Source organism: Tympanuchus pallidicinctus, unplaced genomic scaffold (genome assembly GCF_026119805.1).
Source record: "Tympanuchus pallidicinctus isolate F22 unplaced genomic scaffold, pur_lepc_1.0 scaffold1, whole genome shotgun sequence".
NCBI classification, from domain to species: domain Eukaryota; kingdom Metazoa; phylum Chordata; class Aves; order Galliformes; family Phasianidae; genus Tympanuchus; species Tympanuchus pallidicinctus.
This window is the reverse complement of record NW_026294618.1, coordinates 71,290,468-71,578,825: the sequence shown is the minus strand read 5'-3', so window position 1 is coordinate 71,578,825 and position 288,358 is coordinate 71,290,468. Positions and strand designations below refer to the sequence as shown.

Sequence of the window (288,358 nt, the reverse complement as noted above, 5' to 3'; positions counted from 1 at the left end):
CCCCTGCCGTTATAAGAAGCAAGTGCATTGGAGAGTGTGCGCCAGCACATTTTGGTGCTTTTTTGGTTTTCTTTTTGAATCCTTATTTTGCTGACCTCAGGCAGGGAAATGAGGAGATTGCAACAGGTTTGTAACATGGAGGGGAGAAGAGATGGTCTGTGGGTCTGACCCACTCAGGAAGTGTGCTGTGGAGGTGGAAGTGTGGTCAGTACTATGTGAAAAGGGGAAGTTAATGCCCAATATTGCCGTGTTGCACGTCTCTTTCACCTCGCAGACCAGGTCAGGGAGTGTTAAACTCCAGCCAGGCTTAGACATCCTCCAGACTTTGTTCAGAATGGCAGAGTGGTTTTAGTTGGGATGGAGAGTTTAAATTCCCCACATGCTATATTTTATTTTGTACTTTGGAATGAACGATGGTGATGCCATCCTCTGTGCTGGTTTCCCTCTGTCCTTTCTCATGGAGCTGTTAAGCCCTGACTGTGCTGAGTCAGGCGGTTCTTGGCTGCCCCAATAAATCCTCATGTTGACAGTGGTAACCTATTGCACTAAGCACAACAGGAATAACTAGGCCTGAAGTCAAGTTAGAGCAGGGACAGGCTTTAGAGACATAAACAGACTCCTCTATTTGTTTTTGCCCAGTAACATCCAATGGATACGTGCATTTTGGAGAGTTTTCTCCAAGTGGGAATTTCCATCTGGCCCCAGCATTTTCAAGAGGGCAATCAAGCCAGGTCCCTGCTGCTACTGGATGGGAAATGTGATGGCTCATCAGTTCCTCCTCTTGGACGGGTGCCATTATGGCTGCTGGATGGAGGGCAGCATCCTGCCAAGGTGATCCCTGCACGGGGAAGGGCACAAGGAAAGGAGGCAGTGTCAGCTCAGATGTGAAGTGTGATGGAAGGGGGACAGCAGTGTTGTAACCAGATGAGCCTTGAAGGGTATGTGATCTCTGTGACACAGTTGCTCTTGTTCCAGAGAGCGGTGAAGGGGTGGGATGTTTCCTGCAGTCAAGACATCAAATAACTGAAGGGGGAAAAAAAAAAAAATGGTGCATGAAAGCAAGAAACTCTGAGATTCGCTTTTATGAGTCTTTGTAATATTACACTTCCAAGGCTGCCAGACATCAGTGGCAGATCCCTCATTTGCTTTCAAATATGCTGACTGTCAGAGCTTGATGCCAGGCTCTGTGCTGGCTCAAGTAAGAGATGATGATTTTAGAGGTCTTACACAGTTTAACTCTGTAGTGAGTCCATTTAATTGTGTGCAGGCCTCTGCTGGTGTATTTTGTCAATTATTATAGGAAGCCAGGATGTTGGAATGGGACATTTATAAGCAAATGGAAATAAAATACTTGCATTTCACAATGGGATCTGCTGCCCAGCAGCTGAGTACTGTACTGGAGACCTGCAATGTGAAGGGCTTGAGGGGTTAACAGGACTCTGAGCACAAGGCCAGGAGTGTGGTTACACAAAGGATCAGAGCAGTGGCTCTTGCCTCAGCATCAAATCCCCAGGAAGCCAATAGCTGGAATACTGGAAAAACTGGGCCTCTCCCCTCTCTTTCCCAATCAATCTTCTGTAGCAATCCCAGTGAAGGATTGGCATGTGGCTCTGAACTGCTGGCCTAAGCTGCTGCACCAGTGCCCTGCAGAGGGGCTTCAGTGGTGTCGCAAGACCTGTACCTCTCCCCTGAATAGCCTGCACCTCTGCTGATCCACATCACTAATGGGGCATGGAGGAAAGAGTCAAAAATGTGGTACTCGTCTTCCATTTTGTGTGAGCCACTAGTGCTACAAGACATTATTCCTTCTACCCCACTCAGACAGTACTTGAGGAAAGTGGCTCAAAAACATTTCAGAGTTAAATGCTCCTGACCTCTGCAAAGACCTGCTATTGCTTTGCTGGGAATGTTCACTTTTAAATCTTCCCCTCTGACTAGGTGGGCCTGATGCAGATGACAACAGTGTCACAGAGACTGGAGTTGTGCAATTAGTAAAGTGCATGTGATTAACATAGTGTGGCAAAGGGAACCCTCAAAGGTTTCCATTAGTCCAGATCAGGGAGTTCCTCATCGCCCCCTCACTCAGAACAAAGTGAGAAACCAGAAATGGAAAAATCCTCCCACATGTAAAACCAAAGTATAAAAAGCAAATCAGATTTGCAAAGTTCAGTCCAGTCCTGGAAATAAATACATACATAAATAAATAAATAAATAAGAAGAATTTTTAAAAGTGCAGGAAAAAATTAACCATATTTATAGTGGTAGGCGTATTTTAATATGGTTGTTTTGGTTCTCACAAAAAGGACAAAAAAAATAAATAAAATAGAAAGAAGAGAGTACAATTGAGGAAATCTGGGGTGTAGTCTAATGCCAGGGGATTTCAACACAGTAAGCACATGCTTTGTTAACCTTTCCCTCTTTCTCCAGCATTTTCTTGGGACTTTTTCTCATAACAAAACCACGGCATTTCCTGCTGCATTCCCTGAGATAAGAGCATATGGATCTGAGAGAAATGAAGGGGAAGTAAATGAACTGCAGGTAAATGAAATCACTACCAAAGCCTTGGGAAAAGTATGTCTGGGGGAGAGTATTTCATTACAGAAAATCCGTGCTGGTGGAATGTGGCTTTTTTCCCCAGAAATGATTACTTCATGTGATCAAGGCTTGTGCAAATGGGGGCTGACTATTTACTTAGCTAAACGAACACTGAGATTACATTTTGGAACATCTTGCTATTCCCTTGAGTAATGTTGACTTGTTCACATTCCCTTCCCTTTGGCTGTTTTGTGTCTCTTGTTTAATCTAATTGGCTAATGGGTCGGTTTTTAGTGTTACCTGACTCAATAACACGGTTAAAAACTTGCAGAGAATGTCAACACAAGCAGAGCAGGAATGGGTGGCCAGCAGGACTGAACAGGAGGGACTGGTTACGGAGACAGTCAAGTTCATCAGATAGCAAACTGCCCACTTGCCTTCTAACTCTCCTGTAAGGGGTGTTTTATTTGTTTGTTGGGATTAATTTTTAAGCCGCGCCCATAAAATCCCTTTGCTTTGGTCAGAAGGCACTCAGTTAAAACTGCTGCTGGACCAGGTGCATGTTATTCATATGACTCTGGGTGCATGACTAAGTATTTTCAGATGCACTGCCTGATTGGAAGTGCCTCCATTTTTGAACGTTGTACTTGAGCCACTTGGAAGGCGTTTCAGACAAACTGTCCCCAAAACTGATTTCTACAGTATTTAGTATGAGCACACACTTTGCTCTTTGAGTTTGCATTGTAAGCTTGCAAAACTGTGTCTCGCCTTGTTTCTGATTTCTTTCAGCTGATGTGTTTGTCCTCTGTTGGTGGAAGTCAAGAAATTTTATTCAGTAATACTTCAAGTACTTGGGAGTGCAAGCAAAAAAGTGAACTGCTGTCTCCAAATACCACTACTTTTTTTTTTTTTTTTTGGCAGCTAGCAGACTTAGAAAAGCCCCTGTGATTTTCAGCTAGAAGTTGCATATGCGTTATATTAAATGATTAATTGTGTCGTTCATTTTACAGCCTTTCTCTGAATGGCCCGATGGAAACAAATGGAGTTTAATCTAAAGGAGGAAAAAAAGAAGGAATTAAATGCTTGAAAGTTTGTTCTTTTTCGGCACTTACAGTCTAGAACATAAGTTGCATGTTTAAAACAAACAAAATGTCCGTCCTGGAATTATAACCTGGCCAATTTGTAGTTTGGTATTCCCTGCCAGGGTGTGGTGGCTTTCTATGTGACTGATGGATGGTTCAAAGGGGGATTTGCTGCTTTGAAGAAGCAAAGGAAGGCAGTGGGTCTACAGGAGAAGAGGAAAGTGTGAGGAAAAGTGTTCTCACTAGTTTGGCCATTGGCATGTATTCACTCATTCATTAAAGCTTATTCATAAAACTCATTATTCATTAAGGAACTTTTGGGGAGTGGAAGGAGCCAAACAGCAACAGTCATTATTTACTCTAGCAGTTCCATCATGGAGTTGCACTGAGAGGCTGGATTCTTCTCTGCACTCAGCAATTCAGTTTCAGTGACATCATGGAATGGATACTGATTTAGACTGATCTGTGGCAGAACAGAATCCAGCCCATACTGCTTTTCTCAGAGGGTGCCTTGGGTACTTTCTTTGCTGCTTTATTGCTGGCTAAGTTTCAGGATGCTTTAAAATGAATAAAAAATTAAAGAAGTATGACAAATGGATCTTTTCCCAGTGAGATGTTCAACTGTATCATTCCATTGAGATAGTTAGTAGGGAACGGATGTGAAAAGCATTCACATTAATAATTAGTAGCTGATTTTAGGAGGGATTTTTTATATATTATTTTTCCTACAATCCTGAAAATTTTTAAGCCAACAATTTAAATGTTCAGTCCTCACATAAAAGGTTAGGTTGACAGCAGGGGACAGGGAGGGATCACACCAAAGCTCTTATTTTGTTCATGTGATGTACAGTGTATGATATCACAGTAGTCAGTAATGGGAAAGAACTAGTAAATCACTGAATTCATGCCTTTGCAAAGAGAATTGTGTTAGATAATGATCATTCTTCATAGCAGCACTGAAATTCTTCTTCCAAACTGTGATTTTCGGTTGAATCTCACTGGTGGAGGAGCACATGGGCAGCTGGATGAGTGACTTAACACCTATTAGCTGCTGCACAGAATTGCCTGGGGGCTCTCTGCCTAGGGGCAAGTGGAAAGCTTTGGGGATTTGGGGCAGAATTTCTGTAACTCATTTCCAGTGTCATTACTTGTCCTAGAAAAACTACATGTTATTTTATGACTGAGGTCCTCACTGCAGAGCTCAGAGACAGAATATTCCTTTCTATATTGATGATCAGGAGTCAGCTTTCAAGGCATTCTTTACCTGTCTTCTGTTTCAGTAAGTGCTGCACAGAGGGAGAGAGGCTCTGGCTAGAAACAAAGACATGGCACAGCTGCTCTGTGGGTCCTTAACTTTCCCCATTTCTGATGTGAGTTGAAGGAGTTGACCCTAAGATGTGGCACCAATCACAGTGTCTTTGAGCTTGTGTGAAGGTACTGTTCCAAAAATCTACTAAACCAGGTGGCATGACCTGAATTTGAGCTTCTGTTGGGACTCTTCATTTGCTTCCTTAAAAATCCTCCCACACTGGGACCTTGGGCTCTTCTTGTTGTGCAGGTTGATGATGCAAGTCCCACAGAAATGGCCATGTGGAAAAACTGCAGCTCACAGTCATGGGACTATGTTCTCTGATGACAGAGCGTGTGGAGATATTCTAGCTGGCAATCTGACCTATTGAATTTCCAGTTCCTTTTGTGGGAATAACTCAGTTCATGATTTGATCTGAATTACTAGGGCAGGGCAAGCCAGCAAGATTTCAGGCTTTTAATTGGCATTAGAACGTCTTCAGAAATTCAGCCTCTGCCATTTTATCTTCTGATCATCTTTCAGGCTTCACAACTCCCTCTTGCTGTGACTCCTGCACAAAAACCACAGTCTCCATTGCCACAGTCCTTCCCTGATTAATTGTTTAGAGCCTGCCCTCGCCCCCTGACACCCCCCCAGAGAAAAGCTGGCAGCTTCATTCTGGGGGGTGGGCTGTGTGAGCTCTAGAAGGGGAACTAGCTGTGCTTCAATGCAGAGCAAGCTCCTTACCACTATCGTGCTCCCAGAGGAAGAGGGAAGGAGAGAAGCTCAGCTCCCTGGTTGTCTGTGTTATGTTCACACTCAGTGTGTATATTGAGTATGGTGACAAAATATTAACTGGGCATATGTCATAGGAAGCTGTGAAGACTGGCAAAATAAGACTACCTCACAGTCCCCGAGAACGCAGGCATACAGAGAAGACATTATGAGTTCCTACCAGGTTTTTGTCCAGGCTGCAGAAAATGAAAGGGGAAGCATCAGCAAGAGCTCTGTTAGCCATTCTTTAGAGTCATATGGGAAGTCTAGCACACTGCCTTGGGTCTGGGTAAACAGGAAGCCCAAAGCAGCCCATTCACGCTGCTAGCGGTACTTGGCGCTGGCTCCTGGATGTATCTGGATATACACCAATGGCAGACTGGAAGAACCCTATGCTGAATCCTAGAAGTGTCTCAGAAGCATTTCCAGTCCTCGGAATAATGACACATGCAGAAAGTATCTGCCCCACTGTTGTGTAATCAAGGGAAGCTGGAGAAACAATAGATTGGTATGCTGCCAAACTGCACAGAAAATGGCTGACTCATGTCAGTATGAAATCTTAAGACCTGAAGTAATTAGTGGTAGACTCGTGAGTGGGAAAAAAGTGCTATGAGACTGCTGAAAGAAAAGCTGTCCTCACTGCTGGTAAATTACAGGTGTGTCTAAAGCTGCTGCAAAGGCGCAGCCAAAAACAGAGCAGAAGTGGAGTGGGCATAGTCAGGTAGAACAGAGAAGCATAAAATACCATCAAAAGCAAATGCATAAATATGAAGCAGAGAACATCGGGGAGAGTTTTGGTGCTGCTAGAAAAATGTGCATGGCATAAGAAAATTTGCGTGGTGATGACATTAATACTGTGCAAAAGGGCAAAAATAAAACTCCGAGCTGCGTGCCAAGCGGCAGCAGCAGCACGCAGTCAGGAGAATGAATGCTAGAGAGACGGTAGGACATGACTAAATGTGTTAGGCTGCAAAGCCTTCCTTAGAACTATGGCAGAGATGGAAAGGAATCATAAACATGCAAAGCTGAACTAAAGCAATGCGATGTCTTCATGCCATGAGGCAGAGTAAATTGCAAGTCAAATCAGTGTTGCTGGCAACACCAACTCTTTTGCTTTAAGCTGCATACAGCAGATTCCTCATCACATAGGTGCTCTAAGTGTGAAACAAACAATTGGTGCAGTCAAGGTAAGCAGAACAAATTAAAAATAAAAATATGCCAAGGTAGCAATATTCACTAGCATCTCTGTAATGAAACTATTAAAACACATATCAAGAGGTGTTTGAAGGGGAGGATGTCTTCCAGGCATACAATTGCCTTCATCTATTTCCATCTTTGTAACTTGTGCCTCCAGGAGTAACTACAGCATTAAAGGAAAAAAAAAATAATTGAAGCAGTAGAGGGGATGGAAAAGTAAGGCATCTTTCCTAATGTCAGGGGCTTCCAGGAATCACATATCAGTATGGCTGCTGCTGAGAGGCCAGGCAACCTGCCTCATTTCCAAAGACAGAAGGGACTTCAACAAGCACTGGAAGTGTTTGGCTGAGTGGCTACAAGTGAGGAAGGACTTGGCTTGACAGGAATTAATATATCTATGGATACTGACAAGAGTTGCTGGATAAAGAAAGAAACTACCTCTCCACATCCAAGAAAAGAGAAGGGGCAGATGGCTGAGAGCACTGCTGGGATCAGATGTGAGCTGGGAGAGCACCAGCGCTGTCAGCAAGACGTATTAAAAGGACTCTGAGGGATCTGTGTAATGGCTGTTGATGTTCTAGGCATGGAGGCAGAGGTTGTGTGGCAGAAGCTGTGATACATCATGATCCCATCTTACTCTGTCAGTTAGAAAGAGTCAGGGAATAGATCTAAAGCTGAATAAAGCCATAATGGCGTTGGGATTGTTTGCAATACCTTGTAGGAGACATCTGGTGATCTCCCCAGGGCTGGGACAGACCTCAGCAGCCTGGAGCAACATGACCAATTCCTACTCTCAGATGCACAGAATCCATCCAGAGTCTGTTGGGATTGGTATCTTATCTGACATTTCTCTCACAGTTTTCATGTATAGCTCCTAATAAAAGATACAGCACAGACAACTGGAATTGCCACAGGATACAGCTATCATGGCTGTGAAAGAGCACATAAAGAATTATCTTACCTTTAATAAAGAAGCAGAAATGTAACTTGTTGCTAATGAGATTTGCTACCCCTTAGAAAAAGACAGGTTCCCCTTTCTAACCTGTATCTGGGTGTTAATGTCTCCAGCAGAACAGGGGGAGATATCCAAACAGAAATGCTGCATCTTTCAATAATATCTGCAAGTGGAAAATGTCATCAATATGACAAAAATGGGAAATCACTTAAGAGAGTGTGATCGCAAACTATTGGTAAACATTTTAGAGTGCTTCTGGCAGCACCATATCACCTTCAGTGCAGCCTCTGGTGCGTTCATGCTGTGTTTTATGTATCCAAAACCAAGGAAAAGACTAGGATTGATAAAGCTGCCACTGCACACAGTCCAAAAATACAGCAGCTGAATGTCAGCTGGACTGAAACAATACAGAGACACGGTAAGGCTTGGTAAAGCCAAGTTCATCACTTGAAGGATCTGGAAGAAATCCAGGATTAAATTGTGCGGTCACTTCTATTGGAAGGCCAGAAAGCAGGGGAAAATGTATTTTCAAGAGCACTGGATCTACTGAGATAGGCTGAATGTGCAGGAAAACATAATACCCAGATTGCAGGGAATGGGTATTTCTTTGTGAATGGCCCGGCTGTTCTCTGGAGCTGGTCTGTGTGCAGAAAGCCAGTGATACTCTGTCTTGGCCACATGTGACAGAAGCTATCCAACGTCTAATGGTCTGTTGCATGGGACAACTAGCAAAAAGAGCGGTGGAAAAACACTGTTCTCCCCTCCACCCGTGGGGAGTATAGGAATGCTCCTCACTCTGGATCTAGTTGTTGTGGGCTGCCACTCAAACTGCTGGTGAATGGAGGAGTTCAGAGCAATGAGGTATTATATCAGACGGAATATCACACGCCATGGGAATAAAGAGCTGTTTGCTTGCAGTCCATCCTCAGATTTCTACCACAGCATCGCCACCAAACGGCAAAGCCAAATCAGCACTTAACATTCCTGAAATGTTATCAATGCCTTAGAACACGAAGAAAATACGTATCTGTGAATGGAGAAATAACCTCACAGAAAGCCCTGCTCAGTCTGCTTACATTTTCTGATGACTTGAGCACTGGCATCATTAATGTGACCAGCAGCAATGAAGGGAGTTGCAGGCAAAAGGAAGAAGCAAATGAAAGACAAAGCCTCCTCTGATTGATGAAATAAAGACCTCCCAAAAACACCTCCAGTTTGCATTGCACTATTTCTCTGGACATACCTTGCTCTGCAATGCAAACTCTTTTCCTGAATAGATAAATTCTAACTCATGTAATGCATGATTTGCAAACACATATTTCCACGATATTTGAAATACCTTAACCTGCTGTGAGCAGAAGACACGCAGACAGCAGTGAATTATGCACTCTGCTGCGTTGATGGACAGGGCAAAAATCAAAGCAAAAGAAAAAGAGCAGTAACCGTGGGAGTAGATGCAATACCTGGGAACACACATTGCTGGAAAACTAAAGCAAAAGACAGTTGTCAGTGCTATCACAGATGTGAATAGACACGCTGGGTCCAGAACCAAAACCCTTCCAAATGTAGGTGGGACAGTGCATCCTCGAGCATGGAAGGACAACTCCTTCAGATAGAGGTAAATATCTTTGCTCCCCAAAAAATTGAAAGGAGAAAAAGGCAGTATATTATCTACATCATGAGACAGATTCCAAGCATGTCTCATTGAACACAGTAGGTTGGCATGTCAGCCTTCCTTGCTTGCTGCAAAGGGCAGGATGAGCGACATACCTGAGTGTCATGGGAGACCTCAGAGGTATGCCTTGCTCTTGTGGAGAGTGGCACAGAGGGGCTCCTCGGTGCCTACAGCTCTGTACTGGCATTTCTGAAGCTCATTCTCGTTACTGAAAGTACCACCAAAATTGTAGCTGTACTCTGCATTAATTCTGTTTCTGCAAGTGTTGATCATTTACACAGAAAATTTAGGATGCTCCTGGCCTGAATCATCTCTCAGATGTGTAATATCTTGATATGCTACAAGTAAGATACAGAAGTTAAGAGAGATTTAGAGAATGAACCAGATAAAGCAAGATGTCAGGTCCTCAGCTTGTTTCTCTGGGGATTACAGCAGACGTTTCTGGATCCTCGATGTCACTGCACTCATGGCAGGAACCTGCTTCCTACAGGAGCTCTGCAGGGGCTCACACTAAGGGAGGAAACATGACTGGAAAGTGCAATGTCTTTTCCCCCAGGACAGCTTTTGATAATGCAGGAATGGTCTTCAGCTACCAGCTGCACAGGGAATCAAAAAGCTTGCTCATAGGTAAATAAAGAAAGAAAAATAAAAGCAGACAAAATCCACTCCCTCCTCCCCAACTATTAGATGCAGAACAAAAGCAGCCACCAGCAGGTTTGTTAGTTCAGTAATTCTGTACTGACAGTGATGTCCATTGGCTTTCAAGCAAAGCCTGAGCTCTGCTCTTACAAATCATATCTTTGTACTTCCTAAGTCAGAGTCTTACATGATCTCACCTAGACACAAAATGTGAGGTCTAAACCATTCTGGTCCTATTTCTGCTGTGAACAGCTACGGCGCATCATGAATAGTAAGCAACTTCCACAAGGGCTCACGGCATCAAAATGTCGAGTGCTGCTTTCACATTGTGGTCTCCTTCCACCATCTGCTGGATTGTCAGTGTTTTTGCAGCAGTTAGCATTCAAAGAATTTATGTATTCGTTTTTTTAAGGGCATGATTACTCCTTTTAATCTTCTCCCTTTCCCACCTCTCCCTCATTTCTCAGGTCTATGTTGCTACTTCTGAGGTCCTGAATGAATAGCTGTGAATAAATGTTGCTGAGTCTTCATGCGAAGTCATGTCTTACCCAAAGTATTGCCAGATACAGGGGGCTTTGTTTGCTTTTTGTTGGTGGTGTTTTTTGGTTTTTGGTTTTGTTTTTTGTAGGGTTTTTTTTTTTTTTAATTTATTTTTGAGAAAAGAAGTGTTTAATCTACTGTTGCAAACATAAAAAGAAGTCATGCACTGATATTTTTCTTTCTAATGTAAAAGACCGTTTTGCAGACAAAAGTAAGTTGTGTGCTATCTCTAAATGAATCTTTCCTATTTCTATTACTCCATGGTGGCATGAACAGGATTTTGGCTTTACGTAGAATTATCAGGAGATGGGAAATGCTAAATTCCCCTTCTATACACATCTGCATGTGCACACATCCCACCTCTATTTTTAGGTTTGTTTTTCAGATCAGCAGCATATTTTAGCCTGCCTTACAGTCCAGAATATGGAAGTGGTTGGTGTTCATGCACTCAGTGTCAAAAGCTATGCAGCAACATTGGTGGTCAGGACAGCTTTGGTACAGGAGGAGATTTATCAGAAAGGAATGGAAAGAACATGGATTTCAGCCTGATAGTCATGGTGTTTTTAAAGTAGACTCTTACTATTATAGCTTGCCTGAGGACTTATATGCAGAGCTAACCAAAAGTCGGGCATTTTCTCTGTGGCTTTTGTTTTTATCCGAGGACAGGTCTGCACAGGGATCTGTAAAAAACATTTTTTTAAAGCACAGCTGGTAGAGAACTGTCAGAGATCTCTAGGGTGGGTTTAAATATGTAACTCCAATGTGACTGTCTATTATAAAATGGGCTTCCCACAAAAAAGAAAAAAAGAAAAAAAAAGAAAGATTCTGAGATCTCCAAAGAAACAGCTTCACTCAGCATTTATTTATGCAGTAATTTCAATGGAAACCAGAAGAGAACTGGGCTAAGGTTAAACACTTCTGGAAAACGCCATCTCCGCTTTCTTTTTTTTTCCTCTTTTTTTTTTTTTTTTTTTTTTTTTTTTTTTTTTTTTTGAGAAAGCAGAGTTTATTTTTTTACAATATAGTGCTATAACTCTACAGTGGGAATTTCCAAGAACTATTTGACACTGAATTAAAAAAAAAAAAAAGAACGGAGTAGATGTCTTGGCAGGAGGTGTACAAGCAATAAAACATCTGAAGATCAAAATCTCCAATAAGGATGGTTATTTTGGATGCCTCCGTTTTTGGGCAGCTGATGGAAGATAGTCATACTTTCACAAGATGATTCAGCTTCTGAATGCTGGGTCCCATTACAGTGTTTCTACAGTCCACATGCTGACCAGCAGTTATTTTGATTTTCAAATGGTGTAGCTATTCTGTTACATTTTCCTGTGTGTAAAAAAATGGTAACAAGTGCCCCAGCAGTGTGCTTGGAGGCTTCCCATGTTGCTGTCTATAAAATGCTTTGAATGAACTCTAATGGAGGACCTCACAGATACACAGAAGGCCGCTAGCACCACTTTTACCCGACTGAGATGTAAGGAGTGAAGCAATACTGTGGCAATATGACAAATGACTCTTTTTTATTATTCCTGTACACAGGGCAGGAAACGGACCAAAAGTAGACCTGCAAAGCCAAGTTCAAAACTACAGCAAACCCCCCTGTCTTTATAATGAGATTGTAAAAGAGATACGTTTCTAAAAATGAGCTGATCTTGGGGTTTGTCCTTTGATCCCACTGTCTTTAAAGTACGTTGCAAAAACTGAAGAGATTGTAACCTCTCAGGAAAGCTTTTACAGCATCTAACAAGAGCCCTTCTCTGACTTTGAAGATACCCTGCAATCAATTAAGAGGGCCCTAAATAATGTTGGAGTGAGTCAGGAATTTTGCAGAATAACTGGCAAGCTTCCACTTGGAGAGAATCACTGGGAATACGAGAAAGCAGGGAGGATTAACCGCCCCCATTAAAGACAACAGCATTAGGAGCTGTTTTACAAACACCAGTGCTTCTTGCTTAATGCTTTCAGAGCTGCTGTTCTCAGCTAAATTGATGAATCTTTATTTTTACTATAGGAAATTCAGAATAAACTTGGAAGAACTTCTCAGAAGTCCAACGTACAGCTCAAAATGTTAAAAGTACATCTTGATACGGCTGGCTTTTGCTTTTTCCTTGTGAAGTTAATTAAGCTAGTGTAATCTGAAGTGCAATGGAAGATGAGGAAGAATATTTTAAAACGGTTTTCCTTTGCTTTACAGTGATGTAAAAGACTGCCAGAGGTGGAAGGCAGCAGTAGTTTGGGTCTTTCAAGACCAAACTTCCCACTGAGGAAATAATTTTGCTTTCAACCAGTGCCTGACCAATTTCTTCACTGATCTGAAAATCAGAGATAACTTTGGTGTACACAGAAAGCTATCTCCATGCTTCCAGAAGGGATAACAGCTCACTAGTGAAAAGCTATTCACCTAAGCTGCAATTTCTTAAGCTAAGGCATCAGAAAGCACTTCATACTCATCATTTGGAAAGCACACTAAGTTCCAAACCTTCATATTTGCAAATAAGGATACCTATGAGTTGTAAGAAAAGTGAAAGCTCCCTTCCTGTGCCCTATCTTTTTCCTTTCTTTCTGTCCTCTCCAGAATAAAATGGCATTTTGCTTTGTTCTCACTGAAATAAGCAAGAACTGGATTGGACCCTGAGGTTTGGTTATATCTGGGATTTTTTTAATCTGCCTTCCTGTGGTAAGGCTCTACTCCCAGTAATGTCTCCAGGCATTTAAAAAGACTAAAGGCTTCTGGGGTTGCAGTTAGTAGATATTCATGTAGGAGTCACAAAGTATTTTCCCCACTATTGCACTACTGCAGTTTATCCAGTTCATTATCATTCACTATCAGTTCACTATAGACTAAAATCCAGCAAAACACTCAGAATTGTACATAGAATAATGTAATGTTTACATGAGCTGCTGGATGAAGATCTGTAGGTAAAGGCCATTATGGAGAAACAATGTGATGCCATAGAAATGTTTTCTCAATTGTCACATTTCTTCCAGATCTATACACACTTTTCAGGCTGAAGGCTGAAGAAGGATGGGCTGTGCACATTTTAACAGCCCTCTTACTTCTATATGAGCCAACAGTAAAATCCATTTTAACTTTGCCATCTGGCTCTGAGTCCTGGCAAAGGGGAGAGGTTAAAAACAAAATGCTGTAGCCTACAGCTGAAAGGGAAGTCCTACTTTTTTTTTTTTCTTTCTTTTTTCTTTTTTTTCTTCTTCTTCTTTTTTTTTTTTTAAAGGGAAAACAAGCAGGGTCAACAAAAGGGAAAGCAGGCTGTGACTGGGAAGCTTTCTAATTCCAGTCTGTACAGTGAATGATCTTCAGTTACATGGAGCAGATAAAAAATGACTGCAGATTTCAGCAGTGCTCTGTTGAGCAGCATAGCAAAATAAAGACAGATGGCAAAGGATTATATCTGATTCTTTCTCACAATTCATCTTTTCCAGACCATTCCACTGCGCTCTCTATAACTAGAGATTTACCAGCTTGACTTCCCCTCTATGGCTCATAGGGACAATCCACACACTACAGATTTGTGAAAATCAGAGCTCAGGGTGCCTTGAAGGCAATGGGGAAGGTGTGATCCAGAATACAGTCTGTTGCTTCTCTGCTTCTCTTGATTTCTTTTACATCTTCATGTGTTCTAATACCTTTGAAACCTGCAGATCTGCTCTCTCTTTTGATTTTCTTTGCCTTCATCAGTCTTCTCTTTAAGTCTCTTATTTCGTCCAATTAAAAATACAGGAAATGGCAGTTACCGTTGTTTTTATACCTTTCTTTTTCCATTCCTTTCTTTTTATCTTTTTATCTGCAGTAGCATGCTTTCCACAAAAAAAAAAAAAAAAAAAAAAAAAAAAAAAAAGTGGAAGGCACAATTCAGTGACAACAGCACCATCTTCTGTCTACAGAGATAATGCAGCCTTCACTCACGCTTCCGAGTCCTCCAAGAGATGGGGCTGGTTGAGACTCCTGGATCTACAGATGGACGTTGAGCTCTTCATGAGCTTGAGGGTCTGAACAAGCCTGACTTTATGTGGGGAAGTGTGGGTGTATGAAAGGCTACAAAAGTTTCATCTTTCATACCACTTATCCCTGGAGCAATCTTTTCATCTGCCTTTTATTATCCTCCTCACAAAAACTCAGTTGCAAAACTTATGCTGCATTTTTCTTCCCTGTGGCTTGATATATTGCCAGTTTATAATTTTTATTATTTTTATTATTTTTGCTTCTTGCAATTAGTGCTATCCTTCTTCTCTACACATATTATTGCACTGACTGTCCTCAGGGGTGCAGGAGGCAATCATTTGCAACCTTAAGAAATTTGCAGTTGAAATGGATGAGAAGATAAGCACAATCAGGGGACCATCTTATTAGTTCACATAGATAGCTTAGGGTTTGTGTCAGTGTTAAAACAAAGCCATGTTTGTGGAATGAGAGAGGAAAACAAGGTGGTGTTAGCATGAATAAAAGCATGAAGCATGAAGGTACTTGCTTGAAAGTCCGATGTACGGACAATTAGGACTGGTAGCATTGGGTAGGTCAGCATGAAAGCCAATGTTTTGGCATTAGATAAAAGGATGGGAAAGTATAAAGTCAAAGATTATTTTGGATATTTGTGAAGTTACAGAGCAAGGGATAACTAGAAGAGGATGCTGCAACTGACTGAGCATAGATTTCCTTTGGTTGGAAACTTCAGTGAGAGTAAATCTTGCTGACTGCAGGGAACTTGGTCAGTGAGGGTCTGAAATGGAACTGGATCAGATAAACTCCCTACTCACTCTAAGTAGAAAGTAAGTTCAGAAATGGAGGTGGCAGAGAAGGTAGTAGCTGAAGAGACAGGCTGAATCTCATTTTACAAGTAGAATTTTTGCTGATTTAGGCAGATAAGATAATTTAAGTTCTTTACAGAGAGTGGTGAGGTGCTGGAACAGGCTGCCCATAGAGATCGTGGATGCCCCGTCCCTGGAGGTGTTCAAGGCCAGACTGGATGGGGCCCTGGGCAGCCTGGTCTAGTATTAAATGTGGAGGTTGGAGGCCCTGCATGTGGCAGGGGATTGGAGATCCATGATCCTTGAGGTCCTGTCCAACCCAGACCATTCTGTGATTCTGTAATTAAAAGAGGAAAGATTAAAATATACTTGCATCACAACCCAAAAGAGCTAGAAGAAAGATTTAGAAGCAGTGTAGGGGAGGAAATTAAACAGGATTGAGAGGATAAGAAAATAAAAGTACAGCCAACTTATAGAAATTATCTGATCACCTACTTGGCTGGACATTATTCCTCTTCTGGTTTGAACATTTCAGCCTCTATCCCTCTTAGCCAAGCATTCAAGGACTAAAGAACAAACTGATCTATACGAGATGGCTTTCTTCTTTGCCTCTCTCATCCCTTTTAACTCTTTCTCCTATTCCCTGGCAGACAGCAGAAGTTTCTAATGTACTACTGCTTTCAGTACTAGTCAGAAAGGGATAATCCCTACTGTTCCCTTCTTTTTCTTAGCTTCTTACCTACCTTTCTGATTATTTTTTTTTGCCTTTTAGATTTCTGCATCACACTCAGATACTCTCTAGTCTAACCACTTGTGAGCTGAATTCCTCATCCACTTGTCTGATCTGACAATCTGCATTAATGCAGTTCAAATGTAAATGTTGTGTTTTAGCTGATAAGATTTTGCACCCACTGTGATAAAAATAAAGGCAAGGTGGAATTCAGACAATAATTGAGAACAACAAAGCACCTGATATGTTATTGTTTTGATTAGTACCCATCGTACACACCTTTAAAGCTTCATTTAGCTAGGTCCTGCATGTGCCTGGAACTTGTGGGGACTTATTCAAGCCTGTTAAAAGAAGTGCCAACAATATATCTTGACTGCATGCCTTAGGTAACAAATGGAAGAATTACTAAAGACATCAGAGTGACTGGATAAGCAAACAAAACATGCTATAGCATGGAATAGTTTTCAGCTGCTAGCATTCTGCTCAGCTTTTTCAAACATTCTGTCTTTCCTCTTCTGCAAAGTGTTTTTGTGTGAGTGAAACAAGGTACAATGTTTTACTTAACATTTAATCGTATCTCTGAATTGTTTTCTTGATCTTTTTCTGGAGTAGGTATTTTATTAACTAAATACATGCAAAGTGTTAAAGTGTACAGAAACCTTATCAACAAGCAGGATTAAAATTTGTTCCTTTTCCCACATTGGTGGACTTGTGTTCTGCCATGGTCACGTGGACAGGTCTCAGCAACTAGAGAATGCCTGTTTTATAAATGATCATTTGAAGCTGGCAGCCCATGACTTCAACAGGTGTGCTCTCTGCTGGATAAAAAACTGGCTGGAGGACCAAGTCCAGAGAGCAGAGGCAGATGGAGTTAAATCCAGCAGGCGATCGGTCACGAATGGTGCTCCCCAGGGGTCAGTCTTGGGACCTCTCATGTTTAATAGCTGTATGGATTATCTGAACAAGGGGATTAAGTGTACCCTCAGTAAATTTGCAGGTTACACTGAGTTGGGGAGAAGCAATGATGTGCCTGAGGGTAGGAAGGCCTGACAGGCTGGATTGCTGGACTGAGGTCAGTGAGATGTTCAGCATGACCAAGTTCTGGGTCCTGCACTTTGGCCACAACAACCTCCATGCATCACTACAGACTTGGGGCAGAGTGGCTGGAAGGCTGCACGGAGGAAAAGGATCCTGGGTCATTAGTTGACAGCTGGCTAATCATGAGCCAGGAGTGCACCCAGGTGGCCAAGAAGGCCCATGGCATCCTGGCTTGTATCAGAAATGGTGCAGCCAGCAGGAGCCAGGAGGTGACCGTCCCCCTGCACTCAGCTCTGGTGAGGCCACACCTCAGATACTATGTACAGTTTTGGGCCCCTCACTACAAGAAAGACATTGAGGGCCTGGAGTGTGTCCAGAGAAGGGCAACAAAATTGGTGAGGGCCTGGAACAGAAGTCAATGGGGAGCAGCTGAGAGAACTGGGGTTGTTCAGTCTGGAGAAGAGCAGGCTCAGGGGAGAACTTACTGCCCTCCACAGCTCCCCGGAAGGAGGCTGTGGTGAGGTGGAGTTTGGCCTCTTCTGCCAGGTAACTGCAATAGGACGAGAAGCAATGGGCTCAGTGGGCACCAGGGGAGGTTTAGGTTGAATATTAGGAATTTTTTCTTCTCGGTAGTGAAGCATTTGCATAGGCTGCCGAGGGAGGTGGCGGAGTCAGTGTCAGCGATGTTCAAGAAAGGTGGAGATGTGGCGATGACGGACAGGGGTGGCGAGCACGGTGGGGATAGGTTGACGGCCGCACTTGGTATCGGCTTGACCGGCAAGCCGCCCCGACCCACGGGGATACCGCCCCTCCCCTCAGTCCTCAACTGGGCGCGGCCACTGGGAGCGGCGCACAGCGCCTGCTGGGTCCCGCCCGCGCCTGCGCATAGTTGCAGAGAGGCTCCCCCGCCCGCGATGGAGGTGGTGCTGGCCGACGCGCTGCTCGCCCGCGGCGGGGATCCCGGCGAGCTGCTGCGGGCCGTGTGCGCGCCGCTCTCCGCCGATCGCGCGGAGGCGCTGCGCCTCCTGCTCCAGCGCCTGGCCGCCGGCGGGCCGCGGGGGGAGGCGGAAGGCGAGGCGCTGCGGCGGGCCGCCTGGGAGGTGGCGCTGGAGCGGTGCCGGCCGCTGCTGCGCCTCGGGGAGGGGGCGGCGGGCGGCGCGGAGCGGCTGCGGCTGGGTCGGGCGGCGCGGGGCGCGCTGCGGTACTGCGTGCAGCTCTGCGGAGCGCCGCTGGCCGCCCGTCTGGCCCGCGACGCGCTGGCCGAGCTGGCGGGCGGCGGGCCGGGCGCGGAGGCGGCGGTGGAAGCGCTGGCAGCGGCGGCGCTGCGGCTGGAGGAGCCGGCGCTGGTGGCGCGCTGCGCGGCGGTCGCGCTGGCGCTGGTGCGCGAGGAGGGCGAAGGCGAGGCGGCGGCCGCGCTGGTGGCCGGGCGGCTGCTGCCGGCGCTGGGCGGCAACGGGCCGGCGTTCAGACGCGTGTGGGACGGGCTGCTGGGTGGCGGCCCGGCGCCGCGGGCCGGGCGGGCGCTGCTGGCGCTGAGCGCGCTGGCCGACGCGCTGCTGCCGCCGCGGGGCCCGGGGGCGGCGGCGGATGCGCGGCTGTGTCCTCGCTTCTGGCGGCTGGTGCAGGAGGGGCTGACTGAGCGGGACGGGCTGTGTCGGAAGAGGGCCCGCTACCTGCTGAAGCGCGCCGTGGACCTCAGCGGCGCTCAGTCCGCCTGCCTGCGCTGCCCTTCGGACGGCCCGGACGGTACGGCCCCGTGTTCAGAGTCTGTGCGAGCCGGCAATATGGGGCCTTCGTCCCTCTCCTTCGGCCCTGCCTCTCTTCGGGAAACTGAGGTGGTGAGGGGCGGCTGGGCCCTAAGATTATGTCTGTGTGGAAGAGCAGGACGTCCTCCCGAGCCCCTGTTGCAGAACTAGCACAACTTCAGAAGGGTCAGAGTGTTTAATGAGGTGCTTGAGACTCGCACCGACCGACTTTAATCGTTGTCATAGAGTGGTTGGGCTGGATCGGGTGAGTCCCAGACCCTGGTTTGTGTTGGACTGATGGGATTGTGGACTTGTAAAGTCGTTTGAGTTGGAAAGGACCTTCTAAGACCTCCTCGTCCGACTGCCATGCAGTGAACAAGAGCCCCTACTGCTAGGTCAGGGTGCTCAGGGCCTCCTGCAGCCTGACCTTGGATGTATCCAGGGCTGGGACATCCACCACTTCTGTGGGCAACCTGTGCCAGTGACTCACTACCCTCACTGTAAAAAGCTCTGTATCCAACCCAGATCTCCGCTCTTTTCTTTTGAAACCATTTTCCCTTGTTCTGTCAGAACAGACCTTGCTAAAAAGGCTGTCCCCTTCTCATAGCCCCCTTGGATCGCTCTCAGTCCTCCTTGGAGCCTTCTCTTCTCCAGGCTGAACAGCCCCAGCTCTCTCATCCCCTCCTTGCAGAGGTGTTCCAATCCTTGGATCACTTTTTTAACCCTCCTCTAATACACCTCAGGGTGCTGAGGCATGCTGTGTCCTGCTTGTTCTCAGCCTGCAAGACCACTTGGATATGTTCTACCAGTCACATGGGAATTATCACCAAAGGCTTATGGGCTTGTTGTGGTGGCCTCAATCATTTAAAACTGAATTCTATATAATCTGGGGTGGAGAAAGGCTCTCTTTCCATCTTAGGATGTTGAATTTAATCTTTTGCAGCATGGATTCCAGAGGAACTCTGCCTGAATATATGTTTTTGTTGCTTTTAGAATCAAGTCTGTTTTGGTGGTCTGCTGAGGAGGATGAGAAACTCCTGCAGTTCTGGGAAACTTACATTTTGATAATGGAAACTTTGGAAGGAAACCAGGTGAGGATGCCTCAGAACCTGTGCTTAACCATAGTTTGTATGTGATAGGTTTCTTTTGGCACATATACTATAGGTTTTCTTTGGTTCTGTTTTTGATTTTTTTTTTTTTTTTTAAATATTTGTTGGAAGGTATCTAAACGTTAACGGGCCTCTTGTTTTGAGTATCTGTATGGGAACTGCTGAGTCAGGGCCTGAACCTCTGATTGATCACCTGAGGCGAGCCATGGGTCAGCCAGAGGAGCACAGGTGAAGGCAATTCACCTGTGCTGCAGGAAGGGGTGCAGCCAGGCTTCACCCCTCCTAGACCTATTTAAGAGCTGGCTACCAGAGGGGAAGGATCTCTTCTGGAGATCTGCTCTGCTGGAGTTTTGTGAGTGAGCCCAGGATAGGGGTAAGCTTTCTGTTTATTCTCTTTTGTTATCATAGTCTGCTTTGCCTAACTCTCTTGTTTATTTTGTGATTATAACATCCTAAAATTCTTTGATTATACAGTATCTGAAATATAGCAAGTGTGATTTATTTAGAGGAAAATTCTAGAATTTATTCCAACTGTGAAAGAATTCTGATTAGAGCTCTGGACTGAACTAAGAAAGGGAAACCTGGGCTGTAAGTTGTTTCAGTGCCATGGCTAACCTGTTCCATTGTGCAAATCAGGCTGCTGCGCTTGATAACTTCTTCTCAGTAGAGGGCGATACGATTCTGTAGTAAAGTACTTTGTGAACTTGAGCAGAAGTAATTCTGTTCTTGACTCAGAGTACTGGATAGAAGGAGGCCTCTGCAGTTGTGTGATGTTATGGCAATAGTCAGTTGTGACCATCTCTTTGTAGCTTACTTACTTTTCACTATTTATTATTTTCCTGTGGCTGAGTGAAATAGTGTTTATCAAAATGGTTGTCTTTAGAGTTTTGTGCTCTTCTATCTGAAACCCTCGCGTTATAACTTGATGAATGGGATAGTTGTTTGTTGGGAAGTCTTGTTTTGAAGATACAGTAGTGGGGAGCAGCATCAGTTCATCTTGAGTGGCAGACTGTAATTCAGTGCTATGTACCAGCCCTGGGATCAGTTGCACAGGCGTTGTTTCTATTGTCAATTGCTGTGTTAGTGTATTGATAGTAAATTCCACCCCATGACTAAGTGCTGATTCTTAGGTTTGAGTAATAAACAGACTACTTATGTTGCATCTGGTTTACGTTTCAGATCCATGTCATAAAGCCAGTATTACCCAAACTAAACAGTTTATATGAGCTTGCTATATCAGGAGAAAAAGGTAAGACATTATTTTCTGAAACATCTCGTGAACGTGAGGCAATTAAGTCTCATTTTTTTTCTTTGATGTTGTTATAACAGCTCTTTGCTAAGTTTTACAGACGGTGCTTTTCTGCTCTGTGGTGCAACAACAAGAAATCCTACCGTATGACAAAATTGCGTGTTAATTCCTCGTGCCACTAAACCTAATTAAAAGGTCCTTTCTTGCTGTATTTTGTTTTACTTGAGCTATTGTGAAAACAAAACAAAGTCAGGAATTCTTAAGGTAGATCTTACAAGTCACCTGTGCAACTCTGTAGAAAGAGGAGGCTGAAAAGAAAGCCTCAGTGGAAGAGGAAAGAGAATGAATAAAAGGAGCCAGCAATATGGTGGGATTTGCTACAGGGCAAAATGGGGCTAGTCTAATTAGTGCAAAGTGGTGGAAGTTCAAGTTCCAAGATTTTTAAAGTAGAATAATGGCAAATGAGAAAGTGTTGCAGGCAAGTACAATATTTGGACAAGAAGACTTGTAATAAAAAGGATGAAACATGGTTTCTTCTGTTTTGTAGTCATTCTCATTTGTGACTGATGAAGCTTGGAATAAATTTTGGGAATCATGCTAATATATCTTTTGCCTGGGGGATTTAGTAAGGCATTTTTATAAAGCTAATAGCTGTAATAGTCTTTTTGAAATCCATTGTGTGTTATCCAGAGTGTTAATATGCTGTGTATTTAATACACTTCCTTAAAACATGGAGTTGGTTAAGGAGCATGCTGGTGTGTCACTGTCGATTCTATGTTAATTTAGAAGAATTTGCTGTTGTAACAGGTTGTTGGTTGTTTCACCCATCGTGGCACATGTGCATCTATAAAAGAATGTTTGAGAGTGAGAATAAATCACTGACGAAGGAAGGAGTTCTTCATTTTTTGGAGCTTTATGAGACAAAGCATCTTCCAAATTCGCTTGGTTTTTCAGAGGTAAGAGGCTTGGCATTACTTGCCAGATTAAGCAGATGTTCTAACCTGTAATGTGTTGTAACACCAGTTGCCTCAGTAGATTTTTCAATTAAATGCATTCTGTATAAATACCCTCTTATCACAGAATCACAGAATAACAGATGTAGCCGTGTTAATGACAGCTGTATTTTTAATTGGTGTCAAATATAATATCACTTGTTAAATGGCTTGGCTAGAGAGGAGTGCATTTTTATGTGCAGTCATTCACTCACGTTTCAGACTAATGTTCTCTAAAGTTACCATTGTATTGAAACTTCTATCAGAAGTTAAATTAGCAGAAGGGTTGGTGCTTCAGATTTCCACAGACCTTGGCCCTTCCCAAAATTATTAATCATTATTAATTGGCTGAACGGAATAAAAAGTGAACTTAGTCATGTCTGCATGCAGCATCTCCTACTTAAGGATTCTGGCTTTCTGTCTCTACTTTTAAAATGAAATGAAGTAATCCTAGTTTGTCTCAATCTATGAGTGCTTTGCAAGTATACAGTTAGCCAGTGTTGTTCTTCTTTTCTCAGTTTATTATTGGACCATTAATGGATGCCCTCTCAGAAAGTTCCCTTTATAGTAGGTAAGCCACTGATTATTAAATGCAGTGTTTATTGGAATTGTCCTAATAATACTCATTTCAGCATGTTAGCAAAATCTTGGGTAAAGAAAAAAAACATTAATAAGTAAATGGTGTTTACTAAACTCATGGGTAAAGAATTTCTCAGGAAAGATGGGTGGCTGTAAGATGAAGCAGGTTCAATTTCAGCAACATAGGGTTGCCATAAGGTCCCAGTTAACACCTGGAAATCAAGTGAGGCATGGTAAATGGCTGGAATGCCTATGGCTATCTTTCAGTTTTCTTAAATCATGTTTGGAAGGTGTTGCAAATTCATAACTGATAGAATTTTTTTTTCCAAAGTACAGCAGATTATTTGAGGTCAGGAGATGACAGTGACCTCCTTTGGTATAAATATATTAAAAAAAAAAAAAAAAAAAAAAAAAACGAAAAAAAACCCCCACCCAAACAGATGAAAATTGGAAGGGTTCTGAATTGTGATACCTTCAGGCTACTGATGACCTTGAATTCTTTGTGTTAGTTACAGGGGGAGTCCCAAGAATGGGAAATAACATGCTGAAAGCACTTTTTGCCAGTTGAAATTACTTGGGTGAAGAACAGTCAGCTGGTGATCTAAAATGGTGCTAGGTTAATCCATGAGTCTTCTGTCTTAGCTTCTGTACTTCTGGTAAAACATATGTTGGGATATTTCTGAAAGTAGAGGAGAAGTACGTGTTTGATTTTTACCAGGAATATACAAAGCTGTTTGGGTTGATGCCAAGCTGTAGGAGAGAAAACTAGAATTTTGTGATTGCCTTGTGCTAATCCTTGGTCGGCAGGTTTTTGAGGCTTTATATATGCTTTATCTCTGTTTCTCTCATGGAAAACTTCTTGCATCTTTTCTCAAAACTTTTTGTGCTGGTCAGTAGTTTTGTTTATGCTCCATTCAGGAGGGAAATCCCTTCTGTCTTTTGCTGTTGTGGAGGTCATTTGTCTTTGCTGTTCTCCAGATCAGACCATTCTCATCCTCGCTGCGAGTTGTTCAGAGAATTTTCTGATTTTGTTCCACAGGCCTTGCCGACCTGTTTTACCCAAAGACCTGTAGCATATCCACAGTGCCTTTTCTTAATGTGAGCTTAACACAGGATGATCCCAGCCTTGAGAAACTAGAGGCTGTGCTTGAATGCTTGAGTATGCTGATACATACTGTGTGCTTGGAGGTGTCCAGGCAGATTGGCATTTCAGTAACTTTCTTCGTCCTCTCTGTATTTGCCAGATGCTGTTGAAACATTGGGCAAAGTGGAGGGAGCAGGATGATGCCCTCCATCTCAGTGCCCTGTTGGAACAGTCTCTGTAGTGAATTTGCCTCTGAGCTGCATTTTATTTTTGTTTAGGGTCAGTCCTACTTGTAGCTGCTAACACGACAGTTGTGTATTTCCTATTTAAAACCCAACAGGACGCCAAGTCAGCTAATGGGAGCCTGTCCTCCTTTGGGAATGAGGCTGCAGAAATTTTTGGCTACTTATCTGATGCTTCTTCCAGAAGAAGAAAAAGGTAAGTTTCCTTTTCACCTATTTTTTTTTTTTTTTTAAACGTTAAGAAGTCAAATTAAAACTACAGACCCATTTTCCATATCCTATGTGTGCATTTGTCACAGTTTTTCCACATTACTTGAGGGGAATCATAGAATCATAGAATCAGGTTGGAAAAGACCTAAAAGATCATCCAGTCCAACCGTTCACCTATTCCCAATAGCTCCTACTAAACCATGTCCCTCAATACAACATCCAGCCTTTCCTTGAACACCCCCAGGGTCGGTGACTCCACCACCTCCCTGGGCAGTCCGTTCCAGTGCCTGACTACCCTTTCCGAAAAGTAATACTTCCTCGTGTCCAGCCTGAATCTCCCCTGCCGTAGCTTGAAGCCATTCCCCCTGGTCCTATGGTCCTGGAAGGAAGTAGTAGGTCTCATTTTGACAGTGGAATTTCCACTTTTGAAGAGAGAATTCCTCAAAGATTTTGAGGGACTGCTGTAACAAGCTACAAAATCATTTTAAGGAAAACTGAAGCATGCTTACTTTATTTTATTAGAAGAAAAAAAAGATAAACCTCAGTTCTGAAGGTTAAGAGCTTTTTGCAGCTAAGTAGTGCTAATGCAGCACTAATCAAAGTAATCTTCAGGACTGTGACATTCTGTGGTGTGGATTCTTTGGCTTGTTAGGTTGAGTTACCAAAACAAACAATGTGCCAGACCTTTCTGGTCACAGTCTGTGCAGTGGGGTGTTCAAAAGAACCAGTCAGAGCGCTAAAGAAGTTGAATAAGGGTTCTTTCGTTATGAGGTTGATGCAGAAAGATCTCTGGGATGCTAATATTCTTCCTCTGAGTCCTTCTCATTTAAACCCATTTGAGAGCAGGAAATCACACTTGATTTATTTTGTTTACTTTTATTTTAAGGCGGTTTCCTGTTAAAGTTTATTCAGAAGATGACAAATCGGCATTGGTGCGCTGTTCCCATTTTGTTTCTTTCTATGGCTCTAGCATACATCCCTGCATGTAAAGTACTGGGCACTGATGGACTTCATGCTTTAAGGTAAAACACACTTTGTTCTTACGGACTTCTTGTAAGGAAATGTACTGAACACCTAGAGCCAAAATTTAATTCATCTCTTATTTCTGGGATGATCTGGTTGTCCGTGATAATGAAAGATTCCATCTCTTTTATGTCTAATTCACAGAAGAATGCAATTGATGAACTAAATATTCATATCATAGGGTGACTTAAAGAAAATAAAAATCAAAAGCAAACAGTGTTTTCAGACAATTGCCATCACTTCTTTTTTGGCATTGTTTTTCCTTAGTCTTCTCTACTTTCTAACTGATCTTTTAATTAGATTAAAGCCTTGTGTAATGGTAGTTGAGACTATAAAGCCAGCCCACAAAACTGGAGTCTGAAAGACCTGTAAACAAAAGACCAGCTTAAGTTCTTAGCACACGCTTTGTTCTTATATCTACTGATATTTGGTAAGTGCTTTTGTTCATTTTCAAGGCATGTTAAAAGTCAGTGATTACTCCAGTCTAAGTGAATTTAAACTTTGCAATAAAACTTCACTTTTAATCAGTATTCCTTAGGCTACGAAGAACAAAGTCAAGACCTATCTGCTGATGAGAGCAGAGGATTTCCTTCAGTTTCTTTCACTGCAGTTTAGGAATTTGATGGCATATTTATTTTCTTTCTCCGACAGAAAAATAAGTGCAAACATTTATCAGTTTGAACTGATGTGACCATAGAGATTCTTTGTTTCAGGTTGCCTGAATCAGAGAGCATACCGTGATTGTGTTATATCTGGTAGAATGTGTTGCTAAATACAATCTAATGTATTGAAAATAGTAATTAGCAAGTATAAGATGCTTTTGAACATCCTCAATGTTTTGTTCTACATATTTTTACATGTTTTTCCTATTTGCAGAGATGTCCTCCAGTGTACCATGATTACACATCAGATTTTGTTGCGTGGAGCTGCTCAGTGCTATCTTCTTCAAACAGCCATGCATTTGACAGACGTGGTGAGGTTTTGTTTTTGTTTTGTTTGCACAGTTCTTTTAGCCAGTTGTTAGTTTTCAGGTAGATTTCAGGAAGAGAGGTGTTGAGACTATTTAATCTGTATGGTGCCTCCCAACTCAAACCATTGTATAATTTTAATGCTGGAGGAACTCAATTATATTCCTTAATAAGGGTAAGGTTGGTTCCTAAGAGCCAAAAATAAGTGTGTTCAGTGGAAAGGAAAGATCACTTCTTCTTTGGCAACATTTGTCAGATGAGAGCAACTTCCTAAATCATCAATAGGTGTTACACATTGAATAGCTGTCAACATAATGTACAATTTTCATTCACTTTTTCAGGAGAAAGTGTCTCTTCCAGAGGTTGCCAGCTTTCTTTTGTCCCTTAGACCAGAGGAGTCCCTAAGGAGAGATACCACGTTATGGGTGGAGGTGAGAACCAAAGCTACTTTTATGTTCACTGAAGCTTTTTAATACCAATAGAAATGCATGATTAATTACTGCTTATGTCATATTTAACTAATTAGCAACATTTGTGTTGGCATATTCTGAGCTTTCTGGATGTGGAGTCCTAAGGGTTTGGCTTGAAAGCTGATTTTCCTTTAATGCCATAGAAGTGTTAATGTTAACCAAAAAAAATATTCAGCAGATTCAAAACTAAAGAATTCTAAGCTGTATCATCATAGCTATTAAAGGTAATAGGAGGGGAGAAGATGACCTTTTGCTTCTGCAGAATTGAGAACTTCTGCGGGAAGAAAAAGGTCTTTCTTGAGGCAAAGTGTTTTTCAATTTCTTCAGAGCTTCTGTGTACCAACTGGGTCTTGTTCTTAATCTCTAGAATATCTAGTATTGCAGTTTTTGCATGTAAGCATACCAAAATGCATATCAGAATCAGTTCTTACTCAGCCTTTTGGTTCCCAAATACTGTCCTTTGAGAGCTCTCTGTGTCATTGCAGCCCCAGTCTTCTGCTTTGTTTGCCATTACAGTAGCAACTAAATTCACAGTTGGTAAGCCTGTGCCAGTATCTGTAACCTCTCCCACCAGGGATCCATGCTCTCTCTTCTAAATCATTGGTATCATAAAGTAGAATATGCGATGCAGGGCATCCATGGAATTCACAGAGCCATGACTTGGGCTTTTATTTCTGCTTTTATTAAGGATATCACGTGGGTGTAACATCCATAGCTGAAGCTGTTCTTGGTTAGCAGGCTCTCCAGGCAGTTATTTCTATATAATACTTACATATAATTTATCATCTTTGTGACTGCTTTCTTTTCCTCCTCCTTAACTTTGCTTCTGTGAAATTTCATCTAATGGAACAAACTAAAGAGTGATAGTTTCCTAGTATGGTGCACGTTCACCCTTTCCCTTAATTCTGAGAGTATTGTTGGAGATAATGTGAGTCTCTGTATGGCCAGTATGTGGGCCAAAAAATGTACGAGCTGCCTCTGATTTGCACTTTGTATGCAAACACAGCTCAGGCAGGAATAACAGGGTAAGCTCAGAGGGAAGAATATGCCTAGCATGTAGAGTGGGATTGTGAATTTTGAATTTCTAGGTATATGTCTGTAGGATAAGTATGTACATAAGATGCAAATTTCTATGAAAAATTACTCCAAGAAGAAATCATTTTGTATATAGGTACATCCTATAGAGGCAACTGAGTAAGTAGCCACAGCTTTGGCTGGTTGTGCAGCCATAGAAGGTTTTTGCAGCATTGTTTTGTTATGTGTGCTGTACAATTCATCTTATCCCATTGATTTTTTTTTTTTAATATGTAGAACAACAATGCGATTTTCATTAGATAACATTTGATGATCAGAAGCCTCTTCTGGGACAAGGGGATTTTACCAGCATTATTTAAATTTCAGAGTTGTTTTTTTTTCTCCCTTATGTTGGTACCAATGATGTCCTCTTTGTGGATGCTCTGAATGACTCTATTTCTGTGTGTGGATTGTAGCATGCTAAGCCTCTTGGTAGCTGCAGTGTAGACCTGTTACGGTGTGGATTTGCTGATGTAACGCTTTATATTTCAGTGCTTTAACATACTGCTGTCATCTTGGTGATGTCAGCAGAGTAAAATAGCAACATACTGGTTTTAATTTAGCTTTGCAGTTGGCTGCAAGTGAATGACGGATGCTTTGGGAAGTCAGTGTGCTCTGATTTTGAGCATCAGGAGATCTCATCACTGTGTCTGTATGTGAGCAGTCTTGTGAGAGAGTACCTTAAGACACCTGTGTCTGAAGGTAAGTTAAATATTTATTAATATAAAATAGTTTTGATGATAATTAAAAAAAATATTTTAAGATTTTGGTTTTTAGGAGAGTTATTAGCTTGTTTATATTGTACCTATCCAAATTCTACTCAAGTTGTGATATTTATCATTCTTAAATACAAACTTTATTTTTTTAATCTCGTTTTCTTTCATCATAAAAAATAGTCCTCCAGTATTAATTGAAAACTAAGCCTTAGTACTCAGTTTTATTGCTGTGGTGATGCTTGTCCATTAGACTTGTTTTGTTACTTTTCTGGGGATGCATGAAAATGTTGCCGTATGGCAGCAGAGGAAAACACAAATCTGGATGGATACTCGCCTGGTAATCTTGAAAGAGAATGTATGGCATTTGTCAGCAAAATGTAAAATGACCTCATATATTTATGGAGAGAGAATTTAGAATCGTGGTTATGCAGTTCACTGCACACCTTCCAGAAGCAGATGAGCTGTGATTTTTACCAGGGAATGTTCTTTGTACTCTGTATAGACATGCAGGTAAATTTTGAAGAGACTTCTTTCCTCACTACCACAGTTTGATTTATTACATAACTTCTCTTCAGAGTTTTCTTTCAGATACATTGAAATGAGTGTCAGATTGATTGGTTTGAATGCTGCCTAACTTTATGTGACACTCATTTTGATACTGGCCTGCAGAAGACACAAATGCTAGGTCAGAATTGGCTTATGATAAACAGCTTCAGAAGCTTTATACAGCCTAGAAGCTTAGTGTCTAATCATAATACAGTGAAGTTGCAAAGAAATTTTGTTGATTAGTTCTCCTGGGTAAACCCTTTATTAAAAGATTTTAGCAGATCTTTTCTGCTTCCTGAAATGTTCTAGTACTTTATCTGTACTATCTGCAGTTCCGTGGCATACGTCTGCTTCACTTTTTAAAGGGGGTGTTTGTTTTGTTTTGATTTGATATGAATTTCAGTTTATAAGCAGCTCTATGAAGGGGGAAGGGCCATATCCAGCTGCTTGAACTGAACCTCCAAAGTTTGTTTTGCTTTCTGAACTTCTGGAGCCAAAAACCCTGAAGCTACCCTAAGTACAATTACATGTTCAATAAGGCAAGTTCAGTTCAGCTTTTTAAAATTTCCTTCTGATATGATAGCTTTAGTTCTTGATACATCTTCTAGCTGGTTATAATAACAGCTGATGTTTCTGAGGAAGCATTATGAGATTGCATTCTTGTTTAACTTCATTGAGTATGCAGTGTTCTTTTAAAAGCAGTAGATAAGTGTGCTGTGAGTCTGTTACTACAACACGTTTTCTAAAATTGATTTTGGCATAGAGGCAAACAGGATCAACTTCTGTGAGGTGTAGAAAAGAAAACGCTTGTTTGAGGTTTGTATATAGAAAAAAGAATGCAGAAAATGATCTTGTTAACACTGGTTGTTGTTCTTTTGATAGTTTGTTAAATTAATATGATGCTATTTTCTAAATGCTTTGGAAACCTTGAAATATCTTTGATCAGGAGAAAATTGCTCTATGCCTGACTGGTTTGAAGCTAAGCTTGTTGCAACAATGATTCTGTTGGCTGCTGATGTGGAGTGGATGAGGAATAAATCCAGGTAAGTATGAACTACCTTGTCTTACATTTATCTCTCTTTTTTTTTTTTTTTTTTTTTTTTTTTTGTTATCCCTTGACACTCAAAAGGTCTGATAGAAGTCTGATCATATCAGCAAGTTGTCCTTTTTTCCCTTTTCCCTGTGGACTTTGGGTCAACTTAACAGTTTGTAGACAACTGCAAACGTGCTGGCTGGGTAACATTTCCATAGTTTTTTAAGTGACATGGAAACCTATGGGCTATTTATTTCCATAAGTGACTTCAGCACTTAAGGCAGATACTCAGAAGAAGACTTTCTTTTTAATTTTTGTTTTTGTGTAGTGGAAAAAGCAACATAAAATGGATTGAACTAGAGGCTTTCTTGAACCCTCTTCTGGATGTCTTGATGAAACTTGGCAGTAATGCTTACATACCAACACTGAAAACAGATAAAAGCCTACAGCTTCTCTTGAAGTTATTGCAGACCCGTTCGTTAAAATGTTCCAATACACAAGATGGTTAGTGATATCTTCAGTATACTGTGTCTTATATTAATTACAGTCTAACTAAAACTAAGATACTTCCATGTTTTAAGACTATTGTCAACTTAATACAAGCCTAGAAGTGGTAAATGTGAAAATCTGACATATCCTTTTTGAAATTAGGTTCAGTCCTACGGAGGTTCTTCTGAAGGTGCCCCAGGGACTGGGAATTGAGAATGTGGAACCTTTCTCAAAAAGCACTTGTTATCCATTACGTTGGATTTGTGGGTATCTAAAACGTGGAGAATGAGCCCACGTTGCGAGTATCTGTAGGCCTGTTCTTTGCCAGGCTGTGGATTTCACAAATTGTTTAGACAGTTCAAAAATAAATAAGTTTACAAATCCAGCCTAGCCTGTTTAGTTACGCTGGGTTCAGGTGGAGCCTTCCCTGAGTGCATCAAGTGATCCTGGTAGACACTATTTCCATGGTTGAAAGGCAGATACTTTTCCTTCAATTAACGCTACGCAGTTCTGCAAAAATTAGGATGTCCCTGATTATTTCACAGTCATTGGTATCATTTCACTTGGCATGCTCAACTGACTTGATTTAGCTTGGTTCTGGTTAAAAGCAGGAAGATGAAGAGGTGCTCACTAAGCACAAGTGTGGTCATCTGACTGTCCAGGAGGTTTGACCTGTGCCACTGGCTGAACATCTTAACTTGTAGCCATGGACTTTAGCAACTGTGGAGCCTTACAGCTCCTTCTGATAAAGCTTTGTCAGTTTGTAACCAGACTGTATCTTCCTGAGAGTGAGGAATTGCAATATAATTTTCATGGTTAGGATGCTAAACTTGAACAGGATGAAACTTGGTGGATTTTTTCATCCTCTCCATATTATTTTTCAGTGTCTTATTTATAAAATGCAATATGAGAGTATCTTTAGAGCAGTGTCTGAGTATCTACACTCTAATATGGGGAGAAAAATGATTGGTATTCTGCATCCAGATTTTGTAAAGATGTTTTAATGCAGACCTGAAGTAAATGCAAAACCTTATTTTAAGTGCTTTATACAGTCAGCTCCCTTCCCCCTCTCCTCCAAAAAAACTTGCAGCTATTTGAAATGTAGAGTGCTAATTATGTGAGTTTTGCAGTTCATGTTTTTAGTATTTTGTTCTGTAAATCATTTCTTTATCTGCCTCTGTGTTTTCTAGGGTAGGTGCAGTCAGTTGCTTCTTCTTTGGAAATTTAGATGCCCAACTTAGTATTTCATGTTCTGCTGCTGGAGTTCTTAAGCTGTTGCAAGGCTGAGCATCACGGTGTTTGCCTCCTTTTGAATGCCCCGATAGATCAGGACCCTTCTGAGTTGGACTTGTAATTTTGTGTTAAGATAAACAAGGATTGTTTTTCCTACATCATTTCCTATAATTTTAATGTTTTTCCATCTTGCACAGGAGAGACAAGTATTAAATCTTGTTTCTTGAGTTGTGAACTGGATGTATTGGGGGGTGGGATATAATACTGTAGAATACAGAAGTTTTGCTGCTAAGTTGATTAAAAATGAGGTGAGCAATTATGGGAACAAGAGAAAATGGGAGGGAAGGAAAAAGGGATTTTATAAACTTGTAAAACAAAAATAATAACAATTTGAATATTTTTTACTTAGGAATGCTATAACGGGGCTAGACATGTCCTGAAAGCAGCAGTGTTTTTCCAGAGGTCTTATCATCTATGCAGACTTCACTGCTTCTGCTGTTTGCTATTTATTGTTTGTAATACTGTTAGAGAGCCACTGACAGTGAAATGGATTTTGTTTTATTAAGCGTTTATCTGAGGAATTTCTGTTTTTAATTGCATAATGCTTTATAATGATGTGAAGCTTAAATCACTTTTAGAAAAAGTGATGAGATGTTAATAATGTGATGTTTAACCTGCTGGTTCTATACAAATAAAGCATCAGAAATGCAGCCCAATAAGCTATTCTAACATGGAGCATTGAAGGTAAGCTCAGTATTGATTTGGAACTTCTGGAAATGCATCGTTACACTTTCACCTTCTGGAAGGTCTGCAAAAATGTTGCTACATTAAATGTAATTGAAGGTCAGCACCAAAAAAAAAAACCAAAACAACAGATGTAACCTCTGAGTAATTCTTCTGAATACAGAAACTAATGACTTCTGTCTTTAGAACAGGACAATTGTGCAGAGGTTTGTAGCTGCATGTGCATATTGATACTTCATTTATTTGGCTTTCATTTGCAGCTAGCCCAAACCCTCCGGAACTCAGATCTAAGTGTGTTTGTGGATAAGTATGCTTTACCAGGGGCACCTGCTTTCTTTGTGTAATGAACCTGTCTTTTTGTTTGTGAAATGCTATATTTTGCAGTATATTTGTGGAGTCCAGCCTTTTCTAAGAGAAAGTACTCTGTTTTGTGTAATAACCTTCTGTGATGTTAAGCCAAGAGATCAAAATCTTTTAGGATTGGTCTCTATGCAAATTTCAATTACCTCCAAACACTTTGAAAGCAGACAAAAGCCATGCCATTTTAACTTCTGTGGGCATTAGAAGGGAATAGCTGCATTTTTGTTACAGTGAGTTGCTGGATGTAGAGACTTTGTTTCTTTATTAAGGAGTAAGTTCACCAGTAAGGTGTTTGTGCACAGGGATGGAACCAGAATGAGTGTGCATTAAGAACTGGAAAATAGCACTCTGGTCTTTGGGTTCCATGTGGATGTGTGTTTTCAGTTTTGTTATCTAATTCTTGTTAAATCCAAGGAAAGTGTATCACCTGGCTTGATTCTTGGGACTCTGGTTTGTGCCACTAAAAGCACAGAGCTATGTTAAAGCGTTCGCAGGTATTTGAATACTTAGTACTATAAAATATCAGCACTGTAACTTAAGTCTGAATGGTGCCATTTGTTTAAGAAAGCATACTACCTTGTGCTAATATATTTATTCTGCTTTTCACACAGATGAGGTACTGTTTTTTATCTGGAAATCTTTAGTGACACCTGTGGAGAGTATTCTTGAATTCATACTCCGGCGGCTTACTGCAAATGAGTTAAGGACAGTAAGTAATTATTAGGAGGCTTCCTTTGGTGTGGTGTTGCTTGGTAATTTGATTTACCATTGTCTGAGTTATCATATCAAATTTGTTAATGCCTAAAAAGTCCATTTGCTTAGAAACACTTTTGTATTTTTTTTTTGATAGGCACTGTTATGTATTATTTGACGAAAAGTGAGTTTAGGAAAGAAAGCTGATGTAGAATTTGTAAAGGAATTTATATGGAAAAAATGTTCAGATGTGATAATAGAAGTCAGAGTTGCTGCTTGTGTTTGGTGAAATGGAAAAAAAAAAAAAGTGAAGTCTGTGAGAGAACAGTGCAGTATCAATAACACAGGTGCCTGTTTCTGCAAAAGTGAAGGACAGAAGCCTGGGGCTCCAGACTGCTTTCAATTTATACTTTTCATAGTCTTTCTGAGAAAGGGAAGTGTGAAAGAAGGAAGAAAGGTTGATAGGCAATCCCCAAAATGCAAGTGTGACAGAAGAAGGATAAGAAAAGTTGTACTGCATCAAAGCAAGTGCTAGAGTTGAATCAGAATTTCCAAGTCTGAAAGATGGTGAAATTGCAAAGGTGCTGCTACTAAAATGAAAGGATTTTTTTGTTTGTCATACAGTTCCTTGAGTTTAAAAAATAATAATAAAGTTGTTCAGCTGCAGTGACTGCTGCTGTTTTCCGTGCACTATTGCTGTTGACATTATTTTTCTGTTTTCAGTTTGGTTCTTCCTCTTACTACTTCAGTTTACCTTTGTATCCTCTTTTGTAGGTCAGTGACCTGGATCGTTGTGACCTATACTTAGCTTTAGTTCCAGAGATTGTGAACTTGTGCTTGCAACTCAGCTCAAAGAAGTTAACAACTGTCAAGAATTTCATCTCATCCCTGACTAATGCCTCTATTCATAATTTTCAGGGAACAAATTCTGCAGAGGTACTTCAGTATTACTTAGAGCAGTAAATACCGATACAAAGTAAATGAGACAGTGGTTATTGATTAATACAGATACATGAAATTATAATCATAACTATAAGACAGTGTAATATGTGTGTATGTATATACTTCCCAACATGTCTGATTAGTTGGCAGCATTGTGTCAACATAAAATATTTGTACCTAGGATTTTTAATAGGTTTTGTTTTCTTACATTACTTTTTAAAAGTAGTTGGTGAAACTTAATTGAAAACTGTAGTTGACTGTAATGGGCTAAATGTATTCAAAAGCTTTTTCCTCAAATATGAACTGGATTTTCCTGGGAAGTTATATCTAAATGAAATCGCCTTTGGCGTGTCACAGCATTAGCTTGAACATGCAGTGGAAAAGACATTCTAGAACCCTGTCTTGCTTTGACTTTTGTTGTGTTGTTCCTTGTCCTATAGCTGTATTAGGCTACTATATCTGAAATATATTTTCAGAAAGTAAAGAATCATTATTATCATTTAAAAGGAGGAGATTATACTGCCCAGCAAGTACTAGTTCTAGTCTTTGCTATTTCTTGTGTTGAATTATTCATCAAGAACAGTTAATAGCACAGTAAAAAGATCGTAAAGATTGGATTTGCCAGGGTTACTTTTCTAAGAAAGAACAGAACTTTCTTACCTTACTATATGAATTATAATACTTACTCCATTAGTTTTAAAATAAACATTCTCTAATTCAGCCAGTGTTCAGTGGGGCCTCTACAAACTTTCTTTGAATTCAGTGACAATTATGTTTTCATAATATATAGTACATTTTAGGTTCAGGTTTATTTAAGTAGAAAAAAAAATCCAGTATTGAGCAATTCAGATGGGGAAATGTTTTCTGTGCTCTGGACAGCTAAAAGTATTATGCAGATCCTTAAACAAGAATGAGTTTTTAATAATATTAGGAAACCATATGCTCGTTGACAATATTTTTCTAAAGATACTTTTGTTTCCTCATGTATCAGTTGGTTATTTGAGTTAGAGAAGAAATGGGTGCATGTTTGATTTTTTTTTTTTTTTTTTAATTTGGTCTTATTAGGAGTTGAAGCTTAAGGAACAAATAAAAAAAGTAACTAGCATAGCCTCACTCACAGTAGTTTGTGAGCTAGTGGATCAGAAACCTGAAGCACATCTTGAAGATCTGCCTTGTGTGGGTGCTCTGAAGAGATTTGCTGCCTCTTCCCAGTTTAATGAAGTATTAAAGAAACCATCTTACATTGAAGAAAAAAGTGGGTACGTTTGTGATGCTGATTAAGTAATAGTCCAGAGCAAATTTGATTAGAGAGTAGAACAGTGATTAAGATGCTGTTTGTTTTTTTCTTTGATAATTTGTACCAAGATAAAAATGAAGAATTGTGAGCAAAAATTATTCCTTCAGTTGCTTTTCTCTCTTTGTTCTTGTTCTAGAGCATTGAAGTGGCCATAATATTTCAGACCAAAGTGCTCTAACAGTTCAATGCTGTTGAAGTACTTAACTTTTCTAGTACTGTGTAACCAGAGCCAGCTTTGAATGTTGCTGATACTTAGGCCACCTTACCTATCTGTACACTGGGCAAAGCCATAGCATGTGCACAAGTCTGTTTAAAAAGAAATTATTTACAGTTGGGAAAGGGAGGGAAATCTAGAGCAAGCTGCAGGGTCAAAAAGCAAGTACTTGAGAAATGTAAAAGTGCAGAAAGCATGTGGTCATGTTTGTCCTGAATTCTCTTCCAGAAATCTGTAACTAATGGGACAACCTGAGCTCAGGACTGATTTTTCTGTGTTCAGGAAACTTTATTTTTGGATTTCTTTTCCGGATTTTGCCCAATCTCCCCTTTAACCTGTGAAAATTTGAGTGTCTTCTGCTTATGACAGATAGGAATGTGTGCAATGATTAAATACAACGCGTGCTTAAGAAGTTTGGTTTTTTTGTTTTTGCAGCTTATGTGAGGAAACATCTCAGGGATGGGGAAGAATTGTTGCACGCTATGTACGTGACCAGTGGATTTGCCTGCGTTTTGTTTTAAATAAACTTCCAGTGTTGGCTCAAGAGTATGAAGAAGGAACTTCAGAACTGTTGTTGTTCACTGCTCAAAGATCAAAAGAAATTCTAGGGTCTGCACTGGAAGCCCTAACTATTCTTCCTTCAGACCACGTTTTACCTGTGTTTGACTGCATGAAAGTCCTTGTTCCCAAGGTAAAAGATGAAACAACTGCAAGATACTATTTAGGTGTGTTTGTTTTGTCAAATTTAACGCATTTCTTCTTTTTCTTCTCAGCTTCTGAGCTTACAGGAGTCTCTCTGCATAGAAGCATTCGATTTGGCTTGGAAAATCATATCCTCTTTGAGCAATACACAGCTAATATTTTGGTCTAATCTGAAAGCTTTTGTTCGGTTCATCTTTGATAATGAGGTTCTAACTGCTGCTGTAAGCGCGAAGGGCCCAGCATATGCCAAGATAAAAGAGGTCAGTTCAAGAACCCTGTTGTGAGAAATAAACGTATGTTTTCAGATCGAGATAAATTTCAGTTTACTTTTCATTTCCTCTTCAGCATTTGTGGTGATTTTTTTTCATTTTCTAAAAGAAACTAGTTTGATAAGAGATCAAGATCTGAGAATTAAGTTGAGGATAAACAAATGGAACTTGAAGCATAGAGCAGTGTTAGCTCTATTCTGTGAGAAAGTAAAAAGACCTGTGAAACCTTCATGTTCAGCCAGCTTTTTCTCTTCCACTATTGAAGAAAACAATTAAAGGGAATCTGCAGTGCAATACAATCAAAAGATCAAAGTGCATGTTTTTAAAATATTGCTAGCTTTTCACTGCTTGAGCAGTTTCAGAGTAAAGGCTTATAAATAAAAGACTCTACATATCTATTGTTTGTTCTTGTAACACAGAAGAAGAAAAGCTTTTCACTTTTTTAGACTTCTACATTCAGTAAAATGTGGAGTTTTTTGCTCTTTGAATTATACTTGCATTATGCACTTTCTCTGTATTTTTGTATTTCACCTGCACTGGCAGAAGCTGTTGTTATTTTGGGAAATTTTTCTAAGAGCCTATAAGAAAATATTTTCTTAGATGGAACATCACAGCCCTTTAAAACTTAAGTAGATGCTATTAAATAAGGGATCGTTTAACTGCTTTTTTTTACAGTGCTGCTTTTTTTCCCCGCTAAGTGTCCAGGTGTAAGAAGCAATAAAAAGTATTGTCACCTTAGAATTGAGTTTAAAACTGGGTGATAGAACTGCTTCCATATTTTGGAAGACAAAGAATTCCAGTATTTTTTTTTTTTAATAAATGCACATAGTTTTATGTACCTCGGAAGTCCTTTCCTTTGTCATGGTGTTTTTTCTTTCATTTTGAGTCCCTGTATTCATTTATTGGGATGTTGATTAATCTTGGGAAGGCATAGGATACTTATTTCTTAAATAACACTTCATGTGGGTTTTTTGTTGTTGTTTTTTTGATTGCTTTTCCTCAGGCCAGTAAATAAATGTTTGTGCAGAGCAGCTCACAGTGACTGTAAAGACATTTACCAGAGCATTAGTACTTCATAAATTAGTTACCCATACATATGTTTGCTTAGTATTGTTGTATTTTGTTGCTTTTCACTTAGCACAGAAGTTACACTAGATCAGATTGCAGTTTTGTCTTGAGTTGTGTCCTGATGTCAAACTCATATTTGTGACCAATAAATAATGTATAAGCTTTATTTTTGGCTCACTTTCTTGAAATGAACATTGCTGTCATCTGTTCTAAGCAGTAAATAATGTTATGCATTTGTAGTCTTAATGTGAACCCAAACCAAAATAATGTGTGTATGGAGATAGGTAAATATCTCCAAGTTCTAGAAATTTGTGAGGTTTGTCTTTTAATGATTATTTGGCCATTGTATGTGGCAGCTGAGCTGTAGCTAGCTTACTTTTCTTTGTTGTTCTCGTTTTTTTCCTTAATGTTAAGAATTACCATCTTAACTTCAGCATTAGTATTTCAGACATTATGATTAAGTCAGGTTTATTTTGCCAGTGTTGAGTCTTGAGTCTCCATGACAGCTATCCCATTGTCTGCAGTGGGGCATACCATGGCAACAGGCATCAGGTGGTAATGAAGATCCTGTATTCAGCAAAGGGCATCTGGTTGAGCCACCTTCTTGCCCCTTCAAAAGAAAATGAAGATAAAGTTCCCAAGCAAGTGTCTACTTACATATATTCTTATCCCACTCCTCAGCAGCCTTTTTTTGCCTTGTGCAACGGCTGTTTTAGTTTTAGATAAAGAGACAGGAAAAAAATGAAACTGTCTGATACTGATTGGCTACAGAACTGTAATTTTGTCTTTCACAGTGCACTGTCTTTTCTTAATAAATGGAGGGGGTGATAACAAGGGAAACTTTTGAACCAAAAAGGAAGTACTGCTATATACCGGTCTTCTGCAGAGGTGCCCAAAGTACTGTGATTCTAAGCTTTGTTTCTTCTGCTGCTTTTTTTCCTTTTACCTTGTAATTATGTGAATGTTAATTGTGCTAAAAATCAAATTTCCTAAATTTCTCACATACAAACATGAACTTCAACATGGATATAATCCTCATTAAAGAGAACTAGTGATGTAGATACACGAGGGGAAAAAGACTGCATAATTTTTTTTCTAAATAGGTATGAATTAATTTGAAAGCACAAGTTTTTTTGTACTCATTAAAGTAAGCCCAGGTGCGTTTGTTGCAGTTCCCAGGAGATTTGTGAAAAGTCTGCTTAGATTTGTATCACCATTTGTTTGATCTTCTTTTTAACATAAGCATATTGGGTCAGTTGTTACCCGTTCACCTGCGAGTATAAGCAGAGAACTGTAAATCAGTTCAAAACAACATTAACCTAAGGGAATCTCAGGTGCAGGAGGGGATCATGCCTGCAGTTGTAGAATGGCAGAATGGCTTAGGTTGGACCTTGAAGTCCACCCAGTTCCAGCCCCCTGCCATGGGCAGGGCTGCCACCCACCAACTCAGGCTGCCCAGGGCCCTCATCCAACCTGGCTTTGAGCCCCTTCAGGAATGGGGCACCCATAGCTTCTCTGGGCAACTGTGCCATTTCCCTCTAAGTAAAGAATTTTTTCCTAACATCTAACCTGAATCTCCTCTCTTTTAGTTAAAAAAAATACTTTGCAGTAGTTTACTGTAATACTAGCTTTTGTGGAAATGAAGACTTTTAATCTTCAGTTTCTTTTCAGATAATACTCAAGCTCATAGATATGTCCACTACAAAAACTGGAGTCTTCAATGTAGTCCTTAGTCATTGTTGTCAATCATGGATACTTCCCACTTGTGGTAACAGAAGCTCTGTGAGAAATCCTTTCTTAAATGCTGGGAATTACTGTGAACTTATCATCGAGGGCTGTGTCTTCGGAACTGTTTTTAGGAGAGATCAAAGGTATAAAAACAATTCATCAGGTCCACGTGCATGATTATTTGTTCTAATTTTGTGCTCTTCACAAAAATTAAAAGAAAGCAGTTTATTTTCTATGCTCTTCTGCAAACTTGATTGCTTTTTTCTTCTTTCTTCTGAGAAGACTTATTCAGGATGTGCATGCCTTCATAGAAAATCTTGGAGAAAATTGTGCAGCAAATGTTGTTACTGAGAGGTATGTGTCTTACAATGTTGAGTGTGAATTATCTTAATTACTGCTGATGCTGATTACAGCGTAAGGAAAGATACTAGTATAACTGTAACTTGAAACGTAAGTAAAAGGCATTGATGTCACATCACATTCAAATACCAAATATAGAAAGTATTTTCAAGAAAATCTGTTAAAACTGAAGGGGACTGAAGTAACTATTTCCTCATTTTTTCACCTCATAAAAGTAGCACATTAGGATGCAGATAGCTTATCATGCTCATTTTTGCAGGAGTGACAATTAATAAACATAGGGTTTAATTAATGGGGCCACATTTGGAGTTTGACTTCTCAGCACTGAGGCACAGTACTTACCAAACCTTTTAATGAGTCTGCTGTTTCTGTAGGACATATTAAAGACCTGTACATAGAAGCAGTGGCAAGTTAACAGGAGGTCAGTTTTCTTCATCAGCAGTGATGGACAGGCCCAGAATTCTGGTTTGAGTTATTTCCGTGTTCTGTCATCTCGCTATAGGCAACACCACAGCCCTAAGACTACAGGGTTCTTCAGAAGAAATGGGTTGCTTACTTTGTTTTGCCTTCTAAGTTTCACTTCCTAGATTTCCCAGCCTATTTACAGTGTTAACAGTTCCTTTCAGAAATTGGCAGTCTGTTTGGCATTACTTGAATGACAAAATGCATCCATCGTCGAAGATGAGCTTTAATTTCTTGCATGGCCCAGTGTTTCTCACAATTGAGAACATCATATGCATGCTCAGATACTGTTTCTGTTTTTTAATTTAGAATCTGTCTGAACCAAACATATGACTTTTAAATTAATATCTTACAGTACAAACCGAGACGATCACTATGTACGGATTTGTGCTATTAAATTTCTGTGCTTGTTGGATGGATCAAATATCTTGCATAAGAGCTTTATGGAAGACATTGTCATCAAACTACTTGAGAAAGTAAGCTTTGTTTCTCTTGGTATATAAATGTGATGTTAATGCAACCATTAAAATGCTAAGTAATTGCAGCTGAAAGGGCATATTTACAGTTGTTTGTATAGTCTCTGTGAAGAGAGAGAACCTTTTTTTGTTCTTATAGGACAAGAGCTGCTTAATTCAGCCAAACATGTGTGGTAAAAATAGTCTCTTTCAGATCTATTTCTGAATTTGTAGGGGGGTCTTCTAGCTTCACTGAGTATTATCCAAATTGTAGCTGTTGATCCATGAAGAACCTTCCTTTAGCCTGCATTTTAGAGTGCTGCATTTCACTTCAACAACTGCAAACAACTTTTGGAATAGCAAGATCTTTTTGTCTCCTTAGAAGGCCTTTGTAAAACATATTAATGGAGAAGGTCAGGGTCTGATTTTCATCTGTTATAACTGCTTATGTACTGACACTAGCGTAAAATCATTGGTAACTGACTACATAACACATGCATTCTGGTAGTGTTGTATTGTACTTTGTTCTGAAGAACAAGAAACGGATGATTCTTTATTCATTCCCTCCAGTAGAGAGTAGCTGACAGTATTTGCATTATATGATCAAGTGGAAAACATGACTTGAGCTTTAAAATAGATTTCATTTCTTAAATATGAATGTTAAGCATGTGAATTAAAAAAAAAAAAAAAAAAAAAAAGCACTTTAATCTGAGATTTGTAAAAACCAAATTGAATATCAGTTTCTGTCCCAAAACTAGAGCTGCAGTTACAGGCTCTTCTCTTACAATTACAGGCTATCATGATTAACCCTCTTTTGAAATTTAGAGTTCAGCAGAAATGCTTTAGTTTGTGTATTGATTTCTGAGCCTAGGATATTCGGTTCTGGTTTCTTGTAACTAAGTGACAACTTGACTCTTCATTCTCCAGATTATCCAGTATTAGTTTAGTTGTTCATATACAATAGGTGCAGCCCTACGTAAATTCATCATCCTTCTGCTCTGTGAAGATTCTCAGTACCTAACATGTTAATGCTCCTAAGTAAAAATACAGAGTGGATTATCTATTTCCTCAGCCTCTCATGAAAAAGACTCGAAATTTCTTTCTGTTACTGAGGCTAACCTGTTTGTCCTCATCACGTATAAAGCCTATACTAGCCGTGCAATAGATGCTGCTCTTTACGTACAGTGGAATATGTTTCCATGTCTTTAATTTCAAATGAAGGATATGTGATAATACTTCTGATTTACTCGCAGGATGAGCTGGTGTCCAGATCTAGAACACGCTATTATGCAAACTCATTACAGCATAGAATTAAAAACCGGGTATGGCAAACACTCCTCGTTCTTCTTCCAAAGCTGGAACAGGTATTACATTTCACTTGAAATTCTTTAAAATGTGTTTTTTGAGTCTACTTCTGGGAAATAGTGCATTAATTTGCAACAGAGCATGAAGGACATCTAATCTCTGTGGCTGACATATAAATTTCAGGTAATTTCATTCTTTTAGTTTGAAATCCTGGATTGATGCATTTTAGAGGTCGCTGAAACCTGGATCTTGCATTTGTGAAGGATGAAGGCTGGGTTGTTGAGCCTAGGGAGGGCTTTTTTGCTCATCATCTGATTTCAAGCTTTTCATTTAGGAAAAATGCTTCTATGTGAATATCCAGAGAACTCAGAAGTTCTAGTTTCACATAGTGCATCCTCATAATAAAATGTTTGAAAAGTAAATTGTCATAAAGTCATGAGAAATTGAGAGTCCCTGTGGGTGTTAGATACAGCTTCTAGTTTTCATTGGCAGCATGAATAGTGTTAGCAGGTACCGAGGAGATACTGGGGCAGTGGTGACTCGTGTTCTTCCTTAGTGGTGCTGTCATCTTACATTACTATTGTGTCCACGAGTTTGGTCATTCTTGTAGTCTCCGTGCATCAATTAAAAATACAAACATTAAGTATGCTTTGTGAGGAGTGTATGCTTAAACAAGAAAATCAACCAAACCTCCTTTTCTTCAGTTCTTCCATACGAGGATTAGAGAATGATGTGGTACGTGTTTCTAATGTGTGCTCTGTTTAGCTTACCTGTGCTGTAGCAGAGCTTCTATAGCAATTTACTGTCTGATCCCAGCCATGATTATAGCATTTTGCCTGTGAGTATTACCTGCATTAGTTAACTTGTATAATAAAGAAATTAGAAGGTCCTACATTTTTTTGTTTGTTTGTTTGATTATCAAAAGTATTTCTAATATTATAAAGCTGAAAAAAATATTTTTTCTGCATGGGAATTATTCTAACCTTATAGTAAGTGATTGTGGTGGTGTTTTTTTCCTTAGAATTTCTTGTGTGGAATCCTTGACAAAGTCTTTCAGGCTGGATTTAGTAACAATCAAGCATCTGTGAAGTACTTCATAGAATGGATTGTTATCTTGAGTCTACATAAATACCCCCAATTTCTCAATAAATTTTGGGATTGCTTTTGCTATGTAAGTAAGAACTTCAGCATTCACCTAGAGTGATTTAAACAAAAAAAAAACATGAAGTCTTGTTTTGGGCAGATTTTGCACATAATACCCAAAAGTCAGGAAAGGATTAACTGCAGAATGGGCTCACTAGTGCTTCATTTTTGTCTTTGGATACATTTTAAGTAATCAGCCTTAAGATTTGACCTGTAGGAATAATAAATAGCCTGTTCTGATGGTCTTGAATGTATATTAGCATTGTGTATTTGAGGTGAGTACATAAACATGTGCTTGCACCAACTCCACTGTACAGGAAGGCATTGCTTAGGGAGCCCTGTGGAAGCTTGCTACTCAGAACAGTTGTTGAGCCGTGTTGTCTTCCTTATCAAATACAGATAGCATCAGTGGTACTGTAATTGTATTTTTAAAAGCCAAACCATTGGACAAGATACTTTAAAAAATTCTAAAGATTTGGAAAACTGTATGTGTGTGTGTATATACAGTTTAAATATTAAATAATGCATATTCTCTTTTTGCCCAAAACGGTGCAGGAATTCAATGCTACCCTGCGTGACAACTTTGCTCACAAATAATGTGTGCTGTTTTCTTCTCCACAAAGGGGACGAATCTCTATTTCAGTGTATATTTGGTGTTCTTTGATACATGGAAGGTCAAATCAATCTAAAAATTCTCTGTAGTTGAAATCTCACAACAGTACAGTCTAACACAAATACCTCAGGGACATCCAACACGTCTGTTTTTAGTGAGATCACTTCAGATTGAAAGGTTCTTGAAGTTTCTGCATGGTTTGGGTGCAGCAGCACAGAATTCACTGTACTGTCAGTCATAAAAAGTGTTTAGCATCCTTATGAGAAAATGCTTGAAGCTGCCATTATGAAAACAGATCTTTAAACCAGGTGGGAAGTTGGTTGTTGTGTCTTGTTGGGTGGCTGTTAGGTTTTTTTTTTTTTTTTTTTTTTTTGAGGGGAAGTACAGTGATTGGATTTAATTTTAGTTCATTTGTACTGCTGCATGCTTTTTTTAATGTGTTTTTGAAAAGAAGGCTGTCAGAAAAAATGTGATTTTAATATGATGACAGTGTTTTAGTGAGCTTTGCTATGGAAACAGTATTTTAAGTGTTGATATAAAACTACAGATACTGAGGCTACAGAACCTGCTGTGAAAGCATGTAGGTACATTTAATGTAGGTGTATTTCTTACCTGTTGAGTTCTTCTTTCCTTTAGGATGAAGAAAAGCTTAAAACAAGCATCTGTACGTTTTTATCAGTGTTACCACATTTTGACACCATTCTTCAAAATACCTCGGAGAAGGTAAGATTCATTAAATTGTTTATTCAGTCACATTTAACTTGAATTTCTCAAGTAAAATCCTCTTTTGCTGTTTGTCTTCAAAAATGTTTCAATACTTACTCCCTCCTCAGATAACTTTTGATATGGAAAATAACTCTTCAGGCTATGGCTGTAACACTCTGTTACTGAATGTTAGGTAAATGGCAGCTGTTTTTGGATACACAGGGCCTTGATTACCTGTGAGTTTTTCTAGAACAGTTACTCCAGTTCAATTAAGCATGTGGTGGATGCACCTGGGTTTGTTTTTTGCCTTGTTCTTACTTAATTTGCATGAAATGAGATTCAGCTAGCCTGGAAGCATAACAACAGTCATTGTGGAGTTCTTTAGAAATAGCTAGTCCACATTAATTTTAGATTCTGTTTTATTTGGAAGCTTTTTGTTTTGTTTTGGAGGTCTTTTCCAACCTTGGTGATTCTATGATTCTATACATTTGCAAGATAAGCTTCCTAAGCCCTAGAAGTTCAGCAAGTTATGTGAAAGTTTCCATACGTGCAGAATAATAATCTTTAAAGCAAGTCGGTGTATTTTCAAAACACACATGGGCTTGGAGGTTTGTGCCCTAGTGAACAGAAATAACAAAATTATGTATCTGCACATACAGATGCTGTTAAAGCTTTTGGACTGAAAGTCTGTTTCCAGAGGAAAGAACCCAATTTCTTGGGCCACTTACTGCTCTTCTTCTAAATGATACATCAAGACTTAATGGAAATGAAAATCTTTTGTTTTGTAGAAGCCAATTGTGAAGAAGGCCCTCCTGGTAGTTCTGCAGTGGTGTTTCAACCATAATTTCAGCGTCAGACTTTATGCACTAGTTGCACTTAAAAAAATCTGGGGTATGTGCAGAATGTTGGATGTGGAAGAATTTGAAGCCCTGTCACCAGTTATTGAATCGAGCCTTCAACAAGTGGAAAACATGCATGGCACAGGGTTAGTAACAGCTTCTTGACCTACAGTTTTTTTTTAATAATGGTCTATGATAACCAAAAGCCACTCAGCTATAGGCTGTCGGCTAGCGTTGAGTGTCCTTGTGAGACCTAAATGAGATACCCTCTATTGCCAGACTGACTTCTGTTAGAATTTGGAGACTTTAGGGACCTTATTTCCTGAATGCTGTGGCTTTAAAATTGGCCCTTAACAGTTAAAGCATTTATTTTCCAACTACTAAAAAAAATCCAATATGTTGCATTTATTTATTTGTGCATCATGCGTTACTTTCTGCAATTGCAGGAATGCTAGAAGAAACTGGCAGAGAATCCAGGACCATTTCTTCTTTGCAACATTTCATCCACTTGAGGACTACAGTCTAGAGGCAAGTCTAAAAAACACCATTGTTTGTCATCATATTTGCATAGTTTGCAAGTATATTTTTAACTTTCTTGTCTGCTCCAATGTAGAGAAAGCAGTGATCAATTATTACTCATTTAAAACTCTGAAAAAAATAATTTCACCTTAATTGTCATGGATTTTACATCGAGAATACAGTCGAATTCTCTAATTTTGTGCTAAAAACCTAGGTCAGTCAGGAAAAGATAAGCATGATGAACATGCCCATCTGTGCAGGAGTTGATCATGTTTTCTATTTGTGTCTGGAAAAGTTACTGCTACTAACTATAGACCTGAATCACGCAGTTGTCAGAATTTTTGATGCTTCTGTTCTTAGGAAAAATACAACAAAACAACAGACTGCTGAACTAAATTGTTTAAGTGTGAGTGGGATAAAGATCTGTAACGTATCAAGCATCTTTTTCAGCTGTAATTTAAACTATAGGTTAAATAACTGAAAGCTGAATTAATGCTGGACAGGAGGCAAAAATAATAAGTGCAAATAAAAATAAGGGATGGGAATACAATTTAAAATAGAAGAGAAACATGAGTGTGAAAAGGGGGACAGTTTTTGGCAGAAGCAGTGCTGTGGTTCAGAGAAGGAGCTGACTGGTTACTTTTGTTTCTGGAAACTGATATTCTGTGAGGTATTTCTTTGAAAATTAAGTGCTTGATGTGACTTAGCATAATTGGGCAGCAAAGGTCTCTAACAATAACCAGAAAAACAAGGCTGACACAAGTAGTGAGATTATAAAATGACAGATAAAAGGTGTGCACTATAAAGTTGCCTGGAGGTTAACGATCTGTTTTGCTTTCTTTGAGTGTTGCCATGCTAATAATGCTGTTACGTTGCAGACGATATTTTGTACTCTTCCACGCCTTTCAGAAGTTGCTGAGGATGAATGGATCTCTCTCTGTAAATTTGAGAGGTTCACTGACATTCCTTTGCCACCAGCATTTCAGTGGTATCGTTCTCGAGCTGAACTTCTTGATCTAAAACTAAGTGACTGGTCTCAGCAAGACACAGGTAAAATACAGCTAATGTATATTAAATGTAATATTGGTTTGTGCTGAAATAGCTGTAAATTTCTGTACTACTCTGAACTCAGCATGCACAGGATCCTTATGCTATCCAGCTGTAGTAGTCTTGAATCTGTATGAGCAAAATATATACCATAAAATAATAGTAGATTACTTGAATGTTATCTACGGTAGTACCATTTATAAAATACTGAAGTAGTAGGTTCACTACTACTTGGATATCCATATGACTGATGTTTGTTTTTGGAGGTTCAAGTTCAGTTGACACAGATGGCCAAACAGAGTGGACTGATGTTCAGAAAAAGATCATACCCTGGAAACATAGCACTCCTACTTCAGACCTGGAAATGGTATTGCAGGACCGTGCTGCTAAGCTGGGTAAATCAAACAGCAGACTGATTGTGGTGGCTTCACTTATTGATAAACCTACCAATTTAGGAGGTAAGCTTGAATGGATGCTTTTGAACTTCTAGTTTAGACCTTGGAGAACAGTTGGCTAGAAAGGATGAATGTGGAAAACATAACGTTCAGTATGGTGGTACTAGAAATTTATTTTAGTACTACCCAGAGAAAGAGATGATTATCCTTCAAAAACATAACAAAGGGAAATGTTACCTTTTTCAGAAGTATTCTGTAGTTTATATTAGGAAATATAATAATATTGACATGTGGCATGCCTTAATTAAGTAGAACTTCACTGTAAATCATGTGATTTACAGCAGTTTATTAGGTTGTGCTTGCTGTTGTCAGAAAAATAGGCCCACAAGCTGATGCTGTCTGTGCTGCAGTGCGGCGTTGTGTCATTCTCCCAAGTCTTTCATTTAATTGGTACTGGATTTAGAGCTTAAATGTGCTGTGCCCATGTCTGTCTGTTCCCAACAAGGCTTTTGTAGTGACCCACTACTCTGTGATTAGCAGTGTAGAAGCTGCCAGATGTAGAGCTCTTACAATTTTCATCTTTCTGCTTACTTACTAAACATTTCTTTCTGGTAAGATAGATGGAACAAAAGGTATAACCTTTTGAAACGGACCTAAAAAGTACCTGAAACTGATTGAAAACAGAGGGCTAAAATAGCAGGGGTGTTTTGTTTTTTGGGTTTTTTTTTTTTAATGTTCTTTGTCCCTTCTTACTTGCTAAAATATCTTGGCTCAGCATTTATAGAGTTTTCTATACGAAAATCACTTCAATTCTTCTATTGTAGGTTTATGCCGTACAAGTGAGATATTTGGGGCATCTGCACTAGTTGTTGGCAGCCTTCATTACGTGCAGGACAAGCAGTTCCAGCATCTGAGCGTTTCTGCAGAGCAGTGGCTCCCCCTTGTCGAGGTGAATGGAAACTGTTTAGCAGCTCAGAAGTTTGCTGCAGCCTTCAGTGTATCCAGATGCATAGTTTGCTACCTTATTGTTTCCTACTGCAAAAATGAGCCTATTTAACAAGCTCCTGCTGTCATTTCTGACACTTAAAATATTTTGGAGCGACCTTTGGGTCACCCTCATAACAATTTTATAACTTTACATCGTTGTGATTAAGTGCAGCACTGGAATGTAATGTTTACTTATAAAAGTCAAACAGCACTTAATTGATCTTAGTCCATTGCTCAGCCATTGAATTTGCCTGAAGCTAAATTGTGCTAAGCTTTTAGAGCTGATTATCTAGCTTATAAAAATGATTTCAAGAAGTATCTTTAATATTTGTGCAAAAATATGGTTGTGATACTTCATTAATTTGTTTTTCTGTATCAGCCATGGTTAAGTCATGTAAAAACATCAGCTCAATTTTTTCTTTATTCATGATGTTTATTTCCAGCATCTTTTTCCAGAGCAGTACAGCTGTAATGTGTGTCCATCAGCATTCTGTTTTAGGCAGTGCATTTTTTATTCCTAATCTCTGAACTGGGGCACACTGGTAGAACTTCTGTTGCATGAAGAAATTGGAATCTAAAACAAATATGTAGTTTAGACAGTTGGATGAAGAAAAGTAAGAAATTCTTTACTTGAAGCTATCAGAAGTTGTAATACAGGCATGTCAGACAGCTAAGTGAGCTGCAGTACATGCTGTGAGATTGTTTGGGGATGAGCTTTCCATGGTTAAATAACAAACATGCAACATTTCATGCAAAAGTGATTCTTCTACATTCAGATAAACTTGGTCAAGGCTTGTAGCTGTCAGAAGCACAGAAATTGCACAGCATTTATGGAGTAAATTTTCCTGACATTATGTACCTTTTATGCTACCACTGAAGAACTTTGGCAATAAAACTCATTTAAGTATAAAAACTGTCCAAGTAAATTGCTTTTCTTTATTTAAATAACTCAGAAGCTTACAAGTGGTACTACTTAAGTATTTTTGTATTTGCCTACTTTTGGACAGGTGAAGCCCTCTCAGCTTGTTGATTATTTACAGCAGAAGAAGACAGAAGGCTACACTGCTATTGGAGTGGAGCAGACAGCCAAAAGTTATGATCTTACAGAATATTGCTTTCCAGAGAAGTCACTGTTATTGCTGGGGTAAAAACATGTGCCTTTTATAAGTCACCCTTACTATCCATCCAAATGCCTTTCTGTTACCATGTTACTCACAGTCTGATCATGTGAAAATCAGGTGTTATTGGTGAAACTGTAACTGGAAGTGAGTGGGGAAACAGCGAAGAGTTTGGCTTGCTAAGGAATGGGAAGTATTGATCGTATCCATGGATATGTAGTATGTCTTCAGAATGTAGTTCTCATAGTCACCTTGTTCTCTTCTAATCAGAAGCATAGTTTTAATTACTGAAAACATCTGGTATCCTCTGATGTGCTTGTTCTGAAGAGGTGAAACATTGCAGGATACTGGTGAGCCTGACAATCCCTCATACCACGACCTCTGCACAAGTAGGCAGCTGAGTTATGGCTGGTTTTGCAGTGTATGGATGGTTCAAAACAAAGGCAGAGAGGGAGTGCTAGTGCTGGGCATTCAGCTATTGCTGGCACAATGAAATACACATTAAGTGCTCTACCAGATTTCCTACCTACCAGCTTGTTCATGTTGTCCATTCAGTTTTATTTTTGTTTCAGCAATACATTATTGCTTTACAAAAAGTAACAACTTGTGCTCATATTTAAGGGCTGACAATTTTTCAAACAGTATTTCATTGCTATTGTGACTCTCACATCTTCTGCTTTCTGGAACACCTGTCTTCTCCCAGACGTAATCACTGTTTCTTCTTCACTAGGAATGAACATGAAGGAATCCCAGCAAACCTGATTCACCACCTGGATGTCTGTGTGGAAATTCCTCAGCAGGGTATTATTCGGTCACTCAATGTTCATGTAAGTGGAGCTCTGCTGATCTGGGAATACACAAGGCAACAAGTGATCAAGCACAAACAACAGAAATAACTGCCAAGAGTTTTGTGCCTTATAGTATATCTAGGTGGCTTCCTATGGTGCTACAGCATGGGGTTCTAAAGAGAAAGATACAACTCAGGGCAAATGAGGATTCTTACATTTTGCATGTTTTATTTTCTGCATTTCAGAGTGGTTTTTAAATGCCTTAATACTTTACCTCCATAAATAAAACTTGCATTGTGATAAACACTGTTTAGGCTGTGTGTGGTGTGTGACAGTACTGCTTGGTGAACATCAGCATTTTTACTGGATTTCTACTGCAGTTAGATTGTGACAGCCATGCTTGAAACTCAAGCTGTGCCTTCTGATAACCACAATCAAAGCTTCAAAGCTTCCTGTACACGAAGTGAACTGTTGAATGTCTCCAGCACCCAGAGGGGATATACATTTTGGCACCTGCGGGGTCAGTGCAGGTAATTTTTCATAGTATAAGTAAATTTAAGTGCCTTTTGTGGTCAAACTTATTGTTTAGTGGAGTTGCTTCAGTGTAAGGTAATTATAAACACTAAATAACACAAAAGGCCATAATGTGAGATAAATAACTGTCCTATTTAGAAGTGGGCTGAAAGATGACTGTTACAGCTTATATGGATGGGATGCATTAAGTCTTTTAGATAGGTGCTGTTTTGTAAACTGACATCTGCCTTAAGATATATTTTCAAGTACTTAAAAATACCGGGCTAGTGACAAATATAAATTAGATACTTATACCATCACTACTCCCTTTTGACAAGGAAGCAAAGCTGGAAAAGCTTTATTGGGGAAAGTGGATCCACTTAAGAAAAAAGCAGTTGTCCATGTGATATAAAGAAAAGTAAATGCTATCACATAATCATTTATTCTTGCAGAACATTGACTGGAGTTTGTGAACAGCCCTGCACTGTATTTCTTTGCCTCATATTTATGAAAAAGTTGTCCATGGCCATCTCTTTTCAGCAGACGTGAGGCCTTGCAGCAAGAGCAGCATTCTGCATTTTAGGAGGATGGATGGGTTACCAGTTCTTGAACTCCAAAGGATGTGTTGCTTTTGGCTGCTTCTTCCTGCCACAGATCTTGTGCTATGTAGATGCACTTCAATAAGCGCAGTACCTAAGACTTTCCAGCAGTTTCTGGAGGTTGAAACCCTTCAGATTCCAGCTTTTCTCTGTATTTTAAAAAATCCCTTCTTTTGTCAAAGTATTTAACCTGTTGAAAAAGGAAAAACAAACTTATTTTCAGTTTAAGAAACTAGCAGAATAAGGGTCAGAATAGCATGATAGCAGGACGGGGGAAGCCCAGCTTCCTCAGCCTGTCTTCATAGGGAGGTGCTCCAGTCCCCTGATCACCTCTGTGGCTCTCCTCTGGCCCCACTCCAGCAGCTCTCTGTCTTTCTTGTACTGGGGGCTCCACACCTGGACACAGTACTCCAGATGGGGCCTCACGAGAGCAGAGTATAGAGTGAAAATCAGATGGGCTTTAAGGTCCCTTTCAACTAACACTTCTGTCATTCTTGGGTGTTTGTCAAACACCCAACTGAAGTAGGATTTTGTCTTTCTCCTCATGCTTGTAAAAGCAGACCCTTGCCTTCTACCTCTCACTGCTGTAAGGGGAAGCTGTGGCTATCAGGTCGGCCCAGCACCTTTTCCATGTTTTCCCAGACCCAGTGCCCCCTGCAAAGCATTGCAGCCACTGGGCACTGGTTTTTAACCTGAGCTCAGGCCAGCAGCAGAACTAGGAAAGGCATGCAGCTACTGCAGCTTTACGGAAGAGGCCACGAAGCTGCTCAGCGGGCTGGAGCACCTCTGCTATGAAGGCTGAGGGAGGTTGGCTCGTTCAGCCTAGAGAAGAGGCATTTTTGGCAGACCTCAGTACGGCCTTCCACTCTTCGAAGGGACCTCAGAGGCAGAACAGGGACCGACCTCTGACGCGGACGCAGAGTGAGAGAGGCGGGGTTGTGGCCTTAAGCCCCCGACCCGCGCTCACTGCCCGCCCCGCCCGGGGCCGGCCGCTCTGCTCACCCACTGCTGCGGACACAAGGACTCGAAGGACCGCCTCAGCTTCTCGCACCGCGGCGCGTCCTCCGTGTGCCCGTCCAGGCACCGCCAGAACTCGTCGCGTGCCGCCCAGCACGCTTTCCTCTCCTCCATGGTTGGGGCCGACATGATCCCTGCCACGATGCGCCGGCCCCGCGCTCGGCCGCCCGGCCCGCCCCACACCGCCGGCGAAGGTCAGGAGCGCGGAAGCGGCGCAGCGCGCATGCGCTGGGAGAGACGAGGAGGCGGGAACAGCCAGCCTGTGGGAATGGCGCGTTGAACGCGAGGGGGGCGTTAAGTGTTTGCCGCAATTGGAGGCTTTGAATTACGTTTCCAGCTAGCAGTGACAGATAGCAAGAGCTCAGTCAGTTTGTTTTCTTTGCATGGAAGGGCTCGTGGCCTTCCTTAGGTCATGTTCTTTACCCGTTACAAAATTTCAGTGAATTTAATTTGGAATAGTGTTCTTGATGCAATATAGCCCTATACCCAACTAATTATTTTGCTAGAAACAATAACATAATCTTACCTGAGTTAGCCACCATAGACCAGGCTGCCCAGGGCCCCATCCAGTCTGGCCTTGAACACCTCCAGGGACGGGGCATCCACAGCCTCTCTGGGCAGCCTGTTCCAGCACCTCACCACTCTCTCTGTAAAGAACTTCCCTGACATCCAACCTCAATCTTCCCTCCCTCAACTTAAAACCATTTCCCCTTGTCCTGCAGTTGTCAACCCTTTCAAAGAGTTGATCCCCCTCCTGGTTGTAGGCTCCCTTTAGGTACTGAAAGGCTGCACTGAGGTCACCCCACAGCCTTCTTTTCTCCAGGCTGAACAAGCCCAGCTCCCTCAGCCTGTCTTCATAGGGGAGGTGCTCCAGTCCCCTGATCATCTCTGTGGCTCTCCTCTGGACCCACTCCAGCAGCTCTCTGTCTTTCTTGTACTGGGGGCTCCACACCTGGACACAGTGCTCCAGATGGGGCCTCACGAGAGCAGAGTATAGAGTGAAAATCAGATGGGCTTTAAGGTCCCTTTCAACTAACACTTCTGTCATTCTTCAATTTTCTTGCCTCTCAGATACCCATTAAGGATGTAACTCACGCTCTTTTAGTCTCACAGCTTTCCTTGTTATGCCTGGAAAAAAGATGATTGAAGAAAACATAATTATGTGTTTTCATTATCAAAAGATGAGTAATTTGAGCTAAGAAATACTATGAACTGCATACAGCATTCACCTCTTTCTGTTTCTCTTTGAAATGTTTTAACAGAGATTACTGAAGGCAGCTGTCTCTCTCAGAAGCTCTCACTTAAATGAAGACAAAAGCATTTCATTTTAAACATCAGATGTTACTGTGCTGTGTTGAAGGCAAGCATTGGATGGGAGAAGGTTTCCCTGCAAGAGTATCAGTACTATTTCATGGAAGGCAGAAGTTCCAATTTTTTTTCCTAGAGAGATTTTGAAGGCCTCCTTTATAAACTTTTAAGTTTCTGTTAATACTGATATTTTTCAGAAGTGAGAAGATGAATAACAGCCAGAATCAGGTTAAACAGAAGGCCTGCTTCCAGTTCTCTTGTAGGCTTAAGAAGATCCCAAGTTGGAAGGAACCCCCAACGATCGCTGAGCTGAAATCCAAGCCCTGTGTCTGAAGGCGGTGTCCAAATGCTCTTTGAACTCCAGGCAGTCTGTTCCAGGGTCCGACCTTAGCTGCAGGTTGTGATGAAGGGAGTGTCCAGGAAGCATAGGGGGGAATTTGATGATCGACACAACTGTGATTTTCACCTTCTTCCAACCTCCATTCAGTGATCTGAAGCCTACTGAGGAGAGGCTTGCTTTTCTTTGTAACCTTTCATGGACATTTGTTGAGTACTGTGTAGAATGCAGTCTGAAAATCTCTAAGCTACCTCGATGTTATGACAGAGGAAAAAATCCTAGCTATTTCGGATTCTTTTAAGGTGATGAAGGCATTTATGTTAATTATAGTGCTTGGTTTTAATGCTAATGTTCATTTTTTGGTCAGTTTTTCAGGAGGAATAAAACAAAATGAGTATTTTTGCAAGAGCAGGTGATGGAAAGGAAGGAGCACAGACTAATTCTTATTCCTGTTAGTTCCCACTTACCAATTCTCCAGACCCTTGAGGGATGAGACAAGCTTGCTTTGCAGCAGTGTTGATGTTTCATTTCTTGCAGAAAAGCTCAGATGGGGAGCTGGGAATCTCCCTATTCTACAAATAGACTTCGATTTCCAAAGCTATTTCAATGGAAGAAGAAAAGCAGTGAGTTTCATTTGAATGCCTTCAAATTACCATGGCATGTTACACACTGAAATCTAAGAAATGGATTTCTGTGTCTCACTGAGACTGAAACACATCCTACAATTCTCTATCAAAAATCCAGCAGCTACACCGAATACCTTTTCTCTCTGGAAACATTTCAGTAAAACATAAGTGCATTGTATTGGGTGAGTTTGCCTTCACATGCACAAAGATAATGTTGCTCTCATACATAGTAGACATTTGTGCCTAGTATTAATGCCAACTTCGGTAGGAGCCAAGCTAACAAGTAACATGCCTCTGGTCATATACAAACTCACACAAGACGACACGATTTTGGATATATGTTGGGAAAGCATTTAGAACGTATAGCAGGTCAAAAATCAAAAGGACAATTTTATACAACTTCCTGTGTGTGCCTGCCAGGCTGGAGTCATTAAGGAGTTGGCAGCTTCAGAAGCCAGAGGGACAGCAATATCTACTGCTGGGAGGCTGCAGATCTGTGTTTCCTGGCCCATTGTGTATGATAGTGGCTAGCAGAGCAGAAAGACAAAGCTGAAGCTCACATTTTTAAGTCCTTGCCAATCCTGCTGCTTGGACTCTACTGGAAACCAGCTTTGTGTATCACTAGAAGCTGCATTTGGTGTAAATAACATGCGAGGAAAAGCAAAGGCCACTCTCCCCTATGGAAAGGCAGAAGGGAGCAACTCCCAAGTCTCTCAGTTGTCTTTTTATGCTCTTTGAAGCCTTAAGGGTGAGCAGCTCTCCACACGCTTGGTCCTTGGTCAACTTGGTCTTTTTGATAGAACAGCAAGCATTGCACTTAGATTTCTGAAGAGTTTCCAATAAATCTTCTCATTACAGAGATTGTATTGGACAGGTTCTTAAGTACAGCACTAATACGAGTTCTGCAGTTTGCCTGGTTCCAGACTTCTAACTCTCCTTTAAAAGATTGGCTCTTCATTACTGAAAAGCATGTTGGTTGCATCATAGCGTGTCTGTGATGCATATGGAGAAATGCTGATGGACACTATTTAGAATAAATATGTGGCTATAGAAAGATGGATAACACATTCTGCTCCAGTGGAGTTTCAGGTAGAAGAGATTGTATGAGGCTTTTTAATCTTCAGAAACTTTAGTTTGATCTACTGGTCCTGTCCTTAGGAATGCAATCTCTTTTTAAAAGAAGGTTTTTAGGCTGTAGGCAGGCATCTGTTCACTTGATTTTCTTTTTGCTTTCAGAAGTTCCTTAAGCTCTTTTTTTAATTTCCTTTTTCTGATGTTAAAGACTTCTAACTAAGATGCAGGCTGTTATAGAAGAGCCCTAGAACGTGGCAGCTAATGAAGCAAATCTACTTGTTTCTCTTCTAATAGCAATGAGCTAATTAAACTTGTCTATCAAAATCCATTACAGCTGGCTGTTTCTGCAAGGACAGCTTGCACAGGGACTGGATCATGAAAGCAGCTTCTCAGCCTTAGCCTTATTCAAGAAGCAACTTGGCTTATGAGGAATGAAAGGCTCGAAGCACTGGTCCCAGGCTCCGACTGCGGTGCTGCCCTGCAGAGATATACGGGCTTTGTTCCAGCAGCAGGACTGAATCACTGTGCTGTGGAGATTGCACACTGTGCTTTGGCCTTTGAGGCAAGCAGGGGAGCCCTGCCAACTGCAACCTGATCTAGCTGTAGGCATCCCTGTTCACTGCAGGGGACTTGGACTGGATGACTGTTGAAGGTCCCTTCTGTCTCAAATGATTCTACAAACTCAGCCCTGAACTCCAAGGCACCAAATGTATCCAGTATATCCTTTACTGCTCCCAGATCACAAAGGTTCAATCTTGCTCTCACCTGAAGGCTGATCCAGGGGCACCAAGTGCCTTCTCAGGAATTCTTTTCCTTCTTATATCTTGTCCCTTCTAGTGGGACAGTTCCTGTATTTCTTCAGCTTCAAATGTGTGAAATTTCAGCATTTACAGACACGTACCCATATGGACATGCCACTTTCTTATCATCCTCCTAGTTACATTCCAGGCTTCACTGTCTGGAAAGTTTCACTGAGCATCTGCCTGCCCTCAAGCCAGGTGCTCAGTGCAAGATATTGCCTGGAGAAATACAGGTCAGATCACCTGGTTGATTTGTATGTGTGTAATTCAGAGCAGCTTAAAATAGGTAGATCTAGTTTGCACAAGAAAGAGACTGTAATAAATTACTGATAGAAATCCCAGCCCGTGCCTCTGTTTAGGCTGCTCTCTGGAAGGATAAAGCAGCAGAAGCAGCGTCAGCTGCATTTGGTACATCACAGTTTTACTGATACTGCTGGCTATTGCAGCACGAGTTCCCCTGTGACCTGCACTGAATGTTAACAAGCCTGTACTAAGTGCAATTAGGTGCAGTATGTAACATCATTCAGAGCATTTCTGATGTCCTCCGGACAGCACAATAAAATGCAGCGCAGAGATGGCAAAAAAAAAATACCTCTTATTAGGATTATGGAAATCAGGACTCACGCACTTGTTCTTGGCCTTGCCTCAAGCAGGGAGCTTGGGGAAGAACATAGGATGCTCTGAGGGTGACTGTAACAATCAAAAAGATCAACACAATGAAATGGCATTACAGGAGATGCAATGACAAAGGAACTAGCACAACAGAAGGGTGTTACAAAGAGAAAGTACTCACCCATCCCTGAAGATAGATGCTCACAAGGGAAACTCCACAAAGGAGGGATCTCCAACCAGAGATCCTTCCCCACTGGCAGTCAGCCCTTAAATGAGGTCCAAGAGAGGTGCAGCCAGGCTCCACCCCTTCCAGTCACACAGCTGAATTGCCTTCACCTGTGCTCCCAGGGCTGACTGGTCCTTTTTCCAGGTGCTCAATCAGTGGTTCAGGCCTTGACTCAACAGTTCCCATGCAGTAGCAAGAAGATAAACCCAAAGATGCAGCATGTTGGAAGCTGGGAGCTTTGAGATCAAGCTTCTTCTCACCAGTAATTAGCACTACAGTATGCATGTAGTATAGGCATGTAGTAGGCATGTAGTAGGCATGTAGTGTACCTTACCCACCCCTGCTTCCCAGAGAAATTTGGAAGCACAGTGAGGACAGCTCTGAGCTTTCCCAGATGGTTTTGATGGTCGCTGCCTGCAGGAGTTTGTGCTGAAGGCAGTGGGACTGGGAGCAGGGAGGAGGCCTCCCGTGCTGTACCTTGGGCTGTACGACCAGACCAAAGGTTTGTAGGTCTCATCCTTCCCACCTGATCACCTTGGCCAGATGCAGCCCACTGTAAAGCCAACACAGGGTGGTACAGTCAAGAGAGGGAAACAGCACTGCCTGAAGCCGAGTTTAAAATCTTTTATTACTTAGCTTTGCCAAACAGATAATGGAATCCGAAGTTGAATTGCTAAAATGTTTTGAAGTGGATGCCACCCCTGCCTGAGACAAAGAGGGCCTCAGTGGCAGCAGGGACCCTTAGGCTATGGCAGCAGTTCAAAAGAACACTTTTCATTTTGTATGCAACAATGTAAACTTCAAAAATAGTAAACTATAACCTTTGTTCCCCCTTTTTTTTTACATAGCATGTGATCTATCACAGATAGAAATTTAATGGCGAACCAAAATCGCATAAGTAAACATCCTGGTGCTTACAAGTTTCATAAAAAGTGTTACATTTGATGTAAATATATTACATTTTTAACTCTTAACACTCACAATTATGGAGTAAAGCAACTGGTGATCCACCCCTTAGTCCGTGTTCTCAGACCATACATCAGCAACCACGCTCTTGTCTGCTCTGTTGTTCATTTTCAGTCTGATTTTTCCACACATGACCAAGATTTTCCTTCCTCACACTAATGTTAATCAAGTGCAACTCCACACAGGGGTAAAACCTGTGCAAGCGAGACGAGAACCAGGCCCCCTGTGTGCAAACCTGCAGCCCACAGAGCTGGGCATGTCTTGGTATCAGTGGGACCTTGGGCTGCCCAGGGCTGGAAGCCTGAGCCTGCAGCGCCGCCACTCACAGCAGAGCCTGGTTCTCCATGGATAAAGACAAGAGTTCTGTAGAAGGCACTGGATTTCTCTTGCATGATTCTAAACATGAACTACATCCATGTGCAGTACAAGGAGATTTGGGCTCTGGACTGCTTTCCCGCTAGTACTTTAGTGCAAGTGCTTTTAGTACTTGAATTTTCTTCCGGTTCCAGCACAGCACGTGCTGAGCTATGCAGGGACATTTCCAACCTTCCTTCCTTCTACTCTCCCCCCCATCTTCCTGTCCCCCAAAAGATTCCCTTTTGGTTCCATTAAAACTTTCAGAGTATAGCTCTGGTCAAAAATAAACACGTGATGTAGCATAGCATCAGTTTCTTTTAAATCACAGTGTGCAATGCATCATTCGGTACCTAACGCTCAGAACGTCTGCCCCGCTTCTCATGAAAACCATTCTTTAAAATAACCTATGCAAATATATTTTGACTATATGTTACATTCATTTAAAAAGAGAAGAGAGGTTCTCGGTTTGCAGGTTTGTTTTTTTTTTCAGTGTACTACTTAAGTGAAAGGTCTGATGTGAAAAAGGTACAAGCAAACAGGACATGCCAAGACTCGATGCCTTAGATGGTGATCATATCAAAACTGTACAGGTATGTACACCGTGGTGGTCAGGTGTGCTTCTTCCCAAGAAAAGACCTTTGCGTCATCGTGTGTAAGGTAACCACAAAGTTTTGGTAAAAAGAGCATTTAATGAGCAAAGGATGACATGGAGGGGCGAGTTCTCCTGCTTTTGTTGGGCAGTCCTGAAGCGACGTCTCCATTCCCTTCGGGGAGGTCTTCCTTCTTTCGGACTTTGAGACGAGTGAGGAGTTTTATTACCCAGACGTCCCACTCCTCTGGCAAGAGCAACAGGAGGAAGCCCAGGCCGATAATGACGATGGCGATGACTCGGACACTGTTGAAGACAATTTCACTCGTGTAGTGATCAACAACTGTGTGGGACATTGAACTGGTGTTATTACGAGGGACAAAGCGTTAGGGCAGTACCCCCTTCCCTCCCCCCTCCCCGGCTCCGAAGGCTGGGCTGGATGAGCAGGAGAATGCTCTGCCTGCAGGCTCAGCATGGGGCATGGCACAACCCAGGTGGGAGTGGAGAGCGGGCCTGGGGGCTCAGGGTACAAGTGGGTACAGCTGGGGCCTGCAGCAGCCTTTCACATGCTGCCAGCATTGCGTTAGAGTGAAAAGGCATTGCACTACCATTGTTTGTCAGCACTAAGCAGAGGTCTTCAGAAAATGCTCCCGAACCCTTATGCTGTGGCTTTTGAATTGAGATCACCTGTGTATCCCTGGAGCTGTGGGAGGCAAGCACCTGTCGAGGCAGCCAGCAGGCATGGATTTAAGAGCCTGCTCTGGGAGGGTTTTTTCACTCCCTTAACTAGCACTAGAGAGCCTCAGCAGGCAGCCTCCTGTCAGCACTGCCTGCAAGTCCCTCATTCCCTTAAGGAGCAAGGAAGTATAAACGACAACATAGGAATGGGTTGTTGTTTATTCTGATGGCTAAGCAAGAAGGGTAAGGGCTATGGCTTGGGCTGGGATTGCACTCCCCTGTCTACCCTCACAGCGCTGTAGTCTCTACACCTGCAATATTATTTACCAGGGCAGGCACATGTTTGTTCTAGAGGGTAAGCAATTATATTTGTTTCAATTTAACATTAAGCCTGCTTGCAAAAAAATCATTACGAATTGATTTCTACTTCATCAGAGAAGTCTTACTCCAGCCTGTAGACAGATGATCTCAAATCTAGTTTGTTTTTCAATAACCCACCTTCTCCAGGCAGTAACTTAAAAAGCAATTTTAGAAATTGTAATAGCTGTGCAATATTCTACAATATGTATTTAACAATTAGAGTATACACTTCTATACAGTGTCATCTCCATAAGTTTCTAAGAGAAGATTTAAAATGTCTTTAATGGAGGTCTTTGCTTTTACCCCCAGCAACTATCTGGGATGCTGTAGATCTCGTGTGGTCATCAAGATGCAGAAGTCAGAAATCCTTACCTGCATTGACTGGGACGCTCAGTACAATTCCAAGAGAAATCAAGGTGGGGTACGTAATAGCAATTCCGAAATTCAGTAGGATATTGAATGCTGAAGAAGGAAAGAAAACCACCTTTTACTACCATGAAACCAAGCAAAGAGAATATCACTTGAAATGCCTTTGCTTTATTACTCCCTCTGTATGTTTTCCACACAGAAAGCAGGGATCTGCCCAGGACGCTGCTGTTCACAGGGAGCTCTGTCCTCCTGGTGCCAATGGCAGAATCAGGGTGAGGTCTGGCCACAACCCATCTCACAGCGTAATCCTCGCTAACACAGGTGGACTCCTGGCCCTTCCAGCTTTCTGCACCAATCCACTTGGTCTGGTGGTTGGCAACCCTGCCTGTGGCAGGGGAGTTGAAACTGGATGATCTTTGAGGTCCTTTTCAACCCAGGCCATTCTATGGTTCTGCTGAAAGGAAATACTTCTCCTGTAGGATATTTCTGCCAAACAGTTGCTTACATCTGGGTGTATTCATATATTTATTTATTTAAAGAGAACCTAGCCAGTACTGGTCAACAGGCACCGAGGCACAGCTTTCTGGTAATACATGTACATGTGCTGTGACTACTTAGGGTAAAAGAAGCAGTGATTCAGGACAGGGTTGGAGAAGAGCAGAAATTTGCAGCAGAAAGGAATGTTTTAGGTGATGTGAAACTATTACCCGTTTTAGGGACAAACTGTCAGCACTCTCAACACATCTGGCTCAGCAAGGAACAGCATCACGCTTCTGATGATCATGAAATAATAATGCCTGGATTCAGCATCCTGTCCAAGCCAAGATCCCTTTGTAGCAGAAGACAGGTGGCCAGCTACCAAATCCCCATCAGCCTCAGGCAGTGCTACGTTTTTAAAAGGTGCTTGTCAATTAGGAATGGCCATTAGCTATTACTTCTTTCTGTCAACAGAGGCACCAGAGGCTGGCCTTGATGGGCAGGGCCTAACCTCTATCTTGGTGATGCTGATGATCTCAAGGTGTAGCGGTAAGGAGACTTGCAGTGAAATCTTGCAGCCCCTTTTAACGATGGCCTTAATGCTTGGGCTTGCCCTTAACAGCAGGAGTAGGGTCTGTATTTCCACCTAGGAATGGACCCCCCGTGACTTACTGAACTAAAACTTAGAAGAAGGAAAATTGGCTCCACTACGTCAGAGAGCTGTAGCTTCCACCAGAGTCCAGTTTCTGGCATGTTCTTCCACCCCGAGCAGCCCGAAGGCTCCCTGTGTACTCACTCAATAAGAGAACTGAAAATCCGCAGAGGTTTCCCCAAGGAACGATGTCAAAAGAGCTCCAGTATTCCACTTTGGTAAAATAAAGGATGACAGGAATACAGGTAACGAAGAGGACATTGAAGACGGCCAACACGGACAGGAATAAGGCGGCTTCTCCAAATTTTGCACTGCCCAGCAGAAGTTTGAATAAAACCTACAAGACAAAGCCACACAGGCTGCTGTAAGTCTCACACTTCCCTGGCAGGCAGGCAGCCTAGCTCCAGAAGCTTCCCATGTCTTGTTTCTGCTTGGGGCAAGGGGACCGTGAAGGGAGCATGTATGCAGCAGTGTGGGCCAGACACCTTCCTGTGGGGAGACCCAGTTGTGCTTACCTTGTAGAGAGCAGACATTGAGGCAGAGCCCACCACCAGGGCTATCCCAATAACAGAGTGGCTGTGAAACCCATCCGCGTACGTCATCATCACTATCCCTGCAATAGCAAATATAGCAGCCACGATCTGGTTGGAGACAAAGAAAGAAAGCTAGTGTTACTGGACAACCCCCAGTGCGGAAAAACGTGAAAGCAGCTTTATGTGAGAGGGTGGTACTTCTGTATCATCTGCCCCTGTCCTGAGGTAGGCAATGAGTATCAACCCAGGTTAGTGCCTGAGGAGCTGAAATGCTGCCCTCACAGGCAGTTCCCTTGGCTGGCTGGGCTGCAGAGAGAGCTGTGAAAGAGAGGCTGTACTGGGCAGCATGCAGCAGGCCAGCCTTGAGCATCCTGTCTTGGACTGAGGTGAAGAGGGGGTTCGTCTCTGCCACAGAGCCTCCCCATCAGCGGGTCCTGGCAGCATGTATGAGACAATAATACACAACTAAGAAACCCCTGGTGCTGGCAGGAAAGGCTCTGAGTCCTAAGGTGGTTTTGGGAGAGAGCACATACACGGCATGTAGCAAACTGCCAGGGCAGAGAGCAGTGGTTGTCCATCTGCACACCTCCTCCCCCGAGAACCAACCAGCACTGCGCTCCTCACTGACGGTGCCACAGGATCGATGAGCAGCACTACAACACACACTTTTTCACTTTGATCAGAATGGCCAGCATAGCCAGCTGGGATAAACGTGACACTTCCCTGCCTCCAGGACTATCTCGGGATGCCCTTGCTTATGTACTCAGCAAAACTCAGTTAATCTGTTTTCTGGCTACCGCTACCTGGGAAGCTGGATGGATGAGCACAGACACCAGCTGGCAGGGCCGGGCTGTTGGCAGGGTGTTGTGCAGCACTGTGAGCTGCCTTTGGCTGCAACCCTGCAGGCTGTCCAAGCCTTCTGCTGGAGGGGAATACTTCCTGCAAAGCTAATTCTCAGCAGTAAAGTACGCAGCCTCTCCTGAGCACTGAAAGCTTTACTCGGGTTGATGAGCAGAGAGCTCTTCAAACAGGGGGCAAAATATAGGTCTTACTGCTGTGATTGCTGTTATATTAACATGTGACTGCTGATCTGGTGAGGCCGGAGGGACTCATGGGGCCTTTTGGTTTGGTTTCTGCTGGGTCACCATGGTGGATGCCAGGTGCCATCTGCTCAGCTCCACTGCCAAAGGACACTGTGTGCCAAGGGCTGCCAGAATGGCAGCAGGGGCTGTGAGGTTTCCAGTTCCCTTGGAAAACTTTAACTCAACAGAGACAAGCAAAGGCTGTTGTATGCTCAGAGCAGCATGGAGACAGCAGGCAGCCCTGGTGCCCTGGTCTGGAGCAGGTTACCTCATTTCTGCTGGGAAATGCAGCAGGAGAGGCTCTTCCTCTCTCTCCGTGGGTCTCTGTGCTGCCACTGCATAGGCCACTGCTCTGGAAAAGGGGAAGGAAAGGCAGAGGGAGAGAGGGAGAAGGAGACAGAGCTAAGGAGTCACTTACCCTCACTCCCATGAACCTGTCCCGCAGAACGATCCATGAGAGCAAGAACACAAACGCTTTGTTGCAGCAGAACAGCACGGAGACATCCGTAGTGTTTATTTTCTTTATTGCATGTAAGTAAAGGTAGTTTGTGAGTGTCCAGAGAACACCAAAGGGTGCTGCCTTGGTAAAAAACACCTTCAAAGTCAAGCCGTTGTCTCCAAAAAAACGGCAGCACTCCCTGGAACAAGGAGAGAAAGGCAGCATTAGTACACCAGCCAGTCTCAGTCTGCAGCAAACACACGGGTTTCTTTTCATTCTTGCTTCTTGTCTCCTCTGGGGGAAGAGGGACACACACCTTAAAGACAAGGAGAAAAACAGATCAGTGCCTGCTGCAGCAGCCATCACTGGGCTTGGGCTGTGCTTGGGCCTGCCTCAAGGCTCTGAGCTGCATTCCCTGCTCTGGGAGTCTCTTCTCACTGGTTTCCACAGTAATGCTTCTTTGTACCTGTTTTCTCTAGTTTCACTAATTCTGGACTGCTTTTTGCAGGCTGCGGCTTCCAGAGAAGGCCTCTTCAGGCACAGGTCTCCCATCGAGCAACAGGCTGTAAGGGGGCTGTAAGTCAATGAAGCCTGAGGAGCATTAAGAGAAACGTGGTCCTGTTGTGAAGGATGACTCAATACCATAATCATGAGAAGCAAGACAGGGCTGGGAGGTAACACAATAACACAGCAATCCCAGAGCAGCTGGCGCAAAAACCACTTCAGATTAAAAAACCTTCAGCTCTAGATGTTTTGACAGAACATTCTGGACGTAGTTCCTCCTGTTATCTGGTTATCTCCATCTGGCCCACAGGGGCACTCTGTACCCAGTGTATATCTTGATGCTTTATGGGGACTCTCTGACAATTACAGAGCTGTGACTGTGCAGGCATGCCTGGATGCACCAGAGGAGCCTGCCTATGGATATTTTAACACCACCATCTGCTAATGAGAACGTAACTTGTTAAGAAAGACAAAAGACACTAGCCCAGGAGCAGTCCATAAGCACTCAGCATCCCACAGTATCCCAAATTTGCAGGATGGATGGGGAATCTGGGCTGTCCCCTTGCAATTGTGCAGGACAGAGAACTCCAGCTGTGCCTGCAGACTTGGGCAGTGCTGTGAGGCTGTGCTTACGGAGCTGATGGTTTTAAGCAGAATGCAGCATCTGCATGGGCACGCAGCATTGCTTGGTGCTATGGCCAGTGAGGCCATAACCCTATGGGCTGCTGTAGGGGTCAGTGCATGCCTGGCACTGTGTGTCTCCACATGGTAGGACTGGAGGTTTGCTCTAATCACAGTAATCATTTTACAAAATAAATGAAAGGCATTAGCGAGGCCATGGTGAAAGGCTGTGGAAGACTGGGTTGGAAAAGTCAAACGAAGAGTTCTCACTGCTTTTATTTTTTCACTCTGAATTATTGTTTCATAATCCTTCACATCTAGTTCTTGTTTTTCCTCATAATCTTTTTAATGTGTATCTTCATTAACACAGCAAATGGCAAATTAGCTCTGCCCCATTGTGCGTGTCTGCAGCACAACAAGGCTATCAAAATATCTGTCACTGGAACTGAGCATCCCCAGTGAGGTTAATGGCAAGCAATTGGTGCCAAAATCACATGCTAAGTAAGCATGCTAAGTCATGTTGAAAACAGGTGCAACAATCAAATAAAGCCTGCAAATAAAAAATGACACTAAAACTCTCCCTTTCCCCCCACTGAACTCAATTACATGCTTCACAATATCCACCTTCCACCGCCTCTTATGTCTTTATGCATTGCTAGGTAGCTGGGATATTTCTCGCTGCTTTGAACCTCATGCAAATGAATGCATGCAATTCTGCCCAAACTGGAAGGAATTCTTTTCACCTCTCTTCGCAAATAAGACCATATCCCAAAGACAAGAATCAGACAAAACACACACAGCAGTTCCCCCAGCCAAGGGGTTCAGCCTCCTGCTACTCTTTGCAAAGCCAAACTATGCCATAAAGGTGAATAAGCCATTGAAGCTGCCATTACACTTCTGGGGTAGATGTAGTAAGGTAGGAAATACCTGGGAAGAATGCATATGTGCTTTACAACAAGCCAGCTATTTCACTTTCCAGCCTGCTGACTTCTGCTACAATTTTCTCACAGTCAGTGTTCATACTACAGCCTTCACCAAAGCATATTTTCTTCTGCCATTGCTCCCAGTGGTTGATTTTTGTTCTTTGTAGTCTGTACATCTTGCTTTGTTTGACCTTGCAAGGTGCGTACCTGCAAATTGAATTTAGCTAAATAGCTCCTGATTTTCACCAGTGAGCAAAGGCTCCCCAGAGCAGAGCAAAGCAGCCAGCGTGCCAGGGAATCTGGCTTCTTGATTAGAGATTGGCAGGCAAAACATGTTTTGCTGATCCCTGCACTGATGAGGCCTGCATGGATAAATAGTCTGCAGCAACACTGCTAACAGTCATACATTCTCCATTCAATGCACAAAAAATAGTCACGAACCAAAATGTCACATCTCGTCTTCTGCAGGACCTGAAAGCCAGCTGCAATAAGCAAAAGCCAACAGGACAGCTGAGGTGCTGTGGCAGTTGAAAGAAGGGAACAAAAAGAAAGATTTTTTTTCATAATTTACCCTGTTAGGGCCATAGCATTCCTCCTACATTATGTTCACAAGATAGGTACAAGATTGCTGTGCAGAGATGAAACAAATATAAATTAGGCAAAAATATTCCTCAAAACTCCCCTCCAGGAATGTACACCGTGTGCTTCCTAAACTATGGGATCAGGCCTCCACTTCCCTCTCCCTCACGCCAGTGCCCATGTGGACTGCAGTCACATCACTATTAGCCTCTGGGTGGGCAGATGTTAGAGCTGTGCAAGCAGAGGCTGCTTCCTGATCCCCATGTTACAGATAGCAATGCTGAGGCACAGAGCACGAAAGTCCACATGTATTGAAGGATGCAGCATGAGGAATGCCTGTAGGCTGCACCTTCTGAGATCTGGGCCTTGCTTTTCCTGCATTGTTTTTTTGCAGCCAACTTCTCTTACTGATCAAGACAGCCTCTATGTGCTTTTTTTCTGCGCCACTGTAGGTTCAGGTGCCAGGAGAAGAGTTGCATGGAGGCTCCTGTGGCATGTCCCAGGTCAAGAACCACTGCAAATAAACCTGCCAGCCTCAGCACTTTGCAGAGGTGCCCAGCATGCCTGTAGCACCTCCTGAGTCTCAGCCATGGAAAAGGTGAAGCTTGCACCACTGTGCCCTTAGAAGGGTCCTTAGAAAGGTCAACACAGCAAGGGCACAATGACATAAAAGCACCATTTCCACAGCAGATTACATGAGGAAAAGTTCCTTGAATTGATTGCTCTGGGCTATTGGGTCAGATCAGTTTGAGAGTATGTCTACAAATCTGACAATGCAGCAGCAAGCTCAAGCAGCAGGTTGCTCATGGCTGTGCCATACTCTGCTCGCAGCCTGGCAATGAGTTCAGGTCAGTGCCCAGTACATCCTCTCACCATCCCCGCTAGGCCTCAGGGGCAATGTCCCCTACCCTGCTGTCCCTCCATGTGCCTGGGACACCACAAGATTTTTCTTGAAACTCAGAAAGGATGGAGAAGCTCCTGACATCAGGTACCATACATTTGTCTTCCTCAGCTCTGGGGATGAAGAAAAAGGCTTGAAGTGAAGCTTAAAGAAGTTAAGGTCTGAAGCTTGTCACCAAACCTACCTGCTTACAAACTGAAAAACAACTACCTGAGATACTAAGCAGTTCCTCAGAAATTGACATTATTTAAAATAATCCAATGGTTTGTTAATGCCCATATTTATCTGTAAGTATTTTATTAAATGCAAAAAATGACCCTAGAAGCCAATCCAGGTACAGCTACCACTTTTAACAACGTTGAGCAGTACTTGTTCCTACCTGTAATTTGGAGCCAATGTTCTGCCTTTATACTTTCAACTATTCAAAGAGTTTCCATCTCATTTGCTGAAACTCATTTGGATAGGAAACGAAATGAGAAAAACGTCTTCTCTTGAATTAAACAAAAAATCTCCGGGCTGATCTCAATTCTCCCAACTAGAGTGACAGAGGCAATTGGCTTTGTTGAGCACTGTACATGTGCCAAACTATGCATTTGCACAACAAATGGTCCCAGGAAATGCTTTGCTATGGCTTTACATAATACACCAGAATGGCTCCAAAAGAAGCAAATAATACAAATCTTAAAAACCACACGAATACATATTTCCAAGACAAGTCTTAGCGTGCACTCAGAAGCCTTAGTGAGACACTGTTTAAACTAACAGCAACAAGAAGCAGTTTAAAAGTACAAGACCAGATTGCAAGGAGAAGTCACAGAGTACAAACTGTCCTAGCAAAACCCAGCTGTGAGAACCTTGGGCTGCAAAGGCATGAAGAAGTGTCTGCCCAATGCCACTGATGCCTCTCATCGTCATGACTACAGCAGCTAACTCCTTGTCCCTTCCATTTGGGACTGCTCTTCCTCAGGGTGTAGGTCTCTAGTCTTCCCACTGCTTCCTACCTGATGATGACACCAAGGGACATCAGCACCTTTTCTTGAGAAGCCTGGCACTGTTCTCTGCCTGCAGCACGCTGCCAACTGTGGCACTTCCACCAGCACAGAGAGGAAAACACCATTTTGGAAAACGCACCAAGCACTGCTAGCAGAAAGAAGCTTTTAATGCAACAGTGCACAGAGCCATCAAGCAGTTGCACTTCTCACATGCTGCATTACCCAGCAGTTTCCTAGAGGTATTCAGGGTCTAAATTGCTTTATACTTTTCTGGATTATTGGTTTTATGCAAATAAAGTGTAATACTATTGTTACATGTAAACTCCAAACACCTGTAGACCAGACACACATCACAGTTGGATGTACTCAGAGCTGAGCTTTTTGCAGCTGCTCAAAGGCTGTTTCATGGAGCAGCTGGTTACAGAGTCCACAAGGGGATGCTGCCCTTGACTTCACCTGCTTCAGCACACAGCATCTGCCTTAAATCTAAGCCAGATCCCAGCCCACTGGAGGCCAGTAGGCACTTGGATGACACATTTGCCCAAAGTAGAGGGAGTAGAGAGAGGACTGGATACTTTCCAGGTGCAAGGGGGGGAGTCCTGATGAGCCTGTGGTGCAAGCAGTAAGCAGCTGCTGCTGTGTAGAGTCAGCGGATGGGCCCATTTGCATAGCAGGGTGTGAGGGCAAGAGACTCCTTACCAGGCTGACGTTGGGCTGAAAAGGAGTACACAGAAAGGACTGCCAGCTTTGACAGCAGCACATAAAAGCACAGGCTCAAGGTGCAGTCAGCCAGTTGAACCAGGACTAACCATCCTTCCTCCACAGCAGCAGGAGGCTGGTAGAGTGACCACATAGAGCACAAGCAGAAGACTTGGTCAAGATCAGGTCACAGCATAGTGGGCAGGTGGCTCACATTCTTTCTTTTTCATTCAACTAATCAAGTGGATTTCATCATTCTGAGCAATCTTTCTCACTGTCCCAACAACGTAGTTGGCTTAGAGACAGCCAGAGCAACCCCACATCAACCCCCAGAAACCTACATGTTCCCCACAGGACTCTTTTCTCACTCTGTCCTTGAATCTGACTTACAAGTTCTCTCTTGATTCCACCCTCATATTCTGTTGAAAAAGCAATACATTCATGGGATGCCTGTAGGGTGCTGAATGGATATTAAGACCGTGACTCAAAGGCAGTCTGAGTCATTCCAAAGCTATGAGTACCTTTTATCACACAAACTGACAGGAGATCTAATGGGAGCTGTGACTGCAGCTGACCATCCATTTTGATGACAACACTGCCAATCATGTTCAGCGTGCACTGCATGGCCTTATCTTCCTCCTGGACTCACCAAGGCATGATGAGGACAGGGAGAACACAGCCAGAGGCACTGACAAGACCAAGGTCTTGCTTGCACAGATTTCCAGCCTGGTAGGGTAGCTGCTCTGACTCCAGGACGGCTGTTCTAGCGAATCCCACCTACCTAGTGACTGCGCAGAGCCAATGAGCACTAAGTAGCTGGGACTCTCTGCCCTGAAGGCAGTGTTCTCCCTGGCAAGGCGAAAAGCAGCATAATGCAGCCTTCTCCAGGCAGGGGGCCACGCTGTGCCAGCTGCCATTTGGGAACTGCACCCGAGCTCCAGCAACATGTGCTGGTGCCGTGCAATAAAAGGTGAGCGCAGCAGGCTGGAGAGGCACAGTATGCAGTGAAGGACTTCAGCACGGAAGAGCAGCTACCAAGGGCAGGACTGGAGGCTGGCTGTGAAACTGCTGCAGCCTTCCCATAGAGCTTGGCCAGGCCCCAGGCCCACATCCCCCCCTCAGCTGAGGTAAATGCAGCCAAGCACTTGCACGGCGCTCGGTGCGTGGTGAGGGACAGCGTATACAAACCCAGGGAGAAGAAACCTAAACATTGGGCTCTCAGGCCTTTCACTGCCAGAGTCAACATCGTCACTGCTCTCCGTCATCAGCCAAAATTTCCATTGACGTCAGTGGAAGTTTGGGGCAAGAAAGGCCTGTGGTGCCTGAAACTGTGCAGCAATCGTTTGCGGATAACTTGAGCTAACCTGTTCTGATTTATATCCGGCTTGTACGCTGCAGCTGTGACCTGCACCCGCTGCTACTTTTTGGAAGAGTCAACTTCTGCAAGAAGCTGGCCAGCTGGCCTCCTGGGAATCAGGGTTCTGTAGCCATTGGTGCAGGCAGACATAAAAGCAGGCAAGAATAAAACACCTCTGTAACAGCTGGTGCCTCAGCTTCTGAAATGTTCAGGTTTTGGCTATGCTTACATAGAAGCACAGCACTGATGGGAGGGGAAACAGCACTGTTGCGTCTTGGGAGAGGGAAGCAGCAAGACATGGGGCAATACAAGGAGGAGAAATGCCCCTGTGATAACACTGGCTGCACGAACACCAGTGTTACAGTGCATATAACCAAATATATATATGTTAGAACATACATACTTCCACGTCTGTGAATGGTCAGAAAACCCCCACATAAAGATATGCGTGGCTCCAGCTAGAAAAACATTGTCAGCCTGTGGCTTTTCTTGCTGGTGATACCATGGCCTTGGGCCACAGGCAAAACCAATCAGCTCAGTAAAACCTCACTCAATAGCAGCATCAAATCGTAGTACAGATAACAAGGGAAATAACCTCACAGCCTACATACTAACTGTTCAGCACTGTGACAAGATGCTGGGGCAGCTGGGAATAGGAAAGCATGTGATTCAGGGGTTACTGAAAGAGATACTATCAATTCAGCACCTAATCAGTGAAAAGAAGGAAAGCTATGCGAAAAGAAAGCATAGAACTCACTGACACATCAGAGAAGCTGACACACAGCACAAATTGCTGCTAGATGCATTAAGTAAACTGAGATTCATAAAGGAAATTTTTTCCAAATACTTACGGTCATTTTTTGAGTACCCTGTGTCAACAACAGGTGAATCTTTTCTGCCCCAAAGTTTGTTTGCCTTTTTAGTAGCACTGCTGATGTCTGTTTAAGACAAAATCAGAGCAGCCCATGTTCAGCATGTTCTAACTTCAAGATGTCTCACAAAAAGCAGTACAGCAGAGGGGTGCAAGTCCTCCGGTTCCCATGGGGGTGGCATCTACCCTCATACTGGAGCAGGACTTCACAGCACACTTCAGAGCACAGTGATCTTGGAAAAAAGCATGTGAGCAACTGAGAAACTCAGCAGCCTTACACCACGCGAAGTGAAGGAGTACAGCTGATGACTTTAGAGCCAAAAGGGTGGTGTTATAAAACACCGCATACAGCACTCCTCAGATTCATATTTCCAAACAGCTTTACTTGTTTTGACATGTGTCCCCATGGGGTATTTCTTCAAAAAACATGTTCTACACTAAGTTCCTATTGCTGGCTGCATTAATTTATTGTAATAAAGACCTTCATATAAAAGATAATAACAGAGTTATATGTAACAGTGAGTGACTTCTCTCTGAGTTAGTGGTACATTTTTAGGTCTCTCAATGCACGCAATAATTGAGAATGGCATGGAAGTCAATTACTTTTTCTACAGGAAAAATATGTAATTTCTGGCTCCCAATATGAGTACTTTCTTGTTTCAACAGCAGACAGGCAAAACTGAAACTGCTGACACCCACTGTGTTTTTAAAGGATTGAAAGGCACAGAAATGGAGTCATGGCAGCTCAAACTGCAAGAGACTGTGCTCAAGGCAATCTAGGCAGGTAGAGCTGCAGTGAAGAGTTGGGGGAATTAATGTGGTTTGAATCTTTAAAGCCATCTGCACAAGGAGGAAGTGCTGCCTATGTGCTAGGTAGGTTCAGAGAATGAGATGGCACCAGACACCTGACATTAGCATCCACATGCCTATATGCATGTTCTCTATGATGTGTGACAGACAGAAGAGAGCTATGTAGAAGCCCATTAGATAGGCAGATCACAGAATGGCCTGCGCTGAAAATGACGACAGTGATCATCTCATTTCAACCCTCCTGCTATGCGTAGGGTCACAAACCACCAGACCAGGCTGCCCAGAGCCACATCCAGCCTGGCCTTGAATGCCTCCAGGGATGGGGCATCCACAGCCTCCTTGGGCAACCTGTTCCAGTGCGTCACCACCCTCTGGGTGAAAAACTTCCTCCTCATATCTAACCTAAAACTCCCCTGTCTCAGTTTAAAACCATTCCCCCTTGTCCAGCCACATGAACAGACATCCTCCTTCCCAGTTATATACACCCTTCAAGTACTGGAAGGCCACAATGAGATTTCCCCACAGCCTTCTCTTCTCCAAGCTAAACAAGCCCAGTTCCCTCAACCTTTCTTCATAGGAGAGGTGCTCCAGCCCTCTGATCCTCTTGGTAGCCCTCCTCTGGACTCGCTGGAAGCTGCAGCAGGAATGACAAGCAGGAAGCAGGAAGAATAGCAAACAAGTAACCCAGAGAGCTGCAGAGAGCACTCAATGCACACTGTTGCACTGGACTGCAGAATAGCGTAGTGTTATTTGCCTCCCTGGTTTCAACCAGTAAAGCTAGGTGGTGCATATGCGGACCGCTTCTGTGCCCCCACTTTTGGCACATCTGGTGTTAGTTTATTTTTATTTTTTGCTACTCTAGACTTTACAACCAACATCCTCATTAGAGACAAAATAAGGGCATAAATAACCTAATGGGGTTATTAGTCCTGGATTGCTTCATACAGAATGAAGTAAAGCAAGCGTGATATTAAAAAGAACAGAGCAGGAATACAAAGGGAGAGAGAGATCAAATAGAATCGATTCGTTCCACAAGTAAACTAAGAGATTATGACCTGAAGTGACTGCACTACTAAGAGGTTATAAGAAAATGAGTCATTTGAAGCTTGTGGCAAGACCAGAAATGGCAACAGTGGTGAGAGACACAGAAACCCAAGGGAAGCAGAAATTCAGGTTTCAGATTTGCTGAATTTAATTAAAAAGTAATAATAATAATAAATAGACTCAAGAGTTCAGCTGGTGGAGCAATCTCCAGTGTCAGAACTGGTGGAAGCCACGAGCAACTCTCAGAATGGGATGCTTGCAATTATTATTTATGTGTTTGGATGGGATATGCAGCTGTTCTTTGAGGCCAGGAAGAAATTTGCTTTAAATCTGAAGCCTTCCCCAGATACTCCGCTTCAGAGTGCTGATCTGGATGCTTTAGAAGTGTTACATTATTTATATGAAATATTTCGTAATATTAAGGTTTTACTCCTAGAAGACAAGAGATGGTGGAGCCATCATCAAAACATGGCAAGAAATCTGGCCAGAGACTGGTACCACAGAAGTATGAAAACACAAAGCAGTCAGGTTTTGTCACTGCAATGCATGCGTGGGGGGGAAATGTCAGTGCCTTTTGGATCAGGCTGTTACAGCACACACTGCTCTCCTTAGTAACATTTTTTATGTACTTGTTCTTTTTCTTTTATATTTTTATTGCCTACTAAACAGTTTCTTTCAGCTCTGCTTTGTGTGATCTACAGCAAAAGGAAAACAGCTCTGTCCAGAGGAGCACTCTGGAAACATCACCCTGACGAGGAGAGAGCTGGTACCACTCTAGCACTTAATGAGACACCCTAATCTTGGCTGCAAATCTACAAATGAGGATTTCAACCCGGTCACCACTAAAAATACCAATTCACTTCATAAAAGACTTAGAACCAGCAAGGAGTCCTTATCTGACACAGTGATAGCACAGGAACTCTGATCAGAGTGCAGAATTCTGAGTTAATGAACTGGGAAAACCATCTGCTGGTCCAAATGCTGTTCTTGTGCTTTCAGCATGAAAATTATTGAAGTAATAATACTTTTGCCCATCCTGTGCCAGCATGGGATAGACTTGGCAGTGCCTGCGAAGAGATGGACCCGTACAATGCAGGAATTACCAGCCAGGGTTTGCCAAGCCCCAATCTGTTTCCAGCATCACCCTTCTGCAGGACTCCCTGCTTCTTTCTTGTCCCCTTCCCACTCTTCCACTTCATTCACCTTGGAGGCATTAGACAGGCACCCCTTACTCGGCTCCTCTCAGCCTGGAAGACAAGCATAACTCCCTGCTGATGAGGAGCAGTGAGAATTAATTTAATTAACAAAATGTTCATTAACTAACACACTCCGAACCACTTAGATGCAAACGCAGAGCTGAAGTACAACTCTTATGTCTTTGAAAGGATGATCTAAACTGCAGATGCCCTACTCAGCTCATCTGAGACCATGCCAACCTTGCCAGCACGAGACTGGTCCTGCAGGTTGCTGTGATAAAGAGCCATCCATCCTGCTGCAGAGCCAGCTAGACTAAGATTACAAGCTAAGACTAAGACTACATTGCTTGTAAAGAAACAGTAAAACTTTCCCTCCTGGGAAAGAGCACAGCATACAATGGGAGAGCTAGGACTATCGGCAGTGGAATTACATAGTCTAGCAAGAGCACCTGGAAGAACAGAGAGAACAGTCCTATCATGCTTAAATGGCAGAGTCTGACTGCTGATAGCAAATTCGTGGGGATTCAGGAACACATATCTGTATTTGTCTCAGAAATTTGAATACAACATTTGAAACAGCCAAACGAAAATGTCAGATTTTAACCTGGATTTCCCTAAATTGGAATAGATGGTGCATTTCATGCTAGAAATGTTCTGACCATTATCTGCTTCTGTGCTTATTACATTTTGATGTGCCTCTGGTAATGGCTTTAATAAACTGCCTGGAACAAAGCCTGTTAAAGAGTTTTCTTGCGTTTAGATGTTCAGACACCACGTGATCAACTGTAGCACAGATGATCATCATTTTACAATACGGAATTTCTAAAATAAAACATAAGAATACCAGGAAAGACCCAGAGCAACTATAACTTGATTTAGGGTCACAAGAGTAATTTCTGTTCTTTGCACATTTTTGACTATAGAAATCAAACTCTTTCAATACGCATCAGCTAAGTGTGCAGCACGTCCATTTCTACAACATTCACTTTAGCTAAAATGAAATAGCTCTGTTTCAGACGTGCAGCTGCACTTTATGGCACTATCCTTGAATTAATGGGTAGGAGTGTGGGAATGTGATTTTCGAAGCGAGGCTGTAAGAGGCCGTGCAGTGAGACTCCCTCCTGCCTGCAGGTCCTGGAAGGTCAGCTGCAGTGAGGACAGCCAAGTACTGCCAGATACAACATTACCGGGTTCATTTGTCTTCCACCTTCTGCTCCTGTGACATGCTTATTCCTTCCTCCGTTTTGGAGAATGACCTTGTGATCCTTACTTCCAGGATAACGTTCTGCTTCCAGAGCAGCTGCACCAACATCAGTCAGAAACCTGTTCCCTTCTCAACACACCAGTAAGCACAGTACACAGGGCATCCTGGCTGCAGGTTTGCAACCTGGGAGAGGAACGGACAGCCACTATTAATGCCTGAACTGGAGGCATGCCTGCTCTGTTTTGTGATTTTTTTTTTTTATTTTTATTTTTTAAATAGCAGATTTATAAAGCCCCTGGACTTAAACTGTAATTATAAAATGGCTTTTCTGGCTTTCTCCCAAAGCTGTGGCTCCACAGACCACTATCCAAATATGCTACATAATTTACATTGGATACCCTTTGGCTGTAGTTATGGTCAGTGCAATTGCAGCCATGTACAAGGATTGCATGAGAAATGAAAATGCTTGGTTTATAGCAGAAAGCATGAAAGGAGGAGGCAGAGCACCACTCTGAGAGCAGCTAGAAAGCAGAGCAGAAAAGCACAGTCGGCTGCCCTGTTTTGGTGTGCCTGCAAATTCTTGCACATGCATAGCAGAGGGTGTTGAAAAATTTAACAGAATTACTGCTGGGGATGCATCACAGCCTACATATTCTGTAAGCACTCATCTCAGCTGAAGAGCAGGCACACATTAATTTAACCAGATGACTTGTTTGTGTTATCTGGAGAAGCAGGCTTACATCTTTCTAAGACTCCCATAGATTTCTCTCAACCTTGGATTTCAGGAACAACTTTTGGTTAAAGCAGCCTACCCATGCTAAATGCCATACTGCAGGCCTTCATGGGGAACATTCACAGGGAGACTTGTCAGCTGCCTTCTACTTGCACTGGGCTCCTCTTTAGTGGACTTTGGTATGATCTAGATGTCTTTCTTCAGGTTGTGACATAAAGGGGTGAGACATCAGCATCCCATTGGCAGAAAGCTCATTTCAACAAAAGAGGAATCAGATCTTTAGAAAATCCTGGGCTCATCCTCATTTACAAGAACACCCCTTCCTGTTCATCTGCCACACTGTGCTACTGTATCACATTCTATGTTGCTCAAGCTTTCGGATCTCAGCAAGGGGCAAGAAAAGCATCATCCCAATTGATGCCCTCAGGCTCCTGCCTATCCTTCCCTCAGCAGGTACTGTGGGAACAATGCTACCCCCACACGGACAAACACAGAAGCAGTCATCACTCATCACCAGATTTCAGCAGATCTGTGTGCATGTACATGTCTCAGCCCTGTCTACAAGCCCTGTGACATGGCACAGCATTTGGTATTTATTGGAAAACACCTAGCTCAAGTCACCAGTGCAGATCAGGGTTCCCTGGGAGTTTACTTCAAACAAACATTGAGCAATAATGACACTTTACACAGCTGCATGAGATAGACAAAGGTGGCATAGATTTAGGTAATTTAGATCCAACCTAGCATGCATGCTAGCAGAAACGGGGAATTAGAAATAAATAAAGAGAACACAAAGATACTTGAATGAACAGTTCTACAAGGAAATGTGTCTGGGCTTGAGTTAAGCCAACGTGTGGCCTGTGAGAAAGAATGAGACAAAGACGACTAAAGCTAAGTCTCTTTACTGTTCATCTCATCACACGGCATCTAAAGAATGGATATGATGATGCATGTCTTAATCCATTCACAGCATCTCAGCAGCTGAAATAGTTGGTAGGTGGGCTGAGCCATAAGCCAAGACATTCCCAGCCTGTGAAAAAAGCTCAGCAGGCAGCTTCAGGACTGGGAGAAGGAAGAAAGCCATGTTAGCTGCCCAGCAGAAAGCATAGAAATTGAAGATAGAAGGCAGAGGAAAAAAAATAATAATTCTTTTTAATAATCCTTGCTCTTCAGTTTTGATGCAAAATTCAGTTCATTACTGTACTTCTTTGGCAAATGGATATTTAACTTTTTTCTTAGTAATCAGTGAGGCTTGTAACAATAACGATGCACATACCAAACTAGAGGAACATGGTTACTACGTCTTAAAAAGCAATCTTCCCTAGCTCTAGAGAGTAATCTGTGATATCACAGCAGACCTACTTTGCTAGCTCCCTGTCTCCAAATTTTTCTCACATTCAGTACCAGAGTGGGTAATGCTGTTTCATGTAAGGCTGCAATTAAAAGCTAGAGGATCCTAAGAGACCTTTGAAAATTGAGGTTTATGTGTGTAAGGCAACTGCTTGCAATCAAATTTAATGTATCTATAAATCATCTCAGAAGTGAAACCAACAGAGACAAATGATTTGGTACTGAGAAAGTTCACTAAATTTCTCATTAAGACAATATAAGAATTTGACAAATAATCCACAAACAGTGCAAATGAGCAAGCCACAAGGAATTAGTCAATATCTCTATGTTCACACTGAAAATCCTGAGAAGATCATATCAAATCCAAAGCATAAATTAATATTCAGGTACCTAAACACGCTGACTTTTTCAGTGGGCTGAGGACTGTCAGCACTCACTCATTTCAAAAGGAATTATGGGTGAGTGAAATAAGAGTTTAAAATAGAAATTTTAGAGGTGAAAGCAGTTAAACTTGGCATCGCCGCTGCACGGCATCAGCCACAACAAGACTGTAGCCCAGAAGAGGGTGGCAAGACATTGTTTAGAGGGAGTTTTTCACCTTGGAAGTGGGGACGGCATGCACAGACGGTCATGAAAAAAGAATTACTTATCAAAAGCTAAGAATTTGATAAAAGTACTAGGTGTACAGAGAATGAAAATGTGTTGTTTTACAAACAAGAACTCTTCCAACTCTACTGTAATTCATATCTGATGGAAAGAAGAGGCTTTACTACTTCTTTGTTTGCAAAGGGCACAGCTTTGTCCCAGGGTACTGCACAAACCAGAGCAGACACTTGGCCATGCTGACAGAGGGCTGGCACGGCTCCTGGCTGCTGCCTACAGCCTTAGATCTATCCTGCAATGTGTGGGGGGGATGCAGGGCGGTATAGGGGAAACTGAGTACCCACTCCACAGCCCGCTCAGGCACACTGGTGGGGAGGGCCAGCCTGTCACGCTGTGCTCACAGGGACCTCCTGGGTAATCACTGCTCACACTCCTGCTCCGAAATTCAGACGGAAAGGAATTTTCGGAGCTGTGCCGGCAGTGCTTGAAGACAGGTGCTTGAGAATAAGCAGCTTTCCCACTGCAGGAAGGCAGTGTCAGCTTGCTCAGCAAACAATCTGGGGCCTGAGACTACACTTGGCCCCAGAGACCCACAGAACAAGACACATGTTGTGCAAGGGGATTTGTTCACCCTAGTCAAGGGCATAACCTACGTTTACCCTAGAGTTAGCAGAAAACCTGTGGCTTTTCTTTTTTTTTTCCCCCCCTCTTTTTTTCTTTTAAAATATTTTTGCATTTTACAGGAAAACTTCTGATCTGGACGACACTCAATCAAGACCAAATACAACATACGGAATTTTTCAGTCCCCCCTGCAATTTATGCCTACTTGCTATTCTGCATATCCCTCTACTAGGAAACTAAATGTCTGCAGAAATTACTTTTGCCACAGGATTCCACAGAATTAGCAGCGTGTAACCTGTTGTACTGTATTCAAACACATTATTAAAGAAATGCAGATACTTATTCTGGACATAAGTCTTACTAGCGCCGTCCCTGGTCACAGTGGGAATCACAGAATTGCAGGGGTTGGAAGGGACTTTAAGGGATGATTAAGTCCAACCCCCTGCTAAAACAGGTAACCGTACAACAGGTAGCACAGGTACACATCCAGCTGGATTTTGAATCTCTCTATAGAAGGAGACTCCACCACCTCTCTGAGCAATCTATGCCAGTGCTCCACTACCCTTGCCATAAAGAAGTTCTTCCATACATTACTATGGAATTTCTGATGTTCAAGTTACTCTTCATTCTATCATGACACACCACTGAGAAGGGCCTGAAAGAAATGGACTCATCAGCTTCATCCTCTACGAAAGAGTCAATTGATGAAAGTTGACTTTGGGGAATCTTCATTTAGACTGCCTGTTGTCCCTCTAGCACATGTGTAGGCACATGCATACATATGTATATGTACATGCATACAACAATAAGGAGATATTTCCAAAAACCTTCATTACTTGCTCCTTCCAAATGAGTTACTAGCTTCCTCATACTCATCAAGAAGTGCAAGGAACCCAACAGCAGGACTTTAGGAAAGCTGCCCAAAATACCGTAACACCTCACTGAGCCTGTCACAGATAACTCAGAGTCACAGTGCCTCACGAGTTCCCCATCCAACATGCTGACTTACATAAGGCGTAATCTGGCTCATTTACTGTAACTGTACAGTGGTAAACTGTTACATCTGACTTTTCCATAAAATCTTCACCTACAAACTGGAACAAAGATCTTCAGTGGCTGGGCTCAGTCCTTTTTAAAACGTCATGGTCTGTGACGAGGACAAGAGAGGTTACTTAGTAAACTTAACCCCCTTGAGAGAAAGAAAAAGCACACTGCGTAGCAGTTCCTATATCACAAATTTTAGCTTGGCATCAGAATTTCTTTTCAGACCACTTCACAAGAACAACAATCATAGCAGTGCAGCATCACTGTGAGGTGAAGCCCTTCACTCAGAGGCCTGGCAGCAGGGTGCCTGTCATGGTGCTGGGCCCCAGCAGGGAGCACTGAACTAGACTGCAGAAGAGGCAAAGCATAAGACAGATACTAGGCATCAATTGGGCACACTGAGAGCTGCGTATCACATGGAAGAATCATGTTTGAAGTCCTGAGTGAGCCTGAATCCATGCTAGTGAGCTTATCTGTGGGATTAGCTCATCTGCTATAAACCTCATCAGTGAGGCCTTGCATCTAACCTGCTGCAGCCAGTCTTACAGCATTCTCTGCATGTCCTCATCTTGTGAAGATGAATTAGCTCAGATCTTTACTTCTAGGGAAGGAGAGGCTCCTGAGCAGGAAGCAGCACTGGTGGGAAGCCACAGGTTGATATTTATGCCTGTTTACAGGATGAGGTTCATGTTTCAGCCTTGCTGTGGATCTCTACAAGGGACAAGCCCCTCAAGATGAAGTGCCAGCCTGTACCACTGTTACTTCATTATTAAAGACATAGCGAACAGCACCAGCAAAGAATCAAGGGCTTTTCTCATTTGGCTGACACATGTTTCTGGGGAGCTGGAAGCAAATTTCAAGTGACAAACTCATCCAGATCCTCATCCTGACCAACTCCAGAGCTGCACCAACGGGAGCTATTTTTGGTTTGAAAAGAGTGTAAATGAATTGAGAGTTTGGCTTACGGGGTTACGGAGAACTGGATAACATGATGACAGAAGGGCTTTATAAACATTTATTATTCAAAATCTCTTCTGCAAATGCAGATACGCCTAGGCAATTATCTCACTTTAGCTGCAGATGGGCAATTTTGATGCGATTATTATGCACCTTCAGTACTACAAAGCTTTCAGCGCCATTCCTTTTGAAAATGACTGAATTATACAGATTGACAAAACTAATGAACTATTGCATCTTTTTCCTGTCAGCTGCACACCAACTCAGAGGTGCCATCAGTGAGCCTCATATGGCAGAGCCTCATAGTCACAGCTGTGGGCCCAGAGCACAGGGGAGTCCAGCTTCTCACTGAAGGAGGGCAAACCAACCATAGTCCTCTGAGACCAGGGTACTGAGGAAGGATGGTTTACCATCATACATTCAGATCATGGCATTAAAATGAATCTAACACTGTTTGTCATCTCTTTCGCAAGTCTCCCTAGGGAGATGTTTCTATATTATCTAAAGTCTGTGGTTAATCATTCTTCTGTGATAGACTAAGGCTTTATGGGAAAATGTGACTCCAGATATCAGCAGCATAACAGTGGAACACGACAACAGCTTGTTTTTAGCACAACTGCTATGAAGAAAACACACTTGTCTTCAGTTTTTTGAAACTACTTGCCTCTAGTTTCTTCCAGCAAACACATCTGGGAATAGTAATTTTTAAACAAAACAAAGTTCTTGAGATATAAAGCAACAGATAATATTTTACACCTTGCCATCCAAAAAACAGGTCCAAACTTAAATATACATTCAACTGGTATGATTTTCAAGTGTAATGTCCTCATTATGATTCCTGTTAACCTAAAAATAAAGCCAATTAAACCCCCCCCCCTTTGAAAAGATCTCAAGAAAGTATCTTACTGGTTTGGTAAATTTTAATCATACATTCATGCTTGTTAAGGAACAAATCTGTTAACGCACAACACACAACCAAGTGGTTGGTGGTATGATTAAATACTTTGCAGACACTCTGACGTGACTGCAGTCACACAAGAGGGGGCTGGACCCCTCTTAACTTGGATATGGCTCTGTGGCTGCTGAGCCCCATCAGGCCCTGGAATAACCTTAAGTAAGAATGGACTTGGCCTATAAGCAGTATCACTAAGCACACTGTTCACTGAAACAACGCATGATTTTCTGATCTAGCTGAACTCATAGGAGAGGATATATAAGTACTATTGTTTGTATGAGTTTTACACTGCAGCAGAGCTCATGCCTGCCCCTCCATCTCTTGATTTCTAAGCAAGCACTCCTTTGGGATGCTCCTGTTTCTCAGGCTCCTGAGAGCTCAGCCACACACTGTTAGAAATCTCCCTTGTTCTCAACATCTCACACATTTTGTTTGAAGCCACCTAGTTCCTTCTCCAGTCTACACATGAACTGATCTTTGTTGTATTCCACTACCGTTATCCCTTTTACACAGGAGTCCTTCTCTAGAGGGAACAGTGAAAAATTTGCTTATTTTAAATAAGTAAAAACACTGCATAGTGGGTTAATACAGTTTTAAAAAATTTTAATTAAAAAAAATAACTAATCAAATCAACATGCTCTTGTCAAAGGACAGACAAATATTTAAGGCAGCTTTCACAGAAAGGGGCAAACAGCAGCAGAAGGGGTACCATTCATGCCAAGGCATGAATGCATGCAATTTTGGGATTTCTATTGCATCTTTTAATGCCCTGTCTCTAAAGCACACAAACTTAAACAATGATATTTTTCTCATTGTATGCAGATCACTAACCTTTAACAAAACAAAGAAATAGACATGATGAAACTTTGCACTCAGCACGTGAGCTCAGAAACCTGTCATCATCAGGACAAGAAACCTCCTCAGGTTGCATCAACCAGAATTACAACCTGATGTTCAGGATACCCTGGAGAGATGTCTATCAGCAGCACCATTTGTAAGATGGCAGAAATATCAGACAGAATTACCTTCATTTTTATTCAAGGTATTCCTACAAAGTATTGAGAGTTTTTGGCTATTTTCTAGTGTGCTATTTAATAGGAGAGTTTTTCACAGCTGAAGAATTTTCTTTCTGTACTTGGAAATCTACATGTACTCCAGCTGAAAGCATAAAAAGCCAGACTAGTGAAGAAAACTGTAGTTTCAGCACAGAAAAAGCAGCATGTAATTTTCAAAAGATACAGAGAAGCAAATTAAGGGGAAAAAAAAAAGACTATTAAATGAAAAGGAAAAAAAACATGCTTTTTAGAGGCAAGGCAAATACAAATGCCAGATGTCATACAGAAAAGTTCTTCTGTAGTAAGTGGGCCCAGGCTCACATTATCCAAGGACACTCAATGTCCTACAGGAAGGTTAATGCTGAGAGGACATTCACATAACATGATGTCCCTCAAGTTTAGCATTTGCATCTACTGAAAGGAACAGGAGATGTCATCCTTCATTTAGACTTCCAGAGGCCCATTCACCCTGTGGGAGTCTGAACTTTTTACAGGTGCAGTGGAAGGTTTTCAAAGTTATGGAGGAAAAATAAACTGGCAAAATAAGCAGCTTAAGCAAAGAGATAAGTAACCATCCAGCTCTAAAGAGAAGGAATGTGATTTGGAAATTAAAAAACCACAAGCAGCTGAAACCAAATAAATCAGGGATATGGGGAGGAGAGGATGGATAATAAGGCCACAGTGGACTTGATTAGTATAGGCTTACTGAGTACAAGGGACCAACACGACACAGTGATGACTGAGACTATGAAGTAAACGAGTCTCTTTCCTTAAACTCACACAGCAATAGCCCTGACCGACAAATAAACCAACACGAAGGCTGTTTCTTTTTCATAGCAGCACCAAAGAGAAGTGGTTTTCACTGACCACCACTTATACGGAAAACAGCAATGGATTTTGTTCACTTTCTCAATTTCCCAGCAGATTTTCTGGCAGGAAGCTACTGTTTGGATAGGTATTTCAGCATTGGAAAACACAGAAATGGTTGTACATAGGCGTGCAAGAGCATAGACAAACCTGTTTACCCACCAGCCCATATTTTACCAATGTTTCCCTAAAAAAACAAACAAACACAAACCAACACTATGGATTTTCATGGACTGTAATATTTAACTGCCTGACAGAGTTTTTCAAGATCTGACACCCTGTTCATAGACACTTATGCTATTGTTAACCTTCATTTTTGGCTGTTTCTCCACCTAGAGCTCTGACTAACAAACAAGAGTGGCCAGACCCCTCAGCCCCTGCCCTAACAGGATCTTGAGCCAGGTACTTATGAATTTATATGAGGCTGCCTTTTAATACAAACAAAAATAATTCTGGGAAATCTGGACACAGCCCATAACCACTAGGCAGCAGGACAAAAAGGATTTTTCCACTTCTCTAGTGCTGCCAGCCTCAAACACTTCTCACATTGTATCATCCATCTTTATTGAGAGCTGTTAATTACAGCTACGAAGTCTGCTACCATACAGGCACTTCCCCTGTTTAAAACAGCTTTAGAGGTAGCAGCCTTCAAGATATTTTGACACAGATCTGGGCTGAAAAAAAACCCCTAAACTTCCTCACCACTTCCTCCTGAGCTGCGCTGTTTCTATTGCTGTCATAAACAATGTGACAGAACCTGTGTAGGATAGCCTTTGTTTAATGAGTTTGTACTCTGGGGATCAAGGTGCTTGATACAATGAGTGAGGCAAAGTGCTGGAGGTGGGCAGGGAGGAGGAGACCTCTGGGTTCCCTCCAGCTCTGCTGTTTTTAGTTCCATAATCTCAGTCAGAGTATAGGGGTCAGCATAGGTAGGATCAGCATGTTTACCCTTGTGTTCTCCTGAGACAAGGCCTAGAAACACAGAAGTCTGTAGCTTACCTTTCTAACCAGAAGGTTAGTTAAAGAAGCACTCTTTGCCTGCAGTTTAACTGCTGACCAGGGGTCATCCAGTGCTGCAGGAGTCTTTCTTCCAAGCAAAAGCCATTATATAAACACGTTGTTTCATAGCACATGCCCTGCCTTTCGGCAGTAAGAATTACTTCTGTTTCTAGTCTTTGCCTCAAGCACCATTACCTCACAGGAAGCATACAATAAAATTATTGTGAAGACACAGGAGATAAGACAAAATTAAGGAACAAGCCTAATTTACTGGACACCACTTAACGGAATCATCCTTGGAACGATTTCACAAGCCAGGATCACGATTAAAGAACATGTACTTCTCCCAGTCAGGCAGTACCAGTTTTTATTCTTGCTTAGCATTCCACAGAAATCTAAACAGGACAGTTGACCACCAACAAGTGATCTTCAAAAGATGACAAATCTTCTGATTAAGGGAAAGATTTTCACCAGGCATGAACATTAGACTCTTTTCAGAATACTGTGACCAGAAATACAAATGCAATCTCCAAGTGTATCTTCAGAAACTTAGAGACCAAATTACAAAGTATCACTGTAATGTAATAACCTGATGGAAAGTACAGCAACAGTAGCAGGGTAGCACTATCCTAGGCTGCAGCAAATGAGAACAAGCCCAAAAACAACAGTCATAGACGCAGAAATAAAGGAAGAAAAACTACTTACCTTTAGAAGACCTCAGGTAGGCAGGGATCTTCAGAAAGATACCCTTGCCTCCACTGCCAGCCCTTAAATAAGGTCTGGAGAGGGGTGGATCCTGGCTCCAGCCCTCACTCAGGTACATTGCGTGCACCTGAGCTCCCCTGCCTTGCTCAATCACTAGTTCAGACCATGACTTACCATTTCCACCACAATCAGATTCCTAAAAAGTTCTTACCAAGACTAAGACACGAGCCCTCAAAAGCAGAGCTGACTACCTAAATAGAAAGTAGCCACAAAAGTTTGGGTTAGAAAGGGTGGTAAACACAACCATGTCTCTTTATGCACCTAATAGCAACATTGTGAGAATAACTTCCAGAGAAGTTAGGGCACAGGTGCTGATTTTGGGGATGTTCTGCCAGCCACTCACATCATCAAATCGGTGTAGGTACTGAGTTCTCACACCATACACTTGAAGAGCAGAAAAACTACCACCCTGAACTTGGGTCCAGGAGAAGCTTCTTAAACTCTCCAATAGAAAACATTAAGAGCAGTGCCACTTCAAATCCAAGCAGGCAACCAACTCGGATGCTGGAGGGCTCTCACCAGCAGCAAACAGACTTTTTCTCTGCCTATCTTGTTGTTTACCTCATGTCTCCTTTGCATCGCCTCATGTTTCCGTCTTCTCTTCAGGTGTTTGCTCTCCCTGTGCATTTTGGAGGAAATCTGGCATCCTAGCTGGCAATGCTGGCATATGCATTGTGGCACTGAGGAGGCAGCTGTGGTAAATTTCCTAGATAATCTAGTCCCTACTACTGTCTTGTGCATAGAAAAAATTCACATGAACAAGAAGATAGTATAGAAATATTCTGGAACTAGAGGACTACGTATTTCCTCCAGAATGGGCAGCTCACAGAGCATAGTTTTGACAGCTGGATGAGAAAATTTTGTTTCAGAAGGTACAAAGAGCAAGAAACCATGGCCTGTCCAGGGAGGTGGTAGAGTTGCCAAGAGGTAGAGTGTACAAGAGGTGTCTGGATGAGGAGCTACGAGATATGGGTTAGTGGCTTGTGGTAGCAATGGTAATGGGAGGACAACTGGACTAGATGATCTTGCAGGTCGTTTCCAACCTTGTGCTACTAATCACCTAAGAAAACAAGCTTCCACCAGGAAACAGCTGAAACAATTATTTGAACGATAACCTGGCAATAAGACAACAGAGCTGCACTATGACAAGATAGCAACTAGGAGCCACCTCCAGGGAGTGACATCTAATCCTACTGTCCACTGTGATACATGGAATTTTCAAAAGGAAAGGGACAGCAGCTGCTACAGTTTCCATCAGGAAGAGGTAAGTCCTTAGCTTAGAGAAATGGAAGTTGATAATAGCAACACTCTGAGCTCTGTGGCTTATGCTTCAGCTGAGCTAAGCCCAAATCAATACCCGTGACTGAGCTTGACTCTGTACGCACAGCAAGTTGGACAGCCAGTGGATGCCCGCCAACACTGCTCCTACCTCAGGCATCATGTTGTTCCAGCAGGAGTCACTACTTCTGCTACTTGGTTAGTAGTACAATTTGGCGTTGTTTTCAGCCAAAAACCTTGGAAAAAGTGCAGATTTTTTTACTGTAGAGAAGCACTGAAAACAACATAAGAAGTGATACAGTAGCCTGCTGATAACACATGATCAACAATTCAGATACCTGCAGCAGACACATAGGTGACTATGAGTATGGTAACTATTCAACAGTATATTTTTAATTAACTGTTTCAATCCCAAGCACACACTTAAGCTCTGACAGACTACCACAAAGATCAAAACATTATAAATTGCAGCTACTCCTAATTTGTATCTAACTCAGGCAAGAATTAGATGCTGCACCTTCTAACTTCAAGAGTTCTCTCTGGATGTTGATTTTTTTCCCCAAAAAGCTAAGGGGAACTTGAACAATAAAATTATTTTATTTTGAGGAACAGAAAGTAAATAAGTATTATTTTAAGTCTCATGTAGTGAATTAGAGAAATAAAGTTTATAAACTGTAGTTTTTTGAAAGAAAACATGCTTCATTTGGTGACATTTGCTAAAAACACTTGTATTCACCATGCCTTGATGCTTTTTTAGTTTATTTACGACTCTGCTAATGTGGACTGCTTCGGTGGTGATGCTCCCACCTAAGTAGTAATATAAATCAGTAGGATGCCAAAAGTCAACCACACTAGAACATTTAAATGCTGTTGGGTAAGTGAGACGTGTGAATACAAAATGCTGAGAATGAATAGTAAAAATGTAGCCAGCCACATCAAATCAGGCTCTGACCTTCTTAATTTGTAAAACTGCATCATGCCCAGGTGATACCAGCACCTGTAGGGCCAGGTTCTCTGTCTGCAGAAGAGGAGGACAGTGATGAGTCAGGATTGAACTAAGAGGCATGGAATTACTGGGAATGCTGGGCTACTGCCTCATCTCCTCCATGCTAGCAGAAATGCATGTGAAACACATTGAGAAACTGACCCATGTTCTTCTGGTTATCATGTGAAGCCACAGCACTGATCGCACTGGTCACTGAAAAACCAAGTCTCAATTCTGAACACTTATGTAGCTTAATCAAAAGTGATTCTTGTGAAATTAATGTTGGTAAATTAGCATACAGAAGACCTGCTGTGCTAGCCCCTTTCCATTACTGCTTTCAGTATTTTGGTTCCCTTCCAAAGAACAACTATACTTCTATACCCCCAATTTTTTCCTTCCTTTCAAAAAACAATACTCAAATCCAGAAAGATCAGAGGCAGTAGTTTGGGGTAGCATAGAGATGAAACTATGATTCAGTGAGAAGGAACATATCAAGACATGCTCAAACGTGGCTGTGGATCAGTACAGGTATATGTGTCGATTCTTGCATTCACCTCACACATCCCCTGCATTTGAGGTTGTTGAAGAGATTTAGTTTTAGCTTCTGGTGCTTTCTTTAGCCCCAGTGCTTTATGAAGTAACAATTAAGATCTCAATAATAAACAATTACATAAATAATCATACAGACCATTGCAGAAAGTGTGCCCTTTACTTCTCAAAAGCGTTCAGATGAAACTGTATCATCAAAATAAACAAGCATTCTGAAATATTCTCTTGCTAAAATGGGAACAGAGTCCTCAGCTATTCCCCTAGCTGGCACACAGACTGCATCTTTACAAGGTATGTTTTCTTCTGCCTGGAGAGACGCAAAACTAAACAAGGTTTTATAGGGATTTTATTTTCATCTTCCATGCACAAAAGAAGCTTTAAGCTCTAGTGCTTTTAATTTATGTTACCTCATAAATTAATAACGTAAGTATGATGGAGGGCGGCCCATCAGATTAAATGTGTCATTTTATAAAGCAGTTTGGAAGCAAGAAGTACAAAGTTAAGATGAAGTACTCTTAAATGATCCATTAGGTGCATAAATCATTACATATGTTATTTCTGGACTGGACAACAATTGAAATTAACAATAATTTGCTTTTCCAAGAAGTGAAAGAGTAGTGATGACCTGCTCTCCTGAGGCCTGCTAGAATTTCCTGGGTCATCTCCCAAGGACAAAGTCCTGTGCAAAGAGTGCACAGCATCCCTGGCAGCAAGCATGGGACAAACCGTCCCAATTGATCTACATTTGGGTACAACTCTTGAATTCAATGGAGCTGCACAGGGAGCCTGCGTCAATTTGTATATGAATGCAGGTATTTTGGCTTGTCTTAATTCAACCTCAAAGGTAGGGAAGAGATTTTTTGTTGGGCTCCACTAGCATGGATACAATTTGGACAGTTGCAACATTGCTTCAGTGAAATCAGGAGCTCTCTGTGCTGCAGACACAAGTGGTATGTCTACTGGTGCTTACACAGGATAGTACTTACCATGTAACTACTTACTACTACTTATTGAGGTGACTTAGATGTCATGTTTCTACCTTCTCTAACTATCTGCTCTTCATTTATCTCATTGCAAATTCCTGCCAAAGGGTTTAGATATGTATATCTATATGTATATCTATATGTATAGATATGTATATTATAAAATACACGAATGTGGAAGATAGAAGTAGCAAATGATTGAGGAAGTTTTTTGTTAGCACCCCATCAGAACTATTAACTGTCTAGAAGCCTATCCAGAGCCTCCCTAACAAGTCTGGCTGTGCCTGGAGCACAAGCTTTTCTGAAGGTGGTCATGCCTCACAGACCTATCAAGTCTCCAGATAGTTGCATACACAAATACAGGGACTAACTAGAAGGCGATTCTAAAGCCCAGAATCTGACTTACGTGCAAGTGAGATCTCAGCCAAAATGGAGTGAGGAGGTGAAAAGTACAGCAGTTCTTTGTACAACACCACTGAAATAACTCAAATAACTAGCTACAAAAACACATGGTAGGTGACAGTTCTCCTGAAGCTCTGCCTCATCCAGAGAGCAGAAAGAACCAGAGGTCTACAGAGACTTGCTCAAAACCACAAAACAAACCTGCAGTAAAACTAAGAAACAAAGCCAAATCTCCAAATACCCATCTACCCTGACAGCAATAAAAACCCTGCAAATTCCCTCTAGTCAGTCTACTACTCAGACTCACAAATGCACATTCTTCACAAAGCCTGCTGCAGGCTAATTAGTAATGATGTCCCCCTGTATTCCAAACAGGCTGCAGGGCTTGCACCTGCTCTCCGACTCAGTCATCACTTAATTAAATGGAAGACGTAAAGCTACCAGCTGTATCAACTAACTGCAGCAAGGAGGAGTATAATACCAGGGATATGATGAACCACAGTCACCCTCCACTCCAGAATTCATCAGTATTTAGAACATTGTTTGAGCACAATTGGAAAGAAAAATACAGGCTAACTGAAGAAAATAAAATGTAGCTGTTTGGGACTAACATTCTTTATTGTTTTTAGATTCAGGTGTTGCTTTCTCTACTCTTCATTCTTCTTGCATCTCTGAAGCCTATATGTCTGCTACGGAGTAAATGACAAACACAAGCTGAAAAACAAAATGTGGCATCTTATGAAAACGTCTTTATAACTACTGGGTTCTGTTCTACAAACATCAGTGTTAAGTTCCTCTATCTGCAGCTGCCTCAATAATTTAGAACAGAAGGAAAATACAACTAAAGCTAAGAAGCACAATTTCAATATTAATAATGTTAACCCTAGTAATCTGAGGTATAAAAGAACTAAGTACCTTGAATTCTTACATGTTTGCTGTAGTGAGTTTCTTCCCCATGGCTGCTTCTGCAAGCTAAGAAACATGTACTTCTTACTGTTTATTTTCTAAGCTGCTTCATTAAAAAGCTGTGAGTCCCACTGTGTAACAGAAGGGGAAAATGTTGTTCACATCCTTTCATGTATCAGGGAGGCTCTGACACAGGACGTCCTGATGGCTGATTCATCCCATCTGTCCCAGATGCCTTTTTTAAGCCAAAAGAAGATGAAATGAAGGAGCGCTCACCGAGAGGCGGTCCTTTCAGCAGCAACCTCAGCCCCTCATGGAGGATGGGCACTCAGGGCTTTCTGTGAGTGCTTCAGGCTCTGCGGGTTTGGCATGCTGTGAAGATAAGGTGTGCTGAAGACAAAATGCTGTTCTTGGTTATGACTGTGCTTCCTCCCGGAAATAAACAAAACTGCTCCAGTTTAACTGGGATCAGAGTCTAGGCTTAGATGTTGGGGCATAATGCCAGGAAAATACTGCAATACCTTTTTGCTTGACTATTTGAGGCACTGCACGAATCTTGATTTTGGAAAAAGTTTTTTTAAGCTTACTCAAGAGATTGTTATGAAAGTCAGCTGCAAGGTAGAGGAAAAAGACAGTGATGAAAAAATGATAGCCACAGGAGTTTGAACAGAAAACTCTTGAGAAGTCATTACAGAAAACACGGACCTCCATTAACTGAATTCTAGCTATTTTAAATAAACCCAGACTTCTTAGTTTTGGAGTCAAACTGTATTAAGAATAATAACAACATCTAGCGCATGACGGAATTAATTCAGAACACCCTTCAACAAACCTGAAGAGGCAAGCAAACGCAGGTTCGATCTAATGAATAAAAGGTCTGCTTAGGGGCAGAGCACCATGCAAGAGCCACAGGGAAAAAAACAAAACAACACAAAAGCTCCCATACCTGTACCTCTGCTTCGGAGACTGCTTTTCAGCCGACTTAAAAACATGTCCAAGATAATACAAAGGAAAGAATAAAAAGTTCCAGTTTGTTGCAAACCACGTTAGAGTGAAGGGCGCATCAAATTTCTTAAAGGTCAGTTTTGCTAGCTGGGTTGAACCCGACCAGGATGAGCAGACACCCAAGACCACGGCCACACCCCAGAAAATTTTCTTGAGTTGCGTCACGGAGCATTTCCAGCAACAGCGGCTCACCCTTCCACCTCCTTCTGCCCCGGCTTGCATCTGTGCTTCAGCTGGGGCTGGGGACTCCCGGGAGCGCTCATCCCCTGGGGAGAAGAAAACACAAGGCTTACTAGGGAAGTCCAGGTAACGCTTCAGTTTTCACACCCTGGGCCCTTCTGAAGTCAGCAACTTACCAGCAAAACAAACAAACAGTAACAACAGAAAAAAAAAACACAAAACCAAACCCAAACCAGACCTTGCCACAAAATGCCATTCTTTTTTAGATCATTGCAAGGCCGCTGGTTCAACTGAGGCATAGAATGTAAATAGTAATTATCACCTCTAGATTTAGGAACTGCTGAGTAAATGGAGATTAAAATTGCATGTTGTTCTGATGTACGTAGAAAGATTTAACACATCACTTAAAACTGATGCTGTTGGGGTATGTAAATGAATAAAAAATATGGATTTGAGTGTAGGGAAACAGCAAAGGAGATTACAGCAACACTCGAAATTGTTACTGCCTTGGAAAATATGGAACTGGGCAGCTTATGCAATATAATGACTCTTCAGGAGGAGGAAGGGCACAATGTGTTTCATCTCACAGTTAAGCATGCCCACCACCATGTACGTTCTGTGATTCATACTGAACTTGGATCATCAAGCATTTCAGTGGTCTCCAGTTCTCCTAAGGTTGTAGCCCAGGGGCACAAATCAGACCACAGGCTGCCCTAAGAGCATCCTAAGACTAGGCCACCCTTGTTTTTTTCAGCACTAGTTCTGCACCAAACACAACACAGCATGTTAAATTCAACATATCCCTGTTTAACCGAGCTCAGGATTCTGCCCGAAAGCTCAGTTTCACACACATCTCACTGCTGATCCCAGCACACAGCATAACATAGCAGAGGAGATTCTCAGGACACACCTCAGCACTCACCATCCCAATCACAGACACTGCACAAACCAGGCGACGCTTTTAAAGATGTCACCTGCTGTATTTCTGATCTCAAATCAACCACATGACAGCCATGAAACATAAGCCTCCCCTTGGCTTACGTTTCTCAAAACGTGTCTCTTTTTCATACTGTGGCACTGGGTTTAATAATGTTTCCTCTTCTAAGAAAACCTTGTCCCTTCACTTATCTCCTTAAACATAAGTTGTTAGAACCTTCCTATCTTACCTATCAGCAGGCACAGTATCTAGGTTGTGACTGAATGAGTAACACCAAGCTAGGTGTTTCAATTCTTGCTGAGATCTAAAGGTGCTGGCAGACCTCATCAGCAGACCATTGCCTTTAGGGAGTGTACATTAATCTCATTAAACTGCTGCTGAACCTGACAGTCACCTGCATGCTACACTCAGCAGGGATTTCTCTTAAAGGGTGATTTCAGTTCAGTTGGTCCATCCATTTTAAGAAGAAATAACAGAAATTCATGCTGAAATTCAGTAGTCTACAACTTCAAAAGATCCAAAGGTCACTGGCTGTACTGAAAGGCAGAAAAAGAAATCTAAGTACAGCAAGGATACCGAGAGACTATATTGCCAAACATTTATATATTTTCAAAGTAGACTAAGAGAGATCTGCACACAGAAGTCCTTCCTTATACTGGTGGCCACTGGTGTTGGGAATGGACAATCTTTTAAAAAATCTTACTGCAGGTTAAACTAAATTTGTATTTACCTGATTAAGCTGATTTATTACCAAAGAAAAGATTTATTCTAATGGATAAGCATATTTAATTATTGCTTTATCTACAAGAAATCTATGATTTAAGAAGTATCATTAGTTCACCTGGTATGGTTGTAACACAAAAAAACTGTGGCCTCTGATATCTTGAGATCTAAGAAAAACATACAGCAGCAACAGAATAAACATCTAGATTACTGTTGGTGTTTGAGTGGTTTTAAAGTGATGGGATGTTCCTGATCTCTGCACTTACTTCAGCTTTCTACAGAAGACTGTGTGGGCAGCTTCTCATATAATGGGAGGTAAATCAGCAAGCCAATAAATTATCCAAAGTTAACACAGTGTTGTGTTCAACATACAGCGGGAAGCTTACAAGCTACCTGCTAAACATCAGAAGAAGTGAGAAATGAAATAAGGCTGAATGTGAAGCTCTAGCTCATTCAAAAGCATTTTAATGCACTTTCTTTACACCACTTATAATGAATGCCTCTTTCCCTATTACCTGCACAGATTGGTCAGGGTTCATTGTACAATCATTTCAACTGCACCAAATAGTGAAGGTGCCAGCACCTTCTTTACTGTCCACCACACAAACTCTACAATGATGACTGAATTTTTAATTTCCCCTCAAGCTTTTCTAATGGGCACTGTCACTGTAACACCAAGCTGTGAGACTTCACGCATATTCATGAACACCCATGGGAATGCTTCCCAAGGAGGACAGCTGGGCACCACAAAAATGAAACCAGGAAGGCCACTGATGTCATCTATCAGGACTTCATAAAGGCCTTTGACAATCTCACATAACATTATTCTCTCCAAATTGTAAAGATAAGGATTTGATGAGTGGACTCATCAAGTAGATGACAGATAGTTTGATAGATGACTGCAAGATCGTACTCAGAGAGTGATGGTCAATGGCCCAATGTCTGCATGGAGATTAGTGACAAATGGTGTCCCCCAGGGGTCGGTAGTGGGACTGATGCTCTTTAATATCTTCATCAATGATACTGAGTGCACCCTCAGCATATCTGTGGATGACCAAGCTGTGTGGTGTGGTTGATATGTCCAAGGGACAGGATGCCATCCAGAGAGACCTAGACAGGCTTCAGCAGTGGGCCCAGGTGAACCTCATAATGTTCAATAAATCCAAGTAGAAGGTATTGTACCAGGGTTGTGGCAATCCCCACTATCAGTACAAGCTGGGGGATATAACGATGGAGCACAGCCCTGTTGAAAAGGACTTGGGGGCACTGGTGGAGGCAAGATGGACAAGAGCCAGCCTTGTGCCTTCAGAGCACAGAAAGCCAACCATATCCTGGGCTGCATCAAAAGAAGTGTGGCCAGCAGGGAAAGGGAGGTGATCCTGCCCCTCTACTCTGTGCTGGTGATACTTCACCTCGCGTACTGTGTCCAGATGGGGAGACCTCAGAACAGGAGAGACCAGCTACAGCACGTCTAGAAAAAGGCCACAAAAATGATTCAAGGGATGAAAAATTTCCCCCGTGAGGACTTGCTGAGAGAGGGGCTGTTCAGCCTGGAGAAGAGAAAGCTTCAGGGAGATCTGAGAGTGACCTTTCAGTATCTAAAGCAGATTATAAGAAAGAAGGAAACAGACTTTTTAGCAGGGTCCAATAGGACAAGGGGAAATGGTTTCAAACTATAAGAGGGTAGATTTAGACTGCATATAAGCAGCAGTATTCTACAAAAGGGTGGGGAGGTGCTGGAACAGATTACACAGAGATGTGGTGGATGCCCTGTCCTTGGAGATATTCAAGGCCAGGCTGGAGGAGGCTCAGAGCAACCTGATCTAGCTTTAGGTGTCCCTGTTCATTGCAGAGGAGTTGGACTAGATGATGTTTAATGGTCTCTTCCAACTGAAACAACTCTAGATTTCATAATTCTAAAGCAGGGTGCAATTTACTGCGCTGAGGACTTGCCTGCCGGCTGGCACGCATGACATCCAAAGTTGTAGCTCTCTTGCCCAGTCCCTGTGTTCCTGCAGAAAAAGTTTCCCTCACAAAAGTCACAGGTGCACAGATGGGGTGACCGAACCCTCAACATGGATGAGAAGCTTCTCATCCTATTTGTAAAACTGCACAAGGGCCAGCTGGCACTAGACTCTATGGTAATTTAAAAATGGTAAAATGGTTCAGAATGGATGAGGCAGGACTTTGAAGAATTTTATTTCTGGACATGTTCCTCCAGACTTCCTGTGTTCCTTCCTTTGCCCTTTGCAGCACACTGCTCTGCATGCTACTGTATCCCCAAAAAGAGTAAATCGAGATGCTAAGATGGATCAAAAATGCCTATCATGCTTTTACTAAATTTAGTTTTTCATTCTCCCTTTTGTTCATTCATTTTCCTGTTTCATAAATCTCAACTGGAACCATTCCTCGCTCCTTCCCTTTCAGCCTAGCAACTGAAGGAAATCACCTCCAGTGCTGCTGTCAATGTCATTTCCCACTGGGATACATAACCCCAGAAAACAGGCATTCTCCATTTCCTCCATTAAGGGTGAGACTTCTTTCAGATAAGTCCATAAACCTGTGGTAGGGCCATCTACACCTGAGCTAGTGAACCCCTGCTTCTGGCTAAGTTTAGGGAGAAATCAGGCACTGGAATGCACAGCTTATCCTACACATGCCTTTGATGAAGTGGCCTTTATCACTGCCTACAATTGCTTGCTTGCATTATGTTAAGAGAAAAGCCATCCAGTGGTGGTATCATCTTTAAGCAGCCTGTCCAGTTCACTTCAAGAATCTTACACCTCTCTTAATGACTTAAGGCTCCTGTGCACAGCTTGCCAGTTAAACATTTACCATAGGGCCATAATGTACCACGCTGCCTTTGTTAAACATGTGATACTGACAGAAACCATGGGTGGCATTCAACTTACCAGTCTGAGACATCTGCTGTGCAGATTCATGTATCTGAGACAGTCATTTACACATTCTGCATAGTTAGTAGACACAAAAAAAGACATTTCCATAGCACGATTTATCTCATCTTAAAGGAAATGATAAAACAAGCCAGATGAATCACCTTCTCCAAGTGCTTGTTTCTCTCCACTAGCCCTAAACAGGCTGAGGTGGTAAGCTCAGAATTGACTAGTGTAGGTGACTGAGTGAAGTTCCACCTCCCTACCACGGCTGTCAGGCATCAAGAGTAAAGCCACACAGATATCGTGGCAGGCTCTGAGCTGGGCAGATATATATATGTATACAGTTGTCAGCAGTGAACTGCTTTAGCTGTTCCAACTCATCAGCAAATGACTGAAAGAAGTACTACAAAAGCACAGTGTGCCTTTGCCAGCCCTTCAGAGACACTAAGAACAGACTAAGGTCCTGTCTATTAGGGACTGAAACATGCACCTAATGATTATGTACAGCTCCACCAGCTTCCCCAGGCTATGAATGTGCTTGAATGTAAGCATAATGTAGGCATATTATTAAATAGCTCTTTTAGTCAGGCTTCTGCAAAATCTTCGAAAGAAGGAAGAATCCTCACAGGTCTCTGACAAATACCATTAAGCCATCCTCAAGGCATTTGTTTTTTGCTAGTCTCTTAAATGTTTTGTAGCTGTTTGGGCATTGCATAAAACAAGACTGTAAAGCTTGCAAAAGTATTGCATGCTCATAATAAATAAGGGAGAAGGAGCTGAGACACAACCCTGTAACACAGCGACTGATCCTCAGAGTGGTTAGGAGCTCTAGAAGCATGTAATGTGCAGGGGGATCAGAGCTGGATGCTACAAAGGTACATCTGCACAACCTTGGCTGCTATGTGGCCTTGTCTTCATCCAGTAACAAGGAGAGATCAGTGGGAAATAGCTCAAAAATTACCATTTACCAACATACCTAAAAAATCATACAATGACTTCTGGTGGTTATGTTCTGGACAGAGATTACTATTTGTCTCAGTGGCAGACTCTCAAACTCCTTCAAGTATTTTTATCCCATTTCCACCTACCACAGTAGCTATGCATTATTCAGCTGTCCGGGATTTTTGAACTAAGCTGCTAAAAACAGCTGAGGCATCATCCTATAAAGAGAAGAATAAGTGCCAAATCCACAAAATAATGTCTCTAATTGCCACTATCTGTCTAAATCTGAAATGTTGAGAGTGTTGCCAAAGCATTTTCTACACAGTTGGTGAGGTTAAAGAGTGAGGTCTCAGGACATGGATGTCCAACCTTTTGGCTTGCCTGGGCTGCACTGAATGAAGAGGAAATTTTGTTGGGCTGCATATGTGTAGGTCACTCTGAAGTGACCTCCTTATTTACTTTCACGGAAACTACAACATTGCAGTGAACACAGTAACTCTGTTTGATAGAGCAAACTCTTAGCTGCAAAACACTATTTTTCAACACAATCACCACCACTAGCTATGTTTTTTCATTGGCGATGAACGAGAGCCTGCATGCCATGCTTCTAACAATGTGCACCAGTAGAAGTAGACCCACAGCTTTTGTCACCGCTGCTGAAACACACCACCCACTACTCAACTGTGCTCACATCCACTGTTCGGTCTCTATCAACACTCAGCAAGCATCAGTGAATGTCAAGGCATGCAACATTTTCTGCATGAAGGAATTCAATTCCACACCTTTGCTTCGTACCCACTTTCATGTCAGACACGTTCTGTCACACTGCCCTTCCACTGCCATCTGTCACACAGCAACAACATGCAATGGAATGTTGGCAGGAAGGTTCAACAACTACTGCCATACCACCAACGTCTGCCTCTGACACCATGGGCCAACATGATAAAACAAGAGGCGTTATTTTTGTAGCATCTCTTGGAAAATATGTAGCTAATGTGTATAAGTAACAGAACTTATTTTATGTCAGGGATCTCTCAAGGTGTGCATCAGAGATTTTTGATGAAATTTTACTATTCCTGTGCTTCATCCTTCAAAATAAAATAGTTGCTTGCAATTGTATGCACTGCAAGAGACCAACAGAATGTGACTGTGAAGTGAGGGACATTTCTCTCTGCTAAGAGAGACCTTACAAAAGTCTGATAAAGAGACATGATCAAATTTTTTCTTTGAATTGAATATATGACTGCAACTCAATGCATTCAATTTGAAAATTTGCAGGTAATTTATTTATGCCAGTGAAAGGTCTAGAGGTCAAGATGTACGAGGAGTGGCTAAGGTCCCATGGTGTGCTCATCACAGAGCAGAGGAGCTGAGAGGAGGCCTGACGGTGGCTGCAGCTCTCAGGGAGTGGAGGGGCAGCGCTGAGCTCTGCTCTGTGTGACAGCGGCAGGGCCCGAATGTTAGGGCAGGGGCTGTGGGGTTGGGGACAGGTGGACAGGAGGAGGGCATGGAACGGGCTGCACGGGGCTGTGGGCACGGCCCCGAGTGCTGGAGTTTGGACAGTGCTTTCAGAAGTACGGTTTGAATTTTGGGTGGTGCTGTGTGGAGCTGGGAGTTGGGTTCAGCGATCTTCATGGGTTTCTCCCAGCTCAGGATATTCTATGGTTATGTTTGAAGTAATCACTGGAACAAGCCTAAAATACCACTTTCTCCTTCTCTGGGCAAATGACCTCCCCGGTTAATGCTTTCCCAAGAAACAAGGGCGTATTCTAGTTCAAGCAGACCAGCTTTGCTGATACCTGGCTCCCCTGGCCTTGGCAGGGGTGCACAGCAGGGCACTTTTTGGAGCAGATGGGCTCCATCTTCCTCCTAGCTGGGGAGCTGCCACAGCTGCGAAGGTGCTTAATGCACTGAGCCATGGAAGAGGAGCACACACTTCCCTGCCACTTTCATTGAAAGACAAAGTTCAGCCATTTAGCTGCCAACTCAACTGTGAAACAGAGCAGTAAGTATTAGAATGAGCAATAGTGGGGAACAAACATCCTAGCATAACATAGAGCCATTGCTCAGCCACGCTCATTAGGTGTCTGCTCAGTGGTACCCACCGGACAGACTAGATCACTCAACCTAGAGCCTTCCTGGTGTCTGTGGGTGGGAGTTGATGGCCATACTGATGAAGGAGATGGAGTTTATCTTTCCAGGTTTTTAAAAGGCTTCTGACAAAAATTCCAAACAACAAATCCAAAAAAATCCTGTAAATCCCATACAACTCCAAAGGGTTGTACAGAAAATAAGCAGCAGCCAGGGAAAGTGCTGGAATGGATGAAAGGCTCAGTTCAAGGTAGGAAACCAGGAAGGAGTGAAAAAAGCAATAGAGGGAAGTGACTGAAGCTCTGCAGATGTCAGCTGTGGGACCTGCACTCTTCAACGTAATTATAGGTAGCAAGGGGGCAAGTGATGAGCTAACAGTTTCCTAATGAAATGAAATTATCCAGGACTGTAGGATAATTGATGAAATGACTGAATAATAAAATGGGGGATGCAGAAGCAAGCGTACAAATATAGAGGTGCAGGTGGGAGTACAAGAACCATGTGCTACATACACAGCAGATGGGCTCTGGCCCATCTACCACAAGGAATCCTGAGTTCTTCCCAGCCTGTTCCACAGAAAAGGCACCTTACTTCAGGAAGTAAGTTCAGGAGCGGACAAAAACAGCAAGTTAACTGCTAACAATTATTAGGAACAAAGCAGAAAACAGGGCAAAAAGTTGTGTCATACATCCAGGGAAATTTCAGCTGTCAGTGCACCCACAGAGCTAGAGACGCATCTCAGGCTAGAAATACACCTTCCTAATCAATTCCACCAAGTTGGAAACAGCACCAGATGGACCACTGGTCAGGCCCCATATGGTGGCTGTTTGTGTGCTTGTTGAGGAAATTGCTCTTGGCTTCCTAAGGGGAAGCTGTGAGTTCCTGTGGGTGGCTGGCAGATAAGGCTATAAGGCTTAGTGCTTAGGTTTCTCTATGCACTTTATCCCAACCTCCTTATTGTGGTAGATCCTGAAGGTCTAAGAGATTGGGTTGGTTTTTTTTTTAAATGAATACCAATTAATGCAGTATAATGGAAAAAAGACAAAGCCTCAGAAATCTTTGTAAATGCAGTCTTTAAATGAGAATATTTGGTCAAAATGGCATTGCACTTGTGGATTTTTAGATAATATTTAAGAAACTGTATGTAGAAGTTTAATGTAGTATCTAAATACTTTTACAATAATAGATAAAAATAATATTACTTAGTTTGATCATAGAATAGTATGACTATAGTTTGAATAGATCAATACAGCAGGAGATTAAAAAAAAAATCACAGTAGAGGTTATTTTAAAGAGAAAAAACAGGGTACTAAACTATTAGGTCAAAAGGTTTGAATTTGCTTGAGGTCACAGCATGAATTCCAAGATGGATGTAAGTACCTGTAAATGGTGAACTTTACAAGAGCATCAGTTCAAAGCAAGACAATTACAAACTGAGTTCAGACTCTCTTTTGCTATTGGAATTTATTATATAAATTAATTGATCAAACAAAAAGACGTTAGGATAATGTATGTGGAATATTTAAATTTATCTAATCATCTCACCTTAATTTCAACAGGGCAAGAAACTGGTCTGTTGCTTGCAGGCAGTCAAGCCTCTTGACTGTGGAATTACATTTCCCATATTTCTGGATCACCCATGTAACTTACCTTGTGCCAAATAGGCACAAGTTTATTCTAAAAGGTCCTACTAGATCTTTAAATACTACTCACATTTATAGCATTTTCTATCACTAATTGTAAGCATATATTAATTCTTGGTTCATTCTGTGTCAAATATTATACCTGAGCTTACCAAGAGTTGTAATCAAATAGCATATCTGCACGTGTTGAAAATACACTGAATTTTCCTGCTTAGTATATATGTTCTTTTCTTCCTCTGTCAAATACTCAGGCAAGACACTGTAAAATCTATATTCTAATTCCTACTAGTGACACAGAGAGAGCTGATAAATTATCAACTTTATACTGCAGCAATTTGGACTGTAATCCATTTAATTTATCCTCAGAGGCAACTGCTTAGAAATTCTATTAAAATTGTGGCATTCAAATGAGCCTCATTAAAACATGATATTCCATTTTGAATATCAGGGAGGGGAGTTCCCTTAAATATCATCCTTTTTATTATTAAGCAGAATGCATTACTGGGGTCCAGAGTGAAAATGGACAATAGTGGGTGCTTATTATAGTACACGGTAGTACTGGAATGTAGCACCTGTGAATGGACATAAAGAATAATCCTGATTATGACATACATATTCATGACACCATTGAAAAATATATTTTATCATTATTCTGCATTTCCTTCCTGAATCAAAGCCAAAGTTGTGAGTTTTGCTATTTATTTTGAAACCAACATCTTTGTGGAAGCAGAACTTCCATTAGAACAAAAGTAAGTCATGACCAAAATGGGATTCTGTGCAAACATGAACTGGAGGGTATGCAAATTTCATCCTAACCAAAGGTTTAAGTGATGGTTTAAGTGCCTGTTCTGGTGAGAAAGCAAGACTGTACTCTCCACAGGAAATTGCTCTATTAACAAGTCAGCAGTTTGAGTGCCACATCTTTCCTGAACAATGGTTTTGTTCCAAGGAAATCCAACTACTTAAATTGATATGAATGCTACATATATACAGTTATTATATTAAAAGGTAAGTGAATTCATACTGACTGGCATGAATTCAGGTTATGATGGCTGCAGTTCATAAAAAAATTGGATAGTGTTATGTCTCCCTTACATAGCTTTCCAAAATTCTGAGCTGCATGGTGTTCAGGTACACAGTTTTATAGACAAGACTTTGTCATAGTCCAATGGTCCCTTACATACTGAATTCCAAGTTCAGTTAATTGCTCTCTTAGAAAATAAAGGGTTAATCTGCTCTTGAATGTAAAACATGATGCTTCTTTAGTCCCAACTTAAGAACTTGGAGCATCTCTTCTTCGTCAACTAATAATTGGATATGAGAGTAGACTTGACACGGATCTGAGTGTGCTCACAACGGTTAAGGAAACATACATATATCCATGGAATTCTGCACATGATTTGCTGCTCACTGATCTACCAGAAGAAATAAGAGGATGCCTCCTCACTTCTCACCAGCAAGCTCAGCCAAGATGGGTCTTCTTTGATAATAAAGCAAGACTTGGCTAGACTCATGTTGGCACGAAGAAATTTAGTGCAACTCTGAGTAAAAACAATACTACATGCAAGTATCCCAGTTTCCATTTTCTTCCTGATAGATACCTCTTCCTCTTTTCAATAAGAGAAGCTTTTGCAACCTTCTGTTGTTTTAACCAGCTACAGAAGACATACTTTTTAGACATAAATGCAATGCTACCCTTGCTGAAAGATGAACCAGGGAATCTGAGGTGACTGTAGAGGAGCCATATCCTGATATATTTCCTCACTTCAGTACTCTCCATGACTGAATTACAAGGCTTGAAGGACTCACAGGTTTTTCATCTGAGGAGTTTGTTATTTGGCCAGAAAAAGTGATACTGAGCAAAAAACTATTACTGTTACTTGAAGAAGAGTCAACATACAACTTTTGTATAATCAAACAGTGCTAGATTCCATGAAGAAATTTATGCCTCAGGAAGGATTCTCAAAATTTCAAGACGAGGTTCTTCTGCATTATGACAAATTAGAGCAGATTTAAGTTCCTGGAACAAGGCTGTTAACAACAGAGGTGGTGCCTGGCTTCTCCAGTACACATTGCCAACAAAATTGCTGGGCATCTCTGCCTGAAAGCAAGCTACTTCTGCACTGCTAAGAACACCTTGTTTCCTTTTGCCTTTGATCTAATGCTGCAATGACTGCCAGCAAAACTCAGGGTTGATTACAAAGTAAATCTACTCTCTTATTGGCCAAATTTCTCCCTCTGCAGGACGCTGTCCAGGTCTGCAGTGGCATTTCACAGTTTATAATTAACAAAGATTAACTGGGCTTTAGATTAAAGGTTGATGGAACTCCAGCCAAGTTGAGAGAATCACTTTAGTAGGTAAGTGAATGTGCTATGCTCAGTATAATGGGCTAAGACAGCTACAATATAAATGATACTACATTTATGCCCTGCAACTGGGAAATGGCTGGGAAATATCTGTCAAGTGATCATAGAAGTTTATGTTGAACTTCTAGTCTTTTCTGAACTCCAGCTCTCATATTGAAGTACTTCTGTGCTACATACCCTTCTGTCTGCAGTTATCTCCCATTATGAAAAGAGGGGCAATATTTTCTTCTACAAGAATTGTCAAAATAGGACACAAAACATGATGCACGCTGGTAACAATTACATAGTTATTTTTAACTAGTTCTTTTTCCACCTTCTTATGGAAGAAATCTATAATTAAACAGATGGATTAGTAATCTGCTTATTTTTTGTGATCAAATGCCTAGATGGTTTCAAGATGGCTAGAAAATGCACCTTGCTCCATTTAGAAATGTGAAATGCAATGGTCTGTGAAAATCTGAGATTATCCAATGGTTGCTATTCTTATGTTCTGTCCCTGTAAATGAAAATATTGTTAGTCCATACTGTATACATATTGGTTCATTTCAGCCACAAAAGTAAGGCAGCTTGGATAAATCTTTAATAATGTACTTTCTGCTTCATGATGTATTAAGGCTCCTGCTCTAGCATTCGTTCAGTAACATCAGCATTTTACATTCTTTTTTATTTTTGTATCATTTGGGGAGGAGACATACAATGCAGAAGTAATGAGTCACCTCCAAACCTATAGCTCATGATTTTGCACAGGCAAGATGGTATAGAAAACGACGAGTGGGACATGATCAAAGATGAGCTGGCAGGAATCCCCAGTGAGTAAGCCTAGCACAGCTCAGAGAAGCTCATTTTGAGACTGTTTAAAGACTAAGAAAGCACTGCGCCATGTGGGAAGGGTGCCAGGTGTTATGAAACAAGAAACTCCTCACTCTTTTGGAACAAGATCTTGGATATCTGCTCAGATACACTGTTGTATTAACTGAACGTATTGTGGTATATAGGAAAAATGGGCAAAAGTTCACATGGGATGAAACTAGAGTGCAATTACTGCCTATACACACTTACCACATAGTACATGGATGTGAAAGAGAGTGCCCCTTTTCCATCAGAGGAGTAAGTTACATTGACTTTACTTTGGGCTTTACTCAGAGCACATGCTGACAGGTACAATGGGGAAGCAGATATGCTAGAAATTACAACCCCATTAATTTCCATACCTATATGCAAAGCCTCCCTCCGTTGTCACCATTAATTTCACCCCATACACTTTATCTCAACTCCAGCCAGGAGGGAGTGAAAGCTGCTCCTACAACTGTGGAGCAAGCACATGGTGGCTTTGATGGTCTCTGCCCTTACCACAGATGTTCACATCAAAGAATCACCTATTTTTTGTCTTCAGTGCAGGAAGATAGGCTGAACAAAAGCAGACATCATACAAATTAATTACTCCATGGAGGAGCCAGCATGCATTCCTTTCAAAGGCCAGGTTGGTGGGGAAGCATGGGCAAACTTGCAGCCATGGCTGGACCACTGAATCATCAGCTTGTTTTTCCTTTCCCACTTCTATCTTCTAGAACTACATGAGCACTTTATGCTTCTACAAAGTTTATTTGTCATATAAAAAAAAAAAAAAGAGATCACTGGGCACAATTCTTGCTCAACAAATGCTTACTTCCAGGTGAAATTTTAATGGGGTCCATCTTAGTGCTTAAAGTAGGAACAAGCGCTGTCTGATTGCCAAAACCTGTAGATGACACCAACGGAACGCTGCTAATAGCAGCACAGTATTTATGCAGAGATACATTTATGCAGCATTTTAGTTTCCTTTCTCAAAAAAAGGAAGTTTAATTAGGAACACGCAGAAAATCATTAACTTCAGTAAAAGAAGTCCTCTGGCACTTTGAGCACGTAGGAGTGCCCTCCTGAAACCACAGCACAAATCTGGGGCTGGGGTCAGTCTTTTCCTGCCTTTTCTGCAACAAGATGCACTGCTCATTTTTACATAAGTTGCCTCATTCTGCAGTTGCTTGGCTGCCCCATCTGCAAAATGAGGATAATTAGAATCACGTAGCTGAAGAAAGCATGCTGCCACTCTTGGAGGTTTTTGCTGTGGTTGAGATCTTCAGCTTGCACTTGCTAAAGAAACTGAAAAGATTTATTACCAAAGTGATTACAGTGTTGATACATTTGTGATGAATTCCCTGCAGGCAGGAAATATATTAGAGGCCAAATTTATTTCCCATTTGTACTTGTAACAAATTTCCTGTAACTCCACTGATGCAAACAAAGTTACTCCAAATGAGCGTGTGGCAGAATCTGTCTCCATAGCAACTAAGTTTAGACACACGTGTGTAATAACAGAGAGGTATCATTTGCATTACAAGCATCTTCAAGTATTGCCAGTTCCTTTTCCTGACACTGCAGAGGAAATGTGCTACTTGGGGAGGCTGCCATACCTTTCTGTTGGAGCCAGAGAATAAGGAGCTGTTCATAGGGACTAAGTAAGAGGAGGATGGCTTTTCTCAAGTGAGGAGATTGATTGTCCTGGACATTTTCATGATGGCATCACCTCTCTGGGGAACCCCAAGATGCAGAGCAGGGATGGAAATTTTTGCCTTCCCATGGAAGGGAAGACAATCCTCCAGGTACATGGGACTTTTATGTACAAAGACTATGAAAGCAGCCAGTTGGATAGTGATACAAATGATCAGCAGCAAGACAGACAAGCATAAAACAGGCACTGAGCCTACACTTCTCAAAATATAAAGTGTGTGCAATGGTGCCAGGCACAGAAAACACACAGTATGGTTACTGCCTGCCTGAGTGATGCGTGAAGATACAGTTGTCTTTAAAAGTGCTAGTACAGCAGGCTCAGTGCATACTGATGATTCAATCTCTGAAATAATTTGAAATGGCAGTCACGTTCCTGAAGGCGCACAAAGTCCTTATCTTCCTTTTCAAGTAAAGAAGCTACTGCACCACGAGGAGAATATAGGGGGAATGCCTGAAGGCCTTATAGCAATGCATATCAATGAAAGGCTCCTCTTTGCTAACTGTCCTCCAGATAAACATATTCCCCGTGGTTCTGCCAAGGGTCTTTGGTGGTAGTTGATAGGGAAGAAAATAAGCTAACTACGAGGCAGAAGTTGTCTTGCAGCATCTGCTACACCTTTGCAAAGGATGTCAGCTACAAAAGAAATCTGGCAACTCAAATCTTTGTCTGACGTACAGACTAAGCAAAGAAAGCTGTCCATCGTACGCCCACTGTCTCACTCTAGTCTATGACTACATCCTGGCTTTTTTATATGGCTCTAAGCACCAGGTGGCAAAATTAGTCAGTATTAATCTGAAATGAAATGTTGTCAATCGATTTAGAAAGAGAACCTCTCAAAGAGTTCCAGTCAGTTTCATTAAAAGGAAATAAACAGCAAAGGAAACCCTTACCTGCTTCTATACAACCTCTGGTCTCTATGATAAACCATCAAAACAATTTAGATTTTGCCTTGAGCAATTACAGAAAGAAGAATCTAAACTAAGGAAGGAAAAGCCCAACTAGGTCAACAAAGTCCCTGGTGGGTGGTGATATGGTATCAGAGAGCTGGTGCGCACAGCAGGCATGGACATGCTTGAAAAGATTCAATTCTGCAGCACTGGGAAAGGTTGCTCTGCTTCTGTGTCTATGGAAGGTATGTAGTAAACTGTATTTGAACTGGTGGAAAACAATATGACCCACATTTCAAAGCTAGAATCTAGCGGGTTATTATTATTTATGATTCATAAAGCTTGTGCAGTGCACCAAAAGAAAGGAAGCCATGCTTTCAGCTCAGAGGACCCTCCAATACAAATCTTGGGAGCAAAACTGCTGGGCACCAGAGCTAACTGCAAGGGCTTTTAAAAATTATAATTACAGCGTGATGAAAATCAAGACTTCTCCTTTCAGTCAGAAAATTTAGATCCACTCCCCTACCTTCATACCAGGAGGCTTTTACACTGGGAAAAGGCAACAGCTGCATTCTCCATGAACCAAAATCACAGCCCTCAAGTTCTCCTGATTTTTCACTTTTCTTGCAGATTTTAGTTCCTTCCCCCCATCACCTTGGGCTTTTTTGCATTTTCTTACTTTCTTCTCCACAGACAAATTGCTACAAATTTTCTTTTTCTTTTCCCTTTAGTTTTTCAAAATCACTTTTTTTTTTTTTTTTCCTTCTTCATGATCTTTCCATGGAATCTCATATTCACATTTTACCCCATACTGTTCTTTCATTTTTTGTTTGGATTTCTTCTTCTCCTTCTATGCCACCTCTTGCTTGTCCTCATCTGCTTCTCCTCTTTCCATTCCTTTCAGCCAACCATTTTCCTTTTCTCTCACTGATCTCATTCTCCCAGCCAGCTCTCACATCTCCCCATGGATCCCCCAAACCTGTTTGCTCTCCCTTCAGGAACAAAGTCCTGCATCCACCCCTCAGGTGAACTCCTTATCTACACCTCCCAGTTCCTCCACTTTCCCTGGTCTATCTTACCCCTCTGCCATCGCTCACATCTCTTGCCTTGTTCTGGACGTAGCCTACAGCTTTCTACATCAAACCACAGTTTCTCAAGCCAGGCCTCCCGCTCGTTATGCCCAGAGCTTCGGGGCACTCCGGGCAGCCTTCCCGAGATCTCCCGGCCCCTTTAAAGGTCCCGGAAGCCACCGGAGGTCCCACGGTTCCCGAGAGGCTGACAAGCCCACCCTGCTGCTGGGATCGCAATGGCCATCCTGGCCATAGAGCCCCAGCTGCCCCCCAGTGCGTGCCTGCGGGGCCACCAGGGGCGAACGCAGATGCCTGGAAGAGGTTCTCGAAGGGGGTACAGCCCGAGGCTGCATCCCCGTCCCTCCCGTGGAGTCAGCGCTCTCCAGAACCACTGCTCCCTCCTTCTTTCCCTCCCGTCGGTTCCCACCGGCAGGTGCTGCTCTGAGGCTCGGGACCCGCTCCCGGCGCCCTGGGCTCCGACGGCACGCGGGGGAGGAAAGAGCCGGGGCCGCGTTCGAGCAGATCGGGCATCGCCCGTCAGCCCGTCCGTCCCCCCCGCGGCGCGAACCCCGCGCCCCGACCCCGTCCGGCGGCGTTACCTTCCACTTTGGTGAGGGTGAGCACGGGGCTGTTGCAGGCGCTGAGGGGGGCCACCCTGGCCGAGTGTTTCTTCATGGCGAGCCCGTCGCCGGCGGCAGCTCCCCGCCGCCCCGCGCCTACATCCTGGCGCCGCCGGAGCCCTCCTGGGCGGCGCTCCCGGCACGGCCCCGCGGCTGCCCGCCGGCTCCCGGCCCGCCGCCCTCTGCCGCAGCACCGGGCGGCGGCGGCGGCAGCGGGGGCTGGGGCTCGCCCGCCCGCCCGCCGCCGCTCGGGGCTGCTGCAAACCACACGTCACGGCGCGGCGCGCTCCCCCCGGCGCTCCCGGGGCCGCCCCCGGGTCGAGGGGGGGCGCGGGCGCAGCGGCGAGGGGCGCGGCGGAGCCCCCGGCGGGGCGCGGCGGAGTCCGGGCGCACTGCGGCTGTGGACAGCGGTCCCGCAGCGGCCCGGCCCCGCGCCGCCCGGGGAGTGCGGCGGGAGCGAGCCTCCGGCTTCGGGGCTCCGCTCAGCCTACCTCCGGAGAAACCTCCAAACCGCTTTTATTTGCCCGTATTTCATCCCTCTCGCATCTTCCTTCAAAACCAAGTCCGGTCCCTATCCTGTGCCGATTTCCACCATCCTTTTCACTGCTGTTTCTGTTGGAGGAGCGAGCTCGAAATTAATCACAGCATCAAGATGAGATAGCACCGCTGATTTATCAATAATATTCCCATACTTATAGCAGCACACTCTGCAGCCCTCTTAGCACAGCGTAATAACTTCCTCTGGAGGCATTAAAAATGCTTCAGTACCTACACACAAATTAAATAAAATAGGAGATTTCACAACTGGATGGTGCTCAGGTGTAGCAGGCTGTTATGTGATGTTGTTTGTTTCTTCACCAGAAATTATTTTAAGACCCTCTCGGTCATGTTATACTACCAATTTGTGGTAGATTTCCCCTTCTGAAAGCGTAGCTAGCATTAATTAGCAGGACTTAATGTAAGTGGATCCAGGAGAGTACACAATCTAGTGAACGAATATGAAACATAAAACAATCATTCAGCTCTAAGCCAACCGTCAGATTTTGCAAGATGCCGAGCGCTGTTGACTCCTAGGGAGTTCTGCTATGGATATGAAAACACTCAGCATATCTGCCAGTTTCCAATATGAGATGTATCAGCAGACCAAGATGCAAATACTCAACAGTTCTCAAGACTTGGTCAAATTAAAATGTGCGTGCTTTGCAAACAAGACCGGGCAGCCATCAATACTCCCCAAACATTCCAAAGTATTTGTTAATTATACAAATATTTGCTCCAGAAAAGCAGCCCTGGCAGGCTGGTTAGCAAACGGTGGGAAAACACCACCGTCCTCCTGCAGGCTTAGCTCTATTTAAGATCTATAGCTTTCTTCGGGGATCACAACCAGGTTGTTGGTCTGCAAAAGTCTCATTTGTTGAACTGCAGGCAGACAGGGCCAAGGGGTTGCGTTATACTTCCTGTGCTTCCTTGAACATCAGCCTTTGGCATGAACTTTACCAGAACATCAATAGGTTCCTTCCACAGGATTCTTTTGGAAAGGTTAAAGACCACAAAAGCCCAGCTCAGTCAAATGAAAGGCTGGATTTCAGAGTTGTTTCCAGGCTGTCTTAGTAGGATTATCTGATCGGTGGAGTTTCCTATGATGTTACAGATCCTAGCCATACTGGAAACTGTGGCTTCATCTTGTTTCACCGGGTTGTTTGTTTTATCTAAGAGCCTGATTGGTTTCTGATCTTTGAAAGAAGTTACATAAAGAGAGGCAAATCTCACCTTGCATGGTTCTGGGCATAAAATATATCACAGCCACAGAGTTGAGGCAACTCCCTAAGGCTCAGCTAACCAAATGAAACCAGAGAGCAGCAGAGCTCAGGTAAACCGGGCTCACTTCTGCCCCAAGCTTAGCTACCAGCTCACCTGAACCTGGGCAAAGCAGGCAGGAAACCATCGTATCAGTATTTCACAGCCAAATTTCAGGTAAGTGGCTGTGCAAGGCACAGGAAAATCAGACTTCTCCACTGCCTGTAACATACCATCACTGGGACATTTAAAAAGTTAATTTATTTGAAAGTCTTCTTTGTTGCTGGGCACTTACACTCTTTCTCTTCTGCAAGGTTTATGCTTTCATTTTTCATTGGTAAGACACGATAAGTATATAATTTCACTTGGAGGATGGCACTGTTCACATAATAATTCACCTGTTTTTTGTCATGATTTTTATTCTTTTTGTTTTGATAGCACATTACTCTAACTCAGTTGTACGCATTTACTATTTGTAGTGCTGTTAACAAGTTTGAAGTTTGCAATGCTCTACTTATGGCTAAAATCCAAATGTTATAGACTTTATGACAACAACTGTCTCCTGTGGCAGCCTGGAGCTCCACTGGCTTAGGTCATGCTGGTGTCTACCATACACTGTTGGTAGACACTGTGGGCCAGTCAAGAAGTATCTTAGCCTCTCATACTGCTGTTACTGTCCTCATTCTCCTCCTCTCCCAACAACCTGCATAACTACAGCACTCAGGATTCTTCTCCTCAATGTTTAACTTCATCTTCCCAGAGAAGCTTTCAAAGGCACCATGAACAAGAAGCATTCAGCTAGCACTGGATTTAGATTGGGAATAGGGCATTTAACTGCTTTGCTGGCTTTCGGACTTCATTTGCCCAATGTGTGTCAGGTGTAGCTTGTTAGGGCTCATGTAGGTTGATAGGGCTGTGCTTGACCCTGATCTCACAGCATTTTACTTCCATCTGACTCTGATTACTCGTCGCCCTTGCAGGTGTAAATGAAACCAGAGATCCCAGCTAGGCCCCTGCTTTTCTCTGTGTGTAAAAACATCAGCCACATACCACAGCTTATTTAATAAAGAATAGTGTGCCTAAGGACCGTATTCCAAGGGCCCTAGAAGTGAGAGCTGTGCTTGGCAGCACGCTTGCTACTTTCTGTAACTCAGACCATGGTGCAACCTCCCCACCTCCCTGTGCCTTAACACATTTGCTGCTAGATTGCATTTAATTTAATTTGTAGTAGGCATCTTACAGTATAAGCAATGCAAAGCTGATGTACTTGGTAATTTCAAGTTGAGTTTGTGGCTTTTTATTTCCCTACAACATCCCTCTAGTGTTCAAGAGACAACGGAGCAGAATCTGGTGAACTTTTGGGCTGCAGACAGCTTACAAATTTGGAGAAGAAAATCTCAGAGCTTAAAAACTAGAGAAAGCAGACCTTTGCTTCTGATACGGAGCAAGGACAATTCATGTGAATCTAGCAAGGTCAGAAGAAAAATCTGGGATGGGCTAGTTGGAATTTGCTCAGGCAGGCTTCTGTGTGAAGAAGGCTTATGGAGCTGCTCGTGTTGCTGTCAGTTACCCTTAAGTTTAGATTAAGAATGATGTTCAGTTATTTTCTTTAAAAGATAAACATGTAAATGAAGATGCTAACAAGTTGTCATGCTGCCTTTAAGTTCGTGGATTTTAACTTCTTTTTGGCATAGAAAAGTACGTTTGAGACAAAAATGGATTCACTTAGTTATGTCTGCTATAATCTTTGACTTTAATCCTATTAACAAATGTGATTAACCAACATGAAAAAGGTGTACAGTTGGTATTTTTCCAGTTCAGACATTTTCCTATTTAGTGTACTCATTAAGAGGACATTTATTAACTTAAGTGCTTGCCTTACCATAGAGGGCAATCACTGTTGTGCTTAGCAACCCTAAAGGAAATGGAGTGAGGACTTGTACTTGTGTAGCCAATTTCATAACAGGCTCCAGCTCATGCCAAAAGGAATCAATCTGCCAGGAGCCAAATACGTGCTTGAATATTAGCTAGAAACCTAAACTGCCCACAGTCTGTCCAGCAACAGACCATCCTTTCCTCTAATTTATTTGAAGTGATTTGTTGAATATTCTCCACAAACAATTATTAGCCTGTTTGTGAGGAGCTAGGTTTATTTGAATGCATTGTTAGTTTTTTCTGGCTACTGCCTAACAACTTTCTAATCTGTTTCATTTTCCAACTAAAAAAACATGTCAAACACGCTTTTCCAACACAAATAATAGCTATTTTGGAAGTGACATTTGCTGTCCTGCTCTCACTTTGAAATATGCATTTACAGTGTGCTGTCTGGTGACCAGCCACCAGTGTTGTTTGCATGCTGTCTGTATTTACAGCCATCATCCACTCAAAACAAATTCACATTCTTGTCGTTGACATACACTTCATGTTCGTCGTTGACTACACTTCTTTTTTTTAAGTTCACATACACTTCTTTCTCCATAATATACACCTAGATGTAAGGATGATGTCTTCCAAATATTCCCTGTTCCTAAACAGAGCAGTTGTTCAGGTATGATGCCTTGAATTCATAGAACAAGACAAGAGGAAAGAAAGAATAAAGCCTGGCTAGAGGTGTTCACCAGGCCTCACTGAACAGAGACTGCTGTAGTCATTGCTATTCCTGAGTGCTTTTTCTTCAAATTTGATCAGACAAACAGCACTACAGATAGCAGTCAAATCGGAGTTGTTCTTAAATGCTGCAGATTGTACATCTGCCCATACAGCCTGCAGTTCTTAGACGTGGATGTGAAGTCCTGGTGAGAATATCTTCCTTGTGTTTATTTTAACCTTCTGTTTATAACTGCTGTAAGCACTACAAGAGGAGACAGCGCTGATTAATTTTATTTCCAAATCTCTTAAAATATTAACTGTTTCCAACGCTTACTGAGAAACTCTCCAGGATTTGTGTACAAGAAGGGCCACAAGATTCCCACCCAGCTCCTTCAGCTGATGGGCTCCACACTTTTGCCTCTGTACAGGTGCAGCTTAGCTAGAATGCCCCCTTTTGGACCAGGTGGTTCAGAAATAGCCCGTCATGTGGCAACTGATTTGTTTTGCAAATCCATATAGTACCTGCAATGTTTGCCTTTAAAAGCAGTGACCTATAATTTATACAGTGATCAGACTATTTACATATACAGGGTGTTAGTTGTGGGAACATGGGAGAAACTAGAGGGGAGTCAAGCAGTAAAATATTTCAAATGCCTGTTTATCTTCTTAAAGTGTGTCATTCTCTGAAAACGGCAGCAGGCTCTAACAGTTTTGTCTGGTAGAAGCTGCTCTTCCCTGCTGCTCCTGACAATTCCACCAACCCTTCTCCTTCCACCTCTTGTCACTTTTTGGCCATTTCAAATGTTGATTCTCAGAGCTAGTGGTTCCCTGTGTAGTTTTGTCTGGGGACAAGAAAGAAATGTTCTCATATCTTAGCAGTGTGGCATTTTTTCTAATGAGTCTCCTGGGCTTATCAGACAATTACTTTTTTCCCAGCCATATCTGATGCTGCCTTACTATGAGACCTTCATAACCCCAAATCATACAAAATAAATCATTATAACATCAGTATCAACACAGTTCAGTAACAACAATTTTTTAGCCTTCTCAATATCTAAGATACATGCAGCATTACAAATAACTGAGCATCGCCTCTGCATTCCTCACTACCATCTAACTCCTCACCAGCTGTCTGTGTAAAGCACTGGATGTGAAGTGCATTTAAATGCAGTTGTGCATAATTTCTACCATTAGAAACAGTTATAAGCTGTGCTAAACCTTGATTGCCATAACATCCCAGATTAGGAGGTGTTGGCTCCTCTAGTAAAGATGCACAGGCCAGGAGACAATGTTTGGCTATGCCTCACGCTTCAAGCATTGTAAAAAAATAAACTAAAAAATTGGGATTTGGAATATATGAAAATAGAATTTAAAAATCCATTGGAAAAAGCTTGGGAAAAAAAAAAGAAAGAAGTTCAATGAGTGAGGCACACTTTTGTCTTCAAAGAAAAGGTTAAGAACAGATGGACCATACGCTTCCTGTCTCAAACACAAACAGAGACCATGAGACCTGAAGGCAGAATCACAACTGTTTCTTCTTCTCACCTGAATACTTACAGAACCTTGCACTGCCTTCCCAAGTAGTATTAGGCAGAAAAAGAACAAAAAATCAGATGAAAAGTGGTCATCCAAAGATAACTCAGAGAAGGTGTTTCTGAGCAAATGTATTCTGTATTCTGACTCACCTACGTTATGGATAGTGCTCTGGAGTGAAATTCACAGATTCTGTGTTAAATGTAAGTTTTACTACTAGCTCCTGGAAACAAAGGTTAGGTACTGTGTAAGCACTCCCAGCGGTCTTTGGACTGGAGGGAGTTTCAGCCTACAGAAATAAATTGCCAGCTGTTTGCTAGGCAAAAAATTGCTGCCACTGTAAAATCTAAATATGCCTAAGAGCCAACAGGTCCTTTGTTGCCCTTTTAGCAGAAAAATGGATTTTAAAAACTTTAAGACTTTCCACCTTCTTCCTCCACATACTCTGCGCTTCCTCTTTCTTGTGATTTTTTTATTTAACTTTGTAACTTTCTTTCCTTTGCCTTTCCCTCTTCTCTCTCATGTCTTTTCTTTGTCAAATTTCTCCCAGTGCTAGTACAAACAAAGCCTGTAATGTGAACTGAATGCTGCATCCACTTATAATGCTACACAGACAATCAGATAAAAACATTCAACTGTGTTTTGTTTTGTTTTGTTTTATTTTCTATTTTATTGTTCATTTCCATCCCTTAACAGCTAGAAATGGGATTGTTTTGGAGGTATCTTAGACCTCACAATTTATTGCTTCAAAGTAAATGTGCTGAAGCTGTCCAGAAGCTGTGCACCTCTACAGCTTCCCAGTTCTCATACTATTTGCCCTCTGATTTTGAGTTTCTGCCTAGGCATGCTATCAGTGCTATGTCTAGAAGAATTTAAGACAAGGTTGAAGAATAAAGCCATAGACACAGCCTCTTCCCAGATTTTCTGTCTGTCCTTGCAGGGCTCCAAGCAAGATTTGCAGAGCAGCAAGTCACCTTTGTGGAAGCAACAAGTTAATTTTCCTGTGGCTTCTAACTGATATTTTAAGTAAATAGCTGGGCTGATTGCCCTCAGAGAGACCAATCATTTTGGCACATTGAGTACCTGCTTCAAGTGTAGATTTTATTTAAAAGACATTATACAAGATGAACCTTTTAGCACCAAGTGCTTTGTAATTACGTCCTTCCTACCCTGCAGTCATAATCACTCCAGTTTCCCACTCCTGGAGAGGCTACATGCTTTCTCCTGAGCCCACTGGCTGCTTCTGTCTCTCTGGGAGAACTTCTCTTCCTTCTTTCAACTACTGCTAAGGAAGACGTGGATACTGTTGGGCCCCAAATACAATATGAGCAAGCAATATAAACCTGTTTCCTTTAAAAATAACTGCCCCAAGATTCTGGGAAATGGGAAAGAATGCTGGAGTGGGAATACAGAAAAGGTAGATGTTAAGAGCAGCGGTATCAGGATTCTCCTACTCCGTTTCAATCTCTGCCACTACCATAACACAGAGTGCGAGTTACATTTCTGTCACAAGTTGCTCACGAGTATCCTGGGATATAATTTAGCTACTTCCTTAAAGTGTTTTTGAGATCTTACGATAAGAAGTTCTAAGCCAAGCATTACTGTTACTAAACTATCAGAGCACACATAACAACGTTAGTATATAGCGTTCATAATTTATCACTTTTTTCTTAATAAAGAGAATGAATTTATTAGTAGTGCAGAGGGTGAATCACCAGTGTAAGAATAATTAAAATCTTCAAGTTGTATACTAAACTTGAGTTATTGAAAGGATGCTGAAAACAGCATTTTGTAAATCAAAATTCTAGGTATTCAGAAACTGACTCATCATCTTTGTAAATGGCATAATTTTTACCTTGTATGTGCACTGCTGATTGATACACGGTCAGATTAACACACAGGTATATTGCCTCCTATGCATGAGAAACACCACTGAGAAAGTTTAAGTCCTCTAGGCTACTTCAAGGCCATGAGAGCTTTGATTAGATAGTGGGGTTCAAGATAGCAAATGAGCTACTTGCTTCAGGTTGAAGCCTGGTCTAGAAGTTTAGAAGGGCTGCTCTGTCCCTTTGGAAGGAAGGTTCTTTATAAAATGATGATGGATACAGCCAGATTTATAACAGCATTAAAACCGGATTAATTACTAATTACACAAATTTCAGTGCAGCCACATCAGATAAATGCATAAGCAGCAAAGAGTACTGTATAGCCAAAATAATCTTGTGTTCTTGCTCATCTTACATGGAACTGGACCTAGAATGTAATATTATGTTCGCAGTAATCCTCAAAAAAGTCATGAGACTGAGAAAAAATGGAAGACTTTTCCAATAAAAGTATACTTTGAACAAACCAGGCAGGCTTGCAACATTAAATCTTTTTAGATTATTTAGTTCAAAACAAAAATATTGGTTGGACGGTTGGACTAGATGATCTTATAGATCGTTTCCAACCTTGTGATTCTATGATTCTATGATTAGGGAATTCTTAAATTCTTGAAACTGGAATTTGAGACTGGGAGCATCAGCTTCTCTCTAAAAAATGTCATACCCACTGACAAAATGTTGATGAGATGGTAATGGGATGCAAATGTAGGGAAACCACAGCCTGACGCCTGTGAAGGAGATCAGAAATGGACCAGGCGAAAGAATGTTCATTTCCCTCCGTCACTCCAGAGCTGCTCTCTATTTTCAGTTGGGACTGCGCTATGGCACACAAATTTACTACATTTATCTGATTCTCCACCCAGCCATCAGCACAAGGTATTTGTGGTGCTTGTGGAGGTACTGTATGATGCACAACTTTTATCCTTTATCAGCTTGATTCCTGCCAGCCTTTAAAAGTTTGCAATTTACATATTGCTGCAAAAAGCCGATTTCCACAATCTTCCTAGGGACACAAATGTCCTACTGGTGGATAATATCTTTTTTTCTCTTGTGGTGGGAGAAGAAAGTAAGTATAATGTTTCCTTGATGTCTTTTGCTAGCCAGTAATTGGTAAATCTGTGCAGATTTTGTTAAAGCAAGCATGACTTTTTTTAAAATGCTGGAGTAGAAATTCAAAATTTAGTGCTTAGGCAACAACGGCTGCAAGCATTGAAGAGGTATCATTCTATGCCATAAGCCTTCTATTTTACACAATAACAAGATAGCTCTTTATAAAAACCTCAACTTCTAGACTGGATTTAGTTAATACTTTTAGGGAATGAATCTGGATCATTAATTAACAGTACTAAGGATATCTGTAATAAGATTATGCACATGGTTCTGCATTCCCACCACTCACTCGATTTTCTTTTGAACTAATGGGAATTTTGCCATTGGCTTCAACGCACTCAACACTGGAACTGTCACTTCTGATAAAACAGTAATAATGAAACAGCTAAAAAAAAAACCTAAAAAGTAGACAAAACTATTAGCTGGTAGATGAGAAGGATGAGGGTCACTATATGCTTTGAGATCATAGGAAAGGTAAAAGAGGGCAGAAGTAGAAATTACAAAGATAGACTGGACTACCAAAGACAAGATAAGGTAAAGGCAGGTGGGCAACAGTTCAGATAAGCATTAGAAAAAAATACCAAGCAGTTTGGATTCAGAAATGAGAAGAACACTAATACTAATAAGATCTAATTCAGAACAAAAAAAAACCAAAGCACCTGCTCATTGTGAAGAAAGACTATGCGAGCTTAGAATAGAGCAAGGGAATTGAGAATTCATCCTGTTGCTTTCAGCTGGAGGAAATTATGAGCTATCAAAAGCACAGATTTCTGTTACATAGAGACCGGCTGTCCTATAAAGCGTAGTTTATTGCTAGCATATACCCTTGCACAAAGAGACTTCCAACCTGCTCTTCGGAGAACAAAAATCCAGCTGATTTGTACCCTTCATAAAGCAAATAAACCTGCCTGATACGGCCACAGATCTGTTTGCTGGATGACACATCAGATAGTGGGAAGGAGACAGGCCACTTCCACATCTGCTTTCAGTCTCATTTACAGTAGTATGAGAGATGCTCTGATCTTTGCAAAGAACTGGACAGATGCCTGACTGATGGAAGGGCAAGGAACCTGAGAAAGAAGGCGATGTGCCTATCCATCTCCCTCTAGATGGCATGAATGTGCATTAGGAAGGCTCTCGCCTCTGCAGTGATGGCAGAATCATTCCTCTGAGATCTGGAGCAATGAAACCTTCCCCTAGGGGTAGATGTGCTTTTCTTTGCTCTCCCCCTCCCTGCAGATTCAGGTCTCAATCCCAGGTTAAATTTCCACTGAACTGTGAAGCAGCAGGAAAGCAGATTTATTACCCTGCATATTATTTCCAACAGTGTTCCCTCAAGTGTATATAAAACATTACTGTAATTCCATCCTAGGGTTCTGTTGATATTAACAAATCACTTGATTTTTGCTGTAAGTAATTAAAATTACAAGTACTTTTTATTGTAGTAAAAGGCAGGAGGCAAATGTAGCTAGGGTCTTCTTATTCAGGTACGATAATAATTCATGCAGCAGTATACATTTCCTCAACTGCTTTTCTTTCCTACAACAGTTTGAAGCTTTCAGCAATGCAACATACAATTCCTCAAAGCTTTGAAACATAAATCTAGGTCCCATAGCATCTCATGTAAATAAACAGCACAAATATCAAGCCTTTTTTTTTTCTTTCTGATTAAGTAGGTATAAAATACCTTGCATATATGCAAAATGTTGAATAAATTAAGCATTGCTGCTGGAGACTTAAAGGTTTAGATGGAGTCAGGCTCTCTGACTCTTTCAGACATTTCCAGGAGTAAGCCAGCATTCCATCAGCAGTAAATATAAGAATCACTGCTTGGTCAATCTTTTCTCCTGAAATAGCATTTTTCCAGGATCAACTTTGAAGAGAAGATTAAAAGAACAACAACAATAAGTGTAAAGAAGGGAAAAATCAGTAAGCAAATGCATTCCCAGAAGACTAGGAGGTTGTAAGGACTCTTAGGCCTATTTACTGAAGCCTCTAATCACCACATACGGCACAGCTACTGCATTCAAGGGAACTTTATAAAAGCTACTAAAAAATATATATATAGACTCCCCAGGGCAAAAGATTATATGTGGGAATTGTTAAGGTTTTTCCTGGTCTCATCTTTCCATCAAAAAGCTTATCTTGTGCTCCTTTCCAGATTGTTTGCATGAACAACGAAGGTTACAAAAACAGAAATGACTGAGACAGATGAAAGATTCAAAACACAGCTTTAAATCTACAAGGAGCTAATGCCATTGCATGACTAAGCTTGAGATAAGCTCTTGACAGTCAAGCAGGGGAAAGATGCTTGGTTTTGTTAACCAGGAACTCAGAATAGGTTTTGTCATTCTAACATTTAAGAGCTACTCATATAAAAACCCTGTAAAATAAGGTCATTGAAGACACAGCTGTGGGAGATGTTTTTTGAATGATACTTTTGTGTGTGACAAAGGGTATCAGCTGAAGATAACTATTCAAAGGTAGATGACAGGCAGAAGAATACAGAACTTATTAGTGCAATATTAAGACTTTAGAAAGGGAGGATTAACTTGATGAATTCTCAGAGTGCAAACTAGTTCATCTAAGTCTGCAGGAGCTCATCCCAAAAGATATTTACAGACAGCTCGCATCCATTTCATTACTTAAAGACTATAAATAATTACTTGAAAATTAGTTTAAAAGATATTTTAAACTTTTGTTGTCCGGACAGGACTGAGATGTGGATCCCATAGGCCAGTCTTCTTCCCTTAAGAGTGAAAGTACTACAGAGAAACCTTCCCAACTACAACTCTTAACACATTTACATGAAATGCTATCCTTAATTTCTGTATTTCAGTATATGTAAAACAGAAATAATAATATTCTCTGCTTCATCTAAGTTAATGTTATATATTTTAAAAAGTTCTGTCCCTATCTCTCTCCTCTGGCAGCATATAATATGTATAGAGATAAGAAAATAAGCTGTTTGCACTTAATTCAATCTACACCACCTACATTAAACTTCACCCAATTTAACTGCCAGTTAATGTCTTAATGCTGTCTAAATCCTAAGCAGTAGGAGGATTATTGGTTTAAGTCCTTCTGCTTATAAAGCAGCCTTCTTTATCTTGCAGAGGATCATACACCTGCTCCAGCAGATATTTCTCAGTGAAGACAACACCTAGACAATAACATGTTATCTGATCATCGTAAATGCATTAACATTGAGCCAACAGATACTTTTTTTTTTTTTTTTATATCTCATTTCCTTCTTATCTCCTCCGTGATTTCTCAAACACAACTTTGTCATATTTTATTGCTAGCCAGGAAGAATGTATTTCAGGATTCACCTTTAAACAATAGTGTCATCCGCCTATCACATTCTCTAATCATTAAATGCTCCCAGAATTAGTAGTCAATAGTATGCAGTCACTGAAAAAGACTTGACTTTGGTGTGGATATTCCATTTACACTTATCAATTCTTTCTGGGATCATTGTAAGCAAAGTGGGAAAAAAAAAAAAACCAAAAAAAAAACACCCAAGAAAACTATTAACTTAAGATGTAACATACCTTCCTGCATTACCCTTCTCTGGACATGCTTCAGGGCCTCAATGTCTTTCTTGCAGTGAGGGGCCCAAAACTATACACAGTACTTGAGGTGCAGCCTCACCAGAGCTGAGTACAGAGGGACAATTATTTCTCTGCTTCTGCTGGTAATGCTATTTCTGACACAGACCAGGATGCCATTGGCCTTCATGGCCACCCAGGCACACTGTTGACTCATGTTCAGCTGAGCGTCAACCAACATTCCCAGGTGTTTCTTCCACACAGCCTTCCAGCCACTCTGCCTCAAGCCTGTAGCATTGCCTGGGGTTGCTGTGGTCAAAGTTTGGGATGTGGCACTTGGTCTTGTAGAACTTCATCCCACTGGCCTTGGACCAGCAATCCAGCCTGCCTAGATATTAAACTTGGGGTGAAAGTTGCTGATCACTTAGATACTAACATTCTGATATTCTCCTGTCTGTCTCTATACCGTACACAAACATTTACTCTCTTTAAAAAAAGAGACATGGTACTTGTAAAAGTACCAAAAGTACCAAAAGTACCAAACACAAGTTCTTCGCAACTCTACTGTGATTAGACTTCCAAATACTTACCAGTTTGCTATTAATAGAAAGGAATGTGAGTTGATCTGCTGCTGGAATTGGACCATGACAAAGAAGAAACAAGCTGATTTATAAAATGTTAATGACTACAAAAATTCCATAATTAGAACCCTTGCTACTCACGCTGCAGATAGTACAGATGGATGAAAGGAACACAGACAATTCTCCAGGCTTCTAGGAAAAATTTTTGCTGCCCAGCACTAAGGAAAAATATGAGAATCCAGAGCCTAAATTAGAGAGGAGCTGAAAAAGGAGGAGGAGTCAAAATACACCTGGATGTGAAAGATAAAATAACTGTGGGTAAGACATAACATAAAAGGCTTGCACCAGAATGGCTTATTATTTACCTCAGTGAAATGTTGTGTTTTTCAGTTTCTTTTCAAACTTTCCCTCCTCAGCACACATTGCAATGTGAAGGAGACCCCAGAATTTGCCATGGATCCCAAAAATGAATTGAACTGAGCCTTAAACTCACAAGAAACAAAGTGAGGATAACACAGAATCATTTATATTATAATCACATAAATTAGCACACTGTAGGTCATCCACTTTTATCTCCTGTGTCAGTAATGTGCCCTGATTACCTTATGACAACCATGTTGTTAACAAACTGGATGTTCACCAGCTGAACCCAGAGCAGTGACAATCGAACTACTGCTTTCAAATGTTACTTCTTTTTGATATATACATAGGTCACTCTGAAAGTAATGTTTCCTATTTATTTTCAGGGAAACTACAACTGATACAAAGAGCAGAATAACACTATTTGATAGAGCAAATTCTCAGCTACCAAACACTATTTTTCAGCACAGTCACCACTAGTAGCTATGCATTTTTGCCAGTGATGAACAAGAGCCTGCATGCTGCGCTTATAAAGATCTGCACCAGCAGAGGTGACCCACTGTCAGCGTTGCCTGATCACCGTCTCATCATGCCAACATCCACTGTTTGATCTCCAGAAACACTCAGCATGTCAATGAGTGTCATTTTTTTTAGCATAGAGGAATTCAGTGACACACCTTTGCTTCATATGCACTTCCACATCAGACCGGATGCCCCTCTACTGCCATCTGTCACACAGCAACAAAATATAACAGAACACTGGTGGGAAGGTTCAGCCTCTACTGCCATACCACCACCATCAGTTTCTGACAGAGGCATTACTTTTGGAGAAGCCCTCCTAATAAACTAAGAGTTTATTGTTACAGGGAATTATGCTACTGAACTATGAAACCAGGAAGATTCAGTGAGATGTTTCTTTAAATTTGGTGGTCTGACAATATTTGTCCTGCCAATAACTGACAAAAGTAGGGAAAGAAAAGAAGGAACTAAAAAATACTAACCCACTTTCTAATGCTTTAATCCCATATTCCTGACAGTCAACAATGTATCTTATATGTGTATTTGCAAGACGAAAACACTGTACAGGTAATGCCTTTCATAATATGTACATTGAATTTTCTTCCAAAAATGTTCACATTACAAATCATTATCTCTCTGGGAGAGAAAGAGACCACAATGTGATCAGCAATTGTAATATGGCTGTTATAGCCTGCGAGGAGAGGCTTTGCACAGACCAACCTAGACAGGCCTGAACAATCCTACAACATAGGCTACATTGATATTTATGTCTCGATCACATTAGCAGCCAAGCCTGGCAAATACATTTCCCTAAATTGGTAATTAAGAAAGTGGAGGTCCTAGAATTGCTCTGACATATCATTTTTACACTGTTATCCTGACAACGCCTCAAGTATGAGAGAGAATCTTCAGCATAGAGATTTGCATGTATAGAGCCCACAGCAGTCTACAAGGCAGCACCCTTGATCTGATTAGCCTTTGCTATAGAAAGAGATGTCTCATAAATAAAGGTTTAGATGAAAGCTTGCTAATATTTATCTTTAGTTTAATCTTCTTCATTGTAACTGTTTTCAAGTTTGTGATCAAGAATGTAGCCTATTGCTTTGCTTGACAATATTTATTTTCATTTATTTTATGTTGTTAAATCTCATGAGACAAATATGTTACTTTCTCCAATCCAAACGATTCAGAAAAAGCAGTAGTGCAGCTGAACTATGGAAGCTAAGACATGGCTTCATCTTCTCAACAACAGCAAATGAGGAAAGTGCTCAGTGATGTGAATGAACTGATGCATGTAGAAAATGATGGAAATAGATTATAATGTATCTGCATGGGAGCCTTACACTGCCTGTAGAGAATCTGTGATAGAACACGAGCATCCCCTGGCTCTCCAGGCAAGGTGCGGCTATATCAACACCAGCCCTTTGCAGGCACTCATATAAGCTACAAATCTATACTGCATATGTATCTCTTGCTGTCCAGCTGTAGGCTTATCCCTACACTGATGCAGTACTGCACAGAAGCTCAGTATAAATGCAGTACAATATTGATATGCCACCAGGCCTCACTCAGCCAATCCAGGTAAACACACTGGGACTCCTGCAGGATTTGGTGGCGATGTTAAGTCGAATTTGTGAGTACTTCTATCAGCTGCTTTTATTGATATGCCCAAAGGATTTCAGTGGAAATAAGATTATGGAAGCTCTGCTTGCTGTATTGTTATTGCTTAAGGTGACCTCATCAGCACTCAAAACAGCTAGGTTTGACATTCAAATGCTGACAATTTGTCACTACATTTGACAAACATCAAAATCTGGTAATACACAAATGAGAGATCACTTACAAATCCAATAAATAGTAAAAAAAAAAAAAGCAAAGGGGAAAGGAATGGAAGTTCATGATGTATAGTAAGAAAGAGAAGAGAAATCATTCGCAGCTGTGTTAATATTAAATAGACTTGCTAAAAATCTCCTTATGATGGCATCTCAGTATTGTATTGCAGTCCTGGGAATGTGGGAGATTTTCAGTAGAGGATGAAAAGCAGAGCGAGGGATTAAAGCATGCAAGCTTGTCTCATCTTTGAACAGCTGCCTGATACCTGATCTTCAGATGCAATATAGATATTGGAACAAAATAAAAAATTGTGTAAGTCTTCAGAACATCGTATTTATAACTTGTACATACATCACAAAAATACTGCAAAAATGCTTTACTAAGGCACTTCATAGAAAACGCACTGTTGTCTTGCAGAACTGAAAGAGGGAAAAAAAAATTTATTTAAGTAATTCTAGTGATACAGCATTTAGTTTTATTTCTTTCTTTATGATGTCTTTGCATTTGTACATAATCAGTTAGCATTTGTACAATTGTACAATTTGTACATAATCAATTTGGCATTATGCTAAGCAAATATGAGAAGATCCTATTGGAACTTATTTCAGACTGTTGAAGTGACTGATTTTGCATATAATATATAGCTAATCTAGAATACTTCTCTTTGGTTTGACCTTCATAAAAAAAGAATAAAAATTGCTGCCCTGCCTTTCCAAAAAGGTCTTTGCCAGAGCACTAGAATTAGATTTTAAGACACCAAAATGCATTATATGTTCACACAAAGCACGATAGGGCTTTTCTCCCTTATTCAGCCTTTTGTCTGGTTGTTGCAATCACTTGAAGATTGCTTTGATTTGGCTCTCTCAGTTGTGCCTTTCAGAGCTGAGACAAGTAATGCTGCTTGCAGTACTATGAGGCATATTTGGCATTTGCTGCCATGCAGTGTGGCTGTTGATAGTGTCGAGTCACCTAAGCAGAGACTGTAATGGGGGTGAGTCTCTGACAAAAGAGGAGTCAGGATGGTGCATGGAAAGAGCACTGCTGACTGTACAGATGTACACTGTGTGTGCTGTCTTTCAATAACCCAAAAAGAAACAAAAAGCTGTGAGATTATTAGGACGTGCAAAAGGAATATTTCATATGCGTGACTTATATGTTTACAATCCTAGAAATGTAGTTACCATCAGTACCTAGCAAAGTTATTATTACACAAAAATGCAAAAACATTCTAACTTGAAGGAGCATGCTAATTAAGAAACACAGTAGGATTATAAAACAGTGGTACCCAGAGAGGAAGAAAAGCCCCACCAGCTATCTTTGCATTTTTTGTTAGGCTGATACTTGAAACAGATGTGAGACAAACCAAGGTCCCTTGCTTGTTTTACTTCCAAGATGGCTGGGAATCCAAACCAAGAGGTGGAGAGGTGTTGCAGAACCTCTTCCCCAATAGCCTCCCTGTGCCTGTAGCCTGGAATCAGCATGGGTATCCCAGGGGGTTGCTTATAGCCAGGTATTAGGTCCCAGGGAGAAGTTAGACATGCTTATGTTATCGAATGGCCCACAGGCTAAGGTATGCAAGGAAAACATCACTTATCACCTTGGCTGGCCCTCAAGTCACAATCTTTGCATGGAAATTTACATGTATTCCAACAATCTGCCAAAGGTGACAGACTTGTAGAGTTGGAGGATGAATGAAAAACATTTCCTTGTGAGGACAGACAGAAGCAGAGCTTTGTTTTTCCAGAGTGTTACAGGGTTCATCAATTAGTTTGCAGATAAGCTGTATGGCAGCAAAAGGTAAAAACACTTCAATTGCTGAATGTATTTAAAACAGATCAAAAGATGACACTAAAGTAAAACGTAAAGTGGGACCTGGGTTTCAGTTGTTCCAAAGAGTTGTTAGCATATGAAAAATACCTCTCTGCTGTCTCCCAAGAAAGTATTTTCTTGCAGTATGATACAAAGCTAGCTAAGCATCATTGGAAAAAAATTCTTGGGTGAGATCTGTTTCTGCACTGGAGAGGAGACAAAATGTATTTGTCATGGGAGAAAGGATTCCATCCAATCAACATTCAGTGAAAGAGTTACACCCAGTAAGCACTTCAGACAGGAGCTAATACATTTTCTTTCTCCTCCCACCTTCTCACTTACTTGTCTCTAGGACACCATTAGGAGCTCGTACTGAAGATCTTGGGAATAAGGAATTTTCATAGGAGCTGCTACATTAGGTGGACACCTGCAGTACAGGAAGCTTTCTCTTAATATGCCACACCAAACCAGATGTCAACAATCCAGGCTTGAGTGACTTATAGAATTGATAATATTTTCACTAAGGAAACTAAGTGAGTGAGAAAATGATCTGAAAAGTGCAATACTGAATATGCACTCCACAAACTAAGGACTAGTCATCTAGCTTCCTATTTAAAAAAAAAATATATGGTATTTTTGGAAACTATGAATTGAAAGTAATTTTAGCAGCACCATTCACAATTTTGACAGATATTCTAAAAAAAAAGAAAAATAAGTAATGTAAAACAAATACATGGGATAGGAATAAATCCTCTAAACTGCTTACTGACCAGCTAAAAAATATATTTCAACTCACATTTTTCAAGGTTTAAAAAAATCAGAAAGATTTCAAGAAAATTTTTCAACCAGGCTGTAGCTAAAAGCTGTCAAGCAGTGCACTGTGTTATAGATGGGATAGTTTGAATACTCTGTGGAATGCTTTTCTGCCATCTTTTGCCTAATTCTGCAGTAAACCCCTAAAAGGCACACGATCACAAACCAAATTCTGGTTTTAGAATTGAGTGCACCTGACTTTTAAATTCATTGACTCTTGGGTGCAGATATCTCAAGCCATCCATGATTGGCAAGAGTCCTCTGGTTATGTTCCCCATCTCCAGGCCATAGCACAGTGCAGAGCCCAGAATTCAAATCCATTTCTAAGTTTCCTCATCATTATTATTGAGTCATTGCAAAGTGATCATTAAAATACACACACCTGTCCTATTTCTCATTCATTTCAGGTGAAAATGCCAACCAGAAATTCTTTTAGCTCTGCAGAATTGGCACAGCTTTAAGGGTAGCAATTTGAGATCTTCCTCTGACTTACACATCCATCAATAACACTTTCCATTTAATTTTTTTTATTATTATTATTATAGGTAGTTGTTTTATATATAATTTGTCAAACTCTTTCCTGCATAAGGTGCCCAGTGAGTTTACTGTTAAAGCAAAACCAACAACATATTTCTCATGTAAATTTCCTGAGTATCAACTTAGTGAGGAGTTTCTCTCTTGTATTACTTTGGGCTGGAAGCATTGCAAAACTCGCAGGGAAGATTCAACGACAGATGAGCAGCAACTGAGTCCCTTTTAGGCTTTATTTATTTTGGAGAGGAGGGGGAAGGGGAAACATTCCCTGAGAAAGTGAATCATTTTCTTGACACTTTCAAGTTCATGGAAATCCTAAAAAAAAATGTTGTCCTAAGTTAAAGCTTGCCCAACAGTGTCAGTCTTGGTCTTATTTTATAACAGCCTCGACAAATCCTCGGGCAGAATCAACAGCATGTTTCTTGGACATAATGTTTTACATTAGTGCACGGTGCGACCCAGTAGGTCTATCCATCTGATCCTGCATGGATGATGCAAAAGTTACATTACTATCAAAGGAACAAGTATTTTTTTCACACATGAGAATACATGAGAAATATGCTACACATATCAGTCCTTCTGCTGCATAAGGATTCAACTTACTGAAATGTCACAAGACTCCCTGTTAAAAATACAAAGCTTATTTGCCAGTGATACCCTCCTACTCTGCTGCAGCCCACAAAATGCTTAAAATAACCAGCCAAAGGTAAGCTTTAAAGCCCTCTGCCTTGAGCTTCAGTTTCAAACAAAGCAAATGCAGTTTAAACAGAGGAAGTAAATGTTGTTCTATTCAAGATTTCACCCTTCAACCAGAAATAAATAAAAATTCCTTTATTCCTTAACTATTTAATGAAATTGTGAAACGTGTGCATGTTCTTAACATTGTAAAACACTGCTAAAAGTTACCATGGGGGTGTGATCATCAGCATGAAACACACATGAGAACTTGGGTGACCACCTTTGGTCACCGTGTAAATAAGGAAAAGGTGACAAACAGTTCTCTAAGATATCTCTGCATTTTCTCTGAAATACTGCTAGGCAAGCACTTCATAGTGGAGGCTGTACACTCCAGAATATCTGTGTATCCTTATCTGTTGCCTTCAGTTGTAGTCAGCCTACAGGCTTCCCCTTCTGGACTCTAAACTAGGTCAAGAGTGATACAAGGAAACACCTACGTGGCTGTCCATGATGCTTTGCAGATTTATGCTTTGTGATTCCTTCATTGTACCTGAATTTCAAGGCAATGATTTTGCACCTTGACCCTCTCATCCTCCAGTCCTTCACAGTCTACAGAGGCTGAAAAGCCACATTTCCTCATACCCAAGCTGCAAAGAGGTACTGCTGAATGCTCTGGAAAGTACTCTGGAACAGTAATGTGAAGTCTGAGAATGTTAAATATTGTGGATACAGAGGAGCACAAATAAATTTGAAGAGAAGAGCTCCTAGCTGCTCTGTCAGTAACCTAAGAAGAGTTAACTGCAGTTTGGGTAGCATGGAGGAACAATTTCAAAGAAAGAAACCCTGAAATGTCAAAGAACAGAATTATCAAAACAGATCATTGTTAACAAATGGCTGTTTATTGCTAACACAAAGCAAGTGTAGGATTTGAAGCTGGGTTCCTTCGCTAAGCGTTTACTACAGGAAGACACGAAAAAAGACATTTGTATCCTATCAGTTGTTCATAAAACTCACAACTGTTTCCATATGGCCTACTACTATACTTGTCTACACTTTAAGATATACAACTTCCAATTGTTGGTCTTTAACAATGATTTGCTGAATGAAACATCCCCTCAGTACGAATCTAGCTAAATCCTATTCTCAGTCAAGTTTTTTCAGTGGAAAATGAATTAGAGATGATGACTGGAACAAGCCCCACACACTGGAAGCTCTCAGAACATCAAGCATGCCTGGACAATACTCATCATATCACAGTTAATTTGGGAATCTATTGGTGATTATACAGTTTAACTTGCTTTTGTCTGGAAAACTTGCTTTTCTTGTCTAAGTTTATCTAAGTATCTGAACATCTTTGGAGAAGTCTTAGCAGCTCTTTTGTGGTAGGAATTAAAACAGTAATATCTCATGCATGATAGCAAAACTCACTGCAGAATATGATCTCACAGAAGGGCTGCAGAGAGAAGGGACTGAAGTTATTCACTTAGCTCAAGGAAAATACCTTGAGACTGCTTTCAGGAAATGCTCTCCAAGACAAGTTTCCTCAATAACTAATTTCTGCTGCTGTGGCTTCTCTCTGTGTGTTCAAGCAACCAAAAAGTGCATGCATCAGCTAAAGGCTCCACTCCTAGGTTCTGTGCAATAGAAAGAATGATGGTTTAGTATTACTGAGATCTCAGTACATCTGAAGACTGTAAAGGGCAGAATGGTAAATCCAGTATCTTGGCTAAGTTTTCTCCATAGACAACTTGTTTTTAATGGTTTCTACAACTTTCCCTTAAGCTCTTCAAGCACTAGGGAAGTCAAAGATTCCTTAGCATAAAGCCCCCAAGCAAAAGCTTGCACCCTTAGGAGACAGTCAAAGGTAGGAAGAAAACTTTGCTGCTTACCTTTGTTTTCACTATCATGCGAGTACAGCATTATGATTCCGCATATGCCAACACCCATTAAGCATCTTTATTGTAAATAACATTTTTCTCTGGCAAGCGATCTTGCCCCACCAGAAGTGCCACTGATGTATTAGTGCATAATTGAAATAACATTTACCACCTGAGAAAAGGCTTCGGCTTCAAAACTTATTAACAAACCAGCAGTGAAACAAAATACTTAAAGTGTAATTAGAAGGGCAGGTAAATATGCAGCAGACTGTGCTGGCAAAGCAGGCACAAAAGAGCTTATCACTATTAGGCCCACTGGGATAGAGAAGAGAATGCAAATGAGAGTAAGTCTGCCTGAGAATGGTGAGACGCAAGGTAGTGTGAAGAAAAAATGGGCTATTTGAGGGAAGCATCAAGTCTCAAACCTTTAAAACACACAGGGCTCAGAAGTTACAAATTGTGGCACCATGAAGGCACAGTGGAGGACTGTTTCCCCTCCAGGCAGGGTGCTGAGGCCTTGCTGACACCTTGAGTGAGGGCAGGCTTGGCTGATGCAGGGGCCAGGGCAGCCGTGCCAGACAGGGAGATCATGGCAGGGAAGGGGCAGCAGTAGTGGGTGCTCCTGTACCAGCTAGCCACAGGAGCAGGAACCTCTGGAAATCCTGTCAGGCTGCTAATACGTGCTAAAATCCATGTGGTCAAAGCTGGTTGGAGCAAACTGACTAAAGTAGCTAAAATCACACCTTCATTTTATGTATGGACATAATTCCGTGATATTTAAACTGTGGTACCAGAAAAAATTAGCTTGTTCCTTCCCTTGCCTTGTAATGATTAGCTCACGTCTTGGCGGAGCAGGGCGGCTGCTATGGTTTGCTACATCCGCACTTCTGATGTTTCACTAGAACAATTGAACCATTTAGGTCTGTGAAAAAAAAATCTTGTCTGTAAAGCATAAAACTTTACCAGAAAAAAAGCCCAGGACACCTGTTACACTAGTAGGAAATGCTTTTGCTAACCTACCTTGCTTTTTTTCCCTGATATAAGCTGTACAGGAAAAAAAAAAAAACAACACTTGGGTTTTAAACAATAAATTTAAGAGTGTTGCAGTCTGCCAGTGCAACCACATCTGCAAAACTTCTTTACTAGAGACAAAGTTGACACTTGCAGAAGAAAGAGTGACAAATCTGTTTTTAAATCCAAATATAAAATGTTAATTCAACCTACTGTTCACAGAACTGTGAAGTCCCAAAGATGCAAATCCCCCAAAATGCTGAGCAGAGACAGTAACAGGTATGACTGGAAGGGCAGGCTCTAGTTCTTGGATTACAGCAATACTTGAGGACTCCAATTATACATTCATATAGATATCAGTAATATCCATAATTTCCTTTAGGCTGAAAAACCAGAGTTTACAGAGATCTGAGGCACTAGGATCTCTTCTCAGTTGCTCTTTGAAAATTATGAGCTGCAGGGACAGTGAGATCCCATTACACAGCATGTGACATCAAACATTTGAGATCTTATGCAGTTTTCTACGTTATTGCTTTTTTTCACCTGATGGCAATGTACTCATTATTTTTGCCTCCCACTACTGTTCTGTGGTGAAACCCCGCAGCAAGAATTCAGGTTAATTCCTTTGATTTTTCTACCTCCTGCTGCTGTTCTATCTGCCAGAGCTGCTACAGGAAACAAAAAATTGCAGCAGAACAGCCTAACAAAAACATCGCTCTGCCCCTTGTGATACTGATGGAATTTCACAGCTCCCTTTCTCAGACAGTAAAGAAAACAGCTCTTAATTTTCATGTTCCAACTATTATTTTCTCATTGTGCAAGGACAGCAGAAAATCAAACCCACCCACCACCTCCTGCACAAAAACCACCCCCGGAGCACAAAGAAGAACACCGTCTGTCATTTCCAAGTGTTTTCAAAGATCCATTTTCCCTGATTTTTTTTTTTTTCTTTTTTTCTTTTCTTTTTTTTGGCTTTCTACATAGCTGTTACTAGAGACAAAGTGAAATACTAACTTCCACCTGCTTTGTGGCTGGAAAGGAAACGTGAAGTCACCTCTAATTCTCCTTCACAGCTCAGGAAAGGGGGTCAGAGTGAGCCACAACACGAAGAGGATGGACACATCCATGATCCCTTCTTTTTGCCTCTTTAAGACACAATGCTGTTACTTATTCATGCCATATGCAACATAAACCCAATATTTTTGGTAGTTAAAATCAGAAATTTGTATGATTAGCAACGGATGGATTGCTAAAATTTCATGTAAGTGAGATGTCAATCCGAATTATAACCCTCAAACTGCAAGTGCTACTGCTGAGATTTAAGGGACTGTATTGCCCTCTAGTGCCCGCAAGTGAGGGCGGATAATCTCACCATCACTGTGTCTCCACACTTTCAGCAGGGGCCTTCGGAAGTGGGTTTGCTGCTGAAAAGCATGCATCGTGTTCATAGCACCATATACTAGCCATGTCAGTCTTTGCAGCTGCCACATCAAGGCTGTAGTTTCATTAAATCAAGTGAAAACTAGCAGAAACATTGCTTTAGACAAGCTTGGCAGACCTTATTCATAGAATCACAGAATCATGGGTTGAAAAAGACCACAATGATCAACCAGTTTCAATCCCCCTGCTATGTGCAGAGTTGTCAACCACCAGACCAGGCTGCCCAGAGCCACATTCAGCCTGGCCCTGAATGACTTTAGGGATGGGGCTTCCACAGCATCCTTGGGCAACCTGTTCCAGTGCATCACCACCCTGTCTCTCTGCATGGAGAAAGCAGCAGAGCCCCAGTGAACCTGTCCAGGTCCATGGGGGTCACTGACACCTGGGGTATTTTATTAAGGTCCCTTAGTGATGTAGCAATGGTCCTCTCTCTGCATGGTGACTAACATGCAAAACATTGTAAGCTATCCTCCACATCCCCCTCCTGCACAGAAATGCCCTGGGGACACATAGAGTTCAAGAAGGAGCCTTGAGGTGATGCATTCTGACTGATTAGTGTCTGGGCAGAGAATCAAAGAGATGTCTCATAAAGAGGGAGAAGTGGTATTTCCTCTGAGTCTAAGATGTGGAGTGAGGTAGAAGGAAAGGGGTCTGCATCCACCTGCATACAGGGTGACACTCACTCCTTGGAGGAAAGCCTGCAACACTAAAGTTGAGCACATTGAACTTGGAGGAGTTACTAATGCAGTTTCCATATGGAAAAAAAACCTCCAAATTTCCTCCTGCTTGTTCTCCTAACATTCCCATTGCCTTGAAAGTGAAGATGCTCTCAGAAGAGAAGAATGGTGACCAGAATAACAACATTTTGCAATGCATTTGTCTAATAATAGATCTACATATGCAGAGGCTCAGAGAGGTTCACTTGACTTGTCCAAGGTCACAGCAGGAGGCCACAAATAGACCCAGACCTCCTGGCTCCTAGGCCTGTGCTTATGCCAGCCATAACAGAGAGATTTCCCTTCAGCAAATGTGCTGAGAAGTTGCACAACCTGAACCTACTGGCTAAGTTTCTTTCTGAAGTTCCTGACAGCAATCCATAACCAGATACTTCAAACTCAGCATTATAGCTGTGATCTGCTGTTGGTGACACACACACAGTCTTTGAACTTTTGCAAGTATGCCATATGTTGTCTCAGGTCTCACAGCCAAAATATTCTCAATGATTAAGAGCTGAGGTGCACTGTATTTTCAGAGGTCTTTAAGGACATACAGTGACTTTCAATACTATCCACAAGACTTAGAATACGTCAAGATTTTTTACTGTCAACTGAATATCATTTTATCCAGTTAACAGACTCCTATTCACTTAACAACTTTTCATTTTCATCTTAAAAGGTGATACCCAATGTTTCTTGGCTTTTTTTTTTGTTTTTATTTTATGAAGTCCTCCTTTTAAAGCGGCCAGCTGAAGGAATGATTCTCCTTCCCACTTACTCCATTTTTCATTCACTCCAATTTTACAGATGAACTAAGGAACTGAGCTGCAGCAGCTTTTCTTAGCTGTAACAAAGAGACTATTTCAAAGGTTTAACTTTATTGTTTAAAATTACATCTTACTGATATTTTTATCATTATTATTAATTCATGGAATTGTGTGAAAATAATAATTCAAATTTCTTTTTCTCTTCTTTTTTTGAGGAGGGGGACACAACATATGATTTGGGTTCTAGTCTACTGAATTGCCAAAAGAGATGCTTAGCATTGAGTAAGTAATGGTAAATAACAAAACCCCAGAAGAGGAATGAAAGAAAGCAGACAATACATGAAAGGTCTAGCCAAACCATCACTATACTTAGCTTTAGAAATGATGTTCAGACATAGTTTTGAGGATAATTCAAAAGAAATTAGTGACTGAATGGAATCCAGTTTAACATTAGAAAATGTAAAATTGTACTTCACTTCTCAGCATGTGAATGTGCCACAGTATAAGCAGGGATGCCCAGCTGCAGTAAAAAAGAGAGAGATATCTACTTAAAATGCCTCTGCATAGTAGGCACTGGGGTAAAGCATAACAGTCCGTGCTCTTGTTACAGCTCGGCCTGGTTTGGCACTGTTACAGGACAAAGGGGTAAAGGTACCCATGGACCCATGCCTTGAGAAAAAATTGAGGCTTGGGGAAGGGAAAAGGTAGGGAGGTGTTGTCTTTTTGCCTCATTTAGTCTGGTGAAGAGGAGGCTCAGGGGAGATGTTATCGCTCTCTACAACTACCTGGAGGGAAATTGTGGTGAGGTGGGGCTCAGCCTCTTCTCCTGTGTAAGTAGCGATAGAACAAGAAGGAATGGCCTCCAGTTGTATCAGGGGAGATTCAGGTTGGACAACACGAAATACTTCTCCAAAAGAGTGGTCAAGCACTGGAACAGGCTGTCCAGAGAGGTGTTCAAGAAACATTTATATGTTGTAGTGAGGGACATGGTTTAGTGGGAAATATTGGTGATAGATAGACTGTTGGACTGGATGATCTTGGAGGTCTTTTCTAACCTTAGTGATTCTATTATTCCTTTCTAATTCATGAACCCTGACCATGCTTACAGACAGTGCACACTGCCTCCCAAGAACAACTCCTGTTGCAATTTGAACGTGTGCTCCTGCTGTCTACTCAGCACTATCATAAGGAGGTGGGAAGGACATGTAGAGGAAAACGTCAGCATTGGTGTCTTTGTAATTCACCTTCCCTTTGGGAGATGCTGTAAGAAAAATAATTGCAACTTTCATGCTGATCTTGAAAAACGTAATAATTAGAACGGCTAAGTTCAAGTAAGAAATTACCAAGGTTAACTAAAAACAAAGTACTTTGTGGGTAAGAAATTTAGAAGTCAGAAACCTAAAAGCACTGGTATGTATATACTAGGTAGTTGGAGATAGATGCTTGTTAGACTAACAAAATAATTTTTAAGCCTATTAAAAAGAAGAATATCAACATATTTTGATTAATTTTATACAAACAGATATGTACCTTCTTCAAGCAGCAGGGACTCCCATAGCAGTGACTATCTTAATCATATTTGCCCTCAAGCTTTAAGCACTGTGTAGACAAATAGCCCGTTGCTTCAACACAGTTGATATACCCACTAAAAGTTATTCCAGACCCAGCTTTATTAGACACTGTTAACAGTCTAAATATTGATTTTCGTAATCCTCTTTAACTGTTGCTGCTTTCTGCACTTGAATTGACATTCATCTCAAAATACTATCTATAGATGAATTTCCTGTTTAGAAATTATTTACATTATCTAAATCCTTTGACGTGTTATGAAACATAGAAAAGAGGAAATGAAATGTAAAAGAGGAATTATTAAGCCTACTGGCAATATTTTGTTCTGTGAAACATCCATAATTCATAAACATCCATATGTCACCTTAGCTTCTTTCTCAATAAATGTATCAAATTTTATGCTTCGTATGTGTTATTGTAACTGACTTGCTATAGATCTGTTTCTATTGAATTAAACATTTCTAAGCACATTTCTATGGAATTAAAATGATTGCTGCAAAATCATTTAACTAAAATAAAAAGCAAAACAAACACTGAAAACTTAAAAGAAATGCAGAATTACAAAATTAAACAACATGCTGTATTTCAACTTGAAAGTGGACTAAAAGTTAATTACTTTTCATCGGAAAGCAATACAAAATCGCAATAAGAACCTCATCTTCTCATCAACAAAGCAATAGTAAAAGCAGCATGAATTCATAGTATCATGGAATGGTTTGTGTTGAAAAGGACCTTAAAGATCATCCAGTTCCAACCCTCCTGCCACAGGTAGGTTTTCCTCCCAAAAGATCAGGCTGCCCAGGGCCCCATCCAACCTGGTCATGAATGCCACCAGAGATGGGGAATCTACAGCTTTTCTGGACAATCTCACCGACCTTTGAGGAAATAATTTCTTTCTAACATCTAACCTAAATCTCTCATCTTTTAGTTTAAAGCCATTCCTTTGTGTTCTGTCACTATCAGACCATATAAAAAGTTGATCTCCCTCCCATTTATAAGTTTCCTTTAAGTGCAAGGAGACTGCAGTGTTTCCCCAGAGCTTTCCAGGCTGAACACACTCAGCTCCCTCAGCCTTTCTTCAGAGGAGAGATGCTCCAGTCCTCTGATCATTCTTGTGGCCCTCCTCTGGATCCACTCCAGTTGCTCCACACACTTCTTTGTGTTGGGGGCCCCAGAACTGAATGCAGTACCCCAAGCGGGGCCTCACAACATACCTTGTAGTATTCTCTAGACTATGGTTCATAAGCCCTGCCACTCCTCTTGCCAACACAGATACCCTTGCCTGTATGTTCAAGAGATAAGTAGGAAGAGGAACAAACTGGGTTGGGAGCCCATGACACTCATGTCCAAACTGGAAGACTTTTGGATAAACACTAGACAGCAACTTGTCACTGGCCCATATCAACCTCCACTGTAGGAAATTCAATCAACCATTTTTTCATTTCAAGCCAGATACATGAAGTTACTTTCAAATTAGCAAAACTATAACATCAATCAGTGCCCTACATCTTTTTTTTTTTCCATCAATCTGTAACTACTGTAGAGAGTTCTCATGGTTGACATTGTTCTCTTTAGCTCACTACAAAGAAAACTTCACATTTTTCATGTGAACGTTGCATGTAGAGGTATTGCTCTACATGCAATTGGAAAAAAAATAATAACTCCTTTGCTATAAATAACAGTATTTTTAACAGTATCTTTTTTTTTAAGAAGAAATCCTCTTTGTTTATCTCATTTCCAGCTAAAGCAAGTTTTCACAAATAACCACTATTGAATTGTCTATGCCAATAGACGTTACAGGATGAAAAACCTATGGAAATGCTTCTGGATGGAATTCCATGGAGGTCACATCCAACCCTCCCTTTTACACACACCAGTGTTGTAACTGTTGCATAAACAGATCTTTAGCAGAAAGCATCCCTCTCTGGAGCTCTTCAAATGTTTCCATATGTTTGGAAGGGAATGCAGGTGCTATAGGAGGCTTTCTTCGCTGGACATCTAAAATTCAGATGCAAGTTTGATGGTAAGACGTAGATTTGCAATATCTAGAAACAAGCTAGGTAGGTAGACTGGATCTTATCCACATGATTAGCATTTTATGAAAGCACACCTTAAGAAGAAATCACTCCCTGGCCTTTCTGCCTCCAAATTTAGCCACTGAAATCCTAAACTATTTTTAGCCTTTCTATATTATTTGTAAAGTCTTAAAGATTTAAGCAGGTAAGAAAATTTTTGTGTGCTGCTGTCAATTTGAAAAAAGAAGGAACAGAGTAAGTTTCTGAGTTTGGAATTCAGGGCTACATTTGAATTGTCACAGCAAAAGTAATGAGGCAATTTCATCCTGGAACTGTAAGCACCAAAAAGAGGTCAGGAAATATGAATCTCTGAATGAATAATGGAACAGATACTTTGCAGCTCAGAGAAGCAATGAAAAAACTGCCAAACAACAATGTTGAGCTGAAATTGGAAACTAATTAAATGATACCAACCTTGGATGAAAGAGTTCCATCAGGAAAGAATAAAATACCATGACTGCAGTAAAAAAACCAACCAACCAACCAAACAAACAAAAAAAAAAAACAACCAATAAAACAAAACCCTAAACTTTTAAATTAAATAGCAGAATCAAAGGAAACACTTCCCAATTAGGAAAACAATCTTTTCACACAAGTTAAAAGTACATATACCTACGTTCTTCACAAAATGCTTCAACTTTGCAATAAGAAATGATTGTATCTGATATTTTCAACAGGTTGGCTGCTATTAAGATGATAACAGATTACCACACAGCTGTGCAGAAATTGCTGTTCTGCAAAGGTTCCTCACAGCAGTATTGTAAGATGCCACATAAATCACAAAATCCTGCACTTGTCACATGTTCCCATTTCTCTTAGATCTTATGCTGATCACTCATGCTGATCTTAAACGCCAGTCTCAGAATGGAGGGCTATGCACTTTTGGAAAGCTCAATTTAAAATGGCAGCATTCATATCCATCTTACATCATTAAAATCTCAGATTTCATATCAAATAAAGCAATGGAGTGCTAAAACATCTTCTAAAACAGGGGAAAGAAATACAGTTGATTAATAACTATTGATTACATATTATCGGAGTCTTACAGTGCTTTGCAGCCAGTTTTACCAAGCAAAAGCTGCAATGTTATGGATACATTTGAATGCACCTGGCACTCGGTGATGGATTTAATTATGATCAATTATAGGAGATGCAAAAATAGCACTAATCACTGTGTGAAGCATTACTCACCACTAAATTAACACACATTCAGGGAAGTGATTTAATCTCTCCCATCCTTTCTGAAATGAGCATTATTAGAGCTAATAATTTTGAAAATGACTTCTCCAAGGTGCAATATTCAAACACAAAGTATTTGCAGCCAAAACATTTAAATACAGCATAAATAGCATCACTGACATAGCCTTCTTGGTAAACTTTTAAAACTTAAACTATGTGGGAGGGGCTTTCTAGAAAGCAATTAGTTTTGTGGAAGTCACCAGTCACAGTCTAAGTTTCAGAGAGTTACTCTGTATTTGTATTTCATTTTATTGGTTTTTACAACCATCACTCTTCGGTATGAATGAGGGTCTCCCACCCGCACTTTCCAAAAACAGCACTTGCTCTGGAAGCTTCATCAGCTGCCAGAGACTTCATGTACTTCCAGCAGGCTTCGTGTGCCTGCAGTGGACAATTTGCAGCGCAAGAGCAGGGACATTGCCTTGGGTTTTGAGATGCTCCAGCAGCTCCTGAAACTCTACATCTCCTGTTGTGCCCTAACACAGTCCAAACACCACCAGCAAATCCCTGAATAGGCCACAGCACATAGGCTGTCAACACAAACTCACTACCAAGTACACAAAAGATTATAAAGACTGCCCTAGCACACACTAGCACACAAATGCACCTGGGTGAGGGCAGAATGGACAGACCATGCAACATGCACATTCTCAAGGGGAAATGTTTGGCTACCAGACTACCAGACAGTTACCTAAGAGCCTGCTTTGTGAATACATCTAGTTGGCTTACACTTTGGGAAATCCTGAACCCAGGACAGTAAGCATTTTAAGAGCTGTGAAATATAGTCCCACTGAAGTCAAATGTAAAAGAAAATGAAAATAGGCCAGCTTAAGGCAAATCTTTTAGATTTGAGAAGTGCTTATATACCTTGAGAATCAATATTAATGAAAATATTTAAACAGTGGAAATTAAGTGATAGAGTAACAACTCGTTAGAAAAAGAGCAGCACGGCATCAAAGAAGTGAACTTTTCACCTAATTAACAAAATAGCTTCTAAGAAAGATTGTGAAAGAAGAGAAAAACCCAATAAACTGAAACAGAGAATTATAGAGGAGGGAAATTCCAATATGTCTTATAGAACTATCTTAGAGGCTTCTTAAAAGTTTCTAATTCACATTCATTTATTCTGCTAAGCCTCCAGACAGCTTAATATTCTGAAGTTTAAAGCAAATACAGTGGAACACATGCCAGAGGAATGTGTTTAAAATGATCTACGAAAAAAAAAAAAGTGGCACTGTAGCTGCTAAAGCTGCAGAGCTCTTGGCCTCCCCCTTTTTTTTTTTTTTCTTTTTTTGTTTTTTAAACTGTTTTATTCTCTCAGTAACCTTGTGGACCAACTCCTCAAAACAAGTCTTTAGTTGCTAAATGTAGTAGTCAGTGCCATTTGTCATATGTCAGTGACATTTAAGTCATCATAATATTGCTCACTGCATACTACGGAGCACCTGAAAAGATTTATATGACAAGCACAGCTTAAGAAGCACAGTTCCCTGCTAAGCAAGATGTGATCACCACATCTAAGCATATGCTCTTATGTTATTATAGGAGTCTAGATAAATTAATAAACATAGAAATTTATAGGATTACATCCATGTCAAAAGTGAAAAAACAAACATAATTGAAAATGAAAGTAGGATGTCAGTGTTTTGGGGGCAAAAGAAAAGAGATAAGATAGTTACAGTACATCCTATGACCCCGTAGTGCTCATACACACCATATTTGCAAAACTCAATAATGAAAGACTTTTGCATGTATGCCACTACACTGGAATGATCTTTATCAAGAAAATGAAAAAGTTTCTAACTCCATAGATAAGGATCTTTTGGGGGCTATTAGAAAAATTAGTCATTCTCAGCATGAAAGAACAGATTTCAGATCCTCACAAAAGGCTACTTACTATAGCACTAAATAGAAACAGATATTTTGAAACGTATTTTGACAAAGAAATTTTGCATAGGTCTGGTTGACACTTGGCTCATCCTGCACGCCCATTTGTGGCTGATCTTCTTGAGAAGGGATGATGCAGCTGAAGGTTTTACTAGCTGCACACGATAGATACATACCCGGCATATGTATTTTAGTTGTCCCTTTACTAAGGACATACTATTGTATCTTATACATTCCTTGAGCTGTTGAGAAGTTGAGAGAAGTGGAACAGATGGTGATAACTGCTGACACTGTCAGAGCAGCAAAGTAAAGTCTACGACTACTTTGTACCAGCAAATCTCTTAGCAAATCGTCTCTTTGTCTTTTCTTTCACGTAGTCACTCATACTTCTGGAAAGTGAGGGTCAACTTCTTCTAAAGGAAGAGAGGCGTGCTCCCAGTCTCTGCATTACCTGGCTTAGAACACTGCAGATTTCTTCCTTTTCCTTAGAAGGCCCTTGAAACTAAGCTTTCTTCCTTACAAAAGAGACGATTCTCCTTACTTTTTAGAAATTGAAGACTGACTGGTTCATAACCAAATCAGTTGTAACATCATCATTTCAGTTACAAGCAATTCTCATACTTTTTATCTTTATAGATCACATAAATTTGCTATAAATGCCTACAGAATACCCAAAACCAGCAGTTCCAACTATCTTCTATGATTCAGAGCCTTTGCAAATTGACTGTGGATTCAAGATGTACAGATTTACTAAACATCTTGGCAAAAATGAGCTAATGGTTATTTTACTAGGAGTTGGATCTGAATAGTGCCCTGTTTTGCTAGACAGTTACAGCTTATGTAGTGAGATCACAGAATCACAGAATCACAGAATTGTAGGGGTTGGAAGGGACCTCCAGAGATCATCGAGTCCAACCCCCCTGCCAAAGCAGGTTCCCTACAGCAGGTCGCACAGGTAGGCATCCAGGCAGGTCTTGAACATCTCCAGAGAAGGAGACTCCACCACCTCCCTGGGCAGCCTGTTCCAGTGCTCCATCACCTCACTGTAAAGAAGTTCTTGCGCACATTTGTGCGGAACTTCCTATGCTGCAGTTTCCAGCCGTTTCCCCTTGTCCTGTCTCCACTCACCACTGAAAACAGTCTGGCCTCGCCATTCTGCCCCCCACACCTTAGATATTTATAGACCTGGATTTCTCCATATAACGTACCTTGCTCTGATCTCTCAAAGATAAAAACCACAACTCCGGCTCATTCATTCCAGTCTGTTCTCTATTTTAAAGACAGATAAGAATCTGCTAATTTCATTCAAGAACTGATCTCATTTTACTTCACTGTGCTAAAGCACTGTGGACTTTCACTGACAGACAATACAAGAACTGGATACTGACACAGGTAATAAGGCAAATTAGAGTTGTTATTTATCGCTCCAAGAAATGTGACCTCCTTATAGCAGCGCTGTCTGAGTTCTGGGTTGGAATTCTGTTGCTCCTCTCCTGAATCCTTGAGCAAAAAGTCTGTAAAGAGCAGAACAAGGGGTAATGGCCGCAAGTTGTATCAGAGGAGGTTTAGGTTGGACATATTTCTTTCAGAGAGTGGTCAGGCACTGGAATGGCTGCCCAGGGAGGTGGTGGAGTCACCATCCCTGGCAGTGTTCAAGAGGCGTCTGGATGATGTGCTGCGTGATGTGGTTTAGTGCTTGTGGTGGCAATGGTGATGAGGAGATGGTTGGACTGGATGATCTTACAGGTCGTTTCCAACCTTGTGATTCTATGATTCTAGAAGTTGAGATGACTGGAAGCAGCTCTTCCACCTCTAGGCTATAAGGTTTGAAATGTTTGGTTTCAGAAGGAACAGGCTCAGCTACCTCAACTTTTCTTCATAATAGAGGTGCTTCAGCCCTCTGATCATCCTTGTGGCTCTCCTCTGGACCTGCTCCAATAGCTCTGCCTCCCTCCTGTACTGGGGGCCCCAGGCTTGGACACAGCACTCCAGACAGGGCCTTACAACGGCACAAAAGAGGGACTCTGAATTCCAGATCCCAGCCCTATGAAGTCAACCAAAGAAACTATCTTCAGAAGTGCTGGATGAATATACTTGCAGTCTGCAGAAGCAATAAGGATACATTTCTGTCAGCTTGCTAGTTTGAGGCTTTCAAGCACAGACTTGTGAGATAGGAAGCTACTGTCTGTCCTGTACAGTCTTCCAAACTTCAGGTCACATTCTTTTAAAATATATCACATCTAAAATACACTAATATTTTAGGTACACAGAATACTTACAAATGTTGGTTTAGCCTCAGGATTATGATCTTTGTTTTAAATCACTCTAAGCACAATAAAATGGAAGCTTCATAATGTAGTAACAAACATGACAGCTATGTTTTCAAAGAGGTAAAGGAAGGAGTTTTCTCCACATAAGAGGTATTGAAGCCACTCTACTCTTTGCCAGTAAGTCTTTGAATATATGAAATACACAATCACCAAGCTCCAAAAAAGAAACTAAATACTTAAAATGAACGACTCAACTTAAATAGCTAACAATTTTAAACATAAAAAAGATAGCAAACAAGCACTTAGAACAACAGAATTATTCACCTTGGTACACCTATGCCAAAATGTACCAGAACCAGAGAAGGATTCAGGATAGAAAAGTTTAAATTGAACAATTTGAGAGACTTCCCTTCTACAGACTCACAGGCAAGTGAATGGAATAGCTAGAAAGCTATACTATACAGTAAAAGAAGGATTAGTAGGTCTGTGCCTAGAGTAGATTGTCTAATAAAGTACACTAGATTTTAACAAAACAAACAACAACAAAAACCACGACTCACTCAATATGCCCTGTTTCATGCTTGCATGGTGATTCTTATGACTAGGAACTCATTTCCCTCCAAAAAATCACTACACTCTGCATTGTAGATGACCTTACACAACCACACAGCTGGTCTCTGTGTAGTTTGTAGTGACACACACGAGTATATCATGTTGCTATGCCACAACTGGAGCAAATTGGTGTTGTCCTGGAAGACAAACACATGCCAAAGACTGGGCAGGCTCAAAAAATGAGTTCTCTTGCCCCATTTGCAATCAGTATAAGAGAAGAAAATCAAACTGGAAGGCCAAGGACTAATGAAGCTGTTCTAGCCATCCCATAAACCGGTCAGACCCCAAGACTGAAACAAAACCCTTTAATGTCAGGCCTTAAGAGATGAATGGAGACAAGAAACCTCCCCACAACCCTAATTCAATTTTACTACCTACAGAATGATGCAATATGAAAAGCTGAAGAATCAGTGTAATACTCAAATACTGATTCCCAGCCGTATTGAATTAGCGTTCTTCTGTTTTAGGTTAACAATTCCATGCCATTTTGTGCCAAGAGGAAAGAAAGGTAATTTTCCTTATCAAAAACAAGCAAACCACAGTATCTCTAAAAACAGGGGGTTCTTTCATTTTACAGATTAAGGACAAAGATGTGATAATGCATGTTCCATTTCCTAAGTTACTCATATAGTGTTGGTCTTCAGAAAATAAAAATAAGTAGATCCTTCACCCTGGAACAGCTTTAAAATCACAGTATCTTCTGTTGTTGCCCCCGCCCTAGCACACCTGCTAGTCCAAATCAAAGGCACTCTCTCTCTCTCTCTCTTTTTTTTTTTTTTTTAGATCATCTGATTGCTGGCATTTTACCTATAATTTTAAAAGCCTTGTAAATTCAGCATACCACTATCATCTTTCAAGTTTTATTACTTAATAACCAGGCATCTGTTCAGAAAGCAGAAAGGCTGCAGATTGAAATGGATGTCATGGGAAATGCTCGGCTGAAGGTATCAAAGAGTGAAATGAATCTAATGTCTTTAAAACTCACTGTTACTAAAATTAGCATATAGGATGTGTTAATTTAACCTAATGGTTACTATGACTAATAGGATAATTAAGTACTTGCCAGTAGTGTAAGGAGCAAACAACTGAAATGCCACCCTAAACCCCTAAGAACTATGAGAATGAAAATACCCACTAATTGTCTGAAGGTTATCACTCATAGCTACAGTATATTGTTAGAAAAATGCAGTGAAACTCATGGGCCCACATTCTAATGCTGTGTCAGTTCTGTGAACAAAATCTTGAACATCTGTTTTAGATTTTTTCATTATTTTATAACTTATTTTCTGCTCTTAGAATAACTTAGCACGTAAGCATTTCAGATTTTGTTACAAAAACTTTTCTAAACTGTAACACTGTGGAAAAAATGCTTGAAACATAAGCACATACTGCGTATCCATATAAATCATGCTCAAAAAACACAGTCACAATATTTTGGCTCTGGACTGCAAGAAGAAATAGGCATACATGCTGTTAAGATAACTCTTTGAATATGAAGGGCAATTCATGACTTCTGAGTGCTTGAGGCTGATGGTAGGATTCCAGCTTCTAACAATTAAAGCAGTATTCATGAAAAACTTGAGGGGAAAAAAAACAACAACAACAAAAACACACAAATCCTGAATGTACAAATTACATTTTATGCCATCCAACCAGAAAAAATAAAAGAAAGATGCTTGCATAAGCATCACATGACACAGCAATGAAAGAATGAAGCTCTTCAGAAAACCAGCTGCAAAGTCTACAGAATGTGTTGTCCTGCTACATTTGTAACCAAAGAGATTTCAAATCACCAGACCTGAGTCGGCAATAAAACAAGTTTGTCTTCTGCTTAGAAATTTTTAACTGGCTATCTCTGACTTCCATATATACCATCCTTGAGATAATTTTGTTGAGACTGGCAATGCTAAAAAGCATGTTGTTTTTATTTTCACTTGCAATTAATGTCCATTTTAATAGATGCTACAGTCCTATCACATCCTGAAGAACCTTGTGAAGCAGTACAAGAAATAAAATGAAAATAATGCCTCACGTTTTACGCTTTGTGTGTAGGGCAAACAGAAACAGAGAGAAACAGCACGTTGATGAGAAAGGACATGAAAATAAGCACATCTGAGCAAGTCAGCAAGTAAGTCAGCACCCCGGTGCTCCATAGCTTATACATTTTCAAATTTTTGTGAACATCAGAGAAAGCGATCATTCTTAGAGTGGGGAAAAGGTTAATATTTGCACTGTATTTGTTCAGATTTTTCAGACTCAAAACTCTACAGACATGATGCTATGGTTGCTTCTGTACATTTCACAGTAAACATGCCCATATAAATTCCTAAAAACGTAGAATATGAATGCAAAAACATTGTAGCCTATTAAGAGCCCTGCAAAGATTATTAACTTAGATGATGAATTACTGTGTTCAATACTGTGTTCAGTTTTGAGTCCCTCACTATAAGAAGCCACATTGAGGTCCTGGAGCATGTCCAGAGAAAGGCAATGAAACTGGTGAGGGTTCTGGAGCACAAGTCTTATGAGGAGCAGCTGAGGGAGCTGGGATTGTTTAGTCTGGAGAAGAGGAGGCTCAGGGGAGACCTCATTGCACTCTACAACTTCCTGAAGGGAGGTTATGGTGAGGAGGAGTTCGGCCTCTTCTCCCAGGGGACAAACAGGACCCGAGGAAATGACCACAAGTTGTGCCAGAGAAGAACTATTTCTCTCAGAGAGTGGTCAGGCACTGGAATGGCCTGCCCAGGGAGGTGGTGGAGTCACAATCCAGAACTGATAGCGTTCAAGAGGCATCTGGATGAGGAGCTACAAGATATGGATTAGTTTGTGGTAGCAATGGTAATGGGAAGATAGTTGTACTAGATGATCTTGTAGGTCCTTTCCAACCTCGTGATTCTATGATTCTATGGTTAAACAGTACAAAATCCATTCATGCAGTGCCATCTTGTGTTCAAATACAATTTCTAATCCTAAGAACCCTTCAAGCCTTTATCTGTGCCAGTGAAGCCTTCCAGCCCTGGATTGTGATCCATTGTAGGACTAGTTAAACAACTGAGCCATCTCTTGGGATGTCACAGAAGCCGCTCCTCACATATGCTACCTCTTTACATGGAACTACCTCTTCTAGGGAGCACAGTTCAGAGGTCAGACCCTCCTAGAGCTGGGCAACATCTCACACTGCAGTGGCAGTCAGAATGCTGCAGCATAAACTAGTGGACAGGAAAAGTCCCTGAAGAATGGATGAACTTGCTGGATTTTGAAGCTTTCAGGAAAAGGATGTTGCAAAATACAGTCAAGTGAATTACCTTAATATGGTCACAACAGGCCACAAAGATTTATATACAAGTATAGATCTAAATTTAAGCTTTCTCTACACAGAGGAGTATGGGAATTTATAAACAACTCATTTCTAACTGAAGAAACTTTGGTGAGAAATGGAAGTCACTCTCTGCACAGTTCAACGCTGGAAAATGTCACTTTTATTCCATAACAGAAAACTTGCAGAATACCCTGGCATCCCAGAGGAGAAAGTGTAGGAAATGATAATTTAAATATATATATATCCTGAAACCTGCAGTGCAAGAAAGAGAATTCCCATGGAGGGCAAACATATCTGATAATTTCTTCAATATCATAAGGAACTACATTCCTTTATTCAACCTAGAAAGCACCACACCTATTTATTTAAAAATTTATATTATTTACATTTAGATGGATTTTTAAAGAATTTTAATAACCACAGCTCAGGTACTTACCGAGAACATGTGGTTTCCAAAGACAGCCCAGACACCAATGGTGCATCTGAACTGCAGGTGGGAAATGCATTTACAAAGCACTAGGAAGGCCCTTGTAAACTGCTGCCTTTCCCAGTGGTTTGGCTGGACGCAGAACTTCATTTAATTCCATGTAGTATAGCTATCAAATATAGAACAATATAGAACCTAGGGTTCGAGTCTTCTTAATGGGTTTGGTAACTAAGCAGTTTTCAGGATGCCAAGTCACTTGGGTGCTGTCCTGGGGAACAACGTATGCAATGCAAGGCAGTGGTTTCTAAAACTCTTATTTTACACTACTCAGGAATACCTTCCCTGCCACTGACTTAACACAATAGTTTGCACAGAGATACACGTGGTGCAGCCCATTAATGTCCTGGCATTGCCAATCTTCCTTACTGTGATATGATTTAGTGGTGACGAGGGGGTCGGGAGAGAAAGCAGGAAAGGCAGCTGGAGGCAGGAGTTACAGAGCTACTGTCCAGGCAGATGACAGCAAGACGCAGGATCACAAGCAGTACCAACACTGGCCATACCCTGGCTATCACCAGGTACACAAAGAACAATGCTGGACACTGCTAAGTGCTGACCTGCTGTATCTCAGCAGTTCTGGGCCTACATAATCTCATTACATTGCCAGTCTGTTGGATGGCACCTCCAGACCAGAGGTTCAGTTACTAATTCCAGGGTGCAAAACACCACTTTGGGTAAAAGCTAATGGGCTGAGGTCAGAAGGGACTTCTACAGAATGACTAGTCCAACTCCTGCTCACGCAGGGTCAGCTACAGCTGGCTGCACAAGACCATGTCCAGTCATGTACTGAGGATCTCCAACAAAAAAGGCTCCACAATCTCTTTGGGCAATCTGTGCCAGCCATCAACCACCTTTGCTGTAAAGTCAGAGTGTGGATCTCCAGGGCTTTCACCACCTCTACAAGGGGAGTTGATGAGAGTATTCCTAGCCCTAGCAGCTAAGTCAGCACACAGTACTTGGCAGTTCTTGCTTCCCTTCACACCGGATTGCAACGGAAGTTTCTTAAGATTTAAGAGGACTTTGAGTTGTTGAAGTTTTTGAAGTATAAAAGAGTGAGCGCTTCCTTCACCAAACACCACACCTATTTCAAAGAAGCATGGGATTAAAAAAAAACCACCACCACCATAGTTCAAAAGCCAGTTCTGGAAAGAAAATTTCAAGGTTTTCAATGTTTTCTTATTAGAAAGTGGAACTAAATGCTATTCCATACAATGAAGTTCTAAATTCTCATAACCTCCGATTGCAGATTTTGAGGTTTTAAGAAAATACAACACGGGAAAAAAAAAAACAAAGCAGTTGGAAATTTAGTTTCCAATTTTCCATCATTGCTAAAAAAATAAATAACATTTGGAAGACTAAAAATAAAATCAGGAAAAATTACATTTTTCTGTTTGGAATGAAGGGAGCAAAAGGCAGCAAAGTAATTTTCCCGATTTTAACAGGTGATACATATTCAGTAGATTTCTATAGAAATGACACTGAATGGACAGCATTAGAACTACAGTCTTATTTAGAAAGACATTAAAAAAATAAGTTAGGATGTATGACAGCTACATACATTTATGCATATATTATACACACCAGCATTTCAGTGCTTTCCATAGAAGAGGAGAAGCTTATTAATACAAGTTTCCTGTAAGTGAATTAAAATCTGTAAATTGTTGATTGGAAAAAGACCTGAGATTCAAAAGATTCAAAGCCTTCAGATACTTTGAGCTTGGGTTCTACGGACTCCTGTTACAATGAGCAAAATTCCATTACTATTTGCCTTCCTTAATATATTGAATCCACACACTGCCTATTCCTTTCACAGATCAATCCAAGCGGAATTGCAAACTCTTGCAAGAAAGCTGCCATCTTCTCTCTCCTAACCTTGGCCAATGGCTGCAAAAAATCCCTTCATTCCTGAAGTACGGAAAGTCTCTCGATAATGCCGACCCTCTCAACATTCAGTCATGCCGAAGATTTTGCTAAGTAGGTTTGAGAATAACATTGTGAGTGGTCACAGCCCGACCACGGCCAGAAGAGGGAGCCCAAATCCCTCTGCTTTTATACTACGAGCTCTCTCACCAGCGAAGATGCCTCATTTGCTTTTATTTTTTTAATATGACATATTTGGTTCTAAATAATTTATGGAAGCTGTTTGGAAACTCAGAACAATCCTCTTCACACAGTGCTTGAAAATATGAAATTTCCAGTGAAATATGAGATCAAAATCAGGCAGGATTTATGGCTCCTTCAGAGACTCATACAAAAAATCACAACTAGAGCTACGACATTCAATCCTTACACAAAGTAAATCCAGAAGTACTAGATACTTAGTGCGTTAATACATTTATGCATACATATGTATGTATGTGCATATGTATGTTTCCCTCCTTCTAAGAGGAGGCTGACCATTTCTACCCCTTTCAAAGGGGAATGACTGTTGACCCTGTCTCCCTTTTGCAGGTAGGGCCAGATGAAGCAACCATTCTTGGGCCAGAAAGCAGCAGGGACAGTGCTGGCAAGACATTTTCAGGGCTTGTGCTTGAGGTTGAATGCAAGTCACTGCGCATCTGCTGAAGGGCTCAGCTCAGCTCTAACACCATTACACTGTTTACAGACTGAATGATCTTCTGGCTTTGAGCTTCAGCAAAACAGTTCTATACATGCTTTTTTGAATTGGTCTGGGTAGCTATAATCTCCAAGGCTTGACCTACCACTCTGTTGTCATAGCCTCAAAACCATATTGTCTCAGGAGTGAGAAAGCTATAAACAGGTAGTGAGTATTACAGCAAGATCATCTTGTCTCCAATATGTGGGGCCTACGAGTTACACCTTCGGAAAAAACATAAGGCATTTCATAAGACAAAGTTAAAAGAAAAAAAAAGCAACAACTGGCTAGCTAATTTACGAAAGAGAGGGACATATCAATGTTATCTCTGGGCATTACAGCACAGTACCAAAAAAGATATGTGTGCTTTTGGCTGCAAAAAATCCCAGCACAGCAATAAACACAATGAAATTTTTGTGCTAAGAATTGGACCAATTTCTTCAAGCTCAGACTTCAAGGGAAATCTACAGCATTGTCAATTCTCCTCATTTTGTGGAGATTCTCAAGACACCTGCTATTCTTTTTCCACCACAATAGCAGATGTATCCCAATGAGAATCTGAAAGGCCTTTATAACTGTCCGAAGCCCATTTGGTTAGGGGGAAGGCTTGAAAATTTGATGCAAATGTATTTTGGAATCTCAGCAGCAAGAAGACAAAATACTAGGTAAAATAAAGAGCAATAAAATTGTATTTTATTATAATATCTACTGGCAATTTTAAAGCCCCTGTCATACTGGATTTCCAAATGGAAGTTCTGGAAAGCTTAGCAATTAAAATACTGAGCATCCAAGGAAGCAGCAGGTACTGAATTTACTAGTGTGGTGTAAAATGAAATGGAGGCCTGGGTATATATTCCCAAAAATCTGAGCCTGGAGAAACAGCTGAGTAGGAAGGCTTCTACTCTCCAACAGAGAGAAGTAAAGGAAACAAAAATCTACACCTCCCCTTTCAACACGAGCTGACCTTCAAGTTCCTCAGAGAATCAGTCAGCCAGAAACTGAAAAGAAAAACATCCTCCAAGCAGTGTGCAGGTCTTCCTAGAAGTATTCCCAGCATCCCAAATAGTAAGTGCAAAGAAAAAGTAATGGCTGGATAGCAAGGTTTCTCATCAAGTCTGAGGGTTCAAACGCTGCTGATGAATCACTCACTCTTCCTCACTCTCTCACTAATTTTTCACCCTAGTCAGCTATTCAGTCTAACAGCAGTTAGGTGGAAAATAGTTGCAAATCCTCCATTACTTTTCACACATCTCACAATATATATACTAGCCCACTTTCTCACTTCATCCGACTAGAAAGGTGATTATTAGCAGAAACCATGCAGCAATCCCATAGCAAGGGGCATCCAAGATATGCACCAGCAATCAGTTTTGTCATACTGAAAAAAAGGATTTGGAGTTTGGAAGGGCATAATATTTTGCTTGTGTGTTGCACAGTATTTTTTTAAATTTCCCAGTTATTCAGTGCTGCTATCCTCAAAACAAAGGAGAAATCTCCTTCTGTGCCTAGGAATAGAAACATGAACCTACACAGCTTCAGATTACACACAATTCATTTGCCTGCCAGTTTGGAGTATAAAGAAGTGTACTTGAACTTGAGTCACACTGAGTTCATTTCCAAGTGCTCTGGTAGAGTGAAAAAGTATAAAAATTAACAACATTTCCATCAGTTTTAAGGAGTTCTTGAAACTGTCAAAATGCTGTAAAGTCATTTCAGCATAAATCTCAATGGACTGTATCAAACTACTTTTTCCAGGCCTGCTAAGTCTTAGGTTTGCCCATCTTTCTGAGCTAAAGCAACAAACTCAGCACTGAGTAACAGAAATGTACTGAAGGGTTTATCATTATTTCCTCTCAAGCAGAGTCTTTGAGCTTTTCATGTTGTCCTTTCCCCTGTACCCTCTATTTCTCTGTTCTTCCCGCCGCTGCCTCTCACAGCTTCTGGGCTGAACAGTGATCTCCTCCATGCCCCTGCAGCTGTCTCACCAACCTCAAAATTCCTTACAGGAATAAGGAATTTCTCACAGGAATAAGTAAAGGCTTGAAAATAGAAGCAGCTTTTTTTTCTTCTTCTCAGCGCAGCTGCTGTCACATCCTTGGAGCAAACAGCTTGAACTCTGAACTTATCTTTAGGACGGGAGACTTTAAGAAGCCCAGGGTTGCTAGAGTTAGGGTAGCGTGGTTTGTTTGCAGTTGGGGCTCGATGATCATTAAGGTATTTTCCAACCTGAGCAATTCTATGATTCTATAATTCTGTAAAGCTGATGCTGGCGTGCTACATCAACCTGCGAAGAACTTTGAAGAGTTTGAACCATTTGTCCACTGAACATCTTAATTACATTCATGCCAGTCGTCTGGGTATAAATTACATGTAAAACTATTTTCCGAAGTTTCTTCACACTGCTAGAATTATACAAAGGGGTTTTAATGAAAATGAAACCACAGCTCTGCCTGTTTGGATTATGTGTGCCTTCTGATAGGACATAATACACTTTGTTCTGAATTCTTATCTTCCACACCACCATCAGTATCGCTCTCCTCAAAAGCAATACTGTGAGATTATATAGTAAAACGGAAATTAAAGATTAAAGAGATATGACAAATCCTACATATTTCAGCTTAGTCTTCAAAATATTTTTTTTTTTACTCTGTGCTATTCTCACCTGCCACCTCTCATCTTTCCAGTTATTTACAAGTAGACTGTGTACTCTATTTTCTGTGAACACTGGTTGGAAAGTCAAAAGAAAATTTTTGGTAAACATAATGTGGGTCATCATGCAAGGGAACAGACTGCTCATTACACTCTGCTTTGCTGTGTGAGTTACAAGGACTGCCCTGAAACTCTCTCCAGGTACCTGTGAGCAAAGAGGTTAGCACTGTTCTGGGCAAACCCAAACAGAATGGTACTTCTACAGAATTAACAGGGACGGGTAACTGGTGAGACCAGGGATTGCTGTGTTAGTGGGCTAATTAGTATTTCCAACCCTTGATGGGGTCACACAGGCTGAGAGTGGCATCGTGCTGAGTGACTGCAGAGCTCCTGACTGAAGGCCCTCTGCATGGTGCTGGATTGACATACATTGATTTCCCCTACATGATTAAAGGCTTAGTGCACACTTCGCAAAATGTTTATTTCTTTGCTGGACTATGATATATTAAAACTCTTCTTTCCAGATGGGATCTAATATTCCTTAACTGAAGACCAGGCCTACTTACTTCAGCAAGTGTCAAGTGGGAAAAGAAAAGAGGGAAGAAAATTGAAAATAGACATCTAGGAAAACTCTCAAAGTCACAAACTTCAGTGTGAAGTGAAGGTAGTAGAAAAAGCAATACAGAATTGGGTCACAGCCAAAGTACTGTTATCATCTGCCAGCATCAAAGTACAGGTTTGAGAGATTTAATATAGTATGAAAATCCCAGAGCAAGTGTCATTAATAGAGTGGCTATGAGAGAAAGTAATACTTCTCACCTCTGAAACAGTCATAGTTAATAGAAAAGTCTCCACTGTTAATTTGTATAGTTCTTCATGAGCTACACAGTCATACCCAGATAAAAGCACTGCTCTTGTGATAGAATATTTTTATTTCAGGTCCATCAAATCTATCACCTCCCACATGCTGTGGCTGGACCATGTGCTTAAGCAAGGGGAATGCAGAACCCTGCAGAGGGCAAATAGTTCATAGTAATTGACCCTGATAGTCTGTATTAGCAATTAAAATCTCTGCCAGGCATAGACAGTGGTAATTAAAGATACCACATAACCTGCTGGCCTTAGAAAGCAGCAGCTATTAACACATCTAAGTGACTTCCCTCTTGTTCAAGAGCCATTACTGAATTGCTTCTCTACCAGGGAGGAAAACAAAAGCCAAAACCACCTAATACTCTCAAGGGAAATGAAAAATATGAACAAAACACCTTAACAATTCGTATGATAATTTATCATGACAAAGAATTTTCTACTAAGAAATACTTGCATATGTGCACTCAAAAGTTTGAATGAAAAAATTCTAAGATCATCTTGATGAGAAATACTCAAAATTCAGCTCTGTCCCACAAAACTTATGGAAGTGTAGAGGGAGTTTCTACTCAGCATGATGCCGTTTTATAGGAGGCACAAGAACTAATGCTTAATTAGCTAAATTAGGTCCTGGGAATGGCATTGGCACTTTAACATCACATTTAAGCCAAACAACCTGACTAAGAGACAGGGTAAATTAATCTGTAAATACAACTGTAGGGCTTCCAGTATCTACAGTATCCTAGGGAACTCACAAACAATTTGTTTAACACTGAATAAATATAATTCGAGCCATGGGTGCCAGGAAATCCAACTGTGTGCCAGTGTGCCAACTGCACCAACCTAAGAACCTGGAAAACAAATACGTCACCTGATCACAAACTAAGACTTATTTCAGATAATCTTTGTGGTTGAAACCAAGAGGCAAAGAAAGCACAGTTGAAAGTTGTAATTGCTGTAGTTCACTGAGTGCTCCCCGGGGGACTGTATTCTGAAGCCTAGAATAAAAGCAAGCTATCAGCATCCTGAATGGAGCTGTCAAGCCGCACTTGTTAGCAAAATCGGTTGAGAAGATGAAAAATCCCTTTTCACTTGCAACTGATAGAGCCAGTAATTCAGGCTTGTCAGAAGAAACCTCTAACAGTGATGACATCTGAGGCAATTTGAAGCCATCTAAAACTGTGTGATGGATTTCTGTGAATTTGGCTCCCAAGGAAGACTCGGAGATAAGCAGAGCCCTGTATAAAAATCTTTCCATGGATGAATGTTTATACAGCACAGTGGATAGTATTTCCTCAATGACACTTATTCTCTAGAAACACAAAGAAGTTCAATCTGAAAGACCATAATGGTCAACAATCATCAGTTTTCTCAAAGTCCCAGGTTTATGTAGTGCTTCTTCAGTGTGCACTGGGACAACTCTCCAAAAATACTTTAAAGGGCTCCCTGACAATTTGGACAAACTCAGTGAATTCAGGATGTACACCACTAGAAAACCTTAATGCCACCTAATGCAAGGCAGCAAAGATTAAATGCCCCACAGGCTTTGCTCTATTAAGCTTCTCCTGCCACTGTTTCTGACAAGATATTAAGTAGTCTCAGCAGAGGACTTTACATTTGCTGGATATATAGGACTGTTAAATGCATTTCTGTAGAAAGATGAGTATATTTTTTATCTATTCACATCACGAATATAACAGTTCCTATAAAGTGTCCTAAGGCAGCTTGGGGAACTTACAGTGTTTTTTCAGTAAACCACAGACTTTACTCCAGGTGATCCGTAAACCATGAAAAATTGCTCTTGATGACAGGCTACTCGCAATACACATCACTAGCAAAGATGCAGATGCAAATATAGAAACATTTTCTAATGTTGCTGCTGCCTTTCTTGTGAGAGCTGACAGTTCTGCCAGTGAGCTGCCACACAATCCACTTCTGCACCAGTCTGCAGGCAGAACTTGAAGACAAGGAAATTTTCAAAGTACATAAATACTGCACTTAGTGCAACAATTATTCTCTTTTCTCGAAGGATGGAGACTTATGATATTCTTAAGAGAAGCCAAAGAAAATGAAATGCTCAAAGGCAGAATAACATTTCATGTTCCATAATTATTTCTGTCAAATGTTGCTGATCCACACATTAGATACCAGCTATTTGTCTCAAGGCTGATAGCAGCTGCAAGGTTTATTCAAACATAATACTCCTGCAACACAAGCACAGTGACCATTTTTTTTAGAAGTTTTTAACAAAGCCGAGAAAAATCATGACTCATACAAGGGAAGTGAATGCACCCTCTGCTTGTCATGACAGCAACTACAAATAACGTTGCTGGATCTCTCTCCTGAAGTCAGCCCAACAGGAGTTTGCAGAACCTGTAAGCCTACCTGAATCTCAACTTACTAGCAATTCGTCTCATCAGCTGTCAACTCAAGTTGCTGGGAATAAAAAAAGCTTTGCTGGATTCAATCTGGATTAAAATCTAGGTATAAGGAAAGAGTAACAGAAGGTAATGTACAAAGGTGGGAGACTGCACGCTTGATTTTGCCCTTGGTCAGCAGGATGGGTAATAGTTCTAGCACACACAAACTGGCCAGTGATGACAGTTTGCAGCCATGACAGAAAAAAAGAGAACATCAAAGACGATGAGAATGAAAATAATGAGGCAGTTTGCACCTCTCAAGCATGGGAGGAAGAACAATGTGCTTGCCTGAAAGATGTAGCAGTGGGCGGACAGTTGGCATCTGAAGCTGACTGGAGGCAGAAACAGCAACTCAAAATTGAGAAACACCTAGGAGCCTGTATTCCCACCACTACCATTCTTCCTTTATATATATCTAATAGAAATGTCCCGCCGTCAAGAGAGTCCTGCCAAAGTTTTGGCTATGGATATTTAATTAAAAAGGTGTATTTTTACTTACATTTATTAACAGTGTGTCTTTTATTATTTCAGAATAAAAAACTATGCTGAGGTAATAATAAATAAGACATATCCCTGGTCAAGTGTTAAGCAAATCTTCCATAACTCTGGGGCTGAAACTGGGCAATCTAGCAGTAAATGGATTTGCAGTAGTTCTGGGGAGAGGCTTTAGCTAAACACAGCCAACCTGGATATCAGCTTTATTTCACCACCTCGCTCCCCCTCCTGCCCTTAAGGAATGTTGGCATCCAGAAGAGTCATGTTTTAAAGCAGCTTTAGGTAATTCATTTTCTTAAAAGAAGCCCAATCCAATATACAAAGCTGCTGGGTTTTAGTGCAAAATTAGATCTCAAATGTCTCAGTCAAGCCCTTCAGGAGTACAATGAGATGTACTCATGGTGCAGAACTCTTTATAGTGAAGCCCTTGACATAACTGAGACCCTCAAATTCTCCTAAGCTGAGAGGAAATATCTTCACAAGGCTTCTACTCTTGACCAAACCTCAACTGGCAAGGCTTCTGAGTCTTGATGCAGGTTTCTTCTTCACTGAATGATATAATTTGAGCTGTGGTTTTTAGAAAAATATCCATGACTGCTTCTTGAGAAGTTGTTCTGAAATCTGGCTGACAGGCTTGGAGCTATAATGACCAAAATCTATGAATTAAAGATTCAAATTTCTTTTCACTGTATGCCTTTTTACCACTAGATTCAGCACAGATTTTCCTTTCCCATTTGTGCCTTTCAGAAAGAACAACTGGAGATCAAGAATTTACACAAACCTGGCCATTCCAGAGCTAGCTCCACCTGGGAGCTGAGTGCAATGTATATAAAGTACAAACTTGTAAGTAAATTCTGAGGACAAAACCAGCCCATGCAGTGACTTGAAGAACCAAAAGCAACTAACTCTTAATGGTTTTTGCTTTAGTGAGACTCCTCAGGTCCCAAAAGTATCTCCATGTAATCTGAAAAGACAGATTCTAGCAAATGAAAGCAATCTAATTTTAAGTCTACAGCAGTACATTTTTCTCAGTGGAATCCCGCTTAAATCAAGACCATGTAAAATAGTTTCTTCCTTCCAATTTAAGTTACTGTATTAAAGAGTAGGAATGCATGCATAGTGCAGCCTTAAAGTTCACATTCCTGTATTCTGTTCTGTAAGCCTGCCATCATGACATTTTACTAGCTCTCGCTACTCCATCAATCAATTGCCTGATGTGAAATTTAGCATATGATTTCTGTAAAATACCCTTTCTGCATTCAAGATGTGAACACAAGTGAACAAAACACCTCCCTTTGTTAGGTAGCTCATGGATTGGATAGGTATTGGCAAAGTATAACCCAAACAAGTAAAAAGCGTTCTTACTTTCTCCTTAAGGCAATTCTCAGCATTTCCTGAACATTTTGTCTTCAGGCTATTCAAAACCTGCTTCTGAGATGTTATTCAGCTACCTCTATCCATGAACATTCAGTAATTTCACTAATCTGAAGAATGTGAAGAAGACTTTCAAATTGAACAGGCCAAGTCCTTTCTGTACATTTCAGTGCCTTTGTTCTGGAGATTTTGGTACACGTGGATTATGCACAAATTATGAGTCCAGCTGTACAAAGGCACCACTAAATTTCTCTAGGTTCCACTAGCTTCCTGCATCAGGATATTCATCAAATACAAATCATACTAGTATGTTGCCAAATTTGCATAATCATTTTTCACTGCTCAAGTACTCAGAGGTCAAAATACCAAAACTTGTTTTCTGTTTTCTTAGCCATTCACATTGGAGTTTTCAGATGAAGACGGATGGTTCTGAATGCTGTATAACAAACCAATTTTCCAAAAAGGGACCTGCAAGTGATGAGACTCCGCTGTTTGCATGACTACCACAGCCTGCTGAAGCTCTCAAGGGGGCAGAAGATCCTTTAAAAGACTGTGATTTACAGATTCATGGTCTTTTGAGCAGAGGAGAAGATGAGATATACAGAAGGAGCTGACGCATGAAAGAAAGCAAAGATAAATGCAGAGCAATTTACTAAAGGACACTGCTTCAAAGAGAATTGGTGCTTTCTTTGCTTAAATGTTTTCAAATCCCAGTGGTGCCTCCCTGGCCCTAAATCGATCTGACTACCTTTCACAAACACAGTCCCAACTTTTGCAAGAAATGAAAAACCTTTAGCCTTTATGATTAGCTGATAAATGCTTATGAAATTGTCTGACAGAACTGGCTAGGATCCTTTTATCTAGCAAGCACTATAAGCAAAATACATGTTGCTAAAACCCAGTGTGTATCATACTGTTACAGAGCATGTCGTTGGGTTTACAGCCATGGTTTTGCTGTCGGGCCTCCTGCTTGTATGCAAACTGCAATTTAGCCGTGGAGCTGCCCAGGGAAGGGTATTTCATACTGCCAAAGAGTTTGCTTCTTAGCAACGTCCAATATTACATATATGTGATCCCAAATAATTGCACTTATAGAACTGGACTGTAATACACTGGTGAAAATAAGTATGCAAGTAAGACACAGATATAAAAACAGATACAATAAACTCATAAATTAAAAGTAATGCCAGGAGGGACACAAGCTGTCATTATGCTTTTTCTTAAAAAAACAACGACAACAAAAAAAAAACCCCACAACACACAAATCCTCAAATCCAGTATTTTTTTTTTTTAATGTATAACTTTGGATTTTGTTCTTTAAAATTAATTAACCATTCCCCTTTCACATCTTATTCTTCCCTGATTCAAAGCTGTATGAAAAACTGTGTTGCTCAGAGTAATTACTGCTTGTGCAAGCTCTCTTATCAATTGAATTTTTGTTTCCTCATGTGACCAGAAACTGCTTTCCTTCTCTCTTCTCTCTTTTTTCCTTTTTGTTTTTACTCCTGAATGCCTTTTATCATGCCACAAATGCTGTGTGTTCCTTTTAAACTGCTACCAGAACAACTCGGCCTCAAAGTTTTTCTGTCAATATATAAAGCTCCTGTGCTCCAGATACTGCATCGAGAAACACCAAAAATACTAGAGGAAGAAAAAAAATCAATAAAGTAATGTAATTTGTACATGTGACATCACGAGTGTGAAAGGGTTGAGCAAGTTTCAGCATGCCAGACCTTTCAATTGAATGGAGGAAGAATGGCCTCTGAAATGGTGACAATCAACAATTTGCCAGACTGATTAACAAGAAATGAATGCACACTATAATGGTCAGGATTCGAGGAATCCCTGAAGATAAAGACATGTCACATACAGTTAACTGAATGTAGCATAGAAAACATTTCAAAATGATTTTCTATTTTTAAAGATATTCTTGGCTCTAGCTTCACTTCCAAAAAGGGAGCCTCTTCTAACACAGAATCACCTTTACGTAAGTGGATACTTTGTCAGTTGTTTCCACTGTTGTTTGCAGATTTGATTCTCTTTATCACTGAAAGCTATTTACACCCATCTTGATGAAAATGTATTCTTCCACCAACTCAGGGTGGATAAAAAGGAGCTGAGTGGAAAAAAAGGAAAACAAGATCAGTATCTCCCAAGTATCCCACGGAAAATGTTGTCATTATTTACACTAAGAAGATTAAAGAAAATCCTCTCCCTCTCACATTCCCCTTGCTGGGGAAGAAGAAAGGCAGCTACAGACTCATCAGTCCAGGTGAGTCTTCTCCACAGTCAGCGAAGATGCAGTAGTTAAAGTGAATTAGACCATAAGCATCAGCCATTTCCAAACAGCCAGCTGGCTCTCACCCCAGTATGACTCAGCTTCCACATGGTTTTCCTGTTCATTAAATTTGCAGAAAATTATGGCAGTGAGCATCCCGCAGAACTCTGTCCCACTGTGGGGTCTTGCATTGTGAACTAAAGTGGGTAAGCCATCTGGAGGCACTTCAAGTTCAAGTGGTCAAAACCTAAGAAGATATGCAAGGTCCAGGATGCAAATCCTGAAAACAAAGACATGACAGACATGCATACATTTTTTTCTTTTTAACCTTTATAAAGTTGTGGGGGTTTTTTTGTTTGTTTGTTTGTTTTTACCCCTTTTTTTTTCTTTCCATAAAATCTTGGAAAATTCTACAGGAGCATGAATCTTCACACCAGTGTCAAGAAACACAGCAGTGTCTGGGCACACGAACGCTGTCCCTCTCTGGCTGACTGGGTTCAGTGACCAACAGTGTCCTAACACACATTTTTGCAGGGTAGACGCCCAGGCAGGTCTTTGTGATGCATTTACAGTGCCTACAAAAGGCAGCTAAACACCAGGATACACTATACATTGACAAGTCCCTGAGCCACAGACCATGGGAGCCTAGGAGAATATTCTGGGAAGCTACAGCTGTACACTGGCCTTGTCTGTGACTCTTCCCTAACAGTCTGCCACTGGCACTGTTGGAAATAAAGACATAGGGCTGGACAGACCTTTGGTCTAAGCTGGCACAGCCATTCTTATGTCTTAATGCATAGCTTTGTATGTTCCATGTTCGCTAATCTATTCTGACAAGGACTTGCTCAAACACTTCAAAGCAGACAGCTTTCATAAGATACTTAAAGTCAGGGAAATATTCTTTTTATCAGTTCCATCTCTTTTTAGCACTGCTATTGTTGGAAAAAGAGATCACAAATTTTATTTCCATTCTCTGACAAATGAGCCAGCTTGATACAGTGGACAGGATACTAAAAACCAGAAGAGTTATCCTCAGACAGAAACATGGTTTTGGAAGTTAAGTCCTTAGCAATGAACATTTCTTACAGTTCCTTGTGAGAATTTGTAACAGCTCTGCCCAGAAAGGCCACACCGTAAGTGCTGTAATGCTGCACTCACAGTAGGGCAGATGAGAATTAACACCGTTCTAGCCTTCCTCACATCAAAACCACACAGTATACACACATACCTCATCCCAAAGCACATGTGTGGTGCTGGAGCTGCAACAACTTCATAGCTTCATATACTATAGAAAAATTATACACTTGCTGCAAAGGCTAAATGCCTCTGTGCCCACATGGCAAGTAAAGAAGCACTATTTTTGAACCGATAGAAATTAAGAAACCTACTAAATAATCCGCCTCAGAAAAAAAGAAATGACTTCTGGCTTTCATTAAGAAGGTACAATGTAATTTCTATACCTTTTGCTTCTTATTAGCCACAGTTCATAGGTATCATCTTAGTATTTTCAGGTTAGGATGCAGTCATTCCATCCTTACCTAAAGTCTGGTTGAAAAACTAACTACACAACATGGCCAAGCAAGATGTAGTCGTTCCATGCAATAGAAAGATGTCTTCCTTATTTTCATAGCTAACAACCAGATAAGGCTTGGGACATGCAGGGTATCTAGGTTGATCACACTCCCCAACTCCATAGTATTGCAAAACATACATTTACAAATACATTATCTTACCCCTGGCAAGATTATGAATTAAAAAATGATAAAATATGCATGAAGGAATATTGCTTTGAAAGAACAGAAAAATATTTACAAGTAGATTAAAGGAAAGTGGAATTTTAAAACTTGCTGATGTTCTTAGGAAAAAAAAAAAACACAACAATTTCATCTACAAAAGGAAGCCTAATTCCTCTGGCCAGCATCTGTAATTGCACTGTTTATTTTTCCCCTTTACCAATTTTTTTTTTTTTCCAAAAGTCTCCCATAAATTAGAAAGGAACATTATTGAGTGCACAGGCTAATCTAGTTATAAGCCATACATGCAAAGTGAGCACGTAGTGAATAAGTGAGAAGTTTAAGAAGACTAATTTAGCTAATAAATTAATCTCAGTGTAATCTTGAAACGAATGTCTTCTGAATAACATTATAAATCCAAGAGATGTCTCTAAGCTACTTCAGCATGCTGTGGAACAAGGGTTTTGGAGGCAGTTTGACACTGAAATTAAAAAAATTGACCCTCAACTACCATACACTTCCACAGTTGTTATCAAGGAAAAGAGTGCAGGAGTGAGACAGTCACCATTTCTCCACTCTGAACCACCGTTTTTTGCACTATGATCTTCACCCATTAAGTGTTTCAGGATACTTCGGCTCCACACACAGGGAATCCCTTAATGCTGATGGTTTGACAGAACAAGATGCTCCTCACAGATACATCAATACATTAAGTAAGCTTATGAATGCAATCAAGGACTTGAACTATCATTAATTTAAGCTTCAGGAATTGGTGATAAAATATCAGGTAAACTCAAGGGATTTGAAATCAGATGTAAATCAAGCAAACAACATGGATACACGAACATTTATGTTAAGAAGATGGATTGATTTTCTGTGAAAAGACTTAAAAGCTAGGCAATCAAGTAGAATGGGAAGAGAATAAGTGTTACTTCATATATGTCATTTCACACATAGGTGGAATAACATTGGCTGTCCGGCTGAATATGAAATTCTTAGACCAAGATGGCTTTGGTCAGACCTTGGCACTGACATTGTTCAAATGCAAAATGAAATCAGGATGAATCTGACAATTTCATCTGACCCATTAATGAAGATCTCTCTCAGTAATGTCAAGATTGAAATTCAGCAAAATTAACTGAACCAAACTTCTCCTGACCTTAAGAATCCATTCCTGAATAGGAGATGAAAGGATATTTACTCTTATGCTGAGGGAATTTGACTGCTTCTCCTACACATAAAAGCTACTAATTCCTTACAGGGGAAGAAAACGAGCATGCAGACTTCCAAAAGTCATGCTGTGAAGTTTCAGCTCATCAGATGCTAACTCTACCCCCTTCAGTATGTTTAGATCAATATTTAAACTGTCAAAATACAAAACAAAGGACAAAGATCTTCCCCTAATGTGTTTACAATAACGAAAGGACAGAAAACAAAACCAAGAACTGGCACTTAAATAGCAGAGTCTTGCAAATTTCTACCTTCATATTCTTATTAGCTACAGGTTACTGCCAGTGGATACTCAGAGAGGATAGAATGGGAAAGGAAATAACCTTGAACCATCCAATTGAAATGAGAAGAAAAATTAAAATCAGGATTTAAAAAAAAAGATTTCCAGTCATGTTTCATTCTGAACTGCTAGACTGAGAATAAATGTCAAAGGATAATGCTATCAAAAAAAATCATGACTTTAAGCAAATCAGTAATTATCTCTCTTTAACCAGTGAAATAGCAGCCAAAACATGAGGACACTTTCCTGACCCTTTACAGGAGACTATAATAAAGAAAAGGATGTCATCAAAAAGCAGACTCCAGCAACTGAGGTTCACAGGTTTTATTTATTTATTTATTTCCCATCCTGCTCTTCAGATTTACTAAGAATTCTAGAAATAGCATGAAGATCAACCCTGAGAGGATATAGGAGAAGACACTAAATCGAAGTTCGTGCAGCTGTTGTCATAAGTTTTGCAATTTAAATTCACACTAGAGAGGAAACCCATCTGATGTTTTCTCCACTTCTCTGCAGCACTGTGGGGAAAACACATGGATGCTGATCCAGCAAAGAAGTTTATCTATTAAAAGAGTCCTGAAGCCAGCAATTGTTTGAAGTGGGCTGAGGAACAGCTTCATGAACAGCATGACAATGGGGTCATCTGAATCACAGTTCCCTAACGAAGGGAATGAGTCTAGTGAAGCAGGATGTGCACTGAGATTTAACTTAAGTGGTTAAAGAGAGATAATTACTGATTTGCTTAAAGTCATGATTTTTAAGCAAATCTAATGAAAGATACATATTTTAAATTGCTTTTAGTGATTAAAATTCACCTGGAGATAGTTTTCCATCATAAAATGCTTTTGAAACTTTCAGTAATATATGATATCATTTTGAGTGTAGTTATAATGGCAGGACTGTGGACGGAATCTTGTGTATCATTTTTAAAATGTTTACTACATTCAAAATTAAAAGGATTATACAGGTTTCTGACTGCAGGCAACGCTGTCTCAGCTGTATGTTCATAAAGCATCTAAAATAAAATTGATCTGTACTATTTGGAAGCAAATTTTAGAGATTTCCAAGCTGTGAACATAAAAACACAAAGTAAGTCAAATAGCCTCTGTGTGTACAGAACATCCACATCCACTCCATCCCTAGCGTAGCAGCACTCTCTCATGAAAAGAAGCACGACAGAAAAGACTGAAGTCGGTGAGAAATGGATGCTTCCTAAGTTTTCTTCATGCATAATGAAAAGATTTCACCTTCATTTTTGATTCCTGGCAATCTGAATTAATGAGCTGTCTGAAGCTTTTTTAGCTCCTTTAATGTTAAGAAAGACGAGACATGTTCAGCACCAGCAGAATTCACATCTCATTCCTAAGAATTACCAAAAAAAATATCTGCTGTCTATATTGTCCACAGATTGCCCAATATTAACTATAAGATATCAACTTGGTACAAATAACTCTTGCTCAACCACAACACTGAAGTCCAAGCTTGACTTTACAAAGAGGTTTTAAAGTGCTTTTAATTTGTAATTCTGTTTTCAGAGTGTAAAACCGAGTTAAGGTTTAATTTACAAGTGGATGCTAGGCTTTCAGAATGGAATCCAGTTTAAGCCATGGATAATGGGAAGAATGAGACATACAGATGAACACTGACTCCAGAAATTAAGTAGCTAAGCAACTGAAAGGAAGAAGAGGACACAGCAGGAGCTGGTATTGGCTCTCAATGGTTCAATTGCTACTGCATTCAGCACAGCCAGAAGGAGATGGCATTCCAGATCACACCCCAGAAGAGTGTCTGGACTTGGTTTACAGTCAGGTCTAGGTTTGAGGGGAGGATTTTCCAATCCTACTTGCAAAAATTCAACATTTTCTGGAAACAGTCATGTCCCTTAAAACACAGAAAATGGAGCACAGGCTAGGGAAGCCTACGTATTCATATAACCCTACACATTCATATAACATGGCAAGATACCTAGCTTCCTAAGACTATTCATATTCACTTTTTCATTCATCTGTCTAAATACATAGAAAATGGTAATCAAAAGCTGGATTATTTCATATATATATATGAAATATATATATATTCATATATATATATTCCAGCAGCCCTGGAAACAGAAGTGAATAGCTTTACATTGAGTCCTAAGAAAGCAAGTAAGTTGTGAGAGCATACTATGCATGTCTAGATGCTCGGGAATAAAGGGTCTGTACTCCTGCTTTGTTTCTGCTTTTTTAACACAGTCACTTCATTCTCTTTTTGTTTTAGTACAGACTTTGTTATAAAAGAAAACTGATCTGTTCATCAAATAACACCATCTTGTAGTTTCTGTAAAAATAAATGTCACGCAAAACATAACAAAAATAAATCAATATGGTGAATCTGAATGCAACTAATAAAAGAAAAGATCTGAACAGATCTGAACAGTTCAAAAGCTTGAAAATTACTAACAGATGTGGGCAGGTACTTCACAGTAAAGGACACTTACATCTGTAGATGCAGTCAAAATAAAGAGTGCGAAAGTAAAATAGTGTGATAAAATATATTCAAAGAGAAAGAAAATTTCTGTGCTCATTTAATGTAATTTCTAATGAGACATCTAACAAAACAGTATACGCTAGACAAATGAATAGCAGTACTTCTTTTCTTTCATGGTAATGCAAATTTCACTTAGAAGTGGCCTCAGATTAAATTTAAGAACACAATTATACTTTGTACTTTTTGCTTTGCAGACATGGAGAAAATAATTATTTTTAAGTTCAAAATGAGGACTCTGATTATCACTTATACCAAAAGCATTTTAAACAATATTGGTACCAAATGGGCTTTAAATTACACGTATGCTTATTTTATGCTCTCAATTACACTGGCTGAATGGTGCAATGTGGATTTTGAATAAATGAAAATTAAGGTCAAAGTGTGTTAAAAAAAAAAAAAAAGCAGAAACAAAAAACAACACAAAGTAATTCTTTTCTGGATCAAATCTGAGAGAATCACAAGAAAATAACTAACCCATCGTACTCTATAGCGACTGATAGAGACTTACAAAAGATCATTAGACAATAAAACCGTTGAGATACAAGTATGCAGCTGAGACTGGTGTTTTCCCCACTAGTAATAACCTGAGCTTAATAGCTGTCGTCTTTGATAAAAGTTAATACTTTTATCCTAGAGTGCTGAGGCAAATATTTTGGAAAATCCCCAGGTGACCCTAACAACTTCATTAAAAGCATTCATTTCTTAATATCCTAAGAAGCTGAGTAAGAGGTAAAACGAACTAGCTAACTCTAAACTCATGTTGACTTATTTCACTAGAGTAGACAGATCTACAAGATATCTGATGAGGACTAAATTTTCAACAGCTCAGGTATGTTCATGTACTTAAGTGATGCATATGTCAATAAAGAATTTTAGCTTCAAACCAAATAGACAGCTCTGTGCTCCAGATAATCCAGAAATTAGTAGCAATCCAAGCCAAAGGACACCGTGGTGTGAGAAAAACTTACATGAATTCAAAGTGAAACTCAGTAAAGTCAAAGAAAAGCTTCCATTAAAGATTAGACATAATGAAGTGCCATCTCACCAGGAAGTTGCCGAGATGCAGATATTGGATCTAGAAGAGTATTAGAAAGAAGTGCCAATACAGGCTAATCTTTATTTTACCACCTCCTGGGAAACTGTTTACAGACATTCATGGAGTAAGTATAATGATGGTTGTGGACTTCTGAAATGACCTACTAGACTCCTTCTGGTACATAAAATACATACCCAAGGAGGATTATGCTACACATTGCAAATGCACTCTTTCATTCACTCAGATCTGTGCAGAAACAGAACCACTTAACGTTCAAATAAAAAAAAAAAAACCTAAAAAGCAACATTTACAAAGCTGAATATTTTGTCAAGTACTGTATTATTTACTATTGTACTATTTAGACATTCTATACAAGTAAACAGAATATTTTTATTGTTTTGCTTTGTTTCAATTTAGTTTATCCCTTTGTATACATTTAACATTCAGCAGCATTTGAGAGAATATTTACTGATGAGATGTAACTAAGCCTGTGCAGTTAGATTACAGAGAGCAGCCACTACTTATTTTCAAGTTATTGCTAAGGCTTTTGCCTTTGGCTAAGGGTATAGAAGCTTTAGCACATAAGAAGCACTCAAAATGAGAAGTTATGCAAGAAAAAAGGTTAACTTGAGAATATGGTGTTCTAAAAGGATCGCACAAGCTCAACTATGTACTTCCTGTGTTAGGATTCTCTCCACTCTGTACTAAAAAGAAGTCATGATGTTCTCCATCTCATAACAGGAGAGCTAGCCTATTGCTTCTCTTGCAGATACTCAGCTAGAGGAACTTCTTTGCAACTGTCAACACATCCATACAAAACCTACTTCTGTCTATCTCACTCCAACTACCAGAAAAGGCACTGGACTGGAATGTCAAGGGCTAGCTCCTGCAGCACACAGTAGAATGAGTTACTAGCTGAATGATTGATTCCTGAGAGCGAAGAGCAGCAGTGCAAGGCCAGTTGGAAGCCAGAAACTAGTGACAAAGTCCATCAATCAGTACTGTGACCAGTCTTGTTTAACGCTGTCATTAGAGATTGGGAAGATGGGGCAGAGTACACCCTCATTAAGTTTCCAGGTGACACAAACTGAGAGGAGTGGCAGATACACATTCATAAAAGAACAGTTTTGCCAAAATCAATGTAAGTTAAAGCATATCCTAAGCTTGATGCCCATGTAAGAATCTCTTCTGAATGTATAGGATTGTACCTATGCAATAACAAAAAAAAATATTATTTGTGCAGTGTCAGAAAAAGAAAAAACAGCCGAATAACTTTCATATGCCATATGGCAGCTTTTCAGATTTCCTAAAGTGAAGAAAAACTCTAATAAATATCAACATTGTTTTTGCATGCTATTATAAGAGGCTGAAGCCATCCATGACACGATATCAGAATTCATGTTATTCAAATGAAAAGTATTTTTCATTCCAGTGCCTTCAGATTTCCATGAAGTGTTATAATTAGACATTATTGAAATTGAAAACACAAACAAGATCTATAAGCACTTTTCCCCTGTAAAGCAAAGGAGAAGGCTGTTTTTCCCTTGCAAAAGGTTCACTATAAACACATTAAAACAAATTCAGAGATCTCTGGCCATTTTACAGATTTTTTTAAGTCACTCTTGATTACATTAGGATAACAATTATCAATTCACATCAGTGAATTAACGGTCATCAGGTATAGTAGCTATCATGAGTCAGTCTAATTGTAGACATAAATATAATATCAAAAACTTGTTTCTTTTCCCCTCAGAATTTTATTGGAATACCACAGAATATTTTTCAGTTGTATTCAACCACCATTAATAAACACAAAAAAAATGCCTGAAGTGAGAGATGACTTCTTTCATTTCATTTAACATACCGTTCCTGTTTATTAATCCCTACCATTTTGCAGAGATTTACTTCTAAAATCTGAAGTAAGCAGGGAGAACAGATATCTCACTAAGCTCAGTGGTAAATTCCAGGTAAGAATCTTATTATTCCCAACAACATGTTACTTAGGCCTCAGCTTTACACAGTTAGAAATGCCTGTAGTACTTAATGGAGATAGAGAAGAAATGAATGTTTACAGAACTATTAAGTTTAAAGGTTTTGTAAACAATCCAAGAGACTAAATAGTTTGTCCTGATAAATCACATTCAAAAGAGTCCTATCAGAGGTCTAAGCTGAATTATTCTGATTACCCCACTTATCAGAGGTTTCAGAGCTTATTAAGACTCCCATTGCCCATCCATGCATATGAAAGACTCAGACTTAGCCTTCCTCCTTGCTTCTGTCTCTGCCCTCCACAACTAGTTGATCACATACTTGATTACTGCAGCATGATGCTCCTTTGCAGCTAGTTTGCCTGCTTAGTGGATTGCTGTTGCTACAAAACTGACCTGCTGTCAGGAGTACTGCTAATTCCTATGCACAGGTTGCCTTAATACTATGCAATTCACCTTTGAGGCCTTTGCCTCGTGCTGCTGGTAGGATCTTGAGCACAGGGACAGACATTCAGCCATATCTGTCCTATATTCAAGTTACTTTGGAGCATACCACATGCTGCACAACAACTTGTGTAGCTCCCTCTGCTGACAAATCTACAACACCTGCCTAAGCAACGTGTATCTCTCTCTTCATCCATGCCACTCCATACAGAGGAGCTGTAAGTCTATCCTACCCTCTTATTTTCTCTTAGCATTCCCTTCTAATCACAAGTTTCCATTCAAGTATACTTTCACCAATTGCACCATGCAATAAAATGCCCTTCATATACTTTCATTTAATTCTGTTTATTATCCCACAACTTCATCTTCTAACAAGGGGAGTAAACGCACACGGAAATTCACCATGCAGGAACATGTACATTGTTCAGTGTTTTGACAGTAAGACTAAGCATTGCTGGTAAGTTAGTGGACTGATCTGAAGGAGGAAGAGAAGAAGATTTAGAAATAAAGCAGGAAAGGAACAAAGGAACAAAGCGTTTTAGGTAACGGCACTGTTATGAAAAATACTGTTGAGATACCTTTAAGGTCACTTCCTCCCAAACCTACTTTTTCCAGAGGTTTATAAGTAATAATCCTTTTTTTTTACCTATTTGCAACACTGCAATAACTAAAACATTCATTTGCTGCCATATTCACTTTTCCCTTACTGATGCTTGCATTCTTCGGTCTTTCTGGCAGAGATCACAGTGATGCCCACAACAGTTTAAACAATTTCCCAATATGCTCTGATTGGTTGATAGAAACACCTCACACAAGTCAGAAGCAAATGTCCAATATCCAGATTGGACAAAGCTTCTATAGAAGTTTTTTAGTGTGTGGTGTGATTTTTTATTTATTTATTTATTTTAGGTTGTGCTTCTAAACTATGGGTAACAATTTGAGAAAAATACTGAAAAGCAAGAATATTATCACTTATCTCCCAGACTGCAAGTCAAGAGCTACAGAATTGAAGCCAAGCAAGATAAAATGGGAAGTTCTTCAATATAAAAATGTTTTCTTTTGTATAAAGTTTCAGGTTACTGATGTTGTGATAAACTGCATCCTTTGAAGGAAAACCTTAACCTCTCTCTATATCCAATCAAATTGACTCCTTGTGAGCATTTCTAGTGATACCTGATGATACCATAATCAGTCACATAACCCATTCCTATATAGTCTTTGTTTCCATAAAACTTTTTATGTGTTTTGCTAATGAAAAACAGCTTCTAGCTGCTACCATCCAAAGCTTAACCTGAATGGAGTGAACCAGCACTGTCATTTTATGAGGCATGTTTAGAGCCCTAGCTTTTGAACTTCTGTGATAAAACTGAAACCTCTTGCTTCTCCTTTGAAATTATGTTGGTAGCCTCGACGCATGGAACGATTTCTCTGAGCCACAGATAGGCATCTGTGCAACACAGAGTTGCACACTGTGAGAAAAGAGCTCTAAGGTGCATGTGTGACCTCATCTCATCCTAGCCCAGACAGACACATTCTTGCTGCCTGGAAAAGAAGAGTGTGGCTGCAGAAAGAATCCTATGCCTATGCCTTCCGGTAGGAAAGTCTGAGCCTCACTGAAATTGTACAGTTGCTTTGTCCTCATATCATGTTTTAAAGGAGTTTGTGAGCAGTCCACTGGAAAGTCCAGAGGAAAGTTTACAAGTGAAAATGAAAAAACAGACTTGTTGATGTCACTGGAGGACAGAACACATACTTCTGTTGTGAATAGACACTGCAAGGCAAGAAAGACAAAACAAAAATAAAGAACATACTGTAACTTCTAGAATGAACAACCTTAGCAATGATGCAGCTATCTGTTGATCTATAAAGCGCTTACATATTCATATTCATTTTTTAGTTTACAATCACACCAAAAGCCTTTTTTTTTTTCCCAAGAATGAATGTGGATGTAATCCAAGTTCCTGAGCTGAAGGAAAAAAAGACCAACAAAAAACCCACAGGATTTAAGGAACAGACAAAGTTAGCTGATGAACAAATGCAAAGTATAAACATGTGGATTTCCAGGCCTTATTCTGTCCATAGCTAGTTGGAGATGAGAGAGCTGAACACCAAGGGCCAATTCCTAGTTCCGCTCAAGTCAGCTGGAGTTTAGCTATTGCCTGTAGCTGAGCTGTGCTTCCCTGAGGTCAGAATTCATCATCTTCACAGGAAGAAGGCTGTTGTACTTGCCTGATGTTTACACTAAATGGAGGTTTTACTGGAGGGTGAGACAAGATGTACAATACATGTCGAAAATACTTTGTTGAAGAATCTTGTAAGCAGGGACATTTATGAAAGCAAGCACAAGAGTATGAACTAGTGTGGGTGGATGCTGTGTAAACAGAGCTCTCACACTGGAACCATAACTCCCAACTCTGTTACAGTCTTGTCTGTGCCAGTCAAGCAGAATATCTGAAGTCTAGCTTTGTTATTGGAGCTTTCCAGAGGAGGGCCACAAACAGAACAAAACTGTAATCCACATTGCCTTTGGTAACAGACAGAGAGGTTTAGAGAATGCTGATATGAGAGCATCAAATTCTGTTCAGTTGTAGTTTATTTCTAACCAAATCCCAAGTAAGAAAGAGAATCTGGAGCACTGTCTGCTATTTGTAGTAATCCAGTCCTTCTGCACTCATATTATCACTCACACATATTAAAAAAAAGTGCAAATAATTTAATCATAAAACTAGTGTTACTCTAGAAAAATATTCTTAATGCTTTCCTTGTCAAAAAAGCCTCAGGCATGCTCTAATTAATGCGATGTATTTGCAGATGTGCATGTAAGAATCTACTATTTTACCTTATCTGGTTAACTAGAGATTCTACTCTATTCATTTTCTAATTCCTTTTATTAGCCTGCATTTTTCTAGGAGTTTTACTTTCTACTCCTAACCACCTGTCATCCTTTCTAATAATTAATACATAGTTCTATCAACTATAAGCTCCACAGACACATTATTTACTCTTTTCTTAATTTGTGAGATATTAAAGATTTACATGTTAAAATGTCCTCAATTTCTACATTGCCCTTGTTTGCCATCCCTTCTCTGATGTAAAGCCTACGAAATTTATCTGCAACGTGGCATGAGTTAAGTTGCAATAGAAGCGTACATTCCTTGGAATTTTTGTTCTCACTTATTCTATGTCCCTGAACAAGTAATTATTAAGCATGTAGTAAGAAACACATCTTTTATACACGTATATAGTAATACAAACAACAAAAAAAAAAAATCAAAAAAAACTATTATAAATTCAGTTACTTTTTTTCAGTGACAAGCTAAGACTTCAGGAATGAAAAAGTTCAGAACAAATTACTCAGCTGTACACTTCTAGAATAATTGCTACTTTGACAATCATAAGACAGAAAGAAACCTCTGTTTAAAAAGTTTTCTAAAGAACTACATCTTCACATCTGCAAATATAACTGTTCCCACACTTTCTTTGATTTCTACACAATGGTTCATTACTTTCCTAAACCTGACAGGGTCATATGGAGCAACAGAAGAGTTTTTGAATTTGTACTGTTGTCTTTCAACCACATTTTTGTACTTGAACAAAACACTTCAAAATTATCTCTAAACATAAAATCATTTCCTACCACTTCTATTAAACATAGTCAGACTTAGAACCTGTAGTGTTGCTTTGTTATGTTTTGCCCAAACTGGAAATTGTCTAAAATTGCATGCCAAAGGAGCACTAAAAATCAGAATTGAACAGCATTTGGTTCATTTGCAGGAAACCAATACTATGGTATTAGCATTTATTTGTAACTCTCTACTTCTAACGTAGCCTCACTCATCAAGCTAGGTAAAATCATTCTTGTGAGATGCCTGCTACTTGAACTGGTGGAAGAACCGACACCAACTACATGATTAGCACAGAGAGAGCATGAGGCACACACATTTTCAGTTGGCTATTTGCTAACATTGAGGAAAACAGATTCATAAATCCTGGGATACATTTACAACCCAAAGACAGGGAATACTGTACCAGAATCAGACATTTCTGGTTTCTCTCCTCTCCAAGAATTGCCCTCATATCTGACTTTCCTTAGGCTGGGCCATGAGCAATTGTCTCCATGGGCAGTTGCCTTGACTACGCTACCTCAGTAACAGGTCTGCCAACTAGTTCTCTGAACCCCAGTCCGTCCTTTATCTCATAAAAGCAGTATGTTAAACAAGTAGAGAAATAAGTTCATAAGTCTATATCACATCCAAATGAATTTATTTGAAAGTTCAATTTTTGGACAGAAGCAAATGCATCTGATTTAGTTACTTGTGATATGCAAGAGCTTTGAAGAATGAAAAAATGAAGGAAAATGGTAGAATCAGAGAAAGCGCAATACTGGGGCAGTCATTCTGGATTGATCATTTGAGCTTCTGTCACAATTACTGAAAAAGTGTAATGTATGCATTGTATTTCAGATAGGCTTTCCCAAAACTCACACAGCTTACTCAGATATACAGGATGTATACTGATCTGCCCCAACAAACCCAACAGCTGTCACAAGAAGGAGTAGGAGATCAATCTAACCTTGCAAATTTGTCCTTTGTTAGAATTCCTGCAGAGAATTGCCCTTGGGTTGTTTCAAACAAGTAGCTAGAAAAGTTTTAAATGCATCATAGAGATACCTTTTTCCTGAGGCATTATTTTCAGATTTGGTTAAAAAAAACTCTTCACTTAGCCACATATTGCTACTAATACTAATCATATTTTTTCTACGCCTAATAAGACATAAAACATTCTAATGGGTACTCTACAACACTGAGTAGAAGTAGTCTTTTCCTAAAGATGTTGCCTCCAAAATCTTTTAAAACATCTTCTGTTCTCAGTAGCAACTGCTCCTGTCACCTGCTGATCATCCTGTGAAAAGCTGATCCTACTGAAGCATCTGTGTGTCAACGTTCTCCGTTCTATATGTTTAAAAGCAAGACAATGATAATACTACAGCATCACAGTTTATATATCAACAAATTGTTGCTGTAAAAGCTATGAAATACTCTGTGGCTCCAAATGTTTTCTCACAGATAAAAATAGAAGATCTTCAAAGTGCAGGGATTATGAATTCTCAGTTCACAAATCCATCCTTCACCCTGAAACAGCCTCATAAACTGTTTTTAAAGAAGCACATCTTAACAAGACTTAGATTGATATATCTGTAAGCAGAGCACGCAAATAAAAATTAATGCAAGAAGTTTTTTAAAGCAAAACTATTCGGTATCATCCTTGAAGTTGGTTTTATGCCACCAACTGAAGAGGAAGATTACTTATTTTTGTTGTTTGGTCACAGGCAGTTCCCTGTGTAAGTCCCTACTATCTACACCACCTCAGCTTTTCCCTTCTAACAAGTGTACTCTCAGTAGTTCATTCAGATGACAAACAGCCACTATTCAAGATGACACAGTTCGTTGTGGATAAAGGAATTAGCTACTGCAAACTGTTGCTAATTTTCTGCTCTGGCATATGTTCTGCAGGCTTTCATGGGGGCTTTAAGCTTAAACCTCTTCTATAAGCTCTGTAAAGCTTTAATTGGAGTTTTGATTGTAAAATCCCTACCAGTTTTTATTTCTGGCTTGCTGAATTTGCTAGCATTTAAGTCTAATTCAAACTGCTTTTTGCATTCTATATCATTACTGCTCTTAAGGGGCTCGATCCCAATTACCTTTGCACTCATATGTAGATTGGTACAGTTTCTCCACCAAGCAAAGAACTGCTAAAACTCCAGGTGCCTACCTTGGCCAAACACACTGACACACTCCGGACAAATGGCCAGTATTTGCCTAGTGCTTCTCATGGGAAAGGTGCTAAGGAAGCACCAGCCACACTCCAATTACCTTGCCATTTACACTGCCTGGCCAACCATGTTGAATCAAAATATTGTAGCCACCAAGACTATGTTTATATCCCACTGTAGACAATTTCAATATTAATGTCATCATTAATACTAAATCTGAAAACAAAGACGCAGCCAGAGGGAGCTAACCTGAATAAATATTTATCTTCAGAGTGCTAGAAAAAAATTTATGCACTTCATCTCCCAGTTTCTGCTGGTGACTTACCTCCCAGACACCACACTGTGACTCAGGAGATGAGCATCTTACACTGCACCTCCTGCCCTTGCAGCTTCTGTGCTTTGCCAGGACCTTTCTCTCCTCATAAGCACCTGGAGCCATCCTGGCATGGCAGGAGGGGCAATACCAGGCTACATCTGGGCTCTGACAGGTGACCAATTACCTTGACTCACATACTCTGCTTTCTGTCCAAGCTAGAGCAAGCGGGCTGCACAGCAAGACCTGGCAGCTTCTGCTCCCTGCAGGTCTGCTTATTCACCTTGAATTCCCTATGAGCTTTCTGGCAACGTCATTAAAATTACCAGGGAAACTTCTCTGACTGAAAAATCAGCAGCAGCACCCCAGTTACGTCTGCTTTAGTATGAACGTGAACTGATTATCTCTGCTGCTGGAATACTTCCACCATTGAGAAAAGCACAATTAATCACATCTGCTATTCAGTATACAAGATGACCTATTAAAAAACACCTACAAATAATCTCATCAACCAGCACAGTTTTTGCTTATCCCCAAATCACCTTCCTGTGAGCAGATGTCAGACACTTTATAAAAAAAGTTTATGAGCCTGCAGATAGAAGACTAAAGGGAAAATCCTGCTGACCAGTCATAATAGATAACACACTGCAGCTGCTCAGCAGCATTTCCTTAAATTACTTCCCAGCCCTTGATGCTGAAGGACAATGGAGCCTCGGACAGGATCCATGCCTTCAAATCAAAGCTGCATAAGACAGGTGCTGCTTTTGCAGTGTGCTTAGTTTAAGCAGATCAAAGGAGCTGGCAATACCACATCAGCAAGGAGCAGGATGCTAAAACCAAGCTAAGAATGGATACAGTAGGCGGGGAATAGGTGGACAAGGAAAAAGAGGGCCACAGCAGTGGCCAACCAACAAACCAAACCAAGGTGGCAGGGGAGGGAAATGGCCAAAAATATCAAGGTACAAGGATTGTTGTCCCCAGTCACCTCCCAGAATTGTTTTGATTTTACGTCACTTTTAAAAAACAATCTATTTTTTTTCAGAGCTTTAAATTATATGAGCAATTGTACCGCTCCAATTCTAGGTAAACTTCTAGAATGAAGCAAATTGAAAAGGCTGTGTTTTTGAATGTTGCTATTGTTGGATAATGTTACTTCAATTTACAAAGAAAAAAAAAAAAGCCTGTGGGCAAAACAGCGTGAAACATCACTCACAGTTATTTCTGAAGTCTCCCACAAACTACTTCTGTACTGAAAATTAAGCATGTCTGTAATTACTGCAGCATCAGGAGCTAAGATTGCATCTGGTTTTCACAAAGCCCAGTTCCATCACAACTGAACAGCACAGCCTAAAGAAAGGAAAGTAATTTTGGCTTTCAACTTTTTAGCACAGTTATGGTAAACTTTAAATACAGATAGAACAGAATTATTTAAGAACTTACAAGAGGCTCCTGAGTTCACACTCAGGCATGTCGATGCAAAATTTCCAAAAGCTCTTCAGTGACACAGAAGCTTCCACCTGCAGGTCTTGCTGGAGAACTGTGAATCATCAGCTTCCCTGCCATGCACAAATACCGCCCAGACCATTTATTTCGCAAATTTCTCTGTACTGTTTCTGTGAGGTTTTCATAGTCAGAAAAGTTAATATAAGGATATATATATTCCACATTTTAGTTTATGAAACACAGAAATAATCAGTTTGCAGATTTATACAGACTGTGCAAGTGTGAAAGGAACTCACCAGAAAATATAAAGGCCAATTATAACAAACAGACTTAAAAGTATGACTACATCACAGGACCAGGTCATGCAAGTACTCTCTTGAGAAGCTGGCTGTTGAATAACACCCAGAAAATTATGAAAGCCATCTTGCTTCTGATGCTTCTCCTTCTTATCAGGAAAAGAACTCTCTCAAGGAAAAAAACAATAGCACACTTGCTGCCTTACCCTACCATGAAAAATATATTAAAAAAAAAAACTTAAAAGTGAAGAAATGATGGTTGATGTCAACATCAAATACCAATTACATTAGGTGACCAAAGCCTTTCTACACATAGACTTACAGCCTACCACCACAATTGTAGCAGTACTCTGTACTCGAGGTCTGATTCCACCCACTGTAACCTGCACGCACTGCATATGCAGGCAGTCTTGAAATCCAAGACTGCAGCAAGTCCTTCCTACTGCTTCAGTTGGGAACACTGATACAAGCATTCAGCACAGGTATGGTTATAGCTGCAGTAGCTGTCAAGAATAAAGTGGAGCATTTGGATAGAATCCAGAGGAGAACATTTGGAACAATCAAAAATCTAGCAGCTGAGAGCTATAGAGAAGCTAATAGGATAAAGGAAAAAAAAAAAAAAAAAAAAAAAAAGGAAATAAAGAGGAGACAGGTGAACAGTGAACATGTTATCACTCTGCTAAAACGTGAAAAGCTGCTGCAAAGAGGAAAGGGAATAATGATTTTCAATTCACAAGGAGAGGAATATAAAGAAGAACAGTCATAGCCCAATCAATCCAGGTTTCACGTTTGCTAAGAACTGGTCATCACCGTAAGATGTGGATATGTGACAACAGTGAGCATAGGTCTAGCACAGTTAAATGCTTAGAGGTACTGAAAATGCTTGAAGTCTAAAGGACTTTCTAAGACGATTCCTTTTCCTCACTTTCTCCTTAGAAAAGAGAATTGCTACACAACTAGCAGTTTCTACATGGGCTTCTATGAGCGATTAATCTGCTAGCTGATAGTGCATGCCTTCTGAGAGGGTCTGTAAGTTCAGAGGGAGGCTGATGTGTTTACCTGGGCAGAAACATAGATTAGTACATGTGGCCTTCCATTTTCAAGTACTGCTGTGACAATGAAGCACTGGCATGCCCTGCCATTACTGAAAAACAGCATTCTGTTTGCATTTTCCTCCAGGTTGCCAAGCAACCAACAAACCTTTCAGATTAGTAAATGCAGGAAATATTTTATGTGGAGCCATTTTAATATTCAGCCTAGTGAAGAACTGATTCATCAACACTTTTCTTCAGATGGTATAATTAAGCTTTACTCTGTAGTATAAACTTCTGGTATTGGTAGCAGGTTGAAATTATAGCAGATGTGGCAACCATAGGAGAAAAAGCCACAGGTTTAAACATTTGAAATGGGAGCAACGTTGCTTATCCTCCATCTTCCCAGGCCTGTATCACAATGGCACTTCACAAAATGGAATTGCTGACTACTGCTATACTATACACACTCAATTTTTTGCATATCAAGTTATTCTATTTTCATCTAGATAACAACTATAAGAGATGAAAAAACAGGAAAAGTGCATGACTGACTTAGCTGTCATGACTAAATTGAATTGCAACGCACGGTATGCAGGATTTTGATTCTGCTTAGGAACTTTCAACTCATCCCTTAGGAAAAAAAACAACAGCCAAGCCAATTAATAAACAAGACACGTACTTGCTATCAGTTGCTATCATAGCAACTACTATATGATCAATTGCACGTTATGCACTGTTAATGATCTCACCTACAATGCATCAAATAATCCAGCTCCTTCATAACTTGCTCTTAAAGTACTAGCAGATGTTTTGTGGCAATTGTGCTGCAGTAGTTTAAAATTTCACTGTTTCCAACTCTTCTTTTTTTTCCTTTTTCTTTCTCCACTCTGCTGCTCAGCAGCAGCAGAAAATGTGTACTTATAGCTCACGCACTGCAACAGAGAGCTTTCATTTCAGGCACCTGAGCTGAAAATGCATTGACAATGGATTTGAGCAAAGAAACTACACTGCAAATGGAGCAGTGCTGAGAAGGTCTATCTACTAACTGATCTACCAAATTAGCCATAGGTGAGGCAGCTATGGATGACAAGATCTAAAACTTCTGCACAAGATATGGCCAAGATCTACCCAAAACCTCTTAGAGATGCTCAAAAAAGTTGCAGGAGTTATTGGTTTGAAATGATGAATGAAAGATATGAAATATCAGTTTTGTTTGCTTGAGGAGAGGCATTATTGCAGTCTACAGCTCCTAATGAGGGGAGCAGAGCATCAGCACTGATCTCTGCTCCGAAGAGGGTCAAGACTTAAGGAAACAACATGGAGCTGCATCAGGAGAGGGTCAGATTGGGTGTTAGGAAAAGGTTCTTCATCAGAGGGCAGTGAGCAAGGAACAGGCTCCCTAGGGCAGTGGTCACATCCCCAAGCTACTAGAGCATTTGGACACTGCTCTCAGACACAGAGTTTGGATTTTAGGTGGTGCCAAGTGTAGCCAGGAGTTGGACTCTATGATCCTTGTGGGTCCCTTCCAACTCTGGATGTCCTATGATGCCACAATTTGTGCTGCAGAACTTAAGATAAAGAAGAACAAAGGAAGTAAGATTAAAACAAAATATTTCTTACAATGATTTCCAAATAGACACATTAGTACTAAAAATGTGAGCATTTTCTAAGTGATCTCAGCTGATCTAAGAACTTTCCAGCACCGTATTTTGTTCTAATGACAACCATCCAAAACAGATTTCAATTTAAAATAAAGGTGATATTTAAGAACAATCACAAGTTCAGGTTTGAAATTGAATTAAAAAGTAAGCCAGTGATTAGAAATACATTTCAGATAAAAACTAAATGCTTTATTTTAAACGTTCTTGTTCAGGAAGAGGGAAAGATCACTGGAATCACAGATTTCCTAAATAAATATTTTTTACCACATTTCTAATTTTTCTAAATGATATCTGATAAATCTCACAAGATCACAAAGGTTGTGATTTTTCCTATAGAAAACTTCCATATGTAAGAGCAACTGGATGGCCTGTCACGTACAACAATACCCTTCTCTTTGTCCTTTTTCATATCAATCCAGAAGTAAAATTTCAATAACGTTATTAGAGAATGCTGATTTAATTAAATCATGTTTGTAAGTATAGGGGGGAAAAAAAGTAACTTGAGACAAGCGTTCAAGCACATCAGCTCTTCTTTAGGCATCAAACACAAGCAACAACCTCAAGCGAAAGGCAGATTAACTGTTGGGAGTAATTAACCTAGGTTAATTGGCTGTAGTGGTTGGTGCCCGTGGAGCACAGGACAATGTTCACAGATGAGGCTGCTGCAGACACCAGTCCTTCTGGAGAAAGCAGAAGATAGACAGTTACTGTTCCTAGGGTCTAGTGTACTAAGAGGCAGCTGGGTCAGAATTTGAGGAAAAACAAAAATTGTATTATGGTTAAGCCCAGTTTCCAGAAGAGACAAGGATTCACCTCACAGACATATTTCCTGAAGGTATTTCAATGTCTTCAGTCCCCTCTACTTCCTTTCACAGGAATCCCTTGTAACATTTTGAAAATGGAGAAAAAACGTAGATATGAAACAAAAAATATCAAACAAAATTCAACTCCTTTAAGCTTTTGTCTTTGTGTCCCTATCTGCAGACAGAGGTGAAAAGGAGTGGGGGAGCAACAGGAAAATAAATTCCTTCTTCTGGAATATGACCACATATTCCAGGTCCTTGTAACAACACATGCCATTTTTTACACATATTACAGTTTCCTTTATATATTTTCCATACCATGGGAATAGGGTATTCACACAGCAGAGGCTCTGGCATCTCATACTGCAATATCTACAGGCCTCACTTACTAAAAAAAAAAATTGTTTGGGAGTGAACTACAGCAATCAGTAACCTCTGCAAGATTGCAATAAGTATAACATCTGGTCTCAACCTCAGGACGAGGAGGTATGCTATCCGTCTTGATTATGGGCAAAAAATCATTATTCATTAAATTAAATGACCTGGAAAACAAAGCAAGCTTGGCTATTTGCAGCAAATGCCTAGGGAGGCTCACCCTTTCCCTGAATTACTCAGACCTTCAACGTCCTTGATCTATTTGCTTTGTGTCAGACTATGCCACCTGGACATAAATCTTATCTTTTTCTCCTTACCCTGCCTTTTAATAACTTATAAGACTCTGCAGAAAGGGACAATTTATTTACACACCTGAAAACAGTGCATAATCTATTTTTTGAACATGTCATTGGTAGTACAAAAACTCCCCTTCAGGGTAACTTCCTATACAGTGCAGGGCTCAGCAGCTGCTTTGCAAAACATGTGGGGTCTGCCAACTGACCAAAGACATTCAACTCCTAGATGATCTGCTAAAATATTTCCTTCCAGCAGGTGTGATACTTCACAGGCTGAAAAGCATACGCAATATGCTACTGAATGCATTTCCCTCAGGCAATGCTTATTCTGATAATATATGTGAAAAATGGCAGAATCACTGTCCCTTTACTACCTCCAAGTGATGTAAATGCTAAGCGAAGAGAGCATCCTCATTGTCCTTCTGTCCTTTCTTCCTTTATTTTTAGTCAAGCTAAAAAATGTTTTAAAAAGTAGTCAGTCCTGTTACCTTTCACCCACAAGCTCTTTCCTCCAGTCACCTAATACAAATATGCTTCTACCCTTGGGTTTTCTCAGGTTTGATAGAACACACCAAGGAATCACAGAATGGTCTGGGTCGAAAAGGATCACCATGATCATCTCGTTTCAACTCCCCTGCTATGTGCAGGGTCACCAACCACCAGACCAGGCTGCCCAGAGCCACATCCAGCCTGGCCTTGAATGCCTCCAGGGATGGGGCATCCACAGCCTCCTTGGGCAACCTGGTCTGGTGGGAAGCATCCCAGCCTGTGGAAGAGATGTGTGAACTTGACCTAAAGCCAATGTAAACCACTCTGTGATTTTTTTTTAATTAAGCTTTTTTTTATTATTATTATTTTTTATTTCCTGCCTATATTTCTAAATATTTAACTTGCTTTTACATTACTCCACTGTTCCCACTGATGTTCTGTAGAATTAATGTTAAATGTGGAACTGTACCAGTAATACATTACTTTCTCCAATAATTCTTTTCTCCATTTATTCAGAAATGCTATGCTAAGTTCAGCTTGATGAAAATATACCATTCATTTATCTTTTGATGATGTTCTCTCACCTGGAGAACAACTATAGTACTTTTGCAGACAGTGTTCTTTCAAAATTTTGGCCATTACAGCATTAAATTGCTTTCTGTTACTCAATTAGGAGGACACCTTCACAGGTACTATGATTGTGTAATAAGATTTAAAATGACATAAAATAAGTTCCAGCAAAACACAATTTTGCAAGAATGTAATCTGAATGCATCAGAGAAATGCATCCTCCAAATCCCCTTGACATGCTTGTAACAAAAATATGTAAAAGTTATGCAAAATAAACAATTCCTCTACACTAATTGCAAGTAGATGATTTCATCAGGTCTAAAACTTAATTATAGAAGCTCTACACAATATTTGGGGTTGGCATCTGATAAATATTCAATTAAGCAATGATATTAAAATCTTGAAGCACTTGTAAAGAACAGTACTGCTGGGAAAGCATAATGATACCAACACTTCTAAATGACAAAGAAGTAATTTAGACTCCAGCATTTGACAAGCAGGTCCAACCTTCTGGTTGCATTAATAGTACAGACGTACTGAAACCAAAGATTAACAGCAATATCATGTCAGCTGCAGATTATGAAGAAGAACAGGAAAGCTGCAACAGAAGAGTGGCCATGATGTTTAAGATCCATTTAGATAAAGAGGACAAGTAAGAGCATTTTTTAAAACTGACAGATTTAGGCACATAACTAACTGCTTGGACCCCAGCCTTCCCCAGAAAAGGCTCTATGCATATCTTACTGTTTTGGATGCAGAAGAAGTAAAAGACAAAAATAATACAGTAGGTCCTAAGTTTTAAAAAATTAAAGGTAATCGTGAAGGAAGAACCAGAGTTAGTCTAAGAAGAAAGAGGGGAAGAAAAACAGAACTTCCAGATAAAAGTCTACATGAAAATTCATTTTGTATTTGTATCAGTAATTCAATAGATCATCTAAGAAGTCCATTAGGGCTAGAGATGCTCCTGTCTCCCTGTTCATTTAGAAAAAATCCTTACATCCTAGGTCCAGATTGGAACGAACAAAAATGAAATTATCCATGCTTTTTGTAAGAAGGAAATGTGCAGAGGCAGAGAAACAGAAGGGGCTAAGAAGAATTGAAAATAAAGCAACAAAGCAAAAATATTTTTAAAAAGGAAATAAAAGAAAACCAATGTCAGGTAAACATATATTCACAGTCAATTTATTCCAGTAACCAAGGGAATAAAAAGCAAACAATTTAATGAGTAAGTACAGCAATTAACTGGATTCACTGTTCTATTTCATTGTATCTCTTGTACCAAATCAACGTCACAGTTTATATTTTAGCAGTACACAAAAACTGAAGGTAAGCCACATAGTTATCTTCACCAGCATTTTTCATTATTTTATTCAAACTGATTTAGCCAAACCAAACTTTTCTCGCTGCTAACATGGCATTGCAGTGAAGTGTGCAAATAAGTGTCATTTCATAGGTTGCTGCTTTAACCAACAAAATCGGGAGGGTCTCAACATCCCAGGAAAGGCAGAATGAAACAAGGAATTCAACTTGTAAATCAGCATTGAAATCTATCTGTACTCACCCATAGAAGTCCTCTTATCAAGAAAGAATCACTTGCACAACTGAGCCTGGAAGGGAAGCATTTTCAAGTACTAACAAAAAACTGGTAGAGGGGTAACTGACATAGCGGAACGCAAACAAAGGAAATAATGCTGGTGTCTTCTTTACAGAGAAGGAAGGATGCTTAGAAGGAAGTATTAAATAACAGACTATGAAGGGTGTTCCTCCTCACTTCTTCCATTAAGTATAGCCCTACATTCCTTGTGTTTTGCTGGATAACTAAAAAATAATAGGAGCATGAAATCATGACAGAACAAAGTACAGCTGCTTCTGACTTCTACAGCTTCTCATTAAAAAGAAAGAGACATTAAGTCAGGTTATTTAATTTTTTTGTTTACTTTTAATTTCTGCTGAAACCTGTTTAATATAAACTTGCTACAACAGATGGGATAGTCTCTCGCTGTGAACTAATCTTGACAGTACTTGAGGGGTCCTCCAACCAGTGCAGTCGACCTAGTCACCCTGACCAATCTCAGCTAAAGTACAGAACAAAAACAAACAGACAAAAAGCAAAGAAAAAAAACAACCAGAAAATAAAGAGATATGCTGATCCAATTTCTATTTGAGAGTGAGAGATTTTGAAACTTGGAAGGTATATAAGTACAACCTGTTCCTCTGTTAATACTCCAATCTGGTCATTTTCAGCCATGGAAAACAAAAGACATAATCACACACAAGGATCATAAAGCCATTTTCCTTTTCTGATTAAAGTGATTGAAGAACTCCAATTTAAAACAGGAGGCAGTGACTATGTTTAAGTGATGCTGGTTTACAAACTACCACCAGTGGGTGAGGCCAAATACTGACATGCAGCCTGAGTGCAGCAGTGCCCACTGTTGGCTTGTTCCAACAGAGAAGGGCTGCCCTCTTCTATGTCCAGACCCTCCTGATCAGCAAAACCTCCTCAACCACTCTCATATTTAGCCCTACCAACTTCTACCTCACTTCTACAATTCTGTCTGGTCACCATTCATGCTTCTCCTCACACCTTGCGTGAGGTCCAGGCAGCTTCTGAGCTGAGAAACATCTGTACCTGGGTCTGTGACGCCCATGCCATTTCATCCTTCTCTCCCACTCAGACACAAACTGGCACATGAGCACCAGGAGGTGGCCACTGGGTGGGCTAGCACATCCCCTAATTTAGTTCCATAGGCACGGGGGACAAAGGTGTGAGCAGTATGATCAGAGCCCAATACCAGATGCCTATTGAAAAGTATGGGAAACTGGGTGAGTAATCACAGAGCACCCACTCCCTTCATTCATTCCACATTTCAACAAGCACGTATCTATGGACTCAAATTAGAGACTGCATCTAGACCAACATTAGCAGCAGATCCACTCTGCATAAACATCTTGGTTCCTTTTCCAACATATTCTGTTAATTTTTGGCCTCCATTTATAAAGGATTATATGACAAAGGTGGAGAAAAGAAAAACTAAAAAACCCAAACAAACTTTTAATGGCTGTTTGAAAGTTGCTCTCTTGACCATTTAATTGAGCATGGAATAAACAATTCTTAATTCATAGGAAAGATCAGATTTATGATCTGTATAGCAGGCTTCTAATATTGTTATTTTAGGTTGTGTCTTTTCAGATTAAAGCTGCAGTATACTTCTGATAAGTTTATTTAAAAATACCTCTTAAAAAAAAAAAAACAAAACACAAAGATGTCCTTTACACTACATTTGCCATGTCTTTAACAAGTCATAAATACATATAGTCATTTAAATAATGACGTAAATTGCTCACATTCTTAATTAGTAATAGAACTGCTGCTTGACATTTATGATGATTAATCTTTTATGCTATGGTTTTATCATGATGCTGTTGGATGAAAATAGGAATTTGATGCAGAAATTGCAAAACTAGCATAAAAATCTCATTGCTACATTTAATTGAAATATCCTAAGTGAAGTGGATTCTTCAAGGCAAAAAGTTCAGTTATAAGCATATACTGAATTTTAAAGCAGTTCACTTTACATAGAAATTAAATTATTGTAATAGACAGAACTATTAGCAGTTTGTGTCCAGACACTGCCTCATATGAGGATTTAGAGTAAGTATATTCTCGGAAAACAAACAACCAAAATAGAACATGGGCTGCATTTTCATTCATAAACTGAAAATAAATTTAAAGCAAAGCAGCAACAACAAAAACACATTATCATCTGCTTCTGAACTTAGTATTTGATTTATTGAATCAAGTGAAATTTTTTCTACCTGCCCAGAAAAGACCACAAACACCCAAAGTGGGCTCAGATATTTAAAAAAAAAACCAAAAAACAAAAAACAAAAAACAAGCATTCCCAGATAGACTGCTAAGGACAACTAAGGACTCTTTGCTGATTGACACTTCTCATATCTTTAACAAGAAACAAAGCTACTGAGCTATCGTGTTTTAGAAATTCATTTGTAATTATCTGAGTAGATTATAACGTATTTGCTTATTATTTACTTAAAGGGATTCTTTCATAACACATTTTTCTCAGGTGTTATAGACTGGGTGAAGATTTCCTTGAGATCAGCCCGGTGGAGAAGGATCTGGGGGTCCTGGTGGACGAGAAGCTGGACGTGAGCCAGCAGTGTGCGCTTGCAGCCTGAAAGGCCAACTGTGTTTGGGCTGTACTAAAAAAGAGGTGGCCAGCAGGGAGATGGAGGTGATTGTCCCCCTCTACTCTGCTCTTGTGAGGCCCCATCTCAGTACTGTGTCCAGGCCTGGGACCCCCAGCACAGGAAGTACGTGGAGCTCTTGGAGTGGGTCCAGAGGAGGGCCACTAAGATGATCAGAGGGCTGGAGCACCTCTCCTATGAGGAAAGGTTGAGGGAACTGGGCTTATTTAGTTTGGAGAAGAGAAGGCACCAGAGAGACCTCATTGCAGCCTTGCAGTACTTGAAGGGAGCATATAAATAGGAGGGGGAACGGCTATTTACCAGGGTGGATAGTGATAGGACAAGGAGGAATGAGACAGGGGAGGTTTAGGTCAGACATTAGGAGAAAGTTTTTCGCCCAGAGGGTGGTGACGCACTGGAACAGGTTGCCCAAGGAGGCTGTGGATGCCCCATCCCTGGAGGCATTCAAGGCCAGGCTGGATGTGGCTCTGGGCAGCCTGGTCTGGTGGTTGCTGACCTTGCACACAGCAGGGGGGGTGAAACTAGATGATCATTGTGGTCCTTTTCAACCCAGGCCATTCTACAATATGACATTGAATAACAAAAGTTATGTTTTTTTAAGTTTTAATAAAGAAGAGCAAATCTATTGCCTTTCACCATGCCCATCACTGATACAGTCTCTTAAGGCAAGAACCCACAGTTCTGAAGTTGTAGTCAAGGCACAATTCAATTTTAGATAAGAAAGTGACATGATTCAATAAACTTTTAAGGGCACAGGCAAGATGCATAGCATACAGTCTGCTAAAACAATAGCAAACAACAACAACAACAAAAAGTGGGATATCAGGACCACTTTAGGCTTTTGAAAATCTCCTCTTTTGTAGAAGGAAGCAAATGCAATGCAGTGTTGCTAACTGAACAAGTCTGTTCATTTTATCCAGACTGCAGCAACCTCCCACTTCCAGATATCATCTCAGCGCACTTCTGAACTGAAGCACTATTTTGTTACTGCACAGCTTCTAGATTGCCTCAGCATGCATATCCTTAAAAAGACTAAATTCACAGAACATGCAATGAGAAATATGTTTCAACTATATTATACAGTAGTTAGTCAAGTCTGATACAAAAACAAGAGACATCTTCCTTCTAGATGCTATCATTTGTAGAAGCATGAATTCCAAGGAAAGAAATCCTCCTGGAAGTTAATTCCCAGCATGCTCTCTTACCTTTGCAGTGCATGTAGGAACTAAACCACAGGGGGGAAAAAAAATAATCACGCAGAAGGGAGACATCAAGAACAGACAGAGATTGAAGAGGCTATGATTCAAGCTGTTTATTTCTCATGCTGAACTCTATTCCCTGAACATACCTGTTTGCAGGCCAGCTAACCAGGTGTTAAGAAAAAATCCTGCCAAGAACAGCTAGGAGCAAAGGAAAAGTAATTGTGCTGAATTTAGTCCCCTTCCTCTTGAACTTAACACAGCAAATACAGATGTGGTTTAGCTTACTCATAAAAAATGAGATTCTTGTCTATCTCAGAGCCTGACTGCACAAGGCATTGATTCATTTTCTTGCACTTTTCACTTCCAGCCTGGGAAAAAACGCACTGTTAAATACTGCCTGTTAATTAACACAGGAATGCATTAGTCACTTTAGAATTATAAAAGCAAAATCAAGAACTTTGTAAAAGACAGACTACCAAGCCATATGCAGGTGACAGACCCAGGTTTCACACTGGTTTGAGGTCACTCCCAACACAACGTGACCATCAGATGTCCCCCAAGCTATAACATAAAGGTCCAAGCCATCTCACAGGACACAAAGACATCAGTACTGTACTGCTAGTCACTACCTAATAGCCTTTTACAGCAAACCCAAACAATCGCCTATTTATAGATGTTATAAACAGGAAAGTTCTCTCAAGTACTTTTTTCTGTAAAGAAACAAGAAACACTTATGCAACTAATACAGATGTTTCTTTTCCAGAAAAACCAGGAAAATCCACAATGCATTGCACGTTCATACGAAACCACAAAGAGTCCTCTCTTCCCAGACATGTCATAAGAGCTGCCATTGGACTGTTCTGCAGGCACAACCCTGAGCCAGATCAGAACTACGCTGACCCTCAGCAGCAAGATCTGTAGGCACATTATCAGAATTTAGCTTAACTGGAATCATCAGTATAACATACGTGAAAGCATTGATACTTGAAGTACTTTTCCTTGATAGCCAACAAGCAAAACAACATGAAAGAAGAGTACAAAAAATGGCAGGTTGAACAGAAGTGGGGTGACAAATGGCAAAAATAAAAGAATGTATCTTATTTCTGGCCAAACCAGCAGCAATGTTCAAAGTCTCCCTCTATTGACTTTTCTACTTTTCTGAAGTACTTCAAAAGTACTTCAGTACTTTTCTAAAAATCACTGAAAAGAAATATTGAAGAGGTACTCCTTATGATTACAATATATGTGTATAAAGATTTAGGAGTAACATGTGAGTTTGGGCTGTTACCAAAGGTGTTTGCCACAAAGCTTTATATGAACATTTCTTTTTCAAAACTCTACAACACTGTGTTGCTGTTAAGATCAATTCTGTAAGGCAAAGTTCATAAAATGACATGAGATGCCTAGGTATCAGTATAAGCACTTTTTTCATTTTCAAGATATGGGAATACTTTAGGTTAGGCTCCTTTAGCTGAATGAATTTCTCTTGCTCCTACTTCAGACAGGTTTGTTTGATGTTGGAAAATGCAAGTAGGATGATACCATGTTGGTACCATGGCTGGAAATGGCCGGAAACTGCAGCATAGGAAGTTCTGCACAAACATGCGCAAGAACTTCTTTACAGTGAGGTGACGGAGCACTGGAACAGGCTGCCCAGGGAGGTGGTGGAGTCTCCTTCTCTGGAGATGTTCAAGACCTGCCTGGATGCCTACCTGTGCGACCTGCTGTAGGGAACCTGCTTTGGCAGGGGGGTTGGACTCGATGATCTCTGGAGGTCCCTTCCAACCCCTACAATTCTGTGATTCTGTGATGTTCTGTTAGCTTCGTTTCTCAGTTTAGTCACAAAGCAAATACTAATTAGCAAAACATCATTTCATGACCAATTTGCTATCATTATCTAATCTCATTCTACCTTTTCATTCATTCTGAAGTGAATCAATGAGAAACAATAATCAATAATCAATAAATTATCAACAATAATCTCCACTGTATTTTGCATAACCAAAGAAAATGATCCCATGTCATTTATCATGAATTATACAGCACCTTTATGTTATCTCACAGCATTCAGTCAAGCTATCAGATTATTTTAAGGCTACATCCAAACCTGTGAGACATCAAGTGCCAAAACATTTGTGTCAATCATGGAAATTCCCAAGTAGCGGATAGAAACATAACTTTTCCACAAGTAATACCACTGCATTAAGTGCTGCAAGTGATAATGGGTTATATCTTAGCGTTATAAAGTCTAGATTTGCAGGAGTACCAGCTCAGAGTAAACGTGTCTGACTTGGGATTCGACAAATGAACCTATTGAAATTATACTTTTTAGCTCCAGCATCTAGTCTGCGGATCCCAGAACTTACTGAATAAGAAGTCTTTTATAAATGTCAAAATTCCTCATTATGATTGCACACAAAGCCCCCTTAAGTTGTGTTGAAGAGACATTTATGCAACTGGGGCAAGACATTTTTTCCATTCAGAAAGTACCTTGTATTATATTTCTGTCCCATACTCAATGGCACATTACCACTCAGTGTTATCACCACATTATTTCGAATTATACTAAGTTTATACATCTCACATTCAACATTATGCGTCGTGTCTGTCAAATAAACTTCTGTCGTATTCTGAAATCATTTTTCAATGCACATTTCTGCATCAAAACATCTGCCTCTGAATTCTGCTCAATACCTAAGCCAGGGAACTTTCTGCCATTTTAAATACATTGTGGATACTTACAGACTTCTTGGCACAGCAACTAAAACAAGCTAAGGTTTAGTCATAGGCAAATAGCACAATTTTATTTCTGATGCCTTCCTTCTGCCTTCCCAGGCAAGCAGAAGTAAGGTAAAAAGGACATTACACAGACTTCAGGTTTCCTTACTCATTTTTCCATTTTTTCTATGAACACCAAAGAGTGCCGTATGCAGTTCAAAATAACTGCCTGTCAACCCACAATATTCACTGCTGCAACCACAGAAAAGGCTAAATTAGGACTTCTGTAGAATACCTTAGATGAACAAATCTATAGCTGTTGATACAGACAATAAATTCAGTGCAAAACTAATGGGCTTTATAGAAGCAAATGAATTAAATGATTAGGGAAAATGGGCTGTAAGAACAATCAGCCAGTGCAAAGAAACTACCCAAAAATGTCAGTGTGGATCATTACATAATGTTCTCTCAGGGTACTTGTTATGAGAAAACTTAACTGTTTCTATTAAAGGACAGTTTTCACCAGGGTAATGCTGTTAAAATCCCAAAAGCATAAGCTAGCACTGTAAGCACACAAATTTGTTTGAATCAATGTGTTTATACCTAAAACAATGAAAAAGTCCAGAGCACTGTAACATCAGGATTACAGTTCTGACTTGGGTACATGTGGTTTTATGCATGCACAGACTAAATCACTAAGCAAAGGAAGGGAGAGAGTACTGTGGATTCCTGTCTTGCCTTGCTAAGAACACTCCAAGTGAGGGAAAGCTACCTGAGCCTCAAGTTTAATTTGATCATAAAAATGTGGTACCTACAAATTCTTTTCAAATATCGCATTTGGGATACAGAGTATACCTGTCTTTTTAGACTGGTTATTTTAAGCTGGATTCTACAAGTTCGTGCTGCCTAAGTAGTATTTTATTCCTCTGAAATCAACAGAGAATCAATATAAATAAATCAAATGATGTACTTGGTTTGAAGAGAGTTTCACACTTAAGGAAATAGAACTTCTAGCAAACAGGATATCAAAGGTCTAATTTTGGTGCTATCATGTCTAGTTGCTCAGAAACATTACCATTTTTTCCTTGCATAACTCAAACATCCATCAACTACTTCATACAGTTTTTAATTTGCATTAAATAAATTGCAAAGAACCCCCTGTCACAAGGATTTTGCCTTATAGATGGACTGTTCTATCAAACTTCATTTCTCTACACATGTGAATTACTTTGGATTACATTACATCCTGGAAAACTGACAAAACCAGATTGATGAAAAAACAACAACAACAACAAAAACAATGATTATGTTATTATGTTGGGATGCACAAAATGAATTGAGAACTGAATTATTTTGAGCCACAATTAAATCATCTACACATGCTCAGAAAAAATATTTGCTTTATTTACATAGAAATTGACTTTCAGTATGTATAAAACAGCAATGATGAAATCTTCTGGATTACTGTAATTACCGTGGACAAACCAAAACAATGTTTTGTGTAATGAAGAATAAAAAAATAGGTATTTTCCACAAAATGTTTCATTAACAGTCAGTAGAAATCAGTTATTTGGAGCAATACAAGTAATTTGCGTACTAGAAGTTTACATACACAAATTCACAACTTTATTCACAGCTGTTATGAAGCTTAAGTTACTCATATATACTTTTTTTCAGGCTTGAAAATCATGCATTAATAGTTGCAGAAACGTTTCCTCGCAACTCAGTAGCTCAAAGGAAATACAACTAGCTAGTTACTTAACTGCAGAAAAAAAGGAATTTGAAGACCCATCCTTTAAATACACAGCAGACCTATCTTTTGAATATAAAGCAGATGTGTGACTGTACTTATACCCACAGGTATTTTCAGTTATTATTTTGATTATCGGATTGAGCCCTTAATACTTTATTAGTGTAACATTGCTGCATTAAGAATTACGAGAGATGAAAAGTAACTACTGTAAGCTTTAAACTTTGCAGTAGTTAGTCTCAAAGGCTTATAAAAGCAATGCTGAGAAATATTATTTGAAGTAAGTAATGGTTGGGAATTTCTCCAATTTTAACTCTGGAAAGGTATGTAATGAAAATATACTTAAGAGCAGAGTAATTTAACGTGTAAGACATACATAAGCAGTGACAAAAAAGCAAGAAACATCAGGTATTAAAAGGTTGGCTGTTGTCAGACAAATTGTCTAGCTTCAGCAATGAGCTCAGCCCTATACAACTCATTTGCTTTTAGTAAAATCAGCTCCTGTTGCAGAAAGCAGATTACAATGCAGCTGGTTTTCCCTTGTGCTGGGACATACACATTTGAAGTGAAAGAAGCCTTTCTGCAATTAACTGATGTTTTTGTATCTTCCAATTATATCTCAGTGCACAGTGATTCAGATGGAGCAGTTAATATCCAAGGTACTGACTAATAACAACTCTCTTGGTATAAATTTCTTATTCTTGTACAATTCCTACTGCTAGGCATGCAACTTGGGCTAAATTTCTGTCAAAACTCCAAAAGAAGTAAATGTTTAAAATCAGATTTGCAACAACATTTGTGATTAAACTGGTTCAAAACAAAAAGGTGAGGCTCTTATACTCTTCTCACTTGCTTAAGGATTTCATTTTTTTATACTTGGGGATCACACACCCACACTTCAATCGCCTCTTGCATGGCAAAAAAAGTGAACAAAACAAAAGAATTTATTAGATTGACAGATTGACTACAATGGAAATGAACTTAGCTGAAAATGAATTTACTGTACAAGCCTACATAAACGGTTACAGTGGGATTGATTTCAGCTGCAAGCTGGGACCAGATCCAACCTCTTTGCACTTGCATTTGAAAAGTGCAAAAAGGCATTAGAAGAGAAGTTGAGCTTGGGACAGCACATTATGTTTGTGAAAATACTTCAGCTAGTTTACTCCTGAGATTATCTGGAAGTTTTAGAGTGCCTTAGCCCAACAAACTGCCCAGTTTTCATAGACCTATTACGACATTGAGACCAGAACCCTTAGATCCATTCAGGCTGCAGTATTCAGCAAGTTGCTCATTTTAGTCATTAGTTTTGCTCATTCTGCCATCAGTTGCTCATTTTAGTCCGGCAAAATTCATTTTGGCTTCTTTCAGACTTTGACCAGTATGAGGACTAAGTGATTTCAATCTCTGAAAATACAACAAAGACATGAATAGTTGACCCAACCATCCAGCTTTGCTTGATAGATTTTGAAGTTTACCAGGAAGTTTCTCCATGATGCATTCTGTAGGCTACTTGCATGTCTCTGTAGTGGGATAGTTTAACAACAACCAGATACCTAATCTGAACATACAACATTGTCATACTTCAACATACTTTAGTGTCACTTCAAATTTCTTCAGGAAAACACTACACACTATTCTGTGCCTACATTTGCATGGAGGTCTGTTTCTATGTGTTTCTCTCACACCTAAATTGATCGCGTCACAGTTATCAAAGCCTAACTGCTCTCCTTATTGATAAACAAGAACACCTTCCTGTTACTTTTCCAAAAGGCTTCAGCACCAAATCCATCCACTGCCCCCCACACTAGCATAGGGCCTCCTCTGAAGGGGAAAAACACTAACAATGATTTAGCATTTAGGATAAACAAAGGAGTGGGGCTTAGAGAACTAGCTATTTTCTGTTTGTTAACAGCCCTGTTTGAGGATGTTCTCTTCCTGTTCCATTGCTTCCACTGTGTGCTCTGTTAGAGGTCTCAATCCTCAACTCCTACAACTACAAATAGCTGTAGATGTGTTCTTCCTCCTTGCAACACTCGGCTCTGAGTAGCCGGCTTTCTAGACAATAAAAAAAAAGTCTCTTCTTAATTGCTGTAGATGCTTTCTACCTATGTTGGGACAAGCTTTAAAGTGCTAATTAAATACCAACTTTGAGATGAAAGAAAATTAAAATTGCACATCTATTAAAAGAAATAATTATTCTATAATTTAAACAGGGCTTCTCAGGAACATACAATAAAGACCATGTATGGGTAGGTGTAATATGATGCAGTTGCCTTAGGAACAGATGATCAGCACATAAAGCAGACAGCCAGCTTAAAAGGCAAACTCAAAGACTTAAACCTGATGAGCCTGGCTTGAATAAGGTTAACGTAAGAAGTGTCATGGACTAGGCAGGGATTAATCTCATACAGTTTTTCTAATTTTCTCATATTTGTGAGCATAAAGCTGAACAATACATTTTTCTTTGAGCAAGAAGTGTTCCAGTAGAGACGCTTTTCCCAGTTTCCTTTGAGCAGTAATTTCATCAAGAAGTAAAAGGCTCCTGGGGAGTCATAAGAAAGTCTAGGTTTACACTCTGGAGATTCTGAAATCATTCCCACTTCTAATGTATTTTTATTTTGTAGACAAGAGATAATGCACTTCTAAAGAAGTGTAGGATGTTGAACAATTTGACATACAGAAAGAAATCATCATCTGCTATATGTCATTTTAAAGTAATATCGCTAGAAAAGATTCCTATAAAGATGCCATGCAAAAATATTTTCATCTTCTGAATTTTCTAGGGATAAATATAGGATGCCTAATATTGTTTCCAGAACTATTTCCAGTGAAATTCAATTTCTATTATACAGTTAACCAAAAGAGAAGGTTGCAAGTATTGATCCCAATACAATACTTGTGATCTGTATGTTTCCTGTCCCTAGATTTCTCTGCTGAGAACATACTTCTCCACACTCCCATGACAGAATAAAATTTCAAATTTCTTCTTCAATTTTTAGCCTTCTGGGATAATTTTTATTGAGGTCTTCAAATGACAGCAAAATAATTTTATGAGCAGGAGCTGGAGGTCAAATTCTACATTGCACCTTTAAGAGGATTATTATAGGTCTTACAAGCCAACCAGGGGAATACAGTGATTTAAGATGCATTGGTGCCCTCCTCATACATTCCCCCAGGATAATGCAGCAAGCTGGAAAAACTGACCAGGAGTCAGTCAGCCTCCTGAAGTCCCTCGTGCTGTGCAACAGGAGTTCTATTTTTCCATGTTAATTTATGTCCACAAACCCATAGTTAGAGCAGGACTTCAACAGTATGTCCACCTTTTCCTAGTTCTACCTTACTTTGTAATTTCTCCTATTTAACTAGCATCTGAAATGTATTTCTTTACATTATAAGCTTCCTGTTTCTAAAAGGAAGAAAGATCCTCAACTGAGTAGTCATCAGGGCATCAGGACACTGTCAAACACTATATAGCAAAAAGCAAGTTCAGCAGGAAGACAAGGAAAAACACATTTGCTGTTATTAATTACTGTTCCATGGTATATGCTGCCTGAAACCATAAACGGTAACTATTGTCTAGATACATTCAAGACAATTACCAGAAAAGTCTACATTACCACGTTAGTTTGCCTTAAAAAGTACAGGTATTAATGGTTGTATATTCCAACAAATCAGCCTCAGAGCTTTCAAAAGACTTGCATGAAGCGAGCAGGAGAACCAACAAAGTCATAAAGCCATGATGAATCTTTATTTCCTGGCAAGTAACGGTGCAAGTAGTGGATGAGTGATTTGAATTCTGGCACTACTTCAGCTAGGGTAGAAGTCTGTGAACAGCTAATCCTACTGGATACAAGGATTCAGGACATGACTGTGAAGACAATATCTAGTGAGCTCAAGATCTCAGTAGGGATAGGTAGGCTCTTAATCCACTTTACACCTGAGCACAAGCCCATGATCCATTCATACAACTACATGGACCTGGCAAAGCCACATCACGGTATGCTGGGGCTCACAAACAGCATCACTGCCAGCCAGGTTAAAAATGTAAATGTAAATTTAAAATGTATAGGCTTGCTCCAGCACAGACAGAAAGCAGACAAGTTCAACTTCCACACTACTTTGGTACCTTTAGCTGTTGTGCAGGAGACACTGAGGAAAAACACCGTATCAGGGCTATTTGCAATGTCAAAGCACAGAAAGAAAAGATAAAACTCTTTGGAATATTACTATTGAATTACCTCTACTAGCTATTATTTATATGCTAGTAGGATTGTCAGGATTTTGCAGCACTTCAAAATGGAAAACAAGGTTGCTCCATTCAGATGTTAAGGCCTGTTTTCACAAACTATTGCACAAGAACCAATTACAGCAATGAGAATGGTTAATTGCAAGATCAAGGCCTTATTAGGAAGAATGCAACTTTTTCACTTGCAGCAAGTTACATGCCCTGGTTCTGGAGGAGCTCAAAGAATCAAATTATCTTGCCTTGTATGATGGACTTACTGAGCTAATATTTCCTGTTGGCTATGTGATGTCATCCTTATTTTTCCAAATGTTAAGCCACCTAAATCCCTAAACTACTGAAATAGGCATTATCAGAAAAAGTCTGATTCCTACGTTGAAATAGTAATTGGAAAAAAATACAATTGGATGTAGAATAAGGCTGATTTTGTACAGAAATGAACCCTATGATCCTCAAGGTCAGGAGAAAACTGAGGAGTCTGAAATCACTTAGGTGAACTTGTCATAAAGGGAGATGGCCAAGTGCAGCATCCAAAGTTTAAAAAAAATGAATTCAGGGAACATCATTCCCACAACCAGGTTCTGCAATAAGACAGAAATTTATCTGCAGATCAGAGTTCCCACCCAGGGAATGGTCAGCCTTCGTAGGATCTTTCTCCAAACCAAAGGTCTCATTGTTTTACTGTTCTCAGAGTTGTAATCATTCACTGGCAATAGTAGAAAGCCTACGGCTTTCACTTTCAAAGAGAGGGCCAGAACTACACCCTCACATCCTTCAGGGGAGAGCTCTATGCAGGAGGGACAAAGTTGCCTTTATGTAATTTGTCCCTCCCTCTTTTCATCCTGATAGGACCTATCTGACTTCCATTAATTGGCAGTAGATATAGTAGCTTGTGATTTACATCAGAAATATGAAACAAAAACACCTCATTATATTAAAGACTGATTAGATCACAACAACTAGAATCTGATGAAATTACCATTGAGGCTAATGGGCTTCAGTGGCAATGCACTAAGCAATTTCAAGAAGATAAACATCTGGAACCAGTAGTCCTTTCCTTGTGTTTTTGTCTTTTAGTAATATTCCCATTACAAAACAATATCTGATATTACAATATTTCAGCACAAACTCTGCAGCCAGATTGCAATGCTGCTACACGTATCACAAGGTACACTCCAGATTTATTGCAGAAATGTCCTTGACACAGGAAAGATTCCTCAATAAAGACAAATACAGCTTCAAAAACTTGATGCAAAATTGCTTCAAGAATAAACATTTGTTTAACCCTTAATAGTTCTTAAATACCGTTCAAGCAAACTAGTTTACTCCCTCATTATTCTGTATCAATAGGCTGTCTTTTTACTAACAATCCACTAGTATGGATTACAGATGCTAATTACTCAACATATTCACACTTCTACTTACAATACAAACATACACATCTATATATACCTTCATACAGTTCACCAGCAAAAGGAGTCTCAAATGCCAGTTAACACTTCCTCAGACTTGCTAATGTAAGCCTCAGCTTCATTAACACAAATAGACATAGTAGATTTTCACAATAGAGACTTCAGTGGTATATTCCACTGAAAAAAACAACATTCAGTGATAACATTTGTGCTAAGGGATATAAAGCTAATGCTGAAAGCCAAGAGCTCCCTAATTACTGTTCCATGAGCTTTTATGTATAAGTAGCATGCTGCACATGGCACATAATTAGAGCTGCATGGAAGAAAAAAAAAAAATGCAGAAAGCATCTAATTAATTTGTTTAAATAATCAACAAACAAAAGTATGCATTTTGTAGGTTGCAACTGTTAGTTTCTTCACTGTAAAAACTCAATATTTAAAAAAAAAAAAAGTTTGCTTGACTGCCTAGCTAAAAGTGGGGGTAACACTACTCAATTGTATTATTTGTTTACTAAACTACAGTACATTTAGTAAACACATTCACTAAACATTTGCAATTTCCCAAACATTTACTAAATGATTCAAAATATTTAGTAAATCAGACTAAATTACAATTTGCTTGATTAGCCCATAGAAAGTTGAAAACTTGAAATCTATGATTAATTAAGCCCAAATTATAAGAGGAAGCAGCTTTATGCTTAGTACTGGCCCAAAGACATTTTCCTTACCACCTGAAAAAGTCAGGGAACCTCATCTTTTCTCCATCAGAATTGTCTTGAAGAAACTTGTAACAGGCTGTTTGATCTCTCCCTAAATATCTGTGCAATATCTCTGTGGCTGCTCAGCATTAATCCCCTGTCCTCTTTTGCCCTATCTCTTCCAGCCAGATTTTGCTCTTCCACTCTCATTTTCAACTGCAAGGCCACCAGAGAGTTAAAGTCCATAGGAGCTAAGGGGCTCTCTTACCAAGAGAAAAATAAAAAAAAAAAAAAAGAAAGAAAAGTTCCCCTTAGCGTTCTGGGACATCCACTGCAAACTTAGGATCAGGTCTCTGGAGTATTTTGATAGAATATTTTTGAGAACAGTTACTCTCAGCTACAATGAGTGCCATACATGTGGGGAAACAGCTCCAGGAGCTTTTGCGTGAGCTGTCACATGAATGTAAGCCAGTAACAGTCCTGGTTTATGTAAAATCACACATAGGTTTAGCTTGCAACAACTAGATGACAGTTGAATTCACTGTGCCACAATACTTTCCAAGTTGCAATGCAATCAATTACTATTCTTTTATTTTGCCTGTAAGAGCGACCAGGCTTTGTTCATCTTTTTCTGCTAATGGAACAATTAGTTATGTTAGTATTGCCAAAGAGCATCAAGAAGAAACAACAAATTAAGCCTATAAAACCATAAATCTGGCTTAAAGCAATGAGGTAAGGCACATATTTTTACTTCTCTTTTAAACTCTTGGAGGATTTAGACCTATAAATTGACACCAGGGCATATATCCAAGTCTTTCTAAATTATCTAGAGGTTAGTCCATGTTCTCACCTGAAAAACAAGATTCCCATGTAATCATTTGAGCTTAGGAACAGCGACATGAAGGGTATCATCAAAATACTGCATCAGTTATAAGAGCATGACCTTCCTATTTATGTAGTAGAAAATAAGTATCAGTTTTAAATTATTTGCCCACAGTTGGCGTGAAGATGACTTTCCCTGGAGAGAACTGCTTCTCCATTTCTGTCTTTGAACTTCTGGAGATTCCTGTATGCCAGCTCAAAAACAAGTTAAGTTCTCACTCAGCTGTAAATACTACAAAAACAGCATTTGAACAAATTTCACACATCAGTATTTTTATCCTGATTCATAACCCCATTGGATTTGCTTTTAACAAATGTGAAAATTACAGCATTCAGCATGAATTTCACGTGAAAAGCAGACCATAAGGAGAATGGTCTTCAGCTGCATAATTTCTATTTGTAAAACTAAAATCTCATACTTTTAGTTAGTTCAAACCAATACTCCCTTGAAAGGATATCTAAGTTCAGTAATTGTGACATTTTCATAGTCAGACATTCATGCTTTCTGAGAAACATTCTGAAGATTTGTAAGCCAATGTGTTCCAACATGTTGTTTGTATTACACTGGTAATAGCATTTAATTCCATCTCCAGGTCAAGACATTCTGGGCTGCATGCTGTATGAATAGTAGGCTGATAATCCGGGCATTAAAACCACACAGCTTGTTGTGTTGTTGAAGTAGCAGTAGAGAAACACTGAAAATAGAGAACCACTCTTTAGCTAGCAGGGAGGAGCAGAGCAGGAAGTATTCAAAACTGGTGGAGGCAATCTATCCATTCCACTTGAGGAACAGCAGGCCGCTTAAAAGAAGTCACTGCAACAACCTGGAATTACATACCAGGCCAAAGTCTCAGAAATGTCCACAAGCCAGAAGCTTATTACTGAAGTGAACTCCTGCTAGATAGCACTAAAGGGAATTAGAAGTACACACTATTTTCCCAATATTCTTTCTGAGGATAACACCTGTAACCACACAAAGCATGGAACTGAATAGAAGTGTGATGCTAAGAGGTCTCTCAAGCATCTGAAAGGAGAGAGGGACAACTATAACCCTGATTTGTCTGCAACAAGTCTGTACTTAAGAACACTTCCTAAGTCCCTCCTTTAGAATACAGACCCTAATCTTAAACAAGGAGTAGATGCGTGTAGATGATCTGTAGGAAACGGCAGACTGCAAAACTGGGATAGCTGACTCAAATCCACATCAGTGTATTTAAAACACTAATCAGATAACGGCAGACTGTGATATTAAATAACTACAGAACAGTCCTAGCCAATGTAAAAAAGGACATTTGACAGTGGTGCTAGCTGTGTGTGTTTCAGGTGGAAACAAGCTTCCCATCAACTGCTACAGTAATTATAATAGAAAGTCTTCCATACAGATCAGCAAGACAGTTTAACAGTTGGGTGACAGCTGTATGTTTCAAGTGCAGAAAAGTTCTTCAGCAATATACTTCTAAAAAGCATTTAGAAGCCTAATTCCCACTGTGGTACCAAGTGGAAACTTAAAACATGGTTGTTCACCTTGTCTTTTCTGTCAAACATAACTCACAGGCTTTTAGAAAAAGAAATTGTGGTAATTTATTTCACCTCCATGAAAGAGAGCAGCACTGATGTCAGCAGCCCTAACAACGGTTTGATCTACAAACAACAAATAGGCTGTTACTGGGATCTACAAATTTTGTCTTTTTTTTTTTTCTTTAAATGAAATTATTTGATCACTATGTGCTAATTAAAAAAAAGTCAATTAACATACTTCTCATTGATACAAATAATTGCATATTTACCAAGTGCTATCATCGATACACCTGTATCAGGCTATGATTCTACTGCATCTTGCATAATTCTTCCCCCCTCCCGGTGCATTTGAGAATTTAAATCAGATGCTGCAAACTATCCCCATGGAAAAAAAGTACAAATACTTGATTTAGACTCAAGAGCAGTTATTCCCACATTTATTTACACTGGAACTCAGTAGCAGGGGTTTTAGAAAGGAAAGAACTGCTAGATTGGATCATGTCACACTCCTATCCTCTTTCTGAAGATGGGCAGAGGCTATGAAGGAAAGTGCAAGAGACCCTCAGGAAGAATATGATCCACCTCTCCCACTAATTTTTATTCTGATCAATGAAGCTTAATATGCTCTCCAGTATTTTCCCAAACTATTGTAATTTATAGCAGTGGCAAGATCAACAGTCCCTTGGATTTGTTATCTCAAAAACAAAAGATATGTTTCTTTAAAAAATATTTTTCCTATTATTAACTGATGGCTTTTCAGCTTTAGTGCCCATCTGTTTTTCTCTTATGACACAGTAAGAAATAAAATTGTCCATATGCCTGAGCAACATGTACCAGTACCTTACACACTGCTGCTCTTACCTCTTTAAGATGAAGGGCCAAAACTCTTGAGACTCTTTATAGACTGTCTGCATTCTTTCCCTTACTCATCTTAGAGCCTTCTTTAATCTTTTTTTTTTTTTTTTAAATAACCAATAGTGCACAATATTTCACGAGGCTGTATCACTAAATTCTCTGAAGGCATCATAATAACACAAAAGCACATTACATTATTCCAGTTCCTAAAATCCAGTTTGCAAGTACAGACAAACAGCAGAGGTCTTCACTGAGCTGCATACAGTCCCAGCCTATTCCCTCTCACAAGCTCATGAAGTGATGTGAAACTTCATAGGCTGCACTGGTCTTTTTAGCAGTTTCAGGGAACAGGAATCTTCTATTTGTGATACTGAGCGTCCTTTGTTAACATCCAGGTTACTCACCTGACTCAGTCAGTCCTCCTGGAGCAATGCAGAGTCCTTTCCTTTTCTATCTAATCTATATTTTATGACTTTAGCAAATTTTCACTTCTTCCTCCCCCTCTTTCCATCTTATTTATGAGTATATGAAACACAGGCACTGGTCTGTAACCTTGAGATATCACAATCTCTTTTAAAAGGTCAGTCTTTTACCCCAACAGAAGTAGTCTCAAAGCCAATTTGGGGATCATGGCAACACTCTCCTCGATTACCTTTCCTGGTTACCTTCATGGATTTCATTAAAAACTAACAGAGCTTCCTGGATGTCTCAATTTTAAATACGTATAAACAGTCTAAATGATGTATATGAGGAATACTGCCTTGTGTGGAAGAAAAAAAAAAAAGAGAGAGAAAGAGAGAGAGAGAGAGAGAGAGCGCTAGCCCTGCAGGTGATTTAATTACCATCAGAACGTCATAGAAATATGCAGATAAAATCTGATCAGATCAGACAAGATTACTGACTTGTTTTCCAGAATGCAGATTCATTATTCATGCAATTCATTAATTACACTCATTATTTACAGAGTGCCAACAACACAAACGTCTACAAGCACACACAATAAGATGACAAAAAGCACAAGGGAGCAGTTTGAGCTTAATAAAAATTGTTTGATTGCACTTCTTGGGCCAATTAAACCACTTAAATTGAAAGTCACAAGGAAAATCCATATCTCAAGCCTAACTGCCTAAACTCAAATCAATGGGCTATTTAAAGAGGTTTCAAAGTAGCCGTTCCAAAGTTATTTTCCCACTTTAGATGATTTACCCTATTTACATGCATTCAGTCAGCTCTTCAGCTGATATACATCAACACAGCTTTGCTTCAGCCATGCCACCTTATATCAGCTAGAGAGATGGGACTTCTTTTTGGGTGTTTTTTTTTCCTTTTTTTTTTCCCCCCTAATCTATATCAACTCAAATTGACAGTGACTTCCTATCACCTGTCGTTGTTAGGCACAAACTTAAGAAACTCAAGGTATTTATGTTCCATTGCAACTCCAGTATGCATTTTTGTTATTCAGAACAAGCTGCAAGAGAAAATGTAACAAGACTAGCAAGCTTAGACTTGCAATTAACTTCTTCAGACACAGTTATACATTTCAACACAAAGTTGTAATTGAGGAGTTTGCATGACCTTTATTATTTCAGAAGGATCTGCCACAGTGGCTCAGTGCAGCTTCAGCTGGGCTATTAGTCACCGTGTCAGATCCAGGCACCAACATCCAACTGAATCTGGCACCAACACACCATCTGATCCTGAAAAGCTTTACTCTCAAGAATGGCCCCCATCCATGCAATAGAACTGCTCTTACAGAAATTCCATATTCCCTGTGAGTAAAGTAGCAAATATCAGATATTTGTGTTGAAAAATAATGAAAAAAAAAAAAAAAAAAGAAAAAAAAAGAAAAAAAAAGAAAAAAAAGGAAGGCTCTTACAGAAGAATTTTCATCAGTAAAGCCCTATTTACAATCAAAAGTTTCTCTTCCTCAGTGGAAAAGTGGAGCAAATGCTGTGTAAAAGTGGAGAAAGCTGTGTACCACGCTTTCTTGCGTCCCTTTCATGATGAAGCACACTCGCAAGGAGATCATCCGCGAGCAAACATTTCAGGATGTTTACACTTCATACTTAGGAAAGCACAAGGTGAAAGCAATCACTTGGTCAGAGCCCACATACCCAGCAAAGCGACCACTTCTGTTACAGCCCGATCATTTCAACAACAAAAACCCTACAACAGACAACATTAAAACAACCAAAGATACCTTCATGACTTCAATTAATGGGTAACTTATTTTTAGAGCTCCTGAAGTCATGCAGTTATCCCCGTGGAGATGAAAGACAGGCAAGAGATAGGGAACATTACATGTGAAAGCACTAGCTGCTGTATCACAGCCCCCCGAGGACTCGCTACCTTTCTAAGTCATGCCTATGGGGAACACAGCTGGGCTTCTCCTCGCTGATATCGTAGTAAGTTTCTTGCTCAAGTGTAGAAATACGGAAGAAACAGCTCCACAGACGCAAGAAAGGCATAAAAAACGAGATGAAACGCTGTGAAAATCTAACAGTCTCCTAAAACAACGCTTTGGAAAACCGCGTGCGGATGAACGCGGAGGGGCTACCACAAACACAGAGAACAACACCTTGCAACGCTGCCACCAGCACACGTCCCTCGGTCTCAGCAGCGTTAACTCGTGGCTGCGGGCACTCCCGCACCCCAGCCCCTGCCCGAGGGCTGCGGGCGCAAACTCAACCCCCCCCCCCCCCCCCCCCCCCCCCGGGCAGCCCCGAGCTGGGACTCACGTTTGTAGCTGGCGGCCCAAGGCTGGTAGCCGTAATAGCCGGTGATACGGAGGATCCTCTCCTCGATGGAGGTGAGCCCTACGGAAGCGCTGGTGAGATCCTCCACGGAACGGGACCACTTCAAGTCCTCTTTGATGGCCTCGTCCACTACCAGGTACTTGAGCTGCCGCAGCTGCGGGCTGATGTCGGACAGCCGCCGCGGGCTGACATCGGGGGAGCGCCGCATGCCTCTGAGGGACGGGAGAGGGCCGTCAGGGGCCGCCGCGCGCGGTCCGGAGGGCGGCGGCCCCACGGCTCCGACAACTTTCCCCGCAGGTGCCGCGAGATGGGCTGGGGTGGATGGGTGTCCCGGTCCCTCCCACCCGCCCCGCGGCCGTACTCACAGGGTGGCTGCTTTGCCCCGCGCGGAGCCGTTGGGGAACTCCCGGATCCCCATGGGGAGCAGCAGCAGCGAAGGCTGCGGGGCGCCCAGACTTCACGGCGGGGCGAGCCGGCGGCGCTCACCGGCAGGTACCGGGCGAGAAGGAGGCACGGAGCGGGCGAAGAGGCGGCGGCCACCGCTGAGGGTCCCCGGGCCGGCACTGCCCGGCAAGGAGAGACGGGCAGGAGAGGGGCGGGCCGCCGCTGCCGGCTGCGAGGCGCTGCCGCCTGCGGAGCGCGCCCTGCCCGGCCCCCGCCGCCGCCCCGCGCCCCCCGCCCGCGCGCTGCTGCCGGCCGCCGCTAGGGGGAGCCTCGCGCGTACCGCCAATCGCCGTGTGACGGCCGCGCCGCGCGCCCCCTGCCGGCCGGCTGCGCCTCGCGGGGCGCCCTCAGCCCGGCCGTAGTGGCGATCTCTCTCCCCGCCCGTTGGGAGCTTGAGAGAAGCGGCCAGTCTCTCAAGCACAGGTTTTACACGCAGCCTAAGCATAAAAGCAGGCAGTGGAAGCGCTCAGTAAACATATAAGCTTAAATGAACGTCAGTATGGATGCGCTCTGTATACAAACACACATGACCTGTGCTCAGGTGCCAGTGAGGGGGGAAGCAGATGCTGGTGCAGTTCAGATCAGCAGTAGTGGATAAAAGCAAAAATGAGATTAGGCTTTTCAGTCAAGCCACCAAAGTCCAGTCTCATTCTACATGCGTTTGCAGAGAACTGCCATGGAATTCAGAGCCCCTGTTGCGTGCTTCTCCACCTTGATGTTCCAGAATCATCTCATTCCGTACCCATTCCTCCAAAAGATTGTTTTTCTGCTGTTTTCTTCTTTGCCAGCTGCTGTCATTTCAGATTGTAAATTGGATGATAGATGTGCGATAACACTTTCCCCTGTCACACAGACAAGTGACTTGGGACAGCTTGGTGGCAGTGCTGGCAAGATTGAAGTGAGCATTCATCTCTTGAGAGAAGAAAATGCATGTTCCTTCTCTGTAACATGTACTGAAATGCTTAATTAAAAAACATTTCAAAATTGCAGCTCCTCAGATCTTACCAAACTTTGCTATTAATGATGATGCTTCTTAAAAGATGCTGTGAACACTCAAGTAAGAATTCTTCTGTCTGCTATTTTAACCATGTTTAAGTATTGTAGTCAGAACTGAAACTTGCTGTGTGGAATTGAATGCTAAAAGATAAATGCACATGATTTTGCATTTCATTGAATCGTTAAGATTGGAAAAGACTGCTAAAATCACCTAGTCCAACCACCAGCTCATCCCACCTTGCCCACTAACCACATCCCTCAGTGCCACATCCACATGTTTCCTGAACACCTCCAGGGATGGTGACTGCACCACCTCCCAGGCATTAGTCATGAATTTATTGTGGATTTGTGGAGCTGTTTTACAGTTTTTAATATTAGGAGAGAAAAAGCAGTGAATAAGCTAGCAATGCTATGCAAGAGTAAGCAACGAGGTAAAGAAAAAACATTTACTAAATGTTTTATATATTTATACATAGTATAATGCCTATTCAGTGGGCAAAATTGAGCAGGATTTGATTCAGTGTAGGTAGGAGCCACCCATTATTATACGTAGCACTAAACCAGTGATGCTGTGAATGGCTTTTCTGAACCTTTTACTACTTTTAAATCAATAAAACACCTACAGTCATGCATGAGTTAGGAAACAGTGTATTTTTTAAAATGGCAGAGCTCTGTAAGAGGGAGCAGTTGCAGAATCCAGTGACTTATTGTCCTATTAGCTGCACCCTTTTTTTCCCTTTTTGACTGCTACTCAGCTCTTAAATACAGCCATCAAGACATATCAGTACTATATTATAGACACTGTGACGCCATGGCAGAGGAAAATGTCATTTAAACTCTATTTTCATTTCCCATTATTACTGACCTCATGAAAGTTTATCCAAGAGGGATAAATACTCATATCCGAAATATTACTAGCATCACGTGAAGGACTAGTAATTTCCAAACAGCTCTTGGAACTCAGAGCCCCAGCTGCCTCCTTAAGCAAGTATTCTTTTAACTGAATCTTTCTGCAGCTGATGTATGTCCCTGCTCCTTAGTGTTTTTATCCTTATTACTGAAGGTACGCACTTGAGCCATTAATCTGGTGTTCCTGCCCCAAGGGTTGTTGGATATTAGACAGAAATACAATGTACATGATAAAAGTCCCATATAATATATGGAAACAGTGATATGGCAAAATGATTTTCTCTAGCTAGGGTCAAATCTGGCATTCACATGAATATACTGCTATTATATAGTCAAAGTGGCTCCAGCTAGATCAGCAGGACCAATTTAAGGTTAATATGCTATTCTAACTAGATGAGGGCACAACTCTGAATGCAATCTATTTAATACACAAAGTTTTGAAGCAGCAACAAAAAACATTACCACAGTTAAAAACTTTTTTTTCCCCAATTAGTCTTGCTCACATTCACTTTTTGAAGTATCTATCTATATTTATATTTAAATAAACTCTGAAAATTGAGGAAGACTGCTTGAGATGACAGAAAATATCCAAATGCAAAATCAAATAAATCAACCCAACCACCTTCAACAGCCTCACACTTTCTCAAGTAGAGAGAGGGAACAAGCTTCAGCAATTACAGTCAGATGACTTTAACACAAATTGCAACATATTTGTCATGAAATTCCTGAATAGTTCTTAGATTCCTGCATCTTATGGGCAAAACCAAACAAGTATCAGGATTTCAGACAAGACTCTTTGCTGAAAGCATCTAGAAAGCTCTGAAAACTATGATGTAGTTGCCTGCTGTAGTCACAAAGGGACACGTAGAGTCAGTGTCTTGGTTTCTGGGAAGTATGCTGCTTTACATAAAGCTGATTTTAATCTGCTACTTCAATGTTGTTGAATATAAACTCTTCAACATTCTTCTTTGTCAAACAGTGGAAAATAAAAGTCCCTTTCATTTGAAATTGGAAATAGACCTAATGATTGTTCTGCTATCTATTGTTAGATGAGAAGTACGGGAGAAAAAACACCTTTTCTTTCTAGGGTATCTCATTATTTCCTTGTAGTGTGTGAGCACTGCCTTTGTCTCTTCCCGATTCAAATAGAAAACTGAAATGCAAAACACAAAAATGCCATTTCAGAAACAACAATATCTCCTTCCTCGTTTTCCTTCTTCAGCAGGAAACCGCAAAAGGGCTGTAGGAGGTGTCAAAGACAAAATACAGAACAGTAGATCCTTTCAATATCCTGTATTTTAAGAAATGCCTGAGGCATGAATCCCAAAGTCAATCTGTGCTCTATATGGGCTTGTATCTTGTACCACATTCTGCTATGTCAAGTAATTTATACCTGAAATAATGGACTACAAAACAAAGCTGAAGGAAGATTAGTTACCAGTCTTACAAGTTTTAGTATTTTTCTGTCATTTCTACTTGGTCCTTTTGACTTCACAGACCACAGTGTTGTTCGAGAGGGAGAGGAGAGCCAAATAACCAGGGAATAAGGAAAAAGGGAAAACGATAACCATTGCTCTCTACCCGGGCTATCCCATGAAAACCCACCAAAAGAAATAGAAGAGCAGCCATGAAGATTCAGGGGAGAAAGTAAAAGACTACGGATAGAATGCAAAAGAAAACTTATTGGATTTGTGCTGAGGGAAGGCTGTTGCCTTTGTGAATCAGAGCCTAACATTCATACTGTGTTTAAAGTTGCTTATCTGGAAAGTGTGCCAGCCCCAAGAAAAATCTGATAATTCTCAAACTTTACATAAACTTTTATTTTTCTAGTTTTGAAGATGGCTTTTAAAATTGTCATTTTTTGATGTAGGAAACGCATTGCTAGTGTTGGACAGTACAGCCTTCTCAACAGGGTAATTTCTGAAGCGTATGGAAGACTTGGACACTAATTTGACAGGCAGTTTTTATTGTATAGGGTTAATGGCAGCTGTTCGAAGCCGCTCATATGTATCTGAAATATTAGAATCTTACTGCATTTTATTTCCAGCTTTTTTTTTTTAATTAAGACTTAATTTAAAAAGTCTGTTAACAGTATAAGTTTGCAGTGAGAGGAAGAACACTAAGAACTACAGGCAGACAATTCACAGAGGTGCTGTGCAAGTCCCCCCTAGCATTCATTTGTACACAGTGACATCTGTATTAATTGTATACAAACATCAGGGCTGGTGTAAGCACTACTGTGAGCCTCAAAGCAGAACTGCATTTCTGTATGAAGCTATATAGAATTGAAAAATGGGTTATTTCTTTAGTAGAGTATTTTATTGTGGTGATAAATTAAAAACAATGAGATTATTTGATTAAACTTTCTCAGTCACTGCTGAATGGACTACTTTGCTTGTAGAATTAATAAAAAGGCCAAGACACCTCATTAACATGCTTGGTAGTAAGCTGAATTGGCAACAGTACAGTTTAATCCTGCCAAAGGGTATTTGCTGAGGAAAGTCAAAAAGCTTTTAAATCATTCTTAAAGGTTGAGACAAGAGAAGATGACCTTGCAAAAGCTGTAGTCCTGAAATGTCCAGAAGAATTTCCCCCTTTCCCATGAATCCCCATGAATGTTAAATAATATGGCTTCTAACTATTTTAAATGCAGTGAGCTTGATTTTGCTGTGCATGTTGATGGGGAAGTCAGATACAAAAGCTTAGGCTAGAGAAAGCTACATGTGCTAGAATTCTCTGGGGTTTTTAGTTGCTGAAAGTCATCACCTAGTTTAAAGTTAAATTACCTGCTCTAAAGGCAGATTTTCATGTACAATACTTGACAGACTCACCACATCACTTTGACCAAGGCCTCACGCTCTGTATTAAAATTTATAAATCAGAAGGACATGGAGAAAGTGAATGAGAAGTGCCAGCAGCTGTGCACAATCGTGTCTACCAAAACATCACAAAGATCAAGATGAATGTTATCACTGCTATTTAAAATCATTCATGTATGGTAAATACAGCTACAGAAAGTTAACAAGTAAACTGCTTCATAATTCTCATGCAGAACAGCTTATGAAATTGTTCCCAAACTTGATCTTGAGCTCTTTTCAAAACACCGTTTAGATTACTTACTATGGGTACTTATTCTGTATTGTACATCCTAAATAATGAAAATATGCTTTACAACTGATTTTCTACGTGAAAACAATCTTCAGTATGTAGAATAAATAAATAAATAAATAAATAAATCAGCAGCATTTCTCAATGGAATTACTATTCAAACAAGTTTTAAGTCATTAAAATTTAAAGCAGTGTTATCTACCAACCCAGATTGGTATGAATTATTTCATAGTGGAGAAATTCCACTGTCTTAATGGAGTTGCCTCCAATGCATAGCTACGTAGGTAGCCACTTACTTTGAAGAGCAGCATGATATTTGTGATCACAATCATATTTTCAAAAGAAACGTGGCTGCAATAGATGTTTTTACTGTCAGTATCTTTGTTTCCAACTTTGCTTAAGCTAAGCACAGCTTTTCAAAAATCTGTAGGCCCTTGTGTTCCATTGTTGGCAATTTTCTTCTAAAGTGTATTTAAAATTCCTATCTCTAAGCTACCATGATTGTTTTCAAGCTCTAAGTTTTCCATGTAGGTAAGTTTTCCTTTGTTGGCCTGTGTAAGACTTCTATTCAAGCAGAAATGGGTGAATCTGAAGAATTCCCCCCCAGGCATGAACTAAGTCACATCACCAAAGCCATAAACAAAACTGTAAACAATAGTGAAGGTGAAGAGGAGATTACATCACACTATGATATCTTCACTAGAAAAGAGACACTTGCCTTGACTAACTTGAAATACAAATACTGTCCTTGGAAAAGTAATCCAGAGAAAAATACAGAAGGAATTCATGATTCCATGACACTCTTTTTTTAGAATCTGTAATAAACAAAAAAGGAGATTAAAAAAAAAAAATCGCATTAGAGAAGTTTGTAATATCAGCCAGAAATACCCATTTTAACTGTGTCAAATGAGGAAAGAAAAATTAGAATAACACATTATTTTCCCTAATACATAGCATATAGATGGATTAATTGCGATTTCACACATTAAGTTGAAAAATTGTAGTATTTTATGCTTTATTATGCAGTTGAAAACCAGTTTGTGCCCTTGGTATCTCACGTGGGATTTTTATATTAGTTCTAATGTTGTTTTTTTTTTTTGTATACAGGGAACTGGAATTAAGGTAGCCCCTATAAAACACAGTCATTATTACAGCCTGAACACTGAGCATGATATAGCATTTTGCTCCATGCAAAATGCATCCTCCAGCATTCGTGAGTATATACCAATCAGATTGTAGCTATCAGCCATGACTACAGTTAATGTCTTGTGACCTTAAATACTGTGTTTCCAGACAGGCATGAACAGTGGGCCCAGGAGAACTTCATGAGGTTCCACAAAACCAAATACAAGATCCTGCTCTGGGGTTGAGGCAACCCCCACTACAAATACTGAGGGATGAAAGCACTGAACACAGATCTTCTGGAAAGGACTTATGAGTTTTGGTGGATAGGAAGCTGACCATGAGCCAGTAACATGCCCTCACAGCCCAGAAAGGCAACCATATCCAGAAGAAGCATGGCCAGCAGGATGAGGGACACAATCCTGCCCCTCTACTCTGCTCTGGTGGGGCCTCACCTAGTGTACTGCATTCAGATGTGGAGTTCTCAGTACAGGAAAGGCATAGACCTGTTGGAGCGCATCCAGAGGAGGGCCACAAACGTAATCCAAGGGATAGAACACCTCTCCTACAAAGACAGGCTGAGAGAGCTGGGGCTGTTCAGACTGGAGAAGAGAAGGCTCCAAGGTAACCTCATGGCAGCCTTTCAATATCTAAAGGGGAGCTACAGGAAAGAAGGGAAAAGATTCATTAACAGGGTCTGTTTTAATAGGGCAAGGGGAAATGGTTTCATGCTTAAAGACAGTAGATTTAGACTGGATTAAAGGAAAAAGTCTTTTCCAGTGAGGGTGGTGAGGCACTGGAACAGGTTGTCCAGAGATGTGGCAGATTCCCCATCCCTGGGGATGTTCAAGGCAAAGATGGATCAGGCTCTGAGCAACCTGATCTAGCTGTGCATGTCTGAATTCATTGCAGGAGAGTTAGACTAGGTAACTTTTAAAGGTCCAACTCCAAGGATTCTATGATTCTATATCCTCATCATAGCAAATTCACTAGGTTCACTATTTAGGAAATAGTTATCACTTTATCAACAAAGATTAAAATAAAGAAAGGAATTGTTTTCAATTTTTTTGAGGGCAACAGCAATGCACAGGATCATGTCTCTTTTACTTAAGTTGGCAGATCAGATTATAAATAGATGTGGCAAGAAGATGCCATCTTCACACAGTTTTACTAAGTTATGGTTTTTAGGCTGGGAGGAATAGGAAAATTAGTATGAAACCCTTAAAGCTATTAGGAGAAAGAGACAGCACATTAATCTTCCTGTTTGCTTAGGACAGGAGAAGAAATAAGATGCTTACATCTCAGCAAAAAGACCTCTCAATTGAGATACTAAATAAATCTTTGTTGAATACAGCTTAGGAAGTTTGCTGGAGACTCCATCACTGGTATTTGAGAAGTTAGATGGCATCTGTCAAGGAAAGAATCCCAAGCTGTCCAACTCTGTTCTCCACAGTGGATGCTTCAGTCTTCACTGCTCACTTAGCAATAGCTATTTCACATACCAAGCTAAAATCACACCAAAAAACACATGGACTATATTAGATTTCTAGATAAGTGTTGCTGCAGTTGCTCCTTCTGGTTGAATATAATGTTTTGTTGTATTAGTCAACAGCTGCCTCATTGTTAGCAGCTTAGTTTTCGTTTTTATTACATTTCAGTTGTCAAAAAAGACTGAAAAGAAATAAATCCTAGAGGTTGGTTAATGACTTGTTCTCGCTTTTCTAAATATTTATTCTCTCATTAAAAACGAACTCTTCTCCACTACCCCTCCCTCACCCAGAGTTGAGCTATCATTTCATCTGAAAAAATGAAGTTACTCTTGATTCTCATCTCTTCCTCATGGGTTTCCATGAGCTCTATCTCATGTGACCCAGCTCAGAGCTTCAGAGACTATTATCTGTGTTGTGCCTTTCAGAAAGGCAGTTTGTAGCACTGTAGGTTTTGAAGATATCCTTTGGTGATATTTTGTCAACGTACAAATGAAGTACAAAAATGATTTCCCTGCAGCTGCAAAGCTGAGGGGCACAAGGGGAAGTAATGCTTGTAAGTTTCCCTGGCTCCAATTTGGACCCAGGTGGAAGGAAGCCATTAAAATGACACACTGAAAAAGCCAAATCACAAAGGAACAGTTTCTGGACTGTAATGTTGTAACATAATGGAAAGCACAGCAACAACAGTAGAATAGCAAAGCCTTAGGCAACAGTAAGTGACGTCATGCTCAAATGCAACAGTTATGGGTGCACAAACATAGGGAATAAGCTGCTTACCTTCAGAAGGCTTCAGGTATTCACAGCTCTCCAAAGAGATCGCCCTTACCTCCACTGCCAACCCTTAAATAAGGTCTGGGAAGGGGTGGATCCTGACCCCACCCCTTCTGGTCCCTTAGGTACATTGCATGTTCCTGAGCATCCCTGGGTTGGCCCTGCATTCCCACCAGGTGCTCAGTCACTGCTTCGGGACATGACTTACCATTTCCACTACATGGACTAATGTTAACCATCATTTCATCAGCCTCCAATGCAAGTACGAAGTATGAATAGAAACAAAGAACCTCCTGACACTGCTCAGAACTGGGAAAAGAAGCTCTGGAAGGAAAAATACACCAACCTGGAACATCCCTAAGCACTTGTTTTGAATACCATGGATTCTAGATTGCTGAAGTATCAGACAAGAAGGGTTATAATTGTATGACAGCAGTAATAGTTACCAGCATGCCATTTTCTCAGACACACTCATGCACAGACCATAAGCTCCTCTGAAGGTTGCTATGCTGGGGCTGAGCATTCTGCCATCTTCTGCAGGAAACGTTTCGCTGCCGTAAGTAAGCAAGAAACCTAGCTTTCAAGGTGTATAAAAAGGCTTATGTTCCCTCTCTTCCTGTCCTGAGATCAAACTCCAGCATTAAATTTTTAAAAGAAAGAAAATTTTTTAATCTCTCCTCTTCGATTACTGAGTAGGTTCAAAAAACAACCCAGAGTTTCCCTTCCTTTTGAAGTAGTACACAGCAGGATTGCTACTGCTTGATAAGCAGACAGATGTAGTGCTCAGTGTTACAATTCCACCGTCACCATAACAACATTTACCAGAGATGCTGAGCTACCATCAGTTGAAATGATATCAAGTTCTGCAGAACTATGGGCAGGTGGCAGCTTTCATTCTGAGTCTGTTCCTGCAGGAGCGAGCCAAAGCCTTTCAGAAGGACCTGTTCCTTTTGGGCAAGAGGCCAGGCAGCTTCCATGCTTAACAGAGCAACTTGAAGCTTTCAGGTGCACTTCTGATGAAGGTTTGCAAGCATCACTAATTCATTATTCAGCTTCTAACTCAAGTTTTTTGCTGCTTGGATTGTCAAGCTACAAGGAATCTTCTGGAAATTAATGCCTTCTTTCTCCCACGCTCTAACTCCATGGATTATATAAGTCAAATGGAATTAGCCCATTTCAAAAAGGGCAGGTCATTTATCACTAAACACTTATGTTGGTTTTTTTGTAAGCATAGTATTGGTGGAAGGTGTTAGCTGAAAACAGATTTCCTTTCACTCCAGAAACAAGCTTTTAAAATTGTTTAAATAATTTCTAAGCAATTAGAAACATTATTCACATTTATTAATGAATTAGCAGTACTAGCTAATCTGCCATAAGATAACACCTCTTTTGGGGCTCATTAAAGTCATAAATCCATCCCAGGGCGGCTTGTTCACTATGCTCAGTATAATAACTTCCTTTCAATTCTAGGCCAACAGGCCATAGATGCAGGTAATTAAGGACCTAGTTAAAGATGCAGAAAAAAAGCTCTTCAGGATATGCTTAAGGTGAGCTGAAGCAATTTCTAAATTTCTGTTTCACATTTCCACGTGACACTGTCTGCTTCATGTCAGAAAATGTTGGGAATTGGCAGATTGTACATCACTGGTACTTCCATGACATTTTCTTTACAAGAATCAGTTCTATGAAAACAGCATTTCTCTTTACTGTAGGTAGTTTCAACTCCGCTTTTTAGATGGTGACAATGTGGTATAATATTAAAATATAAGATATTTAATTAATATAATCAAATCTTTGTGGCTGACACAGAAATGAAAACCCAGTTCTTAATTGTAGCACTTATGCATTCACTTCACCAGTGAATGGCAGTGAAGCTCCAAACACACAGTTTGCTCTGGAGCTGACACTACTCCACTTAGTTGTAGTATCACTTTGTTAAATCTGGCCAAAAAAAAAAAAACAAAAACCCTCCTTAAGTAGTGGTCTCCTCAGGCAACCTCATCTAATGCCAAGAGGTTATGAGAATAGATTGACATTCAAACAGTAGCACAATAATTCACTGTCAGAAAAAAACTGTCAGAAAAAAATAACAGAGGACCATAATGCTTAGCAAAGTAGCATAGATAATGTAATACAGAGTTTCTTTAAAGCATCAATTCTAGTGGCATGGGGCAAAGGCAGCAAAGAGGAATCCCAGTGAATGGAATTTTGGGGCTAAATAGCACCAAATCAGTGCGTTGTGTCAACAGACAAAGGGAAAGGAATCACTGACTTCGGGGAAGTTCAATCCAAAGAAGCCTACGGCCTCCAGGTGGTGCAAAATCAAGGCTTTGAACAGGTAAATTCAGCAGGAAGCTCCATACAGAAAATTCTGCTGTAGCCATGTTAAATTACTCATTGTTTTAGTTTTTTTTCCCCCTGCTGTCCCTATAAGTTATTCTGTTTTTCTCTTCTTTGTAGTATTTTCATATTGTTCATGCATCAAAGCTCTACTTAGAGCTAAAGAAATTGAACCTACATTTTGGAGTAAACTGGAAACAGGACAGAGGCTACTAGAACCAAGCACACAAAGATTTTCATCAAATCACTCCAACTGTGAAAGCCAGCACTCCATGCTTACACCAATGCAGACCTGGGAGAGGTTATTTGCAAGGGTAATCATATGACTCAAATTATGGAGGGTAGCACCTGTACTTAATCTATTATGTAACAAAGCAAAGAAGAAATACAAAACCAGAAATTTAGACTACTGTTATTTTTCAAAGTGTTAAGAGACTTTAATGGCCTGGTTCCACACACACTTTCATGCTTCAAAGATGAACTTTTTGCTCAACTTGTTTTTCACAGTTTGACGACTCATTGCAAGGAATTTGTTACAAGTACCTGAGTGCAAAACAGCTCAAAGAGCACAGAAAAAAAGTAAAATTCTAAACAAAAATATAATGAGAACAAAGACGAGAGAAAAGTTGCACAAATGAAATGACGGCAGAGTACAAAGGATACGGACAGAGTCCCCGGAATTCCAGGAGTAGACTATCATGATGACTGTGCTATTCAACTACTACTTTCAGCACTAGAAGGAAAAAGCCCACCACAGCTTCCATAAGTTCCTTCCACAGACATTTGAACAATTAGATCTCCTATTTCTAGAGTGCCTGTAGAATAGGTATCATCACAGCACCTTAAACCCAAAGCAATGAAAAATCCATGAGAGCAGAGTACCTTGCTGACCAGAGGAACATACACTGATTTGGTAAAGGCATTTTCTAGAATATTGCAAACAATTTTATTTATTTATTCATTTATTTAATACAGGACTAAACATCCTCTTTGCCTACCACAAAAATTCAATAAGAGCATCAGAACATTACAGGGCTAAACTCAGTGTGAGCTGTAGTCCATTTTCTGTGGCTAGGGAGCTTGCCACTCATTTATCTTTGCACCTACAATGGGCTGACATGAAAACACTGTAGTACTCTTTTCCCAGCACTTGCAATTCTGTCTTAAGCTCTTTAATTGACAAGTATCTAAATTTCCTAACACTAGGAAACATTGTTTAATGATTGCCACATTCAATAAAGTTATATTCAATATAAATGCTGGGGTGTCTTTAAAGATTTTAAAAGTCGAAGTCCCTGAACCCGTAACAAACAAGTTCCAAAGGTATTTACCTGGAAGCAAGCATACATAACAGCTCTTACTTTCACCTACTTAACAGTATGGTTCTAAGTTATTTGTGACATCGTATTTAGGACACCCTATAGTTGGTCTAAGAAATGAAAATAGAACTGTGCTTAGTAGCAAATAAATGAATGTGGTGTTAAAGTCTTGTTCCTTTATGACTGCTTTCTCTCCAAAGTTAGCATACCTCCAACTCAGAGGATGGAACATTTTTGTGAGCAGTGCTTGCACAAACCCTTCCAAGCCCTCAGCAACTTTTGAAGGATCTAAGGCTCTCAGCTTAGTTTTGTTTCTCCTATATGACTGGCCCAAAGGAAACCAAATCAAGACTTAAGGGTAAGATTACAGCAGAGCTCTTAGTAGGAAAAACGCATAACTGGTGTGAACTGCTCTCTTTCAGAATATCAAAGGTGTGAGCAGAAGTGTTCTCAGTTCATTTTCTTGGTGCACTGCGAGTTATCTGTGTTCATCTTACAGACACATACTGACATTTAAAAATAATTTTTAAAAAATCAAGCAACTCTTCTGATCTTCTGTGACCAGTTAGAAGCCAAGCTGAAGATGAGACATCTAATTTCAAAGCTACTTCTACTTATCTAAATGGTAGTTTGAGAAAAGCATAGGCATGCTTTACTACTCAGAAATCAATACAAAGAATTTCAGTTTTGAAAAGTATTGAGCTACCTGAATGTTAAGAATTGTTTTGCTTGTCAAGGCTGACACTGGCGCTTGCATACCTGTTTCATTAATGGGGAGAAAATGCATTCAGACAGCAGGGAAAGCAGATCTGACTTTGCAGTGCTTTCCAAAATACCATCCACTTGCCTAAGCGAAATAAGATTTTACCAGGGTCTTAAAGAAAATTCAACAGAATGTCTCTTTTCTTGATTGCTTTGATCAGCTGTGAGGAAATTAAAAAGGCTGTTGCTGTTGGGCTAACACTAAAATCCTATTGAGATGAATGGTGCAATTAACACCTCTGAAATGATTTGCTTGAGCATTCATAAAGTGCTGAATGTCACCAGAGAGTACATTTTTTATAGATGACATTTATAAATACCAATGAATGTCAATATATTAAGAAGAAAAATTGTTCTAATATACGAAATACAACCTATAGAAAACTTTTTCCTGGCATGAGAGCTCAGCTGCTCACTGTTCTGGCATGAGCTGGAAGCTCAAATATCACTCTGAAGCTAGAAAGATGGGATCCAACTTTCGATTTTCAAAGCACTTGCTCTTAAAAGTGAAAATAATAAAACAAAGGAAACATGGTTTTACTAATTCTAAACTGCTTGAGTATTCATTTTACATACTGCTAGACTATGGTGGAATAGAACTGCCTTCTTACTATATCATAAATACATCAACAGTTTAAACAGAAGGAGGAAATATAGAGTATAATTTAGGCAAGGGTTGCAGTTATGCAAGACAGTTCGTATTTGAGCTTATTTAGGTATTAAGTAGCACGTTCTGGAAATGTTTAGTTACAAATGGTGTTTGCATTAATCTTCTGGAAATTAATATTGTAGTTGAAGATATACAATATGTATTCCCACAAAACAGAACAATCAGGAATTATACAGTCAGTTGCTCTTTGTGTGTGTGTGTGTACATGTACTCTTGCCTGCTCAGGAGAATTTTAGAAGGCTAACTATTGTATTCAGTAGCAGTCACCTAGAGCAGCTCATCATTCAGGACTCAGTGAAGAGCCCATCATGCTTTAGGTGCTAGCTAGACTCCCAAGCTGTCTAAGGGTGCTGTATAGCAAGTCCCCAATAAGCAAGTTCATGACAGTTATGTAGAATTGCTGGGATTTAAGCTCAAGCAAATCCTTTAAGATCATTGAGAAGGTGCATCAACTTTGTTTATGTGGCTTTCAAAAATATTTTCTGTAGTCTCTCTCTTCAAAAGTGAGAAAAAGATACCACAGTATCTGGCCTCCTGCTTTTTTTGAAACACAGGAGAAGACAATCTAAAAAACCAGGATGCATGGGAAAACAAAAGCAGACTGCTTACAGAGGGTCCCTTTATTAAGCTTATTTGAAAGCTCCCCTAGCACTAGAAGACAGATCTCTTAGTTTTAGATCCATCAGATCAGAGTTCACTATAGGGGAAATCTCACTCACTGATGTACTGCAGCTTGCAAGACACAGTGCTTACACTTAGTTTCCAATCAAACTAAGATTCAGATATGGTTTCTTCACAGTTTGACAAGATTATGGTTCAAAAGGGTCCCTCAACAGTGATAACAAACCTAGAGCATCTGCAGTCAATGTAGAGCACACAGATCACATGAAGCGAGCCTTATTAACAGTGCTGTGTTACTCCCCCTTACTCCGGGTAGGAGAAAAGGCTCCAACAATAACCTGCCAGTGTTAGACATGCATTAGTGTTAGTCCTACTTCTCTTTGATTGCCTTGGCCTCTTATGCAAAGAGGAAACAAACAGCACTTGAGTATGTAGGATCCATCTGAAAAGATGTGCAGTCTGTTTTCCTTCGCAACAGACTTTGAGACATCTGAAAGATCCCTTATTACTAACACAAACAGATTACGAAATTTCTATTTCCCACATCAAACACCTATAATTCAATGTTCAGTAATCCATATTACAAAAAGACCCTATTTCTTCCTACCACAATGAGCATCTGTCTTTGGTGGTTATAGATTCAATGCGCACGAGAAAAATACAGAACATCTAGATTTCTTGTTAAAATAGTTTTTAAAAAATCATTAATGCTTTCTTTCTCTTAAACCAAGTAGACCTTAACACCAACAGCAGTGTAACAGAATATACCACTTAGAGAGCACAGATTCAAAAGCTTTTATAGTTCAGTAAAGCATTATGTACATGCACAGTGACTTCCTTAGCAGCCTAATCAAGACTGTTTGAACCACAAGTACACCTCTGTTCTAAAATTACTGAAAACAATTACACAAGTACAAAGAAATTTCATATAAAATTATGTAGCTGAAAATAAAAATCAGCATTGATCCACTTAATAAGTACTGCAGTTCTCTAGTAGAAAGCAGTTCATTTGCAGTAGTCATGTAAAATGTCTTCCAGAGAACTAGAAGCATTCCTAGAGAGCTTCAGCTATAAGGTGGCTTAGTAAAGCATACCAGCATCTTATCCTGCACCTGACAACCAAGCGGGGAGGTTGATAAGAGCACCTCTTCATAAGAGCTGATTTAAAGTGAAAACATAGGGGTTGCTGTTTTGCTAGAAACTAATTGAATTTCCGTACTTTTGACAAGCTAGTCCTGTCCTAGATTCATGACCAGTATCTCTCAGCGTACCCCAAACTGAGCTTCAGGCTAAGATCCGTATCACTCATAGCCCAAATGCAGACATTGCCAGGGAAGAGTCCCCCTAATAGCCCAGCCTCATTCAGCAGCCTATTTCCAGTTGTGTGTGTGCTCCTCTTTCAGCCATAACCAAATACATTTTTCTGTCCATTTCCTTTATTTTCAAATCTCTGTTCACAGTTAGATGATCACAAAGGTAGCCATGGATTACTTCAGCTGATGAACAGTTCTTGGCAGGAGTACTGATTCCTAATGAGGTCAAGGGAGGTGATCCCATCCACCTACTCCGGCACTGGTGAGGCTTCACCTGGAGTACCACACCCAGATGTGGATTCCTCAGTACAGGAGAGATGTGGACCTATTGGAGAATGTCCAGGGGAGGGCCACAAAAATGAACCCAAGGGATGGAACACCTCTCCTATAAGGAGAGGCTGAGAGAGCTGGGGCTGTTCAAACCTGGAGAAGAGAAGGCTCCAGGGAGACCTGAGAGTGGCCTTTTATTATCTAAAGGGGAGCTACAGAAAAGAAAAGGACAGACTCTTAACCATGGTCTGTGGTGATAGGACAAGGGAAAATGGTTTCATCTTAAAGAAAGTAGACATAACTTAGACATAAGGAAGTCTTTTACAGTGAGGGTTGTTGAGGCACTGGAATAGGATCCCTACTGATGTGGTTGATGCTCTGTCCCTGGAGATTATCAAGGCAAGGCTGGATCAGGCTCTGGGCAACTTGATCTAGCTGTTCACTGCAGGAGAGTTGGACTAGATAACCTTTAAAGGTCCCTTCCCACTTTAAGGACTCTATGATTCAGACTCTACTCTCCTTATTCTGAAGATCAACACTCCGATATTCTTCATATTCACACAGAAGCAGCAAGACCAGAGTACAACCCAGGGAAATACAAAAGTAACTATTATTCTTTAAAGGAAGCTATGCTTTACAGACTGAAAAGCACATTATACTGTAGACACAATTCTCGTTAACTGTTTTATTTTTCTCCTCAAAAAAATTAATGGATAACTCATTAAGTATCAGTTTGGTCATCTTTTTGCTGTTTTTCAAAAATTATTCTATTTATGTCATATAAACATCTATTTCATGTCATACGAAACTGGTACTATCAAGTTTTCTTGATATCATCACTCTGTTCTGAGCATCACATTTTCGTAATGATTAAGTGCCATTAAGTGGTCAACAGGTTCATCCTGGCATTACCCCACAGTTTGCCAGTGTTGGAGCTTTGCACATTCTGAGCTACGATGCGCTCTTCAGAAGCTTTCAAATTTACCACTTTCCCACTGGATTCTCAACAGAATTCTTTTTAAAGCTATGGGGAAATGTGAATGGGACAAGTTCGTGTTTGCTGACAGTAGACCTAGAAAAGAAATGACCAAATTCCAATTTTACTGCTCTGATTTTTATGTTATCCCATAATTGCAGAGCTTCATTTCCTACTTATAAATTGAAAAGCTTATTGCAATACATTTTCACAAGCATAATCACATACCCATATAATTCAATCCTTACTGTATTTTATACTATGCATTGAAGTGTATTAGAAAACAATCTTAATGGTTTGTTGTTAACACATTTAGAAAATTCAATCAGGCTTAAAATCATTACTGAAGCATTTGACAAAAATCTCAAAGGCTAATCTCAGAAGAAATCTTTCATGCACCCCATTGTGTAGCTCCTTATCATCTCTTTTTGTAGGAGAGGGAGTACATGCCAATTTGCATACACTGAAAACAGCTTCTAGCAGATTCGTACACCCTTCATAAAAGATGTTTTGCACATCTCAGTAAATCTGTGCCTTAGGAGAGGTCCAGATAAAAACCTCTCTTCTAGCAAAGAAATTAGGTACATTTCCATGAATGCATTTGACTTCATTTCACCCCAGAACACAAGGGACTGATCAAGATACTCTGCACATCCAGAAACCTCATCCACAGCTATTCTGGATATACATACCATGCAACATAAGGCCACAAAATTCTAGTTAATGTTCTAGCATCTGTATCATGTACCATCATGAATTACAGGGAAAGGTTATCAGTTGTTTTTGTTTAAGGATTAATTTAACACTGCTAATCATTTTATTACTTTTATCAAAAAAAGCAAAGTCTATTTTTTATTTGTTTCATAGTTCTTAGGAATATTAAAAACCAGCATTCAGCTCTGCCCCGTACCCCTCACCTTCCAAATTATTCAGATACTTATGTAACTGCCATGCCAACTGGAAAAGAAAGAATACTTGCACAAATTCAAAATGTCACTCCATTGCTTCCTGTTATGCAAGTGAGGTAGAATCATTAGAAAAGGAGCCTGAACCTATGGGTCTTACAGGTAAAGTTTAGGTCTCCACTTTCCTTGCCCCTCAAATCTTTCCCTCCTCCTGTGTGACTAACACGGAATGACAGGGTACTAAAAAAATTAACGAGAGCTGTTACTCAAGAAGCTAGCCAGCCAGCATCAGGATATTTTGCTTAAATCAATTTCTACAATACTCCTATGTTAAATGGAGGGAGTAGAGAACTGAGGAAATATCAGTCATCTTGATACAAAACTGATTCTTTCATGACGGAGAGGCAGATCTTTGTTTATATATCTGTGAAGTTCTTTGTAACCTGGACCACTGTTGGAGTGTTATGAAAAACAAAGGCAAAAAGCAAACAGACGCTCTGTAACATAAGCCATGACCTAACAGATGAGTTGAGGTCTCTCTGGAATCCACACAAACAATTTGTACACAGTTTCACTGACTAACACTGCCAGAAGCATAGTAGTCTTTCTGACAAAAAATAACAACCTCCTAAACGACAATAATGCTCAGTTATATATATATATTAAATTCTCTTTATTACCAAAAGATAAAAACAAACAAACAAACAAACCCATAAAACAATGTAACATGCCCTAAAAAGGCAGCTCAATAAATTTTTACTTCTGATTATTTTAAATGTAATATTCCTAAGTTGCTATTGCCACTAGTGCAGGACTCTTGAAGAACCCTTGATAGGGTTGAGTAAAAAAAATAACAAAAACAGGATCGCTAACAAGGCATTAATTTCAACTGATAATTGCTGTCTGTCAGTCATTTCTTTTCAAATCAAATCTTTTATCATTTTTCATAACATATTTATACCAGATAAACCAGGGGCAGGGAACAGCGGTCTCCCACACACTGAGCAGTAACATGCCAACTACTCACCCTTGTAAGGAGGCAAGGCCAGAGCCTGCTCCAGCATGACAGCTTAGAGGAGAGCTCAGATGTGAAGACAGACACAGATTGAAGGACCCACAACAGTAACTAGTTTTACCTCCAGAAGCTGTCTTCTTCCAAATGGACTAATGACTCTTTCTGCTCCATTCTTTAACTTAGGATTTTTAAAATGAGATGAGGAGTAGTCAGTCACTAGGTTAGCAATTTAGTGGCTTGCTGAAACAACTCTGCCAATTACAGTGCTTCTGAGCAGGAACCCAAAGCTGAAACCTCCCACCTGTGATCACACTTCATCACTTCCAAGCATCTCCACTTTTTTAATCATCTAAAAAAGCTTTGCTTTTCCCATAGCTTCTTGCAACATCCCCAAGGAAGCCTGTCTAAGGGCTCAGACTCATCTAAGCTGTCTAGGGCAGATACCCAGTATCCCAATCTCAGTGCCCAAAGAAGTTGCACATTCAGTTTCCCCTTTCATAAGGCCCTGCCACATATTCTATTACATTCACTTCTTTCACACAAGTATCACACTTACCAACCCTTCTCCCAGACCTCTTTCCTATCTTCCACACCCAAACACCTTTCCTCAGTACTGTCTCCAAGCAGCCTATCCCTCTCACTCCTGGCTCTCCAAGGCAAACTGTAGCATCTCCACCAACATCTCACATGTGCTTTCAGAGCTCCTTTTTAAAGCAGTTGTTCTTAATTGGCCATTTAGGGAAGAAGAGGAGTAAAACAAGCAGAATGCAGGAAAGTTTCTCTAGGGCTGGTGAGGCTGATATGACAAGGTAGCATTCAGCTCAACTACTCCCATTTCTTCTAAAGGATGTTGCAAAATCAAGTGACTGCATAGAACTGTTGCACAGCAATTCAAGGGTTGGAGGCAACTCTTCACTGTGAAATAATTTAAGAAGTAGTTTATTTATTTTGTTAACAAACAGTCTGAAAAGAATACTGACGACAGTGCTCAGCTGTCTGCATGGAAGAAAAAAGCCAAAGAGTGTTCATTAATACTGTAATCCAGATGTATTAGAAAATGCAAGTGAGAAGGCTCATGTTTTAACTTTGTGTGAAACAATTTCCAAGAAACTACCCACCAATAAATTCAATGGATTCCTTTTTTTCAGTTTTCATCTTCATTATTTCTGATGTTATAACTTGACGGTGTTTTTTTTTTAATTATTATTATTCACATAGAACATCATACATCTGTATCTTTGAAAAAAGTTCTATTATAAAATCATAAAAATTAGAATATTAATACTTTGAAATTTTATTAAAAATAAGGATAGTATCTGACCCTTGATTGCTCTGCTAGTTATGATTTGGGCAGAAACCTTATTTCTTTCACCTTTTCTAGACAGGACAGTACATTTCTAAACAGCTTTTAGGATGGAAATAAGATGGAAATAAACTTATTCTCAGAAGAAATATAGGTAATGTTATGTACATCCAGTTCTGGATGTTAATCAATTTATGGAAGATTCCTAGAGAGCCTGATGAAAAAGTTAATGGGCTTTCTCCATAGCAGAACTCCTTAGAGCCTACTAAATATCCGTGGCAAACTTAAATCATCCTTCTAACTGTAGTTTTATATTGAGACTCTTGAAATAGCTCAATAGAGAAGGTTTTTCTTATTAACTTCTGTAGTTATTGCAATAGTTTGTCAAACAGTCTACTGGTTTAACCTTTATTAAACCCAATAAAGATCTTCCCAAGAAAGCTTAACCATGATTGAAATCACATCAGCTTTTGCATAATTTTACTTACCTTACCTTCTTCAGGATGTGCTGAGAGGAGTCAGCAGCTCCATTTGCCTCCCTGTGGAACATTACATTGTCTGACAATGTGCAGGTGACACACTAGGGACCAGGGCAGTGATGGCCCTCAACTGAGCTGGTCTGTGGTGAACCCCAGCCTCTTGCACAGCCAACCTGTAGATGAGGATGGATGGAGAGCAGTGCAGATACACATCTATGTGCTGTTATCTTTGAAGTGAGGGCATTTACGTGAGTAGAGAGGATGTGGCTGAATGATAGGCCTGGAGACTTGGAAAAGCTGGGAGATGCCCTGGTTGGAAATGGTCATTGCAAGTGCCCTCTCCTGTCTAACTCAGCCCCAAGTAACTGTGCATAAAGGTCTTTTCCTGTCTTTGCACAAGGTTTGCTGTGTTACTTTGCAGAGAGCATGCAACAAATTCAACATAGTTCAAAGAGCATATTTTTGAGTGCTCCCAGCTCCCTGACTCCCAAATCCAGCAGCACTCAGCCAAACAAAAGTCTGTGCCAGAAATCACACCTGTCACCTCAGCAAGAAAGCCTTTGTGCCCAGCAAGGAATGCCACGAGTGCCAGTGCTGCTGATATTCATTTTGGCATGACCTTACTTCTGGAAGAGCTGCCGTGGAGAGAGATAGAAACAAACTATGCATGTTTCCATGCCATTCCAGGTACACTTTTGCTTTGCCTTTTTGTGCTCTTTTTGTTTGGCAGCGTGACTCATACCCTCTTACTTTCTACCTAGACCACTCACGTGCAGTTCTTAAGAGTAATAATGGACCAGCTCTGTCTCTTGGAGGTGTTCTGTCTTCATATAGGTCTGCCTCTCATGGTCTTAGGAAAATACAATATGCAAAGGTGGAAGTATACATACAGTGCTGCAAAAACAAGACTGAGCACAATAGTAGAGCAGCAGCCATACTCCCTAAAAAACAACATTTAGTTTCATTTTTTGCCTGTGCCCACATCAGTCAAAATTTTAGTGATGAAGTTCTCCATCCACTTGTTAGTTTCTCTCTTCAGTACTGTTGACCTCCTGCAACAGCACAATCCACTAGCTAATGAATAACTGCTTAAAGAAGCATCAAATGCCCCTCTTGGATGAGGAGGTAAGAGGGCTATGCCAGTGTTCTAAGTTTACAAGAGGTTCAGGCTGACGCTTCTAATCATGAACTAATACCTATGAAGTTGTAGCCTTCCACCTGTCATGGTGGAAAGTGAGGAGGACCTTTTTGGGTGTTTATTCCTGTAACACACAACATGGCTGAAAGAGAAGTCTCCTTACCCCCAGCTCTGACAAAGAACTTGCCTCCTGACTAATCTGTTTCTTCTGGAGAGGGCAGGAGACGCTTGCATACCAACACGGCTTTCTGCTGTGGTTTCCAGAGCCCAATCCAGCACATAATGATAGAAGAGCAAAGATGATTAATGGAGCAAATTCTTCCTTTTTATCTCACAATGAGGTTCTGCATTTAGGCAGGTTTCTATAGTAACAATAAAGTCTTCAGAGGAATTTGATGGTTTATCTCTTGGATTAATTCTATTGAATCTCACACTGTTTGGAATTTAAAGCATCTTTCTGTTCCACAAGAACAAAATAGACTGTTATTTCCCTCTTAAAGGAGAACTAAGACTAAACAATGCTTTGACTGACACTGAATACTGCTAAAATAAGACATTTTTACATTTTTGCAATGCCTACAACACCCCAAACCAACTCTCCCCTATACCCAAGAATGAGAAGAGTATCTCTGAAACCTGCCTATAAAAATAGGAGAAGGGATTAGTCTTTTTCATTACATTCTTTCATAATTAAACCATTCTATACATTCCGGAATGCCCCATGGTATCTTTCAGAGAGTGCAGGTTTTAACAATCACTTTTCTACTTTTCTTGTTTGCAGATGCATTCATACCAACATTTAGGAACATGTATTTTTATGTCAGTGTGATATACAAACTGCCTGCATTTCCAGGAACACTTTGACATTCTTCTGCATTGCCCTGACAACAGAAAATTGCACAATGCAGCTCCTTCATACTGGTTATTTTCAAGGGGTCCTCCACACTTTCAGGAAGAATCGATGTCTTTCAGAATCAGTCTCTGCATTGCACTGAAATTGTTTTGTGGAGCAGAGAGCTAAGTTCTTCTATTTCTTTTAATACTTTAAAAGAATAAAGATTTTTTTTTCTTCCTGTTTTAAGACATCTTTAGTGCAAAAGGTGCACTAAACTATCCTACTTCTAGATGAGCTGTATATTAAGGCTTCCTCCACTACTTTGTAAACATCGAGGCCCAAACTCCTACAGTACAGCCCTACTAGATAAGGTCTGGTATATATCCTGCCTCTGAACTGGCTCTGAAAATACTCGGAAGATATTCTCCCTAAAACCTGCAACATTTTGAAGCATTTTAGCCATGAAAATTATATTAAACATACACATTATCATAGAATCATAGAACTGTTTGAGTTGGAAGGGACCCTTAGAGGTCACCTAGTCCAACTCCCCTGTAACGAACAAACAAGGATGCCTACAGCAAGATCAGGTTGCTCAGAACCCCATCCAGCCTGACCCTGAATGTCTCCAAGTAGAGAGAATCCACCACTTCTCTGCACAGCCTGTTCCAGTGCCTCACCATTCTTATTGTAAAAAACTTGTTTACATTGAGTCTCAATCTTCCTCTTTCAGTTTGAAACCATTTCCCCTTGTCCTATATGTTGGAGACTATTCTGATCTCTATTTTAGAAGATAAAACCTCTGGACACGGTTCCAGGCCACCTGCTGTGCCTGACCATGGCTGAGCAGGCAGACTGAATAGATATCTCCAGAGTTGATTTTAGCCTCAACTACCTATTTTATAATCTAAGGGTTTCATTTCTTGCCTTCCCACACATACCTCCAAACTGTAAGATCAGGCCAAGGCTTCTTATTACACATGCTCATTTTGTGCAAAGACATGCTGCTGACTACTGTAGAGAGCTAGTCAGGTAACAGTATGCAAGAGAGAACACATGAAGTCATTACAGAGGATGTGGAGATTTCATCTGGGAAAACCTGAGTTCTCCTTATTACAGAGACCCAGACAAGCAGTTGAGCTCTGGCAGATGCCCTCCAACTCTGAGGCTGCTGTCCTATCTTCTGCTCCTGCAGGGATCTGAAAAAGATAGAGCAGGGGCCTGTTTTTTATTACTATTTTTGAATTAAAGGAAAAAAATACATATGTATATACGATCAAAACTATTGCATAAAAGACCTAATAGAATATTAATGCAACTTTGCCTTTTTCATTGTTTCTAATCAAGTGTATTAAACATGCAGACACACAAAACATCCAGAAAGGTGTCATTTCTGAAATTAGATAATAAGCAGCAATGACCAAACACACAGAGAGATCCCAAACTGCTTGCAAGAAACCACTGCAAATTTCCAGATTTAACATCTTTTACATTGGAACCCATAAAATAGGCTGAAGAATCCCATTTTTTTCCCCCCAGTGTTTGTACTAAACTGTAACATGTAAAATTTTCTCATCTTCTAAAAGAGATGCACTGCAAAATTTGTGTGGGAAACATCACTATAAATATGTTTTATTTTGGGTAATAAAAGTAAGATGGAGAAGTGGAGGGACAACTTCACAGTGATTGTGCATAACGAGGTGTTCCTGTTGGTACAGATGGAAAGCTGAAATATCAGGGAAACCCTAGGAAATAGGCACAAATAAAACTTCTTCTTGAGAAAACAGTCTTGTTTTATTTAAAGATGGCTATTCACTTTTACTTGAGTTCATAAAAATATTTAAGCATTCTCTGTTTAGTATACATGGCCAAGTACTCCTCAGTGCCTGAGACAGAAACTGTGCTCTTTAAAGGGACAGGATGTGACAGGTTGAGCAAATGAAGACCAAGTGCTAATAATACCCACTAAATATCTCTACTTATCGTTATGAGCAGTAAAAATTATCTTTATGCAGTTCTTACTGCTGCTTTGACCAGGTGCTGGGTCCTTCCCAAAGGACATTCCTGCTTTTCACTGCCTTTTTTTTTTTTTTTTTTTAAACAGGTTGATTTACAGCTTTGAGAAAGGTTTACTTTTTTTACTTTTTTTTTTTTTTCCCCTCTCAAGACTGTTCTAAATGAATGTTGGGCCAAGCAAATGCTTTGGAAGGGTACCCCAGCTGCTTTCCAAACAGAGAACACTCCAATTCACATTCTTCTGAAGTTTGTTGGGATCTGGCTCTATATACCTAAACTCTCAACAGTTCCCAATGGAGCAGCAAGCTGAGCTATCCTACGTTAAAGGATAAGCAAGAAAATCACTGAGATTTTTAAGCCATGAGACCACCCTATTCCAAAGTATAAGACCAGCTTGGGGTCCTCTCACTCCCAACATCATATGTAAAGTAAAGGAGTGCGCTGCCTTACCGTGAACCATGTTATTTTAATATAACTCTTCCTTGTCACAAGACTTTTCAAAAAACAACCCTTTATTCAAATAGCATTATCTGAGGGAGGATGAAGTTAAAGAGATATGACAGACTGAAGTCAGGAGAAAAAAAAAAAGATTTCTTATTATCAAAGAGAGCCTTGGATGACTCATTCAGTCATTTCATGCCCGCACAAGCCTGTATTTGTATTGTTTTCACTGACTTTTATCATATAAAAATAACATTTAATTTTGAGTCTGTGTAAAGACAAAAGGATATTTAGAAGTATAATTGTAACCACCTGCCTATGGTACAGAATATTATACCTGGATATGCACTGTTGCCTTTCTTCGTGGCACTTCCTGAGGCAGTAAAAGAGTTTGGAGATGTGATGAATCTTTCAGGTAAGAAAAAGAATAGATGAAGCAGTGGACTCGCATATCCCAAGCAGGGCAGATCTCATTTTTGTGATTAAGCACAATTACAATTTATTTCACATTTCAGGATGTTTATGTGGCAGTGACTGCTCAGTATGGGAAGGTGAGAAATTGCACCTAAGATGATTTTACACCAGAATGTGTAGAAGAATAGAGAGTTGAAAAGGAAAGTGCTTGGAAATCAAGTGGGGAAATATATATATATATATATATATATATATATATATATATATATATATATTTTTTAAACAGGTTTATATACAGCTTTGAGAAAGGTTTACTTCCCCCCCCCCCCCTCAAGACTGTGATTAGCAAGATTGCCCTGCTCCAACCTTCACTGGCCGCAGAGAGCTTTAAGCCCCACTGAACAGCACATATGGGAAGTGAGGTAGATTTGCAGAACCCACGAGTCAAACCAGCATACACTGAAAGCCCAATTTTACTTTAAGATTTAACCTGAATCAGAAAGAAAGGATCTTAACTTCCTATGTTGCTTTTTCAATTGCTGCTTTTTCAAAAGCCTGTTTGAGACTCTACACTGTCTACATTCTTAAATGAAGTCCTCATCTTTCCAACACCAATGTGTCTTTTAAACCAATAGGAGGCAACGTTCTTATTTTAAGGACAGGAAAACAGAAGGAGACATGAAAGCTGACTAAGAACCTGGTGAAACAGGAAGATTGGAGCTTACAGTTTCTTTTTTATCTTTGTTTCTTTGGGCCCAAATACTGAATGCAAGCACTGTCATTCTTTAATTCAAAGTTTATATAGCCCAAAAAATTAACAGCTAAAATTAACAGCTGAAGAGCACCTGGTGACATTGCTGGCAATTTTCTTTTCATAACAATCACAACGTATTTCTGAAATGTTTGTGTTGTATTACAGCAATCCAATATCTTTCAAGCAACTGAAAAATTTCAAAACAAAAATACATAAAAGATTTGGATGAAAAAGTGCAGTTTTGCATTTCAACTGGACACAAAAAGTGAAATGTAGGTGTTTAAACACCGCATAGTGTTGTTGCATTTGCCCACAGGTTCCTCAGCTGACCCTGAGCTCTGAGAGGTCAAGACGTCCTGCAACATCTGAATCACATCTGCATACCTAAGGACGTATTTCTAGGCAGCCCTGATATGCAGTAGATGCGTAAGTTTGAGCTTTTGAATCACTCTAATTATTTCAGTAGGTTAAGATTCGCAAGATCAAATGTAATTTCCTGGACTGTATTTTTTCAGGCCAGATTGAGAACAATAGGAACAATGACAAAGAATATGCAGGTGAGAAGACAAATTCATGGTGTTATTTCACTTTACTGGCAAGTTTAAAAAGGTCTAAAATAGCATTGTTGTACTGTTACAACATTCAAAAATTTACCTTTGCAAATTTAGAGATTAGCAGAAACAGACACAAAAGCCAAACTAACTATACCAATGTGCTGCTGTTGAAATTGCTAAGTTGGCTGCCCAAAGTCTGTGCAATTGAAGAAAGCACTATCAGAGAGACTGAGCTTTAACCCATGTGCATTGTCACATGCAACTCATGAAAGACGTATTGGAAATATTATTCCTTTTTCTATATTTCCTTTTCTTGGAAGGTATGAATTTTCAAGGCAATCAGATCAGTGAGTCATGTTGCAAACAACTCATGCTCTTAGCAAGTCATGTGCAGTCAATGTTGTTACCCCTTCAAGCTCATGCAATGTCTCCTTGGTTGTTCATTCAGTGCACATTTGATAATCCTAAGAGAAAAGAACTGAAATATAACCATCCATAGAGCAATGGCAAAAGCTCTTTAATACTCAGAATATATACCAGTATACTAATATGACTTAATTCCAAAATAGTTTTCCTCTTTTGTGTAGATTCCAAGATAATAGACAATACAATTTTTTGTGTGTTTTCCTTGAACCTTATGATCACTCAAGACTGCCCAGTGCAGTCTCCTCAGCATCTTTCAGGTAGCAAATGGGACTATAAACACTGATCCACTCCACAGAGATGAGCCAGAGCCTAATGCACTCATACAGGGGAGCAATTATGCCTTGTAGAGAAGCTGTTTGTAGGTAGATGTCAGAGGAGTCCTTCCACCCTGAACCTGGCCCTTTTCCCCCGACTGAGGTTCATAGAATCATAGAATATAGGGGAGGGAAGGGACCTCTGGAGATCATCTTGCCCTACCCGCCTGTTAAAGAAGGTTCCCTACTGTAACTTACATAGGAAAGTGTCCAGATGGGTTTTGACTATCTTTAGAGAAGGAGATTCTACAACATTTCTGGACAGCCTGTTGCAATACTCTGTTACCCTCACAGCAAAGAAGTTTTTCCTCATGTTCGCACAGAACTTCCTGTGTTCTAGTTTGTGCCCAGTGCCCCCTTGACACACACCCTTTAGGTATTTATAAGCATTGATAAGATCTCTTCCCAGCCTTCCCTTTCTAGGCTGAACAGTCACAGGTTGCTCAGTCTTTCCTCATACTTGAGATGCTCCAGGCCCCTGAACATTCTATAGCACTTCCCTGTCTTTGTAGAACTGAGGAGCCCAGAACTGGACACAATGCTCCTGATGAGGACTCACGAGGGCAGAGCAGATGGGGAGGATCATCTCCCTCAACCCCACTGCAGCAAATTTATGTATGAGAATGTACAGCATGTGGGTAGTTTTGACTCAGGGGGATGGCTCTTTCTGGATACATCCACTACATCACCAGTACACTTGGATCTTGATCTACCAAACACGAAATGCCCATTGCTAACAGTTTGTAGCTCATCTGAGATGGCAAGCAAAGGATCATAGTCATTGCATTGTGTGCTCCTGTAAATGGCTGTGCCAGGTCAGAATGAGAGAAGTAATTTTGACCTTCATGGAGATGCTAGTGAAAAACAACAACAAAACCACCCAACACTGCATCAAAATATCAGTTCAGCTCACCAAGGGAGAAATAACTTGGATGTTCTACAAAACAGCTCCGGCAACGACTGCAGCATTATACTTACCAGAAATTGCACTAAATCTGAGGCCACACTGGGGTATAGACATGCTGTTTTGCCATGCATTGATAGGGGGAAAAATACAGCAGTATTGAGCTTGCCAGGAAGCTTTGATCAAATGTGTAGGTGGACACACTGACTGAGTGATAAGCCTGGCCACCCAGTTTTTAGCTACTTGCTGGCCCCACTTTGGGAGTAGCATCCAACACAATAAGAGTTCACTGGCAGGTGTATTTGACTCAGTTGTTAAGGTTTTTCTACAAGACACCAGAGAGATGTATCTTGACTTGTACTGCATGTTGCCTGAGCTCTTCTAAATAACTGTTCACAAATAACTTATCCATGTAGACTGAGATGGCAACATTTCACTCTCAGATTTCTATAATTGCTAAGATAGAGGGGAGGAACAACGGAGGCTGAAGATCTGAAATGTGGTGGGCTACCATGACTACCATTGGATGAAAGGGAAAAGAAGTTGGAATCAATTTGGACAGGAACTCTTTACTGAACTGTATTTATTTGGGTATTGTGGGTGGTAATGCAGCACAGAAGACTTATTCAATAGCTGCATGAAAATCCTCGCACATAAATACTCTTACAAAGCCACTACTCTCTCAAAGCAACTCCTATTAGTATTACTAGGAGATGCAAGCTGATATTGTGGGAGGTCACAGACTCATTAAAATTTGCAAATGAAAACCACTGGTTCCAGAGAATGAAACTTCTACAGTGCTGCCCAGTAAATTTAGACAAAGTTTAGTGCATTCAGACATGCTCTGAGGTTGCTGGAAGTAACAATAGCCACCATTTTTAAAGCAATTGCAGCATTCATGAGCTAGGTGCAATTTTCAGAGCGATCAGGACTGTTCTGCAGATAATCATTTTGCAAGTTAAGAATATAAATTGCATGATACAAAAGAAAGAGAAAAAGCTGATTCCTGTTGAGTTCCCATAATTGCAAATGAAAGACAGCAAGAAACATCAGGGAGTCACTTTTCACAGAAGCAGAGATCGCAGGGGCTTAATTAGCATTGGATCATATGTATCAGCCTGAAAATGTGTAATGAATAGCTAGCACTTTCACATGACATAAGACTGATAATCTGGTCTATTCTTTCAGAAAACATCTGTGTACAGAGAAAAATGATTCCTGCCACAAGTAATCATGCTGACTGCTGTAAACCTGCTGAAAGGATAAAACTGGAGCCTGAAACACCTAAAAATTAGCCTAAAAATATTTCATGACAAAAAACAGAACTTTCTGTCAGATCCACCAGACATGCACAGTGTACTTTTAATGAAAATAAGCTACAAATAATCTTTTGTGTTGCTTAGATTTAACATCCTTGCATCTGAGTAGGAAGAAGAATGCATTGTGTAGGGTTTGTACTGGTACATTTCTGGGGCAAGTTTCCAGAGCAGTATTAACAGTTACAGGTTTAAAAGCTATTTGAATTTTTGCACTAAAATCACTGAAAAGGGTGTGAAAGATTGAATACTGAATAGAGAAGCTAGTTTCATCATGGCAAGTTAAATATATGCATAGTAGTAATCCTCTTTCCTGCCAAATAAGACTCCAGTTAGGAACACATTTGCAGTGCATCTTCATCCAGATGTTACAGAACTTAATAGCATATCTGTAGGGGACTTTTCAGCTCCCACTCGGCAGACCTTGGCCACATAGACTCATTTTTAATAACTACTTCCTCTCAAGTTAGTGACTTATTTCAAATTTATCACCCTTTTTCTCAGAAAAGTCTTTCACTTTCAGATTCTTCTCTATTGCTGCTTTTGCAATATTATTTATGAGGACTTGGATGCTCTGATCTGCCAGACTGTGCCAGACTTTCTGCAGAACCTTTCTGCAGAGTGAATCAAGTGAGCAGATACAGTTTTGAGGCCTTTTTAATTTGCAGGCCCTCACTCTTTTCATCTGGATGGCCACATTTCAGGTTCTCTGAATTCAAACAGAGCAGGGAGAGTAGAGGTGTGATGGGTTATCAGAAAAGCACTGAAGGTTTATTTCTGATGGTTTCCTCTCTAAACACTCAACCCCATCTCTTATTCACATGCATGTGAATTGTGATCAAGCCACCTCCTAACCTTTAACTGCAGTAAGAGAATGGCTTAAATTTGATATCTTTTCCTCACGTTGAAAAATTTCTTGCATCCTTTTGCACGAAGCACACAGAGAAAAAGTATTAGCCCTAAAGCAAGCCATTATATTCCTGTGGGGTGGTATTATTATCCTGTTCACAAACAACATGCTCATGTGATACTACCCTGCTTATGTATCCTCTTACTCAGTGCCAGGCAGATGCGCTGTTGTCACAGAGCGGTGCAGTGCTCTGGATGATTCCCTATCGCTCACAAAACACAAGCCTCTTAATTAATCAGGTCCCAATCCCTCTTTTGGTCCTTGGTATCAATCATCAATAGACTGTTGTTATTTTAAAATTAATTACTGTTTACAGAAGACAAAACAGAGCTGTGTCTGTACCTGTCAGCTTAATATCTTATCATCATAGAACTGTTTGAGTTGGAAGAGACCTTAAAGGCCATCTAGCCCAACTGCCCTGCAAGAACAAGGTCCCACAGCTCGGTCGGGTTGCTCGGAGCCTCATTCTGTCTGGCCCTCAGCCTTGACTGAATACTCCCCCATCTCTATTTCCATAATGTAAATATCTTAATAAGCAATGACATGTTTTCATATACATACGTCAATATATGCATGTAAATAGGTATACGTGAAATATATGTACATATTAATCTGAAATAAATCTTTTTCTTAGATAGCAAAGGAGTTATTTAGCAGCCTTTATTTTGGCCACATTTTTCACCCTTGCAGCTTCCTATCAGCATGTTTATCCTTTGAGCACAGGATAGTGCTCAAATAGATCAGTTTCTCTGATTACCACCAGAACCATGCTCTGCTCCTCAATGAAGCTGCGTTAACATCATCCCCTGCTTATAGGTAGCTGCAGGAATTAGTCATTAAATTTGGAACATTTTTAGAGACAATTCTATCTCACAGACACAGACAAATTCTGAGCCAGTGGAAATACCTTGTTTTGGAAAATCAAGATATTTAGAGACTAAGCATGCATTTTGCTACTGATAGTGATAGCGCTATGGCAGGACTCATCAGACTTGAATTTGCCCACTACAGTGCAGGTCCAGAATGCTCAAGAAGGATCTCCTGTCAAGGTCCTTCCTATGGCTGGATATGGTAGCACTGCCTGGCAGCAGGTCACTGCATCCAGTCAGATGCTCGCTTTTTCCAATTCGTCGGTGATTACTGCAAGTAGTTCTGTGCCAAGTGACAGTCCCTTCTGCCTCCTACCAGGCAGCAGTTCACTGGAGGCTCATTTAATTTCCTTTTTAGCATGGAGAGTGTATACTTGTAAAAAGAAATCACAACTCCACAACAGATTCAGATTTAGGTCCAGCTGAAGATGATAGATAGCGCAGTATGTTAAGACTTTATGACTACTATTTGCATGCAGTTTTTACTGAATTTCTTTTTCCACATCAGTGGAAGAGAGACTTATGCAAGAATTTCCATGTTATTATACAGAACATCTTGTTTATTAGAGTTTGTTATTCAAAATCTTCATTAGGAATTCAAGAGTCTATTTAGACTTCTGAAAACCACAAGTGGTCTGGAGCTTTTGAACCCCAGGCTGCTTTCTTACTCAAGGCATTAGAGAATTCATCTACTTGACGAATACAATGAAGTTTGCAATCAAGACTCTGTGATCCCAGAAGACTATTCTTTCAGGAGCTAATTAGATTTATAAATTCTATTTCTGCACACTACTTTTATATACTATATTTGCATGAGCACAGTTGCTGGCTATTTATTTCCAGCTTTTTATATTATGCATGTCTTCACCTTTATTTTTCTTCAGGTAGGAGTACTCCATGTCTATCAGTAGATGCACCTCACCTACTGTATGAAGTCAGGCAGAAAGTATGTAAGGATGATATATGGCATCTATTGATGTCCATCATGTTGAGTAATTTACAGTACTTTCATGTCCTGCATACTGTAAACCATGTTCTTCTGGACAGATAAAATGAAGACTGTTCAGCTTATCTATAGTCAAGATGAAATTTATATTTATTTATTTATTTATTTATTTATTTATTTATTTATTTATTTATTTTGCCAGAAAGGCTTGAACTGATAAGGAGATCCTCTTAGCTGAGCACAAACGATGGAAGATAACGACCCTCTGTATCAGAGAGCTTTGTGTAAAGCTGACTATGTAGAGTAGCTGAATGATAAGCAGGAGGAAGTGAAACCAGGCCCACGGCTAGCTCTTCCTTGCCCCTTCCCCTACACCTTCCTTCTACCTATGCTTTCCCACATTGAATTCCATTTCCAAAATCCTGTTCATGGAATCATAGAATGGCCTGGGTTGAAAAAGACCACCATGATCATCTACTTTCAACCCCCCTGCTACATGCAGGGTCACCAACCGCCAGACCAGGCTGCCCAGAGCCACATTGTGCCTGGCCTTGAATGCCTCCAGGGATGGGGCATCCACAGCCTCCTTGGGCAACCTGTTCCAGTGCATCACCACCCTCTGCACCGTCTGATAGGCTGTTGCTTTGCCTATGTCACTATTATTTATAGTCTTCTTTTTAACAATTATGACAAATAAGCAGCATACTGCATGGCAGTTGCAGTGCTGATGCTGTTCAGTCCTACAGTCCTAGGGCAAGTACCATAAATTCAAGGCAGGCCATCTCCTGGCATCCCAACCTTTGTACAGAATTTCTGCCAAACGCGCCTGTGACAAATCTGTCTTCTCCTTCCCTTTTCTCAGATTATGAGTATAATAAAGCACACCCTATGACATTAATGGTCTTGTAATGCTGGTTGAACTATTCAGATCCTAGGAGACATCACAACAACGGTAATTTGTTCAAACAATGTATTGGATTAGTGGATCCTTTTTGCTTTTGTTTTGCTTTTCTCTACAGGGCCCATTTGTACACTGAATGAAGCAGGAGCTTGCTCAGTACAGCTATCAAATGCTTTATCTCACCTCCATTGCCTTATCTAACCACACAGTATTTCTGCTCTCTCGTGATGGGGAATTGTTGATTTTACTGTACTTTTCTGTGCATGGTCTGAACATATCATAAATAGGTGTATGCTAACTGTCATGGCAATGTACAGGTGCTGCACTTTGGGTTTCTCTTTCTTTTTATAGATGGAGGATCAAGAGAAATTAATTTAAATGTCAGACCATGCATTCACTACAGTACCAGCTTCAGACAGAGAGGATTTCTCCTTTGAGAGCACTTATATTAAACAGATTTGTAATACATGATAATTCTATAACTCTATAACAATAGGTATGCTTGGCACAGCATGGTGCTTGAACTGAGGTATTTCAGACAAAATAATAGTGCTGGGAGAGCCACAAAGGATTTTACCTTATGGATATTATTTGCACCATTGTTTGCACTATTTACATACTCCATCCCTCTTGTAGCCCACCAGTACATCATCTTGGCACAACCTCTGGCTTTGAAGCCCACTTGCTAGCTATGTAATTTGTGTGTTTAAGTGTTCGGTGCTTTCGTAAGTCTTACACTATGCAACAAGGTATATATTAAAGGATTTGTCTGCACAGCAAAATGAGGGGTGTCAGCTTTCGTATGGGCACAGCAGCATGAATAATACCATCGGGGAAGGAAGGGGCAGACTCTGCAATATGTCAGCCTGGAAAGAACCCAGGTGAACGTGAATGTATGCTTGTATGCCTCCTAATAATGGCACAGGCATGCAGACAAAGCTTTTTATTTATGGCTCTGTTGATGGCTTGTAGAAGTAACTATGCCACACTTACTAAGTGGCTGTCCAAGCTAATTTTAAAATAAGGCCACTCTGATGGCTCCTGAGAGTGCACACAGCTTCAAAGTAGTGATACAGGCAGCAGCACAGTATGGGGTGGAGAAGCATGTGGGCAACTCTTCGCCTGATGCCAACATTTCAGTGCCAGGGAGCTCTCTCTCATAGGCTCACAACATTCTCATAACTGCATCACCTCACTGGGAAAAGCAACGTGATTTCCAGACTTTCAGAATGCTGGACTCTCCCGCAGGACCTCACCCAGCTCTGCCAGCACTTCCTGCAGCACTTGAGCCCAAATACATCAGAGTGTAAATCAACATGTGGAGATGCTACAGACTTGGACAGAAAGTCAAGAGAGTGGGTTTTCTCATCCTCTAGCCAAGGTCGAAAAGCAAAACAATTGATTCTGCCTTGAACAGCCCCTGAGCACTCAGCTGACTTGCTGACAGCACAAGGCACAATTGTGCTCGCAGCAAAGGCAGGGCACAAAGAGCAAGCAAGTGAGGCCACACAAGGCACAAAGTTGAACAGGCATTGGCGTGCTGAAAACTTGGAGCTGAGCACCTGAAGGGGTCTTACTTCTTCCAATTAAAAAAAAAAAAAAAAAAAAAAAAAAGCAAATATTTACTACAAAGTCTCATGTAAACTTGAAGGGAAGTATTTAATAGCCCCCCAAAATTACAGTCTGTGAAACCTTGAAGCAAGGTGCTTCAAGATTGCGCCAGGTGGATAGCTTGTGAGACATTGGTGTAATGCACATGAAATTCAGAAGATTGTGATCAGTATTTCTTTGCCTGGTTTCCTTTCATTCAGCCTTACTTTTTGGAAGAAGAGAGGACAAAAGTAATAAACAGCAGCATTTTTTGGCATTTTTGAAGGCAACAAACCTCAGCATCACCAGAAAAGGCTTGTGCTCTGTAGTTTTCAGGAGGAAGCATCAGCTGTTAAGGTATGCATAGAGATGGCCAGCCCTGACCCAAGGCTGAATTCATAGCAGAGCAGTGTGGAATATAGCCAAACACTGCAGATGATGGAAGGGAAAAGCAGCTGGCTGACCATACCTGGGAGTGCACTAACAAAGCAGAAACTGGAAAAACTACAAGGAGATATCAGATCATGAAAGAGGGGTGTTAGGAACACTCTTCAGGAGAAATCTCAAGAGATGCTGAACATATCATAATATGATATGAGATGCTGGCTTACTGTCTGTCACTAAGACCAAAACAGCAAATCTGGGGCCGATGGGAAAAGATTAAACAGAAACAGGTGGTTTATTCGGGAAAGAAAAAGACGTGAAAAGGGATTACTACATAAAGCAACTTGTCCATCTGGGGTTCTGCAGATTACCTGTCACCTCCATGTACTGATCAAGACAGCCTGAAGCCAGACAACAAATCTGTTGTCCTAACAATATCACATACATCTGGCTTGCTTACCTGATAATGGGTCCAGAGGGTGAAAAAGGATGGAAGATGCACTCAGCACCATTTTAACATCCAGTGATCTTCCTAATGTACATTCCACTAGAGGTTGGGTTTGGTGCTTTCCCTCAGATGACACCCACAGCTGAGTGCTGCTTTCATACTGGCTCATACCCAGCCTGGCTGGCATGCTTGCTCTTTTGTACGCTCAGTGACTCATTAATAAATGATCACTTCCTTGCAGGCTCCACACACAAACGTGGTTTCTTTTGTCCTACTTGTACCAGCTAGCACCAAGCAGGAAATGCATTCAGATTGTTGCATGTAGGAAACATATTTGCTCTGTGAGATTTCATCTGACCTAAACCAAGCTGAGCATGGCCTTAGGAGGAGATCAGTTGTACATAAAGGGGAAAGGAAGGACTGGGTGGAGCAAGGAGTGGGCAACCCCTTCTTAGGTAAGGTAAGGTAAGGAGGACTTTGGGCAGTGATGGATTTATGACACTGATAGGACACAGTTGAGATTTTATGCTTTAGATATTTTGAGTTTTTTTTCCATTGCTATATGTTAGGGAAATGCAGATACAAGAAGGCATATAGCTCAGGTAAATTGGAACTAATGAACATATGGATGAGGTTTAAACCCAACTTGGTTAAAGAAATATGTTTGGCCATTTTCCTAAGGGTTTTGTCCTTGCCTTGCCACAAAAAAAGAACTCCCTTAAAAGGCAATTCAGCCTTTCTCCCTAGGCCTCCAAGCAGCAGCAATGAGAGCCCAAGCAGAAGTGGACCCCTGGCTCAAACCTAGCTCCAGCCCAGCCCTCTGCCTTCCCACCAGCCCCGGGGTCCCACTCCCAGCACTCAGAGCTGCCCCAAGACACAGGCACACTCCAATGGGCCAGGCAACCCACAAGGGGCAGGATGTGCTCTGCAACGCCAGCCTTGGGCTTGGGGAAAGGTGCAGCAAGCAGGCCTGGCCATTGCCTTCCTCCTCCAGAGCCTCTGCACACACACAACTGCTCTGACCCGGAGAGGCAGCCTGCCAGCACAGCTAAAAGCCACCATCACCATCAACTGCCACCATCAGTTGATGTGCAGTGCAAGTCCTTGCTCACAGCAAAGGTTACCAGGGCTGGCGGTGCAGAATGATGCTCCCTTGCGCTTTCTTAGATTGTTGCGATATCCCTTCTCAGCCTGACCCTCCTCAGAGGACAAGCTGCTCTGACTGCATGCTGCAGGCCTCTCCTGGCCTGCCTGCTGACTGCCCGCACCTGCCCGGCCCACCTCTAGGCAGGGCTGCCTAACCACCGAGAGCTTCGAGTACGGTTTGTGTGGGAGCAGGGTTTGGTCCACTGAGGAATAACTACTCCCACTTTAAGATGATATCTGTTTTATCTGCTGCTAAAAATACAGTTGTATTTATCCTCCATCAGCATCTGCCCAACAGACAATATTGCCTAGTTTTGAAAACGCATCAAGACACACAAAAGAGCTGCCAGACTCTCACTGAGCTCACGACGCCTTTTGCATCCTCATTTTCCTTATCTTGGAATCCAGGCTGTCTTCTTCAATTATTTTTAAATGAACTGCTACATCTTATCTCTTTCAGAATATTTTATCCTTTGTTAACTCTTCTATCTCATCCTTAGTCACAACATCAAAAGGAAAGAATTGTGATTCTTCTTTGATTTTTAATGGCTTAGCTCATTGCTTCTTACATCTGAGAAACTTCTTTTAAAAACAATCTATATTCATCTTCACTGTTTTGCTTCTCTGCCTGGAGTGCTCCTCCTGGCTGCCCAGCCGTGACCAGGAGACTTCTCTCGTAAACTGGATGACGAAATCCCCACCCTTTTACCCAAATATATAATCTGAGAAGTGGAAACCAACACAAGAGGGAGAGGAATTCAGGATACAGTTTCAAGAACTTGTGTGGCACAAAGGAACCGAGGATACATTTTTTAGATGCTTAATAAATGTTTGGGAGACAGCCACACAAGCTTTTCTTTCCTTTAGCATCTACGTACCTGTAAGGCTCCAGGTGTTTCACCTACTGCCCTGTTAAGAGACCAGCTGGGTCCATGGGTTGCCTTATGGGTGACAGCACCAGCAGCCACTCACTGGGAGCAACTGCCACCTTGGAAAGGAGAAAACCTGGGCCTCTGCACACCTTTCTGTGGGGCCTGAGAGCCACTCTCAAAGGTGTCTTCTGTACTGTAGGTATTTCTTTAGACAATAGGTAGGCTGCCTTAAATGTGACCTAGAAAGTTCTGAGTGTGAGAGGTGGAATGGTGATACTTAGAAACCAGTTTTTCCCAAAGATTATTTTAATTGTGGTCTTATCCACAACAAACAGGGCCTGATCCAGTCCTGTGGGCTGACACCTCTCCTGTAGCTACACTTACATTTGTTCAGCACAATACACACTGTTAGTGATCAATAAAATACAAATCTGGAAAAGTGTGAATCCAGTGAAATACTATTTAGGACTTGGATTATCAAAAGCAGAACATACAAAAATAGCTCTATGTTAAAATAGCCAGACTGGTGCTTTATAATGTATGAACATGCCTGTCAGGAGGCATTTGTTTAACACTTAATCATACTAGGCTTAAAACTAATAAATATTCTGTACAGAATGATAACCACATGAACCTGGAGATGCAAGAGTGCATTTGCCACAATATCTGGGCAAGAAGCAGGGACACAGCTCCGGGCACCGAGCTGTTCCAATGCACACATGGAAATGCTGCAGAGTGGAGCCAGGCATGGTGTGCAATACACAGCATGGCAACTGGAGCTACAAGCAGACAGCAGGGCAGCAGCCAGTCTCAGAGCAGGAACTGAAATGCAAGTGGACAGTGGAACACGTGTCGGTCGGTAAAACGTAGGCTGATTACCTACCAGATAGTTGGGTGCCAGGAATAACAGCAGGCATGGGGCTCAGAACAACAGAGCAGGAGATGATTAAGCAAACAAACAAACAAACCAACCCGCACTCTGAGGAGGAAATGATTAAAGGAACATCAGAGTGGAGATGCAGCCTTCTTTTGTGTGAAATGTGGGCTGTGGAGAGTTGGCAGAGCTGAAGCATCAGCAAATGGATGCATGCAGTGACTGGGGGGAAATGAGCTGGTGTTAGCTAGCGTATGTTTGACCTTTCTGAGAAAAGCAACATAAAAAATTTTATCAACAAAGATGCAGGGAGATGGACCAGTGTAGAAGGAAGTTTGATTTCCAGATCTATCTGCAATCCTCCCTAAGTGAGAAGCCAGAGAGCTCATCAGCAGCTATAGGCACGTAGCCAGCCCTGGCCAGGACGCTGTTCCTTATGGGCAAGGGGAGGTGAGATGCAGCCCGTAGGTGGATGAGGGCTGAAGGCATCTCCAGGGCACTTCATGAGCTGCCACACACAGTACAATGGGTGTATGGGGTCACTTCACTGGCTGGCAGTGGCACATAGAAGGAGGGGGCTGTACTGGCTGAGCAGAGCCCTCTGTGGCCAGGAGGCAGCAGCCCAAGACTATCACAACAGGTTTGCTCTGTGCTTTTGGATATTCTCTGCCTCTCTCTGTTCTGGCAGTGCCTTCAGGGAGTTATGAAGAATCTCCCCTGAATATTCACTGCCTCTGAGGAGGCTGCCTCACTCCGGAGGCCCACAGCCCATCTCTGAACACTCCACCTTTTGGCATGGCAGCACACACCTTCCCACACCACCACATTCAGGAAATGTGACCACACCAAAATGGGTGAGATACTAGCCAGTCTCTGCCACTTCTCAGGTAGAAACCAGTGATCACCTTCTCTTCCACACTCATATGTGAGCAAGCCCCTTTGTGCAAAGTAAAACAAACTTGCCTAAACCGCTAACATCCTCCAACCTGGAAGAAGCTGGATGTGTCCCTCAGAAACGAAGTTGCACACGAGTGGAGATGATGGTTGTAATGGGTGGCACAAAGAGTGCGCTCAGCCATGGTGCTGCATTGTCACCTGATTCTGACACTGTGAGAGTGGCATATAGTGGCTGCAGCAGACTCAGGGTGGCAAACTCTTTAAGGGAAACAGTGAAGAAGACATTTGAAAACACCTAATAGGTTAAAACATAGCAGGTATTGAATCTCGTAATACACTGAGCCAGTGCTGCTCTATCCACCAGTTCATTTCCCTTTTCATTCATGCAACATGACAAATATTTCTGGTCTTTGCTGCATTTTATCAGTGCACAGGGGTAGAACTGGGCAGATAACACCAGATGTGTTCACTGAAAAGTTAATGTGATCACAGAAATGGCAAGTTATTTTTTACATGTTCATACTGGCAGAGTAAGAAATTTTCAGTAATCACTTTAGATCTGTTAGCCACATCTACAGAGAAGAATTCAGTGCAGTGCCTCCCAAGGACTTGTTTGCAAAGATGGGAGGTGTTAAGAGAACTATAAAGAGAGCAAGGGCTTGAGGAAAGGGGTACTGCTAGGGGATTAATTGGTAGAGGCATGACCAGCACACAGAAGTATCTCAGGTCACAAAGCTCTGTTCCTGTGATGTTTATGGTACAAGACAAGACAAATGTTTATAATGGATGGTTGCACTATTTTACAGAAGAATCACACTGTCCTGCAGTCATTGCAAGTATGAAATGTGGAATAAGCACAGCATAACTTACCTGAAGTCAAAGAACAAGGTCTGTTGCTGCTTCATTAGATGTTATCAAGAGACGCCAGAGGAAGCTGAACTGGACACACCGTGAAACATACACCTATGTTGGAGAGGCAGGGGGGCATGAGGTGAAATGTGCCTCAGCAGCAGGGAAGGATCTGGTGCTGAGCTCTGAGGCAGTCATGGCCTCTCTTAGAGGTCAGCGTGCACTACTCATCACCTGCCTTACAAAAGGAGTACATTCAACAGACAAGCAGGGAAAGGACTACACAGATCATGCAGAGACAAGATTAATCTTGTGAGGGTAGATTAAATAGCCTGGTTTGATGGTGTTCATTTTGATTTTGGGTTCCACTCATGCCTAGAGCAGCAGGGCAGCTGAAAGCAGAGCAGGGTGCTGCTCCAGGTGCATGCTGGAACCAGTAACACTTTCAGGCATCTGATCAGTTGGTGTCCCATGGCCTGGGCTGGATCAGGTCAACCGAAACCAAAGGAGAGTTCCACTTTCTCTTAAGTTCCATCAGATCTGATGGGAGGGTACTCAGATTTGCCAGCTAACAGCATGAAACCAAAGAAAATAACATGATGAAGAAAGGCATGACCAATTAAGTACTTGCACCTGATGGACTTCCTCTGACTTGGACTGATTTTGTATGTGTTTCAATACAGCTGGATAAACTGATTTCAGTGAACTTGACCTATAGAAACCAGTTCACAGACAAGTATTTGCAAAGTGGAGCTTTCAGTCTATACTATTCCCAAGCCAATGCTCACCCAGGCTTTCTTGTTTTATTAGAACAAGAAAACTAAATACTGTTAAGTGACAACACACAGAAACCACTGCATAAAAATACCCCAAGAGGTAATGGCCCATGTAAGCACAACCAAAGGAGCTGTTATTTAAAGTGTGCATTTTTCACCAAGGAATAATTGTCAGCCACTAATCTGCCGTGTAAATACGCATAAAGTCATTCTTCCTCAGCAGGAACATTGTTCATCCAAAACCTCCTTCAGCGCCTATATTGGCCAGCCACTGAACAGCAGATGTCTTTAGACAAAACCATTTGACAGCAACGTCTCAGAGGACTGATAACAGTGAAGACTTGAGCCTGTTAAAAGCATATGCAATTCTGCACAGCTTTACTACATACCTGAAGCCCAAGACAGTATATTTGAGTTTGTCCCTCTAAATGATATTCATCCAGCACCTCCTAAAGTGTCACAAGGATTTCCATGTAATCCATTTAGCTATGGTTCAGAAGAGTAGCTAGAGATTGAAGAGTGCCACATAGAATGGCTAATCACAGAATCACTAAGATTGGAAAAGACCTTTAAGATCACCTAGTCCAACCACCAACCCATCCCCACCATGCCCACTAGCCACATCCTTCAGTGCCACATCTAGACATTTCTGCAACACCTGCAGGAACGGTGACTCCAACATCTGTCTGGGCAGCCTGTGCCTCATCATTCATGCTGCTGCTTTTGCAATGCAGAATAGGCCAAATTTACAGTAAAACTGATTAGCTCCCATGGGATCGTGTACCACAGCTGTTGGGGGGGGGGGAGAAGACTATAATAGGAATTGAATCAAAGCACGAGAACAGGAATTCATGCCCCCTGTTCTTGTTTCCTCACAGTCCCATTGCTTCCTGAGACAAGGAAGGCCACTTAGGCCTGAGATGCTGCACTTGTGCTCCTGGGATCTAGGGGAAGTCCCAGGTCTCATACAATGGTTCTGATTCTCTCAGGCAATCTGCCAACGTCAGTGATTTCCATCTCTGTTAAAACAGCAGCACAAATACAAACTGGACAGAATCTCTGTGACACCTGAGAGATTGTTACAGTACCCAACTGACCACACAGCCTCAGAATGTCTCACAGAGCTGCCAACAGAGAGGTGTTAGGATGCTGTCATGATCCCCTAAAAATCACTTAAAATTAGCTTGGATTGCATTCAAGAAGGGTGGCAGCCCCTGGATTATAGGATAGCTGTAAAGCATAACAATGACAAAAAGGTAGAAAAGCAGCAGAAGCAAATGTTTGTAGCTGATAGCATTAGCTGGAGTCCCGCTGAAATGAGGTCTTCTGTGATAAACATGTCCATTTTTCCTACTTCTCTGCTTCTGCCATCATTTCTGGGTGCTTCCTGCAGGCCTGAGCTTTGCAGTGGAGGAACACAGCCCTGGATAACAGTTTGCCCAGAGGATGTTTTTTTTTCAAGCATTCAGCCTCGGACCCCTGTCTGTAGATGGATCAATACGTTATTCTGTTCAGTCACTAAACTCACATTTAAGAGCATTCAGGTCTGAAACCATTGGAAAAACTATTGATGTTTTGAGATGAGTTTTCGTTTCAATGCACAACATGCAAAGAAAAAAACCTCATTAGCCCCCTTAGTGAAAAGATGAACTAGGAATACTCACACCATCAAAAGAACTGGTACCTTGGAAGATACCTGCAGGTTTTCAGATGGATCAGATACACGTCCTCATGGCAGCTGTGGTGCCCTGCCTGCAAGGAGCCTGCCCAGGTTCCAATTCTAGCTCCACTGCCACATCCCACCCTAGCATCCTGCTTCCCTCCGGCCCCATCAAGGCAGAGATGCTGCCCAAGCCCTTCCCAGGTCACAGCCTGCCTGGCTCTACGCTCTGCTGCGGGGGTTCCTCAGCTTTGGCTGTGGTTCAGCAGCACTGTGAGACAGGTTGGGCTCCATGAGAAATGGAGTATGAAGCAAAGTTGTCTTCTAGGGTTTGTATTACTATTTTCCCCCGATTGTTCAGATGGAATTGGCATCAAGTGGAGAGCAGAATTGAATTTTTGCAAAACACATTTCAACAAGGCCTTGTTACCTCATGCAAATAGGAGCGGCCCGCAAAGCCGCTAAGCGAATGTTTCAAGGACTTCAGCTCACATTCATATTTTTTGTATCTGTTCCAAGAGAATGCTTCAAATCACAACTTCCAGCTGCAAAACAGATCCAGCAGATTTTTGCCCACAGTCAGGAAACCAGCCTTGGAAAGCAAAATTGGGATGTGCTAACTCCCTTTTAAACCAATATTACAGTTTGTTGCCTTCTGTTTATGCAAGTATCTTAATTAATCTTCACAACGCGTGGCTGAAACAGGCACTTTACAGCTCTAGGATACCACAGCACTGCAGACCAGGATAAAATTAGATTCTAAATAATGGCCAGAAGCAGAGTAGTGAGGAACTTAAAAAGAAAATAATTTAATCCTTCTAGATGAGCTCCTGGTTTATATAGCCCTCATGTTACAAACAGAAAGCGCTCTGGCTGCCGTACAGAGAATAGCTGGGCAAATCCCACCACGATGGTACAGCTTTGGGCCTTGGGATTGCTGTGGGGGACAGGAGGTGCCACCCATGGACTGCAGCCCCACCACCTGCCCAGCCCCCATCCCTCCTCATTCCCCAACTCTGCCATTTGGACTGCACATACATGGCAGCCCCTTTGTTAGCTGAGGCACAAAGCTGCACCATGACCAGCATAATAACTGCATTCATCATCAGTGGCAGCAGGATGACGACAATATAAAGCAAATAGAGTGATAACTTAGGAAGTTAAGAGACTTACAATATAGGCATTAAAAAGGACATCAATATGCATTAACAAGAACATGAGTTATAGAACTAGTCACGGTGATTTCAAAAATTACTGCTTGAAACAAGCAACATAAAGATACATACTTTTTTGGCTAAGAGCTTCTCGATACACAAGACATTAATGACCATTACTAGGAGAAGCTCTGAAAAGAAAAGCCCTGCACTTTCATACAGGTGCACACTTGGATTGACACTGCTTTCAGTATCATAACTTCATTTTGCCTCCATAAAAAGCAGAATCTAGAAGGAGTAATAATGATAGAGCATCGGGAGAGCAATGTTTTAGCAGCTTTAGGGTTCATCTCAGTTCTTGCCTGACTGCTATTTACAAAGCAAACAGTAACATTGAGCTGCAAGGTTCTGTTCCTACCTATGCAAAGGACAGCAGTGTCCAAGTAACAGCAGCTAATATTAATTCCTCTGCCTTTCTTTCCTTTTTCAAGAGGCCCTCCCACGCCGTCACTATGCTCCTTGGATCATCTGGGTGCTGCAAAGAACCTATCCTCAAGCTGTTTTGTGGGAAAGTAATGGGTAACCTTCATTTGATCTTGTGCACAACCTTTGACTTGCTGAGAGCATGCACATCAGCATACTGCGCCTTACAGCACACCTACACTGAGGCTCTGTACCTCCCAGGCACCATTATAAACCAAAAGCTAAATGTGGCTGGGAGCTAGGAAGATATCCTTTGGAACAATTGCTACATGCTTACCTTCTCCTCATAGAAGCCCTACTACTATACAAGAACTACTGTTCTTGTATAACCACCACAAATGTCCTGTTAGGTAATCTGTGTAATTTTGGCATTGAAGCTGCAAACTACCTAACTCTCTGCAGTTACTTAAAAAATTATTCGTTTCAACCCCTGGAAGTTTTGTGTTCGCTCTCAGTAGATGCCATCTGTAATGTCTGGGAAGAATCTCTCCTAGGGCACAGAACATGTTCTCGGAGGGACAAATGTGGCTGTCACCCAACATCAAAACTCAAGTGGTTCTTCCATTTTCTTTGATCAACTGAAGGTGGCAACAGGATGCAGACAATTCCCCATAGGTAACTTACTTCTCTGACTTTCTCTTGCAGCGTCTGTTCAGGCAATGGCATTTTGCAACCAATGCTCTCCATGTGAGTTTACACATACATGCCTCACAGTTTGCTCCTAGGAAAGATAAACATTTTATACCAAGGTTCTTGAACAATAATCTGTTGTCTTCTAAACTGGATTCCAGCTTTAAACACTCCGGCCTTCTGCACTGATTTCACGCAAAGATGTAAATCCACTAGGAAATGAAGCTCACTATTTTGATCAGTGCTACTGATAACAGGCAATGACAGTTTTTCATTCATTTCCTCAAATACTGCAGTAGTTAGTCTATGAAGACAAGGTAAATGTTATGCCACTATTTTTTATTTGCTATATTCAGTCAGCATCTGAAACAAAAACAAGCACACTTTGGAATGCTTTTTTTCCCTATACGAATAACCAATACAACGCTAAGCTACAGTCATTTTCAAAGTTAGGTAGCACGCTCTGGCATTAACAGTCTCTCCTTGTGTTGAGGAAGACTACCTAAAAGACACGCAATCTTGACAAATGCAGACAGGCTTTTTGCACAGTATGTGCACGCACACACTACTAAAGAAAATACGCCTCACTTCATAGTGCAGGCAGCCAAAAGCCATACTTGTTTTAAGTTAAAAAAAAAAGACTCACCTACATCACAGTATTACTGCTTAGTTTATCGCTTCTGCTTTGAATTCTGTGCTTTCATTTAACGTGTCTATGTTTTGCAACTGTGTACAAATTGCAGAATTATTTTGTATACCATTTAGTATCTGTGCATATCCTTTACAGCTTAATGTTACACTAAATTAAAAGAAACCTTAAATTTTAAGGTACTGACAACAATAAAATTTCACTAAAAAAAAAACAAAACCAAAACAGTATCAATATTTCTTGTGGTACAGTATGCTTATTTCTATGCCAGTTTTATTTTATGCCACAGTTTCCTATTATTCACTGTATAAAGAGAAACCTAGGAAAACAAAATCTAAAATGCTGCGCCTAAATTGATTAAACTCTGGTGATTTATGATATATGTACAGTATATAAATATATTTATGTATATATGTACATATATATTGATTAACATTTGTTATAAATAGAACTGTTAACTTAAGCAGTATAAAAATAGCCACTCTCCTGGGAACATGCAAACACAGTATGCTCTCACCTAATCTATAAAACCCAAAACAACCAAAACCTTGAGCTCTGATTTTCTACAAATATAAATTGAAGACTTTTAGTTAGTTTAGCCATAAAGTATGCTTTTTCCAGTAAAGATATAAAATTGGTTTGATGCTAGCTATAATCAAGCTCAAACACAGAATATTTTGGGTTATTTACTTTCAAGTATTTTTCCCATGTGAGCTAATTCTAGACAAGCTGCTTTTTTTTTTTTTTTCTTTTACAGTAAAATATTCTTCAGCTCTAAACACTACAAGCCAAATTACAGGCAATCTGTCATGCTTGCACTGCAGGGAAAAGGCTCTCTTCTACACTATTCCTATGTGGGAGGTTGTCCTAATATGGCTATTTGTGCTCCAGACCTTTTATTCATTGCAAAACATTACCGAGATTCCCATTTTGTAGATTCTTAAGGCCAGAAGAGAGTACTGTCACCACTTAGTCTCATCTCCTGCTCCCTGAAATTCACTTTGAGGTCCCTGCATTCAGCACAGTGACAGGTAGCTGGAGTAAAATGCCTCTCCTGTTACAGCCAAAGAGGTTCCAGCTTCAGAAGTTGATGGGATCTTGACTTTGTAGTGACTTTTCCCAAGGGGAAAAAAATTCGGTTCCATCCGGTTCCATCTGAACCAAAATGACATTTTTCCTGTTTTCTTGCCATATGAAAAACTGAAAAATTGTCTGGAAACATTCCATTCTCCTCAACAGTGCTCTGAGTACTAGCTAGAAAACCAAATAAAGAAAAAGGGGCTGTGCTCAAAGATGACACTACTTCTATTCCTCCAGATGCCTAACAGCCCAGCACATGCTGGGCTGTACTGTAAATGAAACAGAGTTGAGCCCTTACTCTGTTCATAAGACTTCAATCCTTATCTAGGAGAAATGCTTAAAGCAGTTGACTATGACAAATATGGCATATGTTGAATTTCAGTTCCCCTTTTCGTTTTGTTCCATTCAGCCAAAAAACCCAAAACATTCCTACACATTCCAAAGGGAAGAGGACTCTCCTTTCCCTGCAGCCCTATTATCCAGCACTTTTGAATGGCTCCTGTGACCTCTCAGAGTTTACATAAGTATTTTTTACAAAGCAAAACAGCATGGAAGACTCAAGGCACATTCTCTTCAGGACAACATTCTTCCTGTGATTAGGGGACATATTAAGGAAGTAGGAAATTTGAATGCAAATGGCCTGGGCAGAGGATGGAAACCTGCTTTTTCATTCCTAGCATTATTGTTTGCACATGCAACTTACTGGGTAATGGATCAGCTAGATACTCCTCACCAGCAGGTCTACAGATACTGCTCTGGAAATGTTTTCCAGATGAAGATATTTGGTGTGTTTGGAATAAATCTGAGACTACCTTTCTGAGATAAAGTACATATTGCAAAGTTTCACCCAGCTGTAAGTCAGGGCATGCAATCAGATGACCTGGATTTCAGTGAAGGCCCTGCTTTCCTAAAGACAGATGAAGTTGCTTGTCTGAGCCTTTCTCTCTGGTACCTCTGAAAGTGGTATTCCCACCTCTTTATCTCTCAAGCAAAATGGCCTGATGTTCCCAGTCACATCCTGCATTTCTTTCCCTATTCCCAGGGTGGCTCCCACAGTTTTCCCCAGAAGTCCTTCCTATGTTAGAAGTGATGAATCTTTGTTTAAAATAGCACAGTCTTCCAGCTTCAATATTTTCAGGAAAATAAAAGATACATTCTATTTCTTATAGTAAGTAGCATATATGCACCAAAACAATGTTGTGGGTGCCCCTGTATTAATTGTTTAGAGAGCTGTCATTGGAAGTTGGGGACTGGGAAGTCACAAAAGGCTCGTTTGCCTTCTGATCGTCCTTCATGGAGGCTGCTTGGTCTGAGATGGAGGAGAAAGAGAGCTGGTCATGTTCCATTATATGCACGTGGTCCTCTTCCTTGTCCTTCTTCACATAAAACAACTTCCTAAACTTTTTGAGCTCATGGAGTTCACAGAATGTCTCAAGAACCACCAACATCGCAATGAGGCCCAGCAAGAGGTAACCTGGGTACAAAAGGAAAAAAAAACAAAAACAAAAGGCTGTAATTGTTATCAAATTCAGTGGGGCTTGAACACTTTTAACCCTGTATCTTCCTCCATATATTCCATCCCTGCCATCTCTGAATATTATATTAATCTTCTCTCTGACCCAGTTTGGGCTGTCAAATCCAGCCCCTGCTCTCTTGCATTCTACAGTCAACAAGACTCCACATAATAATTTTTAAAAGTAACAGTAGTGGTTTAGAATCTGTTGCAACTGTACCAGAGAAAAGTATGTAAAAGCATTTAACGAATTGGAATCTTAAAATTTAACTTAACAAACTTATTGATTACACACTCTCAAAATATTTTTTAACTCTCAGACTGAGACCGTTAGAATCGGGGTTCCGTATGACTAGCAGCTCATTATGCTCTTTTGTTTTTCACTCCAAATGTGTAACTGAATTGGAGTAAAGGCATTAAAATGAGCATTTCTTAATCCCAATGCTTCATTAGATCCTTGCAACTCATCATTACAACGTATCAAGGATCATGACAACTTGAATAATTTATCATTTCAATGAGTAAATCAAGCAGAAGTGTATAATTATTAATAAAGCATGCTCATCCAAAGGCTGAATATTAAATGTGCTGAAAGATCTACGCAGATTAATTACTACAATCTACATGTGGACAATGCTCTGCTACCAAAAGGCATAAATATTTTACAAGCAGTTGCAGATTATTCACTAAAAATAACATTTCCTTCTCCCTTCCAGGAGCACTGTTAAATCAATACTGCAATACCAAGCGCTGATCTGAATCAACACTATAGCTAGAATTTATGAACTGTTTTTAATCTTTATCTCATGAATTCAAATGGAATGCATGCATTAGCACAGGGAGGAAATAACAAAGCTATGCCAATTAGAAGGCGTCTATAAATCTGCAATGAGAACTTTTAATCATCTCTGAAACACTGTCCAAGTAATCCAACACTTCATTTAGGACACCTGCATTTTCCTTGGAAAGCCTGTAGTAATCATTAAGGGTTTTCAGATCTGGGACTCCATAACTTTTCTTGGAAGAAAATTTAGGTCAGAAAAATATTTTACACATTGTGTTTTGTTCCATGACTTGTTTGCACGAGAGAAGAAAGGCTAATTCAAAAGTTACAACCTTGGATTATTTTGTTTCAAATTAGAAATACATCACTTTGCCTATTGGCTACTTTTTCCATTTAGAATTTCTTTCTATTTGTTTTCTAAGCATTCTAAAGCTTGAAATTGAAAAGTTGACTCTGTACTGAAAAAGAAAACTTGACTTGTCAGGTTAAAAAAAAAAATTAATCCCAAATGTCATCTTACAGTTTTTAAGGTTTCAGAATTTTTATGATGTATTTATTACGCATGACTTTTACTACTCAATCATTTAGCATCACCAGGTTAACTCTGGAGATCAGCAGGGTAGTAATTAAAAGCTACTGCTGGTAACATAAACAGGATGGGGAAACGAAAAAATCTGAAATGACCCAAATATTGCACTCCAGATGGGGCCTCACAAATGCAGAGGGTGACAATCACCTCTCTCTCCCTGCTGTTCCCCCTCTTTTGATGCAGCCCAGGATACTGCTGGCCTTTCAGGCTGCAAGAGCACACTGCAGGCTCAGGTCTGGCTTTTCATCCACCAGAACCTCCAAGTCCTTCTCCCAGTCTGTACACATAGGTTGGATTGCCCTAACCCAAGTGCAACACCTTGCACTCGGCCTTGTGGAATCTCAGTAGTTTCATGTTAAGTTTTGGCTAGTTCAAGGACTTGTTTCCAGGAATGCAAAACACAAAACCAAGCTAATGGACACTTTGACTACATTATGATTACTGGATCACGTATGGGAGTCCAGATAAAGACATGGTAGCCTAAGACACGGACCTGAAGGATGGCTTGCTGTTTTGGCTACTTAAATCTTTCAGTGAGTGCCTCTGCTGAGCCAGGACTGTGCAGACTGAAGCCAGATCAGAAACATTCATTCAGAACGTCAACACACAAATCACTTTCTCGGTTCTACTTTTTCATCTAATCACTGATCACTGTGTCACTGCTCTGTGTCAGACCTAATTAAGCAATTATAATTTAACATTCAAAGTCTTGCTGTATCATCATTTCACTCTATTTGTATTACTTTGACAGCTGTTATGTCCTAAAGCCAGCTACAGCTAGCTTATGTTACAACTGCAGTAAGAAATTTTGCTCTTCTGCCCATTTCCCATTCCTCCTTTATCTCTGTCTGCCTGTCATCTCACCTTACAGGATGACCTTGGGCTACAAGTATCATTTTCTGACTCTGTGATGTTCTGTGTAATCTTAGCTCCACGTGCTCCTATCCATTTTCATAACAATAACATGAACATTTTTTTGCTATTATTAATAAGAGAGTATGTAGATATGCTTTAGCACAACGGAGTTTTGTTTTCAGATTCTCCTTTCTTAACTAGGAAACTGACTATTTAAAGCACAGTTGCCTATAGTTGCCTTCAGCTGCAACATTGCATAGTTACCAACAACACCCAGTTTGCAAGCTGACAGCTCTCAAAACAATCACCAACTCTGGAAGAGACACATAATGCCTATTTTTTTTTTAATTTTTAATAATGTGTCTCTTAGGTAACTGGTTAGCTTGAACACTTACATGTAATTCCAATTTTATACAGCTCTCGGAATTTTTGATTGTAGCCTTCTCCTGGCACATAGTCTCCGAGGCCAATAGTGCTCAGGGAAATGAAACAAAAGTAAAAAGACTCCAAAAAATTCCAGTCATCTTCCAGAACAGAAAAAATTGCTGCTGGGATAAAGAAAAAGCATGAGACAGTGATGAACCCAAGGACTACAGCGTGGATGATGGCAACAATCTGCTTGGAGAAACCCCAGCGAATGTGGAAATAGAGTACAGGCCGCCTGGTGACGTAAACAATGATGCGCTGTACCACTGCTGTCAGGAAAAGCAGCGTAAAGGGGATCCCGATGACCGAGTAGATGATGCAGAAGGCCTTCCCTCCATCAGATAAAGGCACTGTGTGTCCATAACCTAGGATAAAGCAGAGGGAAAACATAGGCTGAGTCAAAGCTTAGACTTCATGTATCCATTTCATATTAGATATACTGCGTGAAATAAAGAATAGTGATGGGATCTGTTGACCTGGCTTAAGCAGGTAAATGGAGTCTAAGTACTGACAAGAAGGAAATAAAAATCCAAAAATATTCTTGTATTTCAAAATGGTAAAAGTAACTATGTTAATGCTTATTTTTAAGAAAAATGTAACATGTACTCAACAGCAGGAAACCTACAGCAGGAAAACTGCTTAATTCTGGGTTTTCCTACTGACCTTTTTGCTTAGTTTTACCAAGTGATGCAGCAACTTCTTTTACTCACCTTGTCAAGAAGAATCATTCATACTCCAGAAAAGCATTCCTAGATCTACATAGTAGTAAAATGCTCTAAGTCCTTATGTGAAAAACATTGAAATTGGACTTAAAGCATTTAAATCAACACTCCAGACTGTACGCTTCCATACTGCCAAGAACTGTTTAGATAATAAAGCATCCAGCATTACGCGAGCAGAGCAAAGATTTTCACAGGAAAACTCAGGGGATCCAACCACTGTGGCTGGATTTCTGCCTTGTTGTTTGTGCTACAAATACCAACAATCATTTGTTTCAAGTGCAGGAATCACAAAATCATAGAATTGCCTTGGTTGAAGAAAGATCATCTAGTTTCAACTGCCCTGCTATGTGCAGGGTCACCAACCACTAGACCAGGCTGCCCACAGCCACATCCAGCCTGGAATGTATCCACTGTTTTTTGTTGTTGTTGTTTGGCTTTTTACAAGGCAATCAAGGCACATCTCAATTCCACAAATGTGTGGTGCAATTACACCTGAACACAGCGCTAGCAGCTATGCCATCAAACGTGCTCAGCCTGGTTTAAAGTGCAAATCATGGGTGCGGAAAAGAACAGTAAAGCTTCCACTTTCTGTTCTACTCCATCCCTAGAAACGTTGGACATCTAAACTGTTTTTGACTACGAGTAAGTGCTGAGCTGACATTTCCTTGGCCTTCTCCATCAGAACCTCAGGCCTTGCCCCTCAGAGATGTCCCAGTATTCATCAAAGCAGATCCCAAAACTTCATATGTAAATGATGGCATTTGTTATGTATTTCAATTAGCATTTTATCCTACTCACTTTCCAGTGCTATTTTATGATCCAGTTGCCCAGTGGTTTTTCCATCCTTACAACCTTAATTTTGTGTCTTTAGACTCTTTTCTAGCTCATCTACAAACACATTAATATAATTGAACAGCACTCATCCCAAAAAAGGCTTTTGAGGAACATTCCTTGTGACGGAATCACAAAATTACCAAGGTTGAAAAAGACCTTCAAGATCATCCAGTCCAACCATCCACCTATCACCAATAGTACTCACTAAACCATGTCCCTCAGCACAAAATCCAAATGCTCCTTGTACACTTCCACGGTTGGTAACTCCACCACCTCCCTGTGCAGCCCATTCCAGTGCCTGACCACTCTTTCAGAAAAGTAGTATTTCCTAACATCCATCCTAAATCTCCCCTGGTGCAGCTTGAAGCCATTCCCTCTAGTTCTATCACTGGTTACACGAGAGAAGAGGCTGACCCCCAGCTCACTACAACCTTCCTTCAGGTAGTTATAGAGAGCAATAAGGTTTCCCTGAGCCTCCTCTTCCCCAGACTGAACAATCCCAGCTGCTTCAGTCATCTACCTCAAGAATTATCCATTTTCCCCCACTGTTTTTTTTTCTTCTTTTTTCTCTGTTTGTTTAATCTTTCTCTTATATCCATGTCTGCTTTTAGCCATTTCTGCATCTTTTTGTTGCTTCCTTGCACCGTTACTTCTTCAGGGAAATGGCTTTCTATGATCCTTCTATAAAGTTCATAGCATGCACTGGTTCTACGCAGATAATAAAACATATGCCCATTTGCCTTTTCAGCAAAAACTATAACATTCAGAAGCCTTAACAACTGCAATCCTAAAACATTTTTATTTTTATAAAATCCTAAAACTTTTGTTATGACAAAGGAACCTCACGAAGACAGTATTACTTACATTTTCTTTCTTACACTGATGATATTTAATCTGTCAGAGAGGAGTTGAATGGAATTACTATGGGGGACAAGAATTAACCTGCCCACGTAGCATCTCTGAGAACTGGCACACCGATTATCAAGACAGAGTCTAAGATTTATGATGGGCTGTAATTTCTTATGTATAATCTGAACATCAGACTACAATCACTTCCTTAAAAACATGGACCTTTGAAAAACCAAACTTTCAGAAAAGCTGCCAAAACATAACAAAGTGACACTGAGTTTAAAGAGCATTATTTGTACCTAACTCCTTCTGTTGACTATTCGTAAGTTAGAAGCACCATTCCTTCCAGAAAACTCACACAGAAATGCATACAAGACCAGCAGTATATGCCATATTAAATAAGATCAACACTCCATCTAGTTCAGCATCCTGACATGGACTTTTACTTAATTGTTCATACAAAGAGCAAAACTTCTCAAGATGTGCATGTCTGGTTTTCAGTTATGTCTGTGTATTGGAAAAAATCTCCTTAAAAAATTTTAACTCTTATGACTTGGAGAGCTTCAGCTGTTGTGAGTTTACACAAATATACAAAACATCTCTACCTGCTTGGACGTAGTTTTGAATGACCCTCTATTCTACAAAATTTCTTATTTAAAAAAAATAATTTAATATGTTTAACCTTTTTATATTGACTTTGTTGCAGAGAGTCACACAGGTCAACTAAGTGCTCAATAAAATTAGACAACAGACACCTACTACACAGAATGAAAGAAACACTACATTATGCAGCAGATCTATACATGCCAAACCATCTGCTCAGACTCAAATTATCTCCTGGGAAAGGTATTTTGCCTTTTCTACTTCTATCAGCCATGCATTGGGAAAAACAAGTGAACAACTTTAGGGATGAATACATAGGTAGGTAGTTAACAACTTCTTAGCACACCATCAGATGTAAACCTCTCTCCTCCCTGCTGTAGGGAGCCTGCTTTGGCAGGGGGGTTGGACACCATGATCTCTGGAGGTCCCTTCCAACCCCTACAATTCTGTATCACAGATGGGAAAAAAGAATTTGAAGGACTGGAAAAATAGGCAAAAACTGGTTCATAGATTAAAAAAAAAAAAAAAGTGCAAAATCAGTAGTGCTGCGCTTCTGCTAGAAAGGACTTTTCAGAACTTTCACTCAGAAGTTTGAGACACTTTAAAACAACTAAAAGACGACATTTAAAAGTTGTTTGAAAAAAAGCAGAAGGAAAAAAATCAAGAGGTCACAGTTGAGTTTTTTTAAACAAGTCCGAGAACTCCGATGTCCAGCCGGGACAGAAGAAGGAGAAAAAAATCCCTTTTATGGTGGGCATTTTTAAACAAAGGAAATCCATTTGCATCACATTTTCGCTGCCTCCTCAGTTGTGCCACTAATGGAACTGATTCTGTGTGCACTGGGAGGAGGAAGACATGCTGTAAACCGAATTGATTAAGTGACCTGGGTCAAAAAAAATGAGGGAAAGTGAGGAGGCAATTTGCTTGAAACTTAGTTCATTTCTCTAATTAAAGCTTATGGTGCAGTCCTCAAGCAGCTGCAGCAGCCTAATTAGGAAGGCGACGAAGGGCGTGGCAGAAACTGCTTAAGACAGTTTTGTCATAAAGGAAATCATTAAGTCCTTGCTCACACAGCAGCATTAAGGGTGATTTAAGACTCCCCAGCTGTAGTGATTTGATTTAGTGCTGCTCCAGCTCCCTCCAACGATACATCCCTCCAACGTCTCTAGACCAAAAGCGGTAAAAAATATTCAAACAATTAAGTTAATCATAAAAACTACATCTTTCCCATAATGATTTTTCACCTCATCACTTCTCAGAAAAGAGAATTCTCTTTTGCCAATTACAAGTTACAATTTCACTGTGAAATTACACAGGTTTCTTCCAAAGCAAAGACACTCCAACATACTGACGTGCATCTCTGTACTGACTGACTGTACACAGCTTCAGTTCCTTCTGAAACCATCTTCTACTGCATCAGTGCCGAAGACTATTAATTCCTCAGAACCACCATCCTGCCAGCTGAGTCTGGAATTAGCTCAGAAAGAACTGGTTCATATAATGAGCTCATTAATGTTGCCTTCTGCACCAAGAAAGGTGGAAATGGCACTGAACGCAGTCAGTTTTGTAATAAGATTGTGTAAGTCACTTGCGTGGCTGTAAGGATCATCTGAATCAAAGGTATCAACCCAATGACATGGATATAATGGTACCTACATTTAAAGGTGGCTTCAAAACTAATTTCCACCAGAACAGTTGTACATCAAAGCATTTATATCTTGGAAAGTATATAAAGGTTACCACATCTGCTCTTACACAGGAAGGAATATTTCACCTGTCCGAAGAAAGAAACAGGTCTAGAAACTCTGCCCACAGATTTCAGGAAGAGGGGATGTTGATGAATAAAACTGTGGAAAATGTCTGAAGGAGAGCAAGGAATATTCCCCATATATAGGTAAATACATTGTGATAAAATACTTGCTTTATGATCTTACATTTGGTATTGAACAGCCAAAGGGTTTGTATCACTGCTGGCAAAAAAACACTCCTGTTTAATTCCTGTCCTACTAACATGTCATGGGTCAGCCTAAACACAGACACAGTGATCTACTGACACATAACACACCCATTTTCAGAAAGCACAGCAATCCTACGTGAATAGTTTAGTCTGCATGAGGTTTTATTGAGCTTGATCTTTGCACAAGATAATGCTTCTGTTGGGAAATTATTTTGATGAAATAAATACTTTGCAGCAAAAAAAATTACATTAAAATTAGTCAGTTTTTTAAAAAATAATATATGAATAATTGTATTTTTAAATGTATGTTGTAAGCATTTGGAACTCAACATACAAATAACTATTCAAAATAAAAACAGTAAGAAAGATACCTATTATCACACTAGAAACACAGTGGAAAAGGAATGATTATACTGAGCACTGTGAGACAGAGTCTATACCAGCATCGTCACTATTTAACCTACCTCCCTTTTTTTCCCATTTTTAAAGCAGCAGTCATCAATGAGAAAAACACTTAAAGAGCAATTTTGAGAAATAAAAAAAACCAACAACACAAAACATAGTAATGGAGATCATCATTAAATGGTGCAGTATGGAAGAGAAAAACAACAGCATGTGCATATTACAATTCCCTTTTGGAGAAGAACTTCTAAGCTCCCTATTTCAAAATCAGCCTCACATTTTTTCATACATTCTCACAGAATCAGAATCACAGGCTGTGGTTGGAGGGGACTTCTGGGCCCATCTGCTCCAACAGAGTCTGGCTCTGTCCACTCAGCACTCTCTCTTCATGTATTTACAACCACTGATTAGATCCCTCTAAGCATCCTCTTCTGCAGGCTAAACAGCCCCAGATTTTCTTGATGGGAGGGGATGCTGAAGTCCCATCATCATTTTTGTGGCCCCATGTCTCTCATATGCTGGGGAGCCCAGAACAGGACACAAAACTTCAAGTGAGGTCTCACCAGTGCTGAGCATTGAGAAGGATCACCTCCCTCCATCTGCTGGCAACACTCCTCACGCAGCCCAAGACACCATTAGCCTGGATGATATTAAGACTGCCCTACATCACCATACATACCATGAAATACTCCAGATGGAAAACCAAAATTGTGCCATGTGCATGTCTTTCCAAGTCCTTTTATTTTCTTTCCTATATCAATTATGCATCAAGAGGAACTGTGCCACTGTAAATATTCAGAACAAGTAACAATAAAACACAAATATCCTTTTGTTTCTGTCTCCAAATTCTGACATACTTTCATATGAATTATTATTAATCTTTTCTACCAAGTAGAGATGAAAATTTAACATGTTCATACAAACTAGGGAAAAAAACATTACTGAGGATTGATGAAAAATAGCTTTGCAGTGCTCCACCCTTGAGTTAGCTATGTCTCTATCCATTTTTTAATGTTAAAAACATTTTTTTCAACTACGTTAAAAACATTTTTTTCAACTAAGTACAAGTGACATAATATTAAGCAGTACAACTACCCCTATTACCACTTCAATCACCAAGAGAAAAGCTGCCGCCAGTGCAGGGGGGCCTTTGAAAATTATATACTTAGGAATGGTAATTTTCTATTTAAATTTTGACAATTTTGATACCCAGAGGCAGCAGGAGAAATAACAAGATGTCATGAAAAAGGAAATCTTTTGTGTTTCACTTGTTGACAAAACTAGTCCTTTAAAATAAGAAAATAGCTTGGTTGTGCAACAAGAGCTGATATTTTAAATTTTTCATCTAAATTTTACAAAACAAACAAACAAACAAAAAATACCCCAACATTTGATCATACTATCTAAGGCATCAAGTATATGCCAAGTCCTGTCCAGAATGAATTACTTTAACTATAGGAATATCAAGTATAGCAATGGAAGAAATAAAGGTGGAAAAAAGGTAAGACTTGCATAGCCACTTTGTTTGCATTAGCACAGTAGATGTGGATCTGTACAGCAGAATAATTGATTGCACAGGCCTAAGGTCATTACATTTGGGAAAGCAGGAGTTTAGCTTCAGATTTGCTTTACTTTTTTCACAGAGACTGGATGCCCACTTTAGTAGTTGAGGTGCACTTCATAGCTCTTCAATGTTGCCTCCTTCAGCTTTGTTCCACTGAAGAGAAATCCAGTTTGCATGCTCCAAGGCCCGTCCACGGTGCATTCCACCAGTGGGAACGATCAGGAGACTTGGTTCAGCAGCACACTCCTGACCTGAAGCAAGGCACTACTGCAGATGTACCCACACAGGGCTAAGAAATCTGGTAGACTTCAGCAGCCTTCAAAAGGTTTGAAAATTAACTTAAAAGTACCTCTGCAGCATCACCTCCTGCACTCACATTCAGCAGGCCCCTGGCAGAGCAGTTTAAAAGTGCAGCTCCTTATATGAGAAATGCTTCCTTTTCTCTGATAGGCTCCAGTTTTCATAGGAAATACCTTCATTTATAAAGTTTCTGAATTGCCATGATGACTCACACAGATGGAAGATCAGTGATGACAGCATTAACACTCCATGGGGCTACCTGAACCACAGGTCACTCAAGAAAATACAAGGACACTCCATAATCTGGAAGGAAACTAGACATAACTAAGTCAACCCAAACAAACACTAATACTTCCTTAATTCTAGCCTAATTCTACACTTTTTTCCACCACATGGTTCACTCCATGTCTCACTCATCATATCATGCGTGCCGATGCAAAGATTACAGCTGGATGGGCACTCTGAATGGCTAGTAATATTTTGATCATTTACTGTGACTATTGTTTTAGTCAGTTATTACCTATAGTTTCTATTTAATGTAGTGGAAAATATTACCATCACTGCTGTACAGTTATAATGATGAACTAGTCACACACCAGTGGCTATAAGGAAGTGCTCAGCACAATGCTGCACAGGAAAATGGGTTCTACCAGAGCTGTGCAAATGGTAGTTTCACTACACAAGCCAAATAAAGCCAAAAAAATCAAGTACAGAAATTAGTAAGTCCCTTCCACACCCCAGATGATTATTGGTGAGTGGCTGGTGAAGTAACATTTCTTTTCAGTTCAGGGTTAGAGAGAAACACAGCTCAAAAGGTAATAACTTTAAGTGAAAAATGAGAGCATTCTTTCATGTGCAGCCTTATACAGGATCTCCCTAATCCTGCCTGGATACATTACATCTGAGTAAAGCACTCATCAGCAGCCCAAGAGGACCCTCAAACAGTCTGAACAAAAGCAGATTGCTTGCCCCTACAAAAGGGCCTGCTGCTTGAAACTACGGTGGCACAGCTCCACGCAAGGCTCAATTTCCAGGGCTATTAAACATGCCATTAGAAAGGACACATGCTCTATAGGATAAGCTCGAGTTCTCCAGACGCTCAGCTGGTAGAGCTTTCCCATTTGCCATGTGTGAACACAAAATCAGCTCTTTTTAAATCCCACTGTAAGCTACCCAGTTCCTACAAAACCATCAATTGTGAAAATTCTCCAACAGCATGCTAAACCTTGAGCCCAATGTGAGGTTTATGGGGGCTGGACAGAGTCCTGATAGCTTCAACATGTTTTGTGGAGAAATGTGCCATTAAGAACTCCATGTTCTATGTGTACACAGTGCTCAAGACAGAAGCAAAGACTGGAAACATGAGCATATTCAGCAGACAAGGCTGCTAAATCGATGTGTCAAAGCATTCAGGCTTCAATTCTATCACAGATGACAGTCAAAAGATATGTAGGCATTGCTGCGCTTGCTAGTTAAAAACAACAGCAGCAAAACTTACTAAGGTTGTTTTAAAACCTGAAGTACATAAATATATTATATATATTTTATACTGTATATACTATATATGTATACTGGGATTTGGTTCCTCTTAGTGTTCTTCTGGATTTAAGACCCTATAAGGGTAAAATGCAATCAAACCAGAATTCTGTTGGTGTTTGCCTTCCCCCCAGCTCTCAATAACAGCACATTGCCAGAAATATTTATCCAAAACCAGAGCATCACATTTTTAAAAGTGCCACTAGCAGTCATTTAGCATAAGTAATGCAACATGCATCTTGAATCAAGAGTTCCCCTGAAATCTCAGCTTCATAATTCAATGTGGGGGGAAGAGGAATACAAAAATGACAAAAGTCTGCTGAATAGAAGATAATACCAACAGGTCAAAAGCAAGGTTAGACTTCCTGAGGGCTACTCAGAGAATTCAGCAAAGAGAATTCCAGTTATTGTTTCTTTAGCTTACCTGCCTGCTAGGCAACAGATGGTAAAAAATCTGTTCCGAAGTACCCCCCCTCCCTCCTCCCAGACTACTTTATTATGCATTTTTCCACATAGAAAAAGTGCCTCAGAAACTAAAATTTGATAATAGAGAAACGTGAATGGATTTTGGAAAGGAACATCTACTTGTAGTTCTGTGAATGTTAGAAAACGAGGCAAGGTTTTGCGCTTATCTTTTGTTAAGGGTTTTTGCTCTGTTAGGATTAACAACACACGTGCAGCAATATTGCACACATGCGTACTACATTATATACACATATTATATTATATATTGCAATATAATACTGCATATTACAATCACGGGTTTTTAAAGCGACTGATTGCCAAGATTAAAAAAAGCAATCAAAGAAACAGGTTTATTAAAAAGCTTAAGAACTTCAACATCAATTCTGAAGTACTGAAAAAGGTACAAACCTTTCTGCAGTTCTTCCTGGGATTCACAGCCCAGAATGTTCAGTGTGGAGGAAAGATAAATAAATCTTGACATGGAAAATGCTTTCGCAAAACAGAGAATGCGATGTTACTGAATAGATTTAGTCACTACTTTGTACATGACAGCGATCTTCCCATTTCATGTGGTAATTTGGCAAAATCATTGTGATACATTCGCCTTGACTACAGCATAAGTGATATACCTTGAACAACAGTAATACTTCCAGATTTCATCCTGAGATATGGCAGTTTGCAACAATGACACCTACAGAAAAATTCATTTCAGTAGCTTAGGAATGTACTTAGCATTTAAGTGGCAGCGAACCTGTGAAGATGCACACATTCTGAAGAGATTAGCAAAAGATGGAGCTGCTTCTGTCTCAGAAAACGTCTGGAACCGTGGTTTCATTTCATGCTGCAATTTTCTCTTTCCCCACCTCCTCTAATTTTCCTGAAATGGGATTTAAAATTCTATCAACTACTTCAGTCTTCCAACATCTGAAAGACGTTGTTTACGCGCGGTATGTGGGGATGTGCCAGCTGCCACTGCTGAGCCCAGCACCTGTGCAGTACAGTATTCAGCTTGAAAAGAACGAGTCTAGTGCTGCTTACTGGGAAGGGGCTTCTAAAAATTGATAATGAGCACCTGGTACCATCCTGCATTTATCTTGGGAGGTGTCAAAAGCTTTGAATGTGTTGCACTGGCACTTACTGCAGTACTTTCATCACATCTAATTAGTGAAGAATACCTATCTAGCCTTGCTAAGTTATCATTTCTTGCACTGAAATGAGCCACAGTTGTTCTTCCTATCATCTGGGAATAAAAAAAAACAACCAGCTGCATATTAGTATGCTTCCCACCTCTACTCTGGAACAAAAATTGCTTTATTGCACCATCAGGAAGAACAGAGCATGAAAACAGTGAATGAAACTGGCATTGTGAGCAGTAAAGAATTACCATGCAGCAATGAAAATTAAGCAATTTCATGCTGGGAAGTTGAAAACAAATCCGTAAGCAGCATATTTCCATTAAAATGCAACCTCGCACAGAAGAGAGTGTTATCTACTAAATACAATGGGGAATAGGAATTTATACTTCTAATCTTGCAGCTTATTTGATATGTGGAACTCAGGAAAATGACTAGCACCAGCTCCCTCATTTGGCAGAGAAAGTCACGCACTACTTACATATCTTCACAAGATGCCTCAATATTTCAAACTCAAACCAATCAGATGTGACAATGCATTGGCATGTAAATAAATTCTTTACCTGCAGTTTTAATCGCTACTTCTTAGAAATGCGAAGAATTCAAAAACACAAAGAGCAAAAAAAGAGGCAAATCAACATGAGCAGCAGCAATCAGTGAATCAACTGACCAAAATATAGAGAACTAAACTGCATCAGTCTCCACTTTCACGGAAGGTACGTTTCATCTGGAATATTTATTTCTAACTTGAAGTTAACACTTACAGCTTCTAAAATTAAAATAAACAGTTTACAAAAAGGCCAAATTGAAATATTTCTCAGATGAGATGGCTTATTTTAAATTACAGTCCTAAACCTGATCTTTGACAGTACTCTGCTATCTGCATACAGACTAGCTGGATATACTCACCACTTTATGTTCAAAACATAAAGATACACTACAAAATAAAGAAAATACTTCAGCTGTCATGAGAGCTAAGCCACTGAACTGTAAGCAAATTCTACAAATATTGAATATTGGATCATTCACATGCTTAGAACAGCCCATAATAGCAAACACCAACTGCAGCCATAAACTCAATTAGTCAGACTAAATTCGGGATAGCCAGGATTATCACTGCTGTTTATGTGCTACCAACAAGTAAGAGGAAAGCAAAAGGAAAGAACAGCACTATAGTTGCACATGCTATGATGAAGAAGCATAGATAGCTTTGTTCAACTAGAAATTATTTAGAAATAAATAGCAACGTAGCATTGAGAAAGGCAAACTACAGATACAAGACATTTGGACAAAAATATAAAGATATGAACAGAGCAACTTCAATCACCATCAAACACCAAACTGCCTGTTCAGACTAACGGCAATTTATTTTAAAACGATGTTACTTTAGTTTGCTAGCAAAATGCCCCTTGGTCAGATATTTGACATCTTTGGAAATTCTTGCAACTACAGTAACAGACTTCAGATCTCATTTCCTTAAGTCCCCAGTATCTTGAAGTTACACATGCATGTGAATCTGCCTAGCAACCACTCAGCCCCCTTCTATCAGTGCATTTGCAAATGGCCAACAAGAAAAAGGCTAGACTGATGCAACCCGTGACTAAGGGAAGTGGGATGCTGTAAGCAGGAGCTCTCAGACCTCTGTACATTGTGGGGAGGAGAAGGTGATAAACTGGCTGGTAATCCCAAAATAAAGGCCTGGCACTGAAGAGCCCAGGTCAGCAAAGTGTAAATTGACAGTTCGCACATCTTATCAAGGGAAGTATTACTATGCAAGCATCTGGCCCCAGGAACACATACCTGGTTTCTTGTAATCGTCAGTGATCAGGATTTATAAAGAGTAACTAAACAGAGTAGTATGACTGCATTCGCTCCCTAGTTTCAAATATGATGAAATTTATCATATAATACTAATTATCTAGTGGGAAAAAATACAGCTCCCCTCAAGATGCTTGCATCTCAGGTACAGCAAATAGATTCCTGTCAGGGTGTAGAAATACTTCAGTGATGGCACCTGTTTTAACAAACAGAGGAGCCCTGTGAATTTTTTTCAGTTTTGCTAGCTATCATTTTAATCTTGCTTGAAATAATGCTTCTTCACAAGGCGCAGTCAGCAATTGTCTGATGCATCATCAGTACAGGAAACACTTTCTTAGGTTGCTGGCCCCTTTCTTACATCTGCTGTCAATTTGGCTGCACGCTTTGGATTCTTTTCACACTTTCACCAAATTGTTACATGAGGCACCTGATTTAATCTAAGATGTCCTGCTGAGAAAGAAAATCTTTTCCCTTTGTGGGTCTACCCCTATTGCACAAGTTGTAGCTTATCTAAATGCAGCAACTCAGAACTAACTAATCCTGCAGAAAGTGGTTACTTTTTTTTTCCTAGGCTGATAAGCTGTCTCGGCTAACTCTTGTGGTCCAGGAAGCAACAGACCTAGCACAGAGAATAAGGTAGGGCCATAGGGTGGCAGACAGGAGTCCAAGCTGCGCTCCTTCCAGCAGCAGAGTTGTTACACAGCTCAGCATATTTGATTTTATTTCATCCTCATAAAGGATGAGTCCAAGCACAACTAAGCTGATGTCTCAATGACTCTTGGAACAGCCCAGATCAACACCTGAGAAGCATTCAGTCACTGAACTGGGCCTGGTGTTACCTTTTTGGTTTGGCTGGTGGCCGCTGTTCCAGACTTGGCAGAGACTGGAGCCAACTACAATTCCAAATAAAAGCTGGAGGAGACCATCCCTTCCCTCTCTGCATTGATGCTATAAATAGGGGTATGAGGTAGGGGAGGCTGGCCTGCTCTCTTTTTTTTTGCCACTGTTGCCCTTCTTGGTTCTACATCACGTGGAGCACCATGGTGGCAGGCCAGGCACTGGATCCAAACCTGGTTATCTTTCTGTCTGCCTTTAGTTCTCTTTCTCCTTTTCCTCTCTCTTTCAAAGTTATTAAGTAATGCAAGGCTTATTTGAATTTCCTATCAAATCCAACAGCTTAGGTAGATAGAATTGTGGGAAGGCCAACGCATGTAGGATAGCTGTTTTGTAGAAGTCTCCTATTAAAATTTATCTTTTTTCCTCTTCTGTATGGATCTTGAATAGGATTAGTGAATCCTCCCTTTCTTCATGGACAGGACGTGACACATCCTGAGCAAACACTTTGCTATGAATAAGGACAGGCAATCAGCAGACTAAAGCTGAGCAAACTGTACCTTCTTCCCACAAAGGCTACTCATGCATCTGAAAAGTTATCTGGGCTGTATTAGCCGATAACAGTCTTGTTATCTGCACTGAGTACACAACAGTACAACCTCCTAGCTGGGAGTGGCAATACTTCTGCAGTCTCCATTGAAAAAAAAATATGGAAGTATGTATTACAGACTGATATGGAGTTTTTAAGTCCTTGTTCAAGTACCTGCAGTTTTCACTACTACTACTACTGAAGAGGAAAAGTATAACTGCCAAAAACCAGTAACAACAACAACAAACCCCACAACCATCCAAAGCAAGAAAATGACGTCATGAGGAAGTGTATCTGCAAGATGGAAAAAAAATCAGGTTACAGTAAAGGAGCGTGGCCCAGGAACAAAGAACTGCAAGGCAACATTCACATGCTCCTATCCCGATCTCTCCTACACAATCTTTCACAAATGCCTTTTCTCCTCTTTGCCTTACTTCTTCCTTTTGCAGAATGCATACAGAAGTGCCACTCTGTCACATAAGACACGGAACATAATGAAAGTGCTCCAGAAAGTAAAGCAGTACTTGGATGCAAATGCTTCAGTATCTACTGACAGAAGATGGTTCAGAAACATCAGAGATTATCACCCTCTCCCTCTTGAAATCTACAAACACTGTATAATGCAAGGGTAAAATCTGGAACTCAAATCTGTTAATGATGTTAAGAGAGTTCCTAGCTTTGGGTGAGCTCCATTACAAGTAACAATATGTGAATGACATTTTCCTCTAAGCCGCGTGCAAAACTGTCAGTTGGCAATTACCCCAGAAAGCTTGACCTGAACACGCAATTGGCTTCAATTAGTACAAACAGCTGCACTGAAAGGTCTGACTAAGAGATTTTTGCACTATAGATAGGCGGAATATCAATAAATAACTTCATAACAAAGTAGGGCAGGAACTTGTCCTTCCTCAGATTTTCTCTTTTCTTATCAACGTGAATTGCTGATTGACAGAACACAACATCAGACATTTCTGCACACTGTTTGCTTGCCTAATGGGAGTTACAGTAATGGGGGAGAGGATTTTTCAAAGGACATTGTTTAACTCACCTATGGGCATTAGCATCTGTTATATAACAGCTTCATTACCAAATGCCAACCATTCAGATGATTGACAGCATTTCACATTTGTTCCATGCATCATTCTAACACTTCTCTGTAGCGACATCTTTCAAACAGTAACAACACATCTTTGAATCTTAGCCATCTTGGAATACTGAGACAGCAGTACAGTAAAGTTAGGCCATAAAAATATGTTACAAGACATGCTGCAAACTATTTAAAATTTAATTGCCCAGTAGATCATACAGCCTGAAGATTCCAAAATTCTAGGAGAAATGATAGTTCTACAGTTCAACAGTTTTCTCATTCGCGTAGGCTTCAACAGGAAAAACTTATCCCTTTCTTGTACAGTGTATGGTTGGTTAACAGCTATTTAAATGATACAGAGAGTAGAAATCTTATGGCCTTTTCATGTTAATTTTCAATACAACAAGAAATCTTCATGGTTTTTCTCAGCCTTTTATGAAGTTACACATAAAGATTTGTATGCACAGCTGTTGCTTTCCACTACAGCTTTAAAGCCATGACTCCTATGAACTCAGCCTACTTACTACAGGGGAACAGGCAAAATTACAGTATTAGCCTTGCCTTTGCATTTGGTGACTCTGAAGGAACAAAACCCTTTTCAAACTATATAATAAACAAAGGAAAGCACCCACTCTAGCTTGCCTCTGGACTTTGGCACTACTATGCAATGTCTGAGCCTGGCAATCATATTTTCAAATGTGTTCCTTGTAGGTTTAAAATAACAAAGTAAAAGTCCAACTGTCACGTAAGAGATAATTCAATACAAGCTTTAAGATAAAAGCGTACGTAAGTCCCACTCAATTCAGCACTACCATCATCTTTAGTCTTCCATCACTTTTTCATCTTCTTGCTGTAAAATCATATTGCATTTTAAACCAATTACAGTAAGTATTCAACACATGCACGTAACAAAAAGGAAGAACAACTTTGTAAAACAGTAAATTTTACAATCACTGTTGTTTGGCTGCTTCCTTTTTCCTCGACACAGAAGGCTTTTGCCCTGCAATTCTGTACGTCACTTAGCTTCAGGACACCAGGTGAGTCACACTTAGGCACATTTAGGAAAGGAGGATTCAAAACCAGACATGCACTTGTGCTAGATTTCCCACAGGCTTAGCAATTGGGAAGTTTTCTGTAGATCAAACTACTTTTCTCTCTCAAAGGTACGAAAGACAAACCCTGTGCTCATGCTTTTACCCTCACTGCGTGTTTCTTTAAGAAAAACCTGGCAAATAGCTTCTACCAACACTGCAGAAAATATTTAAGCTGAATCAGATGCGTAGCTTTCTATTTTAATGGCATACCACCACGTCAATTCCAACTGCATGCAGTTCCTTTACTGTAAACGCTGAAAAATATTCAACATCTAAATAAAATATTTTTGTATTGATTTAGAAAACGACTCCCTTTATACTCACCTCAGCATAACAGTCAGCAATGTCATATAGCAAGTACAACAAAGAAACAAAGTTCCAAAATATAAGTGCTTCCTGATGTTAATTTTCATTTTCATTTGTAAAAGTCAGAACCCTGAAGTTACATTCATCTATTCTTGAGATTAAGTTTCTGCTTACAAAAAAATAATAATAATTAGTGTCTTTTTTCATTGTACAACATATTACTCAACCCTGTCATTTCAGTACTTCCTTTCCCTGAAACTAAGACACACTCTTGCACTGTAATAGAGGACAGTAAAAGGATGCACAAAGTCTCTACTCTCTGTTAGCTTAACACCAGCCCAGATTCATGATTTTTAAGAGAAGGAAACTGCTATTAAAGTTTCTGCTGGTACACAGCATGCAAGTTTGGTGGAGGACATCGCCCTGCTTTCTCTCATGCTAAACAGTGGTGTGGAGACTACTGGGTTGGTCTGTTCTGCTGGTGAAACCTGTTTCCCAGCCCAGTCTCACTCCCCTGCTGCTGTCAGGAAGCACTACTTAAGCACTCTCATTGCTTCCACATCTTTATTCCTCTGAAGCCTCTGAGGTACTGTGATATTTTCTGAAACTTAAGCTACTGGTATGAAAATTAGTTGAGAGCCATGGTAACGCTGATGATCATCAGCAGGAAAACTCACCAGTTTCATGTCCATGCTTGGTGGACGGGGTGGCTGGGGAACCACTTGGATTTATATGAGAGTTTTCTCCAAGTTTTCATTCTCTGTTTTCAGAGGGGAATGCACACCTTCTTTCCAGTGGAAAGAAAATTCATGTGTTCTTGAAAAAGTCACTCCAATACTTCTCTGAAGCAAAGCCACTAGAAAAGCTTTCCTTCATTTCCTTCTTTCTTTTCCAGTTCTTAATTACATTACCTCTTTGTCCTTTGAGAAATGCAATCTTACAAAAGATTTTTGCTAGGTTCTCAGGTGGAAAAGCAGCAGACCACAGGGTCATCGCCAGTAACTACTCTAGAATTGGAACTAAACACTGTACAAATATTGTAGCCTTTAAGCAGCTGACGTCAGGCCCAGAAACACAACTGGAATTTAGGCAGCTAACTCTAGGAAAAAAAAAGTTATTGCTACTTTCTACACCTGAAATTGCTCAGGTATGCCAATCTTTCTCACATTGAGAAGATTTCATTTCTGTACATGCCAGGAAACATTGTGGTCTTTGTATGGTTTAGCAGCTTGTAGCCTACTTTGTAACTAACATGGAGCAGGGGCTCAACCAGGAATTTCTCTGGAACTGTGATGTTCTTCTATAAGGAAAAGTATAGATGATTAAAATGACGCAGTGGATCAAAATGAAACAGAGAACAAAAAACAGCCAACAGATTGAAAAAACTATAGATTTTAGAAAACGGCTGTTTTGAGTTATATACATGTGGAAGTGAAAATCGCATTCAGTAATGGCTAGGAACTGCAGGATTTGGTTATTAACTGTATACACATTAGAAGTCCTGTTCTGAAGGTGTATGTAAGTTTTAGCTTAGGATTCAATTTAGAGATGTCAGCAGAATGACAATAAAATCTCCAACTTTGCAAAAGGATTACAAACTTTTTAACAAAAGGCAGATTTTTGAAGAGATTACTCTTCCTTTCAAGATATAAGTATCAGAGGACAAAATAAAACCAATCAGAGTAATAATTAGAAATAATAAGAGGGAAATCAGAAGCCACATTATCTATCTGTGAGAAACTGCAAATAATTTTAACACATCAGAAATAGAGAAGTAACAAAATTAACATTTAAAAAAGGAGTCAATTAACAAGCCCAGGATAGAACATCATCAACTCAGTCCTGACCCCAGTTACACTGTGTATCAAACTAAGTTCAATGGACTGCCTCATTCACTTTCTTTTTTTTCTTCCAGAAGAGAAAAAATGACCTTAGACCTAATACAGAAGGATGAGAGAGGCAGCAACAATAGTCCTTCAAGTGTGGAGAGCTGCTGGAGTAGCTCCACACCACTGAGATGAGAGCAAGGCAGGCAGCACAGCAGGATGCAGAAGTGAGGACAGAGCAGGTAAGGGCAGCACTCCATCCATCACCAGCCACCACTGCTCCGAACAACAAAGCAGTAATGCTATTCCATAGCTTCTCTGGTTTCTGCCAGGATTTAGCCTGTACTACTCATTAGCCTGCAAAGCATAAACACTGGATTAGAGCTAGGGTTGCCACCCTTTATTTCAACAAGTACAAACTGATGGCCGTGGTCACATGAGACACCTGCAATTACAAGCCTGCATGAGAAGACAGACCCGGATATCCTCTCTTCTACCTTCTATGTCAATAGAGCACACAAGGGCTTTGTCTCAGGCACACAAGAGGTAATGCCACCAGGCTATTGGCTGGAACTATCACCTCTGGTTAAGTAAAAAGCAACTCGCATCCTGAAGCATTAAGAAAAGGATATTTCCTTCTCAAAATGTTTGCTGTCGTTAATTTTTACAAATACTGGCATTTTGGAAATAGTCATGTAAGTGACTTATCTGCCTCAATCTCAGACAGGCTGATGAGTTGGAGGTTTTTTGCTTTGTTTTCTTAAACTTAAGCCCCTTATCTAATAGTTTTAAATTTGAAGTTGTTTCGACTTTGTTTAATGTTGCCATGCACTCTAAGACAGGGATTGTGACACAAAGCATCCAATCTACCTTCTACCTTATTACATCCTATTTGTCTTGTTTTCTCTTACAGACTAGCACTGTATGTCTTATGAAGCTGTTTTCTCTCTTTTTCCTCAAGAGAGGAGAAAACCATTAGTTCAAATCTTTGTCCTGAGAAGAGCATAAAGCAAACCTCACCTTAAAACTCTCCTGTGCCCCAAATGAAAGCACTCTGGGGGTGGACTGAAATAGGGCAGTGGCAAGTCTGGAGCTGCTCTGCAGTCAGTAAAAATGGAAATGTACCCCAAGAGGAGAGCAGACACACAGGCAGACAGAATGACTCTTTCACTCTGCATGATTACTGAAGCTATGAGGTGGGACTGGACACCAACGCCTGATTCTGGGAGGGTTGGAGGTTCATGATCCTTGAGGTCCCTTCCAACCCTGGCCATTCTGTGATTTTGGGACCACCTCCTGATCAATCTATAAGGAGACAGCTACAGCAAACAGCTACAGCAAAAAGCTATGGCTGTTTCTCCAGTGCCAGCTAACATTCAGCCATTCTCCAGGAATTTGTGTTCAAATCCCTCCAAGCAAAGGAGGGAAAAAAAATGTGGTTTCCTCACATCCTAAATCAACATCCAAACAGTCAGCACATTGAAAAGTAACCCCGCCTTGGCATCTTTCTCCGACTCACCTCTTCATTTCTTTCACTTTCCTTACTGGGGCTCCAGCATAAAGAACATTCCACCACACACTGCTGCACAATCTAGCTTTGTCTCCTACAGCATCTTGAGCAAACCACATTTTCCTGTGAGTGCTGTTGCTAAGCAACTAGTTACTCCTACAAGAGAAACGAAGTTCCCTCCCAAAGTTTAGCATCTCCACCCTGGTGAGTAGCTGCAATTTATCATAGGTATTTAAATGATCCACAAGTGCTTCACACAGGAGCAACACAAGGAAGCCTCAGTTTTCCACTGGAGACAGAGATAACCAAGTTTAAACTATCATAAAGTTTGTATTTTTACATACAAGAGCAAACAGAGGTGGTTTCAATGCAGTCACTGCTACAGCCTGCTGAACCTTCACCCCCAGCCCACGGCAGGGATGTGTTGCAGTCTGTGGATGTCCTGAGGCAGTCTGCACACACAGCCCGTACAAATTTCTTCCAAGTAATAATTACCTTACTGTTTTTATTTTATAAATGGCATCCATTGAAGAATATTCCAGAATTCTTAACTGGCTTTATTATCTTTTTCAAGGCTTTTTTTCTAGTTAGGATGAAGCCAGTGCACATAAAACGAAAGGGAGGGAACAAGAAGTGGAGTTCGGGGTGCTGAGATCAAACTTTTCCTATGCGTTTTACGTGCATTTGTTCACATGATGAATGGCAAATTCCATCAGCTGAACCTAAGGAACATCCTCCAAGTGCTCCTTGCAATTTCACATTGCCTCTCCTAGCCTAAAAACATGGTACCATCAGTTGGGACCAACAGAATTGCATCTGTCAAAAAACTTTTCACCTTTCTGTTAAATAAAAACTCTCTGTAATAAGCAGACAACCTGATCTGTGTACTCAGTGAAAAAAAAAGTTAATGCTTGTTCCAATAATTCAGGCAATGCTAAAATCAGCTACACCGCAAAACAGTCAATGCCATTACTGGTATCAGCTGATTAAGTTTGCATTAGTAGTGTAAGCAATCATTTTGGAGCAATGGAAAAAACATGGCATATTTTGTATAGTACCACCTGACTGCCAAGGCTTGGATCTCTGGAAGGGCAGCACTCTGGACAACTTTTAGGTAAATTTTTGAAGCTCTTCTTAATCAAAGAGCTTCTGCTACTGATTTTAGTGAGGAACTCAATTGTTCAGGTTTTCACAGTTCAGCTTCCCAGCATAAATGCCTGAACTCACTCTTCTCAGGGAGGCTGACCATTACACCCATACCTGAAAGACAACTGTTTTGAAAAAGAAGTGCTTACAAAAACTTTGGCTAAAGGAATGTTGACTCGAGATTTTCAAAATACCAATGAACCTGCTATCTGGAACCAAGTGAGCATTATGTAACATTAAGCCAAAACAGACAGTAAAGGGAAAAAAAAAATAACAGTCAACCCACACACCAAGAAACTGCCACAAACCAAAACACTGTCATTTAACAGCTAGGTATTTCCCCTCAGTTCAGACTGAAAGAAATGCAAAAGAGGCTGAGTCCATAATAAGTGCTTCTAAAAGCAATGAGAAGTTGTAAGATGGGCATCTGGCTAGATTTCCAAAAGCACCTTCCTGGGGGGAAGGGGAGGAGTAAAACTGGCACATTGCCTGCCTCTTTAAGGACTGAGCAAAGTCAATACTTCATTTTTAATAATTTAGCATGCACAGGGACATCAGTGTAGATGCTTATGGGAGGCACCACTAATTCATCAGAGACGCTTCTTACACAGGAGAATTCTGCAGCTCCTGGGAAATCAGGCGCGGCTCGAATGTCCCCTGCTCTGCCCTACAGCCATTTGCGGGCGCCTCTTTGCTATGACCGTCACAAGGCAGCCCGACGCCCTCCTGAAGCCAAGGGCAGGTAGGATGAAAGTTACATCAATGAGATGTAACTTGAGATGAGAACTCAGAGCCTCTGCACCCCGACTCTGTGCAAGGCACACAGAGTCTCTTCTTGCCTCCATTGCGAGATGCTCCAAATCCGACACTGACCCACAGAACCAGAGGGCTACATTCAGACTGACAGAAAGGCAGAACGTCGGATCTCTGGCGGAGCAGCAGATGCCCCGGTGCTGGCTGTGCCGGCGGCACCGGCCGGCAGAGCGCAGCTTCCAGGTGCGGCAGGGCAGCGCGCTCAGACACAGAGGCTCAGCGAATTAAAGACGCGCTCTTTCCAGGCACCCACCCAGCCGTTGTTTTTTCCACAGCCAAACGAACGACGCCTCAGCTCGCCCTGCCTCGGTCGCTCCGCCCGCGGCCGGGGGCGGCCTGCTCGGCGGTTCCCGTCCCGCCGCAAGGCCCCGGCCCGGCCGCGGCCCCGCGGGTTCCCGAGAGGCCGCCCCGCTCCCCGCGGCGAGAGGGGCCCCGACAGGAGCCCCGCTCGGTGAGGCCTCCGGCGCCGCGCGGTGTCGGGCCCGCCGCCGCCTTACCCGTGGTGGAGAGCACGGTGCTGGCGAAGAAGAGCGAGGAGGTGAAGTCCCAGTTCCAGTTGCCCGAGGCGTTGCTGAGCACCGAGACGCCGTAGTTGCTGGCCTCCAGCACCCGCAGCAGGAACTGCTCCAGCTGCTGCTCCGACAGGCACGCGTGCTCCACCAGGAAGCGCTGCTTCAGCTTGCCCAGCTCCTGCCGCAGCAGGTCCTCGTAGGGCAGCTCCACCGAGGAGAAAACGACGGCGCCGAACACCAGGTAGAGCAGGTAGCCCAGCACCAGCAGGGCGAAGCACCAGGCGGAGCGGTGCTGCTCTACGAGCCGCACGCAGGAGCTGCCCGCCAGCGACTGCAGCATCTTCCCGGGCCGCCGAGCGGGAGCGCGGCCGCTGCCGCCTGCAGTTGCTGCGCCTGCCGGCTCGGAGCGCGCGGAGCGGCGCTGATGTGGCGCTCACGTGGCGGCGCCGCGCAGGTAGCGCGCCCGGGGCCGCCCAACCGACAGCCGCCGGCGCGCCGGGCGGGACGGGACGGCCTACGCGCGCCGTGCCTCTGTCGGCGTTCCCTGGAGGACGCTGGGCGGGAGTCCCGGTCCAACCCGCTGGGGCGGGGCGGCCGGGGAAGCCGGGCAGGGCGCGTAACCTCCCCTTTGTACGCAGGAGTGCGGGAGATCCCCCCGCCTCGCTCTGGAACGCGGACGCCAGCGAAAGCTTTCCCTCCGCTCAGCAAAGCAGGAGGGGGTGATGCCACAGAGCTGCCGCTCTGAAGCAGGACGCGGAGCTGCTGTTCACCTGCGCGATGGGTTCACCAAGTAGTTCTGGCGGCAGGAGCTGATGGCCTCCGTCAGAGCCACGACGTAAAAATGGGACCCTTTGGGTTGAGGTGTGAAGCAGGGAACCTACAGAAGCCCCATCCAGGCTGAACTGTTCTGATTCTGTGCTTCATTCCCAAAAATCCTCACTCTTTTAATAGCAAGAAGTGTGTGGTGGTGTATATAAATAGTTCAGAGCGGTGCCCACAGCGAATAGAAACACAAGTACAAATACATAAGTCCATCCAGCCCTCTGTGATGGTCCAAAATGAAATGTCTTAAGCTTCATAGGATCACAGAATGGCTTGGATTGGAAGAGACCTGAAAAAATCATCTAGTTCCTCCTCCTGCCATGGGCAGAGCTGTCAACCACTAGATCAGACACTAAAAAAAGGAACATTTCAGGAGAAAGGTGCACATCTTAGATAGGCAGCTGCCTCATGGCCCTCAAAGAAGTTTACCCTACATGAAAAGAAACAGCACACACTGGCTCCTCTGGTGTACCCCAAGAGTGCTGAAGGCAGCTTCTGGTAAAGGAAGCAGAGCAGGCCCCATGACCATGCCCAGCAGGCCACACCACTGCTGCCTACAGCTTAGTTGTGCCAGCATTTTGCACCCCTTGTTATTGTGAACTCACATTGGCATCCTGAAAGCACAGAGCTTGAATGCTTGGACAAAGTGTGCCTTCCGATGCTGTGGGCGATACACACCTGAGAAAAGCAGATCAGGTGCCAGGAGTGCAGGTGTGCTTCAGCCTACAGATGTATGTGTGCTGTGCTTGTGTATACACCTTCTGAGTGCTCATTCCATCACACAGCCAGGGAGTGAGCCCTATGGATACATCCTTACACCATCACTTCAGTGCCTTTCATCATCGGCAGCGTATCTTTCAAGGATCATTTTTTGCTGTAAAACAGTGGAAAAAAGGCTACCTAAATCAAAATCAATGACAATTAATAATGAATACTGCCTGAAATAATAATGTAATTCAGACAGGCTTTGGGAGTGTTTCAAACAAATGCATTATTGTACTGCACTAGGACAGCATGCATTTAAGCATTGTTATAGAAAAAGAGGTCAAGGAACCTCGTTAACCTATTTGGTATGCTTGGCTGACTCTGTCCAATTACTTAATCACTTGTCCCCTCCATGTCCAAGTGACCGAGTATGTCAATATATAACAGAAAAGCCATTTAAAACGAAACTTGTGACATACTGGCCTCCATTTTGATGAAGTGTTCCCAGTTCGCCCGATACAATAGGTTTCATAATATGATCTGATTTATAGCAACATCTGGTAGGTACACTGCATGCTTGACAGGGCATGGATGTCTCTATAAAACAGTATTTTCTCAACCTTCAGGCCAAATATTTGCTTAAAGATTGGAAAGTGTTTGCCTACGAACACACCTCTCTTCAGTGGTTACAGGAAGCTGTGGTGGGTAGCTGAACAGTTTTATTCATGGGCCTCCTTCTGTTTTCCATTTTTATGAGTCAGTCATTCTCCATTTTTAGAAACCTCTCACACTTGCAGGCTTGCTGGGCTAGAGGGAGGTGCAGGACTCTCTGCCAAACAGAACCTGTGCTGCCCTTGTAACTCAAGGATTTTTTCCTCCAAAATGTTTTTGAAAGCATAGGCTGGGGGACAGCAGCAGAGCAGCACAACTTTACCACTCAAGTATTCATGTTCTTCCTTCCAAAGCAAGTGTCTGACTTCTAGCCATTGTTGTTTAAGTTTGTGCTTTAAACTAAAGCCCTTAACATACCTGATGATTACATTATAGATTTCATCATGATAGATGTGCAAAAAGAAAAGGGTCCTAGTGTTCAGTTGCCCGAGTTTAGCTGGATAATACTGTCAGCAACTTACCATAGTAATGCTACATATGAATGCAAATATGTCATTTCAGTTTTATTACAGAGTATGTTTTGTCCATTTTCACATCATTTTTGTAGTCAAGGATCAAGCTAGTGAGGGACTGAGTGTGCTGAATTCAGTATTATGTGCTGTATAACAAAAAGACACACAATGCCTCGGCAAGAGTGAATGAAATTCTGGAGAAACATATTAGAAATCTGTCTTTTTTACAGCAACATTTCATTCTGTTGCTATCATCCCTCATCATAAGCCATTGATCCAGTTAATAAAACAAACCCCTTAATTCTATCACTCATCCACTAGCAAACCCCAGTGATGGCTGGGCTCCCAACTGAATGAGTCTAGCCTCTAGCAGAGTGAGGAAACCTGCAACTGGTACATATTGGTGCTCTCTTTTTGCACCAGACTCAGTTCTGAGCTACAAAAAAATGCAGGTACAAGCTGCTTGTCCTGTGAGGGAGCTCATGGGGAAGAGTAGAAAAGAGGAAAAAATGTCCTATTTCACAAATGCAACTTAGACAGAAACTGTGTTTGTTTTCTTGGGCGCCAGAAAACCACAGAGACAGGTAGTAGTCAGCTCTAACTGTGCTACTGAGGGAGATGTGACGATCCCCATCACATCACTTAGGTAGCATCTTCTCTTGTATAGTACACAGTCTGCTAAACTTTGCTGAGAAAATCCTCTCTCACATGCACAAAAGCGAGGCCCTCTCAGAGCAGTGTGAATCACTGACGTTTTCCATTAGGAGAGATGAAATCAACATAAGGAGGGTTAAACACAGCCTAGTTTTCCTTGAGCTTTTACATTAAGTAAATAAATCTTTCATTACTGACACATTTCCATTGAAAATCTGAAGTGCTCCAAACACCAAAAAACAAGAGATGATGTTGTGCTAAATACTTGTGCTGAAGAACACAAATAAATAACTCTAATCAGCTACTCAGCACTAACAATCCTGACACTCCTGTTCTGCTCTGGCATACCTACTGCATGAGCTCACAGTACATTGAGCAGAGGTGGTGGTGGTGGTGAGCAGGATGAACCCGGGCAGTGTGGGGGCCTGTAAACTGTTACTTGTGGAAAACATGAAATAGCATCTAAGCTATCACCCTAACAGCTGAATACTGAATAGCAATAATTCTGATTTGTCCTCCAGGGTTTTTCTTCAAATTTGGCAACAAGAGTGTGAATTCAGCGGTTATTTCAAGTTGAAAGTCTCTCTTATTAGTCCTAAATTAAATATATGTGAAGAAAGATAGGCATAAATGTAAGATACACTGAATCCACTTGCATTAAGGATTCTGGCACATTTAATTGTTCTGAGGAAAAAGGAAAATCCTTCATAATTTACCGTGTCTGTTAAATGAAGGCAGGAGCATAATTTATTTCCTGTTCTTGTAGAAGAAAGTGTATCCTTAACCTTTGTTTCTGAACACTCAGTTTGTGAGCTTTTGCAAAAAGTTAATATAAGGTCATCCAGTGGCTCTGATTGAATGTTATGTTCTTGTGGGCATGTGGGATGTCAATTTGTAGGAATCGTGTCCTCACAGACACCAACACAAATGTAGCTGAGAAGCTGTCAGATGGGTTACCACGTGTTGTGTGTCAGATGGGTTGCCATTTGCTGTGCATCAGATGGGTAAGGTGTTCTATTTTAGCTAAAAGGAATCATCTAGATTTGGGTCAAACCATGTGAACCTTGCAAAAATTGAAACAACACAATCTGACGTTATAGGAAAAAGCAGTCTTTGAAGAGCGGATTCAGTCCTATCTTAATGCAGCAGGAGGATGGAGATGTGATAGGAGAGTACAGACATATTTAGGTCTTTAAAATTTATCACCGAGCAACCTGGTGACAGAAGAAATATTGCAGTGGAAGTAAAAGAGACAGCAAAGTGTGCGTCTGTACCATTTCCAATATCCTGACTGGTTGTATTCTACTTGAAAGGGAAGAGAGAAGGCTTGTGTTTTAGTGGCAGCCTCAGAAAAGTCATTTTATCCTGTTAACTTAATTGAGCAACACTGTCCATAGAGATTAAGACCACTGAACTGTGATAGTAAAAGAATGAATGCACATGGCTGGGTTTAGGGGAGTATATTTAGGGGAAGGTTTACATCATGAAGTAGTAGTGTTTAGAATCAAGAAAGTTTATATGCATAGTCAGGCACAAATTCTTTCTCAAGTGAGTCATGCCTTGTTCAGAGTAAATGTAATTTCCTTTAGAGTTGCAGTAAGGATTCATATATAACCTGTGATGTCAGTGTGCAAGCAATACAGCTGATACTTAACGATTTTAATGAGATGTCATGGAAAAAGTAATCACATGCATAGACTCGTCAAATTTATCCTGATGTTATCCACAAAGGAACTTGGTCAGTCTTTAGAGGTGTGGGACCAATGGGTACAAGGGCTGCCCACGTGAAGAAAAATATGTAAATCATAGTATGCTTTCTCAAGCTTTTCATTGTTACTTATGTCATAAATTGTGCTATGTCTTGGTAAAAAAGGTAATTATTTGTGATTTGTAGGATTGTGTTAATGCTAAAGGAACGCAATGGGCTGAGAATTCAGGATGTCAACGTGACCTACATTAAATAAAATTTAGTGTTTTAAATAAAGTGACCTTGTCCTCCTAAATCCTGTGGCAGTCAGCAAGCAAATCAGTCTTTTTAACTTCTGTTCAAGAGTCTGGAAAGAGGGGAAAAAAGTAGTTAGTAGTACTAGTTTTCAGTAGTACTGAAAATAAGGGCTCATAAAATATTTTATTTCTCTTCCTTCTGCACTGTAGAATTTTTTGTACTTCCTCCCACATCTTCCAAGCCTGGTGTTAAAGATGGTTATGGTGTAAAAAAAAACAAACAAAAACATAGTATTTGAGGTGGATTCAAACAGCTGCTGTTCCTCCTGATCTTATCACCTCCTGGACTGAACTTGGGTTTGTCTTAAAGATGTTGTCCTGGTTCTTGGGTGCCCAAGAAGTGCTGGTGACAGAAAGCCCACCAGCTTTCTCTGTGTCATTTTCAAAACATTCATCCCCAGAAAGGGTTATGCACTGACCAGCCTGTCTGTCATTACTTTACTCAGTAGTTACACCTTATTTCCTTGTTTTCCATTTGCAGTCAGTTGTTGAGACCCAGTCACAGTCTCTCACTATAATACTGTCATTGGTGAGTACTGGTAAATCCTTTGCCTGTTCTAATTCAGTTTGTATTGCCTCAGAGTTTGTGTATTCATATAAATAGTTATATGCATCCAGCTGAGTTGGACGTGCAATTACTTTGGGATTCACAGAAGTGCACCTGCATGCTGCACAGTGATGTTTTCCCTGACAAGTAGCATGCCCTCGCTCCTATTCACAGAAAGGTCACTTTAACTTGCCAGAATGGCTTTCAGCTTCAATTCTCTTTGATTCCATTTGTTTTCCTGACACTCCAGGTGTGTACACAGCTCAGCACAGCTCTCCGAGGCCTCCCTGACCTTGGTAATTAGTGCTGTCTGAAGAGTATGCATGTTTGGATCTCCTCATGCACTGGAGACGGCGTGCCAAAGCCTAGTTCAGGACACTAACTGCTCTTTGACTCTGCACTGGGCAGTTTGATTCCTGTCATTTGTAACAGGAGCTGCTGTGTGTCCTTGACTGTCCCTGGCTTACATGAGAACTTGTGGTATCTATGCATCACCTCCAGGCCACATTATTTTGCTGTAACAGGAGAGACTGGCAATGGATGTGATTGCTTTTGTGTGTGCATCTTACATAGCCCACAGTGCAGGTCCTTAGGATGGCAGACTGAGAAGTAAGGGACCCTGGAAGGAGGAATTACAGGGAAGGCTTGCTCTCTCCTATAACTGAGAGATAGGATATACAGCAGTTTGGCTTTTCAGTAACTGGCTCTTAACTTATTTCAATGGGAGTCCTAATGTGAGATCCATTTTACAGCTCTAGCCTAGGTTCTCAGCTATACCTGAAAACAAGGTACACCGAAGGAGCACTCATATCTGACCTTGGGTCTTCCCTGTGCTGGATGGATCCTAGAGCTCAAAGAAGTTTGATCTGAAGGCTAGCACAAACTCCAGTATTTTCCTACAAGTGCCCTAGCTGGGCCTTTACAGCCAGCACATGTTGGAAGGCAGTGGTGAAGCAGACACCTTTCCCTACCCATGGCTGCAGTGCAAATCCTTCCCTTCACATGTTCATGTTCAGTACTGATATCAGTGCACTGGGCATGCGGCATAGAATGTCAGACATGAGCTTTGGTCTTTATTTCTCACAGCTGAAGTCCCACATTATTACATTATAGTAAGCAGAGGAAACCATGAGGAAGCACAATGATAAGATGCTAGGAGTTACCATGAGGAAGCACAAAGCAAAACCATCTAATCTATGATACTTGTAGTTAGCCATGCTATTTGGACAGATTGATTTCCCAGGTAATTGTGCCTCAGCGGAGTTAAATTTTAAGAACCGTGATTCATTGTGTCACTGAACCAATGCCTGAAACAGCCCACGGATACTACTGCCACATGCACCTGCTATAATGAATACCAAAGCCTACTTCAGTGACCTGAATCTTTTGAAAATCTAGTCCTTTATTTTTATCCACTTAGAGGGAATACAAGCTGCTGTGCCCTACTTTTTCTCAACTGTGTCATCTGACTCATCAATCAAAACTGAATTTGAGTCCTATTTTCACCCACTGACTCTCAATCAAACTAGCAAACCTATCAGAAGTACAAAAGGACCCATTTGTCGCTTAAAATGCATCTTTGTAAAACTTGAATTATGTGAGATACTTTAAGATTTGAAAAAATTACCAATTGGCTGAGGCCAAATTTTACACTTTCCTCTGAAAAAGTACACTTGGATAAAAAGAACATCACAGGAGAAGAGAAGGTCTGTGAAGTAAGATAGCTTTAATATGAGGGGATTTTATGCTACTGGGCTGACTGATTTTTATCTAATAGTATCAAAAGGAAGGAAGGAAGAAAGAAAGAACCTATTTTTTTTCCCCACTGTTATGGCAGAAAATGTATCTGTGAGCTGATCCTATCCCTTCCAGCTCATAAGAAACATGAAGGAAACTGACAACATATGCTAGAAGTTTATTCCCTCTCCTTCCTCCTGAAATCTCTTTCCCAGAATCCATGCTGCTGTCCTTCAAACAAGTCTTTAGTCTTCTTGGGAACTGAGAATAAAGAAAATGAAAAATTCAATTTCCAGAGGGGAAAAAAAAACATTTCCCACAGTGCTAACTTTGTCTTCTGATCTCTCATACTTCATCTGAAGAGATTGACAAAAAACTTCAGAAAGATGAGGTTGGGGCCTAATATTTGCAACACTTTGGAGCACTGCCAATGGTGTATTCTGATTTTATGTTGCTTTATAATTTTCCCTACCTTCCCCACATCTTTGTTTAAACTAGTAACCTCATGCTTCTGGCTAAACCCCACTTCTACACATTCCTCAAAATTAATTCTATATTTTCCTAAAAAGGAAAATCAAATAAATTAAACACTAAGCATATGTTTCAAGCTGTCCTTCTATTAATGAACTCTCCCAAGGTCTGAGGGGTGTTTTTGCTGCTGTGCAGTGCTGAACAAAGAAGGAACAGACAGCATACACACTTACTGAAGACTGTCTGTTTAGCTAAGCGTGTGATCTTTGTGTGCTTTCTTCCTCCTCTTACGTTTTGGTGAAGCTACTTTTAGGTTTTAATTAACAATTATCAGAAATATTGCCATAATGACAATTACTCTACTTTCTCTTTACTATGTAAACAGAAGTTTGTTTGTCTTTTTTTTTCTGGGCAGTGCATAGAGAAGGAAGAACGAAGCAGAAAAACCTAATATTACTGGGTATTAAAATATATTTCAATATTACTAGTCAACAGAGATAAAGAAATTATTTTTATATAGTTGTAACATCTTCTATTGCATTGCTGTTACATTTTTACCATGTCTAGTTTGACAATAAAATACTTATACTTACAAAATACAGATACTTATTTATACTTATAAACCTTAAAAGGCTTTTGTACAGCTACCACACCACACCAAAGGTTTCTTTTTGAAAAAGGTCTGTTAGAATATAATTTACCTGCAACAGTGCAAGCCAGTGTTGGGGACCAAAAGTAAATCTGCTGATAAAATTCAGTACATCCGAAATTCATTAATGAATCAAAATGGAATGTATTGTTTGTAGAAGAAATATCTTTCAGGCTATGTATTCTTCATTAGTTAATCTGTGTTTGATTACAAGGAGAAACAGAGAACCAGAATGGAAAACAGGAAAGTTTTTTTTCATAAGTGTTGTGCATGATGATACATACTAAATGTTTGGCTTCGCTGATATTAAGCATTTTTATGCTGTGGTCTACGAAAAGAACTTTTTCCCAGTGTCACATCTTTCTGGTTTGGATTTCTCTTGCTTTATTTTAACACTGTTGCTTTCAGCTTATTTCGGCTCTTCCTTCCCTCCTCTTATTAAAGGTTCTCTCACCAATACTTTTCATGCTTGTCAAATCTTTTTTTCTTTTGCTGTTGAAATGTCTCTTCTTTCACTGGGGAGTCCCTGGTCCTTTGATTTCTTTGCCCTTCCAAATGCTAGTGTGGATCTTTCCCCCCACGGCTGTCCAAGCAGGCCAGAAATAGGCAGTGGCAGTGTTTGCTGCCTGCCTGGCATCTACTTTCTACTATTGTGACTGCCACCTACGTTTATCCTTACAGGTGATTACACTGCTCTGCCTTGTTGTGCATGCCAGCTAACACATTGCCCTTGGTGAGCTGGCTGGATTAATTCTTTTAATCAACACCAAGTATATAAAACATCTGAATTATGAATGTGTATTGCCATAATAGCATACTAACAAGATTACAGTCTGCATCCTTGAGTCTCACATCATTAACCTCCTAACATCACACATCTTCCAAACTTTCCATTTTATTGATAAACCATCATTGTAGCTATTAGATTTGACAAGTTTGTGCCAGAAGCAAGATCTTTCCTTGCTTTCACTATGCAGCCACAACTGCATAATTCAACTATATTAATATCTCCAAGACATGCTGTAAGGTGTGGCTAGGAGCAAGCTGCCAGAGAGAGAAAATGAGGTTGGCTGTAGTCAGTTTTGCTAATAAAAACCTTCTTCCCTGAAACAACCTCAGAACAAACAGTTGATTCCTATCAGCTGGTGGATGTTTTCAACAAATATACTGCAAGGATGGTGTGTTGTAGAACGGTTCTGCTATGCTACAAAGCTCCAAATTTACTCACAGTGGAAACTGAGAAACTCAGGTGATAGTACCAGATAAGCAACTGTTATTAGTTGTTAGGTGTGTCTGGTTCCTCAGGATCAATTGCTTGTTTGTATCAACAAGAGGTACACCCACAGATTCTCATGCTGTGAGAATGGCATTATCATTGGCCAATTCTTGACCTTTTTTTTTTTTAATAAACAAAAAAATCCTTA

At 40.6% G+C, this 288,358-nt stretch overlaps 4 protein-coding genes across 5 annotated transcripts; 1 reads left to right on the top strand and 3 right to left on the bottom strand.

The window, feature by feature from the left end:
* The first annotated feature begins 18,131 nt into the window (after positions 1-18,131).
* TARBP1 (TAR (HIV-1) RNA binding protein 1) lies at positions 18,132-51,039 on the top strand. Its single transcript, XM_052671755.1, has 30 exons — positions 18,132-18,966; positions 19,959-20,056; positions 21,254-21,323; positions 22,131-22,279; positions 22,834-22,886; positions 24,319-24,416; positions 25,317-25,452; positions 26,330-26,426; positions 26,763-26,852; positions 28,529-28,667; positions 30,174-30,270; positions 30,589-30,764; positions 33,698-33,795; positions 34,554-34,715; positions 35,787-35,980; positions 36,668-36,923; positions 37,006-37,194; positions 39,943-40,142; positions 40,282-40,353; positions 41,177-41,297; positions 42,530-42,640; positions 43,603-43,752; positions 44,974-45,060; positions 45,831-46,027; positions 46,328-46,409; positions 47,279-47,450; positions 47,714-47,905; positions 48,667-48,791; positions 49,837-49,973; positions 50,678-51,039. Exons 1-30 carry the CDS (start codon positions 18,135-18,137, stop codon positions 50,841-50,843), a joined length of 4,746 nt encoding a protein of 1,581 aa, XP_052527715.1. The 5' UTR covers positions 18,132-18,134; the 3' UTR covers positions 50,844-51,039.
* LOC128075306 (cytochrome c oxidase assembly factor 6 homolog) lies at positions 50,482-53,035 on the bottom strand. Its single transcript, XM_052671914.1, has 3 exons — positions 52,850-53,035; positions 51,942-52,037; positions 50,482-50,794 (listed from the first exon to the last, which is right to left on the bottom strand). The coding sequence occupies exons 1-2, from the start codon at positions 52,991-52,993 to the stop codon at positions 51,942-51,944; spliced, it is 240 nt and encodes a 79-aa protein (XP_052527874.1). The 5' UTR covers positions 52,994-53,035; the 3' UTR covers positions 50,482-50,794.
* A 6,804-nt stretch (positions 53,036-59,839) lies between these two features.
* On the bottom strand, positions 59,840-205,562 carry SLC35F3 (solute carrier family 35 member F3). 2 transcript variants are annotated; one of them, XM_052671831.1, is made up of 8 exons: positions 205,477-205,562; positions 205,094-205,323; positions 92,050-92,374; positions 64,329-64,548; positions 62,811-62,936; positions 62,440-62,632; positions 61,170-61,259; positions 59,840-60,102 (listed from the first exon to the last, which is right to left on the bottom strand). In XM_052671831.1, the coding sequence occupies exons 1-8, from the start codon at positions 205,527-205,529 to the stop codon at positions 59,858-59,860; spliced, it is 1,482 nt and encodes a 493-aa protein (XP_052527791.1). In that variant the 5' UTR covers positions 205,530-205,562; the 3' UTR covers positions 59,840-59,857. The 2 variants fall into 2 exon arrangements, with proteins under 2 accessions (XP_052527791.1, XP_052527798.1); XM_052671838.1 differs by lacking the exons at positions 205,094-205,323; positions 205,477-205,562 and adding an exon at positions 108,993-109,137.
* Positions 205,563-250,747: 45,185 nt separating this feature from the next.
* Positions 250,748-278,671, bottom strand: KCNK1 (potassium two pore domain channel subfamily K member 1). The gene is made up of 3 exons (XM_052671891.1): positions 278,207-278,671; positions 256,291-256,686; positions 250,748-253,628 (listed from the first exon to the last, which is right to left on the bottom strand). Exons 1-3 carry the CDS (start codon positions 278,559-278,561, stop codon positions 253,369-253,371), a joined length of 1,011 nt encoding a protein of 336 aa, XP_052527851.1. The 5' UTR covers positions 278,562-278,671; the 3' UTR covers positions 250,748-253,368.
* Positions 278,672-288,358: the final 9,687 nt, after the last annotated feature.

What these genes read in the sequence shown, in the direction of transcription:
- TARBP1 (XM_052671755.1), top strand. Translation starts at nt 18,135, where the DNA reads ATGGAGGTGGTGCTGGCCGACGCGCTGCTCGCCCGCGGCGGGGATCCC. An exon ending in AAACTTTGGAAGGAAACCAG is followed by an intron (nt 20,057 to 21,253) that starts GTGAGGATGCCT and finishes TTTACGTTTCAG; the next exon opens with ATCCATGTCATAAAGCCAGT. An exon ending in AGGGAACAAATTCTGCAGAG is followed by an intron (nt 34,716 to 35,786) that starts GTACTTCAGTAT and finishes TGGTCTTATTAG; the next exon opens with GAGTTGAAGCTTAAGGAACA.
- LOC128075306 (XM_052671914.1), bottom strand. Translation starts at nt 52,993, where the DNA reads ATGTCGGCCCCAACCATGGAGGAGAGGAAAGCGTGCTGGGCGGCACGC. An exon ending in CCTTGTGTCCGCAGCAGTGG is followed by an intron (nt 52,038 to 52,849) that starts GTGAGCAGAGCG and finishes CTTTTTCAACAG; the next exon opens with GTTAAATACTTTGACAAAAG.
- SLC35F3 (XM_052671831.1), bottom strand. Translation starts at nt 205,529, where the DNA reads ATGGGGATCCGGGAGTTCCCCAACGGCTCCGCGCGGGGCAAAGCAGCC. An exon ending in CGGGGCAAAGCAGCCACCCT is followed by an intron (nt 205,324 to 205,476) that starts GTGAGTACGGCC and finishes CCCGTCCCTCAG; the next exon opens with AGGCATGCGGCGCTCCCCCG. An exon ending in TCTCCGAAGCAGAGGTACAG is followed by an intron (nt 64,549 to 92,049) that starts GTATGGGAGCTT and finishes TCCTTGTTCCAG; the next exon opens with GGAGTGCTGCCGTTTTTTTG.
- KCNK1 (XM_052671891.1), bottom strand. Translation starts at nt 278,561, where the DNA reads ATGCTGCAGTCGCTGGCGGGCAGCTCCTGCGTGCGGCTCGTAGAGCAG. An exon ending in CACCGTGCTCTCCACCACGG is followed by an intron (nt 256,687 to 278,206) that starts GTAAGGCGGCGG and finishes GCTTTATCCTAG; the next exon opens with GTTATGGACACACAGTGCCT. An exon ending in GTATAAAATTGGAATTACAT is followed by an intron (nt 253,629 to 256,290) that starts GTAAGTGTTCAA and finishes TTTTGTACCCAG; the next exon opens with GTTACCTCTTGCTGGGCCTC.